Source organism: Clarias gariepinus, chromosome 22 (genome assembly GCF_024256425.1).
Source record: "Clarias gariepinus isolate MV-2021 ecotype Netherlands chromosome 22, CGAR_prim_01v2, whole genome shotgun sequence".
Lineage (NCBI taxonomy): Eukaryota > Metazoa > Chordata > Actinopteri > Siluriformes > Clariidae > Clarias > Clarias gariepinus.
The window spans coordinates 16,434,403-16,722,760 of NC_071121.1; the positions used below are offsets into that span (position 1 = coordinate 16,434,403).

The 288,358-nt window shown below is 38.2% G+C and overlaps 8 protein-coding genes across 18 annotated transcripts in view; 4 read left to right on the plus strand and 4 right to left on the minus strand.

Annotated features, from left to right (window-relative positions):
• Nucleotides 1–34,134: 34,134 nt before the first annotated feature.
• On the minus strand, nucleotides 34,135–46,119 carry ppp4r2a (protein phosphatase 4, regulatory subunit 2a). The gene is made up of 9 exons (XM_053482932.1): nucleotides 46,018–46,119; nucleotides 45,242–45,323; nucleotides 44,918–45,088; nucleotides 42,990–43,083; nucleotides 42,864–42,901; nucleotides 42,276–42,350; nucleotides 42,045–42,182; nucleotides 41,599–41,888; nucleotides 34,135–36,137 (listed from the first exon to the last, which is right to left on the minus strand). The coding sequence occupies exons 1-9, from the start codon at nucleotides 46,049–46,051 to the stop codon at nucleotides 35,791–35,793; spliced, it is 1,269 nt and encodes a 422-aa protein (XP_053338907.1). The 5' UTR covers nucleotides 46,052–46,119; the 3' UTR covers nucleotides 34,135–35,790.
• A 12,935-nt stretch (nucleotides 46,120–59,054) lies between these two features.
• Nucleotides 59,055–73,908, plus strand: rybpa (RING1 and YY1 binding protein a). 2 transcript variants are annotated; one of them, XM_053483419.1, is made up of 5 exons: nucleotides 59,055–59,155; nucleotides 59,596–59,721; nucleotides 69,402–70,112; nucleotides 70,247–70,339; nucleotides 71,486–73,908. In XM_053483419.1, exons 1-5 carry the CDS (start codon nucleotides 59,130–59,132, stop codon nucleotides 71,736–71,738), a joined length of 1,209 nt encoding a protein of 402 aa, XP_053339394.1. In that variant the 5' UTR covers nucleotides 59,055–59,129; the 3' UTR covers nucleotides 71,739–73,908. The 2 variants fall into 2 exon arrangements, with proteins under 2 accessions (XP_053339394.1, XP_053339395.1); XM_053483420.1 differs by lacking the exon at nucleotides 59,596–59,721 and having other exon boundaries at nucleotides 59,065–59,155.
• Nucleotides 73,909–80,461: 6,553 nt separating this feature from the next.
• On the plus strand, nucleotides 80,462–91,602 carry eif4e3 (eukaryotic translation initiation factor 4E family member 3). Its single transcript, XM_053483372.1, has 7 exons — nucleotides 80,462–80,786; nucleotides 87,248–87,320; nucleotides 89,281–89,375; nucleotides 89,485–89,545; nucleotides 89,707–89,773; nucleotides 90,352–90,507; nucleotides 90,710–91,602. The coding sequence occupies exons 1-7, from the start codon at nucleotides 80,611–80,613 to the stop codon at nucleotides 90,754–90,756; spliced, it is 675 nt and encodes a 224-aa protein (XP_053339347.1). The 5' UTR covers nucleotides 80,462–80,610; the 3' UTR covers nucleotides 90,757–91,602.
• Nucleotides 91,603–93,184: 1,582 nt separating this feature from the next.
• Nucleotides 93,185–145,608, plus strand: foxp1a (forkhead box P1a). Of its 5 annotated transcripts, none has more exons than XM_053482618.1 (17): nucleotides 93,185–93,343; nucleotides 117,870–118,008; nucleotides 129,604–129,687; nucleotides 132,196–132,333; nucleotides 132,504–132,593; nucleotides 133,298–133,418; nucleotides 133,651–133,816; nucleotides 136,865–136,963; nucleotides 138,487–138,574; nucleotides 138,678–138,761; nucleotides 139,240–139,447; nucleotides 139,725–139,801; nucleotides 140,836–140,937; nucleotides 141,053–141,174; nucleotides 141,770–141,836; nucleotides 143,293–143,453; nucleotides 144,009–145,608. In XM_053482618.1, the coding sequence occupies exons 2-17, from the start codon at nucleotides 117,874–117,876 to the stop codon at nucleotides 144,166–144,168; spliced, it is 1,902 nt and encodes a 633-aa protein (XP_053338593.1). In that variant the 5' UTR covers nucleotides 93,185–93,343; nucleotides 117,870–117,873; the 3' UTR covers nucleotides 144,169–145,608. The 5 variants fall into 5 exon arrangements, with proteins under 5 accessions (XP_053338593.1, XP_053338595.1, XP_053338594.1 ...); XM_053482620.1 differs by having other exon boundaries at nucleotides 93,213–93,343; nucleotides 133,666–133,816; XM_053482619.1 differs by having other exon boundaries at nucleotides 93,213–93,343; nucleotides 133,301–133,418.
• Nucleotides 145,609–145,755: 147 nt separating this feature from the next.
• On the minus strand, nucleotides 145,756–192,855 carry tns2a (tensin 2a). Of its 4 annotated transcripts, none has more exons than XM_053482615.1 (28): nucleotides 192,501–192,854; nucleotides 176,673–176,778; nucleotides 176,455–176,492; nucleotides 162,249–162,287; nucleotides 161,334–161,372; nucleotides 161,137–161,186; nucleotides 160,430–160,613; nucleotides 160,249–160,299; nucleotides 159,974–160,096; nucleotides 159,583–159,647; nucleotides 159,162–159,245; nucleotides 158,475–158,587; nucleotides 158,125–158,185; nucleotides 157,963–158,038; nucleotides 157,717–157,846; nucleotides 157,143–157,208; nucleotides 156,431–156,547; nucleotides 154,962–156,341; nucleotides 154,643–154,811; nucleotides 152,856–154,495; nucleotides 152,431–152,562; nucleotides 151,961–152,056; nucleotides 151,395–151,472; nucleotides 150,519–150,596; nucleotides 149,803–149,971; nucleotides 149,650–149,718; nucleotides 148,355–148,384; nucleotides 145,756–147,054 (listed from the first exon to the last, which is right to left on the minus strand). In XM_053482615.1, the coding sequence occupies exons 1-28, from the start codon at nucleotides 192,612–192,614 to the stop codon at nucleotides 146,913–146,915; spliced, it is 5,439 nt and encodes a 1,812-aa protein (XP_053338590.1). In that variant the 5' UTR covers nucleotides 192,615–192,854; the 3' UTR covers nucleotides 145,756–146,912. The 4 variants fall into 4 exon arrangements, with proteins under 4 accessions (XP_053338590.1, XP_053338589.1, XP_053338592.1 ...); XM_053482614.1 differs by having other exon boundaries at nucleotides 161,334–161,375; XM_053482617.1 differs by lacking the exon at nucleotides 192,501–192,854 and adding an exon at nucleotides 185,472–185,601 and having other exon boundaries at nucleotides 161,334–161,375.
• A 10,239-nt stretch (nucleotides 192,856–203,094) lies between these two features.
• Nucleotides 203,095–223,476, minus strand: eif4ba (eukaryotic translation initiation factor 4Ba). 3 transcript variants are annotated; one of them, XM_053482669.1, is made up of 15 exons: nucleotides 223,429–223,476; nucleotides 219,732–219,872; nucleotides 218,488–218,693; nucleotides 217,500–217,616; nucleotides 217,208–217,262; nucleotides 216,943–217,083; nucleotides 216,628–216,756; nucleotides 215,220–215,408; nucleotides 214,640–214,880; nucleotides 212,405–212,493; nucleotides 212,089–212,311; nucleotides 211,707–211,750; nucleotides 209,133–209,220; nucleotides 208,701–208,773; nucleotides 203,095–204,047 (listed from the first exon to the last, which is right to left on the minus strand). In XM_053482669.1, exons 1-15 carry the CDS (start codon nucleotides 223,439–223,441, stop codon nucleotides 203,967–203,969), a joined length of 1,830 nt encoding a protein of 609 aa, XP_053338644.1. In that variant the 5' UTR covers nucleotides 223,442–223,476; the 3' UTR covers nucleotides 203,095–203,966. The 3 variants fall into 3 exon arrangements, with proteins under 3 accessions (XP_053338644.1, XP_053338645.1, XP_053338646.1); XM_053482670.1 differs by lacking the exon at nucleotides 208,701–208,773; XM_053482671.1 differs by lacking the exons at nucleotides 208,701–208,773; nucleotides 209,133–209,220.
• Nucleotides 223,477–252,234: 28,758 nt separating this feature from the next.
• On the minus strand, nucleotides 252,235–256,069 carry LOC128510393 (keratin, type I cytoskeletal 18). Its single transcript, XM_053482649.1, has 7 exons — nucleotides 255,553–256,069; nucleotides 253,914–253,996; nucleotides 253,628–253,784; nucleotides 253,358–253,522; nucleotides 253,111–253,236; nucleotides 252,727–252,947; nucleotides 252,235–252,645 (listed from the first exon to the last, which is right to left on the minus strand). The coding sequence occupies exons 1-7, from the start codon at nucleotides 255,970–255,972 to the stop codon at nucleotides 252,528–252,530; spliced, it is 1,290 nt and encodes a 429-aa protein (XP_053338624.1). The 5' UTR covers nucleotides 255,973–256,069; the 3' UTR covers nucleotides 252,235–252,527.
• A 29,763-nt stretch (nucleotides 256,070–285,832) lies between these two features.
• Nucleotides 285,833–288,358, plus strand: part of krt8 (keratin 8) — a 4,920-nt gene continuing 2,394 nt past the window's right edge. The window contains exons 1-2 of the mRNA XM_053482330.1: nucleotides 285,833–286,341; nucleotides 287,831–288,039. Coding sequence (XP_053338305.1) covers nucleotides 285,949–286,341; nucleotides 287,831–288,039 — 602 coding nt within the window. The 5' untranslated portion in view covers nucleotides 285,833–285,948. The remainder of the gene's footprint in view (nucleotides 286,342–287,830; nucleotides 288,040–288,358) is intronic.

Here is a 288,358-nt window from a genome sequence, read left to right on the forward strand (position 1 = left end):
AAAAGGAAAGAAGGACACCAGCTGCACAAGACAATTAGATGAAATTTGTCAATTAAATCTGTCACCTAAGCCCTGAACTCAACATTATCTCCTGCTTCTGCAGGATATTATTTGCAATAGTGAGTAATAACCAGAGATCCTGCAACTTTGTCATTGCTTTGTATTTGCACAGACACAGACATACTGTACCTGAAGGACAGAAGAAAAGAACCAGGAGAGAACATCACCAGCAGGTCAATTTGCTCATCCTCTAGAAACAGTAGGAACATTATTAGTCAGGATAGACTCCACTGAGGTCTGCAAATAAATGATCTGGCTGAAAAATGAATCATTTTTCCCCATCGTTGTATAACTGCTCCCTTACTCAAAGGTCAAAACAGACTTTTATCATATATGAATCAGCCAGATATTAATTTACTCTTGTCCATGTTCAATCTGTGCTGTAGAAATAGGCAGTAGTTCTCATAGATCTACTGAGTGTGTCCCCTTGAGAGACAGCCACCAGCCACGTGTAATAAAGGGAAGTGCAAAAAATTGCATGCCTGTTTTAGTGGATTTTTATTATTTTTTTAATGCAAAAAAAAGTGGAGGACTCGATTCATTAACTAGTGTGAACTATGAACACCTTCTCACAACAAGGTGAAAATGAACCAAGGTGTTAAGAAGAAATGTCTTTCTTTCTGTTCGCTCCCTCTTTCCTGCTTTATTCTGTTCTCTTCCTGTTTTTGTCCAATTACAGTGGATAGTCTCTGCTTGTACAGACATTTACCAGACACCACCACTGCCAAATGAGCTGTCTGTGGAGGTAACCATTCCAGAAGATTATGCCTTAATGTGATGTGAGTTAAGTGCCTTACTTTCCATTTTCACAGGTTTTATCCATCTTTGTCATCTCAACAGTTTGTGAAAGACTAAGGAGCTATAACAGGAAATTACTTAAACAGTATATATATATATATATTATTCTTTTAACCTTTTTTATTTGTTTAACTACTATTAATGCTTGGTCTTTCTGTGCACAATGCCATTAATAAAACAATATAAAGTTTCCTTTTTTCTTTTTAAAGTCACAAACAGTCGCAGAAGCAGTTCACTGCATATCATACTATGTTTGGTTGTGTATGTGAAAAATAAAATTTGAATTTGAATTTAGTAAATAGGATCAACTTTGTAGAAACCTACTGTATAGGCATTCTATGGTGAACCCAAAATAGTGCTTCCCAATGAGAAAAGCTCCAAGAAACCCATAGACTGTATAAAAAAACTGGATGACATCACGCACAAGTTTTCTGAAGTCCAGTTTTAAAGCTCAACTGTAGGAGCTCTGGTCGTCCCCATCTCCGCAGCATCTGACTCCACCTAAACCCCATATGGTAGAGTGGCCAGAGAGTCTCATCAGACCTGAGAATTTTGTGTCTCATGTTCTGAGAATCCTTCAGGTGCCTTTTTGTAAAGAGTGGCTTTGGGCTGGCCACTCTACCATATAGGCCTGATTGCTGGATTGCTGCAGAGATGCTTGTCCTTCTGGAAGGTTCTCTTCTCTCCACAGAGGACCTCTGAAGCTCTGACAGTGACCATTGGGTTCTTGGTCACCTCCCTGACTACGGCCCTTCTCCCCAGATCGCTCAGTTTAGATGGCCGGCCAGCTCTAGAAAGAGTCCTGGTGGTTTTGAACTTCTTCCACTTACGGATGATGGAGGACACTGTGCTCATTGTGACCATAAAAGCAGCAGAAATTGTTCTGTAACCTTCTCCAGATTTGTGCCTCGAGACAATCCTGTCTCGGAGGTCTACAGACAATCCCTGGACTACAATTAAGCTGCAGAAACATCTCAAGGATGATCAGGGGAAACAGGATGCGCCAGAGCTCAATTTTGCAAAGGCTGTGAATACTTTATGTACAGTACATGTGCTTTCTCATTTTTTTTTTAAATAAATTAATGTAACCTTTTTCATGTTGTCATTATGTGGTGTTGTGTGTAGAATTCTTATGAAAAAAAATAATTTAATCTATTTTAGAATAAGGCTGTGACATAACAAAATGTGGAAAAAGTGATGCGCTGTGAATACTTCCCGGATGCACTGTATGTGCAATGTACAGAGATCATATTCACCAATTATTCACAAATTATTCGTGTTAGAGCCTGCAAAAATATTTGTATAAATTCTTTTGTGAAAATAAGCCATAGATTGAGTTCCTATTATGAAATCACAAAGGTATAAGAACTACAGTAAGCTAATTATGATATACTTCGTCTGGGTCTATTTTTGGATCTGTGAATTTTAATTATTTAAAAAAAATTATGAAAAAAAAAAATCCTAACAGTCATGTTCACTAATACCCAGTACAACCTTTGTTAATTTGATGTCTTTTCGTGTAAAAACATGCAATCATAAAAATCTTCTTTAGGCAGATACAACCTCAGATGAGCAACATATAACTTTCGACCGTTACTGTACATTCTACACTCTTCAGCTCCAAATGTTCAGCCATTATCATGAAAAAGGTCACTTTTATTACAGGTTGTTGCTGCCGCTAGAGCATCACCTATCAGTATCATGGCTTCAGTGTGTGTGTTTAGTTAAAAATAACTTGTCTGTTGAGAAGACGAATTCACTGGATTCACTGCATGCTTTTAAATGTATCATTTCTTAATCTTTGGTTTTGAAAATGTATCAGGTTTTTCCTAGTCCAGGGCGTGCTTCCAAGTGAAGTCACGATTCATTGATCACAAGTGCATGTCAAAGTCAGGTTGCAAATGTCCTTTGATTATGTCCGGTTAAAAGTCAGCAAATTTGTGACTTGAGTGCAAGTTGAGTCCAAGTCCTATCACTCAAGTCCACAATACTGTGCCATGCCAATAAACATGCTGCTCAAAGGACAAGTTAGCCATTACACCTCTAGCTTGTCCATAACCGCTTCTCTCCAAGTGTCGACCCACACAAAACCATCGCTGTTCAGTATGATGAGAGAAAAAGTATAGTGGATGCATCTGCACTCTAGCTGATACAAGGCAGTGTAGATTTGCTCAGTAAAATGACTGTCAGAGTCAAAAACTGAATTACACCATAGAGGGATGCATTTCAGCACTTTTTTTTTTTTTTGCTTTATTCTGTATATCATTTTTTTTCTGTTTAATATTTGTATCACCTGGGATCTTTGAATAAATGCACCAGTTCAAAATTCTTTCAGTCTATTCAAAACGGAGAAGAGCCCAGCACTTTTAATGTCAGTCACAGTGTGAAAAGAGCGTTGAATATTTGTGTAGTGGGTTTCTGAGCAAGGTCAAGCAAACATGAGTTGAATATAAAAATCAGCAAAAAGGAATAAATATGCTCTCTCGCTCGCTTTTTTTTTTTTAAACATTGCTCAAAGCATTGCAGCTTTGCATAGCAACTGTTGCCATGCGGCATGCTTTGAAGGTTAAACTTAAGAAGATTTTTTAAAATGACCTGTCATATTTGTGAAGAATGTGCATGAAATGCAGTGCCTAAGGGTGGTGTAAGTTACATGTAGCTCCAATCAAAAAATAATATAATAATAATAATGGGAAATTTGTTCATATTTTATTCAGGCGTAAACTTTTTTCAAACATTTTCACAATATGAAGCAATAAAATACTGTGATCCTCTAGTTGGAGTGCTGAAGACAGGTTACTTAAGAAATATAAGGGTTCGGTGGCCACGTTGGAAATGTTCTTTCATGCTTGCCTTGTGCTGTATGTTTTATACTTTTATATTTTTATATTGAGATGAGTTTTATAGCTCGGCTGTAACTAGATTACTCACTCACTCTCTGTACTGCTTATCCCCTATGAGATCACAGGAGGGCTGAAGCTTATCCCAGGAGGGTTGTGGCATGAGTCCATAGAGCGAGGAGATGTGGCATCTGATTCATTGCAACAGAGGCACACAAGCGCACACACTTACATATTATGGGCAATTTGGAAATGACAATTAACCTAATGTGCATTTCTTTTGGACTGTTGGAGAAAACTGGCACACAGGAAGTAAACCCACCAAGCAAACTCCACACACACACACACACACACAGAGACCCGAAGGTGGGACTAGAACTCTCGACTCTGGAGTTGCGAGACCGCACTATAAAATTGTGGCCACGGTGTAACTATATTATATTGTTATTTATAACTTTAATCATGGCCGTGACAGCTATATAAGTACCGTTTTATTTTTTTTCCCCACTCTCTATAGCCAGTTGTCAAACTTTACATCTTAGCAGTGATATGTGATTTGCCCACAGACTTGCATGACATGACACAATGCACATATTATAGACTAACATTAGATATACAGTAGCAATGACGTAGTAGTTATGACTGTTAACATTTACTGTACAGAATATCATTGCTACTGTATATCTAATGTTAGTCTATAATATGTGCATTGTGTCATGTTTATGTGAGAGCATATGCTGTTAATGTGTGTGTTGTGTGTGATTGTTAATGTGCCAGTGTTTACAAGAGCAGTCATGAGTTTGTAAAACTCAAACTATTTATAACAGTGCTACCCAAATCAGTTTGTATAAAATGTGGCTAATGGCATTAATTTGCAATATTCATTTATAGTAATTAACAATGAAAAACAAAATGAGAAAATTATGGCACGCACTTGCACGGAGAAAAAGAGAAATATAAATCTAATCTCAGTCAAATTGAATATTCTAACCTGGGTGAAGGAAGAATGAAACCAAATTCATGTACAAATGAAAGTATACAGTAACAACAGGGAATAAAGCTGACATTGGAATATTGCTTGTGATGGGCGTCACATTTGGACCTCACCAACATTTTTACAGTCTTGGGTATATTTTATTGTAATATTTACCAAGATGTGGGTATGATTTGAGAATTTCATGACAATTGTCAGTTGTAACATGTAACTATTACAAATTTTTTAAAATTGTAGAAAAATAAAAGGTTGTCGCTTCAGGAAACATGCCTATCTGATGCACTGATTTGAATGCTCTGTATTATCCAGTGTGATATTTTGTTTCTAGGCCGAGGGACAATGAATGCAAAGTGAGTGACATTAAGTATGGAAATAAACTAAAACACTGCAAATCCTTTTGCTCAGCTTTAGGCAGAAAGGCTCCAGTGCCAAAAGCCATCAAAAAGAAAGAGTGCATTCATTGCTGCTAATGCACTAATGACCCTGGCTGTAAAAACAGAGCAGTTCAGGAGAGTGGGAGGAGAGATGCGGAAGCACAGGTTCCTTTCCTCTTTCATCAGGCAGCTCTTCAGGAAGAAGGGTTACATTTAATCCTGTGCTCTGGAGACCAGAGGGTCAATGCAATCAATGCTTGGTCCTGCTCAATCAGAAATGAGTGGGGCTTGTATTGCATGCTCTTTAGGCACTCAGGGATTCTTTATGATTTCATTTTTTTTGACAGCTCACCTGCTTGTTAGCAGGAATCCATATCTTTCTGCGTGTCCAAAGTTAACATTGCACAGACCCTCAGGACCTGTGTTCATAATGAAGAGCCATTCTTTATCTTTCCAATCAATGCACAGGCATATTAGAACTCCTGCTCCATGCTCATTGTGTTCCCAACTGATTACTGAGAAAAATAAAAAAAAAAAAAAAACATTTTAAGTTTTCTTAAAATCTCTAGACAGTGAGAATTCCTCTTGAAAATGATATAGATAAATGTTTTGCAAAGAGGCCACTATAATTAATGCTCGTGCAGCACCGGTCTAGTATAAGCAAAGCTGATATTCGAACCTTTTTTCAATAAGCATTTGTTATGCATAATAAATCTGTCATAGTAAGAATCTATAATAGCTGATCTGAATAGCATATTGTTTGCCCTTACATAGACCTGAATTCCTCCAGGACCAGATAATGCTATGCAACCCCCTCACTTCAGGACATGAGAAGCTACTGAATATTGGATTCTCCTTCGTGGCAGCAGTCAATATTGTTGAGTTAGTAAATGATGATAACCACATCATTGCAAAGTTTATATCTACTTTATGACCTCACATATCTGATTCTGTGCACTTTCATAGAAGCACTAGCTAGACCTAACTGAATGAAATGCACTAGCCTGTAGCATATTTACCAAACTCCCACATTACACTCTTAACTTCGGAATCCTCCAGTATCAGGCTAGCACCATCCTTTTAGGCTTAAAGAAAGAAACTCTGTAGCTGAAGATAGGCTAAAGTCTGCACTTCTCTGCTCTGTTGCAATTGCTATCATCTTTTGCAGTTAGCTCATGCCCAAAGCCAGCTTCTCTAATCTGCACTCCAATGCAGATTACACGGAGCTACGTATAAGAGGATGACCAACATTGTTCTGTCTCTTTCCTACGTCATAATGCAGCAAAAGTCTGGCCACTCTGTCTGCTCTGGTCCCGAATCATTTGTGCATTAATCATCTCATTGTCCATTGTAGTGGTAGAGGTCGCTCACATTATGCTGTTATACCTGTATCTAAACACAGACTCAAGTATAAACCTATACTGTAGGTTTATATTTTCTAGTAGTGCTATAATCCGGCGATTGCACATCAAAGACAATTACAGTACTTCATCAAATAGTTATTTATCTAAAGTTTGTTTTTGTTTGTTTGTTTGTTTGTTTACTTGTTTTGAGACATTTTCCTTTTGCAATTTTTTTCTTTTTTTTTATTAAATGCTGACCACAGGGGATTGTCTGTTTAATTTGACCAGATTGGTAAATTTAGTTTTTTGTTACAAATGCAGTCGGTGAAATGTCCAAACGTACCACTAAAGCAGTTCCATAAAGTTACATCACTCACTTAGCATGGTTGAGAGCACGAATATAACAATCATATAGCATCATCAATTAATTCTATTTATGTGTTTTACATACAGTATAGTTACCTCCAGAGGTTTGTTTGCATGGAGTTTGCATGTTCTCCTCATGCCTTTTGAGTTTCTTCTGGGTGCTCTGGTTTTCTCCTACATGCAGTAGGACATGCAGATAATGCTAACTGGCATTTTAAACATGCAAATAGTTTGTGGGTACGTGTGTAGAGACAGGTGCACCGTCCCCACCTTGTGAGCCAGGTCCCTTGGGATAGGATCCAGGCATCCCATGGCCTTGTAGAGGATAAGTAATAGAAGGATAGATAGATATTTTATGGATGGATGGATGGATGGATGGATGGATGATTTTTATGAGTGGACTTTATGGATGGAGGGACTTGATAGATAGATAGATAGATAGATAGATAGATAGATAGATAGATAGATAGATAGATAGATAGATGGATGGATGGATGGATGGATGGATGGATGGATGGATGGATGGATGGATAGATAGATAGATAGATAGATAGATAGATAGATAGATAGATACTTTATTGATCCTGAAAGAAATTTTAAAGATCTAGTAACAAGGATAATATAATTCTAGACAATAGATAAATAGTTGCAATTGCAAATTGTCAATCGTGTATTGTGGTGTAAAAAAAAGTATACGTCTGAGATGATTCAGAAATAATTAAAAGAAGATGGAATACATATACTGTATGTATACATAATATATCTAAAATATATGAATATATAAAAAGACTGAAATGAATATGTGCAAATATGGGTGAATGAGGATGAATATCAGTGGATAGACTGAGTTATACAATAGCAATTAAAAGTCACAGCACTGCAAAAGTGCGTGTTGCAAGACTGAGGTAATAAAAGTCAATTCAGATTACGGTGCATGATGAGCAGAGAAATAAATATGACTGTGAACATTCAGTCTGAACCAGAGCTACATGTATAACTAAGGATGAGTAGTGGTTGAGGGACCATCTGACCAAGAACACCAATCACATCCCCAGGCAGCGTAAAGAGGTGTTAAAGCAGCGTATGACCCTGAGAACAAAGGATTTCCTGAGTCTGTCAGCGGAGCAGCTCTGTGAAAGAAGTCTGCCACTGAACATGCTCCTCTGCTTGGCAAAAGTTCCATGAAGTGGGTGACTGGTGTTGGACATATATATATAGATATAGAAATACATATAATCATCTTTAATATGAAAACCTCAGACTCATCGATCCAAAATCCTTTTTTATTCCATTTAATAGATGTTGCAAATAACCTTTTATTTTCCAAGAACTGAAAGTTTGCTTTTTTCCCCCTTTTCTCATCATTTTCACGTTGCAAATGACACTGATATTTGCTTCTGTTTCCAACCTGGTTAGACGCCTTCTTCTCCTGACATGATAGTGGACATCTTTGAAAGCTTGAGTTTCTTAGCAATCTGACATGTGGGACAGTAAAGCAAAACGCACCAACAATAAAAAAGACCAATAAGCTTCTGCCTGGTGTTGATCATTTTTCAACCTTGAGTTGATCTTTAGAAATGCCAGGCTACTCCAAACTTTACCACGCAATGAAAGAATTTATTCGCTTTATTGAACAAAGTAATGGATTTCAGTTGGGGTAACACAATTACAAAGGTTTCTGGAATCAATTATCATTTAAGCTTCCAGGGTGCAGGATTTTGTTTGTTTCTCTCTTTCTTTCTTTGTTTGCATGAAAGCATGTATAAGATGATGAAAAATACATTACTGTATAATATGAAGTTTCTGTGCTTTTTAAAGTCGTTCTAACAATCCTGTTGTACTGATCTGCAGCTAGCGCGGTGTAAAGGAATATTGGCTTGAAATTTGTGTAAAATTTGTATATACAGTAAGTCCCCTACATATAAACGAGTTCCGTTCCAAGACCTTGCTCATAAGTCTAAAGTCCAACAAAAACTGCCTAGGTACTGGGATACTAACACAATTGGCTTTACACAGTATGAAACTAACATGTTCTATGATCTTGATTTTTTTTTTCACCTTGCTACATTCTCTCAATTATTTTCGCTTTTGTCTCCACCGTTATTGCTGGGCACTTCTAATCAGTACCACATTCGTTGCTGCTACTTCACGTTTGCTTCTGGACATACTGGGATAGACGCTGCATGCACATGATGATGTACTGTCCTTCATTTAACCTACGTAAACGCATGTTCATATCTTCGAAATTTTGTAACTCGAATGTTTGTATGTAGGGGACTAACTGTACATTATTATTATTATTATTATTGTTATTATTATTATTATTAAGAACTCTAATGCCATGCTTAGTTTTAGCAGAAACTCTCGTTTTTTGTCCTGGTTTCATACTTTTCATGGACATTGTCTCACTGGGAGACCTTGCCACCGAATTGTGTTTGATTAAGTTTTAAACAATGTTCCTGTATATTCCTTTATGCATCTTGACCCTTGCTACATTTTGGATGTCTTTTTTTGGATTACCCTCAGGCATTGATTTATTATTTACATTGTGCCTTGACCTCTGGCAGAAGTTGGACCTTGTGTTTGCCTGAGCACGTATATACAGCAGCCAGGCAGTCACAGTAGGGCTTTTTTTCTCTCTATCATCATCATCACCTACAGCTGAGGACAAAAGTATGCTAAATACATTCAAAGTCATTTTTCACAACTTCACACATACACATTTTCAGTGCTAAGTCAATTAAGCTATCTACTTTAGTTAAAGTCTTTATTTGTTTTACAAAAAGCCATTCAGTACATAATTCCTGTAATGAATTTCTTAATAGCAAATTTCCAAGCTTTTTTTTAAAGATTACAATTGTTACAATAACTATGAACATAACAGTATGGAATACACCTTGCAATATGCACATATATACGGTATCAATTATTTACATAAATGCCATGAGTTGGTGTGTGTGTGTGATGTGTGTGCACTTGAAATAAATTATATGAGAGGGCAGTTCAGGTCCTTGTAGGTGTGTGTGTGTGTGTGTGTGTGTGTGTGTGTGTGTGTGTGTGTGTGTGTGTGTGTGTGTCTACAAAATGGAGATAAAGGCACTTATGGCTCATCAGAGTTCCCATTCAGGGCCCTGATTGCTTGTGGAAAGTAGCTCCTCCTGAAATGCGCTGTGTTAGTTCTCATACTGTGGTATCCTTTCCCTGAGTGCAACTGTAAAAACAGGCTATGGTTTGGGTGACTAGATGGATTGCTCTCCTTGCCTACTCTCCACATTACCAGATTCACCATTGGTATGCTTGAGTGATTGCACCATCCTTTTTTCACAGCTTTTTTTCCCACCAGTTTCAGACTTGTGGTGTTTCAAAATCACATAGTAGGTGAGTTTACATGGACCCTAAGGTTGCTTTTATAATTGGAATAATAGCCCAATTAGAATTAAAATGCATGTAGCCACCTCAATTGGAGCAGACTGGCCTGATCCAGCATCGGAAATATTTTTTAACGGGAATGAGAGAGATGGTGTAAATCTTTGATAATTCATTCAATAGGTAAATATTAGCCATGTAAACATTTGATCCAATCATTTCTTCCATAGCGGTGCAAATATATTCTTTTTGCGCACAATTGCTCTACGTGGGGATAACTTTATGTGACGTGATGAATTTTCGGAAAGGAAATGTTGCTTCCATTTCTAAATGGGAACATCATCCTCTTGGTTTCTGGCTGAGGAAGAGTCGCTGATTGGCTTGCCATTGGACAGCTAACCAATCATAAAAGAGACTAAATTCTTGTAATCAATTCTATAAATATACAGTATATTCTGCATAAATGCTTTGTGCACATGAACACAGATCTTATTGGATTAACCAGATTGAAGATATATTATGCATGTAATCATAGCTAGTAATATCCAGTGCCTAGCAGGATGCTAATTCCTCAGTCTGCAAATATTTTAAATTTTTTTCCCAAAGTTGGCCATCTTTTCTATTATCTTACATATTGGGAAAGGTTGTTAAGGTGGCAGTGCTGTGCAATGTTTTTGACCTCCTCCAAATAGGCGTCTTCATCACCGTGTTATCAGCAAAGTTGACAATGATGTTGTAGTCATGTGTGTAGAGGGAGTACTTAAGGGGACTGAGCAGAGTGCCTTGAGGGACCCCAGTGTTGAGAATGAGAGATATTGAAAAGTGATGGCTAACCACCTTACCACTTGCATTCTGACTCCATTTGGACAAAAAAACTCACAGTTCAAGGTCTGTAATTTGATCAGCCTAGATTGGTTTGTGGTGACACTTTTCCATGATGGACTTGGGAACAATATCTAATACCAGGGACTGGTTAAAATGGTTGTGTTTTTGTTGGTCACACTTCCTTGGACTCCACCTGGGCTATCTACGTCATGTATATTCACTCTAAAGAAGGTTTTTTATTCAGTCATTCATTCATCTTCTAGAGCGCTTATCCTGCATACAGGGTCACATGGACCTTGAGCCTATCCAAGGATTATTAGGGCATGAGGTGGGGTAAACTTGGACAGGATGGCAATCCATTGCAGCACACACACACACACACACACACACACACACACACTACAGGCAATTTGGAAATGCCAATTAACCTAATCTCCATGTCTTTGGATTGTGAGACATGTGAGACTTGTTTACCTGGAGCATGGGAAGAACATGCAAACTCCACGCACACAAATCCAAGGTGGGAATCAAACCCCTGACCCTGGAGGTGCAAGGCCACAGTGCTTATATTTGCTTAACCCATAATAGCCCAGATTAATTTCTCTGTGATTTAAAATCTGTGATTTAAAAGCCCTACGAATATGTGGAATATGTCACAGCAATATTTTCTTAACTTGGTTTATATCCATTTGTTTAAAAAGTGTATTCTGAACAGGTTATTTATAAAAGATGAGATGTAATTTAATCATTTTAATTGTTAAAGATAATGAAACATACTCCTGTAACAACAATAAAAGCATTTTTAAATGAATTAGTTACATCTCATGTGCTACCCAGGCACATCACTATATTGAAAATAATGTCACAGGTAAACAAATTGACAGATTGTCACATGATGAGATGAGGACAGGATAAAGCTGAATAAGAAAATTTTACAGAACATTTAAATGGTTTGTGTCATCATGGGTTCTTATGGGCTATAATTGATTCTACAGATGTTTTTCATTCCATCAGCACTTCAAAGGAGGAACCAGTTTTGTAAAGATCCACAGTTTTTCTGCAACATTGGCATGAAATTTTCTGTAATAAACCATAGAGGGAAAAAATATACTAAGTAAAGTAAAATAAGGTTTATTCCCAATTAACTCTTAATTATGACAACTGGCCAATTAAAAAAAAATGTTTTAAAATTATCTGTGAATTAAAAACAATACATGCCCTAACCAACTTGATAAAAGATTGACATAGTAACATCAATGTGAAGCTGTGAAATAGGTAGTTTTTTTCCACTCATATATGTGCACAATTAATTTCTTCTAGTCACAGTACAAGTATATTGTATTTTGCAAATGCTTGGGTTGCATCAACTGTATATTAACATACTAAACAGTATGTAACTAGACCATTGTTCTCTATTTGGGCTTAATAATTGATGTGCATTGTGTTATATGGGACACCAGTGAATTACATTGTCTTTTATATTATGGGGTTGTTTGGGTGTGTGTCATTTACCAAGAAGAGAGATGGCATGCTGGCAGAGGCAGTGTGATGCTGTGGGTAATGTTTTGCTGGGAAACCCTTGGCTCCTGGCATTAATGCAGATGTTACTTTGACACCTACCATCCTCCTTCATGGAAACAGTATTCCCTAATGGTACAGTAGTGGCCTTTTCCAGCTGGATAATGCACCCTACCACACTGAAAAAGATCCTTAGAAATCAATTGACAACAACATGACAAGGAGTTCAAGGTGTGTGATGGCATTAAAATTCTCCATATCTTATGCATCCATAGGATGTGCTGGACAATTAAGTCTGATCTATTTATACCACATTTCTTTTCCCATATGACTTTTTTAAATTCTTTTTGGGTAGTTGGTTAAAATGAACTCAAATTGTGTTCATGATATTGCCTATTTTGGGGTAAAATCCATATTGGGAATTACATATTTGTTTGCCCTTTATATGTTTGATGAAAAAAAATGGCTAAAATGCTCTGAGCTTTAAGGGCTATGCGATGATGGTTTCATATTAATGGGCGCAAAGTGTGCCAAGTAAACATTACCCACACTATTATATGTGCCACCTCCACCAGCCTGGACTGTTGACACACAGCAGGTCGGGTCCATGGACTCATACTGTTGCTGCCAAATTCTAACCCTAACATCTGTGTGCTTTATTAGAATCCAGATTTATCAGACCAGGCTATGTATTACCATACTTAAATTTTCCAGGTTGGGTGAGCCTCCAAATCCATACAGCATCAGCTTTCTGTTGCTGTGGCTGACAGACGTAAAACCCAAAATGGTCTTCGGGTGTTGTAGTGCATCAACTTCGATGTTCTGCATTTTGGGATGCTTATCCGTTTGCAACAAACAGAGTGATTATCTCAGTTACTGTACACTTTGTAAGCTCACTCCAGATTGACAGTTCTCTATTGACCTCGACAAAGAGTGTGTCCTCAGAATTGCCACTCACTGGATGTTTTTACTTTAATGCACCATTCAGTAAACTCTAGAGACTATAGTGTGAGAAAATCCCAAGAGATGGGCAGATAAACTCAAACAACAAAAGTCAAGCTTAAAAATTCCTTTAACCCCACCCCATGTCAAAGAGAAAACTATACAAAAGCTGAGGCTAGATAATGAGGTGAACGTTTTAGGGTTTTTGACTAAGACTAAGACTGTATTCTGCATAGGATATAGGCTTCTAAAATTGCAGAACAGTAGATATTTTTTAGATATGTTGTTTCCTGTTTGTTTGTTTGGTGGTTTGCAGGGAGGGGTAGACAGAGCTTCCTGCATTGCTTCATGTGCAGCATTATTAACGGGGGTCCTGCTTAGGTATCCGCCTGGGGGCCCAGGACTAATCTATTCCTGATTTAATTGTAACTTGCTTTAGCTAATGGACCTTGTTGATTTTAATGGTATTTTTAAACATGTATAATAAGTGGAAGTTCTTCCTAAATTAGACAAAAATACTTCCATTGACTTTTACCTTCTATTGTGCACGGCAACACAAAAAGGGTAGCATGTGCACATATCACAACCCTCCGTCCCTTTTAAAGAGCTATTTCTTGTTTACCCGGTTATATAAGATAATCAGCACCCAATATCAAACATCTGCTTTATAGTTCATATCTTCTAAAATGTTCCTTTGTACTGAAATGTTTCTTTCACGCAATATAAAGTCACATCCGTCTGATAAAAAGTGAGAATTTCATCAACAATGTGTGCTTTGAAATATCACTGAAGAGAACGTGAATAGCTGTTTAGGCCGTTTTAAAATCGTATAGCCATGTGTGTATCCAGACATGTCTCCTAGGTTTCTTGAAATCTGAGGACAATCTGGTCCATTTGTAGCAGGTTTCAAGCTATTGATTCTACTTTTAACACTCAGGCTCTTGTGATGCAGAGCATGAGAACAGATGTTTGAATTTAAAAAGAAATTAATAAATAAACACCTGAGCCTTGTGTTAGGCAGCAACACAACACCAAGGCTATTTTTAGCATCTGCTCTCTCTCTCTCTCTCTCTCTCTCTCCAGTGTGACACCCTAGCAGGAACTGGCAGATAAAATATGAGAATAGCAGCCATATTTGTTCCACAAGTGTATTGTTTTACCACTTCCTGTGTATGACATATGGAAATTCTGTTCCCTGTTCTTTGACAGTTATTTGCATTCATAGATAGCATCCACTTGAGAGAGAGAGAGAGAGAGAGAGTATGACATGATTCCCTTTTATTATTTGTTCTGTGAAAAGAAGAAATGTTTCTCATGTTGACTAACATTTTTCAGAGCTGGAATTTATTGCATTTAAGTGAGCAAACATGGTATTAGCTAACTTTAAAGCATTCGATCTGTGACAGGAGCAGTAAGTGATATCTCTGAGCTTATTAGAGCTAACTTTTAATCTTTAAGTTACACAGCTGCATCAAGAAATAAAATAAAATGATGCAAGCAGGAAAATCGGCAGGCTTCTCAGGACCTTCTCTGCAGACAACAAGAAAGAATTGGTCATGGATTTTACGATACCCGGAGTATTCCAATTCCCCGTATTGCTCAGCCACTCAATTGGCTTGACCGGTGTCAAGCTCAATTTCCCAGAGAACACAATGGCTTAGAAGCATAGCTAACATGCAAATCCATGTATTTTCAACCAGTGTCACATTTACAGTTACCTGATTACTGATTCTGAATACCTCAATTACATGCTTGCGTGTAATTATTTGAGCACTTCCACAGCAATGGCAAGGCCAATTGTTTTGTTTTGATCTACACTGAAGACATCTGCGTTTGGGATCAAAGGATAAATATGAGATGATAGATCAGGTTTTTTGTTTAGTTTTATGATATTTACATTTAGATGTGTTAAACAAATACATTCATGTTCAAAAGGTAATACTGCCTTTTGTAATTCTATGTGTTTTTGTGTTTAAAACATAATAAAAACCATCTGATTGTGCCAGGTCTTAGTATTAGGCAAATACAACCTTAGACACAACGTATAACCCGTTTTTCACCATGCCATTACCACTCACACCCTCATCATCTATACCACTTTATCCTGTATTTAGGGTCGCGGGGGGCCTGGAGCCTATCCCAGGAGACTAAGGGCACAAGGCAGGGTACCAATCCATCACAGGGAACACACATACATACACACACTCACACACTACATGCAATTTGGGAACATCAATTAGACTATGTTAGACAATGCTTGTCTTTGGACAGTGGGAGGAAACCAGACTACCCAGATGAAAACCCACCTAGCAGGAGGAGAACATGCAAACTCCTTGCACACAGAACTAAGGCAGGAATTGAACGCGGACCCTGGATGTACAAGGCAACAAGGCTAAAAAAAAAAAAAAAAAACACCGTGCCACCCCATACCATTATTTATTTAACAAAAATAAAGCCAAAAATAAAATAATGAACATGTGGGAAGTACTAAGTACTCCATGATTAAACAGCAGGTAGATTCAATTTTAAGAGCAAATAACTTAAAGTAATCATTTTCTGTATGTCTTTATCAGTCTCTCACACCATGCTGGAAAAATTTTCAACTATTCTTGTTTATAACATTGCTTCAGTTCGTTGAAGTTTTGGGGCATTTGCTTTAGGTTCAAATGAGGTCTGGACTTTGACTAGGCCATTCGAAAGTCATGAAGCTTTTATTTTTCAGCCATTCTGAAGTAGATTTCCTGGTGTGCCACCTGTTCCATGACCCGATTTCGACCAAGCTTTAACTGTCAGACAGATGGTCTTACATTTGAGGTGTTTCTGCTAAACGGCTGTTTGCTTTTTGCCAAACATGGCACTGGGCATTAAGGCCAAACAAGTCCACTTTGGTCTTATCTGTCCACAGGACATTGTTCCAGAAGTCTTTTAGGTTGTCCAGATGCAGTTTTGTGAACCTCAGTCGTGCTTTCATGTCCTTTTTTAGACAGAAGAGGCCTTCTTCTAGCAACCCTCCCAAACAACCTATACTTGTTCAGTCTTCTTGTAATTGGGCTGTCATGGACTAAGCATGCTTAGTGAGGATCTGAGATGTAACTCGTGTTTTTTTTAGTGAACAGGGATGTCCACTCCTGGGAATATTGGCAGCTGTCTTGAATGATTTCCACTTTTGAATAATCTTTTTTTACTGTAGAATTTCAATTTCTTTTTCCAAATTGACGTGCAGCAACAATTGCCTCTTCAAGACCATTTCTTATGTCTACACACCTGCTGATGGTCAGTTAATCATGGGCTGATGATGATTTGTAATGTACTGAAAAAGAGAAAAACCACTGCTATACAACCAACAACATATCCAGCAGTTGTTGAAGAAAATATTGTAAAACCTGTGAAAAAAAAACACAGTCAGTGACATCACCAACAACCTCCACAGATAAGGGTAAAGGTATCATGGCCCACGTCTGAAGAAGTTATGGAGAACAGAAATATTGAGGTCAAATCACCCATCAGCAGCAAGAATTAGTTCAGTTCAGTTTGGAATTCATAAGGCAATTCAAAAAATAACCTTTACTAAAGTGATGGAAACCCCAAAGTGTGGAGAAAGAAATGGTCATTGGTCAGGGTAAAGGTAGTGTCATGTCTTGATAATCTAGAAGTAGAGTAGGCTTGCATGGCTTGGGTTTCTGAAACAGGCTCAATCATATTTAGAGATGATGTAACTCAGTAGATTGCAGAAATCAAAAAATATTATCTTTCCCAATTTACAGACAAATGCTTCGGATGAAATTGGGAGAAACTTCATTATGCAGCAAGTCAATGTCTTCAAACACACTGCCAACACATCAAAGGAGACTGAAGATAATTCCCGAACAAAAGAAAAATGCAACAGTTTGGTGATGTCAGTGGGTCACTGGATTGAGGCAGTTATAGCAAGCAAGGCACATGTGACAAAATACAGTATCGAGTGTTATTTCATAACCATCTGTCCTTCGGCTTTTGCTCAGCAAAAATTTGGGTGGTGTGCCACCAAAGGTGTCATGTTCTAAGTTGTTTAACACATCTAGATGTAAAGATAAAAGGCATGTTATGTTGTAAAAAATAAAAATATTGAGTGAGCGACACTTCTGTGGGTGGAAACGGCTGGTTGATAAAGACAAAAATGCCCAGATTGGTTTGAGCTGCCAGGATGAATACAGTAACTCATATTATAACTCTTTACAACCTGCAATGAACAGGAACAGTAATCTGAGGTTATCATGGGCAGAGATTGACTTTAAATAGATATACCAAAAAAAAGAGCAAGGAATTTTCTCATCTTCACCTGTCTATCAAAAATAGCCTATTAAAATGAGTAATTTCTACATGAAATTCAATTATTAGAAAAATCTAAATTGAAGCTTCTTTGTAATAATTTAGGACTATATCAGCACCCATATCAATATCTGTTTTTACTGAGCTATATTTTCTTACATAAAAGCTCAAATCTACATTATGTTTCCCAAAACCAGTTCTGTCACCTGAATGCCATTGAAGCCACACCAAAATTCAAATCATAACATTTTTTCAACGGCAATTAGATTTGGTGATCGCATAAGCAACCAGTATTTCTGGCTTCTCATCTTCAATTCTCAACTGGAACGGACAATAAATTATTCATTCTGCTTGATTAACTATTAATAAGTGTTCAAACAGTTCTAGAAAATGTTAAGTTTATGACATCTCTGAATCTAACTTAGTGCTGAAGCAGCTTATTAGAGTCTGTGGGGAAAATGTGCAGTCTGTTTTACATTTACATTTATGACATTTTATTCCCTTGGAATTATAAAATCCAGCTGGATTTTTATTTTTTTTTCTAACCTCAGTGTCTCAAAACTGCCCAGAATGCGGATAGAACCTTATAATTCCCATTGAATTATTTGGCAGATGCCTTATTCAGGTTTAATTTACATTATTGTGTGTAGAAATACGTCTTTTGTTGCCAAAACAACTCTGAACAAAGCTTGGACCTTTGAAAGTGTGCTGTGGTTTCTAGCACCAAGATGTTTCAAAAGATCCTTTATGTCCTTTATGTAAGTTGTAAAGTAATAGGTCTAATTTGTCTGTTTAGCACAACGCACAGATGCTCAATTTGATTGAGATCTGGGGAATATGGGAGTCAAATCAACACCTTCAACTTCTGTCATGTTTCCCAAACGATCCCTGAACATTTTTTGCAGTGCGGCAGGATGTTATTATGGAACAGCATTGCAATTAAGGAGTGTACTTTTATACAGTAGGTGGTACTGTACATATCAAAGTAACATCCACATAAATGCCAGCACCCAAGCTTTCCCAGTAGCCCTCTGTTGGCTTCCCATTGTGCACCTTGATGCCATCGCTTCGCCATGTTAGCAACACACACACGTCCATCCACATGAGGTAAAAGATGGTATGATTTATCAAACAAGCCCACCATCTACCATTTCTCCAAGCTCCAGCTCAGATGCAACAGATTTGATTCTTGTTCAGTTGCTTTCATGCTTAATTTAGGGGCTTTTGGCAGTGGAAAGTGGCCGGCACAGGCACACTGCTCTGACTGTAGATAGCGAACCACATATGCAACAAGCCACAATACTTTCTATCATATTCTTTCAATTCTATTTTCACTGTATATGCTTCCATTGGGGTCCATTTTCAGGAAGCACAAAATCGCCTTCCACTTCTTTGCTGATGATCTTAAAAGCTGTCTGTCTATCCCAACAAATAGTCATCCATCTATTCAGACCTTGTTGAACTGTCTCAGAGATGTTCAAACATGGATGAAGATAAACTTTCTTACTCTGAACAAAAATAAAACCGAAATTATTGTGTTTGGAAAGTCTAATCTCCTCAGTGGCTATGACTGTGTTATTGGATCTCGGGAATCTTTTTCTCATCAGTCTGCCAGAAATCTTGGGGTAATTTTTGACTCTGCCTTTAAGTTGAATGAACAGATCAGCTCAGTTGTAAGGTCCAGCTTTTTTCAACTTCGACTCCTTAGTAAAGTTAAGCATTATATCCCCCCTGTACAGTTTGAGACAGTAATTTATGCTTTCATCACTTCACGCCTTGACTACTGTAACTCGTTATACATAGGTCTCAGTCAGTCACAACATGCAGCAGCTCAGCTTTTGACTGGGAAGAGAAAACGTGATCATATTACACCCATACTGGCCTCCCCCCACTGGCTTCCTGTACATTTCAGGATCCAGTTTAAAATATTACTTCTTGTTTTTAAAAGCCTAAATAATTTGACACCTGCTTGTAATAAAAGATAGCAGGGATTGATTTGCAGTCATACTATGTGTTAGGAGACTTTGGACGCCCATCACCCTGTCGCCAGTTCACCTGATTGTCCTTCCTTAGATCACTTCTGATTGGTCTATCTGGAATGAACCACTGCATGTAGATAAGTTCATGAACTGCCTGTTGACTTGCTGCCTTGGTTAGTTACTTGCTGTAATGATATGTTCAATATTATTCACATCACCTGTCAGTGGTTTTGATGTAATGGCTAATCAGTCCAAATCAATAAACATATAGTATCATCATACTGCATAATTCAATCAGGAACTGAGAGTAAAATCAGTTTAAAACCCTGTAGGGGAGGTTAGTGTAGTATGGCAAAAGCCAAGTTATTAAGTAATCTAAAAATTGTCCTCAGCTGTTTACAGTACATAGTTTGAAGTTTATTGTAGCACCTATGTGCCAGAACAGAAAACACCCTTCATCCATGGCTTCCTTCAACCCTAAGAGATTGTGGGGCCAACTGAGCAGCGCTAGAGGATAAGGTAGTGCAGAGAAGAGTGCGGTAAGTAAGTGCACATGTTCACACTGCTGCTTATTTTTCTTCTGCAATAAGAGATACGTATAAATTAATTCCTCAATTTATATTCACTATTAAGGCAAGAATAATTTATAGTTCTTGTTTTTTTCTGTTGCACTTTCTAACAAGCTTAAAATTAGAAGCCCAAATTAGTTCTCCTGAAATTCCTGTTGGTGTATACAAAATCTTCTTTAAAATTATCCCACAAGTTCTTACAGTATGCCTTGACTTACACTTATGGGGTTTTATAGGCTTAATATAAAACATTTTGGTTGCAACAAATTTTTTTTTTTTTTTTCAATCTTAACATCTGTAGTGGCTTTTAACCCTTTTCATTCTCTCTCTCTCTCTCTCTCTCTCTCTCTCTTTGGATCTCTCTCTCTGGATCTCTGTCTTATCCCTGAACCCTGTAAAGTAGAATATTTGGTTATTATTTTGGTCTATTGCCCTGTAGATTGACACAAACTGTCAGACAATTTTGTTTTCTATGAGTGCCAGTGTGACAGAGCCTGAAACACTGCTCCTCTAACTCAAGACAGGCTCATGTGATTACAGCCGCCTATGGAGTTGCCACACACCCTTAAATGTGAACTTTCAACAAGAGTAAAGAAATGTATAAATAGTCTGCAGCAAAGAACTGATCACTGTTCAAACATGACGCATAGAAAGAGATATAAGTAAGAGCTGAACTGCAAATCTTCGTTGTTTTTAAGAAAGCTTGCTATGGTGCATCTGATAGAGAATAGAAGCATGCATCAGGACCAGGAAATAAGGTGAGCATGTGGACAATAAAATGTTGTTTAAAAAGCAAATTAAAGGCAACATTTATTCACATTAGCAACCGGTCAGGTCCCACTGGTTTAAATTGAGATACTAGATTACTATTCTACTATATTTTGAAAAATAGGACCAACTCAATTCATTAGAAAAGACCTCACACGGGTAATAACAAAACAAAGAACAACAGGAGTGGTATTAAAGCAGATCCTTGCACATGTTGCGACCAATTATGTACTTGAAACCTGTAGCTGAAGTCGAAATCATACCTTCATGTAATGGCAGTAGGAGCATTTCTACATCTGTAATTTTTTTGGTTTTGTTTTGTTTTTATGAAAGTAAGAAAGCTAGAAACCACTTATTATATTTGGTTTGGATGCTTGGGTAGACTCTTATCTAGAGGAACCCAGAGGTTGGAGGTGATTTAAAACCTATCCAGTCAGAAGTCCATTGTCATGACCGATGACCTACTTTTTAAGTATAGAATAAGAGAAATTCCCCAAATTCCTTTGAAGTTCTGCTCCATGTTGACATGATTACTTTTTTAGGTGCACATTGCTGCTAGAAATCTCCTGTTCTTCCACATTTTCCACATGTTCTACTGGATTCAGATCCATTTAACTTAGAAGGACACTGAAAAACTCTAAACTTACTGTCATGGTCATGAATTCGATTTGGGATGTCTTGTTCTTGTGACTTGGTAAATAACCAGAAGATACACATCATCAACAACAATACTAAAATAAGCTCTGGCATTTAAGCAATGATTGATCGGTATTAAAGCCAAAACGGTGCTATTGAAACATTCCCCACACCATTACATCACCTCCTCCAGTCTAGACTGTTGTCTCAAGACATTTCTAGGTAATGTTGGTGATTCGAAACATTTCAGATAGAAACCAACATATTTCTGGACAGGTGCATTTTTGTCTAGTCAACTGTACACTTTCGGTGAGCATTGCGCAATTGGAATTACTGTAGCCTTACTGTAGTTAGGTGACTATTACATCTAAGCTACTGGAGCCTTTCTTTAAGCTCTGGATATTTTCTGTTGACCCCTCTCATTAACCAGATGTTTCTGTCCACAGAACTGCTACTCATTGGATGATTTTCCTCTTCATTGCACTATTCTGAATAAAAACTGGAGGCAGATGTGCCTGCAAATCTCAGGAGATCAGCAATGATAAAAATACTCAACTCAGCTTTGGTACCAACAAGCATGTCATAATCAAAATCACTGAGATCACATGTTTTCCCCCTTCTGATGGTTGATGAAATTATAACCTGACCTCAATGTTAGCGTACATTACCTGTAAGCATTAGCTGTTGGTCCGTACCTGAATAATTTTATGCACTGCACTGCTGACACACAACTGCCTGATTAGATAATTGAATGGATGAATTGGTGTATATCTATTATATTAAAGCCCTCAGTAGGTGTATGTTCTCATATACATACATACATTCTTATACATGATATGTCTGTATAATATGTAAATATTGCCATAGATAGTCTCTTCTTTGATAGTTTAAGGAGAAATATGTAGAAATATCCCATAGGACATGTTCCTGTGTTGAATTTCCTGCAACCTTTACAGCCTACATAATCAGATTTTTACTTTGGCAATAAATAGTGATTATCATTTTTGGACAAGAAGGCAGGAATGGGAAGTAAATAATTGATTATTCTGCAAGCTCTGGGGCAGAAATGAAGGTTTTATATGAAGGAGAAAAGAAGGACAGCGACCTGGTAAAACATATAGCTAGAAACATTAATTTCAAAATATGGGCCTATTTTATATTTTACGTTCACAAGCTTCTGGTATTATTAATAATTCTGTGGCATTTCTCCAAAGCTATATTTCCAAATGCTTTTCAAATGCTCCCGGAATGTTAATTCTGCATTTCAGGGAAGTTGCGAATTCCCTCACTCCTGTTGATTTATTTGCCCAGAGTTAGGAATTCACACTACCATTCATTAAAGAAGGAGTCAGCGATTCTAATCTAAAACTTTTTTTTGTTTGTTTGTTTTTTTTAATTCAATGAATGTCTCCTCAAGGTCTGCTCACAGCGTTTCACAAACAGCGTTTCTAAACAGCCCTGGCTCTGTAAACGGGAAACAAAAAAGTGTCACAGACTGCACCACACTATTATCCCAGCAACAGGAGCGTTCATGCACAGTGACGTTATACAGTATGTTAATATAGGTCAGCTAGCTCAGTTGTCAGTGGCTCTGCCTTGGCTATAGGTTTCAATGAATTCAGGGGCAGAGTTTCTTGAGGGATATTTTTTTTTGTTTTTTTTTTTGCTTTTGAGTTCACCCTGGACAGGGTGCCAATTCATCACAGGGCACACTCAATCACAGACTGTGGGCAATTTGGGAATGGCAATTAACCTAATCTTGTACTGTGGGAGGATCCGGAGTACCCGGAGGAAACCCACCAAGCACGGGGAAAACATGCAAACTCCATGCACACAGAGACGGGAATCAAGCCTGGCTGGGAGTCGAACCCAGACCCTGGAGGTGCAAGTTGACAGTGCTAACCACTACACTACCATGCCGCCTACAATCAATCACTAATTAATGAAATATTTCTTTTGTAACTGAAATGTAAAAAAAAAAAAAAAAGAAAGAAAATTAAGTAAATATGCAGAAGAAGAACAAGAACAAGAATTCTAGTGTAATAATGCAAGGTGCTGTGCTAAGCTTATCATCATCGTATTACATTTATTATATTAAAATTCAATCACCGACCATACCTGTACACCTGCTCATTCACATATTTATCCAATCAGTCAGTCAAGTGGCAGCAGTACATTGCATAGAATCATCTTAGTGATCCTTCAGTGATCCCCTGTGTCTCTAAAATTAACACAGAATAAATCATGATGTTTACAACAACGGGCGACAGATCAAAGATACCAGATAATCAAGTTCCAGTCCTAGTAGCCAAGAACAGGAATCTAAGGTTACAGTGGGGAAAGACTCACCAGATTGGGCTGTCGAAGATTGGACAAGTGCCAGAAGATGTTTTTTTTTCAGTTATACATTCTCTAGTATTCGTGAGCCTGTACCTACAAAAACCTTTCTAGCAGATTCCCATTCTAGCCTGACATCATTGCAACACAATATTGTCTTAGCCTGTTGTAGCCAAAGCACCATTCCGCTTACCACAGTATCTAGAGTGGTTGTTTTACAGTAATCCTCCTGTCAGCTCAGTCCGGGCCATTCGCCTCCGACCTCTCTTTCATCACCAGGTTCTGTGTTTCCACCAGCAGAACTGTTCCCCATCTGGCACCAACAACAATATTAAATCAAAGATCACGTGTGTTCCCCACTCTTAATGTTTCAGGTGAACTGAACTATGGGTTTATGCGTTGTGCTGCTGCTGGTTTACTGAGTAGATCATTTCATAAATAAGTAGGTTTTATAGATAGTCCTAATAATTCAGTGACACAGTGGACAGTAAGTGACTCGATGAAACACTAGTGAGAAGAAATAATGAATTTCAGAAATAACAGATTTCTTGTGATCACGCTGCCTGTGATGCCTCGTGGTATTGAGAATGCTATGCCAAAATGTAGTGTAACCGGCTCTGCTATGGAAAGTGTTTAAAAAGGTATTAATTGTCAACACTCCGGTTTCGTCCCACAGTCCAAAAACATGTAGGTTAAGTTAATCGACATTTCCAAAAATTGCCCATAGTGTATGAATGAGTGTATGTGTGTGTGCCCCGTGATGGATTGGCACCCTGTCCAGGGTGTACCTCGCCTCGTGCCCTAAGCCTCCAGGGATACACTCCAGGTCCCCGCGACCCTGAATACAGGATAAAGAGGTATAGACAATGAGTGAGAGTGAGTGAGTAATTGGCAACACATGGGGAAAATATTTCAAAAATTAAATACCTTTACATATCTCTCTGATCATGTTACTGCTGCTTTACTTGCTGTTACATCCCCCAGTTATCTGGATTAATTTTGGAATTGCAATCAGGTGCTTATTAGAAGATTAGTTTTTCTCATACATGCTACATTTAATCCTGAGCCAGTTAATCAACTCAGATAAAAGAGATTTATATTACACCAGTCTTCTTTCCTTCTTTATTCTGTCGCTGTTTAGGTTAAGCACTCGGATATAAAACTTGAACATTGCGGTTTTGATGAATGAAGACGTGTTAAATCTTTAAATGCCGCAAAGCATTTGTGGCACGTTATCTGCTTATCGCCTTGCTCAGAAAATAATGTGCGACGATGGGTCTGAGTTCAGAAAGCCTTATCTTAAGATGCCTCTGAGGAGTGTTTCTGCTTACCCTGACACGTCGGTGCTGTCTTTTCAATCCTAAAAGAGACACAACTCTTTTGACACATCCGAAAATCAATACACTGTTGAAAATTTGCTTTGACTTGATGGTGCAACCCTGACTCCATGATTTATTACTCATGAAGGGAGGCGTCAGGAGAGAAATGTCAGCCATCATGTTCTGAAGTCGTGGGCAGGCTCTCAGGGTGCCACCAAGATGATGAGACATAGAGGGGAGATGAGGAACTAGATTAGCCTGCCATGTGGCCTGGTCTTCAAAATTCTTTGTCAGTATGAAATGTGAAAGAGAACTGTGTGGAGGATGTGGAATAAAGGATCTGGTGTCCTCTCCAAGCTGTGCCTCGTGTTAGCAATGTTTCTGTGATGTACCACAATCCTAACGGGGATAAATCGCTTTAAATGAATGAATGAATGAATGTAAAGATGAGGTCAGTGATTATTAAGTTGGTGGATTTTCTATTATAATAAAGACACATTTACAGTGTAAGTGGCTTGCTAACTACTTAGAATAGTAGTAGTAGCTAGTAAGAATTATCTAAGGTTATTCTTTATCACATGCATTTTCCTAATTTTACATGTTACTAGCTTTAGACAAGACATTGTTTATTCCATTGTTTACTGTTACCATGTTTTAGCTGCTAAACGGTGCCCATGAAAGCAGGTTCTGTTGCACCCGCACCAACCCCCAGGTGTCAAAGAAAATCTATACGACACTAAAAATCATGGACATGGCAGGATCTTCCAACAATGTTCGAAAATGTTTGCGGGAAACACCAATTTCATACAGCCATTATGTCTTCTCACCTCATACACATCAGACAACATGGACACCGTTTGAATCTATCCATATAGCAGCATGTAACTATAATCCGAGCTACAGGTCACCTATCATCCAAAGCTGGCAGTAGTCTCAAATAATGTCTTCCATGGTACACATCCTGTGATACTATTTAGACCAAATGGCGACCATTCAACCCTCAGACCAACTGTTCATCTGTCACAGAAGAAAGAAGCAGAGGGCTCCCTTTTCTGAACAGACTGGCTCATTGGTTGGTTGTACATCACCATCCCTATTAGTTTGGCTCCCACATGGCCCAACAGAAGAGCATTTGCCCTATCGCCGGGAGATTGTGTGTCTGAATTTTCTCCGTGATTGGGAGTCCAAGAAAGCAAGATTTCCCAGGCTCTCTGGGTAAGAGAGGTGGCATTACACTCCCCTGTCAATCAGAGTCACACTAACCAATCGTTACCATCTGTGAGGTCATGAATGCAGTTAGCAATTTCCTCCAAATGTGTTCGGTTCAGAAAGTTGCGATGGTTGGCTCCGAGTGTCTCAGAGAAAGAGTGTCACATTCACCCTGCCTGGTTGTTAGCTATGGAGAGAATTAGCAAGTAGGTGGGAATTGGAGAATGACCAAACCAAGAGAAAATAGGAAAGTTGCAGCTATTTTACTGCCAGCTGATCATGGGGAGAAAGTTGTGTGGATCTGCTTTCAACAGAGTAAACTAATCATATAAATGAACAAAAATGAAGTGAAAACCCACATTAGTAAATGGTGTTGTCTCACATTGATAGGTTTAAATTGATTTTGATTAACTGATAGGTTTAACATTATACACGACACAGCTGCAGGAAGGAGATGATTTTAAATGTGCAAGTCATATCGGGGTTCGTACTGTATGGCGTCTGCATCGGAGCGTTTTGTTTATAATAAAAAAAAAGTGTCGGTGGCTTGCAATCAAATGTTCTTGTCACTGTAGACTACTGAAGTGCAATATGGGAAGATTAAAGATTTAAACTTTTGACTATTACTAATATTTGATATCAAATAATATTTTTTTTCATGAAAAATATCAAGGCTTCTCTTCATTTTAACTTGTGAGGTGGAACTTTTTCATCTGAAGGTCTTTTTCTTTCTTTTTTTTTTTAGCAAAATGGCACCATCTAGAGCGTGTCTTTCAAAACAAAACTTAATAACCAGTAGATTGCACCAAAACCTGTAAAGAACTGTAATATTACCTCATTAGTCTTTCACCGGAGAGAGAGACCATCATTTCAGTTACATTCAGGTCTTTTTTTTTTTCTTTCATTCAAACTACACAACACAATAAACACTCTAATATTTTCCTCACCTGGGACAAGCCCTCCATAGAGGTCTTCCATAAATATGATAAGGAGCTTTCTAAGATTGTGGAGATTTGCAAATACAGCATTGTCTGCTAGGACTCGTCCTGAATCTCTGAGTTTTATGACATTGTTGGCTATGACCATATCAACAATTGCAGTTTCCTGCTGAGTAGTGAAAATCTCCCCTCTACTAAATACAAAACCACACACACACACACAAACAAGAAGTTCTAGAAACAATTTACAGCACTATCATAATTCACAATTAAGTCACATGCCCTCACACAATGCCAGATCTTACTTGTTGGTGTGCTGGAATATTTCCTTGATAGATGCCTCGGGTAAGCGGAGCAGACTTGGCTGTACTCTAACTTCAGTCTCTCTCCCTGGGAGAGTGGTGTTAGGGTGTGTTAATCAGTTGCTGAGGTGTGACATTAGAGTATTTAGGGTATGTTTGTGTTGGGTTACAGTGGTATTGGTTGTATTGTGGTATTGGTGTGTATAAGTGTTGGTGTCTTTTAGTGAATGGGTTAGTGCGGTGATGGTGTGTGTTCGTGTTTATTAGTGTGTGTTGTGCAGTGTTAGTGAGTGTGTTAATACAGCGTTGATGTATGTTAGTCTAGTGTTGTGTAAGTGTGGTGTTGGTGTTTATGTTCAGTATTTAGATAGATAGATAGATAGATAGATAGATAGATAGATAGATAGATAGATAAAAAGAAGGGCAGAGGTTTACAATTAAGGTGCATTAATGAACACTTAATTTAAGATCCATAATAAGGTAGAAAAATGCATATGAAAAGACTGCTTCTATGTACATGTGCATGATGGTTGTATATACAGGTGGGAGTGAATCTGTACATAAGGTGCACCAGCAAATATGAATGGATGTGTTAGTACTGTACATCCAGTGGGTTAGTACAGTACGTGTGTTAGTGCAGGTTTGATGATGTGTGTAAGTTTAGTGTTGGTGTGTCATGCAGTGTTGTGTAATGTCAGGCCAGTGTTGGTGTGTGTTTGTGTGCTAGTGCAGTGTTACTGTAGGGTGATGTTGGTAGAGTGCACTATTATTGTTAGTGGTGTTAGTGTAGTGATGGTGAGCTGTTAATGCAGTGTTAATGCAGTGTTAGTGCAGTGTTAGTGTGATGTTTGTGTGATTTTAGTGAATTGTTAGTGCAGTGTTGATGCATTGTAAATGCAGTGTTAGTGCAGTGCCGATGCATTGTAAATGCAGTGTTAGTGCAGTGTTAGTGCAGTGTTAGTGCAGTGTTAATGCATTGTAAATGCAGTGTTAGTGCAGTGTTAGTGCAGTGTTAGTGTAGTGCCGATGCATTGTAAATGCAGTGTTAATGCTTTGTAAATGCAGTGTTAATGCAGTGTTAGTGTAGTGTTGATGGATTGTTAGTGCAATTGTGGTGTTAGTGTAGTGTTGGTTTAATTTAAGTGCTGTGTTAATGCATTGTTAGTGTAGTGTTAATGCAGTGTTCGTGTGGTGTTAGAGCAGTTTTATTGTGGTGTTAGCACATTGTTGGTGTGATGTTACTGCAGTGTTGGTGCAGTATTATTGCAGTCTTGGTGTAATGTTAGAGCGGTGTTAATGCAGTGTTAGTGCAGTGTTAGAGCAGTTTTATTGTAGTGTTAGCACAGTGTTGGTGTGGGGTTTAGTGTAGTGTTAGTGCTGGGTTAATGTGGTGTTTGTGCAGTGTTATTGTATTGATACTGCAGTGTTAGAGTGTGTTAGACCAGTGTTGTTGCAATGTTAGCAGTGTAGTGTTAGTGTGATGTTACAAAAAAATGGATTAAGCAGTTTTTTCCACTTGCCTAGCCACTCCTCTCCTCATCCTCCTTTCTTTTTCCTCACATACTGTAGGTATCTTCTTCCTCAACTACAACATGCTAGTAAGTACTGTACTGATAACCCACAGATAATGAACCAATACAGCTGTGCATTCACAGCACGAGAATTAAAAACGAAAGTAGTAAAAACTACTGAGTAGAAACTCAGAACGAAGCACGACAATGGCTAGCCATCTCTAAACACTGTCCTTGAATTAGTTGTCTCCGTAATGTTTGTCATTTTTATCATAAAGAAGTGAGAAACAAACTTAATTAGATGGTCTGAAAGTATGAATGTTTTTATTGAAAGTGCAACAAGATGATTTGCGATTGGTCAGAGGCGTCAGTGTCACCAGCAAAAAGGTGATCAAATTGACCTGGGGGCAAAAAAAAAAAAGGCGAAATTTTATTGGTTTGAAAAATGTTATTAATGTGTGGAAAAATCGCTCTGGTGTGTAAAGACCTTCAACGTGATGTTATTCAAGCCAAGTTCCAGTTGGTATTTGAATACTGGTTTGGCTAAAACTGTTTTAAAATGTGCTTTGAAAATGAAGTTTTTTTCCTCCCTACACCACTTTAAAGAACATCGTCCCAGATTAATTTTAACACCATTTAGAAGTCTATCATTCATGTAGATATTTGCATTTTATTATGAGGGAGATGTAAGTCAGTCGGGAAGGGTGTGAGTATGATTGGTTGCTCAGTGAGGCGATGATAAATCCTGTACTCAGAATCAAGTTGACTAGCTAAATTAAAATTTCTTGTGCATCGTCGTTTCATTTAGGATACCATCATATGCAGCTTTGTTCAATTTAAGAGGAGACATGAAGTAACCAGGATGTCCAGGTGGTTCTGGAGGACTTTTACTGCTTACTTTTTGACCTTCCCAGGTATGTTGTTTTGCTCAGGTCCTGCATCAGTGGTTGGATTTGATTAGTTAGTATTTTAAAATTATAGACCCATATGGCACCATTTTCATTTGCAGCCCTTAAAGTATTTTAGCCATTATATGTTATTTTTTAATAAACATATATAAAGTGATCAGGATGTTGCAGGATAGAGTGACATATTCTTTATTCAGCACACAATAATCAGTATAATGAATTAAATTGTAATTTATTTTAACCAACTACCCAAATATGACAGAGCTTAAAAATTTTAAAGTGTTAAAGTATACTTGTTTAATGATAAAGTTGTACGAGTGTATGTAGATTTCAGTAACGTATGAAAGTATTTCGATTTTTTTGATGCTGATTGCTTTTTGAAATTCTTTGCTTCTGTCTCGGGCCCATCTGTACACTCTCCTCATGCTGTAGAGCAGCTGGGCTGGCTGTGGGCACGGGTGCTTGTCTCTGCCCTTTTACTGAGCACGGTAATTTGGCCATGATCAGACAGAGAGGTTAGTAACTTAACAGTGAATGTACTGAGTGAAAATAAAAAAGAGAAACCTATTATTGCTGTGTGCTGCTGTCAAAAGGTAAGCAGAATCTGTACCTTTCAAAAAATTCCCCCATTTCCTGCTGGAGGTAATGTACAGACCCATGCTTCGGAAAAGCTGCAGCAGATCTTCCAGACAGTTATGGTGGGTCTGCAGATCTGCAGCATTTTTTGGGTATCAATGTTTGAATATACATCATTCACCCAAACCATCAAAAATCCCTGCCTAATATTGTGTAGTTCCATTTATGGCGCTAAAACATCTCCCTGAAGAATGCTCTGAACTCCACAGAACTCTCTGAAGAACGCTCTGAACTCCACAGAACTCTCTGAAGAACGCTCTGAACTCCACAGAACTCTCTGAAGAACGCTCTGGACTCCACAGAACTCTCTGAAGAACGCTCTAACCTCCACAGAACCCTCTGAAGAACGCTCTGAACTCCACAGAACTCTCTGAAGAACGCTCTGAACTCCACAGAACTCTTTAAAGAACGCTCTGAACTCCACAGAACTCTCTGAAGAATGCTCTGAACTCCACAGAACTCTCTGAGGGTGGTATCTGTCACCAAAACATGAGCAGCAGACTCTTTAAATCATGTACATTGCAAGGTGAGGCCTCCATGGATTGGACTTGTTTTCCAGAACATCCCACAGATGATCGGTCAGCTTGCGTTCTGGCCAATGTGGAGGCCAAGTCGACATCCTAAACTCTATCTGTTCCTCAAATTTATTTTACTAAGAGAGACCACTGCCAGTAGGGAATACTGTTGCCATAAAGATGTGTACCTCGTCAAACAATGATTAGGTACTGTAAAAACGGTGGTGTGTTTTTTAAAGTAATATCCAGGTAAATGCTAGGACTCAGGGTTTCCCAGCAGAACCTTCCACAAAGCATCTGCCTCTGCCGGCTTGCCATCTCCCCATAGTGCATTTCTCAGGTAAGTGATGCACATGACGTAAACAAAAATGTAATTGCTCAGACCAGGCCACCTTATTAATAATTTAATGGTTGAGTTCTGGAGCCCATGTACACCTTGTAGGTGTTGGACAGGAGCCCTCAAGGACGCAGTGACTAGTCTGGAGCTATGCCGCTGCTTACACTGTGTGCCAGTATTAGCTTTTTTAAACAGTTTTCGCTACAGTAGCTCTTCTGACAGATTGGGCCAGATGGGCCCTTCACTCTACATGTGAATTACTGAGTCTTGGCACCCATGACCCTGTTGCAGGTGTCCTTTCTTGGACAACTTTTGGTAGCTACTAATCACTGCATACTAGAAACACCCCAAAAGACCTGATTTGGAGACGCTCTGACCCATTTATCCAGCCATCACAATTTGGCCCATCTAAACGTCCCTCAGATTCTTACGCTTGCTCACAGAGTATTTCCTGCTTCCAATACATTAACTTCAGTTCATTCCAAATGAGAAAAGAATGACATATTTAATTTAATTATCTATATTATTTAAAGTGCTCAACCTGTATGGGGTTTTAGAGGGCCTATCCCAGGGAACTGAACCAGAACCCTGAATAGGGTGATAACTGACTGTTGAACAAAAGCACACACATTCACTCTTCCAATCAATCTGCAAACACCAGTTACCCTAAAAATGCAAATCTTTAGACTGTAAAAAAAAAAAAAAAAAAAAAAAACTAAAATGTCTGTATGCAAAGTTCTCTGCTCAACAACAGTGTGGTGCTCTTCACTGCTTTTTTTTTTTGTTTTTGTTTTTTTGCTGGTCTAGTTCTGCTGCACTGGCTTTTGGCAACTGTTGTGGCCCACCAACAAGTTTTCATCAGTTGTGCTGTAACGGCTTCAGCAGTCACATGGCCACCATGGGGAGTTCACTAATCTGTCTCAGTAGTGCTGGGTGGTACTGGACATTGAGGATTGGTCTTCTGTAGCTCCTCTTGGGGCAGCATGATCTGTTTGTGAAAGTGCTGACAGTGTCCAAGTACAGATGAACATGGTCACGAAAGCAGAGATTTGCCCGGTGTGCCAAGAGTATATTGGCCATTAAAGCAGTGCCACAGGAGATTCCTGCATTTAACCTTGTGGACATCCAGTCACAGCATGAATGATCATGTGGCTCAGCTCACCTGAGATGGGATGTGTATTTTGAGTGCACTGTTGGTGCATGGGGATCAAATTTTAGCAAACTTCTTTCCATTGGAACCAATGTGGGGAACTATATCTATCTATATCAGAGGGATTTTTTTTTCTGTTGAAATAAGGATGATACTTATTGATATTTTATACGGTTGAGGTTTGTGCTGAACCCTATGGCGTGAAGGAGGGTTAGTGTTTGTGTGGATGTGTTTTTGAGGGTTGTGTCTGTTGGCTAGCTCTGAGGCACTGAAACTATGTATTCTGTTTTGTCCTGGAGGTGCAACTCTTTTTTTTAATGCACTGAGCTACCTCCTCAGCGATTTTCCTTCCTGCATCAATCCTATACACAAGTGGGGCTTTGTTTCAAGCTCCATTTCAAAGTGGCTCAGATGCTCATTAAAAATGATGGCTAAGAATAAATTGAGACAATACATTTAGCTTTAGCTTGATTTTGCTTAACACAGTTTATTGTCTAACATGCTACTGTTAAGGCATTTTTACATACAGCCACTCACAAAAGTGAGTGCACCTCCAATGTCAGCAAACATTTTAGTATATCTTCTCAAAAGACAATAATATAAAAATGAAACTTGGAAATATTTTAGAGTAATCAATGCAGCTTGGAACTCAACCTCTGAAAATAACTCAACAAATAGCTATTACTGTAAAAATAGCAGGCAACAAAAGTGAGTACACCTCAAGTTATAACAGCTGTACATCTTTAACCATGCAAAGTCACATGTCGAATTTATCAAGTTCATGTGTTTGTCAGTGGCCAAGTATATTGACCACCTGTGGGACTCAAGCAGAAGGTGGCAAAGCACAATGTGTCTAACATCCAGTAGCTCCATGATATCATTATGGACGAGTGGAAAAAGATACCATCAACAACATGTGCAGCTCTGGTGAATTTCCTATCCAGGAGGATTAAGGTTCTGCTAGACACTTTGGACACAGTTTTGAAAAGTTCATTTAGGGTGTACTCTTTTATTTTTTTTGTTATTTAGACAAAGTCTGCATGTTGAGTTATTGTGAGAGAACAGTAAAACCGTTCTGCTATACAAGTTGCACATTGACTACTCTAAAGTATATCCAATTTTCATTTCTATAGTATTGTCCCTTGAGAACAAATACCAAAGTGGTTTCTGTACTCACGTTTGAGATATACAGTAACTGCAGAATAGAGCATTTATTTGATATTTTTCTAACCCTTAATGTTGTAAAAAATATTTTTTTTAAAACAATCATCAAACAAGAGCTTGAGTGACAGTGTTCCAAATTTTATTTTATTCTGAATGGCTGCTACTTTGTCATGCACAAATAAAGTCTCATCAACATTTTGACTTAACATTTATTGCTTTACTTGAATACTGTATTGAAAACCCAGGCAATCAGTTCTCTGAGAAATAATAAAATTGATTACTTTACACAAAGGCCTTGAACACTTATGTTCTACAAAATCTACTTTATAGAAATTAAAAAATTCTACATATCAAAAAAGGAGTTCTGAAATTTGTTACAGATATGATATGAGGCCTATATCTATGTTAGCGGAGAGGTTACTAAACTGGGAGTGGGGGGAGTAGTGTTCATAAGTTCATCACCACTTTCAGAACTGCTTTTTGCTAGGAGAGGAAATGTAACGTGAAAAGCTTATTACAGACATCAATAAGAATTGCTCAATAGTGGTTAAACACAAACATACAATTAGCAATTTCAATTACTTACATTCCAACTAACTGCATGAATATCTAATGCAGGTGAAATTACAGTCCATTTAACAGCACCATAAAATGCTAGAATGTTGACCAAGGAGTACTAAAAATGTGTAATGTTTTAAAAAAGAAAACAGGAAAAGAAAAAAAAAATAAAACTATTGTTACCGTGTACATAGCTGAGAGTCTGCTGACATTTTATGACTCACTTTCCCCCCCAAAAAAGTGGAGGAGAGAACTTAATTGGTGCTCCTCTATTCCACACTTGATCACATTCCTCCAGAGAGCAATAAAGCCATGCCTAACTGCACTACAGATAGGAGTTTTCACATTCTTAGCACAAGAAAACATTGAGTGGTTGAAAAATAAATTAAGAAACTCCAAAATGGCTCTCTCTTTGTGCCACAACAAAGCAAATGCAGAAGGCAGTATAGATAAAAGGTGATGTCACATACAATTAAAAGTGAATGAGCATTTGGTCAGCCTCTTGCTGCTTGAACAGTAATCACTAAAAGATCTACCCTTTCTTGGTTTCTAGAAAACAAATTAAAATTTTAGAAATATAAGTGTTGGTCCATTAACCTTATCTTTTTGGTTGCTGAACAATAATAATGCTGATTTTTACAAGTATAAAATGTATTATTCCAGTGATTCTGTTTACATAATCCTCCAGACACCTTGACTTCATTCAGAAACAAATGGTGTTTGAATGACAATCGTAAGTGGTTTAATTCTACATGATCTTTTTCTTCCAAGAGGCCCCTGGAATGTTCTGGTTTGTAGATTAAAGCATCTTTCTAACAGCATAATTCTGGTCTATAGCAAAACATGGGCGTGGAAAACCACAGGGACACAAGACTTTCATTAAACACCTTTATAGAAAATGTGTGAAAAATCAATTGTAAGAGACTGGGTGATAACCGGGATTAACCATCATCATACATTCAACCCTGTAGGCTTGTCAGTAAACAAAAAGCTCAAGTTAAATTCATTCTCCAGAAAAAAACGGATACACAGCATAAAGTGTGGCTGTCAGAAGGCCATGCAGGGTTTGGGTAGAAACCTGAGGACAAGGTTCTTTGATTTACCATAAAATTGTCCTCCTCTTTTAAGACGCACACTTTCCTTCCAGGTGCTGCTGGTAATTTGGGGCTGCTGTGGTGCTGTGTTATAGAGAAAGAAAAAAAGAAGAGACACCAGTGTGTTCAGTCTTGCTCTACATCGTCTTGTGTAGGCTCTGAGCTTTGTGAAGTGTCCTCTGCAATGATGCTGCCCTCTGCTGCCGGCTCTGTGTAACTGCCGGGAGATGAAGACTCTGAATCTGCATGACAATCTCTTTCTTCACTACTACTGTTACTGCTACTGCTTACTGGGTCACTGTTCTCCTCAGACTCATCCATTTCTGCAGGGTCCAGCCTCTCTAGCTCTGCCTTGGGCTCAGACAGCTCCGCTTCACATCCATTCTCATTACTTTGGGAGGAGCCACGAGAGTCCAGCGTTCCCAATTCGCCAGCTGTGTCATCTCCAGACTCTGACTGCGTGCTGGAGGGCTCTGCGAGATTAGTAAGATCAGTTATTTTAATTACATTTTAATAAAATGTACATCAGAAGAAATTTTCAGCAGAACTTACGCCTGGTTGAAAAAAAATATATACTAAAAATGGGGGGTGTACAGTGCCTTCCAGTGTTCATATTCCTGGGACTCTGTCATGTTACAACCACAATCGTAAATGATTGATTTTATGTGATTGAAAGGAAAATAATAAATGTTTTTTTTTTTTTTTTACAAATAAAAGTCTGAAAAGTATGGTACGCATTTGTATTCAGCCCCATTTTACTCTGACACCCCTAACTAAAATGCAGTGGAACCACGTGCCTTCAGAGGTCACTCAAATAGTAAATATAGAGTCCACCTGTGTGTAATTTCATCTTAGTCTACAGTAAATACAGCTGTTCTGTGAAGCCTCTGAGGTTTGTTAGAGAACAAACAGCATCATGAAGCCCAAGAAACACACCAGACAGGTCAGGTATAAAGTTGTGAGAAGTTTAAACCAGGGTTAGGTTATTAAAAACAAAAAAATCCTGATCTTTAAAATTTCCCATGGAGCACTGTTCAACCCATCATCCGAAAATGAAAAGAGTGCGGAACAACTGCAAAAGCAAAGGGAGTGTTAATCAGAGAAACAGCCAAGAGGCCCATGATAACTCTGGAGGAGCTGCAGAGATCCACTGCTCAGGTGGGAGAATCTGTCCACTATTAGTTATGCACTCCACAAATCTGACCTTTATCGAAGAGTGGCAAGAATAAAGCCATTGTTGAAAAAAGTCTCGTTTGCAGTGCGACAAGCCATGTGGAGGACAAAGCAAACATGTGGAAGAAGGTGCTTTGGTTAGATGACTACAGCAGGGACAGCGAAGCTGGTCAGGGTTGATTGGCTCCAGTCATTTTTCAAATACAGGGTAATCTTAAAAGAAAACCTGTTAGAGTCTACAAAAGACTTGAGAATGAGAAAGAGTCTCATCTTCAAATAGGACAACAGTCCTAAACATAGAGCTAGAGCTACAATGGAATGGTTTAGATCAAAGCATGTTAAAAAGTCAAAGTACAGACCTAAATACAATTGGGAACCTGTGGCAAGATTTGAAGATTGCTGTTCACAGATGCTCTCCATCCTGACTAACCTTGAGCTATTTTTCAAAGAACAATGGGCAAAAAATAATAATAATAATAATAATAATAATAATAAATCACTCTCTAGATGTGCAAAGCTGGTAGAGACATACTCTAAAAGATCTGCAGCTGTAATTGCAGTGAAAGGTGGGTCTACAAAAGTGACTGAATAGAAATGCATGCCACACTTTTCAGATATTTGTTAAAATTTTTGAAAACCATTAATCATTTTTCTTCCACTTCACAATTATGTGCCACTTTGTGTTGGTCTAGAACATAAAATTCCAATAACATACAGTTATATTTGTTGTTGTATTGTAACAAAATGTGGAAAAGTTTAAGTTTTGCAGGGCATATAATAAACAGTTAAACAAAAAAATTAAACTCCTCATAAAACAATTTTCTGCAAACCATATTTATTTAAAAGCTGTAGCTATTTTACACCCAAACAACATAAAATATATACAGTGCAAAACTGATGCTGAACGATGCAGTTGTGCCTTTGTTCAACTGATAGCGGCAGCTTGGGATGGTGGTTTTTGGGTAATGTACGGAGGAGTTCGTGAACCGAAACAAATTTTAGGCAACTTTTTGGTTTTTTATCAAAAAGATTTGTTCATACTCCGAAGCGTTCGTGAAAAAAGTTTCCACTATAACTATTTCTGGTTACCATTTCTGGTTACCATTTAAAGACTAACTATAGATGACTGACTGTTCATGATTCAAGGGATAAGTTCCGGATTTTTCAAGTTTGTCTTAAAACAATATTTATTTGCCTATATGTATGTAAATATTCCTACTCTCCACACTGAACGATTTCACCCGAAACAAGACTACACTGGAAACAAGTCAAAGTGTTGTTTGGCGTTGTAAGCATTTATACGTCTACCCTGATGTGTCGTTATGCAATTACACCGCCGAGCCACTAGTTGGCGGTGGGATTTCTACAGTACGTCACTGGGTTGAGTCTGTTCTCCAATGTATGGAGAGTTTGTTTTGAAATGCAGATAGGCTGCACTTCACATGGCTATACTGCCTCAAACAAAACAATAAACAAGCATTTCTTACTTCTCTGTCTGCTTTTTAGCAGGATGATAATACCATTTTTATGTTATACTTTAAAAGCATAAATAAGCATACTCAAGTTTTTAACCCTACTTGCATTTACTGTCATAAGAACCTTATACTGTACAGCATACAAATATAAAAGACATTTAAAGTATCTCAACAATTACACAACATTGTATTTAACAGACAAAACCCGAAGTATATCGACATCACAAGTTCAAAACAAACCTATACTGAAATTAACAGGTGTGGGGGCCCTTCCTTCATCTTTTTTATAAAAATTATATATTAACTAGTTTGCTTTTACTCATATATGTTTTTTTCCTCCTACTTTTTCCTTTGTTTGTATTTAAAACAGACTTTCAGATCGTTGTTTTGTTCTGACATGTAAGTAAGGATGTACAGGAAAATGATCGATTTACACCAAAGATCTGGAAATGTAATAGTACCGGATGGACATTTGTAACATTTGGTTTAATTTTTGGTGAGATGCACGTCAGGGTCCACCACGAGGTACAGTGTGGCAGAGGAATGCGTCATAGTATTCTTGTGTAGGTTTCTTGTTGGTGTACTTGTTTTAACATTTCATTGTAAAGTCCGGAGATAACTTTTCAGAGAGTTTGTACTTAAATTTAACAGCTGGAGTACTTCTGCAGTCTGGGGTTTTCCGTACTTAGTAAAACCCACGGATTAAATCTGTGCATGTATAACATCTCAGTTGCTCTGGAGAAACCAAAAGGACCTGCTTGTGGCTATTAGTTATTAGCGAGATATTTTAAAATGAGGTAAATGATACTATTATAATAAATATAGTTTGATTTGGGGTTCCATAAAGCTGTGCCAATGTTTGGATTTATCCTGTCTTACATTGTCGCACCTCCACACTTTCTAAGCATCTGCATGTAAATTGATATTTATCATATGTCTCCCTTGTTGAAACACACTCTGCAACTAATGCCGCAAAGCCTAAAAAATCTCCTGCCCCAACAGAAAGTGTGTTTCAAGCTTCATTTATACTGCAAGAGAGAAAAAAAGTTAACACTGAAGCCACATCTTACTACATCATGCGCTCAAAATGCTACAATTCATCCCCATGTTTTAAATAATGTGTATGCATGGGATAACGAGATCTCCTTCAAGTCCATGTAAAGGTGCTCTGACTTATGATAGTCTTCTTACACACCTACTTTTTCTGTGAAAATAAAATTCGATTGAAAATGAAAATATAACAGATCACATGCCTTCTCCAAGACACATGATGCCAGCTGGCGTCACGTCATATTGGGGGTTGGGAGGAAAGCACTTTCCACTTTTGTTCACAGACACCCATGATTGGCAAGTGCTGCTTTCTGTAGATGTGACAGTGCAAGTATGACACCCCACCCCACCACCAATCTGCTCCCTAGACTCTCGAATACAGATGGCTGAAGCAGGATTTGAACTCGCAATATCCGGATGATAGGGTGACCGCTTTTCACTGCTTCATTAGTCTAGAGTAACATTCTCAGATTCCGATTTATATAGACAAATATAAGAAATCTGCTAGGGGTGTATTATGGTAAACAAGAAGGGTTGCAATATTGATTGTGCATTTATGTTTTTTTTATTTATTTGCCCTTGTACGCAAACTAGTTCACCACCATTTGTTGCTTGGGTATTTTTATGAAAATAATGTTTGTAAAGGCAGTATGCAGGTAATTAAGTGATGCTTTGCCATATACTGTATAATTCCTCCTCAAATTTGGGGTTTAACATTTCTATTAGTTTATATTGTATAAATATTTCTCTCAGTTTGTAACATGATTAAAAAGCCAGTTTCAACTGAAAAAACTGCTACCACATATCCCTCGCCCACAGCATAGCAAGAGACAAAGCCTAGGAAACAAAAGGGGACACTTTACCATAACTTTAAAAGGTACTGGCTCAAATAAGCTTAGTAGGAAAGCACTTAAATTTTGGAGTTCATTTTGCACAAAACAAGCGCTGAGTATTTTATATGAATGGAAATCACCAGGGACCACATTGTGATACCTAGGTGATGCTTCGATTTGTACTGCTATTTTGCAAGTATCATGATTTCATAAATATACTAATTTTTTAGATTTTCTTACAATTTTTAACAGACAGTGTGGTGGCCTCTCACTTGGAAAACAAAAGAACCATGTTCTTTACTGAATCGATTTTTACACCTAATCTCTACTACTTTATCCCTCTTTTTTCCTGTGTAGTCTCTAGGTAAAAGCATTAATGTCAGTGTGGACAGGAAAAGTTGAAGTAGCATAACTATTGTATCAACTTTTTAAAAAACCCATATCGATGGTTTAAAACTGCACCAAATGGTAATAAGTCAGCTCGACAAATTAACTATTAACTTTCTAAATGTAAGAGGAGCTATAAATAGTGCAAAGCACAAACTTCACAGTATCATCCAAAAAACTTCCCTTTCAGTAACTTTCTCTATAAATACAGGCACTATTTTTCTAGTCACTGTGATGAAAAAAAAAAATTGCATTTTTTAAAAAGATGAGTAAAACATAGCATTTAATTAGAATACTATTTTGGCTACATCATTTTACTAGGACATAAATATTAAACTCCTATGATTGCATTAAATAACTGCACAGACAACAGAACGAGGATGGGTTCCCTGATTGAGTCTGGTTCCTCTCAAGGTTTCTTCCTATTGCCATCTCAGGGAGTTTTTTCTTGCCACCGTTGCCATTACCCTTGGCTTGCCCATCAGAGACATTTCATTCATCATTCATTCATCTCATTATTATCTAGACACATTTTTCTCACACATACACACTTCCAAATATTTTTTTTTCTAAAAAGTTCTTTCATTTTTGTGAAGCTGCTTAAAGGCAATGACAATTGTTACAAGCGCTATATAAATAAAATTGAATTGAATTTAAAAAGTGACGATACAGTGTGACTGTTCTTTACCCAACCAGCAGGTTAATAAAACTGACTAGCTAAATAGAAACATCTTGGGAAAGAACCAGCTCTCACACTCATCCTCCATACGACTTATCCTGTGCAGGATAGACATAAAGCCAATCCCAGTGGACTCTGAGCATGAGGTGGGGTACACCTTTTAAAATTTATTACACCTTTATTAAAATTTGGTTGGTAGGAAAAAAAAATAAACAAACAGCCATTAAATTTCCACCCCTTGACAAATCAGGCTGGAAAAACTCACAAAAATAGATCCAAAACACAATATACAAATTAAACACAAACAAACAAACAATCAATCGCAATCAAATCTTACCTTGGTCTTCAGAAACAAGTGCAGATGTATCTTTCATTTCCATACCAACATGCAAAGAGGACTCGGCCACATCTGTCGAGCTTTCAACAGGAGGATGGCAAGACAACTCCTTCCCACTGGCTTCATTCTCCTCCTCTGCGTTATCCATCTTAAACCTTTTGGCATTATGTCTGTCCTCAACATCGTCGTCATCATCCTCGTCATCGTCTTCTTCCAGTGCCTCGTCTTTGCGGTGCTTGCCTTTTGTCAACGCTTCACTTGAACATACAGTTTCTGATGTCAGGGAATCACTGAGGTGAGGAACAAAAAGATTTTCTATTTATTAAGAACTAAATTAATAAATCTAAACAGTTCTCAAGGTCCTGCCTTGGACTCTTGCATACAAGAGAATGTGTATTCTCTTTAGCTTTGAATGAGTTTGCTAAGAATGGTGTCAAAACCGTTACCCGACGGTCCGATCTGTATGTTCGTGAACTTGCTCGCTTGTCTCTGTGCTGTCCGGGAAGCCGTTGGCTGTTATGCTGCTTGACAAAGAAAGCTTTGCTCTATTTACAGTCCTAGGTGTTCCTGGACCATTCACATTTCTACCAGAACGAGAAAGAGATCACGGTTTCTAACATCAAAGGGACTTTGGAACATTTACATTTTTGACAAAAGCCATGAGTGTCAGTCCTTACCTATCAGTCAGTGCAGAAGCATTTCCAGGAAACATGACTCCATTCATTCTGTTTACACCAATGGAACCATTTTTTCTTAAATGACAAATAAGATCAAGGCATTCGGTAAAACATTTAACCTATTTACAGCACTTTATCATGCAAGAGGTGGTCCCTGATCCACAAATAGGTGATTTTTCATGCAAGCTTAGTAGGGACCATACCTAATATTCTGTGTCTTTCAAGTTCAAGAACTGTTTAAACAAGCATCATTAGCACTTTGCAAGTGAGACTTAAAAGCCCTGGAATTCCTAATGCATGGTTTTTCCACAATTCTATTCTATTGGAAGTAGTCTCTCTCATGATGCCAGGATCCACAGGGCACATGTGCTTACTGAGTGGTTAGATAGTATTATAATTATGTTAATCATATTCTATGGACTTCTCATTCACCACATAACAACCAAATTATCCGTACATGGGAGGCTTCTGTCCCTACAGTTAAGTTCTAGAGACTAGTAAAATCTGTGTTAAGGAGAAGAGGGTGCTCCAAAATTATTTTGTCTCCAGTCTGTGGAATGCAATTAAATAAAAGGCAGCATCACTCACTCTGAGGTAGGATACACACAACTGACCACCATCACATTCTGCAATAAAATGAACAGAAAGGTTCTGTCAAGAGAGCTAATTGGGAAACTGTATATAATATCAAAGAGTCCCACAAACACAGCCTACCTTCTCTACGCCTCTGAGAAACTTTTCTGTTCCTGTGTAGTTTCTCTTCGGCTCAGTAAGCAGTTCACATAGACGCTGGATTGTGAAAGGGATCCTGGAACAAAGCGATTAACAATTTAAAAAGTCAAAGCATGAGTTTAGCATTTCTGCATTCAAGTCGCAACCTGCACTGTTAGGTGACATTTCGGATCTGTTATGTATAAGTAAAACTGAAAAATGCAAAAACATTTTACTCTTTTAAAACCACTAGATTTCTAGGCGCAGGGTGGACTACACATGGATCCTATCTATTTTAATAAGACCCCTACAAGGATATTAAACAGAATTTAAAAAAAAGTTTTCTAACCCCACTGAAACCTTAGAGATGTGAGCCAAACCAATAAAAATTCAAGTTTAATACCTGTAAGATTCTTACACATCTTAAACATGGGCATATTAAAAAATGCAGTAAAATCTGCACATAAGAATTGTCCTTAGTATAAAAGTAGTATAAAAATGTTAACATTTGACTACAGTCACCATGACTGGGGTAAACAAGACATTTTTTGTATGTCAACATCATTTTTCTCTATTTGAAGTAGGACAATGTTACATCTAATAAAGTAAGGGCGCCTTCACATTAGGTGCAACTGATTTGTACCATACCCAAGAATGATCACATTGTTTTTTTTTTTTTGTGCTTCGTTCTCGAATATGCTTCTGTATTTACACCCTCTGAAACAGCAGATGGCAGTATTGACCTACTTGGTTTGTAAATCGCCACTGAACACAACAGATAAAGTGAACAAGGCAGTTAACTTTCACAATTTGCTTAATATTATGGATATTGGGAGAAAATGTCAACGGCAACCAATATTCATAGCCATTCATACTTTATCAGCTATGGCTGTGTAGGTCTGGAGATGCAATTGGCGCATGCTGCACGCACATGGAGATTTACAAGGAGACGAACAGCATTGATGAAACTTGGCGCATCTAAACAGTGATCGACTTCTGTCCTCAGCTACGAGTACTTCCATATCTAATCTATTTTATGCCCGAGTACACTGTATCATTCTCAAAATCCACGTCTTCAATCAGACTCGGCACGGTTTCCAAGCACGGAACAACGGTGTTCTTACTGATCAAAATAAACCAGACTCTGGCATCAAGTGTTATCAGAAACGGTCCCGGGGCCCTATTGTAAAAACGCTGTAAGTCATTCACATTAATGTGTTTATAACATTAAAAGCGCAGAACCATAAGATAACTAAGACAAGACATGTATTAGGTTGAATATGTTAAAAAAATAAAGTGATGTAGTGACTAACAGCACACTAGTGCAACATTAACCAAAATAACAAAAACCTTTCTATTAAGTAACTAGCTTTTCCATAGACCTAATGTTATTACAACCCCCCCCAACACTTAAGAATTGTAGTCTTATTTTAACCCCCCAAAAAATCAATTCTATATCAGATTGCTGAGTTTTAAGCAAGCACTCAGCTTTTAATAATGCCAGTGATCAAAATGGGAATTAGATGTGCTGAGTAAGAGTATGAGATATTGATTTTTAGCTGCTCAAGATTAATCATTATACAATCGAGATGTAACCAGGAGTGAGGATTACGAGTTAATTCCACTAGACAAACACAGCAGTAATATCAGTGATCAAAATCTCTTTCCACATTCATACCTCACATAAAATTTAACTAGAAGAAGAATGCTCTACTGGCAGGTTTTGTATGATTATGCATATTATCACACTCTAATGTTAAACTGCAAAGCTCGTGCTCAAAAATTGTGTAAAGTTTGGCAGGTCTAAAAAGGTTAAATAATCATGTCACAGAATATTGTGGCAGTGGGAAACAAAGCACAGCTGATTAAATTGACAAAAGCCTGTTAACGAGGGATAAAAAAAAATATTCAGTTACATTATGCTGTCTTACCCATTGTAGCCATCCACAATTTTAAGTATGCGCTCCTTCATATCTTTAAAGGGAATGTATTCTACGTTTGGATTGGCGGGACCTCGTTGCTCTGGAGACGAGGCTTTAAAATCATCCATGACTTTTTCTAGCTTGAAAAGAAAGTAGCTTTTAAACTGGGACCACTGAATCCTAGAAGAAGAAATAAGAAGCATTTCTGTTAGTTTAATGTAAACTAAACTGACTTCATCTGTCCACAATGCTGTCTCGGGTCAACTTGAATGATTTCTATTATTAGAAAAATAATAATTATTATAATAATAAAAGTTTTGAAAACCAACTCACATCGTCTCCCCAGTTTTGGCTATATGGCACAAAAACTGGTCCAAAATGGGGCATGTTTCCTTTTTCCCCTTCTTCTCAAAATCTGGAATAAGCAGGTAAAGTGAGTGATGTGATGATCTAAAGCCAGGAGTTTTCAGCTCCACTCCTGTGGACCCCCTGTACTGCACAATTCTTAGGGTTTTCCCTAACTTTCCCTAAACAGATTATTAAATCAGATGGATTAGTTGTGTTTACAGGGAAAAAAAACTCCACACTGTACAAGAGGTCCCCACAACTGGAGTTAAATAACATTAATCTACTAAACCATACATTTCACATGGTTTTACTAATGCAAAAAAACACAATGGCAAATTCATATCCATTACTACAACAATCTGACATCAGAGAACAGCAAAATGTTAGATATTAGCATTTATAACTTTACATTAAATTTACAGAAGTAAATAATACAAAAAAGCTGACAGTTATCTTCATGCGAACTAAATATTCTTTACATAAATAATATTCCTGCGTGTATGAAAAAAAGCAGCTTTATGTTTGTTTGTTTTAAGCGTTTATATGAGTGACTGCTCCATTAGCTTACCGGCTAAGTTACATAACTAATATCCTGGTAAAGTGTCGAGCTAACTAACCACAGCTATCTGCTAGCTAGCTAACCTTACCTTAGCGTTAGCGCTAATTTACTTAGTCATCTGGCATTGGAGAAAAAAATGACAAAACAGCAGGACTTTTCCCAATAGTAATAAAACACAAGACACGATATGGTTTTGAAGTACCTCGGAAAGCGCCAAGAAGTGTACTGAGCTCCATGGTGGCGTGATTTTCTCCCCAGAGCTCCCTGAACCGAGCCGCAAACAGAAAGACAACAGACACACCAATATGGCGCCAGTGACGTCACTGCCGGGCGCTCGGTGCTCAGATAGAGAGCAAAAGAGCAGCAAAAAAGTTAAATATGACACACAGACTGCTTAGCTGTCTAAGAAAATAATACGAATTCTGAGTTTTGGACAAGGCTAAATTTTTCGCAGTTGCTTTTCTGAAACCGCTTGTTAAACCTTAAATAAATTAACATGTGGTGTTTTGCCTGCCCTGTAGGGGGCACTCCCGAGTTATGTTAGTTTTTCAAGTGCAGTGCAATTTAGCAAGAATTGGAATATCGTGAAAATGCTGTTTCTTTTGTAATTTAATAATAATAATAATAATAACCCTGTGGCGTGGATGCTTTTCTGAAACCACTTGTTCTACCTTAAATAAATTAACATGTGAATGGACACTCACAAGTCATGTTAGTTTTTCCAGCAGTGCACTTCAAAAAAGTGGAATATCGTTGATTTTGTAATATAATAATAATAATCTTATGACAGCACTGTGGCGTAGTGGTTAGTACTGTTGCCATGCACTTCAAGCGTCTGGGTTTGATTCCCGCCTCTTCTGTATATGATCGAAGTTTGCATGTCCCCCCTGTGCTTGGTGGGTTTCCTCCAGGTTTCCTCCTACAGTCCAAACATACAGATCACTCTAATTGGCATTCCCAAATTGCGGTTGTGTGAGTGAAGTACCCCACCTCGAAGCTCTTAGTCTTCTGGGATATTCTCCAGGCCACCGCAACTTATATTAGACAATTTCTAGGATTGAGTTTGATAGAAATTTGAAAGAAATTCTGAAAATGTATTTTAATTTAATACTTGAATGGGGTTCCCTTTAGCACAAAGAAATGCATCAATACAGCATATAGCATGGGGGCATATGGCATATAGGCGAGGCGTAACTCAAATCCAGGCTGCTTTCATAGCAGCCTTCAGCTCATCTGTATTGTTGGGTCGTGTGTTTCTCAGCTTTTCCTTGACAATAGCCCAAGGAGAATCATGTCAGATGAGTTAGCTGGCCAGTCAAGCATGGAAATATTTTGATCAGCAGACTAGTTTGTTGTAGTTTTGGCACTGTGGACAGGTGTCAAGTAGGCAATTCCTGCTGGAAAAGAAAATTTGCGTCTTCATAAAGCTTTTCAACAGACGGAAGCATGACATCTGTGTGTGGTGGCTCTTTATGCACTGACTTCAGCCTCACTCAACGTCTTGAATCAGCTTTGCTTCTTAAGGCTGCGTCCATCACTGTTGTTTCTGCACATTTCTTTTATCACACTTTTCCATGAATATGCTTTAATTCAGCATTCTGCGAATGATTCTGCGAATCAATGACTTTCTGTAACTTACCCTACTCAGTAATCATTTTCTGAATAACTGTCAGCAGTCCTCCCTATGAGTGAGGAACTAAGAGATAAACTGTATTAATACTGTATAAATACTAATTTACTCAAACTCAAAAGGAAATATTCTAATATTTTAAGATAGTGGATTTTTTTATTTTTAAAAAATTAAAGCTGTAAGCCATAATATCAAAATAAAAACAAAAAAGGCTTTTTCACTTTACATTCAATGAATCACGAATATATTATATTATATATATAATAATATACATTTTTCCAAGATATAGTACAGCCGAAAGTCACAAAAAGGAGGTATGCAGCATATGCAGCACATAGGGTGCTAAGTAAATAGGGCACCAAAACAAAGGCAAAAAATATTCACTTTTATAACACTCTATACAGGCTTTGTGGCACCCTGTGGTCCACTTGTAATGACAAAGGAGTAAAGAAGGAGAAAACTTAAAAGAAAAAGAAGTCGTGGGCACAGAAAATAAAAAAAATAAAAAGGAAATGAGAAAATTTCAGGGGGAAATGTGCCTGAAGGACTGCAGGTAGGATGTATCTCTCCGGTGTGACTAATGTGTGATGGTCTGCATTGTCAGTGAGCAGAGAGAGAAACTGACCTGTCGGAGGTGGAGATGCTCCTCAGTGTGTGAGGGCTGCTCCAGCTAAGTGCCTCTCCTGATTTCTTTCTCAAGCTCTTTAATAAGTCCTTCAGCCTACCTCTCTGTTGCTTTCTGCCTCTCCTCCATCACCTTGAGCAGCTCAGTCTGAATTCTCTTAATAGAGTGAATCACAGCAGAAGACTTCAGTGCTGTCTGCTTTATCTTTCTCTGTGCTTCTTTATAGAAGGGACACATTTTCACTTCCATCATATAACACTGAACCATGTATACTACAGTTCAATGGTGGTTCATTCATTTCAAACAAATTAAAGCCAATAATACAATGTACACACTATTTCCACACATTTTGCTGAATGCTACTGATTGCGTGCTCTCTTGAATGTTCTTCAGTCAGTCCTGAATCTTCTGCTGCACATTTGTCTATTTTTGTCTAGGGACAATTTTTTTTCTGTTTGTTTGGATCTCTTAAAAGAGTTCTTAAAAATGTTTCTTTTTCTCACCTGTTTCCTTACATTGAATGATTTAATTATATTCCAGTTATTTAGTTATTCTAGTTTAGTTATTTATGCAGTCCAAAAAACACTTACTAGCATTCTCAAATTTGTGTGTGTGTGTGTGTGTGTGTGTGTGTGTGTGTGTGTGTGTGTGTGTGTGTGTGTGTGTGTGTGCCCTGTGACGGACTGGCACACTGTCCAGGTCATATACCACTATGTGCCCAAAGTCTGGGACAGTCCTGGAGTCTGGGACAGGCCCTAGGCCTCCATCAACCCTGTACGGGATAAGCGGTATGAATGAATAAATGAATAAATAAAATAAATGAATGAATGAATAAATAAATAAAATTCGCACAATGATCGCACTTATTTAACAAAAAACATAATATTTTGGCATTTGTATTTTTTTAACATCCTTGTAACTCAAACAAAACATACACAGTATATTCTATCAGTTTGTTAAACTTCTTATTTCATTTTAAAAACTTTTTCTCAAAACTGCAAAAAATTTAATTATCTCATTTTACTGTAAAACTATTAATATTATTTCATAGTACATGAGGTGGAAAAAAATGCATCAAATAAAAAAAAATGCTATTGGATACTGCAAAACCCATATACGTCAACCCCTAGTTGAGGTTTGACAACATGCAGCCATACATCATACAGTCCTACACTTTGCTATGAGCTATTTACCTTTATGTACCCTTATTCAACTGTTTTTAATAAAACAGGTACTGTACTTCCACTTTAGGTAATACAAACAAAAACACTTTTATTGCTCAGGGTTCAAAGAAATGTCCGGCCATCCTACAGATCAAAAGCAACATAAAACAAACTGGAAGACAATTTGCCCATTTGCCGCTAGGTGCAGCAATAACTCTATGCATGTAAAAGGGAGCGTGAGTGAGCATGCTGCCCAGTGAAAGCACAAGCTCTAGACAATGACAATGGACCATCAGCTTTTATCTGTAACACAGCAACATTGTTGATACAGTGGGTTACATTTGGCTGTCACATACAGTATGCTCCTCATCCAATCTGTTCTACACCTCCAGAATGCAAGTACAATACAAGTAAATTTCACAACTGTCGCTCCGTGCAAAAAAACGTTGCTTTGGGAAGAATTGAAGTTTCTGCAATCAAACCGAGCTAAACTGAGTTGGTATCTTTCAAAGTTCTAATGTATTTAGTACCAGTTTTACTCTTTGACTAACCAGAACTAGTCGTATGGCTAACCAGCACTACCTCCTATATATTAATAGATGAGGACTTATGTGAAATAGATCCCCTTATTAGACCAGGACAGAGGACTGGTACACTGTAATACAGGTTGTAAACTTTTATGAACTGCAGTAAATAATTTTATTAACTTGTAACCCCACCAGGACATCTGTCATCATGCCACATATTAAATTTCTTTTGTTTAAATTACATTTTGCTGCACATTCATTTGTCTGCAGTGTCAATTTTTTTATTAGCAAACCGTTGAAATGATGACCCACTTGTAGCCACAGTCCTGACTCTCCTCACAATGAATGGTGCTGAGTGTCAGACTGACTCTGAGGTCATTCCCTGTTTCAGGCCTGATGTGGATCTGCAAATGCAGCGATTACTCTGATTTGATGATTCATTACTACATTTGCTTGCAGGATTGTGAGAAAAGTTGTACTTCCAAGACATGGAGGTGGCCTTCATTAAGTAGAATCCTCTTAATTGTTTAATGTTGTAATGCTGTTACAGTATGTGTTTAACATACACTTACTTACGCTTAAGCATTTAATCATTTAAGCATTTACCCCTCATGTTTCTTAGCCACTGTCTATAAGATAGATGGGTAACTCACTCTGGCTTGAAGTTGCGTATAAGTAAAGCCATTGTTTAGCTGTTTATATTGCTTAGTTAAATAACACTCTGCATTATTTGGCATCATTCTGCATGCTATCATCCACAACCAGAACTTCTTGTTTGTGGTAAAAGAGAAAAAAATTGAGACGCACCCAACAGCAGTGACGAATCCGGGGACTTCAGAATAATGATACACTACTTCATTTTTGTGCAAAATACCTTTTACTACTTTCATTGGCATTGGTGACTCAGTGGTAGGTTTCTTTCCTACCATGCAGAAGGCCCAGGTTCAATTTCCACCCAATGCCCAAATCCCAGCCACTGGATGTAGTGCCAGTCCCAAGCCCAGATAAAATGGGAGGATTGTGTCAGGAAGAGAGTCTGTGACCTGTGAAAAAACCTGTGCAAAAAGTTGTATGACCCCTCGATGAGAGGAGCCAAAGCGCCATTTCTTACCGCCCCTTAAGTGTCGTAGGGTTTAAAAAAAGCTAGTGAAGACTCTTCACGAAATGTTGTTGGTCTTTTGGATGACCAGGTAAGGGGACACCACAGCAGACCATCCGGTTCGCACCCAACTTGACACAGGATTTACGCCAGATGCCTTTTGTGACGCGACCCCTTCCATTTTATCTGGGCTTGGGACAGGCACTGGATCCAGTGGCTGGGGTTTGGGCATTGGCTGGGGTTTGGGCACGATGACAAGATGATTTTCGCATGACAGGTGAGAAACCTACCACTGACCCACCAGTGCCCCTTAGTAAAGACTCTTAAAATAATTAGCTAGTTTTAGTTTTTTATGAGGAATTTGGCCCTGGGATATGCAATACTTTGAAGATTTGAGCTATGAGACATCATGTCTGTATCTTTAGTAGAGCACTGTACATACTCAGACATATGCACTGCTTCCTATAAGGGTTAAAATAAATAACCAATTTGAACGCTATGGCCAAAGTGCGTCATACAGATTTGTTTGTTGCTGTCTAAACAGGATGTGGTTGTGTGCAGCTGGCCTGTGAGGTTCTATCCGATTCCTCTAATTGGGACTCGATTGCAAAAGAGCTTTCCGAGGTCCGGGTCAGCTTTAAAAAAAAATGACAGTTTTTCAAATATAACACATTTTAATTCTATAGTAGGTACAGGATTCCAATATGTAAAGCAAAATGACTTTTGTAACTTTTCTCTCCTGTGCAGCTCCATCATTACATCATGCTTGATGTGTTTTTTGAGCTGCATTGGGAATGGGTTAACGTAGGAGAAAAGTTATAAGATTTAAAAGTGGTCCCTGTATATCTAAAATTTAGAGATACAGAATGCTGTTATGCTGTCATGCCTGTGTTGTGTGTGTATGTTTCCAATCCCTGTTCCTAGGTGGCGCTGTGCCCATTCTAGGACTGCTGCATGCATATAGTGACGTATATAAAGGAAACAGGAAAAGAAAGAAAAAGACTTCACCTTGTCTCCGTGGTGTTTGCCATGCGGCTGATCTGTGTTTGTGTTAGTGAGTACTGTAGAGTCTTTCTGCTTCTTTGACACATCATCACTCAGGACCTCAAGAGGGAGCTAAATGCCATCCAAGGCACAGCAGAAGATGGACGTCCTGCAGCAGCTCAAGAAGTTTAACCTGCCACAGCCAATAATGTTGCATTTCTACATCACCATCAATGAGTCCATCATGACCTGCTCCATCACAATCTGGTACACTAACTCAACTGCCAAGCACAAGAGCAGACCTCATGGATCATTCACTCTGCTGTGAGAGAGAATGGCTGCAATCTGCCTTTGGACAGGACTCTAAATCGAGTTGAAAAGATTGTGGCAGACTTCTCCTATTCATTTAAAAAAAAAAACTCCCCACTGCTGTCCATCAGGCTTGAAACTACTATGCACAAATCAGTTTCCTTCCAACTGCAGTTGCGTTCATAAACAAGGCACATAATCCCCAGTGACATATTTATTAATGTTACTGTACCTACACAGTCACATATGCACCAGCATGATGCATTACATTAACACAACATATTGCTCATTTGTCACAGTATATACTTTTTGTACTCCCTCAGCCAGCCAGTTTTTTTTTTTCTCTTGTCTTTTTTTCTTTTATTTAACATAGCCCTGACAGATGAAGTGAATAACACTGATTATCTCCTTACTGTAAGGTTTTGTAATATGATGTGAACTTTCCCATGCATCTAAAGCTCCTACAATAGGAACGAAAACGTCAGAACTGGATGATAGAGAAATGGAAGAGGGTGGGCTCGTTTGTTGGATCACATTTTCTTTTACATGATGTAGATGACACACTGGGTGTGCCTCACTTTGCTGGAAAATAAATGGTTCCATGATGCACTATGAGAAGAAGGCTTGCCAATGAAGACAGTGTGATGCTCTGGGCAATGTTCTGCTGAAAACCCCCTTTGTAATGGCATGTGAATGTTACTTTGACACGTACCATCTACAAAAACGTTGTTGTAGCCCAAGTATTCCCCGCTGGTAGTGCAGCAGCGTGTGTATGACCTTATAAAATGCATAAATGTTAATAATGAAAGGTATAGTGTTTCTCATTCAGATTCCACCATTTTTATTTGATTTGATTTAATTTCTTACTTTTATTATAAAGGTTAAGGTTTTGGCTACTGAAAGTAAATGATTAAATAAATAAAGTTGAAATAATATATCTGCTATGTAGGCTTCCTCTGATAATACTCTGTAGCTCATATTTAAAATTATGCAGTTAAAAATGTTTTTTTTTATTATTCCTAGGCCTTGTTGATGATATATAAACAATTTGTTAGTACTAAAATAATAGAATTAAATAATAAAAGTATGCTTGATCGAATTAATTTAGGTTGGTGAATTATTAAGCCCATTAAGCCTTTGCAGCAGACTAAACTGAATTTATCGTGGTTCTTTCGGCTGCTCTAATTAAATTGACTGCTCTTCTTAAAAGAGTTGCCACAATGGATCATTCAATCTGCACAGGTTTTAAACCAGATGCCCTTCATGAAGCAACCCTCCAATTTTCACTCCGCCTTGGAACTGCTACTAAGTGGGTTTGGTTTGCGTTGGCTAGGAATCAAACCAAGGGCCTTCCACATGGCAGGTAAGAAGCCTACTCCTGTGCAACAATGCCTTTAAAACTGCTAGAAAGAATTATTATGACTAAATGCATGTTCCATAATGCTGCCTTGAAGTCCTTATTAGACCTTTGTTTATACAGAGAGGTTTTAAAAAAGTTTCGAGATTCAAGAAAATAAAGAGGTAAAGTTTTTTGTTAACAAGCAAAATTACCACTTAAGAAAAAGTCTGCTGTAACATTCACATTCAGTGTAAGCCACCATGACAGCTCACACAATTATACAGCTAAGTGAGCTTTTTTTTAGCTCTTAAGAAAGAAATGGAACCCAGAGATTTAATTCCATATCAGTCTCACTTTAATTTTTACTAAACACTGATCAGTAAACAGATTAACATTAAGGATGTTATGTAAACTCAACCCTAACCCGTATTACATCTACACACAATAGTCTGTCGGCCCACTGTTAGAGTGTGATCAGGGTCAGAAAAATGGGGTATGAAACATATAGAGCACACAGGGGTTAATAAGCAACGGGTGGGTTCCAAAATAAGGATAAGAGTATATACATTCTCTAGAGCATATGGTGGTTTATTGGTTAGTACTGTAACCTCACACCTCCAGGGTGGGTGGTCTGATTCCTGCCGCTGGTCATATGTCCATGGAGTTTGGATGTTCTTCCTTAGCTTGGTAGGTATACTTTGGGTACTCTAGTTTCCTCCCAAAGACATAGACAGTATTAATAGATTAGTGTTTCCATGTTGCCCATTGAGTGTGTGAGTACGTAGTTTTATGTGACATGACTAGATATCTCATTGCCTCTGTACTAGGGTAGCAAGCCTATATAAAGCAAGAGAATAAAATAATTGTTCTTAGGCTAACCAGTCACAGGAGACATTCTCAAGCTGGAACATCAGTGTGTTATTAGGGCATATATCCTAGTTTTAAGCAACCACGTGGCTATAATGAAAATATTCCATTCATTCTCAGAGTTTTTTTCTTTTTACTACAGTTATGAGAAAGATTAATTGCATCATTTATAAATACTGTAACCCACAATCTACAATAATATGTTTACAATACAAAAAAGTATAAAATAAGTTTTACTATATCAATCTATCCTATATATATCATTTACTATTTATTTTACTTTAACATATCATTTTTCTATGCAATGAGTCAATGTTAAAGTATCATCCACCTATTATTATTGATGTTGTTGAAACAACTAAATTGTAATTAAATAAAAGTGTTTTTAATGAATCCATGTAAATAAATTAAAATACTTTTCATAATTGTTTAAAAAGTTTTACTTCAGCAAAATGTAACAAATAGAAATCACTGTCAATGGCATGAACGGCATGAGGGTGCCGCCACCACCAACAAGTCTAGTCTTTCTTGTTACTAATGGAGGATGCTTTAAATACTTTAAAAACATTTTCAAAAAGAAAGAATGTTATAGGACAAACTAGGTTTAAACAGTTTCTCAGCTAAATAAGACTTCCTAATGAAATATTTGTCTGCAACCTAGCCCAAAGTCATGTAAATACATAAACACATCATAAAATGTTGAATAAAATGACCAATATTTCAGTATGGAGTAAACTATAGACCACTGTTTAAGGGGATAAAACTTTCACTGGCAGGACTGCAGCTGTAATAAGAGTCTTATGGATCAATAAAGTACATTAAAAGACCAAACTACTATACATGCACAGTCTATACATTAGCAGAACAGAAACAATACAAATTCACTGAGCACTTTATTGGGGACACCAGAACACCTACTTATTCATGCAGTTGTCTAACCACCCAATCGTGTGTGCATAAGATTATGTGGACATGGTCCAGCAGACCCAACCATCAGAATGCAAAAATGTGATCTCATGTATCTTATATGGGGCATTGTTGAAGACTTTAGGCTTCTAGGACCAGTCTGTCTATTTTAGAAAGAAAAAAAGATTTTAAAAAAGAAAAGATTTAACTGAGCTTTTTAGATTTTAGGTAAGTATATAGATATAGATATAGTCTATAAGTAAATCTATAACCCCAAGTCGTTTTAATCTGTTAAATACTACACTGAACTGATTCATATAAAAAAAAGTTATGTTTTTTTAGTCTTCTCACCAGCCACGTGTTTTGATTTCCAGCAAGTGCCCCTAAACCAGTATCCTTAGTGCTGGTACCAAGCCCTGAGAAAATGGCAGGGTTGCCTCAGGAAGGCAATATGTGGCATAAAACCTGTTAAATATGTGGGTCAGATGGTCCACTATGGAAACCAGTTAATGGAAGCAGCCAAAACTAACACCAGTGTTTGGAGCTCTGGGATAGGATCAGACTTTATCTCTAGGTGTTTATATGCATGCAGTGCTGTAAAAAAAATTATTTGAATATTTGTCACTCAATCATCAAACAAATTTTAATATTCCAGACATTACAGATAACCCGAGTAAATACAAAATGCTGTTTTTCTTTTACCAATGTTTTTATTGATTTTTAAATAGAAACATAACGCATATACAGTATTAACGCATTTCCAATACATGAGGGAAGCCTTTCCACTTTTACATTTATCACAACAAGGATCAACATCTGGGGAAAAGCGAGAAAGCCTAACTTTGAAAAAATTAGCCCTATGTACAATCTTATACTGTAATAAAGAGTGGCGAGCACATAAAGAGGTTGAACTGACAAGTTTAGGGATTGAGTTCCATATACCATCTGACAATCTCAGATTAAGATCTTTTTCCCAAGCAGTCTTAATTTTACTCAGGGTGATGTGACACCCATCAATCCTCCAGAAATGATGGATAATATGATGTTCTTTTTATAAAATGCTGTTTTAGTTCCATACTGCACACATTCCAAAAAGTTCAACTTTTCTCTCATCAGTTCAAATAACTTTTGACCAAAACTTTTGGGCATGTTCAAGATGATTTTTGGCAAATGTAAAACAATCCTTTGTGTTCCCTTTGTTTAGGCTTTCATCTTGGAACTCTTTCATGAATGCCATTTTTGCCTAGTCTCTTTGATGAATCATGATACTGACCTTAAATTAGTTAAGCGAGGCCAGCAGTTCTTTAGATGATTTTCTGGGTTCTTTTATGAGCTGCTGGATGAGTTGTCATTGGGCTTCTGGAGTAATTTTGGTTGACTGGCCAGTCTTCGCAAGGTTCACCACTGTTCTAAATTTTTTCCATTTTCGGATAATAGCTCTCACCCTGGTTCTCTGGAGTCCCAAACCCTTTGAAATGGTTTTGTAACTCTTTCCAGACTTTCCAGACTTACATGTCAGTTACTTTGTTTCTCATCTCTACTCTTTAGGTTGCTTTGATGTGTTTTAGATTGCTTTTTAAGATCTTTTAGCATGCTTCACTTTGTCAGACAGATTCTATTTAAGTGATTTCTTGATTCAACAGGCCTGGTAATAACCAGTGAATAGAAGCTTTGGCACTGTGGGCAGGTGCTCAGTCCTGCTGAAAAAGGAAATTGGCATCTCCATGAAGCTTGTCAGCTGACAGAAGCAAGAAGTGCTCTAAAAGTTTATGACAGACGACTCCAGCCTCATTCCACTTAGCGGACAATCCATTGCAGGTGTGCGCACACACACACACACACACACACACACACACACACTGCATGTCTTTGGAATGTGGGAGGAAACTGGAGTTCCTGGAGGAAACCCACCAAGCACGAGGAGAACATGCAAACTCCACACATCTGGACATGTTAAGCAGACCTGGGTGGGAATCGAACCTTCAACCCTGGATGTGCGAGGCCACAGTGTAACCACTACACACTACTAGTAATTTTATCAAACTCAAAATTAAATATTCCAATTTTTCTCAATAAAATTTTTTTTATTTTTCGTGAACTGTAATCCACATAATCATCAAAATTAAAACAAAAGGTATTGTACAGTATAGTATGGAATTCATTTTTTAGATGGGTTTGTATATATTATTGTATTGACTTGAAAATAGCTCATGATGTAACAGATTTTATTGGCTTTCTCTACCAACATAACAAAATGATTTTACCACAAATTGCAAAACCTTTTTTCACAATATAATAAATGCAGTGTTGCTTTGTATTTGCTCAGATAAAAATGAGTTCACATATATTTTAGGCAGCAGATGAATCATGTGCATGTTACAGTCAGTGTGTGAGTTATACAATGAAGTTTGGAGGTGGGAGGGTTGAGAGATTGGATTTGCAGTTTTTTGCCTCCACAGTAAGTATACAATGATAATACCTAAAAAGTCATGTATTTCAATGAACCAGAATCTGACACTAATGACATTTTCTTGCTATTTGCCTGTAGTATCTATTTGCCCTTTGGCACAATGCACAAATATTGTAGCCAGGGCACACAGTCATTTTAATGGGTTTTAGGGCAATTTAGTTAACCCAGTCCATCTAACAGCTTGTTTTTGTGAGGTGGGAGTGAACTAAACTGTAAGATTTTACTTGACAATAAGTTGAGTGTAAGAATAAAAAAAAAACTAAAGTAGCTTTTCAGTTTTACTCATACCCACAGTCTGGGATTGTCTGGGATAGGTTCCCAGAACCTCCTGACCCTTTTCCATATCCACAAAATACATCTTCTGACATGGCTGTTTAAGAAATTATGTTGTGCTGCATTACTTCATGTTAAAAGTTTTTTGTCATTTAAACATATAATTACTGCAGCAATTATCCAGTTAGCCTATTGGCTTATTGAAATTCAAATAGTACATTTCTTGACTGAATGTGGGGACTTCTTCAAGACTGTTGAGTAAAGTACCTCTGTCACAGCAAAATATGGCTTTAAAGTATTTATACAGATAACACACTTGGCTCTGTGAAGTGTTTTTGCTTACTACATAATTCCATGTGTTAATTCATATTTTTTGTTGGCACAGTGGCTTAGTTAGCACTGTCGCATGGCACCTCCAGGGTGAGGGTTCGATTCCTACTGTGGTACTCTGGTTTCTTCCGACAATCCAAAGATGTGCAGATTAGGTGAATTGCCATTCACAAATTGCCCATAGTGTGTGAATGATAGACTAAGTGTGTGTGTGTGTGTGTGTCCTGCAGTGAATTGGAAAATGCCACCTTCCAAGCCTTGTGATAAGTGGATGAGTCTCCTGGTTTAGGCTCCAGGTCCAACGTGACCCTGTAAACATGGTAAAGCGGTGTAGACGATGAGTGAGTGAGTGAGTGAGTAAATTCATATTTTTGACCTCCTCAAAATTGTTCCATAATGTGGAAACGAATAAGTATAATGATATAAACTCTAAGATTCCCATGGAATATGATGTACCACTAGCTTTCCTTTCGCATACAGTATGTGATGTAGGACACCAGGAAACATTAGAGCTCTTTGTTTTTTGTCTTTCCTCCCTTTCCCTCTCCCTCGACCACCCTCCCTGCATGGTGAACCCACGGCTCTTGTGAACTTCTGTACTCGATTCTTCATTTTCTCTCAAATCCGTGGCGTTTTAACGCGGGAGCGCGCTGATTGGCCGAGGCGCCGGTCACGTGACGCGTGGCCGCCTGGCGCCGCAGCGGGTTCAGCTCTGTGCTACAGCGGCGAGTCTGGCTGCGTGTGGAAGCGCCACACTGTAAATTACTGCAGGAACACAGCGCTTCTCCCATTATGGGCGACAAGAAAAGCCCATCCAGGTATTTGCTCGAACCGTCTTTCAGGTCCGTTTTGCAGCAGCTGTGCGGGGACTCGATTCGCGTTGGGGTGGAACGGAGACGTTGTTGCTGAGCATGTTAAAGAGGGGCAAAAAGCGCAGCAATGGCGGATCCTTATCCCCGACTCTCCAGATTTAGACAAAGGAATTCAGGAGACGCCTCGTCTCCTCGGTGCTTTGTGCGTTTTTTTCTGCTCAGTGCGAGTGTCCTTGACATCCACGCACTTCCGATGACAAAAAGCGCTTATTAGTGGTGCGGGTTGTAATGTAGCAGAGCTTAATAATCGAGCTACTTTGCTTTATACCGAATTGATTTCGATGCATGACTGTCATACTGATCGGGATCACGCGTAGGTGAGTGACACGTTTGCAGCAGCAGCAGCCATGCATATGACATGCAAAATCCTGTTTTGAATCCCACAGGCCAAAAAGACACGCCAAGCCCTGTGCAGACGACGGATTTTGGGACTGTAGTGTCTGCACGTTCCGCAACAGCGCCGAGGCGTTCAAATGCAGCATGTGTGATGTGCGCAAAGGCACGTCCACAAGGTAAACTTTCTGATTGAGCTCTGTTCCTCTTTATCAGCTTCACATTTTTCATCTGTGGGAGTGGGAGGGGAAGTGAGGGCATCCGTCTTAACCCTTCATATCACATCTGCAAATGATATTCTCTTTTGTCCTGGAGATTTGTATTGATTATATAGATCCTGCAGGACCATAAATCATGTCACAATGTGTCCTTTGGGCATTCCCTTAGCAGACAGTCTCAGTGCACAATTATTACTGCTAATAATATTAGTATATTACGAAGTGGACATGTACGTATATGCATATATTCCATGAGTGCAGGGTGTTAAATTTTTTTATTTACTATATATACAGTATATATGTAAAAAATATATAAATGAAGCACCCATGTAATATATGCATATACATATATTTGTATGTAAATATATAAACACCATGCACTTATGTAATATGCATACATGCATAACTGATTGATGTATGTGTGTGTGTGTGTGTGTGTGTATAAATAGAGTCAGCCAAAACAATTTATACATATTTTAGGAAAAGAATTAAGAGTTAATTTAATATATCATCATCATACTGTATATAACGTACAGCAATACATTTAATATAAAAATATTTATACAAGTGTTTATTTTCCTAAAGTGTGTGTCAATTCTTTTTGGCTGACTCTCTGTGTACATGTGAGATATATATATATATATATATATATATATATATATATATATATATATATATATATGTATGTATGTATGTATGTATGTGTGTTTATGTATGTATATATATATAGATAGATAGATTATCATCAAAATCTGAGAAATGATGGTGGAAAATTTCTTTCACTGGTTGATTTGAGATGGAATTACTCATATGTGTATATACACACACACACATGTACACAAACATGCATATTTATATATATTTTATAATATATAATATGTCCCAAGTTGTGTGAATATATTATATGGTCCACTATGGCAACCCCTCAATGGATGCAGACGAAAGTCCAACAACAAATTTATAAAGCACACCATGCACCTATTTTTTCCTTTTATTTAACCCCATGATGCTAATTCCGTATTTATCACATTCAAAATTCTCAAAATCAAATCAAAATTATCTTTGCTTGTATAATGGAAGCATCTCAGTAAAAAACAAAAGGTTAAAGAATGGAATGCTGTATCTGCAGTAAATGTCCCTCGTGGCACTGATTATTGAGATCATGACTGGAAAAAAGAATCTACCACCTTGAAACAGCTAGATATTCTCCAAGCATGCCATATTGATTTGTTCAGGCATGCCAGAGCAGAATTAAAGCAACCTCGTGCTTACTTCCAGTAACCACACACATACATATGTTGTCATGTATGTACAAGGATCTCAGTGTACTGTATGCACGACTTCTTTGTTTAGAGCGGCGGTAGAAAACGTGCATGCAAGTCCTGTGTGATTTATGTTAGTGAGGGCATCCTGGTCGTTAAATCCCACAACTTAATCGTACTTAAAAGACTTCTTTTCTGTGTTGCACTTAAACTGTGCAAGTACGTGTAGTATTTCCATGTCATGGCCACCGTCACAGACTTAGTATATAGCTCTCGATGCGATCGGCCGGCCGCCTGCTGTGTATGTAGGACATTTCTCTTCCACTCGTGGTCAGGAACACAGACACACACTGTTGTCTCTTTTTGTCCATCTTAATCCGTCATCTTGTGTTGTGGTGTAGCATTGTCCCGTTTTGCTTAGTGCTTACTTCCAGTAACCACACACATACATATGTTGTCATGTATGTACCAGGATCTCAGTGTACTGTATGCACGACTTCTTTGTTTAGAGCGGCAGTAGAAATTTATAATTAGTGCTCATTGGGTTACGCTTAACCCCTTGTAATGTAGGGGCATCGTTTTGATTACCAAAAAAATATATTTTTTTTAATAACTTACACAAATAACATATTGCACATGAGCACCAACATTTACTGGAAGATTATTAGATTACATTGATTTATTACTTAATAGATTGGATATATTAAATTTCTAAAGAAGGTATCTATCTAGATACCTGCCTCGTACGCCCTGTCTCCTACATGTAGTACATGGCATTTGATTTTTAGCCACAAAAAAGAGCCATGGTGTAAGGATGTGTCTGTCTGTTCATATGTCTGATCTCTATCAAAAAAAATTTTATTTAAATTTTTCTTTTACTAAGTATATTTTAAAATCTAAACCTTAAATATATCCTACACAGGGAGGAGATAAATCACTGATTTTTATGCACCTTAATGAAATTGGAGCACGTCCTTTTAGTAACCTTAAAAAAATGCCCTAAGCTTGCATAAGCCAGAGAAATGAACAGCCCAGTGCCCTGTCAGTGTTGCAGAACATTTTTTTAAACTAATGAGGTAGAAACTGAGCACAGACTTAATTGCTGTTTAAAATTTTAGATTAGCAAATAGATAACACTGCTGCGTCTGAAGAAACTACCATTAGTATGGACCAGGACTACCAAACTTATAAAGAAAAAAAGAATAAATGACCAAAGTACAAAGTTGTTTGTACAGTAGAAGTATGGCACCATAAATAAATGAATAAAATGAAAATCCGGAGTGTCTGTTTGCCGACTGGTGAGAATAGTCACTTGCATGGCAGCTATTGATTTTTCACACCCGCCTCGCCTAATAAAAAAATAAATATAAATAAATAAATCACAATGAGGCGCAAGTCAGCATGTGTTAATGGCTGAACAGAGAAGCAAAAGCCAATTTTTGGGGGGGCTAGTGGTTGCTCCAATGGTTAAGTCTCAGTTACTGATCAGACAGTTGGGGGTTCAAACCCTAACACTGCCAAGTCTTTTTATCTCCTTTAGATGAGCATTTCAGTGCCAAATAAAATTAGAATTTGAAAAAGCAGGATAGCAGGCTGTCGCCAAGTCACTCAGTGCCAAATAGGGAACAAATAAGAGTCATTCTACAATTTGGGGGCCATTCCAAGTCCATGGATGATAAGTATATTTAATTAAAGTATTTTCCTCAAAAATATCATATTTTACTTATAAAGGGACAGCATGTTATAACCAAATTGACCAATTTGGTCATGTCCGCTTTTGCAAATAGCATTGTTGCCAATGGACACCTGGGGGCAAATAGTATCTGCTGGAAAACTGTTCAGGTCACACTTTGGTCTTTTGGTCCTCTATTCTTTAACATAATAATAATAATAATAATACAACAAGTGAGCACTAAAGGTTCAACCAGCTGTGGGATTTGTTTTCTGTCTCATGCCTATGCATACACAGACTCATTTGTTGTTTCTCTTAGTGTTGTGATATTTTGTCATAAATGATGATTATTTGTCTTAGTTAACCAGGTTGTGTTGGCATTTTTTTAATTCTTTAAATGAATGCCAATAATATAAATTGTCTGGTTTGCACAAAAGGTTATTAGTTATTTTAAATCTCTAACTTGGTGACCCAGCATCAGGATGTAGTTTTGTTAAAGACTGTATGTTACTCCTGTCTGTAGTTCTTTTGAACATCACACTGAATAGACTCCAGCGAAATGCTGTAAACATAATGATTATAACGAATTAAACTCAACATTATATTCCATATATAAACCCAAGTAATCCAAATTATAGTTAGCGTTCTAATGGATAAATGATGCTGTCTGAAGGCGGATATGAATGTTTTTGAGAATTAAGATGATTCTGCGAATACCAAATTGTAATTACCGAATGCAACATTATTCATTTACATTATTAAAAAAATTTCAATTCAGATCCCGCTTATGAAATGAGGCCCTATGTTAGTGTTTACTTGACAACAATTCAACAACAATTCAGATTGCTATAATCAGTCACACACATTGGTCACACTCACACAATGTAAAACAAGACACCATTAAATCACCAATCAGGCCGGAGATGAGCGAATGATTCAGTTATACAACTCAATCCCTTCCTCATTTACGGCGTCTACTCTTACTTGCATGATGTGTAACAAGGTAGCAGACCTAAAAGACTAGTCCGTTTATTTGGTGGAGTTGGAGTAGCATGCCAAAAAATGTGCGTAAAATCTGATTTGCACTCAAGATTTTATTTTCACTCACTTAAACTTTCACTTGCTCGGTCAAACTCCCACTCATGCAATCAAATTGTTTTTCACTCTCTCTCCTGCATGCGCTCCATTTACAACACTGTGCACGCTTATTTCCAGCCAATCAGAAGCTGGTGATGACCTGTTACTGATAGGCTGTACAATATCTCCTCAATGCGCATGTTACATTTTCTATAGCATGCATCATTGTTAGTATCGTTATTATTTTTATAGCATATGGTAAAAGGATGCAAGGTGGCTTAGTGGTTAGCACTGTCGCCTTGTACCTCCAGGGTCCGGGTTCTATTCCTGGCCAGGTTCGATTTGATTGCTTGGTGGGTTCAGAGACATGCAGATTAGGCTACTTGGTATTCTCAAATTGCCCGTAGTGTGTGTATGTGTGTGCGCCCTGCGGCTGATTGGCATCCTGTCCAAGGTGTTCCCCGCCTCGTGCCTTAAGTGTCTTGGCATAAGCTCCAGGCCCCTCGCGACTCTAAATACAGGATAAAGTGGTGTAGACGATGAGTGAGTGAGCACATCATAAATATCTTGCTCAAATACACTATCGTTCAAACAGAGACAGGGATTAACAAATCTAATTGTGAGAGAATAACTTAGTGTATTAATTAAATCTGACATGTTGACTCCTCTGAAAACCTTTGACAATTTTATACTGTACAGTATGTAGTTACTAATACTTAACAAAAACTAAGATATTTATCTTATGCTGATGAAAAAAAATTATGATATAAATTAATACACGCGATGATGAGGTACTGTATGCTGTGTGTTAACATTTTATTTACGTTAAACAGCTTTTTTTTTTTTTACTTAAGTGCATTAGATGTTTTGGTTTTCCCATGGAGTAGAAAAATCGTGATTCACATTACATTACATTTTGGCAAGAATCGTGCGGCCCTGGTCCAGAGGGAGAGAGCTGTGAAAATTTTGAGGAGATGCAGCCAGACACAAAAGTGATAAGAGGAACTGAAATAAGAAGCTTGAATGCATCAAAAACTGGTACTACACAGAAGTGTATTTCAATAAGTATTTAAAAAAAATCTATTTCCTTGCAGTCTCTTGATGAGATGAGGTGTAACATGTATTGCACTGGTTTTTAATACTTATACTACTTGGCACTGATATGCAACTTTGACAAAAAATGTTAATACTGTATTCAGATTTAGTAAAATAAGTAGGCAGACCGATTTAAACAGATATAAAATTTCTCTTTTAGTCATAGCTCTTTTTTTCATTTTTCCCCCCAGCATTGAAATGCCATAATATTTTGTCCCATTTTATTAAACAGCCACCACCTACATTGGCATATAAGAGTGAAGAACCACCTAGGTGTGTCCTGACTCAATAAAGAGTATGGTTATTGGAGCTGATGCTGGTCTGAAACACTGGAATGGTAAAATGACCAAAAAAGTACATTCCTTTAAGAAGTACATGCATAGGTTCAATTTATTGTGCAGTCTAGGATGTATTGTCCACAAAACCCTGGGCAAATCATGTTGTACAGGAGAAGTGTAGTGCTTCATTGGAGAGACTCATATTTTTGGTAACATAATCTTGAGTGAACAAAAATTACCTCAGTGTAAATCAGCTCTATTATCAAAAGAAGACATTTATTCTTATATACACTTCATGAAAACGCATCTCATGAAATCTGGAAGTCCATAATGCAAATTGATCGCATTTTTTAGGAGCATGACTAAGAATCAAACCAGAAAGAAATCAGTAGACTTGAGATCAATCCCTGCTATCTGTTATCACCCAAATGAGGAAGGTTTCCTCCTATTGACTTCTCAGTGAGGTTTCGGTGCCCTCGGCTTGTTCATCAGTGACTAACTGATAATAATAATAATAATAATAATACATACAGATTTTCTCAAACATTTCAAGCACATTTCCCTAATTTTCTTTTTGATCCTGTAAAGCTTCTTTGCGTCAATGACCATTGTTAAAAGTGCCATATGAATTAAACTGGATTGACTTGAAATTAGGGTGTTGCCTTGGCCTCCAGATTCCCTAGGTCGACCAGGTTCCCTTGGTCGGGCATCTGTGGGATGTGCTGGACAAACAAGTCTAATGCATGGAGGCCCCAGGATCTCCTGCTAATATCCTAATGCCAGATACCAGAACAAACCTTCAGAAGTCTAGAAGGAGTGTCCTTTATGAATCTGACTTGTTTGTCTAGAACATACCACAGATTCTCAACCCTTGGGGAAATTAGCAGCAAGGTCAACACCTTGAACTGTTTTTCATATTTCTGAGCAATTTTTGCAGCATGATACTGTGCCTTACCCTTGTTAGAGTCCACTGCACATATACAGCTGTGATGCACTGTGTGATCCGACACCTTTCTGTCATAGCCAGCATCAACTTTTTCAGCAGTTTGTGCTTCAGTAGCTCTTATGTGGTTTTAGAGTGGATGGGTTAACCTTCATTTCCCCACGTGGATCAGTGAGCCTTGGGCACCCATTACCCTGTCGCTGGTTCACCACTTTTAGTAGGTACTAACCACAGCATACCGGAAACACTCTAAAAGACCTGCTGTTTTTTGGAGATGCTCTGATATACCTGTCTAGCCTTTATAATTTGACCTGTCATGACACTCGGATCATTACACCTACTCATTTTTCCTGCTCCCAAAACATGTGGCAGGTGCCATTGTAACATGAAAATCAAGTTCTTTACTTTACCTGTTAGTGGATTTAAGGTTATGTCTGTCCATTATGGTCTTATGTAAATTATAGGCAGGTGTCAGGATCCGAAACTTCTGTTCTCTAAGCTTGGTAAATCAGCCCCTAGTCTTATAATTAGTTAAAAAGCAAAGTTTTTCTTTGCTAATCACTGACAAAATTCTGCATATATATATAAAGAGAAGCATAATAATTTTTGTTCTTATAAGACAAAAGCAGAGCATATTTGTTTAGCTAATCGACTAATTCATTGCGTGGCTTCAGATTTGGGAGTCGCATGAGCTGAACCCTTAGCTATTTGGCTGAAACCTGCGAGAAACTTGCATTAAATGATTTTACAGACAGTAAAATTATCCCGTAAATTATAATTTTTTTTATCAAAACTGATTGTGACGGTAATTGCCAATATATAGTCAACATTATAAAAACTATTATTAAGAAATACAGATTTTAGATTGGGCTGATAATATGAAACACACATAGTAAAAGTTTTTAAAATCTTTCATCTCTAAAACCTGATTAATAATTGCTTTAAGATGTTGTTAGTCTTTCTCCTGCTCCCGTTGAGGACCTACTGATCCGCACAACAACTTGGCACAGGTTTTACGCTGGATTCCATTCCTGACGCAACCCCTTCCATTTTCTCTGGGTTTGGGACTGGCACTGCATCCAGTTGCTGGGGTTTTGGGCATTGGCTGGGAATCAAACCCGGCCTTTCTGATGGTAGGACGAGAACACTACCACTGAACCACTGATAAATGTTCACCTTTTGGACAATTTCGATCCTTAAAACATCACACAATTAATAAACGGCAAGCCTAAAGAAAGTAAATAAAACTTTAAACGATCTTTGCTCACTTATAATGGTGCAGTAATTCTCGGGCGCCTTACTGTACATGTTTGCTGTAATACAGTTATATCATTGTGATTTGCAGATAGCCCATAAGAAGAAGCGTGGTCATTTCACCACACAGGTAATACAGCTGGCAAGACCTTATTCCCAAGATATATGTAGGAAATGTATTCTTCGACAGGGATATCCTACCTGCACGTCTTCTGATTCCATGGGATTTACTGTAGCTTATCCGGTGTGCTGCTTTGGTCATCTCCCTTGCCTTCTTAGCCTTGTTATATTGCTTTTTTTTTGCTATGAGTTGCTCTAGATGTGTGCCAGCATCCATGTCATTGCAAACAAGCAGGAAATAGTGTACTTCGACATCAGACAGTTGTCTAGCTGTCTATTTCTCAAACGTACTTAAAGTATGCTGGGAATCAGTTTATCTGGCCTAGATTTTCCCCCTGGGCCTCATGTGTTCTAATAATTCTAGTTGCTGTTTAAGAGACGTTATTATACATTCAGGCTGCTCTGTTTTATATTGTACAGAAAACTATTGTACAGAATAGTAGGCCTTGGCAGTTGGACCTCAGCAGCTACCAACTGGTATCACTTCTCTCTTTTCTTTCTAAAACCATCGGGAGCACTGTCTACAATGAAAAGCCTCTTTATCTCTAACAGCACAACCTCCAAGATCCTAACCAGTATGTCTTTAAAGCAGCACATTCCACAGATACTGCTCTTTTGGCAGTCATTAAGAAGCTACATGCTGCTAGATCAGCCAAACTGTCATGTGTCTTCATCCTCCTCGACCTTTTGGCACAGTTAACCACAAGACCCTCGTACATCCTTTGAAATCTTGGACTATGTGACATTGCATGGCAATGGTATGCTCTCACCTTTGGCCATTGCATGCAACCTTAGGGTACCTATGGACAACCCTCCAGCACCCATTTACTTCAAAGTACATCTCAAAGTCAATATAAATTTCTTTCATATTAACTGGACCATGCCCATCCAATCCTCTAGCTCTGCTAGGCTGGTACCATCATCTTTCAAGGAACAAGAAAAACCTGCATCAAAACTCTCCTCCGTTCTGCCACCTAGGTGGTAAAATAAACTTCCTCTTAGTGTCCGAATAGAGTCAGTAACTGGGTTAAAAAAGAATAAGAGGGGAAAAAAACACATCCCCAACAGTGTATTAGACTGACGGTACTGTTAATCAGTAACATAGTGAATTAAAAGAAGTATGTATTTATTGATGGTCTGATGATCTGTAAGCAGCTCTGGTTAAGGGCATCTGCCAAATGCTGTAAATTTAAATGTATTGCAACTCTGGGATCGTTGATGATGGCTTTAAAAAAGTCTCACACAACTCATGAAATCTTGCCAAACATCTGTTGGACAAATATCCAAGCTCAAAGAATTGAATGGATATGAAGGTCGACACGTGATAGCGGATTAATACACTCCCCTGTTGTGTCCTTGAAAGTAATACATTGTGATTGACTAAAGGCTTCTCTGCAGTAATAATGTACATATTGATTCATAGCCTACGAATAAAGGTGTTATAAACACTTGACATAGCAAAAACTTTTTGAATATACAAATGCCCCAAGATAGCAAGCAGGTAATCTCAACAATTTCCCATATTCACATGCATCTCTTTATAGCAAAATAACAAACATGATTTTGCCCAGAGATATCTGACGTCGCCTAGTTAAGGTTTTAACATACTGTAAAACGCAGCACTAGAACTCTTGTTGCCTTTTTAAAAAATATTAGCCTACAAAAGACATAACCTAATTAAAGATCATTATATATACAGTCATTTCTCTCAAATAGGTTTCCAAGTATGGAGTATCGAAGAAAAATCTTTACCACCTTCATGTTGGTATAGGAACAAAAAGTTTGATATTGTGACAACATACATACATGTGAATTACAGTAAATTAAAAAAAAAAAAATTATTTTGAGTGTTGTAGAGTATTATTTCTACAACAGCTACTGTACATGTTAAAGTACAATAAAAGCCACTTTACTAAACATGTGTTTCATTTCTTGTCCAGAAAACCTCGTCTGAACTCCCAGCTTGTGGCGCAACAAGTAGCACAGCAGTACGCCACCCCTCCACCAGCTAAGAAAGACAGGAGAGAGCGCACAGAGCGAGACGACCACTACGACATAGACAATTCAGACTCGGACAGGCCAAGTGTAGACAACTCTGACTCGGACAGACTGGGCCCAGACAGCAGTCACTTGGACAGAGGACATACGCATAAAGACAGGAGACCAGAACGCATTGGATTGGACAAGCATCAGCTAGTACAAACATCAGTGGAAAGGAGACCTGAGAGAGCAGGTCTAAATCAGGAACTGCATAGAGAACTTCTGGATAAGGTTCATATAGACAAGGTTCATATGGACAAGGTTCACGTGGATAAGGTTCATATGGACAAGGTTCACGTGGATAAGGTTCATATAGACAAGGTTAACGTGGATAAGGTTCACATGGATAAGGCTCACGCGGAGAAGGCTAACGCGGAGAAGGCTCACGGAGAGAAGGCTCACGCGGAGAAGGCTCACGCGGAGAAGGTTCATGTAGAGAAGGTTCACAGGCCACACATGGAAAAAGACCACCATACAGGAGCATCTGGAGCACAAGCAGCTGAGAAGGAGGACATGAAGAAAGGCAAAGTAGAGAAGGCAATGGCGGAGAAGCACAAAGAGAGGGAGAAAGTGCTTGGATCCAACAAAAAGCCCACTGCTAAGAAGATAAAGTAAGTGGCATCTTGCATGATTTCCAAATACAGCAAACAGTTTTGGGAGTGGGTGGAATGTGTCTAGACTGGTGAACGATACATAGTTCCTTTGAACCTTAAATAATTACTAATTATTGTCTTCTTGTTCCCAGGCCCAAGATTCTTAATAAAGGTCCTCCCAGTGAGAGAAGCAGCATGAAATCTGGCAAATCAGCAACTAAGAGCAACAAATCAATTATTTCAAGGTAAACTATACTGTAATAATGTCTGATTATGTTTGCTTCCTGCTGCCTCTTGTGATACATAGCATCATGGGTGCACTATGTCTGCTGTTCCCAGGATCAGCTCCAAACCCCCAGTGACCCTAATCAAGATAACAAGACTATTACAGATGATTGAATGAATGCTGCAATCACTATATTGCAATATGAAAATATTTATTGCTAATGATTATTCCAGTCATGTAACTGGAAGTTATAATTGAATAATAACTGTAACATGGTGAGATCTAGAGCCTCACTGATACAGTGGGAGTATCTCTACTGGTGTTGAGTCCAAGAGGGAAATGAGCCCCAGCCACAGAGGTTCGCAAGTTCTAGACATTAGAAAATAGAATGGGTTGCATCAGGATCTTCATCGTAAAACCTGTGCAGATTTAAATACGTAGATCAGATGATCCACTATGATTATCCCTAAAATGAGCAGCCAAAAGTGGAAAAGCAACATGCTGAAATCTAGACTCGAACAAAAGCAGTTCACTCTAGCATTCACTTGTGGTAGGTGTTTCACCTGCCATGCGGAAGGCCCGGGTTCGATTCTCAGCCAGTGCCCAAACCCCAGCCATTGGATGCAGTGCCGGTCCAAAGCCCAGATAAAATGGGAGGGTTGTGTAAAAAAAAAAAAAAAAAAAAAAACCTGTGCCAAGCTTGCATGTGTGGGCTGGATGGTCCACTGTGGCCGGGTGCAGCCGAAGGACCACCAAAAACACCACAGGTGCACACAACTGCTGCACACAACTGCTGCTAAGGTGTGGGATATAATAAGCAGTATGTGAACAGTCAGTTCTCAAAGCTGATATGTTGGAGTCAGGAAAACAAGCAAGTTCAAAGATCTGAGGGATCCTTTTAGGGTGTTCCTGGTATGCAGTGGTTGGGAAAGATAACTGTTGGACACTGGAACAGGATCTTGGGTGCCCTAGGCTTAATAATGAGTTCGGTCCCACAGAGTGGCTACTGGTGTACCACAAATTTGAATGTAACTGTATGTAATCCTTTAGGTAAAACTGGCAAATTAAGCAATTCATTATATTTCAGTGGTACCTAACTGTAATAGAGGAATAATATAGCTTCCAAAGTATAATTTTCATCCTTTGTTTTTTTGTCTTTCTGCAGGCCTAAACTGAAGAACATAGACAGAAGCTCAGCTCAGCAGTTGGCCATAACAGTGGGCAATGTTACGGTCATCATCACAGACTTTAAGGAGAAGACGCGCTCCTCCTCCACCTCCTCATCCACTGCCACTTCCAGCAGTGGCAGCTCCGAACAGCAACACCTTAGCTCCAGTTCGGAGAGTACGGACAGGGGGTCGTCCCGTGCCTCTACACCACGCAGAGACCTTACTTCTGGACACAATGAGCTCCTTTGAAGCTGCGGGAAGTCAGGAAATCGCAAACACATTGATAATGCACAGATAGAACCTTTACACTTAAAAGGATGAAGGATCATTATCATGCATGGGCACTGTTTCCATCTTGATATTTTACGGCAAGGTGTGCCATGTGTTTCAATACTGTTTTTAACAGCAGCCACTTGAACTCCCCACACAACTCAAAAGTGTGTATCACTTTGTCACACATGTGTGTCACACTCATGACCATTTGGAGCACAAGAGGAAGATGATGTAGCACATCTTGGGTAAAGCTACACTATATGGTCAAAAGTTTGTGGACACCTGACCACCACACCCATATGCATTCTACCCCCAAACTGTTGCCACAAAGTTGGAATCACACAGTTGTATTGGATGTCTTTGTACGTTATCACATTTAAATTTCCCCTCAGTGGTAATAGGGGGACCCAACTTGTCATGGTATGACGGTGCACTTGTGCACAACACAAGGTTCATGAAGACATGGTTTGCCAAGTCTGGAGTGGAAGAACTCAAATGACCTGCACAGAGCCTGAACACTTTTGGAGTGACTTGGAGCACCAACTGCACACCAGTCCTTCACACTTGACAATTCTTGACCTCACTTAATCCTCTTGTAGCTGAATGGGCACATCCCCACAGTAGATGTCTAGTGGAAAGCCTTCCTGGGAACCGTGGAGGTTATTATGACTGCAAAGCGGGACTAAATCTGGGATGGCACGATCAACAAGTACATATGATTGTGATGGTCAGGTGTCCACCCATATTTGACCGTATAGTGTTTTCTTGATTTGTAGCAGTGTGTTTTCATTGAACTCTGTACAGTCATATAATCATACATGCTAGCAAGTTAGCCAAAGGTGTGCTAAATTTGAATTCTTATATATATATATATGTACTAATGATATTGGATATTTTTGCTGTTTTGAAAAAGAAACTGTATAAGAAACTGTATTATCTAAACCTAAAGTCTAAAGTAAAGTTGTCTGGATCCCTTGGGCCTTCTAGGAGTAAAATAGCTTTTTTCCCCCCCCCTTTTTTAAATAGTATCCAGTGAGAATAATGTACTTTAACAGCCCTTGATATGGTGACCGTGATTTTAGTTCTAAAAACAGTATTGAAATGCATGGATGGTTTTCACACTATTTCCCAGAGAGAACTGTAGAGTTAAATGTTGTGGAGTCAGAATTTTTACGTGTTAGAAATTGAAACCCGCTGTGTGTTTTGAGCCTTAGATCTCCAGTTTACATATTTGTTCTCTGTTACGAAAATTGCCTGTATGATTCTCCGACACCGACGATCCCCAAACCACATTCTGACACTGTATAGGTCAGACAAAGGCGTCACAGTTATGAGGAACAACATGTAGAACCTCCAAGGGAAAAAAGTGTGTACTTTTGATTTGTTAAATTAATGATTGTATTTATAAACTGTGATAAATAATCTTATATATGGCTGAACTGGAACTGCAAACATGAGCATATTTAAAGACTGTTGTTCTAGGTGCTAACATACATTAATCAAGGTGATGGATGGATTGGAAATGACATATGAATAATTTGAGATGTGATGGAAGAATAATGTTTAATCTACTCATTTAGTAAAGGCCATATTTATATTGATAGAAATTATGTATTGTCAGTCTATCATCGATCGTAAATTCTACTCCTAAATGATGTTACCGAGCTTTTTACTTGCCACAAGGACACGTTCTTTAATTAAGTCGCTGTGAGCCAGGTAAGCAGCAAAACTTCATCCAAGTCATTACTGCCTCAAAGCATTATGAAACTGTTGTGATCTTTATAGATGAAATGTCTTTAATTAGTGTATTTATTTTGTGCAAGCAATTCTGTTCTTGTGTATGATCGGTAACCTTAATTTACTATGTAAAGATGGTTACATATAAGGAATACTTGTCATAATATAGATTAACACTATGTTTATCTGTGGTGTATTGAATATCTGGCACAGTTTCTTAGTTATTTTGGCATTTAATTCAAGTTGTGTGTTAAAACCGCAGTTATTGCATACACTGTTTCTCTTAATGCTGCCTGTTTTTTCTTTTTCTTTTTTTCCCCCTCATCTGCGCAGTCTGAAGTAAAATCTGCTTGGCAAATTCTGCTTGTAGCATAGCTTTCATTTCAAATAAAGGAAATGCATTTGTTTAGTCGTGTGTCATTCATACTTCCTATTTGTCGTGGCATCATCTCTTGCTTTCATCAGTATCCTACATTTTTATTTTGTTATTTAGGAGGCACCTTAAGATATTCTATTTAAGATGCAATAATACAAAGCATCTAAGGGTGCTTAACCCAAAGGGCAGACAATTTCTGGATGCCAAAAAGTTCTACCCCATTCCCTATAGAATTTTTCAATTGCCCGTAGTGTGAGTGTGTATGTGTGTGCCCTGCAGTGGATTTGCACACTGTCCAAGGTGTACACCACCTCACGCCCCAGGTCTCCTGGGATATGCTCTAGGCCCACCGTGACCACCAAACTCGTTAAACCATGTCTTTATAGACTTTTTGTATACAAGGGCAGTCATGCTGGAACAGGAAGGGGTGTAGGGTTGTGTCTCCTTGCTTGTGTTGTTTGCTTTAGTGCAACTTTTGAGACCACTGATCTCCTTGATAGGCAAACAAAAAAAAATCTGTTGAAGTTATGGAAACAGCCCACTCCTGGCGTAAGTGACTGAACACTTTGAGTTTGTAAACTGGAACTTCTCTATGCATACTAAAGTAATGTAATGTTCCTTTTGCTAACTCTAGTTTAAAATCTTCAAAAACAAAGTATTAGCTTCAGCATTTGTATTAATGACACAGTTGTATGTTGCAAGTATGGGATACTAGCTTAATGACATTCAAAGAGGAATGAGGAATGTGTAAAGGCCATTTGAAACTAAATTCTTCTACTTTAAATTGACAAGACAGAAGTGCCCGTACTAGGACCACATGCAACAAGAAGCATGCTTTCTGATTACATAGTACGTACAGTATCATGTATAGCACTAAAAGACCATACGCCACAGCAAACTCATTAAACCATGTCTTTATAGACCTTGTTGTGTACACAGAGGTAGGTCATGCAGGAACATAAAAGGGCTTTACCCATACTGTTGTTACCAAAAAAAATTGTAAGCATACAATGTCAATTTGTTTTTGTATTTTAAATATTTTATGGGTTTCTGCTTTTGGGATTCAGCATAACAGTCTGTTGGTAGGGCATAAATAAAACAAATACAGGTATTCCTAACGGGTATTCTTTTTATCCATAACAATTTGGGCATTGTAATTGTGTTTTAGCAGTCTACCACAGTATTTTGTAGTTGAAATTATTAATTATATGCTCAAAGTGTAGACTTTCCACATAATCTTGGAGGTACAGTATATACTTTATATATCAGGTGAATTTTTTTTTTTTTTTAATACCACATCTGTAATGCATCTATAACATTCAAAGCCTCCCTAAATTGTGGAACCTACAGACATCACCAGATGCCAAGTTTGCACTTTGTTGGTGTTATGCCAGGTCATTACTGCATGTTTTTATCAACTCAAGGATTCAGGGCAGTTGATTAAGTTGCTCATAGCAAAACAGTCCAGTAAATGTTTACTGCTTTGCAGTAAATAGTCTTGGTTAACTTTAAAAGTGTTTTGGGTCATTGTCTATCTTTTCTCAGCAATCCTATTATCATTAAATACAAGGGAACCAGGTCCTTCAGCAGACAAACATTCTCTTGCCATAAGATTCGGTGGTATGCCTTTGGATTACAGTGCCTTGCAAAAGGATTCTTACCCCTTAAACTTTTTTACATTTTGTCACATTACATCCACAAACAGTAATGTATTGTATTAGGATTTAATGCGGTAGTCCAACAAAAAGTGGCACATAATTGTAAAGTAAAGGAAAATTATATATGGTTTTCAAAATCTTTATGGAAGAGTGGCAGGAAGAACCCCATTGTTGAAAGAAAGCCATAAAATGTCCTGTTTGCAGTTTGTGATAAGCCATGTGGGGGCACAGCAAACATGTGAAAGAAGGTGCTCTGGTTAGATGAGACCAAAATTTAACTTTTGGGCCTAAATGCAACGAACACTGCACATCACTCTGAACACACCATCCCCACAGTGAAACATGGTGGTGGCAGCATGTTGTGGGATTGTTTTTCTTTAGCAGGGGCAGAAAGGCTGTTCAAAGTTGATGTGAAAATGGATGCAGCCAAGTACATGGCAATCTTAGAAGAACCCCAATCAAGTCTGCAAAAGACTTGAGACTGGGACGGAGATTCTCCTTCCAGCAGGACAACGACACTAAACATTTAGCCAGAGCTACAATGGATAAGTATATTCATGTGTTAGAGTGGCCCAGTGTTAGAATAGTTTAGACCTAAATCCAATTGGATATCTGTGGCAAGAAAATTGCTGTTCACAGATGCTTTCCATTCCATCTGCCTGAGCTTGAGCAATTTTGCAAAGAAAAATGCACTCGGCACTTTTCAGATATTTATTTGTAAAACATTTTGAAAACCATTAATCTTCTTTCCACTTTACAATTATGTACTACTTTGTGTTGTTCTATCATATAAAATCCCAAATGAAATACATTTACGTTTGGGGATGTAACATAACAAAATGTGTAAAAGTTCAACGGGTATAAATACTTTCGAAAGACGGTGTAGGTGCAGTTTCTTTTCCTCCATAATCTTCTGATAATTTGATTTACCCTATTGAGATGGGCTGAAGAAGAGATTTTGGTTTTTCATTATAGCTCTTCTACCTCATAATACTAATCTGTTATGAAAGAATTATTGGAGCATGTAAAACATTCACTTGTTAATGAAATTCTCCTCAATGAACACATATTCTGGACAAGCGTGTGCTTCTGGGCAGCAACATTCTCTTATATTTATCCTAAACTGTGCCTAAATTTTCTGTAAGTCTAAAAGTTAAGAGAAGAATTCAAAGAAAATATAAGTCAATACGTTTTTTGAACTACTTTAAACTAAACCTAAACAAACTAAAAGTGATCCTTCAGATCATTACCCTGGCATTATAGGTAACTCAAAAACACAGAAATAAATTGTAATCTGTGAAGCTGTGAATGCCGTGTCAGCCGAGGGATGCACAGTTAAAGAAATTTAAAAAAAATTGTTTAATGGAACATAAAATGAGGGCATAACATGTGCCTCCAATTTTGAATTTTAATAACAATTGAACTGGATAGTGGTTTTTAAAATTCCGTATTTTAGAGCGCTCATGGCAATCCAAAATGGAAGCCCAGAGCACAAGAGATACACCCTGGATGAGTTGAGATGTTGATGCAAATTCACTAAACATTGTACAAGTGCACAAACATATACACACACTAAAAAAATTTAAAAACGCCAATCACTCTACTGTGCATGTCTTTGGTCTTTGTGGGAGGAAACTGAAATACCTAGACGCAAAAGAACATGCAAACTCCAGTCACAGGACCAAAGGTGAGATTCAAACCACGGACTCTGGGGGTGTGATGTGACAGTGCTAACTACTAAGGTACCATTAAATTAAAAATATATGGAAGAAAAAAATGATTGAATATCACAACCATAACATGTTGCTGTGGTTCCTTTCCTGCCAGTTTTGTTCTCTTGGACATGGACGGTTATGGCATGGTCAGAATTAGAACTTTGAACAGTGCAATATTAAAAGTGAAATATTAAGTACTACTTTTAGATAAGAAGTATCGGTATGGTCATTTAAAAGGGGGCCCTTCTAATGCCTCTGATGAATTCTACAAAATTTGTAAGTCACTTACACATCCCTTTTTCTGATATATTCGTCACATTATTTGTGCTACCCCATGTTTATTACATTCTCCAAATTTTCACTAAGCACTAAATGATATAAAAAATGCTTTGAGCATAGTCTTTTTGGATGTAAAGAGACTTGCCTGTATATGCATATTATCTTACAATACAAAACTTTATACCTCATTGTTCACCAGGGGAAATTTGTAGTGTAGCTTACACAATTGGTAAAACATAGCCGATAACAGCACATACTGTATGTGTCACTCAATGTAACACTTTGTTGAAAGCTTAAATAGCCCAGGGGATGATGCACTTTTTAAAGCGTGTCCTTTTCCAGGTCATAGACCTGATGGTAAAAGAAGAAAGAGTGGGATGAGTTGGTGGGTGGGGTTGTGAGCTGTAGCAATGCTCTATGAGTCAGGTGTTTATTGTTGAGATCTAACAGGTTTTGGGTGGGCAGACCAATATTTTTAGATGAATTTGTTTCTGTGCACAACTGTTAAAGGTAAGCAATAGAAAACGAGAGGCTGGACAATATAGCTGAGGAGCCGGTGCGGTCATTTGTTAAGGCAGGTGTACTGAATTAAATTTAAAGTTTTGGTCAATAAAATTTAATTCAAGCAAGGTTTAAATTCTATGTTTGTGTTGGGATTCAGATCTTTATAGATGCATTCATTCCAAGTCTATAAAAATCAACTATTTAAAATTTTCATAACCATTCAATAACCTTGCATTTTTCCTTGTATTTGTATGGAATAAAAGCAACAATCTTTAATCAATCTTTAGTAAGTCTTCATTTGAACTCTGCTGGGCTGTAAATTAATGTGAAATGACTCTGGTTGCTCTGTCATCTCAGGCGCTCGGTTTGGTTGTATCTCATAGTGGCACATCACATTATGCATACTTTTTTTTTGTCTACCTTTTATTACCTTTTCTTGGAGTAAGCCATACTCTTTCGCATTTTCTGCACACTGTCTTTACACAGTAAACTATCACATTAATTGGCTATGTTAAGTGACGCATATAGCCAGGCCTACTTCGAGGAAAAAAGCGCTAGATTACTGGTATGTTAATTATTTTCATTCATCATGCATCAGCACTGCGGTCCGCCATTTTATGAGGCCCAGTGTGAAGTACATACAAAAAAGGGCTGAGCACACAACCCTGGGGGCTCTACTGTTGGTGGTGATAGTGGAGGATGTCACAGAGCTTACACTAACGTTTTATACATTTCTGCATAGTGTTTTTTCTATGCATTATATATATATATATATATATATATATATATATATATATATATATATACATACTAGAGGTTCCCTGCAGCTCCGCTCCGCTTCTCCGATCCTGACGCCTGTGTGCTACCATTACCTACAAACAGGTGCACGATCAACTTGCTGCCGCTCCTCACACTGCTCCAAATATTCGGGCGCCTTTACTTCTGCTTGATGTATGTGCTGTTGCTGTACCCGAGTCGCAGTCTGATCTGGGATTTCATTAGTATACAGTATAATGCTTAAACTATGGGCTAGACTTGACGTAAACAACTGGCTGCATGCTACCATAACCTGCGAATGGAGAGTGCGGCCAACTCACTGCCGCTCCTTACACTGTGACACTCTCACAGTATGTCATAAAAGGTGATGATGATGCCAACTCTTTGTCATCTTAGTTGTTGTTAAACGGTGACTGGAATCCATTAGGTTGGTTACATTACAGCCAACTGTAGGTCTCATTCTCCCTCATCTTCCCAGCCTCTTAGAGCTGATTTTCAGACCAGCCTTCCTTAATGTCTAATGCTTCTTTCCCCGATTTTGTCTGGACTTGTTCTGTGACTTGAACTCTATCTGCTTTCTCTCTCAATACCATTCAAGCATCTAGTTGGAGTTCTTTAGGTTGCATCACCGCCACTTATAGATCTCTCTCTCTCCTTTCCATTAAAGTTGACTTTCCAGTCCAGTCTTTTCCATAACAACATTAAATGCTTCCATTCCTGGTCAGTGACTCCACATTCTAAAAGTCTCTTAACATTGATTTTAATCTCCCTAACTCTTGAAGGTGTGCCACCATATCTTGTCTCTCCTGCATATATTTCCTGCACGAGAGTAATACATGCTGGACAGTCTCACTTTCATGGAATTCCTCACAGAGTCCCGTTGAGTGTTTACCTACCGTAGTGCTATTATGGTTGCTGTGTCCAATACTCTGCTAATTAATACTTTCTCTTTCAGAGTCTTCCCCCTCCTAATCTCATCTACTTTGTCCTGTATTTAATGCAAATACAGTATCTTGATTTTGGTTCATTATCCCACTTCTTTCGCCAACTTGTCTGCTCTCCCATTTCCCCGGATACCTGAATGGGTTGGGATCCACAGGAAAGAGAAATTTCCCCTACTCTTATTATTCTTGAGTTAGCTAACAATGTTATACACCAGATCTTGGGGGTTCCTGGCTCTAGCTGTACTAATGATTGTAAGTGTTGCTACTGAATAACTACAAATTACTAGCTGGAATATATAAATACCAAGGGTCATGGTTGCAAAGCAGCTTTACTGAATAAACAAAAATTAGGGAAATGAGTATGAAATGTGTGAGAAATATGTATAAATCGAAAAGATCAGATTGTCCCTGATGAGCCCCTGATATATATATAGTTCTGTTTTAATTATAATATTTTACACATTATTCTGTATCTGTAATATGTAAAGGAACACTTGTACAAAATGACAGAAGTTCAGTAATAGACTCTGATACAAAAACATTTTGCGGACAAACTATTCACAGAAAAAAAAATCCCTGGACTTTGAACTAAGTCTTTCATCATTTCTTAGGCTAATGTTTTGAAATATTTCACATGCTTCTATTTTGAAACGTATTGTGCTACTTGTGACTCTGGACAGCGATCAGCTGCTCGCTTCACTCGGTGCCTCGGGCTTGTTTTCGGCGGTGACGCGGCGGAGCAGCCGGCCGAGCGGCAAATGAGTCAGCAGCGCCGAGAGCGTCGCTTTTTCTCATGAGGCACTAAAACTAGTTATACTAGTGAAACTTTACGCTTTGGTTAACAGATTATCAGTGAAAATGGCAGTACCCGCAGCCCAGAATCTGCAGCTGAACGCGGGGAGGAGAAGCAGCCCTGTGAGCGCTTCTGAAAATAACATTCACATCGACGAGAGAGAACTGGAGAACCTCACAAACAACGTCGAGGACGGCACTTCACTCCCACTACACTCTCCATGGACCTTCTGGCTCGATAGGTAGGATTATTACTACGCTGATATTAATTCATATATGCCTGTGTGTTTTGTTATTATTCTTTTTTTATTTCAGATTAAATTGTTGCCTGCCTAGTTCATGCTTCCTAACAAAGGCCCAGCTCTTTCTCTCCAGCGAGCTGCTGTTTACAACAGACTTACAGATTTCAGCTTTTAACTCTTTTAAATGTGCATTTATAATGTACTCTTTAAGATAAATGTAGAATTTATGTAAGGGTTTATAACGTAATGCAGACATATTCATGTTGGGCGGATTGTTTACAAAAACAACATAGCTTCGTGCTAGCACAAAGTTAGCCTGATAGCTAATCTCACTCACTGTGATGATGTTAGCTAGCAACGTCAAAAAAGTAGGTCGTCTCGCGCGTCAGCCGCTCGTGATGAGTGAATCCCAAACCGCAAACGAGTGCACTAGATAGTGTGTGACATAGTGCTCTTATTGCACTATGACTGCGATATAATGGCGTTCTGTGTATGGCTGTTTTGTGGTTTTGGACGGAGCCGAAATTGATTTTTTTTTCTCTCTCTCTCGGCGTTCACCTTAAACTTCCTCAGTAATGAAAATAAACGTCAAGTTCATTTTATTTTCTCAACAACCCCCCAGGAAAATCTAGTCTTCTTCGGAACAAATTACTTTATTTTATTATTATTATTTATTATTTTAGAAGTGAATAATGCATAATATTTTTAAATCACACAACACACATGATGGGTATATGATTGTACATAATTTATAATTCTGAGACTGCTCTGTTTTTTGTACGTGTGGATTTAGTGATTGCAGAAACAGATGTAGTTTAACCAAACCCTGGAACCTTTTATTGCATGCTGATTTAAATAACACATGAATGTAACCTGAAACCCAAACCAGGTGATGAGTGAGAGCTTAACCTAGTGTTACTGCAGACTTTTTACCAACAAGGGTAAAGGTTGTTACATAGCAGAGGCTGAAGTTCTGTTTACACTTTGGATGAGCCAATAATAACTTTAAATTTATTTTGTTCTACATCTTTTGGGAATGCGTAGAGCATTACTACTTCTTGTTGCATTGATGGAAACGTGTAGGGCATGGCAATTCAGAATTAGTAAATGATGCTGATTAGCTGGTAATGCTGGTTAATTGGTATTTAAAAAAAAAGCTTTTTGTTTATTAATTTATTTTATTATTTTTATTATTATTACTTTGTGTGACATTTTTTATTTTACTTGCTTGATCTTTGAGATCTTTTTTTTAGAAGGCGTTAATACAAACCCTGAAGAATATACAGTGCTGTGCAAAATTCTTGATACCCCATGTGTCCTCAAATTAAAATAAATTATATGATGCAGAATAAACTAAAGAAATATAAACAAATGTTTACTTTGGCGGGCTGCAAATACAGTTTTAAAAAATTGGTTGTTTATGTAACAACCTGAACAACAGCCTCATTTCCCTTCTCATCTGTTCCAACCACTTAGCACCACTAGTAAACTAATCTCTGGCCTGATCAACTGTCATCATCTGCACCTGTTTCTCACTGGTTTGTGCCTTAAGTTAGATGTTTTTTACACGTTAATGATTCAGTGTGTGGCATAACAAACAAAAAAACATTTTTCTGAAACTGGTTAGGTTTAGGGACTGGACTGAAAATGACACAGTGAAAAAGTTCCTGAACTATTCCTAAAGACGACATAGAAAATGTCTCTCTTATCCTATTCATGCGGAACTAGTATTACCTGATGACCTCGTGTGATGTGTAAAAATTACAGCAGTTGTCGATTTTGTCTGTAAAGTAAAAATTCCTCCGCAAATTACCTACCGTATTTTGCCGAACACCGAGGTCCTGTGATATTAGTCCTGTGTGAATCAGCATGTCTGTGAATTAGCCAGTATTTGGCGGAGTCGTATGTAAATTTTTGTAAGGTTTTTGTTTCCTTTTTATCCATCGTCCGTGAAGAATGGAGACTGCATTGAAGAGCTTTAAAAGTATTTTGGGTGTTGACCTATAATGACATTTCCAAACAATAGCCAATCCAAAACAGTGCACAATTAAGCAAGGAGGTTTACGTCATAGTTTAAGGTTAATGTGTTACAGATAAATCAAGCATACAGCTTGAGCTATTGGATTTTAACCCGGTGAAATGTAAATGACGCGGGGCACGTTAACTATATTTGTCCCTTTTTTTTATCAACTTAACCGAATCTCTGATCTGAGGGGGTAATTTCTAAATCACATGAGTCCCCAGATAATACTTATCCTATGCGAATAGTACATTTGGAAGCTATATTTAAAGCTTAAGGCTTTTGCAAAGTTTTGTGTGTATTTTAAGAGCAACCATTGTCATCCTAAACCAATCAAACTGTGTATATCACTGCTGTCGTCATTAACTATTGTTGCATTTAACCTGCAACACATTTGCACTTATGTAAATTTCTTTTGTCATTGTCATCCACCCTAATAAGTAAAACGAGCAAAGACGGGTGAGTCTCGACCTCCACAAGCCATCAAATTGATAAAAAAAAAAAAAATCAGGAATTGGAAGGGGGACAAAACTTTTAAGGGTATAATTTCAGATTTATGCACTATGTTTCATTCTTTGATTTCAAACTCAACTATTAGATATGTTGCAATCAAAAACTTTTTTTTAGTTCAGCACATGACCCCATACGCATAATACATTTATGGATGACTGTTGCTTCTGGGTTTGTTTTTCAAGAGTATTGGTCAAGGGACTTAAGGTGAATGATTTATGTCCTCATATGAATTTGATAAATTTTGATGAATCTTGTTGCCTCTGACAGTAAGCCAAGACTTGTTGTAGATGGAATTTCCAACATGATAATCACCCAGAAAGACATTACCATAAACACAAATGGTTTTGAGAAAATGTTAGTTACATGCTGATGCAATATTTGCATTAAATTCAAATAACACCATAGCGTGCGTACCTGGCATTGCAAGTTCACCCCCCGTTGAACCCTCCTTAGTCAAAAGATTGTTTGTCTGATCCACATTGTTGATATGACCTTCTGTGAATATCCCAGATTCAGCCACAAGGTCAGCCGCGAGTTATCATGCCATCAGCTCATGCAAAGTAAGCATGTCTCCAGCTGAAATTTTCAGTGACACCTGTTTCGAGTCAACATACTGTAGGTCAAGTCAACATACTGTAGTAGGGTCCTTGTGGGATTTTTACACAAAGGGGGGCGGGGGTTCTCACACCAGGTTCTTACTGGATTATGATGAGCGGAGCTACCTTGCCCCATTTAGTAAGGCAGTAATAAGCCTATGTGTCCCTGGAAAGATGGCATCTATCGTTCTGTCACACACTGCAGTGGGTTGCTGAGTACACAATAATGTAGCAGGGTCTCAGGTTAGCAGTCCCTAAAGTAAAGTCAAGATCCTGTGACTAAGAAAACACACTGGATCCAGCTGATAAGGTGAACAAGGGAAGAGACCAAGGCCCTCTGCGTAGACCTTGAAATTATTCTTCATGCGAGGGAGGGATACAAGGGTTGAAACTAGTATTGAGCATGTTATAAATTACATCTGTATTTTGGGATGTTTAGGTTTTGAAATCTGAAAGCTTGAATGGTGTTTTTAACCAAGCAACACTTCTGCAACTACAATACTGTATTACAGACATTTATCAGGTACCATATAAAAATATCACCAAGCTAATAAAAGGTGATGTTCTGTAGGTTTTTAAAATTGGTTTGATGTATGCATTTCGAGCCCCCAGTATTTTAATTCCAAGCAGACAAATTCAAAGTAAATTCAAAGGAAATTTCCTCTGGTCACTCTGCTAAACCCAAAGTCTTTTGTTGGAGACATTCTTAATAAATGCAGTTTAATGTTAGCCAAATCATGCATACACTGATGAATTCTATTTCACACTAAAAACCTAAAAACAGTCTCTGTTTCCCTTGACAGTGAGAGGTTGCTCTTGACAGGTCAGAATTTATAGCAGCCGTAAGCTTTAGCAGAAATGTTAATATGGCCCAAATCTAAGTTTCAAGGGGAGCGTGTCTATAGGTATTTCTTTGTTGACTTGGATTTATTCTTTTGGGTGTTTATGCTGGAAGATGAAAAAATGCTAGAGAGATATTTCCACCACCATGCTTCATCATGAGTAAGGTGTTCTTTTGGTGATAAGTTACCATGGTTTTGCACCAAGTACGTATATAATGGTTATGCCCAAAACGTTTACTCACAAAAATGTGATAACTTGTGTGTGTTTGTATATGGTTTTTTAATAATAATATTAAAAAGAAGAAAAATGATAATAATGATGAGAAGATAATAATGATTAGATAAAGCATCCCTGTTTCACTCTACGTCATAGCTCATACATGTAAAGGAAATACGCAATTACAATCCACTTATAATAAAGCAAACCATTATTTAAATCAACAGATAGATATTTGAATACAATTTAGTGATACTAGAGGCTGTCTGGTGCAAGTGTGTTCACTCTATTCTCTCGGTGGTGTCGTTGGGAGAGCAGATTGGCCGTACTCTTTTAGGCAGCAGGATGGCATGCTTACTCTCCCACATCGATCATAGCGATACTAGCCAATCATGGGTGTCTGAAAGTGAATGCTTTTAAATTAGGCAGAAGTTCGGAAGGGAAAAAATAAGAGACAAAGAAGAAGAAAAAATATTTTCATGCCTTCCTCACTGAGCATCCATTTGTCTGCTCAAACATGTGTTGAGGATTTTCATTAAAAGTATTATCATTAACTTGCAGATGAACTGATTAGATTTTGATAATCTAATAAGAGGGTTTAGTTTACTTTAAGGTCAAATAGTTCCATCCAGTTTTTTTAACAAAGACTTTACCCACTTCATGTTTAAGAACTCGACCCATTTTCATTGCTGCCTCCCAAAGGCCTGTCTGTCTGTCTGTCTGTCTGTCTGTCTGTCTGTCTGTCTCTCAGACAGTGACTGTTTGAGATTCTTGATAGCGTCATATCTCGAGTTGGTGCTTAAGAGATTATAGGCTTTATGTGGAATTATCATTGTAACAGGAGGATGAAATTAGACTTTGGAATTGACCAGGGCGAAAAGGGTGAAGGACCAGGCAACGTTTTTCAAGTCTTCAACCATTCAGTTTTGGTCAGTCTGTGCCCACTGCAGCCTCAGCTCTCGTGGCTGACAGGAGTGGAACCTGACACAGTTCTCAGTTGTTGAGATACTCTACAGATTCGAGACGTTTGTGTGTTAAAATTTCTGGAGATTAGCAGGCATAGAGTAAGGCAAGTAGTCTGTGAGGCTAATCTGGAACAAACAGTTTTGTAACTGTCAAAATTTCTGGGATCACTGCTGGGATTTCCCCCATTCTGATAGTTGATTTCAGCATCACCTGAAGCTGCTCCTGTTGAAGTTGAGTTTGACCTGTTTTAATTGGAATAAATTTAGCAATAATCACACAAAATGAATTTAAATCACTGACTGCAATGTTGAAAAACTTTTGCCAAATTAGCCTGAGGCACTGACTGTCTAATAATTTTTGGTACAGACTAACTCTGTCTTTCCAAGTGTAAAACAAACATTACCCACACATACACAGTTTCTGACATGTACAATATTCACACACACATTTTTTTTCCTCTCGATTATATACCGCAAAGCCAGTGGAATGTTCTGGATTTTTACTTACGTAACTGTGCAAGAGTTACAGTTATTCATGATGTATGATCTGGCATTTACCTCACTGTTGCCTTTTCACTAAACAGTTAAAACCCTCTTTAGATATCCTCTTGTGGTTTTCTGTCAAAACTAAAAAACAGGTTTTATATTAATTAGCCGTGATTAAATCTGGGAATAGATGTGGGGGAAATATTTCGTTTAGTTATTTCATTTGTAACTTAATTTTTAGAGAGTTTATTTAGTGCAGCATAAATTATTATGGAGATATATTGGACTGCGGCTGTGCACGTACTGTATATTAATAGTATCTTTGAGTGCAAGATTGATACTTACCTGGTTGCTTATGAATCCAAACTTCTTCAGATAGTAGCCTTTATATCAACTTAAACTCCTTTCCTATTATACTAAACTCTTAACCTTATAGCACACAGATACAGCAGTTTAATGACCGCACTGATCAGACCGCATCTAAAATCAACTTAATGAGGATGGGTTCTTCACTGTTGAGTCTAGTTCCACTTAAGGTTTATTTCTGTTGTTGTCTCGGGGAGTTTTTTCTTGCCATTGACGCCCCAGCTTGCTCATCAGGGACAAACGCAAATAATTTTAACTGATACTACTTTTTTCTAATTTCTGTCCATAATTTTCTTCATGTCTATAAAACTGCTTTTGAACAATGCCCATTGCATAAAAGTCATTGAGTCAGTTGTTTTTCTTCACTACCTGCTAGTATTTTCTCTCTTACAATACCAAGAAAATACGTAATTCATAGTTGTTGATTTTAATATTTTTTTGCTTCATGTGTCCTAGGTCCTTACCAGGGACAACAGCAGCAGAGTGTGAATCTAATCTAAAAAAGATCTACACGGTACACACTGTTCAGGTAAGCAACATCAAATGGATAAATTTAAAAGGCAATTATGCTTAGTGTGAGTGAAGTTAAACAACTGATCAAAATATGTGATCTTTTATTACAAAATTGCAATAGGCTTACCTGCATTAGACATGCAGATTAGGCTAATTGTTTTTTCCTGCCTGTAGTGTTTGTGTGTACGTGTGTTTTGCTTCTATGCGTGCGAAGGATTATCACCCTGTCCTAGTGCATCGAATGCCCTGGGTTACAGTAGGTCACAGGCCTCGCATGGCTCTCTGTAGCAGTGTTTTCCCACACATTGTATTCTTGGTCGGACCATCCAAGTATATTTGCCCACTCTGTATGATGCCATCTGTGATTGATGAACTAGTAGCAGACAGTTCCCTCTCGCACTACCGCTCCTGTATCTGTTTATCTGTTCATAAGAAGGGCGTACTGAAGGTCGCACATGCTCTGTGGAGGAACACTGTTTTATGTGGTGAACAGTCTCTTCTTAAAAAAAAACTAAAGGAAAAACAGGAAGACCCTAAAAATTCAAATGGCACAGATCCATGGCAGCAGCACAGCATTGGATCCAAAAAAATTTACCAAAAAAAAAAAAAAAAAACACAACAAAAACAGCTGCTTATATAGAAGTCCTGTCTGTGTGTGTCGACAGGGCGAGGCTTCAGACATTAAACTGTCTATTACTTTTGCCTGAAATTCAGTTCATCATATTGCCTGAAGTTGTGCTAAATAAAGGATGTCGCACTATACTGCACAATCCTGAGCCATGTATGTATACTCAGCAAAAAAAGAAACAGCCCTTTTTCAGGACTGTGTATTTCAACAATAATGTTGTAAAAATCCAAATAACTTTACAGATCTTCATTGTAAAGTGTTTAAACAATGTTTTCCATGCATGTTCGATTAACCATATTCAATTAATTAACATGCACCTGTGAAATGGTCGTTAAGACCTTAACAGCTTACAGAAAGTAGACATTTAAGTCACAGTTCTAAAAACGCAGGACACTAAAGAGACTTGAAAAACTACTACCGACTGTGAAAAACACCAAAAGAAAGATGCCCAGTGTCCCTGCTCATCTGTGTGAACGTGCATTAGGCATGCTGCAGGGAGGCATGAGGACTGCTGATGTGGCTAGGGCAATAAATTGTCATGTCCGCACTGAGACGCCTAAGACAGCGCTACAGGGAGACAGGAAGGACAGCTGATCATCCTCGCAGTGGAAGACCACGTGTAACAACACCTGCACAGGATCGGTACATCCGAATATCACACCTGCGTGACAGGTACAGGATGGCCACAACAACTGCCCGAGTCACACCAGGAACACACAATCCCTCCATCAGTGCTCAAACTGTCCACAATAGGCAGTCCATGAGGAGGAGATGCACTGCAGTACTTCAAGCAGCTGGTGGCCACACCAGATACTGACTGGTACTTTTGATTTTGAGCCTCCCTTCATTCAGGGACACACTGTGAAACATTTTTAGTTTATGTCTTATGGTGTTGACTCTTTTAGTGTTCATACAAATATTTACACATTAAGTTTACTGAAAGTAAAAACAGTTGAAAGTCAGAGGACGTTTCTTTTTTTGCTGAGTATATATTTATTAAAACATAGTAATGCAAAGAATGTCCAAAACCAAAGAGTGTTTAGTACTTATTTTTACTTCATCTTACTCTTCATATACGAGTAGATGGAGAGAAGCGTTTGTTTGTTGGATCTATATGAAATTAATAGAAATAACAAAAGAAAATCTAAATATTGTGTTTACGGTAATATACATAGGACTACTTTTGTGCTGGCAGGTAGTGCTATAAAGTATATTTCACACCTGTGGGGAAAATCGTATAGCATAAGTAGTATAGAGAACGAGTGAGTTCTTTGTCTGTCACCATGATACAAAACAGTGGTAGTTGTAGTCAATTTAAATAGACCTTCCTGTTTACTGTTTTGTGTAGAGTTTTTGGAGTGTGTACAACAACATCCCTCCGGTGTCATGCCTCCCACTGAGGTGTAGCTACCACTTAATGCGAGGAGAAAGAAGACCACTATGGTAAAGTTCCTGTAAATTTGAGATATTCTGCATGTTTCTCTTGTTGTTGTGGTTTCTCCTGGTTTTCTCTGCTCATTTAAAATCTTGTCTTTTTGTGTGTAACATCTAGGGAGGAAGAAAGTAATGCAAAGGGAGGTGTGTGGAAGATGAAAGTACCAAAGGAGAGCACAGTAAGTTCTTTTAACTGCTATGTCTTGTCTGGTGTGTGGGGGTCACTTTTTAAAGTGGAACAGCACACTTCTGTTCTTTCAGCCTATTAAATATTATACCCATGCTTATGATCCTTAAGATTTTGCATTTTCCATGTCCTCTTTTCCTCTTCTCTCTCCAGTTAGCCGTATGGAAAGAGTTACTGCTGGCTACTATCGGTGAACAGTTTACTGACTATTGTGCATCAGGTGAGTTTTATAACACCGAGTAAATAAATGCAAAACATTGTCCTGAGAGCCCTTTTTCTCAGCTCTCATGTTGTAAATTTTATAGTCTAGGTAAAAATAATATTGAATTTGGTTGTGAAATAGTATTTATTTTTGTTTTTGGTGAAACAACATTTAAAAGTTAATAACTAAACAGACATGTTTATACAAATATATTTTGCATATTTTAGTGCTCATAAAGCATGTGAATGGCTCAGGTGATATTCACAGGCTGTTTACATCCAAAAGTATTTGGACACCCTGATGTGTTTGCTGAACATCCACTCCAGACATAATCCTTTATTGCTGTTATAATGCCCTATGTGGCCATAGGGATTTCTTTATTCAGCAACAAGGGTATTGGTGAGAAAAGGCACTGATGTCAGAAGGCCTGTGGTGCACTCAGCATCCTGGTTGCTGTGGGGTTGAAGTCAAGGCTCTGTGCAGGACAGTCACAGAGGAGAATGGTCTTGTGATAAACTGGTGTCCCAATTAGGACTTATTGCTACTTTTTCTGTTTGAAAAAAGTAATGTTTTTCTCAAATTTTGTTTCCTTGTAGAAGATGAAGTTGTTGGTGTAAGTGTCAGTGTGCGAGACAGAGAGGACGTGGTCCAGGTCTGGAATGGAAATGCATCTTTTGCTAATGAGGCAAACATTTTAGGGAGAATCTACGAGCTCCTTCCACAGATATCTTTTAAAGCAGTATTTTATAAACGTAAGTTACAGAAGCCAACTTTTTCTTCAGAATTTTTATATGCAAATGTTAACCAATACAATATGTCCAGCAGTATGTGCATGTATTTTTTTTTTTCATTTTCTACTTGGTTAGTTATTCACTGAGTATTTAGAACAAATACTCGGTATTTTGCTCAGGTAGTGTATCTCAGAAGATCTAAAAATTGTAATTTTTCTTTCAGCGCACGAGGAGCACCATGCATTTGAAGGTGGTCGTTCCCGGCATTAGCAGACTTTGCACATTCGGTGTCTTTCCTCTCACTGTCTCGTTCTTTGACTGTCTGTAGAAAATGGACTGGAAAAAAATTCTCACACCTAATCAGAAGTGTTTAACTGCTTTTCCTTGCAGGAACTGAAATAGATTATGTTACAGATCAGTTCCTATTTTAGGTATTTTAAACTTAAGCTGCAGAAAATCTTTGTGGCTAATCACTGAAATGTGGTCCTGGCTGAAAACTTTGTCAAAAGAAAATATTAGGCAATATCTATACAGTTCACATGAAAATGGAAAATGTTTTTATCACAATAGATCAACGTTGCCAACTTAATTTTTCTTTTTTTTTCACTTAAATGTTACCCAGTGACATAATTGCTGCTTTTCCCTCGTGTTATAAACATGACACTTCCTCAACCACAAACTTCTGTCGCCTCTTAGGTTAGAGAATAGTACCTGAGCTTTTATATGTTTTATGCAGACGTTGCACATTTTTTGAGATTTTGCTTCAACCTTGACATGTAATCCACCTACTTTTTGTCTTTTTGTCTATTCCTATGTTGTTTTTTCTTTTCAGGCACCTTTCTGTTAATTGAGTTTAAAATTAATTGTAACATTTTGTATTTACATAATTCTAGTCTTTGTCAGTAGTCCTGTGTGGGAGTTTGGTGTGTAATGCAGTTAGAATATTTTATAGTTGAAACGACTAATCTAGAACATGGACAATTTTGTAGTAATTTATGCACTTATTTAACAGCCCTCTCTTTAGCCATACTGTATGAATAATGATGTTCTGAGTTTAGTTTGGTGCATCATTGATCAAACTGACCAATACCTGTGTAAACGTTTAAATGAATTGAATGGGTGTGTTTATTTTTTCTGCACCAAAGAGATTTTTTCTTTTCCCTTTCTCTCAGCTCTCATGTTGTAAATTCTAAACATGTGAAAGCACCACTCCTCATGTCTGATGTGATATGTTTAGACGTGCACATTGGAAGCAACAGCTGCAGTCTTGCCATAAGTGTAGTCGAGTCTAATCAGTGTTTGCTGGTCTTTTCAGCCGTCCATCCAGTTTCTGATTGCCTTTGATTTTAGTGTGAGTTCTTTTTTTTTTTTTTTTTTTTTTTTTAAACATTAATTTGTCAAATCTGAAAACTAACTACACGACGACCTGGGGCTAAATCCTGACCCGGGTCACTAATGTGAAAATGCACTGGAAGCACAATTGTGGGGTTGTCCTTCTAACGGGCACGTATGTGGAGGTAAACATGCGCATGCAGCTGACTTTTCAAATGTACTATAACTCTTTTTACGAAACACAAGTACAGAAATGGATATGTTTATTTTTTCATTCTTGTCGGTAAATTCAGGGCCCCCAGTCAGGATGCGAGACCTCAAACAGATTGTTAATCTTCTGGAATGGTGCCTTGTGTTCTCCCAGGGTTTCACTCATAGAATATTCTGTTTTATCTTTATGTATTTAATCAGTTATAATGTAAAGTGATTTTTTTTTTTGCTTATAGGTTTTGAGATATTGAATAAAGATGCATTTTTGAGGACATTAAACAGTGTTGTCTATTCTTCTTCTTATCATCATCATGTTTATGGCTTAGTCACTTTTCCACCTCCAGCAGAATCCGGGTTTGATTCCTGCCTCGTGGTCTGTTTGCATGTTCTCCCAGTGGGTTTCCTCTTGGTACTCCGGTTTCCTCCCACAGTCCAAAGACATACAGGTTAGCCTAGTGTTGTGAATCGTGAACTCGGTGCACTACAAGGGTTGTAAAAATGTGAACAAATACAATGGACCTACACAGTCCCTGGTTGGACTATATAGAGGTTCCTAGATGGGTGGATGTCACGTTTATGGTTAAAATGCTGTTGCTCATGTAACAGTGCACCACAAGGTGGCGACAAACACCTCGATAACCTCAGTCTCGGCTCAGTTTCCCTTCTTCGCATCACATTTAAACAATTAAGCTATTTCATGATCAACTTCTTTTTCAGTGTCCAAAATGCACATCTTTGATACCTTTCCAGATGTGCATTTAAACATGCCATCAAGTAGCACTAAATAAGAAACTAACTATAAAGCTAATGAATTTGCTTGTATTCGTATTGTTTTATTGGATTACATTGACACGACACACTGACAGCGATGATATAAAAAAAAAACCGACAATTTTGACTCTCAGTCGATGCTTTCACTTTCTGTGATTCTCACTTAAGCAGGTGAAAATGATGACGTCACGTCCTGAACTTTGAACAGAAACCCGGAGTGGATGTCAGTTGCTATGAAATAACGTTAGAGAGACGGTTAACAATCCGAAATTGTGGGTTTATTTAAAGAATATATATAAATTAAAATTTCCCGAACAAATCTAAATCATGTGAGCTGGGTGAGTGTGTATAGTGTGTGTATAATGTGTGTGTATAGTTCCTGAAGCGGATGAACACATTTGTTTACATTGTAGTGCGTCCTGCTCTGCGCGAGCGCGGTTTCAGTAGCGCGAGGCAGCGCGAGCTGCGTGTGAAGCTGTTCCTGCCGCTCCTGCGACTCAAATCTCTCTTCGGGAAAGTTTTCCGTTAAACGAACTCAATTCCGGTGAGTCCGTACAGCTCTTCTGCTCCGTCTTACAGCCTTTATTTCCGGGTTTAAACCTGTATTTGAAGCGTGTCTGCCTGTCCGCCCCGGTGTGTGTGTGTGTGTGTGTGTGTTGGCTGTGAGCTAAGCTAGCCGAGTGTACATTGTTAGCAGAACTAGCCCATACAGAGTGCTCGCGCGCCGCTCCTTCACACTGATATTGAAGTTGAGGTGCTGAATAAGGTCTTCTCAACCGCGTTATGAGGCTTCATAGTGTGTGTGTCCGGCTTTTCCCTACAGCTCAGAAGTGCTGCCTAACTTCTGCGTCCTGTACTAGAGAACACTTCAAGCCAAACACTTTGGAAGTTAGCTAGCTGAGTTGTGTGTGTGTGTGTGGATAATGGGACAGACCTCATGTATGTTAGTGTACAGTAACTCACTGGTCGGTTAGTCACTAGAATCATTTATGGACAGATTTTTGGGGAAAAAAAGCCCTTTTAATATTATCAGTTAGTAGTAGATTGTTATTAAGCTTCTCCACAGGTCACTATTCTTCTTCTTCTTAATTATAACATGACCTTGGCTTATTCACCAAAATATAATGCTGGTCAAAATTTCTGGTCTGTTTTGAATAAAATACTGTTAACAACTAGTACAAAAACAGTTTTAAAGCTATCCGAATATAGATCTAGATTTAGATTAAGGTGACAGTTCTGAGAAAAAAAAAGCTCTTGAGTCATCATTAGGAAGAACCCTGTAGCCCTTAAAGCTCTGAGCATTTCAGCCATTATTTATTTATTTATTTATAATGATCATATATATATATATAGCTGGCGGTACTGTAGTGGTTAGCGCTGTCGCCTTGCATGAGTGTGCGTGTATAGGTGTGTATGCCCTGCAATGGATTGGCACCCTGTCCAGGGTGTACCCCGCTTTGTGCCCTAAGTCTCATGGGCTAGGCCTAAGGCCCCCCGCCACCCCTGTATACAGCATTAAAGTGGTATAGACGATAAGTGAGATGATATATCGGGTTCAGGATTGTGCAATATAGAGAGATGCATTTTTTTTTTCAGCACAAAATTAGGCAATGTGGTGAACTTAATTTTAGTTAATTTTAACCAACTATGCAAACATGATTGAGCAAAATGATAATTTTTTTAAAAGGATCACATAAGCAAAGAAGAAGCAAATATCACATGTTTTTGCTGTTGTTTTCGGTTGTTTCTATGACCAAATATATATATATATTAATAAATTGCTAGTTTTAAATGTTCCAGATTTTTTGCAACTTGTTTTCTGGTACTGGTAAAAATGCTCTTTATGAAAGTAATGGTAACTTTTTTTCTATGTCACATATCTGAGAACCCAAATACATTTACATTGAGGCATTTGGCAGATGCTCCTATCCAGAGCCACTTAGATTTTTATTTCATTACACATCTGAGCAGTTGAGGGTTAAGGGCTTTGCTCAAATGCCCAACAGTGGCAACCTGGTGGTTGTGGGGTTTGAACCTGGGATCTTCCGAACCGTAGTCCAATACCTTAACCACTGAGCTACCTGTATAAAGCCTCCCTGTTAACACACATCGTCAAGTCCATATAAGCACCTTTTTTTCCTTTAATCATCATTGACCACTGCCGGGTTTAGTGGTTAGCACTGTTGCATTGCACCTCCAGGGTCCAGTTTGATTCCCAGCCAGGTTCAATTCCTGCCTCTGTTTGCATGTTCTCCCCCATGCTTGGTGGGTCCTCTGGGTACTCCAGTTTCCTCCCACATACAAATTAGGGTAATTGGCATTCCTAAATTGCCCTTAGTGTGTAAATGAGTGTGTGTATGTGTGTGCCCTGCGATGGATTGGCACCAAGTCCAGGGTGTACCCCGTCTTGTGCCCCAAGTCTCCTTGGATATTCTCTAGGTCCCTGCAACCCTGTTATACAGGACTAAGCGGTATCGACAGTGAGTGAGTGAGTAGAGGCCTATGCTGTGTTGCCAGCACTTATCCCTCCCGCTTGAGCTTTCTGGGTTTAAAAGAGCCAGTCTGAAAGGGAATCCTTCAGATCTTGTGATGAAAAGATAATCAGAACAAACATAGTAAAGTTGAGTAAGGTTTTAGTTTAAAGTTAACAACATCCAGATGAAATAATAAAGTGTATAATAAATAAGACTCCAAACAGAGGGCAATAGGGTGTCAGTGTGGGCCGGGCTGGACCAGCGGTGCAAGCGTCTGTCTGATCAGACAGCAGGAGTGACATGATATCATCATAATAATAACAAAAAGAATAATATGGTTGATGAGAGGTTTATCTGTTCCAGGGAAATGGAGCCGATAGGCTTTCTTTTTTTTAACGTTGTGGTGTTGTACTGCCAAGTAAAGTAGAAAGTGTCCAGCTACCAGTTGCTGAAACACAGACTGAGCTGGTCAAACTGGTAGGCATCTTTTAGTAAGTGCTAATGATGAGCAAGGAAACAGGTTCTGAATGACTTAACCAGGGCTGCATGTAGGGTTGGGTCTTGTTTTTTTTTTGTTTTCATTTTCTCGATACCGGTGCCTAATCGTTACTTTTAAAACGGTACTGGTGCCAAAACGGTGCCTGAACCGATACTTTATAAAAGCCACAAAATGATGGTGGATGACTCAAGAATACATTTTTAATGAACAAAAAATTTAATGCTTAAAATTTAACAATATATTAAAAGTTTAACGTATATATGAATATATAAGTAAATACAAAAAACAACCACAAAACATAAGCCACCTAACCCGACTACAATAACTAAACCGCTTCAAATTTTAAATGGGTTAAATGAGGTCACTGTTGTATTACTACTAGTACTAGCTGGAAAGCCATAATTATAAACTGAATCTATGGTACATTAGTATTTTACAAATCGTTTGACCATTTGTTAGCATGAATGCAAGATTAGCATTTTGCAATTGAGATTACATTAGCCTCCTACTAACCTTTGGAAAGGCTGCTGTCATTATCATAATCAGTGGACTCCTTTTTGCTACGGTTGGTATGACTGGGGCTGGGGTCATCCACACCGATAGTGCAAGCTGTTGTCCACAAGCTGTCAAACACGGTGCATCCCCCTGCTTTTAGGTTTATTCTGTGTTTCCCCTTAAATGTTACATTAGATTTGATGTGTTGTCCCCTTTACACGCAACTGCTGTAAAACATTTGCTGCACGTCACAGTGTCGGAATCCTTTCTTGTAAAATATAGCCACACTTTCGACCGTTTAGTTTTAGGCATTTTAACGAAAGTTGTTTAATTTAGCAAGCTAAGATAGCGGTAGACCACCTGCTGCCGTCAGACCAAGTGTAATGTTGGTTGCTGCCTTCACGCGCAACTTGAATGGTCTCTCATTTCCTGATTATTTGTGCTTTTATTTTTTTAATCTAATCTAAATTAAACTTTTAATCTACAAAAATAAAATGGATAGTAACATTAATGCAACAATGTTTTGGATTTGTATTATCAAAGCTTTTCAAAGTTTTCAAGATTTTTCTGATTAAGGAAATAATTTTTTTTTTGACATCTCATGAATGCATTATTTAAATTTTACTAGTGGTCATGTGTGTTAATGAATCTAATGCTTATTACAACTGTGCCATTATCATAGCCCCAGAGAACAAATATTTCAATCGACAGTTCAGGCATTTAAGTGGCACCGAAATAAGGCACCGAAATTTGCGATCTGTTTAGGTCCAGTACATAACGGTTTTATAGGTACCTTATAGGTGCTATAGGTGCTTATTGGCACCGGTTTTTGGTACCCAACCCTAGCTGCATGACCTGATCCAAAAATCTATTTTTTTTACACGCGTTGCCGTTTAAACTGAAATATTTAATTATTAAAACATACCATTTAGCATTCATATATATTTATATTTATATATCGGGTCGAACAGCAAATAATTGGACTAATGATTAAATGGATGTTTGCCAATATTTATCATCTCATATACTTAAATTATTGACAAACACTAAACAAATTCCAGGATTTGCATATATGACCATTAATAACCTGCAGCCTTTTGTGATGAAAATAATTGCATCAAAAGTCCATACTGCAATTTCAGCTGTTAATGCAAATCATTGTCCAGCACTACTACTATCACTTATAGACAAGTTATATTAAAGAAAAAACTCAATGGTAAGGTATTCAAAATGGTCAGTTATGTAATTGGACTGGTCTCTAAATTGGGCGGCTTGCAAGTGGGTCAGACCAAACCAGGTTTTTAAAAAAATATATATTTTTTTGTACTAATCCAAAGTTTTTTTTTGTCTAAATCCAAGAGATTCACTTAAACCTTAACTGCTAATATCATATTCCAGCATGTTTGTGAATGACTTTAAATAAAATTGTCTTCCAGATGATTAAGAGCATCTACTCTGGTTTAAAACAACTCCTCTGCGACTAAATGGCCGTGAACCAGGTGTTGCATTGCCTGAGGGCCCGAGAGCACTTTGATGCAATTGTTTTAGAGATTACTCCTTTCAGCGTAGATATTTTTTAACCCAACATTTAAGGTGGTGCAGCTCTTTGCTGGTGTTTCTGGATAATGCAAAATAAAGAGTGTGTCATCTGTATGTGCATATGGCAGCTGTTTATTAAAGATCCTGTATGGACAAGGTGCTTGCAGTTACACGTTTTGAAGTATTACGTTCAATCCTACATTAAGGAGACATTAGACATGATGTTTGAATGGTAGTTTAGTTAAAATGCTTCACTCACTGGAGCTGAAGCCATCATTAGTTGTTGAAGGGTATGACTTCAGAGCATGTGTGAGAAGAGTGTTTGACAGCTTGACAGACTGTGTATTGTTTGCTTATTAAGGGAGTGTTTGATTTCACAGTGTTTCCTGTGTGCGTGTGTGATTGTGGTGTGGGGGTAGTGGTTTGACCATGCAGGTCTGATTGTGTTATAACGTGCATATGCAGGTTGTCTGTTAAAAACTTTCCTGTTTATGTCCTTGCCTTAAAATATATTTTTTCATTTTAGACCGCTTTTGCAGAAAATGCGATTTTTGCATTGTTGAAAAAAAATGTGATAGTATAATGATGATAATGTATGATAACTAACATTCTTGCAGACACAATTGAGTGTGTGAATTCCTGCATGAGGGAAAACTCAACCGCAGTCCTTGACATTTTATACGAGGTTGCCTGTTGTATTTGTGAACTCGTGCAGCAGGTCAGCAAGTTGTTGGCCAACATTAATTTATAAACTGTTTGGGTTTGCTTCACATGACACACAAGTGATTATTCTAATATTTTCTGACTTTCTAATATTTTCTGACTTTCTAATATTTTCTGACTTACTAATATTTTCTGTCTTTCGAAAATTTTTTGGTTTAACTGCGAGATGACCGTGTGTTGTTCCAGCGGGAGAGTTATACTGCAGCTTTGCACTGCACTTTTATATGCCTGGTTTATAATCAGCCTATCCACTTACCGTACCTTCACGTTTATGATTCTGATTCTGGAGAAGATAGTCTCACATCTGCTCCTGCCGGACAATCCGTTTAGTTAAAGGCAACGTAAAAGCACAGTGCGTCAGACAGAGGAATTCAGAATGAAAAAATACACGCTCTAGTTACATTGAGGTGTGTCACACCACCGCAACGCATATTTTGTTTAAATATACATACCAAATAAAAACTTTCGTTTTGCAAAATTCAAAAGCAAGTCAACCTCATGAGCCTGTTATGATGAGACTAACTACAGGAGTGAGCTGAGCTGCCTGGCCGGGTGGTGCACGGACAACAATCTCTCCCTGAACGTGGAAAAGACAAAGGAGATTGTGGTCGATTACAGGAGAACATACACCCAACACTCTCCGCTGTCCATCAATGGTGCGATCGTGGAGAGGGTAAGGAGCACCAAGTTCCTGGGTGTGCACATTACGGAAGATCTCTCCTGGTCCACCAACACTGCAACCCTGGCCAAAAAAGCACAACAGTGTCTCTACTTTTTTTCCGAAAGCTGAGAAGACACCCATCATGCGCACCTTCTGCAGAGGCACCATTGAGAGCATCCTGACCAGCTGCATCACTGTGTGGTTCGGAGCCTGCAATGTGTCCTGCCGGAAAACACCCCAGCGCATAGTGAGAGCAGCTGAGAAGATCGTTGGTGTCTCTCTCTCCTCTCCCACCTGGACATTTACAACACCTGCCTCACACAAAAAGCTCTCAATATCGCCCATGACCCTTCCCACCCGAGTCAGAGCTTCTTTAGTCTGCTACCATCAGGAAGGAGACTAAGGAGTCTTCAAGCCAGGACAAGCAGACTGAAAGACAGCTTCATCCATCAGGCTATCAGGAAGCTGAACTCCCTTCCAGCTCTGCCTCCCCTGTGCTCTTCGGCCTCTCCCACCATCATACTCTGATTCTTTCATTTCACACACACGGACACACTAATACAGACACACAACACTCACACAAACCCACACATACACACACTCACACATACACACACTCACACATACACTTAATCACACTCTTACACCTGTCACTTTGTGCTCCATGCACCATTGGTACTTTCACTACCTCAACCCAGGAAATAAACACCTTGTTCATACTGTATTTTTACCCGGTTTTGTTTACTGGTTTATATTGCTCATTATAATTTCACTTGTCACTTTAATCAACTAAAATAAGCACACTTGCACTATTCCTATTGCACTGTTTCTCTCTATCTGCCTTCTGTGATGTTAACTGTTCCTTTGTGCAGGACAGTAACTAAATTACCTCACCTCTGTTGTTTTTTTTTAAGTTTGTGTTGTTTAAGGCCCCCCCCCGTGTTATTTAGATCGAGGATGATCCAAATCTGTACATGTAGCAGAATTGACAATAAAGTTGACTTTGACTTTGACTGTTTGTCCGCATGGCAGCTAAGAACATAAAGAAAATACTCAGGCTACTGGCTTGTCCGACAAAGACGTGCATTTCTAACACTTAATGTACATGTTGGCCTTAAAACCAGGGCAGTAAACATGAGCTCCGTGTAGTTTGAGCAAGAAATCTAACAGCAACTACGTTTACATGGACTGCATTTCTTTATTCTGATTGAGATGTTGCCAATTAAAGATTTCAGCTTAACTGTTTATACAGACCCTGATACGATAAGATTTGCATTTACGTGCTTAATCAGAATATAACTTTTGACGTGGGCGAGCTGGTTTTGGCCGCTTCGTAGCATTTAGTTTGACAGAAAAAATAATAGAAAAAGAAGTATTTTACTCTAGCTGTAAAGTTACCTTAGGCCAGTGGTTCTCAAAGTGTGGGGCGCGCCCCACTAGTGGGGAATACAGATATGACAGGTGGGGTGCAATGAACGGAAGGGAATTAATGGAAAATAATAGGAAAGTACCTATTCTAATTCATGCTTTTCTTTATTGACAATAAAGATCGGACACTCGAAACTAAACAATCACATACAAGGAAATGGATCAATAATACAAGTAAATTAAAATAAAATCAGAGAAAAAGTGGAACCATAGTGCAACAATAACGGTTTAACGTTGGCATGTTAATTGCAGAGGAACAATATATAAGGAAACATTCGGTATTATATATGTAACTTTAATTTATTCCAATGTGTATGCTGATGTTTCTGTATTTTTTTTTAAACATTAATATTTTATCAGGCAGTACTAGTCTGGCATTTCTAGTTTCCAGTGTGGTAACAAAGTTGCTTTTTGATCCTTCAGGCGCTGAACAGAAGGGATCAATATCGTTCTACGCTTTTTGTTGCTGTGCGGCATTTTGCGATCATCCCTAAATCATCCGTTGCGCCGTAGAGAATAATGGTGTTCATGCTTTTAAACTTGTATAATTCACGGCGTATGTGGCTTAAAGACAATGTAGAGAGGAAATTTATGTGGGTCTTATTTTCGGGTTTATTTACGCAGCTAATGAATTCGGAGATGCGAATATAAGACTAACTTTACTGCCGTCACAAACAGGTGTTATGCGCTAAAATGCCCCCCCTGCCAGGGATTGCCCCCGTACATAATCTCTATCAATTATTATATTAGGACATTTAAAGGTTTATTATTATCAAATATATTATTACTTTTATAATTAACCCTAGGCATTGACAGCCGTCGAGACGATTAAAACAAATCCCCCAAAATGATTTATTTTGCAGGGGTTTGTCAATGTACAAATAACAAATAATTTATCACAAATTGCACTAAATAAATGTGAAAAATTACTGGAAACGATTTTATTATAAAATAAGCAATGTAAAAATACACATGTATATTAAAAAAATAAATAAGACTATTTATAAATATAAATTTTTTATATTGCTTATTTAATAATTAAATTCGTTTGTTATAATTTGTAATTTGTAAACCATAAACCTATGAATTTGTTTTAATATATTATTTGAAAGAGATTATGTAGAGGGGGCAATCCGTGGCAGGGGGGGCATTTTCGAGCTAACACCACCTGTTCAGTAGCGTACTGTATGTGATGAGCATAATAATGTCAGTGGATACATTTGTTACATGGACCACAAAAAAGCAGGTGATTCAGCATCATCAGCCCAATCGACCAAAAACCCAGGCGAAAGGAAAATGGTGAAGCCTATGTTGCGCTTGGATTCATGGTGGGGATGGTGGGGCAGAAGAGAGACCCGTGTGTGTTTTGTGTCTTAAACCGCTGGTAGCAGACAGCACGAGACCCAACAAAGTAGGAAGACACTTGTATTTTATCTGTTTTGAACTTGGTGTTATTTGATCTTATCGGTTTAGAAATTGATTTTTTAATAAATAGTACACTTGGCTGTTTTTGTTATCATTTTGTTGACAAGTGGGGCTTAAAAATTCGCCCACCCTCTTAAGTGGGGAATGACAGAAAATGTTTGAAAACCACTGCCTTATGCGCTCCATCTTTTCTGTGTTATAATTGGCTAACAAAATTCAATCTTGCCTATTATTTGTTAGTTGCTTTACTAGGTATAAAATAGTGAACTATTCAGTGCCTCTTTCTCAGCCAGGCCCGGTGGATAACAGAAAATTGAGGTGGGACAGAGTTTTCTCGCAGAGGAATTAAAATTACATTTAAATGAAAATTTCCCTCCCAGTGAACATCACATGATGTTACCCTGACGTCGGGCAAACATGTTTAGAGAGAGGATACAATCAGAAGAAAACAATCGGATCAAATGTTCACATGGCTAATATTTACCTGTTAAACGGATTAACAAAGGTTTACATGACCCCACATGACTCCGAATGAAAATATGTTCCAGTCAGGTCGGGTCGGGTCAGACTGTTCTGATTGAGTGTTTACATGATGCACTTTTATTCCAGTTATCAGTGGAATATTAGAGTCCATGTAAACGCATTCAGTGATGCACATCATTTAGCATCCATATTAAATGAGCTGAGAATAAGGCTTAACAAGATCGTACTGGGTCATGTGATCTCGTCAGATCCAGGGAGCAATAACATAGATAATCGTCAACCTCTGTACAGGATGTTTTTTTGGCTGTTATTTTATATAATTATTTGTAATTATATAAATTATATAAAATACTCCTTATTTGTATGTTTGGAATTTCTTTTATTACTGTCCAATAAAACCAAAAATACTTAAGAGCAAAAGTGAAAGAAGAAAAAAAGGATTTCATTTCGGACAAGGAATCATAGATAGGCTTTTAATTCAATTACTTTTTTTTGACATTATGCCTTTTTTTTATTCAGTTCGATTGAGTAGCACTAAGGTTTATTGTCTGATTTGTCTCAATCAGCTATATTTTTTACAGGTTTAAAGCATTCTATAAGAAAAAAATAATCATTGATATCCTGTGTAATTATGTTGTTGATTGTTTAAATGTCATATTCCGTACATATCTTTTTCTATCAGTCTTCTGCTCCACACTCCAGTCCAGTAGGTGATGCACCAATAGCACATCGCACATAAATTCAAAAGCAGAAGAAGCAACACTATTGCAAAATACCAGTATTTGCAAGACTGAATGGGTTTGTATTTTCTGCAAAAGATGCGGTTTATTTTTTGAGGAATTCATTCGAATTTTGAAGTTGACCTAAATAATTAAATAAAAAAAAGGGAATTGATTCTGAATCAAAAAGTGTCCCATTGATTAAGTTAACTAAAAGATCGATTAAATTGCATAACTCATTATTAAGTAGATAATAAATGTAAAAACTTTTAAAAGAATGTATAGAAATTGCTATACACAACATATAGAGACATGTAATCAGTGTTTGGCTCAAACACCTTGAGACATTGTTATTGTATTCAAGCTTGTTTTCCTCTTACAAAACACTGGTTTAAAATGATTTGTAGTTACACCTGCTACTTTTGTCACCTGCCTAGAAGAAAATAACAGTGTGTCTGTAATATGTAACAACATGCAAAAACGTTTTTGAGACAGGTATAAGCTTATCCTGTGTTTGGCTCTTCATCTTATTGATCTTTTGCATAACCCTCTTGGCAGAGGCCAGGTTGTGTGCTGAAGTATTCTGGTTCGTTGTGAATTCATGATCGGTCCTCAACCACAAAACATTAATCAGCCACACAAAGCCCCGTTGATCCACATCTATACGTTACAGCGAGTTACTCGCGTGCCGTTTCTTGTTTGTAGTCCATTTTATTGCTAAACTTGTCGATGGTGTGCATGACCACAAAGTCACAGTGCTGTTTGTGAGTGTGAAACTCTCTCATGACGAGCTAAATTTTTTCTTTTTTTTTTTTTTACTCTTTTTTTGGAACATCTTTATAAACAGCTTTGTTTTTTTGAAAGTGAAAGTTTTGCAGCTGATTTTGAAACTCGTCAACCACAAGAATCAGCTAAAGTCTGTAGTTGTAAACATGATGGCAGTAAACATTAAACGTGAACGACCTTGAATGTTTGATGAACTGACTGAGATTAAAACTAGCCTTGCTGCATCTTTATCATCTTATTTTACTTCACAATGGTTCAAAAATAGTGAAGTTCAGCCAGAATGTTATGTTCTTCAGGAATATCTGCTCTCCTTTATGTTGTTGAGAAGCATCCTGCTCGTCTGTGGAATAAGTAAAATAAAACAGTCGCATTTCTCTCAGACTTTTTTTTGTGACCTTTATGAAAACGGATAAGCTGCAGAGAAGTTGCAGCCATGTGTGTCATTAAAGCTATTGTTCTGAAAGCATGCCAAAAATACATTTTATGTTGTTTCTTATACTATAGTTTATACCTGCATCAACTGGAGGATGTTGGAGGTTTCACAAAATATGGAAACTATATAATAATAATGGAAGATAATAATAATGGAAAAAACTAATCTATGTACTTAACTTCTATAAACAACTACAGGTAATAACAACAAGACAAATACACAATAGTTCAAAATGTAGTATTCCCCAACCCTTCCAAAAAAAAGTAAACCATCATTCTGAACCACCCAAGTGGGTAAAATAAGTGCACCCTTATACTTACAATCATTAAGAGAGTAATTAGCTGCCAAATGTTAATGTTAAAAGTGTTAGTTAACGAGTAGTTTGTTGTTCTTGAGCGCTCAAGTATGACTCTAAATCATGCGAAGAAAAGAGAGTACATTAGCTGTGACCTCAGCACAGCAACTCTTGCTGCTCGTCATTTTGGGAAAGCTTATAAGTCTATAACTATTTTAAAAAGCCCTGTTTAACATCATTTAACATCGTTTACAAATGTTAGTTTAGTTTACAAATTACCTTCAAAACAGTTGCCAGTCTTCCCATAAGTGGAAGTCCCAACAAATTACTCCAAGATCAAAACGTTTTAATGCTTGGAGATAAAGTTCTTCAACATTTCTTATTTTTATCATGTGACCAACAGACGGAAAAGGAAAAAAGAGTGGAAAAATATTGCGCTCATGGAAAAGTAGTTGGGGAAAAATAATATAGAGTACAAATTAGGTTTGCAATGTTACATCTGAACAAATAAAAAAAAGTTCTGGAAGATTGTCCTTTCCTGGCTAAAACCAAAGGCAGCATATGACTACAAACACCCCAGGGCAATTGACAGGCATGCTGGTGTATGGATGCCGATTTTGGGTTTGTTTTGCAGCCACAGGACGCCGGGAACTCGCAGTCATGGAGACAACAATGAACTCCACTGTATACCAGAATATTACCAAGACAGATACTTTCATCAGCTTAATCTCAGCTGAAATTGAGTCTTCCAGCAGGACATTGATCCCGAGTACACTTGGAATGGCCAAATCTAGACCTCAACCCTGCTGAGATGCTGTGGCAGTGCATAAATTAATATCTTTTTAAACATCAGTAGAATCAAGCAACGTGGTAAAGAAGAGCAGGCCAAAATAACTTCAAAATGATGTGATGAATTCCTACAGAAAATGCTCTACTTAAAGCTAATGCTGCTGAAGGCGGTTTTATGTTACAGAATTACAGGGTGTATGTATTTTTCCAAATTAGTTTCTGATTGTTCATAAGAAACACTTAGAAAGTGTTGCATGATGTAAAAAAAAATACCATGAAACTAGAGTTTTAAAAATGATGCTTTAATTATTTAATTGTCTGTTTGAGCTTGTTAACATTAACAGTGTTGCACGAACCATGGAGACACAGAGGGAAAGAGAGAGAAGATAATTTTTTGCATTTTGTTCAGAGATTAGACTTGAATAGATGGCAGCAGTAAAAGTGAAAACATGGAGATGTTTTTGCTATAAACTGGAAAAAAAAACAGGCAAGCCCCTTCACACAGCAGTACCGCTGTGCACATAGTGTGTCTCAGGACATGTGAGATCTTTCTAAATATCTGTCCCAATCAAGGAGCTTGGTAGAAATTGCACTTGGTAGAAAAATAGCTGTCTAGTTCACGCCCCTTTTACATCCATCAAAGAAAAACAGCATGATCAGCAAAAGCCTCTGTACACGTATTCGTACATATTGTTTCTCTGTTACGTATTTGCGTAGCGCTGACACTGTCCTCCGTAATTTTGTATGCAAATGTCTGTGTCAGGGACGCTGTCACCTAACTGCGAAGTGACTTTTCAGTCATGCGTATACCCCAGGGTAGCAAAAGTCATCACAACAACTCCTGTACCCACAACAGAGTTAAGTTCATCTGCACGTGCTTGTCTATATACTGTAGTAAAGTCACATGGGATGATTTTTTATTAATTGTTTTTATAAACAGAAAGATGTGACCGCTGCGCAGCTAATGCTTTTATACACGCTGTGTAAAGACAGCACTGGATCAGGATTTTCTTTTTTTGTGGAACGTTAGCAGTGTAACATAATCTAGTGACATTATCTGTCTGTGTGTGTGTGTATATATATAAATGATCAGTCTCCTTGCCTGTCTGACGGTGTGAGCGCCGCGCTGTGGTGTACTGGGTGTCCTGGTGCCGTTCTCTAGTGGCATACCCCGACTTTTTTATGCCAAGTCGTGCTGCATTGAATTTTATTTGTGATTAAACCAGACAGGCTTACGTAAATACGTTGATTTGATGCATTGCAATGTTTGCTTTCATCCACAGTTTTGGCGGCGCATTGTGGAGACAGCATCCCCAAAAACCCAAACCTTGATCATCCAATCTGTGGAAATTCTTTAAAGAAACATTTAGTAAAATGGTGCTCTAAATGCTGTGTCGAATTTAAAATTTGCACACACACACACACACACACACACAAATACAGCACACAAGCATCACAAGAGAACACCCTGGTTCTCCCAGTCTGACCTCAAAACGATGAGAGGGTAAGTGTGCATTAGAGTGAGTTTTTAGTCTGACAAACATGGCGACTAGACTTATTAATTAAGGATTATTGGACTTATTAGCACATTTTCATTCAAGACACATTTATCTTTTCTGAGCTGATGTTTATAACACCCCTTTCCTGTTTGAAAAAAAAAATAAACAGTTGTATTTCACTCTTGCTTTTGTCACAGAATACAACTCTAAAAGTAACTGACGAGCAAATAAGACACTGAAAAGACCAAGAGATGTGCTGCTAAGCTCATTTACTAAGAGAGAAGCACTGCAAGCTAGCACACAAAACGTACCCTTACTTTCATTTGCTGACATTAAACCTCTAAACTAGAGGATAAAACACAATCTGCTCTGATTTTTGTTTGTGACCAGACGGCAGAATAATAGTTCCAGTTCAGCCTCTCATCAACAGTATCAACTCTCAGCACGTTTACATGACTTTAGAGTACGTGACTTTTAAAATAAAAATAACGACGTGTGTTACTTTTATAAATGTAAACGTGAGACTAGCACGCACAAATAATGCAGTTGGGAGTCGAGCAATTCCCTGGGCTAGAAATAAGCCTAGGTGCTCTGCGCGTTCTCCACAGGGGGGGCTGAGTCTATCCCAGGATACTTGGGGGGCGAGGCGGGCCACACCCAGGACACTACTAGCAATTTGGGATCGCCCATAAGCCTAATATGCATGTCTTTAGACTGTTTGAGGAAAACCGGAGTACCTGAAGGAAACCCACTAAGCACAGAGACACAGGAATCGAACCTGGACCCTTGAGGTGCATGATGACAGTGCTAACCAGTAAGCCACCGTGCAGCCAGTATTGTACTTATTAAGTAATAAAATCTAATAATGTTGTTTACACATTATCTTCAGAATTTTATGTAGACATCAGAACTAAGAATAAAGGTCCATCTGGGGGGTTGGAGGAGGCTGGAGAGTGAAGCTGGATGCAGGAGAATGGCAGTGTTTTTGGAGAGATTTGAGTACCAGATTGTGTTGTGTTGGCAGCGTGTGGATTTATAAACCAGATGCAGTGCAGGGCTTGTGTTGGATTTTGGTGAAAGACTGTGGAGAGAGCTGTCGATTGCAAAGGTTTAATCTCTAAATCACGCAGTAGACGTGAAAGCGAGGTTGTGAATACCTGTGTACGAGCTTTTAAAAACTACTCCATTCAGACCTTTTTATTAGTGTACATTTCATGGAGATTCTGTGTGTATATATATATACTGTGTGTATGTGTATATATATATATATATACTGTACAGTATATATTGTATATATACTGTGTATATATATTTTATATATATATATATATATATATATATATATATATATATATTTTTTTTTTTTTTCGTTGTCACATTTTGTGTCCTGTTGTAATTATCACTTTCTTAAAGTTTGATTAAATTAAATGATGATTATGAAATTTTTACCCTGCCTGTGAAGTGTGTCGTAGCTGCATTTGCATTTTTATTGGACTGGATCGTTTGTTATATGTTGGTTTCACCATGGTGGAAAAAATACTACATGCTAAAATCTGTTGTTTGTATTCGTCATTTAGGGTTTTTGGTTATTCGTGTTGGTGAGGACATGCACATTATTTAGTTTTGGATAAATAAAAAAAAAAAAAGAATGAGCTCTAATGCTTACTAAAGATTGTAATAAAAACCAGAACTGAACCACAACATTACTGTCCACCAGTGTCGATGCTGGAGATGGCTCTGGACGATTAATCTGTCTGTATTCTTCTCTGACTGAACACAGCTCAGTGCCTCATCTACAGTCATGGGATACACAACCTCTCATATTCTCTCTACTTTTGCATTTTGTCCAGTGTTTGAAGTTGCAACGAGATAACACTGGACCAGATGAAAATGTTCCTTAAGACCTGAGACCTTCAGTCCATTTCTCCATGGTAGGAGAGAAGATGATCCTAGTGTAGCTTACAGTACCATGGGAAGAGGGGTGGGAGGAAGCATTTGAAAGGAAGTCTAAATGCTATAAAGATCTGGTGTAGAACTGCAGGGACAAAGACTGGCTGACATGGTTGTAGGTGGGATGCAGGGGTTTCCCAGCCCAATCAGCTTGATCTGGAAACTGTTGACAGACACTGGACTGAGGGAGGGACTGAGAGAAAGAAAGCAGTGCGAAGATTTGGGAGGAAGCAGAGAGAGTAAGAGGGAGGAGTTGCGCTGGCAGCCAGGAGGAAGTGAGTAGTGGCTGGCTAGCACCGCTGACCCGCCACCAGGAGAGTGTTAAGGGCCGAAACACTTCAGGGTTGTCGGTAACCATCAGATAACACGACCTCCTGGCTAAACAAAATGACTGAAGGAGAAGCATCCAAAGATGTATGCTGTTAAAATTCTTTAACAAATTCTTTTTTGTTTTTTATTCCACATTTGAAAATTTTTCTGGAAAAAAAAAAAAGTGAATTAATTAAAAACAAAAAAAACGAGCCATCGGTTCAGTAAATTAAATTGGGCGAATGAAGTTTTGATTTATGTGTCACTTATCTTTATCACGTACCTCCAGTGAGCACATCACTGTGGTTATTATTGCAGTGGTTTATTATGCAGCGTAGGCTCATGTTTATCCGCGGCCAGTTGGTGGACATTCTACTTACTGCATTGTTTAGATATTTTCCTAGCACATAGCAAACGCCTTTACAGTGATATTTTTACATTGTTATATTTTCATCGATTGACCGGCATTCAAGTTACTTTGGCTTTATTTGCTGTGGTGTTTTTGTCAAGAGTTGATAATGTTTTCCAGTAACTTTGCTTATAAGAGAAATACTGTTTATCTTACTTGCTCTTATCCTGTAGCCATGTAGTTTGGGACATTTTAGTGTTGATCCACAAGCTTTCTTCACCTGTGCTGCTACAGTCCATATGGGCCAGATCTGAGGTACAGACTTAGCCTGCCTCCCTAATTTTATTAAACTGAAAGCAGCAATAAAATAAAAGCAAGTTGATGCGTGACATTTTTCTTTCTCAGGGCTGATCGTAAGTCAGTGCTGTTTGTCCTGGAGGAGTCTAAAAGAGCTCCATGGAACTAATCGAGAGTCAGGCCTTAGGGAAACCTAACTAGAGTACTTGATAAATTGTTTATTTCATAATAAAAATATAAATCAGCAATGTTTAATATTTGGTATTTGAGCTATACTGTGCTGTTCCTACCAACACTTTGGTTTAGGACTATATAGTGATGACTGCTGCGCATTAAATCACGCCTCGTGAGTCAAGTCACTTTATACCAGCTGCACAATTTTCAGATATCCATATGCATCATTTATCTAGTTATCTACAAGTATCGAGGTCTTAAAAGCGTAGAGGTTCTACGTGTCCTGTATACAGTTTCATTATGAGGAAAATAGGATGGCCTGTTCTCGTAAGATGCAACATTATAGCCTTTAGTGCATGCTGCATCACCAGACCTGTACTTTCATCTTCATTGCGATTAGGGCTGCAACTAACGATTATTTTGATAATCGATTAGTTGGGCGATTATGTTTTCGATTAATCGGATAAAACCTAACCGCTTCTTAAAATTTATATTTTGCTTATAACTATTAAAAAATATAAAAAAAACATAAAATCAGGGTATTATTTATGTATAAAAATAAACTTTTAAAAATGCAAAAGCCACATATAGAGTTTAATAATCTTTAATTTTGAAATTTTAAACCTTAAATGAAATGTAGTATATAATATATACAGTATAAATGTATATAAAGTTTAAAAAATACACTGATATATTCAATTGATAAGATATAAACAGCTAAAATAATGTCATTTTGTATAATAAAATGATGTGTGCATAAGTAAAACCACAGTAAATTACAAGTTTACTTTGTAGTGGACTATAAAAAAACTGTAGAAATGCAAAAAGCTAATAGTCACAAATGTACTGTTATTTATATTCTCTGAAAACCACAACAATCACTAAATGTAATATTCTACTGTTATTCGCACCGTGTAATTTAAGCTAATCTAAAATAGCGCCATTTAACTAATCACTATTGCTCATGAGGTGATTGCGCAATGTGATGCTAGCGAGTAACCCGTGAACAGATCTAGCGCGACTGTCCCGAAGTTAGCAAACAGTTTAAACAAAAGCACTTAAACTATACAACTTTTACACGATAAAGAGATACAGTTTTTACCGACCCTGCTGACGTTTCGCCATCCGTAACACCAACATGTTATTTCTTTAAGTGTCCGTGCATGACATGCGGTGAAAGCTCCGCCTTGCATAGCGTGCATGTTACCGTCTTCTTAGAGGCGTTTAATGTAAATTGCTATCAAACCTAGGAGGACTTGGGGCGCGCGCTTTTTCCTGCAGACGCTCCTGTAACATCCATTGTGTGAGCGGCTGTGTATCTGTGTGTATTTGTGCATCTTGTGGTCGCGCGCCTCAGTGACGTGAGCAGCCCAACTAATCGATAACGGCATTCGTTGACAACGAATTTCATTATCGATAATTATCGATTTTATCGATTAGTTGTTGCAGCCCTAATTGCGATGTTGAAGAGTGATTTTTTACAGCACTATGTATCACTTTATTATTTTTAGTAGGGGTATCTACTATTATTTCATGCTTTTAGTGAAAAATCTTTGGACAAAAATGCAGGTAGTACAGGTGGAGGGACAATTCCTTCTTCCCCTCCATGAATCGGGCGATATTACTTTTTCTAAGGTATGGGACGTAGATCAAAAATATTTAACCCATTCTCAACTCGCTCCTAATTCTGTCCACTGATAATAATTTGGACTTAAAAACCCACATCAGAATGTTCAGCTATCTCTCCCGACTGCTCCAAAAAGAATCTCTGGATTTGTTGCTGTGGTATCCAGGCACTAAATAATCAATCATTTACCCACTGAAGGCAATTGAAGATATTAAAGATGGGGTAAAAATAAATAAATAAATAATTAAATCTATATATAATTTTTTAAACCTTTATAATAGAGTTGCAGTGCTCAATCAGCGAGTAACCAGAATTAACTCCACTCAGCCTCAGATATAACCAGGTCTGTATCGAGCGATCAAGCTTCACGAGTGACGCAACAGAAACGAATTTTTATGGCTTTACATTTTCAAAAATCATTAAAATCCTCTCGTCTCCTCTAGTTTATCCGAACTCTGTGAGCAAATTAGTCTGAAAACCCACTTGTTGCACACGCTTAATCAAACAAGCCTCAAAACACAACAAGCGCTAAATTACATATGCTCACTGTCGGGTTCAGTTTTGAGACTTCAGCTTTTAAAACTTTCGAGGTACGACAACTTTTTCTTTTTTAAAAGTTTATGGTTTTAAATTGTATACGAATATGATTAAATGTTTGGTAGCGAGCACTTAGGAACATAAATTGTATTTACACCAATAGTCACATTTTATTCAAATAAAAAAAAGAAATACATAGAGAGAGCAAAACTGGATGTTGGCTGCTATGATTCTTCAAACCCTAATATCAGCCTTTTATTGATTGTTTAAATTTACATAAATCTAAAAACAATATTGTCCATCTTTGTTAAAGAAGTGATTAACACAACTCCCAAGTGGCACAAAAGAAGTGTGTTTATCAGGTCATTTGTTTAGGCAAATCGAATCCTGATGAAGCCACAGCAATCTGCCAATTATGGGCATCTATGAGCTTGCACAGACTGAAGTGGGCGGTTATCATTTTCATCCTTGTGTGTCATGTGACCCTAAATGTTGCGTACACAGCGGTTTAAAAAAATTTGGTCAGTTGTTTTATATGTATTGAAGTAAATAAGTGACAGCCTTTGCCCTAGCTTGTTGGTAGCTGCAAGTTAATGGGTAAGGGGAGTGCGCTAAAACACATGGGAAACGTCTGCGAATGAACTAGGGGGTAATATAATCATGGGGAAAAATGCAAATAATTCTTGAAAAAATGGGTACAACAGACATGTGCAGTAAAATTGGCTACTTTCTGAGCCATACAGTTCCTGAGATAAAGCCTTTTATGTGTGTGTGAGAGTGAAGTAGGGCTGAAACGATTCCTCGAGTAACTCGAGTAATTCGATTACAAAAAATGACTGAGGCAAAATCTTCTGCCTCAAAGCTTCTTTTAATTAATTTTAAAAACTTATTTTAAAAAGCGCAATTATTTGTTTGGCGTGACACAGTGCGCTTCCAGATGCAAGCCACCAGTAAACACAGACGAAGAAAAAGCGTTCACGTCATCTACAAAGCGCAAGGAGACGCAAACAGTTATCTGTGTATTGATTTGAGGGAGCGTTCCTTTGCGGGCTGCAAAATGGAAGAGAGTGATAAAATTATCAGCGAGCCAAGAGAAACGAGCAAGAGAAAATGATTCCTTCTATTGTGAATAATGGCAATGTTTATTTTTTATAAAATGCTATATGCATTTAAAAAATAAATGTAGATTTTTCTAAAAAGAAAACCAATGTTTGTTTCTTTTATATATTTTACATGGCTGTTTAAATCAAGCAAAAGTACATTTTAACCGATTACTCGATAAAATTTTTGGTAGAATACTCGATTACTAAAATATTCGAAAGCGACAGCCTGTGGTTTGGCCTGGTTATCTTAGCAATGGCTCTTGCTGCATGGCTGACTCAAGCACTAAGAATGTAACCCGGTATCTTCTAGGGAGTGTATAAATGTAAACGTGAGTTTTTATAAATATCTCTTTTCTTGTTCTCTTTCTCTCTTTCTACCATGGAAGTTTCTTCATTCATATCATGGTTGAAGTTTTCTGTTGAACCTACACCCAGGCATAGTGTGCTGTGAAACCCTTGTTTAGTGGAAGCAGGAAAAAAAATCTGTGCGTGACGATCAGCGTAAATAACTGCATGAACATGATTTTTGAGTGGCCGTATTAACCTCTTTTGAAACAACACAAGCTCGATAAGGTATGCAGTGAAGATGCGTCACTCTTTTCCACTGGATATGATTCTGCACGTTGTGTGAGCGGAACGCACCGACAAGCAGCCAAACAACTCGAGCATGACACAACACAACAAAAAAATTTAAGTAAAGCTGAAAATGAAGGAAAGTTTCTTCAAGGCCGCATCTGTTGGCGTGAGATTGTAACTGCTGGATCTAATACAGATTACAAACTGGCATAACAGAAGCCATCTTTAGCCTCGTCACTGTGGTGGTTTTAACGTTAGTGTGTAGTTTTAGCTACAGAACTGTGAGTGTTGATTACCTTTACTGTGATCTAATGCGCATATCTGTACCTTAGGGATGATGTGAATTACTAGAGATGGGAACCACCAGGGACGAGCAGATATGATATTATGATACCTGGTGCTGATTCACTTTGGCACGAGAGTCCTGCTGGAAAAGGAAATTCTAAAATCTCTTGGCCGACATCTGCGTTAACTTTTTGTACTTACTGAAACACGTGAACTAACAGCAGATGACATGGTCCCCAAAAAGGTGTACTGACTCCAGCCTTACTCCATTCCTTGTTCTTAAAACAGCTTCGCCTAATGATTCGTGGACATCCTTGTTGCTCGTGCACTTTTTCCTAACACACTTCTCCCTTCCAGTCAACTTTCCATGAATATGCTTTGATACAGCACTCTGTGAACAGCCAGCTCTTTCAGCGAAGAAATTCTGTGGCTTAAACTTCTTGCGGAGGCTATCATTGATCATCTTCTGGACAACTGTCAAGTCAGCAGTCTTACCCATGATTGCGCTTGTGTGTACCGAACTAGGCCAAGAGATATTTATAGTGTATAAATAGTAATTTTACTCAGACTAAAAATTAAATAATCTAACATTTTAATATACCGAATTTTTGATTTCCATGACCTGTAATGGAAGGAAAAAAACAGCGTGAAAAGGTTTCACTTGTGAAAGTAAAGGGGTGCCAGGGGTAGCTCAGTGGTTAAGGCATTGGACTACGGTTCAGAAGATCCCAGGTTCAAACCCACCACCAAGTTGCCACTGTTGGGCCCTTGAGCAAGGCCCTTAACCCTCAACTGCTCAGATGTGTAATGAGATAGAAATGTAAGTCGCTCTGGATAAGAGCATTTTCCAAATGCCTAAATGTAAAATGTAAATGTAATGAATCTAGAATATAATTTTTTTATATTCTAATAACTTTTTCATAATAATTACATTTTTCAGGGTGCACTGTGCTTATTGCTTAATTCTTTCCAGCCTCACACTGCTTCTGCAGTATGTGTATTTATTTATGTATTTTACGTTTCTTTCTTCTTTTCTGGTCTGTTCTGCTTGGTTACTGCATACAGGTATGACTGATGTTTCTTGCACAGTAACCACATGAGCTACATTTAATTTTGTGTTCAGTTGTATTTTATCTCTTTTCCTGCAACTTTGCCACTGACACGTTTGCTCTACTTTCACCATCAGGAGGGCACGAAGGTCAGACCAAGCAATAACGAAACCCCTGGAGCTCTTAGGGTTTTTATCTGTAATCATGTTTTTCCATGGCATCTTTTTTTCCTTTTTTTTTTTTTTAATGAGAGGATATGAATATATCGGTAGTAGGATGCTGAGGTTAGAACTAGTTTCCAGGCAGGAGGTCTAGAGGAAGACCAAAGGGGAGATTTTTGAATGTAATGAGAGAGGACATAAAGTTAGTTGAAGAGAAGAGGATGCGGAGGAAAGGGTTAGACGGAGGCAGACGATTCGCCGTGGCAACGCCTGAAAGGGAGCAGCCGAAAGAGAGAGAGAGAGAGACTTGGATTACTAATGAAATTGGTTTAACCTGCAAACTACAAGGATGATATAAACTGTCTGAAGGCAGGGGCATTGTGAATTCTTTGAGTATCACATGATAATGCCTAAATACGATCGGATTTGGAAGGGAAGAGTGTATCTGAGAACTTTCACAGAATGGCTTTGCATGGTTAGTGTCTGATGAAGAGGATGTAGGATTAGGATGGTCAGATATTTGTTCTTTCCTGTTTAGTTCTCTTGGGTTTTCCTTAACTGGGCAAGATTCAAAAGCTGTCTAATTTAAAAATAAAAAAGGAAATACTCAGTCCCAGGAATGAGATGAACAATGAGATCAACAAATGCTATATTCATCTTTTGTCCTTCTGCATTTTACTTCAGCAACTGTGTCTGAATGTGCAGCTGAGTATGTCACAGTCACTGTGGACAGCAGGACAGGAGCACATGTGTTTGTGTGTGTGATGGTACAGCAGGGCTGAAAGACGCACGAGATGAGAGAACCCAGCACAGAATTAAAGCTGGTCGCTGCGCTGCCTTTTTTGATTTATTAAAGTTTTTGTGGGATGTAAATGAAACCCAAACGCAGAATAAAAAAGTTAAGTGCTTTGGCAGCTGGAGCTGTGTAGGTGCTCCATTACTAGCTTTATTTATTTACATTTACTGGGATCATCATTAAAAAATGTGCTTAAAACCACTCAGTTGATTAATTTCTGTTATTTATAGTTTCTGTAGTGAACAGTGTAGGATGCTGTAGGATGCTGTGTTTTTTTCTAGCAAAAACTGATGAACAAAACTGTCAGATTTCTCTTTTTTTCTTTGTTTCTTTTTAAACTGAAACAAGCTACAGTAAATCTTTTTATCATAAAGTTTTTTTTTGTTTTTACACGATTTTGTTTCCCTTAACATACTGACACATAGTTCACTTTTGTTGATTGTGTGTTTACATAACGCGTGATGTTGACCACATTGTTAACGCTTGTTATCAAGACATTAGAAGATGAAGAATAAGATTACACGCAGGCTTGAGGGGAGAAAAGAACATCCTGGTGGCAGTGATAAGCATGTTTTCCCCCTGTCTGCCTAGTAGATACAAACAGCTATCTGCAGTTGTCCTTTTCAAGCAAAATCAAATAAATCATCGTGAAGATTACAGCTATGAGGGTAAGCAGCAGGAATAGTTGGGTTTTGTCAGCAAAGCTACAATGTGTTCTGCCTTCCAGGCCAAAAAAAAAAATCCTCCAGGCTGTGTTCTGGTTCACATTCATGTCAGGAGAAGGACTGGTTGTTTGTCTAGAGATTTTCTCAACTGTTTACTCTAGCTGTGTTGCTTTTTGAAATGCTTCCCCGCCCCCACCAGCTGTTTACATAAGGCCCTTCCAGTGTATTATTGCACCTGCCAGATCCTTGGATCGTACCACCTGGTTAATGTTAAATAGCTCCAGAAGCAAGATGTGTTTGTTAATAAACACTGGACCTAGGGCTCCTTTGTTTACTGTAGTCATGGTGGCAGTCAGTTATTTAGAAAATATCAGCTCAGGCTTCCTTGTGTGGGAGAGTACTTAACCATGTGAAGACTGATGGAAAATGAGCTGGCTTGCAAAAAAAAAAAAAAAAAAAAGCAAAAAGACAGAGGGGGTGATGTCAAAGATTTTCTCTCTGTATATATTCTGGGGTTATTTTGCAATTGAACACTCTACATTAAGTTTTCGTATAGTTATTTACCAGAAACTGCTTTCACTTGAGCAGTAGAACATATTCTATGGTCTATGGAGAAGCGTAATTATTTAAAAAAAATTTTTTTTTTCTTGTTACTTATCTAAAATGTTTTCTTCTCATTCAGTGCTGAGGAGACGATATGTTCAAAGGCAAGGCAGACTTTCGATATCTTTTAAAATATTTTGTACCTTACGTGTAGTTTTTCTGTTTTTCCGTTTACACCTTTGTAAGATCTGTTATTCAAAACCTGTGCTTGTGTTCACACTATATTCAGTGTGTACTTCCTGTGATAGATTTCTTCCTGTCTTAAACTGTGACATGAGAAGGCATCGATAATTATTAAACTGTCTGTGGTTTTAATTAGCGTACGCATTTTTTTTTTACAGCAACATGCAGGAATCCAAGACAGATCAAGCAGCCAACAGTACTCCAGCTGGCCAGGATCGGGTGAGCTTGGGTGTGGAGCAAGTGACCAATGAGATACCAGTAAAAACGTCTACGCCCAGTACACACCTGATACAACAGGTTTGTTTTATCTTTTAATTCACTCCGGAGTCATGTGATTTTATCAACAGGGAGGAAAAAAACAATTTTTAGTCAGTTTTTGATTCAGGATCAATTTACATTATAACTTACAATTGATAAATGGAGTAAAATTGTTTTTTTTTTTAGAATATGGCACAGTTTTAGCAGAAAATACAGACCAAATGGATTTTTCCAAGAATATTGCGTCTTCATCTTTTGAGTTTATTGCGGTCTGAAAATTACCGCCACCTACTGGACTGGAGTGTGTAGCATAAGACTGTCCAGAATAAACGCTTATTGCTTTGTAGCACAAATTACACAGCATTTCAATGTTTATTATATATGTTTATCAGTTTTTAAAATTTCGTAATAAAGCTGCTTGAGATAAATTGGGCAATAAACTTTAGTACTGTTGAATTGAATCTAACTGAAAAATTGCAATGCCCTCCAAAAAAATCTAACAATCAACAGTTAACCCATGATTCACTGTTCTAATTGACTCATGGTAATGTTTCATTGTTCTGGAATCAGGAGGAGTTCATAATTAAAATGATTTTTACCTGTCGTACTAACAGTACGCAACACCATGATGAGCAATGATTTGTCATCCTGCCTTTAGACACAGCCAAGCATTGGAATATCACAATTTACAAGTGATCATTTTGTTGAAGAGGTGACAAATCATGGGTAGTCACCTTCTCACTTGTGGTATGGTTTCTTTTCAAGGAAAACATTGAAACTTTTGCTAGTATCTATTGTAGTCTCCTTCTCTAGGATTTCCCTTACCTGACACTTCCCAAGAAATTTTTTTTTTGTTATTCTCTTTCTTACACCCCCCCACACCTTTTTTTTGTTGTAATATTGTGTGCGGGGGAATTCCGCTAGGCCAGATGTTTGACCCTGCAAAAGGGTGAGAGGTCAGAGCAGGGAGGACGGTCTTCTTGCTAGCCATTTTGTTTTCACAACTGTCGAATTCCTGTTTCCTGGTTTTCAGTCTGTATTTACAGTGAGCAAAAACAGAACATAGATAAGAATGTGGAAAATAATTTCTTGCGCAACTGTTTAGTGCTTTTGTAATGATTGATACACACTTGGAGCTTCCTAATATTGTTCTGAAGCCTTTTACTGTGTATTTATGTTTACAGCTCTTGTTTAACGCTGTAACAGTCTTTTTCGTTTTTTCTTATGGTACACAACAAACATTGCATTTTCAGGATCCTGTTCACGTAATCATTGAATGATAACTGCACTAAGGATGTCTGCATAGCTCGCTTACGTAAACTTATTATCTGTTACCATGAGCATAGGTATTCAATCTGTGGGGTATAGGAATTGCAGATGGAGCGTAGGTGAGATAAAAAAAAAAAAATCAAAATATGCCTCCTTTTTTTTCAGCTTCACAGTCGCTTTTTTCTAGGCTGAACCTTTTTTACAACAAATGCTGTCTTTACACGTGAAACCCTGACTCAAATAAAAAAAAATTTGTGGAATTAAAAAATTTCTGTAATGCTACTGTGTGGCAGTGTCCATTGTTAAACGCACTATACAAATAAACTTTAATTTAAACCAACAATAGACATTCAGCACTATTAAGGGTGCTCCTGCGCAACAAAAAGTGCTTGTCTGTTGCATGTGCTAATATTTTCTGAATGGGTGGGTTCAAACGCATCTGAGTGTAAATATCAGGAAATGAAACTGAAATTATCTTTTTTTTCATCTTTGAGCTCAAAAGCAAATGTCTCTTTTTTTTTTCTACAGCAAAAACAAAAGAATTGGCTTTGTTATATTCCTATGCATTAATGCAGGACTTTGTATTACAGCATTTTAAGAATATTAATTATATTATGAATGCTACCAAAAAAAAAAATTCTTATCTGGAGTAATCAAAACCATATCTGTATGGCTAGTTACAGTTAGCCATCCGACTGGTTTTGCGGAAAAAAAGGAGTTAAATTTGTACTAATACCTTTGATTTATCAAAAGTGGGACTGCAGAAGCTTCATATGCGTCTCTGCTAAACTTTCGTGGGAAACCTATAACAACCAAAACCTATAGGTAGTGTACAGCTATTATTTGCATAAGAATATATATATATAAAGTATACATAATTCAAGACAGAAAAAAAATGAAACGTAAAAAAAAACGTAATGGCAACAGCCACGTTCCAACAGGGCATACTGTATATTCAGGGTTTTACAGTAGCAGTAGTCCCCCAGTGGGTAAATTCTGTATATACGTGAACTACATTGATTTGTGAAAAGTCTAGGCCTGTAGTGGTTTTGTGTAGAGGATGATTTAATAATGTACAACAGTGTTATTGCTTCCTCAACTAAGTCAGAAAGTTTGCTTCTCTCCTCCTCCTCGTATTGTACATTAAAGATATTATTGATGTCTGCCCGGTATGCAGGTGGCTATGTGTTGTGTTGGCAGGCGAGTTATGACCGCATTACACTGCTTGGATTTGAAAGTGTTTCCATTATAGCCGTGTGTTCATCATTCCATGCAAGATATGTCAAAATTCATAGTTAAAATCATTCAGTTGTCAACCAGATGGTGTCTTGCCCAGAGCAAACCGATTTTTATAGTTTGAATTTCATAGTTCTAACATCCAGAATAAAATGATCTCCTTGGGTGGATACTGTAGGTTCGGTTTGTTATAACAATCCTCTTATCCCAGCTGAGAAACTTGTCTGAAGATAGACGGACTCATGAAGAGCTCACTTGTGGGCACAATTTGAATATGCACAAGTTAACACATTTCAGTGAAATATGAAGTCTTCACAGTCAGTGACTATAAATGACCAGATCGAATCCAAAGAAAATCGAGTTCATTTTGCTAAAATAATTTTCATTGGATGTTACTTTGTATTTGTAAATTCGATGAGTATAGAGGTTAGGCATTTAGCCTTTAAGCAGGTGGTAAAGATCATGTGATCTCAGCCTGTGTAGTACTTATATTAACTGTAAACCAGAACAAAACATAAGGATCCGCAGTGTGACGCCGTTTTTGTCTTTAATTGGTCATAAAATAGTTATGGACCAATTCTTTAATTTTTATGTACAGTAATGGACATCCTGGCACATGACTCGCATTGAACAGCAAGACAAATAAAATTAAAAAATTAAAGGCCACTTTTAAAGCCACTAACTGATGCATAGATTCTGCAAAAAAATACATTGAGATTATTTTGACACATAGAGATTATAATTAAAGTACCATTTTTATATTCAAACCTGTTTATCTAGGCTAACATGAAATAATGGCACAAAAGTTCTCATTGTTTATCCCCTGAAAAGTATTTAAAAAGTAAACAAATACATTTTCACAAACTCTACATTCTCATATATGCATATATTACCCGTGGCGCATTGTAGTCTCTTTGTGATGAAGTAATTTCACAGTTTCATTATGAGATTTTGATTTAAGTTGATTATTAAGTGATAGCTGTCATTAAGGCTGTGCAGGTTAAGAGTGATCTAAATAAGCATGTGATGTTTCATTTGGCCTCCGGCTGCTGGTGGTTCAGACAAAGTGTGTTGTAATAGTTAAGTACGGATTCAAAGCTTGGTGCTGCACGTCTGGTTTGAACAGGATGTTTCCAGTCACGTTCTGCACGTCATGTAAAATTTTCCAATTTAAATTTATGTCTGATTAACTATCTAATTAAAACGAAAGATTAGACCAGTTAGTGAATTGTCCAGCCCTGCTGTCGCTTTGCATTTTTGTTTGTCTGGTCTGAACTTCCTGTAGTCTGAACATGCCCATTGCTTTTGTTTGTAAGAAAGTCCTTTCATGTAGCTTACTTTTGTACAATTGTAACAGATTTTCATGACGGCATTATTTTAGAAAATAGATAATCTGCCATTTGCACACGTTTGGACCTTATTGAACATTGGGTCTAATCATGCATAAAACTTTCATACTCTCAAATGCTCTCAAAATGTGGTGAACATAATAGCAACAATGTTCTGATATTTAATACAGTATACATTTAGTAATATACTGTATGTGTTTGTATATTTATTATATATTTTGTATATTGTATATTATTACTGTGCAAAGGTCTAAGGCACCATACAGACAGATCAGTTTTCAGATGGAAACAACAAACCTAATGTACACTCTTGGAATTTGCATAAAAATAGAAAGGAGCGAGTGTAACAAAGGTACCAGAAGAACTCGTATTCTCCAGCAAGCTCAGTAAAACCTAACAACTATTTTACTTATAGTACTGTGCAAAAGTCTTGGGCACATACAAAAATATGGCATAAGCAAAAGATGCTTTTGAAAACATTTCTGCGTAAAATAAACTTCTATAAAGAGCAATAAAGAGTAATAAGTAAACATTCAATATTTGGAATGAAAACTCATTGCTTAAAATCAGGAGTTTTAGACAGATTTGTGCAGTTTTTTAAGAAAACAGCTGTTAGATTTTACTGAGCTTGCTGGAGAATATGAGTTCTTCTGGTAACTTTGTCACACTCGCTCCTTTCTATTTTTATGCAAATCCCAGGAGAATTATATTTGGAAATACTGAATGATTTTGTACAAAATTATGCAGACATGATAAACATATATAACAAAATTAGTACAGCATATAATATCTTTTGCACAATAGTGTGTGTGTGTGTGTTATATATATATATAAACCCCATTACATATGTAGTTCTCCTTTGCTGTTATAAAGCTCCTTCTATCATCTGGGAAGACTTTTCACTACACCTTTGGAAGGTGGTTCCGGCGATTTGTGCTTATTCAGCCACAAGAGTCTCAGTGAGGTCAGGTAGTGATGACTGGTGAAGTCAGCATTTCAAATCATCCTAAAGGGGTTCTCTGAGTTCTTCCACACCAGTCTTGGCATGTGGTGACTAATGGGTGTAATACCTTAATACAAAATGTTTTGTGTTATCCATTAACCTTAACATGTGCTGATCTTAAGGTTCTAAGATAAGATTGCACATAATCAGGGAAGGACCTTCTGCTCACCTTGTATGTCTTCTCCCACCTTTGGCCATATAGTATATCTGCTTCACTGGGTTTAAATTCAGAAGAATTTATTTAAATTTTGTGTACATTATGCACCATCCTTTTTTGTGTTCACATGTAGATATGCAATGTAAATACTCGCTCAGCTGGGATGTGGCTCTTCCCGGGATGGTCTCGTTGCAACGAGGTGGTACAGAAGATTTAAGCTTTGTTGTAGATGGTACAGGAACTGAAGATTTGCCCTAGTTTGCTAATTAACACACCTGTCAATATTCCAAGACACTTACTTTACTTACAATTTTTTGTCAATGTTTAAACAGACCTAAAATTCAATTTAGGATCAATATAGTTTATTTAAGGTCTGTTTAAACATTGACTAAGAAACGCTGTCCTATAATAACATTTAAATCATATCCCAGAAAGAGATCTTCCTGCTCTTGTAGTTTGGTTCCAGTTTTTACTTGGAAAAACGTTTCATTTGTTTTAAAGCTTTGGCTAAAGGCTTCATGTGTGCAAATAATCCTTTGTAATGCGTTAGTGTTTACTTGGGGGGGGGGGGGGAAGAACCTTTTATAGCGTTTAACCATTTGTTGTTGCACTTCGCCTAAAGCGTTGCAATCAGCACCAAATATAGTTATTCTATTAGTTTAGTTACTAAGTAATATTAATTCAAGCTTTCTGTTAGATATTTTTTCTAATAATTAATCTGTTCTGTCTCTTTGGAGCTCAGCTATATTGCAATGGAAAAAAGTTGATTCTTTCATTTTTAGGGTTTCTTTTATAGTATACACAACAGCTTTCACAATTCAGCCTGCGTTTAGAAGGATGTACTGTTACTACTAGCTCAATAGTAAAAGACCTGGGCGTGATATTAGACAGTAACTTGTCTTTTGAAAATCATATTTTCAATATCACAAAAACAGCCTTTTTCCATCTTAGAAATATTGCCAAACTTAGGAGTATCCTATCCGTATCTGATGCAGAAAAGCTAGTTCACGCATTCATGACCTCCAGACTGGACTATTGTAATGCATTACTAGGTGGTTGTCCTGCATCCTCAATAAACAAGCTACAGTTAGTCCAAAATGCAGCCGCCAGGGTTCTCACTAGATCCAGAAAATATGATCATATAACACCTACAGTCATGTGAAAAAATTAGGACACCCTTTGAAAGCATGTGGTTTTTTGTAACATTTTTAATAAATGGTTATTTCATCTCCGTTTCAACAATACAGATAGATTAAAGTAATCCAACTAAACAAAGAAAACTGAAGAAAAGTCTTTTCAAGATCTTCTGTAAATGTCATTCTACAAAAATGCCTATTCTAACTGAGGAAAAAGATAGGACACCCTTGCCCCTAATAGCGAGTGTTACCTCCTTTGGCTGAAATAACTGCAGTGAGACGGTTCTTGTAGCCATCTACCAGTCTTCGACATCGGTCTGAGGAAATTTTACCCCACTCCTCAATGCAGAACTTTTTCAGCTGTGAGATGTTTGAGGGGTTTCTTGCGCGTACAGCCCTTTTCAAGTCACCCCACAGCATCTCAATGGGATTCAAATCTGGACTTTGACTTGGCCATTCCAGGACTCTCCATTTCTTCTTTTTCAGCCAATCTTTGGTTGATTTACTAGTATGTTTTGGGTCATTGTCATGTTGCATGGTCCAGTTCCGCTTCAGCTTTAATTTTCTAACTGATGGTCTCACATGTTCTTCAAGCACCTTCTGATACACAGTAGAATTCATCGTGGATTCTATGATGGTGAGCTGACCAGGTCCTGCTGCAGCAAAGCAGCCCCAAACCATGACACTTCCACCTCCATGCTTCACAGTTGGTATGAGGTTCTTTTCTTGGAATGCTGTGTTTGGTTTACGCCAAACATGTCCTCTGCTGTTGTGTCCAAATAATTCAATTTTGGACTCATCTGTCCAAAGAACATTATTCCAGAAGTCCTGGTCTTTGTCAACTTTATCTCTGGCAAATGTCAGTCTGGCCTCGATGTTTCTCTTGGAAAGCAAAGGTTTCCTTGCACACCTCCCATGCAAGTTAAACTTGTACAGTCTCTTTCTGATTGTAGAGGCATGTACTTCTACATCAACAGTAGTCAGAGCCTGCTGTAGTTCTCGAGATGACACTTTAGGGTTTTTGGAGACCTCTTTTAGCATCTTGCGGTCTGCTCTTGGGGTGAACTTGCTGGGGCGACCAGTCCTGGGCATGTTGGCAGTTGTTTTGAAAGCCCTCCACTTGTAGACTATCTTCCGGACAGTGGAATGGCTGATTTCAAAATCTTTTGAGATCTTTTTAAATCCCTTCCCAGACTCATAGGCTGCTACAATCTTTTTTCTGAAGTCCTCTGACAGCTCTTTTGTTCTCACCATGGTGCTCACTCTCACTTCAACAGTCAGGAGCACACCAAACTAAATGTCTGAGGTTTAAATAGGGCAAGCCTCATTCAACATGCAGAGTAACGATCTACTAATTATGTGCACCTGGTGTGATATACCTGTGTGAGATCTGAGCCAATTTAAGAGGGAATACATGTGAGGGTGTCCTATCTTTTTCCTCAGTTAGAATAGGCATTTTTGTAGAATGACATTTACAGAAGATCTTGAAAAGACTTTTCTTCAGTTTTCTTTGTTTAGTTGGATTACTTTAATCTCTCTGTATTGTTGAAACGGAGATGAAATAACCATTTATTAAAAATGTTACAAAAAACCACATGCTTTCAAAGGGTGTCCTAATTTTTTCACATGACTGTATATTATCATCCCTGCACTGGCTACCTGTTCAATTTAGAATTAATTACAAAATAGTACTACTTACATACAAGGCTTTAAATGGTTTAGCTCCCTCATACCTAACCAGTCTTTTAATACGCTATAATCCACCACGTCCCTTAAGATCACAAAACTCCGGACTTCTGGTAATTCCCAGAATTTTTAAAATCTACAAAAGGGGGCAGGGCATTTTCATATTTGGCTCCAAAGCTTTGGAATAGCCTTCCAGACACTGTTCGGGGAGCAGACACGGTTTCCCAATTCAAAAGTAGGCTCAAGACGCATCTCTTTAATCTGGCATACGCGTAACTCATCCCATAACCTCATACTCCAGTACACCTATCCTGAATGGCAACTACGCTAATTCTCTCCATCTTTTCTGTACTTTTCTACCCATCCTGAGACATCTGGAGATTGTGCCAGCTTCAGTAGACAAAGGCCAACCCTGCGAGGTTTCTAAGGCATCTTGAGAAGGACCTGCTCCAGCTAGATTCTGCTTTATGATGGCTGGAGCTACACATCCTGCTCCTGTGCTTCCAGTGATCTGACCCCATCTGCCCTCTGCACCTACTGCTGAACTGAACATACACAACTTCTGATATATTGAACTTTCACCTGCACAACACACTTGATGTTATTTCTATCGGTTATCACCCAGATGAGGATGGGTTCCCTGTTGAGTCTGGTTCCTCTCAAGGTTTCTTCCTATTGCCATCTCAGGGAGTTTTTCCTTGCCACTGTCGCCGTCACCCTTGGCTTGCTCATCAGAGACATTTCATTCATCATTCATTCATTTAATTATTATCTAGACACATTTTTCTCACACATACACACTTCCAAATATTTTCTTTTCTTTTCTTTTCTAAAAAAAAAAAAAATCTTTAATTTTTTTTTTTTTTCTGAAGCTGCTTTGGGACAATGACCATTGTTAAAAGCGCTATATAAATAAAATTGAATTGAATTGAATTGAATAGTATTAGTAAAATAGCATTTATTAGAATAAACTTAAAAAAAATGTAAACATGCAAACGTCACAGTACTGTCTATAACAAATAGTGCAGACAAAGTTTAATTTAAAGAAAGGACATTTAAGAAAACATTCTTTACACTGTTTTGCTACGGATGGCACGGTTACCACTTTTGTACACCTCAGTAAGCCCTTCTCTCTCAGCAAAGTAAATAGGATCGTATATTTCGTGACATGAACTGGCACCACAACTGAGAAGTCAGCATTAGGGTGTTTTTCTTTAAATACGAGTTCCCCATTTTACCGAGTGATCTTAAACCAGCATGGCTGCACTCAGCACCAGAAATAAACAAAGTAATACAGCTTCTTTAAAATACGAACATGGGAATGTTCAGTTTCTATCTTAGGCTCTCCAACGTTCTGGGATTTAAAATTCCAAATGGCAAGGCGCCACCTAGGATGTAATGCAGCATTTTGTTTTAGCCAGTAAGCTGTATGGCGTCACCAGAAATAATTGATGAAATTTTCGATTTTTTAATTCATCCAATTTTTTTAAAGGTACCCTTTACAGTCCTTTTGTGTAGACGTACCAAACCAGAAAGTTGTGACTGTGTATCCTTAGAATAGGATTAACACTATTATTATGTGCAGGAATGACATGTCTGAGAACCTAAATTTAAAAAGGTATGGAGGGCCTAGAACACAACCTTGTGGAACACCATATTTCACATTTTTAGACACAAAGATTTTGTTAATGTTAAGCCAGGCAACAAATCTATATAAAAAAATTTTTATTGAATATTAAACGGCTAATTGGGGGAAAAAATAACTCACTTCAGAGGAATCCTGCTGTCATTGATTATAGTGACTGAGACGGCCAGAGACGGTATTCTCTCTCTTTCTTCATTTATACTGCTACATCCTGTGTACAGGGTCATGGGGGGTCTGCAGCGTATCGCAGGAAACTTAGAACATGATGCAGAGTTCACCCTGGACAGGTGCCAATCCATCGCAGGGCACACACAAACGCGATATTACACACTATGGTCAATTTGGGAACACCAATTAGCCTGCATGTCTATGGACTGTGGAAGGAAACCGTAGTACTCAGAGGAAACACTTCAAGAACAGGAAGAACATGCAAACTCCATGCACACAAAGACAGGGATTGAACCCTCAACCCTGGAGGTGGAAGGCGACGACATTAATTTAGGTTTCTTGTACCTCTGTTTAAATCAGCATGACTACATAAGTTCAACTGGTTTCAGTTTGTCTGGAGCACTGTCCCATCTGTTTTCTAATTCTCTCATAATCGTGTTTCATCGTTTTTGGTTTTTGTTACTGAAAATCAGAAAAATCTCTAATTGCTCTACTCTGGAAATTTGCTGTCCTTTTCATTTATTTTTTTAAAAATACATCTCTTTGTTTCTGAGTGGTTGCTCAGTGGACAATGCACCGGGCTCCTGATCGAAAGTTTGTGCCCTGGGTCCTTGAGCAAGACCCTTAACCTTCATGTGCTCAATCCCGTCTCAATTGTAAGTCATTTGAATAAAAGTGTCAACCAAATGAGCAAATGCAAATGGTAATGCAAAACTGTAAAATGATCATGAGTGTGAATACAAGGACTTGTACAAGTCTATGGTTAAAAAAACAAGTAAAAAAGCCTTACAGTACCTGCACTTCTTTAAGACTTGTACTTGTAAGACCACTCGTACTGAATTAGGGCTGAACCTGGTCCTGCTGTACCCCATTTCCTGCATGTTTTTTGTTCTATCTCTAAGAAACTCAGGAAAAACTGCTACTCAGGTGATTAGTTGACTCAGATGTGTTAGAGAAGGAAACACTGAACTGTGTATGGGGTTGTGATCCAATAAGCTAAACTATACTAAATCAGTAGCCTAAAGGAAGACGTTGCCTCACTGCTAGTCAGACAGAGCCAAGATTAAACCGCCAGAGTGTAACAGATCTAGTGAAATTATGAAATGTGTTTCATTCCTTCAAGAGTAACCCTGATAAAATGTCAAACCACTTCCTTATAGGAGGCTAATATCAGCTGGTTAGTCAGTTTCACTTAGCATGCAGAAGCTGAAGATGTATTGTTGCACAAGTGCTTTCTCTTCAAAGTGCCTTTCTATTACTGATGCACTGATATGAAAATCATCTATGCTTTTCTTGTACACCACATGATGCTTTATTTAGTGACCCATCTACTGCATTTTTTATTTAATAAAAAAGTAAACAGTTTCATGCGGTCTATTTGTGGTTATTCCACTAACTGTACAAAGAAACAACAGATACAATGCTGATGTTGTCCCTTAGGGGTTTAGTACTGTTTGGCATGTTATCCAAGGATAGAGGGTCGTAGATTATGAGATCTTCATGTTGTTGTTTGCAAAACAATGCTTCATGAAATATGTGATCTAGCTGGTTTTGTCCACTATCACCACAGTTTTCGTGATGATGCCTCAAACGTTGCCAAAGCTAATTTGCAGATGAATTAAAACGCTGCAGGACATTCATATCAGTTTCATATTTTTGGTGCAGCTTTTTGGTTTTGTTACACAGTTCTTTTGGGCGATCCGATGTTTTGTGCGCAGATGCCTTTACTGCAATGTGTTTGTTGACAGTCAGACAGTCATATCGCTGCTTAGCGCTGCAGCCACGGCAAACCTGTAGTACTAGTTTTTGCCATTTTCTAGATGACTTGTCATTTATTAAACATTCAAAGGTAATAAAGGGTTAATTGTTCGACGCAGTAGTGGGTTGACGGTACACTCGCACGTTCTGAAAAACAAAGACAGTAACGTCCTTGGAGACGTTACAAAGCCAATCAGGATTCTGTTATTGTTTTTTTGCATCTTCAGGCACTTCAAGTTGCTCAACAACAACAGCAACAGCAGAGTGGGGAGAAGTCCCAGAAGAGCGTGGAGAAGGAGCCAGGTACCCAGGTAGAGCTGTAATCTTGTTTACTACTTACAACACACTCGAACATACAGGCACATACACACCCTTATGCGCATGCAAATAAATATTATAATGATATTATGTGTGTAGTGTATATATAATAAATAAGATTTTCCCCCCCTGTTTTGTTTTCTCTGATGTTCAGTTCCAAATGGAATATTTTTTTTACTTTTTTTTATGCTTTTATGTGTGTATACTGATTTTATAGCGCTGTTTATTAGAATGAATGAAGAGCTGGATAAGAGCTGGGTTAGGTCATGTCACTAGGCTAGGTTAAGCGTAGAGGGCGGGCTCTAGGTACGTGATTGGACACGTTCGGCAGCCTGTAAATGGTGGAAGGAAATACAGCCAGGATGTGCCGTCCCATCGGGACTCACACTCCGTCTGAATACTCGCACCAGCATGCTCACTACAACTGAAACAACACATGCTGCTGGACACACAGCTTTTAATGGCCATGGAATTAGCCAGGTTTGTGTTTGCTAGGGTGTTTCTGCATGAGCAGGATGTGGTGTTTGAAGTTAAAGGGGATCTTGTGTGTGTGTGTGTGTGTGTGTGTGTGTGTGTGTGTGTGTGTGTGTGTGGGTTTTAAATGTGTATGTACACTTGTGAACCTTGGGTCATTCTGAAACCGTTTCCTGGTTCATTCAGAATGACTCCTAGTTTGCCCTGTGTTTACAAATGGGCGTTTAAGTTGATAAACTGAATGGAGAGATGTTATTCATTCGGTTAAGGATCGCCTCGTATGGAGTAACTTTATTTGCTGTATGAAGATGAATGAGGTGCTGAGCAGAAGCGCCACGTTACTGCATCACTATGGATCATGCTGTGTAATTGAGTTGTGTCTTTCAGGGAAGCATCGATTTTTGTCATGAGGGAGTGATGAGCTAAATAAATGACTCTGGTCTTGTGATATCCGAGCGTTGATTCTGTCTTGTAAATAATAGCACTGCATCGCTAAGAGGTTTTCTCGTTGTCTGTGGTTTGTCATGTGTGGCTGCTCAGAAACCTAATCACTCTCTCTACAAACTCTAATGAACACAGCTCTTTTTTTTTTGCCTCATATTATGTACTCAGATTGAAGCAAAAAATATTATTACTCCATTTTTTTTGTTTGTTTGTTTTTCTTTGTGTGACCCAACCCAAAATGTTTAAAGTATTGAGAGCAGAAACAAAGGATTTGCTTTAGGACGGTTGAGGCTTGTTGATTTATGGGCCTGTGTTTTCAGAAGCGCTTGCTTGTTGACATGTTCACTCACAGGGAGTTGTTCTCTGACACACTGGCAGGAACAATAACAACAACAAAACACTGTTTGGACTTGTCTATCGTCATAGAGACAGCGCACATCAACGTTTTGGGAGACTGTTAAAGCAGAATTATCGCCATTAATTTGTCAACACGTTCAGGTGGGCGGCCGAGGGGTTTGCTGTCGTTGCTGCGCTTTGTTCCTCTGAAGTGTGTGCAGCCTTCACACAGAACTCGGTTAAAGGCACGAGACGATATTTCACGCTCGAGCCAGGGTTAGATCTGTATGATGGCTCACACCCGTGCGCTCGCCTGGATAGTGTGGGAAAGTGTGTGCGTGAAGGTCAGCCGTTATATTTCACTCCCAGCTGCAGAGAAATAGTCTAGCGGCATGTTTACTCGCAGCTTAACACAGCCGGCTTTACTGGAACCCCGTGTTTGTTTGGGTTGTGGAGCCGTAATTAAAATGCAATCTCGAGGTTTGTTTTCACAGTTGCTGTGTACCTCAGTGGATGCATTGTTTAAACAGAACCATAAATGTCATTTTAATGATTCTGTTTATTGTAAACAGTTGAAAAAACACTGCGTTTGAGTGTTTAGTGCGTTATTGTGTGTGTGGATTAAAAAGCAGTAATAGCTTCGGGCTAAATGATGCATTTTGAAGCCGGTACATTTTTGAGTAGTTGTATAACTGTACTTCTGTTTTCTTGTAAAGCTGTGTTGCTGTTAGTGGTTGAATTCATGTCAGAGAAAAGTCCAAATAAATAATGCATTTAGCTTGTCATTGTTTTAACAAAGATGTTTAACTGTTTACATATGCAGCTGTTTTGATGTTTTTTAATTCAGACTTAACTATTTCCTGACTGCAGAATCTAGAAGACTGAGTTTTTTTAATTTATTTTTTTAAATCATTGAAGGTCAAAGTATTTATGCACTATATAGCCAAAAGTGTGGACTCCTGACCTCAACCCCACTGTGAACAGCTTTGGGATGAGCTGGAGCCTCCTCACCTGACATCAGAGCCTGACCTCACTAACGCTCTTGTGGAGAAATAAGACAAATTTAAATGGTGCACAAATCTTTGGCCATGTGTTGCATGTATTAAAGTGTAAGAAGGTCTTGGAATCATATAACCAAATGAATTCATTTACATCATTTAAACGTCGGCCCTTTCTCTTATGAGTCCATGAGTACACAGTCCATGTGTGTTGCACAAGCATCTTTACGAAGTGTTTGTGTTGTGTAGGTGCCTGTTTCGCTGACCATGGTGCCCCATCAGGTGATCACGCCTCAGCAGATGCAGCAGATCCTTCAGCAGCAAGTCCTAAACCCACAACAGCTCCAGCTGCTGTTACAGCAACAACAGGCTCTGATGTTGCAGCAGGTCTGTACAGTCATAAGTCAAAACAAGAGCAGTTCAAAACAGTCCTGTGTCATTAGATAAATTGGCAGTTTGATTATAAATGTACTAAATGATTGTTGCCACATAGCTCTTTGTACTGTCATGAGTACACGGGAAGCTAAATAGCGTTCGTTTTAACTGATGTTTTGCAGCAACAGCTCCAGGAGTTCTATAAGAAGCAGCAGGACGACCTCCGACTTCAGCTCCTTCAGCAGCAGCACACCGGCAAACCCAGCAAAGAGGTGTGTTTTCTGTATTTCACAATGCAAGTGTGCCTGCGTTTCTTTTTTAATTATGTGTTGTTTCTGTGTGTACCAGTTGTCGAGCTTGTTTTACTGTGAGTTACAAGAATCCAGGTTATTTAAGAGCGAGCGAGTTTTCAGGAAAAGCTCAGGTGTAAACACAACCACTCGAGTCAAGTCAAAGAAATTTTAATCCAGTGGTTTAACCCGTATCAGGTCTCAGACACATTTTAGCCAGACGTTGTTAAAATTTACATGCATCCGTCTCATCAAATGACAACCGAACGCACATGGTCCATGACCGGCAAGGTCTGTGCGTTTAAGTGAACAAGACCTCCACACAAAAATGTCATCTTTGATGTGGCCCCAGTCTTTTGCATGAAACAGCTGGAAATAAGGAACAGCACAGTTGGTGGTTATGAGCTGATTTGTATATGAAGCGTGATTCGGCAATCTGATATAAATCTGGCTAACTGGAGATGCATTTGACTACAAGTGTAAATGCATGTGGTTAAAATGTTATCTGAATACATTCCAGACAAAAGTTGCACGGAATGGACAGGTGTTACACAGGATCAAAGGTTTTTTAATGTAATTAGTCTGTAGCGTAATTGTTCACAGTCCTGATCAGCCTGATTTACAGTTTTTAGCGCACTGGCAGTAGCATGTGCAGTGATCTCGCAGTGTGTGAATGTTCTCTCCAGCAGCAGATGCTTGCCCAGCAGATGGCTGTCCAGCAGCAGCTTCTTTCTCTTCAGCAGCAGCATCTGCAGAGGCAAGGACTACTGACCCTCCCGGCCACACCGCTCACCTCACTGCCCCAGAGTAAGGATATGGTTTCATTTATTTCTGTTCATTTTTTTCTGCTTAACTTTTTACATGCAGTAAAATATTTCAACCTCGGTTATATTGTTCTGATAATGGATATTGGAGACTAGACAACCTTATTGAAGAAGCTTTTAATTATTAATGTTTTTTTATTTACACTGAACCTAAATAAATCGAGATGATAGTTGGGTAGGTAATTGGATGGTAAATCGTCTGTTACGTTAAACAGGTCTGATTCCTGCAGAGCTCCAGCAGTTGTGGAAAGATGTGACCGAGGTTAGATCAGAAGAAAACAGCAGTGGTGACAAATCGCCCTCTTCTTCTAAAACGCCTGTCCTTAACCAGCACCCCAGTACCAATGGACACCACACACCCCGGCCAATCAGGAGAGAGAGGTACTGTAGGACCAGTGGTAATGTGGTGCCTAGTAAAAATGGTCACTTTTTGCTTTTTTATCGTCTAAAGTCTACAGATGTATAGAGTTTGATTGTAGATGTGGCGTTCAGTTTACCGATAATAAATGTACTACATATCTCAGTTCTGTTAATCAACATATAAATTAAATTTCTTTTTAATTACTTTTAGTGGAATCGGTTCAAATTAGTATTTCAGGAGAAAAAAAAGAAAAGTTGAGCAATAGTTTGCAGACTGACATATTCTCACTTGGGCAGGTTATTGGCATGTCTCCGATTAGAGCAAGGTTATTTTGTAGATGAATGACAGTCTAAAATAATAATTTGTACCCTGCAGGTCTGTTGATGCCTGGTGTACAAACCACATGCACACACTTGCTTTTCTGTTTTGCTGGGGACTTATTTATTAATATTATTCAAACTTAAGTTTAACAAGGCCTATAATATTGCAGAAGTTGATTTTCCTGAGCCTGTAAAGTTGTGACTAGTCTAGAATCTTTATTAATCAGCTTCTCCGCATCACGCCTAGCGTTGAACAAAATGTCCGACTGAGATAATATTCTTTAAACGCTGCATCAACGCTACAGTACATTTGCTTCAAAGTTATATTGATGTTGTTTCAACAAGCATCAAAGAAGTATTTATCAGTCCAGTCTTTGTCATCAGTATAAACTTGTCAGATTTCCCCTCGATGTATAGAGGGGGATTTTATTCCTTTTTTTCCATGCAGGTGTAATGACGAATGAACTGCTATTCTAGTTGTCTGTCATCTAGCAGCAATAATAAATCAAAATAAAGTACATAGAATAACTTGCTTTTGAACTTGGGCAATAATTAAAGAAGCTTTAGGCTGTAGTCTGCCCATCCAGGATTCAGCTGGACTCAACATGAGCCGTAGGTTACTCAACAGCCGCAGTTATAACTTCTGTGATAATGATAATACTAATGATGAAAGGGAGTAACAACAATAATAGTCACACTACTTCCAAATCTGCCCACAGTTGGCTACATAATGAGTCATGTATCTTTTCTAATCTTTTCTAATTTTATTGGTTAATTATTTGAAACCGCTTCTGTTACTTAGCAACCTCTGGTCAGAGAAGTGATGCAGATTTGGTGACAAAGCTCAGATGTTACAGCATGGCTAGAATGCGTTTCCACCAGTCTGCATGTGTGGTTGAAGCTAACTGTTTTATAATTGAAACCTTACCATGTTCATAAGTCCTAGAAATGTGCAAGGCAGTGTTGGGTTATTTATCACTATATTGGGCTTTTCAAAGCTTTGATGTATCAGAAGGCCACAGCATACAAACGAAAACAGACAAATATCCATGTTTCATCATAAATCTGGCGAGTCACAGTTTTATAATGGATGTTCAGAGGATACTACAGTTGCTAAATGAACAGTATTAATACTAAGTGTTTATTTTCCTCTTTATGATCAAGGCGTAGTAGATTTATTTCTTATACTCCATTTTATTTTCAGTACAGTATGATACTGGGCAGTTGTGGTTGACTCCTGCAAAGCACATTAAGGACAACTGTCATTGCATCGTGTGTCCTTAAAACCGTCCTTTCTGCTGTGTGTCTGTTATTGTTTGGCTGAAGTTGTGGTTGCTGATATTAGTTCAGGGTGAATGCTCAAGGACTGTGTGGTCAGGGTCATGTGTCATGTAAATTCTGTCCTGGCAAAGTGACGCCTGCAACTAAAACCTTAAGTGCATCCAGTGGCATGAAAACTGAGGTCTCGTCCTCCTCTTGCTAAAGATGGAGATGTCCTATGACAATTTTTTTTTCTATGACAAATATTCCCTTTTTTTTTTTTTTTAGAGAGATTTCTTCTTTTTTCTTTGACCATAACTGAATGAAGTTTAAAGATCTAGTCTCTGTGACTGTTTTTCTAACATAAACATTTCTCACTTTCACAAGTGTTAAAATAAAAAGTATATTCTTTAAATCTTCTGGGGTTTTTTTCCCCTTGCTATAAATATATTCTTAGACAAAATGATTAAACCACTGGATTAAATTAACTGCTACACAGATAAACGAATTCGAATAAATAAGTTCAGAGAGGTGGATAAAACTCTATCAGAGTGAGTCATTGCTGTGTTTATTGTGTTGCTGTGCTCAGATGTGTGGGTTGGGAATTTTAGATTTTCATCAGGTTCAGTGAGCAAATAACTCTGTAAACAAATTTTATTGTATTTGCATTCTCTTTTAAAGCTGCATCATTTGTTTGTCAAATGTACTATGTATCATTTTTGACTGCGCAGGTTGTGAGATAATTTGTTTATATGAGGCAGAGCAACCGGTCTGGAACATAAAGAGTGAAGGGTCACCCCAGCTATGGTTTCTCAAACACAATAGTGTCTTCCAGTTACATCAGATGAAGGACTATAGTATATGCCATGAATATTTAGTTTCCATCGCCACCAGCCTGTCTCGCATAATGCAAGAAAACAATCGGATTTAGAATTATTGAGTTATTAGATTTACATACTAAACTTTAGGAGAGAAATACAAACTTTTAATCGATGCAAATTTGCGACAATAAAATGCTTACGTACTGGGCCTCTCTGACTGCTGGCTATTTAAGCATCCGTGCAATCACAAATATATATATATATATATATATATATATATATATATATATATTTTTTTTTTTCCTTCTTCAGCTTATCTCATTGTGTGGCCACTACTATGACATTTGCCCCCCCCATATATATAATATATATATTATAAGTAATATTAAAAGACTGGTGTACGAAAATGGTCTAACACTGAGTTAAGACATTTTTCTCCTTAATCTGTCTTTTTGACAGGTTTTTAAACTTTTTGAGACTTTATTAATACACAAACTATAGTATACATTTATTAATCTTGCATATTAATGAATATCTATTGAAAGATACGTTGATTTATTTTATGTTAAGGTTTATTAGTATCTGTTGCACTAATGGATAAAACCTAATGGTATCACTTCCGTGACATAGTGAATGACTTAAATTTGCTCTATGCTTTGTGTTTCAGTTCACAGGAGGCTCAGAGCAATCACCCTCTCTATAGCCACGGTGTGTGTAAGTGGCCTGGCTGTGAGGCTGTGTTAGGAGACTTCCAGTCGTTCCTCAAGTGAGTCTCTATTCCCTATTTTTTCTCTGTTCATCACCGGTTATGTCTTGTTCTTCTCATGAGCAGAGAGGTGGAACCAGAGTAATTAAATGTGTTATTTTATTTTTGGTAAGGCAATGACAGACATGCAGTTTTTTTTTAATTTTTTTTATTTAAGGCTTGTTTAGAGGCTTCACGCCCTTGAACTAATATTGTTTTTCATCACCGACTGCTCTTGAAGAAACCGAGTATAGATTTGTTTTCTCACCATCAGGATAACAATAAATGTCTGATTAATTAATTTCTCAATTTGAACTTTTGAAACACGGCACTGAAGCACTTTATAAAGAAAATCCAAACATATCTTTCTCTCTCTCTCTCTCTCTCTCTCTCTCTCTCTCTCCATGTTTCCTTCTGTTGTTTTCCTCCTGCCTCTCTTTGTCGGCTCGTTTCAATATTTGCTTTTCTTTCTTTCCTTTTTCTAAAAATCCCCCACCTCCCTCTCTCTCTTTCTCCCTCTTTCTCCCTCTCTCTCTCTTTCTGTCTCTCTCTCCCTTTCTCTTCCCCTCCTTCCCCTGTGGTAGAGGAGTGGTGGGGCCCCTCAGGGTTGAGCTGCACCGCTCTGTGATAAACAGTGTACCAATGGTGATGGTGGCCCATCCCTCCCAAAACAAACAGCAGGAGGATGTTTATGCGTGCCCCCTGCGCTGACCCTGACCCCTGCTCCCTCTATGCGTCTCCGCCCTGCCTTATTGCCACAACACTGCCTTTGTTCTGCAGCTCCAATCTAAGTCAGGCTATTAAAAACACACTAAACTAGCACACATCATCCTGGCCTCGCCCTGTGTGCTCTCTGTGTACATTAATATTTCTCTTGTGTAAACCTTTGTTGTTCCCTTCTGGAGTTTTATACTGTTAAACACTGATAAGAGGCACAGCAGGTTTCTTCTCAAAGAAAATATTAGTAAACAGTAATAAACAGTGTTCTAAATTGTGTGTGTGTGTGTGTGTGTAATGCCTTTTCTGAAATACCCGTCTTCTTAGGAGGAAGTCAGTTAAATGGATTGTAGTGTTTTATATTTGTCATTTTCACAGTTTGTAGTTTGAATACATGTGATATTTAGCTTTATTAAAAAAATATATGTAGGGTGTTACTTTTTTGCGTTCCCTGAGGTTGCCATATACAGTATATACTGTATTTAAAGTGATATTTTGATCAAATGTTCACAAGGACATTAACTGGACAGTCAAACTTTGACCATCAGTCTATATCTGAGTTTTCCGCACAACCAGGCAGATTAAAATGCAGAATGTCAGGTTATAGCACACATTAGACTAAGCTGCCCTCTAGTGCTTAATATTATATTATAATCAAATTACTTCAGCAATGTTACTTGGCCCAGCAGGGTTTTTTCCATTTTATCTTAATAAACGTGTGCTCTTTTTTAATAGAACATGTATTTCTTGAATATCTGTCCCTTTAATAATGCATTGTTATTGTTTGTTTGCTTTTAATAAATACTGCCTATATCTTTTCCCTGCAGGCATTTAAACAGTGAGCATGCACTGGATGATAAGAGCACAGCTCAATGCAGAGTTCAGATGCAGGTTGTTCAACAGCTTGAACTGCAGGTAATCTTTTGAAAGTGACTCAAATACCCGATAATTATCTCCTGTTTCAGAAGTAGCAGTACTGTTATTTATCATTGTGTCATCTTTTTGGTTTTCCAAACAGCTAGCAAAAGACAAAGAACGTCTCCAGGCCATGATGGCCCACCTCCATGTCAAATCTACTGAGCCTAAACCAACTCCCCAGCCAGTAAGTCCACTAGCGCCTCTCATAGACCAGCTTATTGATTGTATAGTATTGGATACAGGTTTACTCAGTTTAACGTTATGTCAAATGTGCTCGGGTACGTTTAGAACCTTTGACTGACCAGTAGGTGGCTGTATGAGATTTCCAGTAGTTGTAAATTTTCTGTGTATTCACGAATTGCCTGTTTGAATGGCATCACAGTTGCAGCTAATTATGATCTAAGCTAACATGCTGGTTGCATTGGACAGGATCTGTTTGTAAAAGATCTAAACTATTCGTTCGCTGCGTTTGTTTCGCTTTGTAATGTTCACAGTTTTTTGTGTGACTCCGGACCCTTGTCAGTTCGTTAAGAGAAATCAATCTCATTGTTTTTAATTTGATGGCTTTTCTTTCTTAACAGTTTGTATAAAATAGTTTTTCATATTTTTACACTCATTGATTTAGCTAAACTCTAATGAATGAATGTGTGTGGTTGTTAAAGGTGAATTTGGTTTCCAACCTCACACTGGCTAAGGCCACTGCTCCCAAGCCTACTCCCTCCATGAGCCTTTCACAAAGTGCCACGGCACCATCAACACCTCTCACACCACTCCCTCAGACTCCCAGTGTCATCATCCCCAGCAGCATGAATGCCGTGGGGCCCGTCCGCAAGCGCTATTCTGACAAATGCAACCTGGCCATGGACCAAGGTCAGTTCTCATTTTTAACCACCTTTAGTCAGAAGCACCTGAGTCTTGTTTTTATAACCTTGAATGTTTATTTGCATGGTATTGCATTAACTCACCAGGGACTGTGCTTGCTTTCTAGGTTATAATATCACAATAATAAATAATCTTCTAAATCTAACAGTGTAAATGTTGTTCAGTAGAAGTGCTAGATTATTTGGAATCTGAGAAAACAAGCATTTTGATCTCGGGCATAAATTTTGTATAAATTGTTAGTTTACCCTTTTCTGCTGCTCCTCAGACATTGTGCAGAATAAGGAGTTCTACTTGAGCACTGAGGTCAGACCCCCGTTCACATACGCAGCGTTGATAAGGCAGGTAAGGAGCGTTTGCTTGCCGCAGCAGGCCTTATCTTGGCGGAGTAGCGCACTGTACTGGAGTTGGAATATCTTTAATGACTTTAATGATGTATAACCAAAATGTAAACTACTGTGGGTGTCTGGACTTTTACAAACTGTTACAACCTGGTAGTAGTACATAAAACAATCTTGACACTTGGCAATACCTAATATTTAAATTCTGTGCTCTATTTGTTTGAGTGAGAAAAATGCTAACTTAACAAAATCAGATAAATCTAAGATTAAATAGATTACGTAGCATTCAGTCTTTTTTTGCCGTACCTACATTCTAGTTACACACAAACTATGAATGAAAGTAACATCATCCAGTAAATGGTCAGTTCCTGTGTAGTTAGTACAGTATGTAGATACAATGACAATCAGAAAGATCGTTTTGTTTATAACATTTCTGTGAGAGCCTTGATGTGCTGTTAGAGAGAACAGAATTTACTCGTCTAATTGGAGCCTAAACTGAGTTGATGCATGTGCGTATTTACACCGCGTACAACTTCAGGTCTATTTAGTACATCGGTGTTTCTGTAAACGCTTGAGAGCAATGTGTCCACTAGGGGGCATAAACTAAACACCTGAATAAGCACCGTCCTTATTTTGGTAGAAAATTTTAAGAACTGGATGTGATACAATAAAGCTTCCTACTACACTTGCTTCCAGATTGTAAATAACATACATTTTAGGTATTAAAGTTAAATCATTGAATTGATGTATCAATTAGTGTGTGACACAATATCCAGGAATTTACATTGGCCAAATTAAGACACTGTGGATTGCTGAAACAATGTGGAGAATCCTTCTGTTCACGTTAAAAAACATTTCAGTAGTGAGGTGGCTTTACAGTAGCTAAAATGTATTTAAGACATAGCAGTGCACGTCAGGATTTAAAAAAACAAATAATTTTGGTAAAGGGATATATTTTGTGAACAATTTTGTTTCTTTAAACCAGTGTAACCAGTAGTGAAATGATTAAATAGATTATTCTGAATTAATTTTTTACAGGCGATTTTCGAGTCCCCAGAAAAGCAGCTAACACTAAACGAAATCTACAATTGGTTCACTCGGACCTTTGCATATTTCAGACGCAATGCAGCAACGTGGAAGGTAAATATTTCTTGTTACGGTACTACCTTGACATTTTAATACTGTGGTGTTGGTTTGTTAGATGAATCAAAAAAAATATTAAATGATGAAATGTTTCCATCTCTTCGGCTTGTAGAACGCAGTACGGCATAACCTCAGTCTCCACAAGTGCTTTGTAAGAGTGGAGAATGTGAAAGGAGCTGTTTGGACTGTGGATGAACTGGAGTTTCAGAAGAGAAGACCTCAGAAGATCACTGGGTAAGGAGACCATTCTGTTCAGGTCCTGCCTTTTATTTTAGATACTTATACAGTACAAGTCTTGAGCCAGCACTCATTTCTTTATATTTTGCTCCCAATGAGCCAGATGATGTTGTTTTTTTGATGTAGTTTTAAAGGAATAGTTTTGCAGGATTCCTGAAGGAGCAAGTTTTCAGCTCTCATTTTTCGTCCAGTCCCTGGACCTGAGCAGTTTCAGAGGAGCTACACAGTGATCTTTAAATCATTAAAGCATAAAAACCCATTTAACTTACGGCATGTACCAGTGAGAAACAGGTGCAGATGATGACAGATGATCAGACAGGTGATTAGGGTACTGGTGATGCTAAGGAGGGGAAATCATGTAACTGCTGAGGTTTTACATTAATTTAAAAAATGTACCTTTGTATGAGTGATAATGAGTGATGGCTCAAGACTTTTGCACAGAACTGTATTTTAAATAGGAGCAAAGCAATTAAAGAAATGATGGAAGACACCTGATGTGGTGATTCTGTATAAACCTGAACATGCTGCGCAGTGGTGCAGGTTGCAAATAGTGTACATTTCTATTCTCTCTAATGTAATTTTGTTTCTGTAGATCGCCCTCTCTGGTAAAAAACATCCAGTCAAGTCTCGGCCAGAGTCCTGCTCTGTCTGCTCTGCAAGTGAGTTAAATGTTGGGCTGTTTTATTATTTCTGTGTGCCAGAATTTTTGAACCGTCAAAATAATAATATACAAGTTTATCAAACACGACTTACTGCTCCATCACTAAGCGTTCATCATGGATCCATTTTTTCCTACAGTTTGGGGTGCAGATCAAGTGTTTGAATTAAGATAACTCGATATTGCAGAAGGTTTATGAGACAAAACATATATTGTACACATTATTATACACGTTATTTTCACATTAACTGAGTGAGAGACAAAACCTCATTAAAAGATCTACACATGACCAACCTACAATCTGAACTGCACTCATTCTGCGGTATCATAAACAGCACATCACAGATGTGTCCATTACAGCACGTTACAGACTGACTTAACAGATAAAATATAAACTCTGCAACTCAGTCCTGTTTGTTAACACTCACGCACACCCTCTTCTCTCCTAATCAGCTGCAGCTCTGTCTGTCAAATTATTTATTATTTTATGCTGAAAATCGGAGTATTATGGTTTGTTTGCCATTTTTTTTAACTGCCAGTGTTGCCCAGTGGCATTTCAGGCGAACAGCCCGTGTGTGATGTGCCTATGCAGGCCTTCATTAGGACTATCAACAGCTGTGTCACTGAAATTGAATTCTTTTGGTGAACTCCATGTTAGCGACGGGTTGTTCATAAACAATTTGTTCTTTTTGAATGACGTGAATCAGAAGAACAAGTAGTCTCAGAGTGATTAGTTAATTTTCTTCTGGCTGCATATGCGCCAAGCATCACAAAACCTCTGTAGGTTATATACAGGAAACAATAATGAGTATTTACCTCTCGAGTCTTCTGGTCCAAATCGTTCGTTCTTTTGTCACATGACGCCCATACTGTAGATGCTATGCAGTGCACTCCACAAGAAACAGAATTGTGCGGTTCTTCTCCTTGTGGGTCTTCTGGTCCAAATTGTTCGTTCTTTTGTCACGTGACTCTCGTAGGCGCCAATAGCGTAAAAGAACGAACGACACAGACCTAAAGATCTGAGAGGTGAGCTGCTCATTCTGTTTATCATCATATGTCCTTATCTGCATTGTAATATTTTCATTACTGGAACTATAGCCAAAATTTGTGTATAAAGACGTATTGGGGGTCTGTTTTATTTATGATCAAAAAAACAAAATGAACTAAATGACTTAAAATAAGATTCGTTCATTTTGATGAAAGAGATTCAAAGAACCGAGTCACTAAAATGACCCAAACTTCCCATCACTACTCCATGTATGTTTGGGTCCTAATCATGCTCCTAAATGTGTGTAAATTTAAACAGAAGAAGATGAAACTAATGAAACGGATTACTGCACTTTTATATCTGGAATATAATGCCGAGTTTAAATTGCTTATTTTTATGTACTGCAGAAATTAGTGTAACATATTTGTGTCGTCGTCCCCCCACACACACCTTTTTTTCCCCTCCCCAGGCAGTGATGGCAGACAGCAGCTTGCCATTGTACGGTTCTGCCTCTGTAGGAAGCTCCAGCCTCAAGGCTCTGGCCAGCATAATGCATGAAGAAGTAAGTCATGAGCATGATGATGGATCTCAAAGTGACTCCAGCCTTGATCTGTCTCCTGTGTCTGCTCTGTGAGTACCTTTTTACCTTCTTACCTCTTAGCTTAGATGTGTGTGTGTGTGTGTGTGTGTGTGTGTGTGTGTGTGTGTGTGTCTATTTGCCAAAAGTATTCACTCATCCATTCAAATCATCGAATTCAGGTCTTCCAATTACTTCCATGATTCCAGGTTGTATAAAATCGAACACCTAGGCATGCAGACCGCTTCTACAAACATTTGTATTCGCGCCACTGGACTCTGGAGTGACGAATCACGCTTCTCTGTCTGGCAGTCCGATGGTTGAGTCTGGGTTTGGTGCCATAATGTACTATAAAACCTAAGGATTAAGAATTGGATGTCAGTCAAGTTTATATGCGTGTGAAGCCAGACGGGCGAATACTTTTGGCAATATAGTGTATATACTGTATGTGTGTGTATATATATATATATATATATATATATATATATATGTGGATGTATGTACTGTATGTGTGTGTATAGTTAGAATTATGCATGTAACATTAGAAGACTCATTGTTGCTCTTTTTCTGCTTGTTGTGGCCCCCGCTGCGTGCGTGTGTGTGTACAGACAACATCCTGGATTTAAAGTGCAGCAGATGGAGAGGGAGTACTTGGAAAGCTCCATGTCTCCAGAAATGGAAGATGACCACAGCCCCGATATCGATCACGACATGGATTACCCCGAGGAGCACGAGCCACACTCCGCTCGTCCCACTGCTTTTTCTTGAATCCGGGCCATTCCACAGCCACTTAACCAGCTAATCAGTGTACCAGCAGACTCTGAGAACGTCCACATACTCCACTTGGGAACAAACTATTTATTCTTGGAGCTACCTGTCATTGTTTTTATATGCAGGGGAACGACCTCGACGGTACTAAAGGGCTCCTCTGTGTCGAGCTCGTACACATAACGTGTGGCCCATAGACTAGCAGAGGATGTTCAGGGCTATTCAGCTGTTGCTTACGTGTCTTGAGTCTACATTTAAAAAAATAAAATAAATAAGCACTACACACTACCTAGATGCAAAACCTAATCACTGTAATCAGGTGATTTTTATGTTATGATTATCGCAGATACTATTTTTGACACTAGAAGCACCTAGGACCAGACTTTGTTGAGTTTTACTGTAGTATGTGTAGGAACTCTGGGAACTTTGATTCACCCTGCGTATGAGTCGTCTCGCGTCTGCTAAACTGTTTTTAATCACCACTGCCTCAAAATGATGCGGTTAGTCACCATATTGAGTCACATTTGACTGAAAGTATGTGCCTGCCCATTAACGATAGGTCTGCTCACTGAAATTGTGAATGTTTTTGATTTTTGCTTTCTGTTTTTTTTTTTTTCTAGTAGAACCAAAACCAAAGGGGAACATTTTATAACCAGCACTTGATGATTGATTTCTTTTTTTGTGGTAATTATTAGCATTTTTATTTTTTTCCACTTGTTTGTATAGAATGTTAAAATATGAAATGACAGAAACATCCCAACAGAATGTTCTACTGGTGGAGTTACAGTGATTTAAAGCTAATATTTCAGAATTTGTGCTGAACATCGTTTTTGTCGAGATTTTCAGTAGATGTTGTTCCCCTGCTATAGATATCAGCAACAGTTACCAAAGATTGTAAATTGCTTTTTATGATATGTACTTTGTTTACATGGTCCCTTTTGATATACCCACAGCTGAAATGTTTGCCTTACAGATAAGTCAGGACTCAGTGGACTGTGCTGTGTCCTTAACGTTGCATGGAATGTGTAATGTTTAAACCTGATTGGACATAAAGTATGAGGAAAAAAAAGAATCAAAAGTCTCATCTTTTCTCAAACTTTAAGTGTGACATTGTTAAAGCCTTACCATAGCTGTCTGCTGCATAGCATTCACAGAGTTTAGGTCTCCTGGTATAAAGCAGTGGTGATTGTTGTGTCTTGTGGTCTCAGCGTTCAGTCTGGGTATGGTAGTGAGAGACGAACATTTGTTCCGTCTGTAGGTTTTCAGTCATCCAGGTCATTTTAAGTGTCTTGCAGTAGTAAGTCTATACTGGTGGACTTTTTATAACCTTGAGACTTCTTTTAGATTATGATACACACTTGAAGTGCCTTCACTTACTTCACCTGAAAATTTGTAATAAAAATGAAAAACCCAGCATTTTCAGCCCTGGTTTACTTATTCATTTATTTTTAGTAGTTTGGGTTTCTGATTCCAAAATATTTGAAGCAATGCACTTTGAGTAATGTGACAACCAACCTGTAAATCAATGATGAGCCAACATCGATTGGATGTTTAGTTGAAATTAATAAAATAATAGAGAGAAAAGCATTTACTTGGTACCACAGCTTTACATTTATTATATTCATTTATGCTTACATTGAAAAAATAGTAGTTTAAAAAAAATCCATTTAATATAAAAGCGTCCTTCCTTTAAGTAAGTATTTTAATTACTTTCTGAGCTGCATCTGAGTGAATATATTACTAAATACAAAGATCATCGAGAAGTACAATACAGAGTACAATATATTAAAGCTGTCAGGCAGGTCTGTCTCTTAGAAAGCAATAATGACGCGAACAAAATACATAACATTTTAAACCTGACTGAATAAAGCTTATAAACATGAGTGCTCAGCAAAGCTTCTTTGTCTTACGTCAATCCTTAAGACTTCCTTTTTCCTTTTTACATTGACATGGTTAAGGCAATAAACTGAAATACATTACAATTTGAAATTAAAGCATTTTGACAGACTTGTTATGCTGATTGTCGTTCTTCACAGACCCATGTTGTGTATTACACCAGGAGCTGAACACTTATTGCGATAAATACTTTTATCTGTTTGACTAAATATGACACAACTGTTTGACTCCACATGAACCTATTTACACTTTTTTTTTTTTTTATAAAACTTTCTTCCCTGGTGCCACCAGCGTACGTCCGCCTGCACCTCACACGCCTGTCTGCAACCCCAGCTTTCCTCGTGTATCCTTTCCTCCATACACCTCGAACTGTCTCGACCTTTCAGCAGTACTCTCTCACACCATGTGCTGGGTTAGACACCCATAGCAGCTAGTCTCTATTTAACTACTTAAAGCTGATTAATAAAATATTTAAAGAAAGACTGTTGATTGTCAGCTGTGGAAATATTTGGTATTTCTGAGTGCATGTACTGTCTTATTATAAGATACTTTTCCTACTCTATGAAAGAAAATCAACAGTGCTCAATAATTCCAACTTCAATGGTTTTGATTTCTAATAGTGTGTATTAAACCTGCAATATTTCAGTATTTTCATATGACAATCTCAACTCCTTAGTTTATTTTTCTTTGATTTGGTCTCGAAGCACTTAATTAATACAACAGAGTAGCATTCAGTGCTTTGCTTTTGGTTAGTTTCCATACACTTTTTAACCATGAGCCACACTGGGGTTTTCAATGGACTGATGATGATGATGATGATGATGATGATGATAATGATTTGCCTTCCTCTAGCGCTGCTGTGGCCCCAGCATGACCTTGTTGATGAAGTTGACGATGGCAGTGGCAGGCTGCTCCGGGTCCAGCTCGGCAAACAGGTGACACACATTCTCAGCCACACTGCCTGGTTTCTTAGCTACAAACCCAAACACTCTACAAAGTAAAAGAAGAGACGTGAGTGAGGATTAGAGACAGGTGCCTGTGTAAAAATGTTAAAGAGAATTCAATGAGTTAGAAATAAATTTTAAACTAAAAAAAATAAATTAGTAATTAATTAATTAGTTTATTCCTTACAGGATAAGTGGTTCAGCACTGCATACTTGCAAGCAGTTTTAACCAGAATGTATTAGTGTTTTAAAACGCTTCCCCTCATTTTCTGTTCCAAAATTGTACATTTCCATAGAATTCTCTTTTTAAAAAAAACTAAATTGGGTAAAGAACCACATTTGGTAACTTACACGTGCCAGTACCTAAAAAAAAAAAAAAATATTTGTAGAAAATAATTTTTCTATTTTGGGGAAATTTTTTTATGTTTGTATAAATGTGCCTTTAGTTTATATATAAAGGTTTAAAATAACCGTTATTCACAGTGAACATGGATAGAAAAGCAGAATTTCCTAATAGCTTGCTGTTGCAGGTTTGTGTTTTGTTTTTGAGGTCTGTTGGTATGCTACCTCTGTCCCAACAAATTTACTTGAAGGGTGTGCCAAAAAAAAGTCTGTACAGTCATCTAACCATAAATGTACGAGTCTGTAGTTCACTAATAGACCTTGGACTACATCCAGAATCAGATGAGACAAAAATAAAGCAACAAACCAGTTAAAGGTTGTGCTTATAAAAGCCGTGGTTATACAGAAAGCAACCTAATCTCTGAAAACTCGAATAACTTTCTGGTGGTGAGGGATCTGTGGGGATGTGGGGACTGTTCGGATACATGTGGTGCCAGGGTACTTTAAATAAAAATTTAGCTGCCTTGGCTCGGCAGAAGAAGCTTCCGAACCACGGCTGGAACCTCCAGCAGTATGGTGACCCAAATCCTCACAGTAAGCTTTAGTTAGTGCAGAGTCAAGCTTACAGTATGTCCTTTGACCTAAAGCCCAGTGAAACCTGTGGATGGGTTCTGAAGGGAGCAGACGACTCTTCGCACAAATTAGTAAATGCAGGGGTGCCAATAATTTCTCTCTTTTCTCTCTTTCTTAAAGTCTTTAACCTTTATTTTTAATAACCTTTTTTTTTACCTTTATGCTTTACCAGAGTAACAATAATTTGACTGCGTAAACGGTTAGAAATGACCCCTGAAATTAAAAGTAAAATCCAATAGTTCTGGAAGATGATTATAATGTTACAGACATTTATTTGAGCAGGAGGAGGAAAGATGAAATGAAAATAAAAATGCCAAGCACATGAGCAACGCGCACATATACACGCATAGACGAACACACTGAACACTTACTTAGATGTTGTGCTGTCTGAGTTAGTCCACCTATAGCAGAGGAAGACGGAGACAAACACTCAGAAACACATGCACACACAAAGCTGCAGGCAACTACAAAAACATGCTCTATTTCACACTACACACACACACACCTGATGAACCTGTACTTTAGAAGTATACTGGATTATCAGTAATTTATTTTAAGTTGTACTGTGGTGGAGACGCAAATCTGGTTAACTTGTGCTTCATGCATGAGCATTGACAAAGGAACAGAACCAAACAGACCTTTTTTGTCTATAGAGATTTATGATTTTAAAAATTGGAACATCAACACCAACAGTGTACACACAGAGCAGCCTGCAAGTTCATGCACAACTTAACAGATCATCATTTTATACCAAAGATTTACATGATTTAGTATACAGAATCACGTGAGTGAGAGACAAGCAATTAATATAAAGTTTTAGAAAACAGCATTTTTCATGTATGGCATGTGAGTTAAAATACCAAATGTCGACCTGAACAAGCCAAATATGTTTTAATTAACCAAACCAAAGAATGACAGGAAAATAGTTTAAGGATAATATACACTACCTGGACAAAAATAATTCACACACTCTTTGCTCTGATTAATACACACAATGTAGTGGCCGGTTAATGTGTAAAAATGATTCCTCATGATCTGGAATATTCCCGTGCCATCAGGAAGGAAAAACTCCATACATGTGAAATACCTGGTGATTAAGTACATTTAGCTCGTAGGTTTGTTTTATTGACATTTTATAGCCTGGACCTGACCAACTGAAGCAAGCCAAGATCATAACACTGCCTCTAGAGGCTTGTACAGCGGCCACTATGCATGATGGGTGCATCGCTTCATCGCTTCTTACAGTGATGCACTCATCCCTCAAGACTTTTCTCTGCTCCAAAGTCAAATCTATCATATTAAATCAATAAAAAAACAGCTGTGATTTATACTGTATTTGTTTTACAATACAGTTTTACTAAGTGTTCATGTGATCTCCATTCAGTGCTTTATTCTGAACACATTTGTTGATGGTTCAGCACATTGCTTCTACATTAGATGTCAAAATTCTTAACCCAGTTCCGGTGATTTTGAATCTCCCTAGGTGTTTTTTTTTGCTTGATGCAGGCCAATAATTAGATCTTTCTGAAACACTGACTTGTTCCGGCCAGTGTATAATACAATTTTCACAAGGACACAACACTTCACCACAGTACTGAACATTTTCAGTCCTCGCCTGCAATTCTAATGATAATGATGTGGGTCAGTATGTTTAACATGTACTCACCTCCTGTCCTGTGGATCTAAGCTGCTAAACGTCACACTGTTAATGGGGTAGTGCCTTCTGAAGAACACCCTGGAGAACAGAATCAACAATGTATCTATACAAATACGTATGTGAAATGAAAAGTGATCTTAGGTAGTGTAAGAGCTGGTGTACCGGCGCTGACTGTCTGTCAGAGTGATGCCTTGTGTCGACACCTTGAAATGCACTACAGTGGCCGAGGGTCGTGGGTTTAGTGACATCATCACGCCTGTGGCTTTAGCTACTGCCTGCGGTCCTGTCAGAGACTCGGTCTCCACCGAGTTCAGGTACAGCACATTACATGCTGAGGAGAGAGAAACACTGAGTATGAGAACTGGTGAAGGAAAAGAAAAACAGGATATAGAACAGAGATGAAAGAAAAGCTGTTGAAAATTATAAGAGCAAGAAAAAAGAAAGAACAAGGAAGGAAGGAGAAGAGACTTTAAAGGACAAAAAAAGATTATGAATGGAAAAAGAAGGCTCCTGATAAGCGTTTGCTCCGTCTTCAGGAAACTCTCAGCTCATTATCGGAAGCAAAATTTACCCAGCTCTCTGGGTCGGAGGGTTTGTCAGTTTCAGAAACACTAGGTAATCATAGGTGTCTGTTAAATCCTGCTTTAGGAATTGAACAGATAGTGTTTTCTACCCTGTGTAATGCTGCCCTCTGATGTGCCATAGGAGTGACGGGGGGGGTTGGAGTTGGTAATGGGATAACCAAACAAGGGTGAGACTAATGAAAAAAACATAAGAAGGAAAGAAAAGAAAAAACAAATTGGAACAGAATGAAAAAGAAAGAATAATAGTAAGCGGTGGAAAGTAAGAGAAAGAGGTGAAGATAAGAGAGGGCTCACCTGCTCCCTGTTTTAGTAAATCGGCAGCTGTGCTCATGTTGCTGACAGGCTGCACTTCCAGGCTCTCTGTTATGGGATCTTTAGAAGAGAGAGAGAGAGAGAGAGAGAGAGAGAGAGATGTCAAGGTTAGATGTTTAATAATGTTCTATTATTACTCCACTAAACCACTGACCTTTAAAATCCTGTAAATGGGTTTTACATGAGTGAACACACATTTAATATGTTATGATGTTTACTGGAATTCAGCATATAGTTATGGCCCAAACTATTAAGAAATGTACATTAGAGTTCTGTGGTATAGCACAAAACAGGTGATTTAGGGTTAGGGTTAATTACTTCTTCTGGCTGCAGAATTTTGCTAATTAACTGAAAAACTTGCTATACAAAAAACAATGTTATTCAGCTTCTGGAGCCATAGCCTGGGTTATCTCCAGACCTAAACCCAATAGAGAAACTGTGGGACCATGGAGAAGAAGGCAGAAGCAGTCATAAAACTGTCTTCTCAATATGATCTTTAGGCAGCAATGAAGCTGGCAGGGATAGAACGAGTCACATCAGATGTCTTTTTGACTCTGTGCCCAGTCGGATTTAGCAGGGTTTAAGAAAAATGCATACTAAGTATTAATTGATTCTATAGCAAATTCGTTGCATTAAACACATTTATCCGAATTGTCATTTAAAAAAAAAAAAATGATAACGTTATTAAAACATTTAATTTCAGGTATGTCTCAATACTTTTGGTCCACCATGGGCGATTTCTCTGCATTCTTGTGCATGTACTTGGTATATTTCAGTGTTGATATGATGTTCCTACTGTTGATATTCTGTGTTTGGCATTTCCAAGGAACCTCATTAAAGTGTGCTTTAAGTGTTTACCTTTGTCAGGGATGCGGAGAGCACAGGGCAGAGAGATTGGTGTAATGGAATGCTGATATACCAGCGCGGATAAACTCCCTGTGAAACAGATGTGGTAAATTTATTTGGAGTTTTTCATACCATGTAACATGTAACACACACAGACATTTGTAAACATAGTGTAAACATATACTGTAAGCAGATGGATGAGTAAAATTTTGAATCCAAATTTTTTTGTATAGGAATCTGATTTAATTCACTCAGTTAAAGTATCATATGCATTGTTGGACACACAATTTCCTTAATTTCTGCTCATACGGTTTAACTTATTTTAACTTTAATAGATATTGTTTTAACATACAAACTAACCATAATTAAAGCCTAGATGTATTTTTATTAAAGCTGGGAATACAATATATAAGCCATGTAAACACTGATCGAAATATATTCTTTCGTCTTTTCCCCAACTTATTGAATCAGTGTCCATGCAAACCTTCAGACTGAATTAATTTTGTCCATGTAAACATAGCTAGTGTTGGGCTTGTCCAGTTGTTTTGAGATGCTTTTTGTTATGCTATGATGCTTACCAAAATGAGGTTCTTTTTGACAACCTTTAATTTTAACCCCTCGTGGTCCAGTCTCGATTAGAAAATGTCTCACCAGCTGCTCCATTGGATCTCCAACTAGTCCAAAAATACAATGTAAATACAATAACGTACTCTTTAAGCACAGGTAAATGCATTTTTAAATGTAATTTAAAATTACAAACCAAAACAACTATCCACTTGGGGATGCTAGAGACCAACCAAGGTCTTGACTTGCAAGAGTCTATAACTCTCTGCAGTCTTCCAGCAGTGAACACTTTAACAGATTATACATAAATCTATCCTCCTGACACTTAGCTGAACAATTCCAACCCTGCCTTCTATTTAGCTCTGCTGAACTACTTCATGTTTAGATTTAAGTATTTCCTGTGGACGGGAAGCCATGTAAGTGGATGGGGAGAAGGTTTAGTAGAGGAAGTGCTCTAGCACTGCACACTCAAATAATGCTGTACCTTTGCTGGAATGGTTGCTGATGTTAGCTGGTGGTGAGGCCACTTTAAGAGCCAAACCATAGGCCCCCTGAAAGGAGTTACTGTCCCTGATGAGAAATGCACCCGGCTCCTTGTCCTTCAGAGCTGCAATGGCTAAAGACAGAGGGGAGAAAACAAAATAACTGGAATTCCTCAATGTTGAAGACAGATGTTCTGAACATTTATCCCTTGCTAACAAAACCAGGTGTTGAGTAGAAGCAGCAAACAGCAAATACAAAACATGTATATTTACATATACATCACACAACTAATTGCTGTGTTGTAGTGTAAAAATATGAGTAATTTAAATGAAATACAGGTAAGGATTGTCCTGTAGTTGTTTGGGTTAAAAAACAAAGTTACATCTGTTAAAAACTATGGAATGTCCTCTAATGCACTGCACTAACCTTGCTCTCGGGAGATTCCAGACTTGTACCAGAAACGAGAGCTGTCCTGCACAAACTTCACACTGACCCTGCTGCCTGTTTCCCCCTCTGCAGGCCCCTCATTCTGATCACCAGGTACTGTCACTGCTCCTACCAGTGGTGAGAATGTAACATGGTGCTGGCCGGAGGGGTAATGACTTGTTGATGATCTTAAGGTGCCTGACCTCCCGTTAGGTGAGCCTGGCAGGGTACTTTGACGTCTTTTCTCTGGCAAAGGTGGTTGGGTGGCAGTGCTGTCAGAAGGTGGGCAAGTGGTTGAAGAGAGGGCAAAGGTGGAAGTCAAGTAAGCATCAGAAGCACTGCAACTAGTATCAAGATCTCCTGGTGGGATGGATACTGTATCCAGCATTAGTTTCCTGCCCAGAGTGGCAAAGCCTGGCACAGGGGGTTCATGGGAGGAACAGCCATTCAGACTGGTGAGTAACTGAGGTGGAACAGAAGCAGAAGGTGATAAATTGGAAGTCTCTGAATCAGACATTGATGACACTCCATTGCTGTGGGGCTGGATTGAGATAGACTCAGATATTTGCATTTGGTGAATGTGCTGCAAAGAATGATGAGATACAGAGGGTAGAACTATCTCATTTTGCTGAGAAGATGAGAGGGGCAGACTGACTTCCTTGACTGGCTGGCTGGTGCTCTGTTGTTGGTTTGCTTTTGTAGGAGATGCTGGTACCGAATGGGTAGCTGGCACTGAGGCCTGTGGGTTAATGTTGTCTGTGAGTATTACAGGCGGAGAATGCAGGGAGTTCTGCTGATAAGAAGAGCAGGGTGTGGAACTTTGTTGAGAAGGCGGGCAGTGTGTGACATTCTGCTGAGAAGAGGAGGATTGTGAGATGCTCTGTTGAGGAGAAGGACAGGATGTGACACTCTGTTGAGGAGATGGACAGTGTGTGGAGTTCTGCTGAGGAGGTGGGCAGTGTGTGGAGCTCTGTTGTGGAGGTTGGCAGTGTATAGAGTTCTGTTGTGGCGGTGAGCAGTGTGTGGAGCTCTGTTGTTGGGGTGGGCAATGTATAGAGCTCTGTTGTGGAAGTGGGCAGTGGGCAGAACTCTGTTGTGGAGGTGGGCAGTGTGTGGAGTTTTGATTAGGAGGTGAGCAGTGTATAGAGTTCTGATGAGGAGGAGTGGAGAAATGTGGTGATAGCTGCTGGGGAGGTGAGCATTGAGGGGAGAACTGCTGAGGAGATGAAGAATTTTGGGAGGACTGCTGTGGAGGTGAGGAATGTGGGGAGAGCTGCTGAGAAGAAGACGGGGTCTGCTGAGAAGAAAAGGATGAATGTGGATGGAGCTGGTAAGGAGAAGAGGAATGTGGAGAGAGCTGCTGAGAAGAAGACGAGGTCTGCTGAGAAGAAAAGGATGAATGTAGAGGGAGTTGCTGAGGAGAAGAAGAATGCGGAGAGAGCTGCTGAGGAAGGGTGCAGTGTTTCTCTGGGATGGATGTGCATGACTTAGTAGACTCTGTGGATGGACTTCCAACTTGATGAGGCTCTGGCCTAGAGTTTATGAGATTTTGCTGGACAGATGGGTTTATTCTCTCCTGGTGTATGGTGCTGCCTATGCTTGTCTCTGAGGATCGTGCTTCCTGAACACTCAGACTGGGGCTAGAAGAAATGTCAGGTAAAATTAAGACAAGTTTAATTTGTAAGTAACTATGTTACTTAACTAAATGAGTCATTAACTAAATGTTAAATGTCAATTAACTAAATGTTAGTTTGACCATGTCCATTGTCACTCCAAAGCTCAGTTACCTCTCTTGTGCATGCAGTGGACTGCTGGTGTGGACTGGAGTTGGGGGTCCAGACATATCAGAGGGGGTGAAGCATGGTCCGTGTGCTTCACGATGCAGCCGTCTCAAAGAACCATGGATTATATGGTCCCGCCATCCTACATTCTCACCTGGAACTCCACACCCACCATCTGACCAAAAGGCAGAAATGCAGTCGTGAGCTTAAACTTCTAAACATAGCTTTTAGAACAAGCGTATTTAACCAACAAATGTTAAGATACACTGTTTTTACATTTTATAGACAAACAGTAGATATAAAATAGGTTAAATTGTTATCTGACCTGAGTGTGTGTTGGCAGTGTAGTGCTGCTGGTGGGGGTCCATATGACTGTAGCAAGAGGAGTAGCTTTGAGGCAGTGGGGAAGTGGAGTCTGACTGGTAACCTGAAGCATAGCCACGGCTTTCAGAAGGCGAGGGCTGGTAGGGTGAGCATGGGCACATTTGATGAGATGTCTGGTAGCTGCTGGAGCCACTGCTATATTTTATGTCCAGGTGGGGATGACTATGTGATCTTGAGGGCTCTGGAAATGCTGGGTGACCCTGCGGCAGTGGGTCAAATGTGAATGCTGGATCGTGCCCTGAGGGGCCATATGGTGACAAGGTAGTTCTTCGGTGCCAGTACTCAGCTTCGCGTTCTCTCTCCCATTGTAGCTCTGCTTCTCTGTCCCTGTCCCAATGGAGTGAGACCTCTCGACCCTGTCTTAACCCTGCCTCTCGCTCCCAGTGCAGGTCTGCCCTTCTTGGAACCTCGGATGCTCTACTTCGCCTTAAGCCACTGTCTCGAGAGAGTTCTTCTCTTTCCCAATGCAATCCTTCACCTCTGTCAAGCCGTAAAGTGTTAAAGTCCTCTCGTCTCATACAGCAATCCCGGCATGGGCAGCTAGGGGGTGGGAGGAGACCATCTACAAGCATCACGTCATGGTATGGCCCAGCTGCTTTTGGGTGGTGTGGGTGGTTATGCTGTGGCTGGGTGTAGGGGAGGAATTCTTCTGACCTGCACAACAGTCGTCCACTTGTGGAAATTGTGTGAGGGTGGGGACAGAGATCCTGGGATGGGTAAGGACAAACATGCCTCGAAGGACCATGCAAGTAATGCTGAGAGTTCTGCTGTCGATCCCACAGCAGATCGGGAGGTGGAAGAGATTGGTGTGTGTGATGCTGGCACAAACCTAGCATACTTGGTGATGGTACTCCTGTGTGGTTGTTGCTAGGGGGTGAGTGGTCTAAGCAGTACCCATTGGGCAATGGATGAAGTTCAGAGCAACGCTGTGATCTGTAGCCTGTGCGGCAGGAACATGAACGAACCAGACGCAAGGATCCAGTATTTTCTGAAGGGAGTGAGTCACCATCATCCAAAATTGCTGTCTCCCGTTCACGATCTCTGCTAGACCTCTCACCCTCAATTCCTCCAAGAAGCCTCTCTAGCTCCTCCCGTTCCTGATCAGTGGGGGGCGGCCGTCTGGGCGAATCTTCATTGCGTTCAGGTAGAGCTGATGAATGCCCAGACTCTGTGCTGAGTGACACGAGATGACCTTGCCTCTCATCAGAGATTTGCCCGTGACTACCATTGGTGGATGGAAAGGAGGGAGAGCAGGCAGCACGACGCTTCTTCACCTGAGCATACAGACTACCATCCAGAGGCCCTCGAGTGTGTGCAATATCTAAAGCATGACAATAGATTTAATGTTAAGGATTAGTAAGAATGTAACATTTAAATCATATGTAAATAAGTCAGAGTATATTTTTTTACCATCTTGACTGTCTTCATGTGTCTGGTTTAAGTTGTCATAAGAATCCCAGCGTACTACTTGATCAGCTGTATTATAGTCAACTGTGACTGCTGGGTCATTTCGCTGGTATTCTCGTCCTAAACAAGATAAAAATTACTTTAAACACAGAACATTTTAAAAAGCATACCTGTACTGTATTTCCACCCTCACACATTTTTTTTACACTGGGTATTTTTTAGACCACCTCAAGTTTTGATTACAGCGTGCAATTTAGAGCGCAATTCATGTATGAAAATTATTCCTCATGCTCCCAGAACGACTCATTCTTAATTTAATTCCTGGAATATGCCGGAAGAAAAGATGTGATAATTCAGGTCATTCAGTACATTCAGGTTGTCAGCTGACATTATGTTTGTCACATAACGTTATTGAGACTAGATCTCAGCAATTGAAGTAACCGCAGATCATAACACTGCCTCCAGACGTTTGGACAGTGGCCACTATGCATGACGTAGATTTTTTGGAAAGTAAAGTTCTTGTTTGGCCAATATCATTAATGATTAATTACAAAAAGCTATGCGGCCACTGTTTTGTTGAGTTATGTGACATTAAAAAACAGCTAAAACAAACGATATATGTTGTTTAAAATATTTAATAAATTACTTGTATAAAAATTTTTGAAAATAACTTTGCAGTTTGGAAAAATATTATGTTGTATGTTACCAAAAATACCTTTAAGTTTTTCTGGTCCAGAGGAAAAGACAAATTCCACAGTGGCATCTGCGGGAAATCTGTCATCTACAGAGACCAGAAATAAAAATGTCACTTTAAAGAGAGGAGTGGAACTTAAATGTTATGTTCTATAACACTTTGTCATCAGTGCTTTACACTATAAATTACCAGACAAATACTATAAATTACATTATATGATCAGTATAGCAGCTGAAGCCCTACTGCAAGGCCAGAATAAAATGTACAGTATAGGGAACATGTCATTCTCAATTAACCAGCTGTGATAGGCAGGTGTTATCCACTGAGAGGAGATCTGGAGAGTAGATCTTATAAATTCTTTCAACTGGGGATACAATGGATTGTAGCTAAAAATTATATTGCAGATAAAATAGTTCCCCTGGGGATCATCCAGAACACTCTTACAGAATGATTTTGACAGGGTTTGGCATTGTCTCAGCCAGGATGAAACGGGAAACTTTACAGAATACACAGTCCCACACAATAGCATAATAATTAGTGTAGAGGGAATTTAAACAATCACGGTTGCTGACTTCATTGTTTAAGGGTGGTGTACCTGAGCAAGCTTCATCAAGTTCTGTTTTCCCAAACCAGAGCTGTGCTCCATGGATGGTGCATGTGTGAAACTGAAGTCGGAAGACCGTGTCCCTCTCAGTGGCCTGAAGTAGTCTGTGGTAGCATTTAACCTATGGAGAATGTGGGGGAGACAAGGCCACTTGTTTTACTTTGCCAAGGGGATGGTTAGTGTTTAAACTGCAGAGAGGCTTTTATCATGCTGAATTTGATAGACTGCTCTACTCACCATAATGTCACCTTTCAGCAACAGCGCGGGCTCAATGGTCACACACAGCTTTCTGCCTGTTGAACCCTGCAAATCACTGCAGAACAAACAGGCATACGATCAAAAGCTACATAGGCTGTTGATCCAATTGAGACCAAAATGCTTGATGTGAACATGACTCACTATATGCCTGATGTATAGACCAGCTGCATGGACTGATATATCTTCAGGAAGGGCAAGTAGCCTTTGGACAGAGGAACAAAAAAGACCCTCAATATAGCAAGAGATAAACATTGAGAACAAGGTAGACAGATGGAGGAATGTGTTAAATGCTTCCAAGACCTTCTCCTCCACTGCAACAGATTAAAAACAAACATGCTTTGTTTGTATGTGTGCGTTTTTACGAGGAGTGGTTACTGACAAACTAGTGTTAACTCTCATTGTGAACACACAATCACGCACACCAATGCGAAAACATTCCTTTCAACATGATACTCATATCAAGCTAAGCATGAGGTCATCCACTGACTCACCTCCATCAGCATGAAATGTGGGGATGGTGGGAATAAGGACCTGATGGAGGAAAAGAGGACTGCTGTTCATCTTTATGGCCCCTGATAGAAGTCCACCAAAATAAAATATATACCTAGAGAGAGAGAGAATGCTTTGCCAATATTGTAACTGTTATAACTTTCATGTCAATAAATGTGTACTTACTATACTATAAACTGACCATCACACCCATTTTTAATCATTACCCACACAGTTGCCACAAAGTCGAAGGCTCACAATTGTGTAGAATATCTTTATATATTATAGAACTACAGTTTTCATTTACTGGACATACAGAGCACGACCCTGTGAGCTCTATGAAGACATGGTTTACCAGGGTTCAGTGAAAGAACTCGATTATACTGCATACAGAGCTCTGCCCTGAACCCCTTTGAGATGAACTGGAACACTGACTGCACCCAGGCTTCCTCATGCAACACCAGTGCCTGACCTTACTGATGCTTTTGCGGCTGGTTGAGCACAAATCCCCCCAGAGATGTTACAAAAATCTAATTCTGGAAAGAAATGTTTAAAAAGCATATGTGGGTGTGATGGTCTGGTGTCCATAAACTTCACTGAATTGAGAGAAAGAGGCTGAAGTGCTACAAAATGTATAAAATCATACTGTATTAGACAAAAAAATGTGTAATATGTATGAAAAATGAGACCTATTTTGTGAAGGCTGGAGAGAAGATGATACTTTGTCCTCACAAAATTTCCTCATAGCCAGTGTACTAAGAGCCTGATCCGCCCTGTATAAAGACACACATAAAACATGCCACATGAGGATTAATACTGTACTAGTTTCATACTTTCGCATTATTCCTAAAAAAAAAAAGTTTTGGTTCTGTACTGGACGACCAATTTACACTCACTACTTATAGCTATGGATAATTATGGGAAAGTCCTGATGAAGGCCTTTAATGCTGTGCCACTCAGTAGCCCCAAATTGTTTCCTGTTATTTATATTAACTTGATATTATCTTTTTTTCGTGAGACACAGTATAAGGGCATGGGATTACTTTCTTTTCCTGAAGTACAATCTCTTTTGTATGCTACACACAACTGATTTGTATGAAGAACACTCACCCTGCTGATATCTTGCTATAGTGCATGTACGCAGCGATGATTACTCCTGTCTTTCCTTTGTTCCCCTACAAAAAGAGAAAAAATGTGATATGGGCATGTCAGTCAACACAGAATGTTTACTCAAAAGTTTATTTGAGTTCTGACATCTTTTCTCAGAATTCTGACATTAATTAGAGATAAAAGCCAGAACTTGAAATACATTTTATTGTGGTCCTAACTTTAGCCATCTCTTGCTAAAAAATAAAATGAATTATACTTGAATTATACTTGCCATTTTCTTGTATCTGAAATCACAGTCATTTCAATATTTTTGCGTTTATAGGAGATGGTCAGATAACTGCCTCTTGTCACCATAAGTGAACTTTTGCAAGTGACATTTGTTACCCCTTACCTTGCAATGCAGGACCACCACATGCTGGGGGTCAGAGTTTAACCATGTCTCCATGGCTTTGCACATGGAACAGATTTTGTCCAGTGGGGGTGCGTGTAGGTCCGGCCAGCCGAAATCATGAACCTAAAAGTGCGTAAGAGAGAAAGAAAAAGATAGAAAGATGGGAATCAAAAGATAACGATAGAGAACAGGAAACATTAGCTCAGCTATGACAAAAACTATTTACACTACATATCCCTGTACATGGGTAATGAAACGTCAGTGGTAATGTGTACCTTGGGATTAAGCCGTGTGATGTCAAGCCTTTTCTCAGACAGGTTTAGTAACTGCACAGGACAGACAAAGTATTAAATTAAGTATTGCAAAAAAAAAGTTTTTTAATTCACTGCATATTTATTTCTTGATGTAATTGAGTGTTTATTTTTAAAACTGTGTGTTTTGGTCAGTGTTACTGACCAAAAACTTGTCCTGGTGTTTGGACTTGAGCATAGATGCCACTTCTTTGAGATTGAGGCGATAACGCTGCTCTTCCAGCAGAGGGGGAAAGAAGACGGAGATGATACGCTCAGTAATGTAGGTGAGGTCGAAGTCGTAGTGGCGCTCCATCACCCTGTCCATCACCCGATCCACACTTAGACTCCTGAAATGGGGAATTTTGCACATTTCATGTGAAATGCCCATATTCTTAAAAAAACATTCTCAAAAAGAAAAGAACGCAAAGTTTTAGCAATGAATAGGCAACTGTTAAAGTGGAGGAACTTACTACATCTATTGATGAGATGGGGATAGGAAAATATAATGCATCTAGGCCACAAAATTACAAACAGCCTTCTGGAGTGTTTAGCAATGTTTCGAACTGGTGCACAAGTCATGTGCATGGGGTTTTGATATGAAACATCCAAGCTGTCATTTTGTTCCAGTAGAAATAGCCAAGTGCTTAGTCACATGCTTGAGCGATGACTCTCTGCATATTACTCCGCAATCAAAGCCAAAAGAGATTAACTCAATGAGCTTTAGCAGTTTCATTCCACAGATAAACTCACAAATTAATGGTCCAGGATGTTTGCAAAGTGTAATTGGCTCAAGGCTCGTGCTGGTCTGCTGCTGACGAATACGCAGTGTTTTACAGCTACAGTAGGTAAAACTTGGCGAGGTATATTTACCTGGGTAGAGTACTTCTTGGTTTGGCGTATGTTAAAGATTTAGTTGAGCCCTGAAGGAAAACAAGATTAGATACTTATTTATTTGCGTGACAACCAGCTTTTCTCCACATATGTATTCATGTAGTAATGTACTGTATCTAGCTGCAAAAAAAATAAATTGAAAAAGAAAGACAGTGGACAGAAAAGAGCATCCTTACCAGATGCTGAATATGTCGAGAGGAGGATGTTCCTCTGCGCTGCTGTAGATGAGAAACAGGATAAGGCATGATAAACACAGCCAACAGACAAAAATCTCTCTTTATTTTGGCCTCAAATGTACTGAATACTAAAAGACTTCAGAGGGAAAATCTGGGAGAAAAATCACTTAGATAAATAATTTAAATTGTCTAGTAGCTTGGATTCTCTCTGTCTATCATCACTTCCAAAAAGAGCAAAGCTGATCTCCTTAAAAATAAGTCTCGGATAAAATGTTTTTCACACTTTCACAGCAATATTCATCCTGTACTCTAAAAAAAAAAACTACACCATACATTTCCTTGTATGCTTAAAGGTACATATGGTACATAAGGTACTTAAGGCTTAAAATGAATTCTTTATGCAGCTTTCTACATTAAAAGTGTACAAACGGTGTAACCTTGAGTAGCCCACCTCTGTGACAAGAAATGGTACAGTTAAGTGCCCATTTTTATTTAGAGCATGAAGCAACATTGCACTGTGCATTTTGGTGTATTTCTGCTGAATAAATTCATGAAGGATTACATTTCTGATGGGTTTAAGAAAAAGATAAAAAACTCTGCCCTAAACCAGTTTAAAAACATTTGACAACAAACATATTTAATAGAGCTCTTTTTATCACTGAGTTGAACGATAGAGGAAGAGATTAAAATTTGTGTTTAAGTGATAAGCCAAAGAAAATAGAGTTAACTGAGGAGACTAGCCATCTAATACAGCCAAGAACTCTTACACTGCAACATTCATTCATATATTCATTCATTCATTCATCTTCAGTAAGCACTTTCTCCATGTTCAAGGTTGTCGTGGGTCCGAAGCCAATACCGGGACCCCTGGGCATAAACATGTTTATAATACGATATGAAAAAAGTTCAACTCACCAAATCAGAGGATGGGGCTGGGATACAAGGTGTACTGGCCTGCAGTGAAGAACAGTAATTTGATTAAAAATATATGACAACATCCCCATCACCTATACATGCGCACACTCACACGTGCACACACAAACACACACACACACACACATTCAGACACAGGCCTGCCTCTATCCCCTTCCACTCCTGTTCTATTACTCTCTGTGTCGAGGATGAAGGGAAGGGAGTGGTGTGCTGGGAAGGGGCAGAGGAAATGCTTCCTTACAGTGACAGATAAGCTGGATGGGAAAAAACTGAAACATGCTGATTGAATTTGAGAGAGAATGTTAAAAAGAGAGAGAGAGAGAGATTGGACTCCTGGGTACTGGAACTTGGGGTATCCTTTGACATGCCTTACTGAGAATACCACAAAGCAGTGGTTGACTCACAACAGGTTGTCTGAACCAGTTCTGTGTGTGTACATGTGCCGACAGTCATGCTTATGTAATGGCCCAATGCTAAAGTTTCTCCAACCCCCCTGAACACATCCGCTCCTGTACCGCCCTGTTTGTTTGGCCACAGGAAAAGGGCTGAGGCCAGAAGATCTCACTGCACTGGCCTTGGTCAGGGACTTGTAAATAGGCGGTTTATACGTGAGAGAGGTTATCAGATTGTGGTGTATTTTGGTTGCATGACACACTGGAGCAACTAACAGATGACGCAAAAGTTCTGGTGTGTTGCCTTTTTGTGTCTAAGTTTCCAGAAATGTGTAATCGAGGCCTTTTTGTGTATGTAAAAGTAAATAAAAAAAAGTAAAAAATAAAATAATTATAGGAGCCAGAAGGAGCTCTGATGTCAAATTAGGTCTCTGTGAACAGTTTGGTGTGTTTTTGTGTTGCTAGGTGGGCTCCCGTTACAATTTTGATTTTCCAAATGTCTTGGGTTATGTTTAAAAAAACATACACAATGTAAAAGGATTTGTTCATGTATTTCACAAGAAGCTCAGTTCTCTGCTCTCAGAATGCATGTAAAAAGCTTAATCTTATGAAAATCTTATGAAACAAAAATCCAGTATCGGTCAATGGTTTGGACTCCTGCTCATAGACAGATTTTCTTAATTTTCACACCAATTTAAAACTAATAATGAAATTACCATGGTGAAAAACACATTTGCAATGAGGCAATAAGAAAAGAGTTGACCAAATCAAAACTTCATATTTCATATTCATTACTTTTGGATTGCTTTATACTTGTTAAAGCATGGCAGACTGATTAGACAACTTTATTGAAACAGACTGAACAATTATTAGCTGCTTCTTAGAATTTAACTTTAGCTTAATGCCTTCTTTAAAAAAACAAATTTTAAAACAAAAGTAGGGTGTTTTTTAATATTTACATTTTTGTTCCAAACTAATTTCAGCCGTGTATTTTATTGAAACGAATAATGTGTTACAGTGGTAGTTGGTGTGTTATTGCAAGTGAAAAGGAAAACTCTAGATCCTCGGTGGCTCAGTACTAGTCATGCAAAATGCTGTATGGAAAATGGGCAAATACTGCTAAAGCAGAACAACCTATTAGTACACATAACACACAGATTACTGTCCTTCACACTAAATTACTTTCTGTCAGTTAAACATCTTTTCCCCTCTTTTTAATTCACTTTTCAAGTGTCCAGTTTATTCACATCATCATCAGATGTCCTTCATTTTTTCTCCCAAATCCATTTCTTCCATCCCTTCCGATTATCATAAATCATTCTAACACCACAAAGTCTCTACATGTCTCCTCAACTCAATATTGTCTTTTACCCCCCTGTTCTCCATCTCTACTGTCCTTTAACACTTAAGTTTTTTCCCCTAACTTATCCCTTCTTCCTTATGCTCATCCCATCTATTTTCCCTTTCTTAAAGCTCCCCCTTTCCCCATCTACGGCTTTCCTACAGCCCTTTCTTCAGACATATTACTCTCGCTGGGTTGGGGGGCCTGCAGTAGGGAAGCATTATGCCAGAACAAACACACCAGATTCCATCTCCTGGGCCAACACTTATGCACTCATTTCCTGCAAATGCTTGCTTTTTCGTTCCCTCTCTCTCTCAATCCTTAGAATTCTGTGTCCTTCCTTCTTTTCCTCTTCTCTCTGTGTTTTGCAGAGTAATTAAGAATGGCCGCAATATTCGAGTGGACTTCCATCATCCTGTGAGATTAGGCTGTAGTATGCCATAAAGGTAAACTTCAGACCAGATTGGCAGAAGGTAAGTGTAAGAAAGGTAAACATTTCTTTAGGCCAAATGAAACATTACATACTTTTCTACAAAACTCACATGTTGAAGCAGGTCTCCAAATACAACACCACCATCACTTCTGTAAGCTGTGTGTGGAGTGGCATATAATACCCAGTCTATTCGGACAGCATTAAACTTTCCAGATGTTTAACACTACCTGATGTCATGTTAGGTTTGATACAGGACACTGTGGGGATGACAGTGTTTGTTTTGTTTTGCTTTTACCTAACTTAAAAATGCATGAGGTTTGGCTTATTGCAGGAGGCAAAATAATTTCTACGTTCTCGAGAGGCGGACTATACATGACTGGAGCGAGAGAGAGGGAGATCAAAACGTAAAGATAAAGATAGGAGTGGAGAAGCGTGGGTTTGGTGAAAATTGAGTTTGAGTGATGGAGATAGGAAGGAAGGAATGGAGGAAGTGTGGGAGGAGAGGGAGGGCAAACAGTGTAAACAGTGTCATTAATGAGATTAGTCAGACTGGAATGTAGTGTTTTAAGGCAAAAACACTGTGGGGGTGGATGGGGGCTTTCCTTTGAACCCTAAATTTAATTTTTGTGGTCAGCTGTCTTGATCAGCACATTAATCCCAAATTCTTTGTGCATGCCTAATGTTCAGTAACTGCAGAGAGTCTCCTGCTGTACACGGTGACAACTTTATCAACTATGGTATAAATGTTCTAGTTAACCATATAATTACTGACTATAGACCACTTTTATGAAGAGAAAGACAGAGTTTGAATGTTTCAGTTATTTACTAATATACTTGTGCAAGAACAAGTTCATACAGTAGTTTCATACAACATGGCAAATCAAGTTTATCAGTTGATTGTACAGTGGGTACGGAAAGTATTCAGACCCCTTGAATTTTTTACTCTGTTATATTGCAGCCATTTGCTAAAATTATTTAAGTTCATTTTCTCCCCTCATTAATGTACACACAGCACCCCATATTGACAGAAAAACACAGAATTGTTGACATTTTTGAAGTTTTATTAAAAAAAAGAAAAACTAAAATATCTCATGGGCCTAAGTATTCGGACCCTTTACTCAGTATTTAGTAGAAGCACCCTTTTGATCTAATAAAGCCATGAATCTTTTTGGGAAAGATGCAACAAGTTTTTCACACCTGGATTTGGGGATCCTCTGCCATTCCTCCTTGCAGATCCTCTCCAGTTCTGTCAGGTTGGATGAAAAATGTTGGTGGACAGCCATTTTTGGGTCTCTTCAGAGATGCTCAATTAGGTTTAAGTCAGGGCTCTGGCTGGCCCATTCAAGAACGGTCACAGAGTTGTTGTAAAGCCCATTATTTTAGCTGTGTGCTTAGGGTCATTCTCTTGTTGGAAGGTAAACCTTCGGCCCAGTCTGAGGTCCTGAGCCCTCCGGAGAAGGTTTTTGTCCAGGGTATCCCTGTACTTGGCCGCGTTCATTTTTCGCTCGATTGCAGTCGTCCTGTCTCTGCAGCTGAAAAACACCCCCACAGCATGATGCTGCCACCACCATGCTTTACTGTTGGGACTGTATTGGACAAGTAATGAGCAGTGGCGGCTGGTTTTCTCCACACATACCGCTTAAAATGAAGGCAAAAAAATTCTATCTTGGTCTCATCAGACCAGAGAATCTTATTTATCACCACCTTGAAGTCCTTCAGGTGTTTTTTTTTAGCAAACTTAATGTGGGCTTTAATGTGTCTTGCACTGAGGAGATGCTTCCGTCGGGCCACTCTGCCATAAAACCCCGACAGTCAACTGCAGTGATGGTTGACTTTCTACAACTTTCTCCCATCTCCCGACTGCATCTCGGAAGCTCAGCCACAGTAATCTCTGGGTTCTTCTTTACCTCTCTCATTAGGCTCTTCTTCCCTGATAGCTCAGTTTGGCCGGCTGGCCAGTCATTTAAGGATTATGGAGGCCACTGTGCTCTTAGGAACCTTAAGTGCAGCAGGAATTATTTTGTAACCTTGGCCAGATCTGTGCCTTGCCACAATTCTGTCTCTGAGCTCTTTAGGCAGTTCCTTTGACCTCATGATTCTCATTTGCTCTGACATGCATTGTGAGCTGTAAGGTCTTATATAGACAGGTGTGTGGCTTTCCTAATTAAGTCCAATCAGTATAATCAAACACAGCTGGACTCAAATGAAGGTGTAGAACCATCTCAAGGATGATCAGAAGAAATAGACAGCACTTGAGTTAAATATATGAGTGTCAGAGCAAAGGGTCTGAATATTTAGAACCATGTGATATTTAAGTTCTTCTTTTTTAATAAATCTGCAAAAATGTCAACAACTCTGTGTTTTTCTAGCAATATGGGGCGCTTAAATAATTTTAGCAAACGGCAAACGGTTGCAATATGCCAAAGTGAAATATTTAAGGGGGTCTGAATACTTTCCGTACTCACTGTATATGAGTGCACAAATATATCATTTAAAACTCTTGTGCAAGAATTATATTTTATTAACAGCAGAAATTAAATGATTGTGTTTAATTTTTTTAGTTTAGTTTCAAGGTCTGGACCTATATATGTGTCAGTACACATACAGCATCCTGGAAACACACTCAACTCTGGGAGATTTTTATTGTCACTGGGGAAATTTGATCTGTATATTTCTCCATCCTTTGTGATGAACTGTAACATGACGATGATGAAAGCAACAGCAGATTCATTTTTATGTGAATCTCAGACGTGGACGTACAACAAGGCGTGAAGTCTTGCAAAACATGTAGCATGATGAGGTAAGTATCCCTAAAGAATGATAAGGAATGCAAGGCAGCTGCATCTCATGTGCTGATTAAACAGCATTGACAATATAAAAAGCACGACTCTGATTATTAAGTTTTGCTCAGAAGGTTCCCAAGACCGGTCATCTTCCCAGCAGACCGGTTCTCACACATGCTGATGGACCACTTCCTAAGCAGCTGTTCCAATCTGACATTGTTTACATAGGTGTGAACTCCAGTAGAGAGCAGTCAACTTGATTTTTGCTTCTTTAAGCATAAGTTCTTTACTTGTCTATTTTACTGAACCCCCCTAATATCTTATTCTGCCAGCATAAACAGGAACTATGAATCCTCCAGAGACAGCAATCATTCAACAACCAAGAACAGAAAACCAAGACAAAAATAAAACACGACAGTATAGTCTGATAGACATCAACAGACGAAAAAGTCTCACATCAACTAGATGAGCTCAATTTATTTCATGAACATGAGGAAACAGTAATATCTTAAGTGATTCTTCTGTTTTGCCTATTTTTTCTTTAAAAAAAAAAAAGTTAACATGGGTCTCAGAGCTCCCACAAAGTGTGTGTGTGTTAATGCTCCAGCTGATATACCCCTGGGAATAGTCCATATTTTCATTTTCACCTTAAACTCTCTCTGTTTCACTCCTCCTCCGAAACAGCTGTTTTAGTGTTTATGTAAATGAGCTACTGCTGAACCATGCCCCACAGAGAAAAGCAGCTAGAGATGAGCTAGGTAGTCCTGAGCCACAAGCCAGGAGTGAATATCATCTTATATGAGGTCACATTAGGGGTGTGTGTGTGGGGAGGGGGATCTAATTTTACTCTGCTAACTTCAAAAATGGGAAAAGCAAAAGCAGGGTATGTTTTTTTTGCTCAATTCTCTTTGTTTTTAATCACACAAACACACACACACACACACACACACACACACACACACACACACACACACACACACACACACACACACACACACAATGGAGACCCATTTAACCCTGTAAGACCCAAATATAGAAAAAAACTAGCAAAAAATTTTTTGACCTCTCAGATATTGTTTTAGGAGGCCTCTGATGTAGGAATTAAAGATTTTTCACATTTTTTATTTTCTAGTAAGTTTTTAGGGAAATGTTGTAATATTGCAACGTTGGGCCTAGTTGTGAGCAGAATGTCTGTATTTGTACTCACTTTGCCTGAACTGGTATACAGAACATTTAAGCATTTATTTGCAGGGTTGTTCACTTATTTAGCCCCATAGCAGTATATATCATAAGTAATAATCACACAACAATCATATTTTTTATGAATAAGCATTTATTAATAACATTTTTGGAAAAAATTATTTGGTCACATTCAGTGTGGTTTGAATAAATGTGTTTATTTGCAGTGATAATCCCTAAGACAGTTCTTTTCATCTGAGAAGCACAGACGAACATTGCACTTGCTACACAGTGTGTTTGTGTATCCATTGTTGCAGTGTCTGCAGCGACCTCTCTTTGTCTTTACTGGGAAATGTGCAATCATGTCTTTGCGTACATCCAGTGGGGGGTGGTCCGATGACCTCTTGGCTGGGGGACTCACATCTGATGAGGATGGTCTCTTCTGAGGATCCAAAGGGCTCCCTGATGCCACTGTCTTCCTTGAAGATGGTCGCCCTCTCTTGGGTGATGTGTTGTGCGTGTTCACCAGGATGAGAGAGGATGCAAGTTGTGCCTGAAACTGTCGCCTGTTCAGTATCTCTTTCTTAGTCATCTTCAGAGCTTTACAGTCCCGCTTGTAAAGGAGCCAGCCGTTAATTACAGCAAGGATGATGGTGTGCCAGAAGATGTAAATGTACCAGCGGTGAGATTTCATGGGAAACTTGTACTTGGCAGCAAATGAGTCCAACAAATCCACACCCCCCATGTGTTTGTTGTAGGTACCAACAATGTAAGGCCTCTCAACATCAATGATGGTTTTAGTGGCTTTGTCCCACCGCTGAATTTTCTGCACAGGTTCTGGTCCAGCAAAGGATGACACAAGTGTGACCGCTCTGTTGTCATACCATTTGACAGCACAAATGTTGTGGTTCCCCTCCACTCTGACATCAAAGCTTCCTCTCCCCTTTTTCTTCAAGCTCTTCTCATCTTCAAGGTTGCAGTTGGGTAGACGTACCTGCCTCGCTGTTCCCACATAATGAATTCCATGCTCAAGAAGCTTGACCACGAGTGGGACACAGGTGAAGTAGTTGTCTGCGTAGATCTTGTAGTTTTGACCCTTTGGAAGTGTGGAGGCGAGCTTTATCACAACATCACCTGACAGTCCAAGTGGTTTTCTTTGTCCATTTCACCTACATCCTCATTCTCTAAATCACTTGCATCAGTGTCATCCAAGTCCATTTCAAAATCACTCTCTCCATTTTGGACTGCAGCAATCACATCCTGCACACTGAATAGATGACCTTTCTGTATTGGTGGCATTCTGAAACTGAAAAGGTTTGGAAAAATGTAATTAAATATGTGAATAACACATATAGGTCTTTTATTGTAGCAGATAAACAAAGAATAGACAGGGTGGTAGACCATGTATCAAGGGTAGAGAGCTAAGTATTATCCATCAAAGTATAACCATTTCAATGCAAATGCTGATCAAAATTCCACTACATTCAAACAATGCTGTCTAATTGGCCTATTATAGTCTACTTATCATACTAAAAGGGACACATGCATCCCCCCAGAGCACTAACAGGTTCACATTCAAGACCACTCACACCTGTCCCTAAACAATGCAACAGGCTACCACTCTGACCCAACGTTGTAGAATTACAACATAGACATAATAACCTCTAAATCAAATTTTATCAATGTTTTCTAAAATAACTAAATATGTATATGTTCTAGACATTGTAATAAACATAGAAAAAAATATTTTAGAGATTTTACTTACTTAAATCTTGACAAATCCAGGCGTGCAAAAACAGGAGATCAGCTCAATGCGAAGTTTGCAAGTAGAGTAAGTTCACGGCAAGATGACCAGACCTATAAACACTTTTTCCATCCAATAGCATCATGAGTACAAACAATAGGACCCATTAAATATGTAAATGTGGTTTTGAGGAAAAAAAAACATTTGCTGGCCTTTTTTTAGAATTGTTAAAAGTGATGTTGTAATTCTGCAACAGTGGGCTTTACAGGGTTAAAAAGTCCAAAAATAAGTCTCTTTAAAAACTGTCATGTATAATCCTAAACCATATTTTATTTCAGACAGGGTTCCTCACACAACCTTTTTAGGAAGCCAGGAACAAATCAACTTATAACAGCAGTCTATTCACTTTTTTTTTTTTTATTACTGAAAGTAAATCCACACAACCAACAATGAAGACAGCTCAAGATTTATTTAGCATTTGAACCTAACTGAACTATGAAGCACTTAATGAGATGATTTAAGTAGTGTTCTGCAAAACAATTCTTGGATCTAGTGTTCAAATGTATCTGATCTGTTTGAAACTTGTTGCAAACACATTCAGAATATTCATTGAGCTAAATAACACAGGTGAATTAGTGGCTACACTGTAACCCATTTGCAAAACTACACGACATGAGCTATCCACATTCTAATCTCAACATACACACTGATGTATGTAACGTCTCCCCCTTGCATGTCAGTGCATGTGCTGATAATCTCTTACTTGCTTACACAATTATCACAGCGTTTAGTACATTCCGACCTTTGTGACCGGCTGGATCAAAGCGTACAGAGGATCATCAGCTCAATTAGACCTGACAAATGTCTAACTCCCGTTCAGTTTAATCAGCATGTCTATGACCCCGCACCCCCCAGACACACTGTAAATTACATTACAAACATGCACTGTAGTCATGGTAGTTATTGGAAATGATGTACTTCCAGCCTGGCCGATCCAACTGCTGCCACCACAGGAAATGAGGATCTTTTTTTATGTGCCAGTGGAGGAAATGTTCCATCCTCCCCCATACATTGTTCGCTACAGCTGTGACATTCCCTAATCTTTTGTCCTTGAGTACATGAACTCCTTAAAACACGAAAACATAGGCTGATGTGATTTAGAATTCATGACGCAGGGTTCTCTCTTAAAAAAAAAAAAGCGTACAACAGTGATGTATTTTATTTATTATTCCTACTATGACTCTCGGTTTGGCTCTAAAGCTACTTTTTAACTTTTTTCCTTTCTTGTTCTTGTAAATTGTGGGCTTCACTGTGGGCCCTTCGGTGTTTATGGTCAGGTTACAACTTAACTCAAAAGTTGAAAGTCGTAGGCTTAGGGTAACATCAGTTTAGAGCTCTGTGTGTTTGATCTACACCGTGAAGGAAATGTTAAGACACCTACACGAAAGCTTGTCCTGTCTTTCTTGAGCAACAAGCTAGCCAGATAACGTTAGATAATATATGTGATAATCATAACATCTGTGGTGCATTTATCTTCTCAAAACCACAATCTTTGTAGCAGACGAGCTATGGTATTTTATTTACTGCTGACAACTTGAACAGTCATGTTGATATAAGGGTAGAACCCCTTCCTGACTTCCTTCTTTCCATTCCAGAGGTTTAAACTTCTATCAGCTATGAACTGTAGGTTAAGGCAGATATCTTTACTGCAAACATACAGATTCACAGCAAAGTAAAGCTCCTGAATACCAGGGTGCCGTGTTCATTTACAAACGCCCAGATGCTAGATTTTAATCATAGATGAGATGTTTCATTATTCTTGCTACTCTGAGATACGCTGTACAATGTAAAGGTAGTGAATGATCTACTTCTTTCTGGTGATTCTGGTTCCTTGTCTATACTGCTGCTACTTGATCTCAGCTCTGCCTTCGATACTGTCTCCCATGATTTGCTTATTTCTCGTCTCTCTGGTCTAGGTATCTCTGGTACTGCTCCTTCTTGGTTTTCTTCCAATCTCTCAGATAGACAATTTTATATTTCTGTTCTGGGGATCTGTTCTTGGCCCACTATTATTCACAATTTACATAATCCCACTCCTTCAACGCCATGGTCTTAACTATCACTTTTATGCTGACGACATTTAACTTTAGTCTATCTGTACACCTTCTCCTTCTGCCCAAATTGACAAAATCTCTGCTTGCGTGAAGGACATTAGAGATTGGCTTAACTTAAACTTTCTGAAACTTAACATGGACAAAACTGAAATAATTTCCATCGGAACCCCAGCACTCACCAGCAACATCTCCACCAATTTCACCTGTGAGATTGCTGGCTCTTACATCAAAACATCTACTTCTGTCAAAAAATTTGGAGTAATCTTTGACTCCGCACTCAACTTTCAGCCTCACATTAAATCTGTCACTAAATCTGCATTCTTTCATTTACGACACAATTGCCCAACTGCATCCATTCATCAGTACCAAAGATGCTGAAACTCTCATCCATGATTCGTCTCATCACGCGTTGATTTCTGTAATGCTCTTTTAATTGTTCTACCTGCCAGCTCCATCTCCAGATTACAATATATTCAAAACTCTGTGGCTAGAATACTCACTCATACCAAACGCTCTGCTCATATAACCCTAATCCTGTCTGATCTCCATTGGCTCCCAGTTGTTTACCGTATCGAATTCAAAATTCTTCTCCTTGTTTTCAAATCTATACATGTCTTAGCTCCCACTTACCTTTTTAAACTGCTCGCCCCCTACATTCTGACCCGTTCATTACGCTTCTCCGATTCTGTTAACAACATCTCCATATTTAAATCTCTACTCAAAACTCATTTGTTTTCAGATGTTACACTTGAATCCACCTGTCCTCTACATGTTTTTTTTTTCCTTTCTCCATTGTAAAGTGTCCTTGAGCTCTGGAAAGGCACTATATAAATAAAAATTATTATTACATTCAGCGTTTAGTACATTCCGACCTTTGTTACCAGCTGGATCAAAGCGTACAGAGGATCATCAGCTCAATTAGACCTGACAAATGTCTAACTCCCGTTCAGTTTAATCAGCATGGATATAAAATACATTTTTGATGTCTGCTCTATAAACTCTACACATGAGTTTCTTTGCTGTTAAATTGCAGGGCCAGGGGTAGCTTAGTTAAGGGTAGTTAAGGGATTAGGACTATGGTTCAGAAGATCCCAGGTTCAAACCCCACAACCACCAAGTTGCCACTGTTGGGCCCCTGAGCAAGGCCCTTAACCCTCAACTGCACAGATGTGTAACGAGATAAAAAAAAAAAAAAAAAGTCGCTCTGGATAAGAATGGCCGCTACATGTAAATGAGACAAATGTACCATGGCCAAGACTTTTCTCACACGATTACACAAAAATATAGCCTAAAGGAAGAACAAAGGCAATTCCTGATTCTATTTTTGGCCTCAGGAAGCAGCTTTTAAGAAAAACAGCACACAGAACAAGAGCGAGGAAGAGAAGATATTTCCAGTGTCTTGATCTATAAGCCATTGGCCAATGGTGCTTGTGGTTAGACGATCCTTACTGCTCACTGAATTGTTTGCAGACACACCTTAAAAGTGTCTGATGGGAAAATCTGGATGAATTTATCAGAAACACGCTTACATAAATAAAAAGAATTTACCCCTGACTGAGCACATGAGTCACTCGAGACAAACTGCAGCCAGCAAGGAACCAGCGGAGGGTGGTCTTTATAGCCAAACAAATTTGGCTTAAGAAAATTAAGAGTACTGCTAACAAAACTAAGTTACTCATCTTCTACCGCTTTATACTGTATCCAGGGTCGCAGGGGGCCTGGAGGCTATTCCAGGAGGCAGGGTGCCAATCCATCACAGGGCACACACACATACATTCACACAAACACGGGCAATTTGGGAACGCCAATTAGCCTAATCTGCATGTCTTCGGACTGTGGGAGGAAACCCGAAGGACCTGGTGAAAACCGACCAAGCACGAGGAAGAACATACAAACAGAGACAAGAAACAAACCTGGCCAGGAATCAAACCCAGACCCTAAAGGTGCAAGACGACAGTGCCAACCACTAGAACCACCATGCCACCTGCTAACAATACTGCATTATTTAAATTAGAATCACTGGCTTCAGGCACTTTTTGTGGTATATCCAGTACGAAAGTATTTTAAAGTACATTATTAATTTGGGTGTTCTTGAGCCAATAAAACATGCAGGGAAGGTATGAAACCCCCCATTATATGTTACTATTATAACCATGATCTAGATGTCATGATAGACTGCATAATGAACGATTTTTCAGAACTTTCCGTTCTTTACCAGAAAAAGATGTCACACATACACATATAAACTAAAACAGGATAAATTTATGGGTGAGATCAAGTTATAACTGAGATCACTAAGCTAATATATTTTTTTATTGATGCTTCAATGCTGCAGCGTAGTCATTGGCACAGTACAGAATTGTAATTCTCAGCAGAAGTGGGGGTAGAAGGCTAAAACTTTTATTAGAACTGGCTTCTGCATCTTCTGTGAAACATCCTCGCTACTTCCATCTCTAAATTTCTGCTAAATTAAAATGACTGCCATCCCTGCTCATGGAACATCATAAATCATTTGTTGTAAATTGCTCTAATGCATACCTCAGATCTGTTTTACATTCTTGTAGGCCAGTAGGGAAAACGGATGAACAGTCAGATCAAATCACTTGTCAGGGAACGGCAGATTGCCTAACGCTCGCCAGAGCAACAGGGAAGAGCTGACTCTCGTCCAAATGGATCTTTGGTTTCTCATGAGGGAGGACTGCAGTCACAGCGCGCTTAGGGCTGCACAGCTTCAGCGCATTGGCAATAGCAATCATGACTAAAGATATTAAACAAAGACCTCTTCAGTTCAAACATGTGGAAATTATAATGACTTAGCACTAGACTTAATGTTAGCAGCCTTTAAGCCATCTGGCACTGCTATTAATAGTTTATGTTGAGCCAAGCCAGCGTTCAAGTATCCTATTTTTTAATGCGTGTTGTCCCCGAAAAAGGCCGTGGAGACTTTGATCTTGTCACTGGCATTGAGAATATGCCAAGCTCCTTTGTGGCTTCTAAGCCAGGTGGAGTGAAATGGTTTTCAAAAGCATCCCTTTTGTTCAGGCTCAAAGCCAAGGTGTTGAAAGCTGGAGTGGGAGCGCGGGTGGCATAGAGCAGATAAGGGACTGAAAAGGTATTGACTCAGTTCCTGATAGCTGCCCTGTGGGACAGAGACAGTGTTTCTCGTCAAGCACTTCCAATCATTACAGAATGGCAGAAAAATTGTGACTCCCTGTTGCACTTCTATAGAAGGCTTTAAATTGTGTTAAACTGGCATACATACACAAGCAGGACACAGAGGTCAGGAATGACGCCATGCATGTCTACAGAAAGTTGAGACTTCCATAGTATTGGACACAGTCTAAAGTGTTACATGGTATGTAAATGATAAAGCATATTATGATCAGGAGAAAGTAAAGATTATCTTTAGGTGAATTTTATCCCCAAAATAAGGCTCATCTCATCAAAAGCTGTGGACACTTAATACATTTCAGGGTCAAAACAAAGAACCTTGGATCTTGGTGCCAGAATGATGTATGAATGGACAGTGTCTTTCTGGCATTAGACAGACTGACATGTCGTCCTGTCAAAGAGGATTTACATCTGTAATTATGTGACATTCTACTGTTTTGTGAGTCATTACTGTGAAGCATTCCTAAAACTAGAAATGTTTCTTTATGCTCATACAGAAACTTCTGCAAAAAAAAAAAAAGAAAAAAGAAAAAAGAAAAAAAAAGAAAAAAGAATGCATTAAGGGATTTCTAACTCTTCGGCCCTTATTAACCATCTGATTAATCTACATTAACGGCTTCCAACTAATGATTTAGTTCTTGCATAGGATGCTGCTGGCTTCTATAGGTCTAACATTGCAATGTCTGCCAGGTCAGCCGACGGGTAGAGCAGGCATTCAGTGCCTTGTCAATAAGCCATTCACGAGTGGAGCATGTGGCTGGGGTGCGGCTGCCCCAACACACAGAGGCCTTCAGAGAGCAAGAGAAAGAGCGACAGAGAGAGCGAAACAGCGACAGAGAGAGAGAGAGAGAGAGAAGGAGAGAGAAGGAGAGAGAGCGAGAGAGAGAGAGAGAGAGAGAGAGAGAGAGACAGACTAGAAGAACTGAGATGAAATTTAACTAATCTTTGTATTAAGCTACCCAGGACTTTACATTTACAACATTATGGGTATGATGGATTATGGGAAATTGTAAATGCAGCATATCCTTACCTTACTTTCACATTTCTTGTGAGTGGCTGTTTTGCAGACTATAGATGACACAGAACAAAATATACAGATTTAAGAAATAAAAAAACACAAAAGCGAATTTCATGAGGCTTCTCTGAGCCATGCAATGAGTAAACACTGTTTAACATGAAACATTTTTTCTAAAAAGCAATTAATAAATTTTAATGAACTAAAAGTTAGAGCAATGAGAAGAGACTCACCTCGGCAGAAAGATCCCAGGCTTTCTATATTTTGCTTGCACACCCCACACTGGCGCTTCTTCTTAAAAGTTTTCTCCTTAAACTCATGGGGCTCGCCCTTCCCTCCCTAAAGAAAACAGACCCCAGACAATGAGAAACTACAAAAAGAAACAGCAGACATCCATCTAAGTACTGTACCTTTTTTTTTCCTTATCATATTCATCATTTTCTCACATTTTAGTTTGTACTGTACTTCTAATCTAACCAGGTCCCTTTCCTGCCTTTGTGTAGAGTGTCTCATCTTTCCAAGTCCAGTATGAAGACAAAACCTTCGCATAATACTTAATCTCGAGTGACACACCATGTCTTAAGAGACGCTACACTATTGGAGAACAGAGGATAACTTCTCTCTCAACCATTTCAGTCATCCCTGTTGCCTTGCCTATTTTAGCACTGATAATCCCCCTTCAACTCCCACGCACATTTTGTTTCATATTGAGATAAAATGAACACAGTTGAAGTGTTAAGGCTGTATGTCCACGAACATTTTGCATTGTTCTCTGCAGCATGTGTGATGTCTGAGCTGAGGAGAATAAAATCAGCTTTGTGTAAAGCTGTGTGTTTTTCCGTATGGCAGTAGAGGTAGAAGGAGCTCGTTTCCACTCTCAGCCTCCAGAGCTGGGCACTGTTTGGACAGCTGTCAGGAGACGCACTGCATGCCCACTGGATGCCACACAGTTCTGTATTGTAGATTTGCAAAGCTTGGCAGCTTTCACTCAATGACACACCCACACAGTAGTGGCTTGAACATATGGGTGGAATTTTATGTCTTCTTGTCTTCTACACTGCGCAAAACACCAACACGCACCGATCTACCACATCAGGGCTGGGTAATATAGCATAATTATCATACACCTCCTAACATCTGTGCCACTTTAGATAAACTATGCCTCAAACAAAGATGGTGGAAAATAAAAACGATTCAGTTATTATGATTCATGTATCGCCACACTGTCTTCAAATATATATATATTTTTAATACTTAATGTATGTATGTTAAAATGGATTATATGTATTTTTGCATTATACATTGCGTAAATTTTTTTTTCATTCCCTTGTAATCCTAAACTATTCAACGCGGCATCCTGTGTGATAATTATTTGTGAAGTTTTTTTAGGATTGTAACAAAATAAAAAATAAAAAAATGTTATGTAAATAATAATAATAATAATAATAATAATAATAATAATGTTAAACCATGACTATGAAAATGAAATCTGTGTGATACATTTTTTTTATTATTTGTGCTGTTTTGGTTCACTATAAAGTCCTGATTAAGGGGTTGACATTTGTGGGAACTTAATTTTAGAACATTTAGGATTAACATAAAAAAGAACTACAATAATAACCCTGATTAAGTTGTGTGTGATAGATAATATGTTGTGTACAAATTGCATTTTTTGGTTATTAATATAAAAGAATCTTCTTTTGGCTCAGGATACTATAAATGAAATGCAGAGCCTAGATAAAGGCACTGGACATCAGGTCTTTATATAAGAAGAAAAGAATGTGGAAAAAATCCAGCTTGAATCCACACAGTTGAACGCTTACTGAATAAACACTGATAGGCCATGTGCTCTGCTCTCTATAAATCCCCCATCTCTCTCAACAATAGCACTGCAGCTGAAAGAGTGATATTAAAAACTCTGCACAAAGTGAGACTACTTATGGGCAGAAAAGGGATAAGATCAGCTCTGCCAGACGGCACTGATCAGCTCTCCAGCTCCTCCAGGAGTGATAACAAAGCAGTCTTAAAAGCCTGCTTTGCCTTTTACATTTTTCCCTTTAATTTTAAATAGAATAATATTGATTTAGGTTTGAAACAGACTATGCATTCTCTCCTGACTGCTTTTTTTAAATAATCCAAATCCAACAAGTCAACTCAGAAACTCAAACGAATATCAATATATAATAAGTATACGTGTTAGATGTCTGTAGTATATCTTACACAACACTGTGAGGGTGATTGAAATGGGTAGCTTGGACTTACAGTCACACTTTTCTAGTATTTCCTATAATAGTGTTACAAAACAAAATATGAGCTTAAAATACTTTTGTTCAAGTAGAATAATTGAACGTGTTTATTTCCAGAAAGACAATTCAAATTGTATTCAAATCCCATTATTTACCAATAGAATAGAAATAGAAAACATACAGCTTGAAATTGTGACAAGAAAAAAAGTCTAGGTTCTAATTTATCTATAATAAACTTATATATATAATATATTATATAACAAACTTATTATATAATAAATTGATCTAGAAGAAATACTAGATCAATCTGGCTGTGTAAGATATTTTGCCTTGCTAAGATGTCAAACAGTATTATTAGAGTCGTCTCTCACTAACTTCACCCCCACACGGTCTCACTGAATTCACTCAGGTGTGGTTCAGCACATAAAAAAAGCTTCTTACCTTCAAAATAGAAAGCTCACAAGGGTCCCACCAGCCCCTGAGAAAAAACGATTATTAGACTAACACATGACTACAGTCCATCACTAGCTACCTGTACAGCTTGAACACACCCCCTGACCACACCCCCACTTACACTTCTCTGTTAATCTTATCCAGCCAACTCGCTGAGGTGTGACCCTCTCTAAACTGCCCAGCCAGTGGTGTGCTGACAGTACCGTACTGGGCATGGACTTCTCACTGGATCTGAAGCTCAAACAAACGACAGCCTGTTCGCATAATTTTAGCCACACAGGGCATGAGCCAAAGGCCCTTAGTCAAAAGATGGCCTTTAAGAGCGAGGACCCTCCCCTTCCTCGCTTCACTTCAAGCCCAAATGAAAGAACAGAGGAGGAATTGAAAAGCGCAAAAGGACAATCTGGGCACATGTGTAGAAATAGACACCATAGGCAGATGCAGTGGGTGAAGAGAAAATGTTCTTCCGTACTGTCATTACGTTTTCCTTTGCTTTAGCATTGGTTAAGATTTACTGTGTAGACTTTTGGACGCCTTGTTCAATGACAAGCACTCTCATCTATCCACTGTTCCTGGTGAACAGAACTAAGCATGAAGAATTGGTAATATATGACAGTGTTCAATTCCTCTGAGACCTGACACTGCTGCAATTCTCAAGGAACGGAGCATGAGCACAATCCAGAACCCCAATGTTTATTCTGTAAGAGACTATACAGTAAGTGGTGTTTAGTTCAGTTTCATCTTGATTGCTCTCTTGTGGGCTTCGCCTTTGTGATGCCCCCTTTCATTATGCCCAAAAGCAAATCATTAGGCGACATCTAGGTGTGTGTGTGTGTGTGTGTGTGTGTGTGCGTGTGCTGGTGTACCCCCAATTTTAGCCTCAATGAATCAGTGTGTCCCAACAGGGTGGGACAGTCAAAAGAAGGAACTGACTGTATATTTGTATGTGTATGTGTTAGAGCATTGGGTGGACATGGCCTATGTGTGTAGGGTGGGACAGGCAGTAGGGGAACAGAGACTGCCTGTTCCAGAGATGAGGTCAGCACAGCACTGTTACAAGTTTCCTGCCTTCACGTCCTCTTAACCTTCCTAACACATCACGCAAGTTTTCATGCAAATGGCTCTTTATAAACAAAAGAACATCTATTACACATTTCAGATTAAACATCTGACCATTACACAAGGTTTCCTGAGAACAGATCATGGCTCATGCCTGTGCAGATTTTGTAATGTAAGATTACTGTTGTAGCAGCAATACCAGTGGTTCAACCCAAGAATTCACTTTTCTAATAAGAGTCTGTTCCTCTTTACTCTCCATTTGAATCACTACTACTTTCATTTTTTCCCCTCTCTACATCCAACTGATTGCACATCCTTTCAGAAAATACCTTTTTTTTGGCCCGTTGTGTAGCGCAACAATACATTTAGAGTTTATTATGTAATTTCATACTAAGATGTGATTTTATTCATTTTGGCTTTCCTCATTTCTGTTACTTGCTTATACACTAAGCTGTAATTCACTCTGAACAGTTAAACCTGGCCTATTTGAGTTAAGTAGTGATATTTTATAATGTACATGCATGTAGTTGAGGCTGAATAACGTGTGGCATCTTTCACTTATGTAGATCACTACAGGCCTGAATGATAGTATTGAATTGATAGTATTTGTTTTAATCAAATCTAACTTGTGGGATAAACCTATAATCTTTACACTAATGCACAGTAAACAAGGAACCATCTCTGAACTGATCATTACTTTGCAGACATCATGTTCTCTTATCAGGTTGCACTGTCGCTGCACTGTAAACTGTCTGACCTGTGTCATGTCCGACTGCACACACTAATCACACACGGGCTATTAGAAGTGGCTTTTTTATCAAGGAAGGACTCAGAGGACACAATGTTATCAGCTTACCGAATATAAAGCTTTCGCTTTTCCTGGAGATCATAATGAAGACTGGAGACTTTGAGACTGCATGCAGCAGGAAACATAGATCAGACTAACCAGCAAACACACAACCCAGATCCCAGATGTACAAAAATACCTGCGCGCATGAACAGTTGTGCCAAGCTATTGTTTATGACATCCTATTACTGAATGACTAAAGACACCTGGCCCTTTATCTGTCCTAATTTCACTGCATTTATAATACTGTACGCACTCAAAACTCATTATTCTTTTTCTATTAAATGAGCTTTTTGTTAAAACCAGAAACATGACATATTCAAGAAAACAATGTTTGTTATGCTGCAGTGGGAATTTGGTAGCGTAGGTCCAATTGTCTACCTAGAGGTCAGAGTCACTGCAAAACAACACACAAAGGTTTTCTGACTGATCGACTTTAACCTATAATGAAATGCTTCTATCCTGTCAGGAGTGGTCACGTGCAGAAAGACCTTCCCTCATCCACAGAAAACAATGTGCCACTTGAACATTTATGGCCAGATGTGTAAGACTGTGCTTTTCAATATCGTCAAATCACAGCCGAGCCACATTGCAGTTGTTCTGTTTAGATAGTTTTTCCTTCCTTTAATTTGTGATGAATCCATTTTCTTTTACAGATGTTATTCTAACAATGTCATTAGGATTGCCTGATATGAAAGCTATTTTCACTGTTACTGATATACAGTCATAAATGCTGCTATTCTCACCACACCGGCAGCAAGCATGTTCACAACAGCATGTGAATTTCCCTTTTGCTAAACAGCTGTTTTTTCGTGAAGTAATTTTTGTACAGACACTACACAGGATTCTCTTCAAACGTTAATTATAGTAGAAGAGTCAATCCTTTGAGTGGCATTTTAGTAAATTCACAGTGTTACACGACTGCGCTGTACAGCAAGGGCGAGAAGGGGTTTAGAAAATAATCTGTTTGCTGTAAATGACTATTTGAATACAGGCTGTGTATTTAGCAACATGATGAAATGCCACAGTCTTTATAAAATGGCTACTGTATTCAGATAGAGTCATTTTCCACAACCAGCTGAAGCATTTCAGGAACTCCTAATAACCCATAATGCTGGCTAACTGACAAATTCCAGGAGAATTAGCTTCCTTCGGTTCCTCTTTCTTATTAATTGTCGGATTTTATTTTTTATGAAACGGCCATGAAATAATCAAAAGCAGAGCTAACATGTGGCAGTCTTACCTGTATAAATATCAAAGTAAACACTGTACCTGAAAATTAAAACAGTTTCTTTCTTTGCCACTTCAGTAAAATTATTCAGTTCTATATTGCCTTTTATATTTAAGTTTTTTCTTGTTGGTTCCATTAAACAGTGGAGGCTACTATATGGCTATTATACAGATTCATATAATACTGATAAAAGCTGATTGATCTTTGGTGATTGTGCCACCCTTACCTTTATGTCTACCTGAAGAGTCTAATGCAGCAGCACTACTCATTGTTCAGCACTGCAGTATCACTACTTACCTGTTCTTGCTAATAAAACAGATAAGCTTAGATAGATAACTCATGGTAAAACTGATAACTCCTGCCCTAACACTGCCAACAGCACCATCATGCTTATAGTCTTGTGTACTGTATCACTGATTACCTAAGCCTTTATTGTGACTAAACACAAGTCTCTCATATACAGTAGTTGATTGCATTTTGGAACTTACAGTCTGGTTGCTATCCTCACTATGTCTATCTTGGACTTCGGATTACTATGATAGTGAATGGCACTGGTAAATGACCATTGAGAAAGAAGCTCTAACACTTTTGTGTTGCGTTCTCGCAACAAAACCTGACGTTTATCACTTGTGCTTGAGATCCACACAAACTGTTCAGCAACATTAAACTGTTCCTCTGTGATATCAGTACGGCAAACATCCAGTAACATTTTACTGGGATAATGAAAATAAAGCAACAACCAAAACATTGTACAAGCACCAGATTTTTAACCACATCACAAATATTATGCAATAGACAAATACTGTACATGTTTATACACTGCTTGGCCAATTGGCCTGAATCAAGCAAAAAAAAAAAATCATAATAGGATTTAAAATTACTGGAATTGTGAAGTGTCCAATGCATCATTTGAAAAAAATAAAAAAACAATAAAAAAACATCATGACTAAAAAATACTTTAACACTTGGTAAAGCAACATCATTTTACACATGCACACACCGTGATGAGACATGAACCTAAACTGTGTGGCCATAATAAAACTTAATAAATAACCATAATAAAACCAATTATTAGTGAAGCTGATTAGAAAAAGAGGCTTCAATTTTCCTTGAAGCAAACGGTCATGTGGTCTGTAGAACCCAGATTGTACAGTACAGTATGTACTGTAGGTCTTAAATGTACATCAATATTTGGGAGGTGTAAAAACGTATGCCTATACTATGCACAATAATATGTCAGATAACACAAGATATGCCATTGAGGGTCATTAAAAACTTGTGTTTTTAAGGTCTGCCTTTGCCCACTGGAGGTGTTTTAAATTAGTGCCAGTCTTTCCGAGTAATGATTAGAGGCTCGAGACAGAGCAACAGAGAGAGAGAGAGGTCACATGTACACTGATTTGTCCTTCATATCCGCACAGAGCGTGAAATTAAAGCGTCTCCAGTGAAGCGCTTAATAATTTGTGCCCCCAAGCTGCCCTAGTACTAGTGACCAGCAGCCATGTTCCAGATGCCTCCCAATTGGCATAAAGTGCACTACAGGAGGGTCAGAATCCTATATATCCCTTACCCTTTGTAGTGCACATGAAAAACCAGTGGGTAATTTGGGACACTCATTTCTGCCAGGACTCTTTTGAGACTTTTCCAGTAACAGTCCAGTGTACTGCAGCAGAACTGAGAGATGTCAAGAAAAGCAGTTTGGAGGCATTTCCATGTTTCTGCACCACACACAGCAAATTCAAAAACCATTCCCATAACCACAGGGCAGTGGCGGCCGGCCCATAGGGGGCGCTGGGGCACCGCCCTCCCTGATAAGAGGGGCTAAAAATGTAAAATATATTTTTTACAAATTAAGTTTTTAAATTCGGTTTACCCACCAGTATGTGCCTACATGCGATATGAATAACATATACAACATTTCCCACCTAGTGACATTCATTCACCAGTGAATTTCCACAGACAGACTTGTATCGTTCCTGTCATGGGGCGCTGAGAAAAAGCGCCCCTGAGTGCAGCCAAATAGCCAGTCATGTAGCTGTTGCTAGGGTAAATTAATAAATATGCGGCCAATCGGGTTCTCAGAATTTTATGGTCTTGGGGCGCTGGAAATTCTGCCCCAAGCCGCAGAAAATACCGCGAGATTTAAGTTTTTTTTTTCTTTTGAGGCGCGGCCAATCAGAGAGAGGCGCGGTCAATCAGAGTAATGATGGCGAACTTAACGAGCGAAGAGCAGTTTCCACCAAATTCCGTGAGATCCTTATTAATATACCCGTTTTAGACTGTTGGGTTAAATTGCATTTTTAAAACTGTTTTTCTTTGTGTGAACCACTTTGAGATGCAACTTTGCTTAAAGGTGATCCAGCTGATCATACCCTTTGATGTTGATTACTGTATTTGATACTCTCTTAAGAATACATGGCGTATTATACAATGAAAATTTTTTCATTTACTTTATCTGTGAAACTGGTGATTTTGAGGAGGAGATTAAATCATTACTGTTAATTGTAATCATCGTCTGACTGTTGATTTTAATTCTTATATTGGACTAAGCAAAGAAATATTTTGTCACATCAGCCCCACCAGGAAAAATTTTCACCAGCCGCCACTGCCACAGGGGTGTTTCAAATTAACCCAGTCTGACTTCATTACAAGACTAATAAAAGTTTAGGGCGTTATGAAAGCTAAATTACGGTTATGTGAGCTAAACAATCAGCGCGGAGAATCTTCTGGAAAATATAAACGCAGGGTTTTTCTCCCTGTCGCTCAGAGCGCCGGTGGACATTAAAAAAACAAATACTGGACCAGTAACAAGTCCGTTTCCAAACGAGGTTGATTTCTGTAAGCAGTAGTATTTAAAAGACCTCGTTAAAGCTGCGCTCTTGTGATTTTAACACTTCTTACACACAACTGCAACAGCGTCTAATACTCGGTGTTAGAAGGAGCGCGCGCACAAACTCGCCTGTCACTAAGATGCTGATGTTATGGCAACAGATACGACCACTAAAATAAAGTCCACAAACATGGGCAAAAGTCCACAAACAGGGGCAAAATACATCAGACATATACAGACATATAAATATAAATAAAACTATTTATTTTCATCATGCCAGTTGGCTGAAAAAATAAATAAAAATAAAATTTTGACATCTGTCTGCATTTCATTTCAAGCAGAATCTGTATTTTCTAAGAGTCTTACCTTGCTCATGTTGCTCCTTCAAAACAGCACTAAAGTAAGTTTAAAATGGTGGTGTTGAAACACGTTTAATACATCCCCGTTTAGTGTAAACAGTGTACAGGAGCTACTGTTCTACTGACGCTCATGTTTACTTTCGTTCAGACTCCCAGCTCAGGGGGCGGAGCCGCAGCGGAAAACCCTGGATCGGAGTTCTTGAAGCGCACTTTTCTGATTGGCTACATCGCGAAGAAGAATGCGGCACCGATTGGCTGTGATGTGAAAATAGGCGGGTCCAGTTTTTATAGCGCATCAATGGAAGATTGTTCTCATCCTCTGGCGCCTGAGCTGAGCGGATGAACAAGAGCGAATAATAAGAAAGTGGAAAAAAAATATTAATAAGAAAAAAAAAGATCACTTTTAAAGAAATAAGAAAGTTACCATATATAATTGAATACACCTATATCATATACCTATATAATTGGATCTTAAAGACCACCTGATTTATTGTATATTTAAGTTTTTGACTGTAAAAGCTAAAGGTTGGATGACCACATACACCTTTCCAGGATGCACACTAATTATACAATAGGGTAACTTTTATAACAACTTCCTACAAGGAAACATGGAAAAGTTTGCTTGTTTATGAGATGCATGTTTATGGAAAAACTTTGAAAATAAAAGTAATTTTTTAAAAATACAATATAAAACAAACACACTAGTATTTCTGACATTAAGGTAATATGACTGTTTTATAGTTTCTATGCAAGACTGTCATTTTAAAAAACAGCCCACCGACAAGTTGATCAACATTTGCTATGCATTTCTGCTCAAACCAAAGATCAAATTGTGACACCTAGTGGTGAAAAATGTCACCACATAAGTGAAAAATGACTTGAGCCTGTTTAAAATGTCTTCAGTAAAAAGCATTTGACTTAATTTAATATAAAGTAATAATGACAATTTAACATTACTTCAACATATTATTAATTAAATTAAATTATATAGATTCAATGAAAGAATTGGGACTATGTGTTTTACTGTGACAGGCTGTAAAGCGATGAAGTGATAGGTAAAGATCTGGATTTAAAGGTAGATTTAAAAGTAGGTTGTTTATTTAACAGCGTCAGCAGCAACCTCATTTCCCCTCTCATCTGTCCCAACCACTCAGCACTCAGCATCACCAGTATACCAGTACAAAATCATCTGCCTTAAGATCTGTCATCATCTGCACCTGTTTCTCTTACACATGCCTTACGTTAGATGTTTTTAATCCTTGAATGATTCATAGGTCATTGTGCGGCTGAACCAGCAAAAACTTTTCTCTGAAATTGGTTAGGTACGGTAACTGGACTGAAAAAAAAAAAATATTCCAAAATGAGAGCCAAAAAGTCCTTTAGAAAGCCTGTAAGACTATTCCTCTAGACTAAATAAAAAAATAAACGAAATTTTGACACTTTGGAAACAAAACATGAACAAATGAGGGGTGGCTCGGATTTCTGTACAATACTGAATATCAGATAAAATGAATAAGATGAATGATTCATATTGATTATTTGTACAACCCAGACATGTCATCGGCCAAAATGTGAATTTATAAGTATAACCCAGGCCTATTCCAGTTAATATAAACAAGCAAACTGTATATAATCCCTCAAGATATAAAGTGTAATAAATTCCATTGTGGCTAAATCATAGAGAATCAAGTATCTTTAACAGACCTTACACAGATATAGCAGTAAGAGAGCTGTAAAGATGCTAAAGCAAGCTCAAAAGTATCAACTAGCCAAATGTGCTGCGAGCAAATAGTGAAAAAAAAAGAAAAGAAAACGTGAGGTATAGGATGAATCACATATTACGTGGATCAGTGTCTTAGATTGCTGATCAAACAGTTTTCTCTTGGATCCAGGTATCACTGTGAAACTGAAGATGGCTAAAATGACAATTTAGGCATAACAATCCGAAGAAATTCATCACACCCAGTGTTTCCAGGACCTACCATGACCCTGACCAGGATAAAACACTTCCTGAAGATGAACGAATTAACTAAAGACACCAGCAAATTTCAAACAAATTATTATGCCAATATTTTGGAAAAAGCCCTATGAGTTTCATTTTGCAAAGCCTGCTTTTACAATTTGACCTGTGGGCAAGAGAATGGGAAATGGTGGTAAGGAAATAAGAAAAGGGAGAAAAGGTAGGGATCCCAAAAGAGGATATGTGTATAGTGTGATATGTGTCTAGTGCATGGCACATGAGCTAGAAGTCACTGAGAGAGAATGTGAGCACAAACATACAAGTGCCAAAATGAAGCATGTTCCCACTCCTCAAGTCACTGAGCCACGTGGACATAAATTTACAGTATTTACACAACCCCGAGAGTAGGAGGAAAAGGGAAGAGGGTACAAGGAGAAGAAAAAGCCTTTGTTTATTAGAAAGGCTTAGCAAGAATTCAATCCCCTCCCTCTTTTGCTTTTAGCCTTGTCCTTCTTTCCTGTTTCCCCTCTGTTCTCTAGAAGCAAAATGAGTTCAATGTGAAAGAAAACAGGGAGAACAGAGAGATCTAGCCTTGTTGACGATCCCGAGTTGGACAGAGCAAGCAGTTAGGGACGTACTACGCCACAACAATAAGAGTCGACTATGCATCTTGGGTCAGGTGAACTCACATTTCAGTGCTAACGTGTTTCTGTGATGCATATTTTATGACAGAAAACAAGACATTCAGAGTTTTTAACAGCCTTAATGCATAAAAATGACTATATCCCCAAGTGCGAAGAAAATATGGCCCAAAGAGAAAGGACACATTCCGGACACATTCAGTGAGGTAATGTTGCTTTAATGGGTCAAGGAGGCCCAGTGGTGGAATGTCTGAAAGGGGGAATGAAAACATGAGCAAAAAAGGAGGGAGAGAAAGAGAAAGAAAGAGATGAGAACATTTAGACAGAGGAAACGAAGGCGGGAGTCGGGAGAAGAAATGATTGGCTAAGAGAAATGCCAAGCGTTGATCAACTACAGCTGTGGAGTTGGGGGGAGATGAGACTGGGGAGACTGAAAAAAAAGAGGACAAAAAATGCACAGAGGATGACAAAAAATATGAGTGCCACCACTTTTAGGGAAGCCGGTGATTGATGGTAATGTTTACTCTGTATTTCAGGTTGTTGAACCCCGTTCCTCTTGTTTTTTTTTCTTTTTAATGACCATCTCATTCCCAAAACATCTGGATTAAATGCACCACTAAGGAAGGGAATTTTTTTTTTCACGAGTAGCAAAAGAAAGCAAAACAGTTCACAGTGATTTGTTTTTGTGACCTGGGTGGACTGGAGTGGCACTGGGAAACTAGTAAAATTACATCAGTGGTTTTTCTTTTCCTTCCTATATTGCATTCCTGCCCTTCAAATCCCAGCTCCCATTTCCCACACCCACAGTCATTCAATGACACACACACACACACACACACACACTGTTTGTGTGTCTTTCACCTTTTTTCTTCACACACTTTTTTGTGAATTTAAATGATGTAAATCATATTTGCATTTCTCATGGTGGTACACACATCTACTAACCAGCATAACACTCATAAAATCTAAATATATTCCATCTACAGCCCTAAAGGTTTCTTAATAGAACTTTGCAACTGAGTTATTCCTGCCTTAGCGAAGGGTCCAAGGAAAACATTTTAAGCAAGCTCAGTATAATTAAAAACTGGTGTCTTATAGTAGAGTTATATCGCTCTAGAGTAATAGTGAAATGATCAATATTCTATCCATTGGTTATCTCTAATTGGTCAGAAGGTGTTGAATCATTTTATATAAAGGTACAAGTCATGGAGTATTTCTGGCTGCTAGGAAAATGATGTTTTACACACTGCCTGGCCACAAATAAGTCACCAGGGTTAAATTATTAGCCTTCATCAAGTAAAGAAAGCAACTAAGGAGATTACGGGAACTGGATAAAAAAACTGGATTAAAAAACATTTAAAAGCATCAACTTCAAAGCATCAACTTTGTTAAAGAAATGTGCTCAGACTCAACCCTAAACATGAATGACCATGATCGGAGATCACTTAGACACTTGGTGGATTTGTATAATAAAAAATGGACAGTAGAAATCACAGCTATGTTTTACAGAGAACGTCAGAGCATTTCCACATGTACAGAATGTGACGAGAACTCACAGGGTTGGAACTAAACCGCTGTGTGGCCACAAGCAAACTATGATGCTAATTAGTAAAAAAAATGCTTCAGTTTGCTAGGGAGCATAAAGATGGGACTTTCCAGAAATGGAAAAAGGTCATGTGGTCTGATAAGTCCAGACGAACCCTCTCCCAGAACGAAGAGAAAGGAAGCACATACAGTACAGTAGTGTCCACTGTACAGGCCTCTGGAGACAGTGTTATGATCAGGAGTTGCTTCAGTCGGTCAGGTCTAGACTCAGCAATGTTATGTGGCAATAAAATGAAGTCAGCTGATGACCTGAATGTACTGAATGACCAGGTTATCACTAGCATTTTTTTTTTCTCTGATGGCACATTCCAGGACTCAAACTGTGAAAGATTGGATGTGGATGGGATTGAGGGATCCTATGAGGGATTCCATTTCATGATCAAAGCTAAAGAGGTCAAACAAGTGGTAGTGTATTATTGCAGTAATCATAATACATAATTTTCACTAACAGCTAATTTCAACTTGGATGTTAAAACAAACCAAGTTGTTTTCTTTGGATAGACGATTTAGCATTTACAGAATGAGTCTCGGTGACACGGTAGCTTAGTGGTTAGCACTGTCGCCTGGCGTCTGCAGGGTCTGGGTTTAATTTCCCCCTCGGGTCTGTGTGCGTGGAGTTTGCATATTCCCATACTCCCTGTGTTTGCTTGGTTTCCTCTGGGTGCTCTGGTTTTCTCCCAAAGATGCAAGATGCAGATTAGCGTTCCCGAATTGCCCATAGTGTGTTATTGAGTGTGTGTGCATGTGTATGTGTGTGTGCCCTGCGAAGTATTGGCACCCCATCCAGGATGTACCCCACCTCATGCCGTAAGTCTCCTGGGATAGGCTCCAGGCCCCCCCCATGACCCTGTACACATGATAAAGCGGCACGGACAATGAGATGAGGTGAGAATGAGTCTCAGGTGTTAGAACTTAGCAACAGTCAACGAGGTAAAAATACACCTTTAGGCATTTCCTCATGGAAACATCTTCAAAACAGTGGACAGCTTGGTAGCATGACACGCTGCATTTTCTTTGTCTTATTTAATAGAAGAGATAAAAAGCTAATAAGGGAAGGTATTATAATGCAAAAAAAAAGAATGTTTTGTGGATGTGCAAGTAATATGTAAATTGTATATAAAATTGATTCAAAATGTATAAGAGGTAAAATACATTTCAGGCCAGTTTACTTTGGATGGGTAATGCCCTTAACATACCCCAATCTGTTGAGTTTTTATGCAACACTTACAACATTATGCAGTGTAAAAAAAAATATAACATAAAATCTGTAGGCCTCAAAAGTATATGTTTGGTAAAAAGAAAGAATAACAATTGTTACTTCCTCCAAATTGCAGGTAATTTCCATGTTCAAAATAGATTCATAGATTAATTTTAAATCATATGGCCATCTTAAACCTAACAATTTTCATGCATGAGCTTGATGTATAAGATAAAACATACATACAATCACCTCTGTATACAGTACCGTACATATACACGCCCAGTTAACCAGGAATTTTCCGGTGTGGTGGTTTGGCACATGCCTGTGGATTATGGCTGCTATAAACTAGCACTTGTTAAAGGCTTGTCATTCCAACGATATTCCAGAAATACAGCGTAAACCACCCCAACAAAATCCACAGTGAGCCCTGCACTACTGCCTGCCCTCACAAGACTTCAGCTGGGTGTGGGCATCCAATCAGACACATAACTCAACCATCCTACATTTGCTCTCTCTGTTTGCTACCGAACATTACAACAGGAAAGGAAAACATGCTCGGTAAAATGATTCAGTGATCATACATTCATACAGTATAGTTCCAATATTGTGTGCTTGTACTGTAATCACTAAATACAGTAAAACATTTAATAGACTTGTGATGTCTGAACCTTGTTTCATGAACATGTCATGGTTCAATAGAGTCATGGAGTATATATTACTCCTGACATGATCACATGCTGTTTTATGCAATCCCACAGACCTTCTCAGTAATAGTCAATAATCCTAGCGGTATCAAGATGAAAACACGAAATATTATGGTTAGAACGACAGAACTCGAAAGAAACCACAAGCGCGGGTTTTAAAAAAGGAACATAAAAGTGGACAGGCTTGTTATTACATTTTGCTCCTACAAGACTGGGAATAAAGTGATGCGCTTAAGTTTCAGCAAAGGTTCTCAAAGTTATGCGTCTGGGCAAAGACACTAGACCGCAGCACTATGAAATGAGCATGATGGATTAAATCCAATGAGTTACAAAGCGCAGAGGTTTCGAGATCTCTCTCTCTCTCTCTCTCTCTCTCTCAATTTCTACATGCACACACAAACACACAATTTGATTCCCAGGCCTCCTTCACTGGGTCGAATATAAATGTGTCATCATACAGAGGGCTTAACATTCCCACACTACCCAGCGTGTAAATGAGCCTCAGGGAATAGACGATTATACATACATGCACTCTTCTCACACACAGTTTGTTATACTCATCCCCTCTGCGCTTTCACATTGCAGAACTGATATTACACAACCCTATAAGCATTTTCACATGAGTGTGTGTGTATATATATATATATATATATATATATATATATATCATAGACATATATATATATATATGACATATATATATATATATATATATATATATATATATATATATCAAAGATCATTTTAAGAACTTGCGTTACAGTTGCACTGATATAAGAAATGAGAAAGGGAGGAGAATGTATGAAATTCAAATTCAAATTTTATTTAAATAAAATTGAATACATGTATGTGAGTATGTAACGTAGCATCATCTAGAGTGAAAAGAAGCAGCACGTACGTAAGTTCTAGTACTGCTGTAACTCACCTTGGTGAGTCTCATGTTGATCCTGTTGTGTGTCCTCTCCCTGTTCAGAGTCCCTCTGAGCACCTCAGGCTCTGGCTCGTCCCCGCAGCAATCCGTACACAGGGTGCAACCCATATAATAATGCACAAATATATTTCTATAGCACTTTTCTTACATGCAGGACTGTATTACTATTGTACAGAAAAGAAAAAGAAAAAAAAAATAATAATAAAAAAATAAGTAGTGTTCTGGACCTTGCTGGTCCACCCTCACGTCTCCTTCCTCTGTCTTTTGCTTGTGTTTTTCCTCACTACTCTGGGCCAGCTGTTTTTGTCGACTCACTCGAGGCCCTTCCCCTTCTGCTGGCTCTCCTTCTAACAAGCACATACTCATGCACTGGTACACCAGCTCATACTTACTCCTCTGTCCATCCTAAAATAACACACACACGCACACACACACACACACTGCTGCAAATTACCCTTTCGGTCGAATTTTTATCACCACTCAGGCAGTCACACATAAGGTCTGAGTTGAAGTCTGAAAATTATTCATGCACCCACCCCCCAACCGTCCTCAACACACAAACCATTGTATTCAGTCTTTAAACACACACAGGTATATTACTTGCCTCTCTGACTCAAAACATGCTTTCTCTTAAATAAGCGCTGCACACCTGTATTATTCAACCATTCTGACGTTCTCCTTTTTAACACACTGGATTTTTCCAGACTTCACATTTCTCCCATTCCTTGCAATGTCATTCCTTTTTTTTTATTTTTTATTTTATTATCCTCCCAACAGGATATATGTTTCACTCTTTATTTACATAGGGCAATTGTGGTGAGGTTTGAAAAGAAGAAGAAGAAGAAGGAAAAAAAGACAGATATTCCAAAGACAGAAATGGCGAAGCAGACCGCAACAGCAGTGCTTGGGAAAGTGGGAAAGCCACAGCTCCGACTCAGCTGGTATGCATGTTGGCAAGCGCCATTACACAGCCCGGGAACACACAGCCATGTGTAAGTGAGACTGTGAGAGCAAAGAAAGTCCTGTGCTGAACCTCCGGACGCAGCGCTGGATTGTGTTGTGGCCTCACAGAGTAAAACAGCACAGCAGCAAAACACTCAAAACGATCTGGACCAGTCTTTAAAGAGTTTCACATGTTATCAATTCTCATTTCGGTGTGTGTATGTGTGTGTGGAGGGAGGGAAGCATTTCAAAGTGTACCCCATGTAAAGGCAAATTCCATTCATGCCTCTAAAGCCCTGTTGCTTCCATTCCTCCCTCTTTTTTTTCCCTGTATCCCCTCACTCTTTCTTTAACTTCAACACTAAGCTCAAATATTAACAGTTTAATTATTGATCAAATATATTTCAACAAAATAGATGCATGATTTGGGAATGTGCAGTATACAGTATATCCTATCATTGCTTAAGACTTTCAACACCACAATTAATGGATTTTTTTTTTTTTTTGAGTCACAACCTAAATGCAAAGCACTACTGATGGGCTTTAAAGGCAAAAGCTACAACATGCACTAAGCGTGCATGATGGAATTGTTTTACAGAGATCCGAGTGTGTCTTTGTGAATGTATGTTATATACAGTATTGGGGATATATTTAAAATTTGTATATCATAATTTTTTTTGTGAAGTGAAAACATAAACCTACATTCATTACACATGAAGAATTTTTTAAAGGCTTTTTGTTTTAAATTTGATGATTACTGCTCACAGCTCATTGAAATGAAAATCCATAATCTCAAAATATTGTAATATTTCCTAAAAATAATCAACAACTGATTTAAAATACAGAAAAGTCAAACTTCTGAAAAGTAATTCATGCACTCAAATTATTTGTCATTGCTTCGTTTGCATAAATCACTGCATCAGTGTGGCATGGCATGGAATCGATCAGTGTGTAGCACTGCTAAAGTGTTACTAAAGACTTTGATAGCAACCTTTACCTTGTTTTTTATCATTAAGTTGGGTGTTTCTTATCTTCTTCTTGACAACATCAAGGGAGTTGGCTGGCCAATCAATCACAGAAATCAATCAGCCGCTGGGTCCTTGATTTCAAAATAAAACGAACAATTAACTTTCATCTTAAAAGAAGACTTTGGACCACTAAGCAATGGTCAATTTTTTTCTCCTCAGTCCCGGTAAGATGCTTCAACCATGGTCAATGGTTTAGGAGAAGTTTCTGTGCATGGTGGCTCTTGATGCAGTGGCTCCAGCCTCACTACACGCTCTTCCAAGCTCTAGAATTGGCTTTGCTTGACCATCTTCTTAAGGCTTCTTAATCCTTCAATATAGCACTCTTTAAACAGCCAGCCCTTCCAGCAAAGACCTTCTTTGACTTTCCCTCCTTATGGAGGGTGTCAATAATTGTCTTCTGAACAATTTGATTGTCTTCCCCATGATTTGGTACGATGTAGTAAACTAGACCAAGAGATACACAGTATTTATACTCTAGGAATAGAAAGCAATCTTCCCAGGAGTGGACGTCCCAGCACATTCAACCCAAGGTTAGACCGCTCAGGGAAATACAAAAAACCCAGTGGCTAAATCTCAGACCCTACAGGTCTCACTGAGCTTGTAGAAGCCCATGACAGCACAATTAAAAGATGACTGAATAAATATGGTTTGCTTGGAAGGATTGCCAAGTCAAACCTCTACTGTCTGAAAAGGACATGGAAGTTTCACAAACCTGCATCTAAAAAAACAAAGGCTTCCTGAAAAATGTCCTATTGTATGTGTTACAACAAAGTGGAGTTATTTAACCTTCATGTCCAGTGCCATACTTGATGAAACCCAAAAGCATTGAAGCTAAAACACCTCATACCCATTGTCAAGCATGGCGGTAAGTTAGGTGATGATTTGGGCTTGTTTTTGCTGCCACAGGACCTCTGGATCTTGCAGTCACTGAGTTGACCATGAACTCCTTTATATTCTAAAGTCAACATTGGGTCACGCAATTAACAGAACAATGATCTGAAGTACATTAAGAAAAATTAAAGAGTTACGGATTTGGAATGGCCTAGTCAAAGGCCTGAAACGCTGTGACAGGACCTTAACTGAGCGGCGCATAAGCAAATGGCTAAAAACTTCAATGATGTAAAGTAATGTTGCAAAAAAGAATGGGGAAAATATGTGAGAGACTGATAAAGTCATAAAGAAAACTATTACTTTAAATTTGAGGTTGTATTTGCCTAATAATAAGACCCGCTACTATCAGATGATTTTTTAATTTTATTAAAGAAACATGAATGAAGCCATATACTATACCAAGACATATTAGAAAGAAATTTATAGAAAACTGAAGACAAACTGACATGAAGAATAGGCCAAATTTGGAGCTCAATGCTTTAAAATTAGTGAATTAATTCAAACCCTGAACCTTTTTACCTTAAAGTCATAAGTACTACTGTTAATAATAATTAGTTTGTCTGATTACTTATTCTCTTTACTTATCACTCATTCTGGTGTGATGCCTTAAAGACATCCATCCATTCATTATCTTTGCAACACTTTGCAATGCCAATTTGCAAATGCCAGTCAGAGTGAACCAAAATGTCTTGGAGAAACAGGGGTCCACCCAGGAAACTCACCAAGCATTGGACAACATGCAAATTCCGTGCAGATTTGACCAGAGGTGAGATTCAGACCCTCAACTCATGAAATGACAGTGCTAACCACTTTACACTTAAATACAGTAGTTTATGCTTAAACACAGTAGTGAAATTTGTGAAAAAGTGTTTTTCCTGCAGTTTGACTGTGCCTAAGAATGCAACCTCATCAAGCTGTTAACAGTCAAGCAATTCCTGGCAAGAAAATGTACAGTTTTTATCTGCAGACATATCTCACTATCTGCCAGGGGTCAGGTGAGGCTGTTAAAGGGAAAGTGGGAATAGATGGGGAAAACACATGTACACTACACCGTACCACATGATTAAATGTTAAAGTGATTATTATTATACATAATCATTCTGATAAGTAATAATATATATCACTGACATTAATCTGGATCCTGGATCCTGCTGCTTCCTTTATTTAGGTATCCCTCCAATATCAGGGGAAAAAGCTTGCAGAACAAAGACTTCTGAAATAGAAGCAAGGGAAAAACCCAAATAAGGAGAGATAAATAGAGGCTAAGGACTCAGCATCCTCCACTTTTTTATAAAAATAAATACACTCTTCATTTAAAATAAGCAGTTCTGTTAAAAGACCACAAGCTATGGTTTAAAAACATACACACAATATCACAACCTACACAGGAAGTATGCAGTCTCGTGCTAAAGCCTAAATGGTTCTCTATTTCAAAGGTTATATTAGCAATGCTTTACATTTCTCAGAAGCTGTGATAATAATACATTATCTATTATGATAATGATTTGTCATTATTTAAATATTCTGTATAATTCTCCATGCCCCATTCTTGTAAACAGAATCACAGTGGCCATATCTCAGCAGCCAGACATTATACAGTTATACAGTAACAAATTCAAAATGGAGCTTATTGAACCATCAATTACAAAATATGCATGACTCAAAATATCCCAAATGCAACGTGATATTTGATGCATTACCTATACTCTCTTAGTGTGAAAGGACAAGTAACAGGTACAGTACATGCCTTTATATCATAATGCTGTTATATTCTTATAAATTAATCAACTAATTTGGACAAATCAGCAGTTCTGAGAGCAATGCCAGAAGCAAATCACTGCTTTACAAATTTTTAGCACCTCCATATTATAGCATAGAAATAAACCACACATTTAACATTCAGGGGAAAAAGTCTCCAATTGTATATTAGCTTTTAATTCTCTGGGACGATAGGACTGCATTCTTTTTTTTACTTTGCAGGTCCTCAATTACTTGTTGCAGGACCTATTCTTTTCATTAAAAAGTAATAAAATTATGCTTTATACTGTAGTTGCTATACAATAAGAACTAACATGGACATTTCAGGAAATAATGAAGACATTTGTTGAATTACTGTAAATCTCTCCCAGAAGCAAATCAAGCTCATTATTTACCTCCTCCCAACCGTGAAGTATGGTGGTGGAAATGTGAAAGTCTGGGGCTGCTTTTCTGCTTCTGGACCTGGATAACTCTATATTATCCTAGGAACCATGAATTCTTCGGCATATCAACAAATTCTTGACCAGAATCTCCTGCCATTAGTCAGGGAGTTGAAGTTAGGACAAAAATGAATTATGCAACAGGACAATGACCCAAAGCATTCAAAGCACTCAAGCATTCGCACTCTGGATTGGCCCAGTCAAAGTCCGGACTTTAACCCAATTGAAATGTTGTGGCGAGACCTGAGGAAGCTGGTACATGTCAGATGTCCCTCCAACCTCTCTCAACTAGCTGAGTTCTGCAAGGGGGAAGGGGGGAAAAATCCCCATAAGTTAAGTTGAAGTAATGGCTGCAAAAGGAGGAGCCACAAGCTACTAATACAAGGATTCACATACTTTTGAACATGTGAAATTTTCAGTTTTTATGAAATGAACCGCCTTTGTTGAATTAAATAATAAAAATATATCTCTTTTTGTGTGTGTGTGTCCATTATTTGGAAGGTGTGTCCATTATTTGGGATTTGGATGCATGTGTAATAAGGTTGTGTAGTAAGGTTCTTTTAAAACAGTGACCATGTCTAGAGGGTTCACAAACTTTCAAGCAGCATTGTATATATAAGTATATAAGTTGTAGCTTTTTTTCATTATCTTCATTTCCTACTCTTTTAACCATGCCTTTATTTGATGCCTCATTTTCATTCACAGCATTTAGCAGATGCTCTTATCTAGAGGAATTTTGTTGTGATTATAAATAACATCCTCATGCTAGTTCACTGGATTAGGTACTAAGCACACTATCAAGCTAAAACAGTGGGAGAGGTTAGTACAGCAAGAAAAAAAATGGCAGGGGATTTTTAAAAATAGATCAAATTAATGCTAAATTAAGTGCTTGGTGAAGAGGTAGGCATTTGATCTTTAAGACCGTAAGAGGATTATTTCACCACTTGGGTTCAGGACATATAAGAATCTTGATGCATATCCTCTTTGCATTATTGAAAAAGAAAGGTCCAGTTAAGCCAGCAGCCCAAAAGGAGTGTAGCGTAATGTAGTATAGTGTTCCTAAGTCGGGACTGGTCCATTTTTGGCTTTGCATGCAAGCTTCATCAGTTTTAAATCTGATGCAGGTATCAATAGAAAGCCAGGGATGGAACACAGGTTCACAATATGTTAGGTAAAATTAAAAGAAGAGGTACCAATCAGTGGTTGCTGATGTTTGAGCTATCTGGGAGGGTTTTTTTTTCCAGGATGAGAATATACCTTGCTGTCTTTTATGTGTGTGTTTTTTACACGGCCATTAAAGTATACATTTTTAGGGAAAGATCTGGCAAGATAATTTTTATGGTGGACGGGATGTGATCCAAGGGGCGAAAAGATAATCTACAGGAATTCTTTTGCAGACAGATTATGTAGAAACAAATCTCGAAAGAAAAGACTGGCAGAGAAGGAGAAAGACAGTTGAAAACCCACGAAAAGAGAAACTAAGGTTGTTAGTTCATGGGATACACGCAGAGGTACTATCTCTGAGACAAAATGAAACTACTTTGCATGCTACTACCCTTGGCAATCGTAAGAGAAAAAATAGGCAGAGAATAATAAGGAGCGCCCCCAGATCTGAGGGGAAAAAACATTTATGCCAAAGTCAAGATAAAGTCAGCTTGGTGAGACAATAAAGTCTGGCTAAGGTGGGACAAGAGTGGCCGGTAGATAAGGTTTGAGATTTTAATAGTACATGGCAATGTCTTGTTGGAAGTTCCAGTCACTAGGCAGCGAATGAAGGTGTTCAGTAGGGAAGAGTGAGTAGGTTGATATAAATATCACAAGTCAGCCATTGATTTTTGGTTCAAATCCAACACCTTTAGCTGTAATGCATCAATAGAGCAGACCATGATGGTTTTTACTGTAGTTGCCTTAAATGCTTCTTCCAGGATCCTCCTTGCATAGACCTGCCCATCACTTTAATGAAAAAAAAAAAAAACCTGAATATATTACTAAAGATTACTTTCTCCTATTCAGACAGTCTTTGTGATCTCTGGCAAAATGTGTGGAACACATCTGAGTGCAGATATATTCGATTTCTCTTCTCAACTTGCAACCAAATGTTCCAGACTCTCCTCATATTTGGGTGTACGTTGTTAAGATCTACACACAATTTAAGGTACTAAAAGATTATTAACACTGATGTTCACTTTCTATATTATATACTGCAGTACTCATCACTGCAATAATTGTATGGCTATTGGTCATGAAATGCATCTTCCTTGGCAACTAATGTAAACATCCAGATAACCACATTAACGTGCCTTTAAACACACCATATGCAGCTGCTAAATGTCAGAATATTATATGACGAGTCGAAAAAAAATTATCCGCACTGTTTATATTAAAACTTACCAATGTGTTATACCAGTTCATTTGTGGTACAAGCAAAAATAAGTAGCCCACTTATGATTTGCATGAAAAAAAAAAAAAATTTGTGATTCTAAAGCATTCCTTCTGTAGTCCTGATCTCGCCTTATCAAACTTTCACCTGTTTGTTTCACCTAAAAACAATCCGACGAGGATGAAGATTTACTTCTGATGAAGAAGTGAAGACAGCAGTGCATTCGTGGCTTGCAGCTCAGCCTAAAACACTTTTTTAAATGTAAAGTATGGGAATATGGAAGGTTTGTTGACAGATGTATTGAAAATCATGGAGATTATGTAAAAAAATGTATTTGTATTTTCTAAAAGTTAAATTAAAATAAATTCTACAGCTAGATTTTTTTTTATTCGGCCTTATATGAGTTCATATGAGCAGTTCTTTCTGACTGCAAGTATTTATTACTCTTAGACTAGACTGTAAGGGCTCATGTTAGTGATATCTTGAAAGTAATTTCTTTTAGCATCTCAGCTCACTGCGACTTGCAGAGCACCTGTATTTGGTTTATGTTTTAGCATCAATCAAGGAACAGCAAAAACTGGAATGCATTAAATGTAATGCAGACGTCTTCCAGAGAGCAAAAGGAAAAAGTTATGCAACAGTGCTATAATGATGTGAATGTCAATAATCTTAAAGTCACATAGAAAACAAAAATGTAAAAGACATGGCCTCCCACCTGCTGTCTATATTACATCATAATTGAAATGCCCCCTCACAAACCCACTATGGAACAGACCACACAGTCTCCACCTAACGCAGCGGTCACTTAGTATGTAATGTACTCTGGAAGTGTCCAGGGTTTGGTTAGATCCCAATATAGAAGTATAATCTTGTGCAAGGACAAAACAATTGTGCCCACATTTAGGGTGTGTGCAAAAACACACAAACTTGGCCTGTTACTGTATATTTCCGTATCAGGATGAGTTAAAATGCCACCAAACTACAAGAAATATTATATAATGAAAAAAATGTAATAAAATGTTTAAAAATAAAATCCTGGACAATAGGACATTTAAACACATAGAAGATTAGTGTTATATTTTACATCAGGCCACAGTTCATGTTAGTGCTGTGGAATTTAACAAAGCACTAAATATAAAGTTCAGCGGTCGCAACAGGCCCAAAATTACAGCCATATGTGCAGTGACCCATGTCACCTATATGCTCCTTGTATTCCTCCAAAGGATAAACGGAAACTGATATATAAAAGATATCAAAAAAACGTAAATTCACACAAAAACAGAAACTTATCTTATTCAGAGTAAGCTGGATTTTCTTACATAATAATCTCTATACTTAGGAATCTTATGGGTGATTAGAAAAAAAAATATGGGTCCAAAATTCAGGGAAACCAACTGCGATGATCAGAAAGGAAAAGAACAAAAACAATCAATACTTACAGCTCAAAACAAAGCCAGAAGTAAAAAAAGACAGCTGCATGACATTAAATCTATTACTAGTGGTAGTAACTGGCAAAACATTCAAGACAGAATCTCAGCAGGACAAAGGTATGGATGCTACTAGAAACATCCTGCGTCAAGCTGATAATGCTACTCGGAGAGTAAAATAAACTATCTGACTGGGCTCATAATCAAAGTCTCACTGAAGCCTGGATCTGCATCCAAAATAATCACACGGGGGGAAAAACGTCTGGATTGGTCCTATATAGTTATGCACTCTTGGGTCCAGATCTCAGAATAGATGGATGTGGGAATGAACAGCAGGAAGATGATGAGAAAATGTCAGGGTCACCCACTGATGGACAACACACAAGCAGATGTCCAGGCTAAGAACACTGGGTGCTTGTTCTCACTGCTGCCTCTGATGGCCTCCAGTGCCGGGACACTTATTTATGAGACCTCGTAACCCCAGGGCTAAGAGTGCATTCTTTAGCGGTGGTTCCAGAGACACACAGGAAGGAGTTTCAAATGGATGATTAGTTTATAGAGCAGAATCTAAAAAGTGAAAATGATAATAGCAGTGCTCTGTGAAGAATTATTCTAATCACATCATCCTCAACAAGATAGCTGGAACTTTTAATCATCATGATATATTTTGAAGGCAAACAGTTTTATTTTAGGATACAGCTTTTCATGCCCTAGGGTTAAATTGCAAATTCCTTGATTCCATTTGGGTTGAACTTGGCCTCTTTAAAAATATCCACACAATATACTGATTACAGAAACTCTACATTCCCATGGAGAGGGACGTGCAGCTTTGCTTGTTTTTTTATGGGAATCCGAGGTTACAAACTGCATGAAATCTTCGCTCAGCACTGCATCAAGGAAACACACACGAGTGTTTACACATGGATGTTCATGATTAACGTTGCCTTGCAGTACCATGGATCATGTTCCTTTAAAAGTGCCACTGGGAATTAACGTGTATACGTTTATACTTTGACCTTAATGCAAAGCCAAGTGCCACAGACAAGGCTCTTTATTAGAGATGTGGCTTTTAGGAAGAATAAAGTGCAGGACCTTCTGACTGTCTGTCTACTCAATGTGCTGTAGATAAACTTAAAACACCTTAAAACAGAACGTGGACTTTATTTCTGCTGGTTAAGGTAATACCAGTTTACTGCATAGATAAAACAAACCCTAGGCATGGGATTATTTAAAAATCATTTAATCTCTGAGGTTTATATTGTACTTTAAATAGAAAATTTTGAGATTTGCTAGTTTTAATATAATTTTACATTATCTTGTGGGCAACAATCACTTTTAATCTATTAATTTAAATAAATTCAGTCTAGAGGCGGCACGGTGATGTAGTGGTTAGCAACGTCGCCTTGCACCCCTAGAATCCGAGTTCGATTCCCAGCCAGGCTTAATTCCCGTCTCTGTGTGCATGTAGTTTGCATAATTGGTGTTTCCAAACATGCCCATAATGTGTGAATGAGCCTCTACACTGCCTCGTGCTCTAAGTCTCCTGGGATAGGCTCCACGTCCCCATGACCCTGAATACAGGATAAAGCGGTATAGAAGAGAGTGGGAATTTAGTGTAGACATGAATCAATACTAATATTTACTAAATTATTTTTTCTTTTTTTTTGACATGGCAAACATGCAAAACATAAAACCACAAAATACAGACTGCACAAGAACAACCATTTTTATTAAAACCTTTATTCAGAATGCACACAAACTGCACTGGTTGATTCAAAAAGCAATTTGTCACCAATGTTTAAAAGAACTTGATTAAGGGGCAGCACTTTGTAAATGACTAACTAGCTTTTAATAATTTTACATAGAAAATATTCGTTCTGAGGGCACAGCCGGCCACAGAGGTAGCTCTATAATCTTGTCCATGGAGAATGGGTCTGCATGATAAAATAATTTTAATTAAACTTTATTGGGGGAAAGTGCAATAATGGAAGCGATTAAACTGATATGTGGCGTGGAAAATGATTTGCTTTCTTTCTCCCAGTTAGTAAGTCCCATATTATATGCTTTAAGACATGATTTTGCAAGATAAAATGCTGATCTGATCATGCAGGTCCCAATGTCTCTAGAAGCACAGGTTCAGCTGTCCTATCAGTAAGAAAAAAAAATAATAATAATAAAAGCGTAAACCCTGAAAAGCAACAAGACACTCGCCTTTGCTATGACCTACCTTGTGTCATGCCCTGCTTTCATAAACTAGTGCTAGAAACGTGTGTAATGTATACTGGATCAGCTGCAACAAGGGGATCACATTCGCTCATTTTAAACCTCAGGCTTTTTTTTTTTTAATTATTATTAGTTATAATTATCTTAGCCAACTTCCCAAATACCCTTATTTTAATAGGAGGCTGATATTTATTTTCACCATTTGCTTCCACTCAGTCCCAGAAGGTGGTTATAAGAGATTGCCATGTAATTTTACTGCTTCTCCAAGTATATGCGTCAAGGGAGCAGAGCTGGGTCCTTCACTGATGCAAGGAAAAGCTGGAGAATTAATTCATAATTCATTTTTGACCGATGTTCCTGCAGCAAATCCCTCATTCTCCGTTTTCCTCAGTGTCGTCTCCCTGCTCGCCATCCATTAGTAAGGCTGCGTATTTACTGGCTGAGCTGAACTTCTACCAAAAAAGAAAGAATATAACATGTAACCAAACACTAGTATAAAGTCTTCTGAATGCAGATATGACAATATCAAAAGTGGAAGGACAGCTTCTGAATCATCTGAAAAAAAAGAAGAAACAAAATCTTTTGCAAAACCTAAGGTTGTTAATACTTAAGGACAATAATAAATTTGCAACAAAAAAAAGAGGGGGGAAAAGGGCCCCATCATTGACTGCTTAAGAGTTTGAAAAAATAATTAAAAGGTTAAAGCTAAAAATTAGACGATCAGCTTTAATGTAATGTAATCAGTGCTGATATTGTTTTGTCCCACTTACATGTCTGCCTTCTGTATGACAAAACTCTCTGCCTAACTGCCTAGTACAACGAAATATTTTATAAAGTTGAGTATACCAAATGCCTAAATGAGTATCTTATGCCTTGTTTACGCCAAGTTGTACTTCTTTCATTCTCAGGCAAACACACTCCCTGTTCGGTAATCGGAGAGTGAATCACAGTTTAAAAAATGAAGGAAAAAAAAAATTTCTTAAAATGACTCCAGTGCATTAAAATTTACTTACATCATTTCATTGCTGTTATTTCAGTGGTAAAAATAATTAGTAATCCCAGTAAAAATACTCAGTTTAACTGTTCTAATAAATATGTATTGTTGCAGGTGTTTGTTTACATTGAGCAAGTAGCTTATTTTTAAAGTAGCTTATTACATTCACATATAACTTCCTATTACTTTTATTCAAGGTGCAGGTTTAACTCTAGGCAGTTCTCGAATTACTGCAAAAGTGTTCAGGCGCTCAGTACAGTATGTACAGTATACACAGGATACATAGTAGGCTATAGTACGGTGCAAACACCTACACAGTACTTCTGGTTCACAATCTGGCACAAAACTGCTCACAACTTTCCTTCTATTAAACACTTTAATTTTATTTATGGCACAAGCTTTTCATAGTGTACGTCCCATTTATTTAAAGTAATTTACATTTTAGCATTTGGCAGAGACCTTATCCAGAGCGACTTAAATTTTGATCTTAATATACATCTGAGCAGTTGTGGGTTAAAGGGCCTTGCTCAAGGACCCAACAGTGGCAACTTGGCGGCAGTGGGGTTTGAACTTCTGACCTTTTAGACCATAGTCCAATGCATCCAACCACTTAACCACTGTGCACTCATGGTGTCTCTCATGTCCGTTTGTGTTTCATGATTTGAGTGCTTTGTTGGTTCATTACGGTAGTTTTCGTGTGTTCCATATTCTCTGTGTAGATACGGGTAAGCTATTCCATTGGTTGGCTCTGTTATTCCATTCATTGGCTCTTTTGAGTGATGCAGATAGCCACGCCCACCTCAAGAGAAAAAACGCTATAATTGTCAAAAAAAAAAAAACAACAACAACGATGGATCATGTGATGTAATCTGGAACATAACTTACGCCTAACATTTTGCAGATTTAACTTCAGGCAGATACCAAGGATAGGTAAAGTTTAATTAAATTCTGTCCAGCTAGTTTTGTCTGATGCTATGACAAAATCAGCTGGACCGACCGACAGACTGAAATTTTTTTGAACCAAAAAGATTTAATTAAAAACTTGATTACAGTGAGTTTGAAGTGTGATGAAATGTATATAAATCATAATTGTCAAGGAAAAACTCCACGAGATGACAATATGAAGAAACCCGTGAGAGGAAGACTCAACAGGGAACCCAATCTCATTTGGGGGATCTTAGATAGCATGGATTCAGTTAACAAAATGTAATGTATAGTGTTTTTGTCCATGAGTGCACCTTTGAGTAGTTTGTAATCCATTCTGTCCATGTAGCAGATACACATACTGTACAATTTAGGCTTGATATTGTGCAAAATGGGCAAGTAGGGCAATATTTCAAAGGCAAAATAAAATAAAAAAAAACTACTGTAACTTGAAATAACAGTTAAATAAATTAACCTGAATTTCTTGTATTTATCTCAATTTCCAATATTTAATTAATATATATATTTATTTTTTTCTTTTAATAATGTATGGAACTGATGCGACAAATCATACAGCCAAGTTTCTCTTTTTTCTCTCATCATGCATTTTCACGTGCAGTACATTTTTTGGAGATATCCACTTGGCGGCAGGTGAATGCAGTCGAATTGTTTTGTCCTGCGAAGCTTTATCTCTTCATTCAAAAATGCATTGTTAAAAACAGCTGAATTGTTCTATAACATTTATGTACCAAAAGCTCCCTTGTATAAAATGTATTGTCATGGTGAACTACAAACAAAGTTATACTGGGACTTGCGCAGCTTACCTAAGCCTCACCTCTATAACTCTTACCAGGTAAAAGAGAACTGCTGTGCAATGAGCAACAGACAGCTGCCAGGGTTAATTGTCTTGAAAGATCATGTGGCAGCATTTGTAGTCACTTCTATTGCTGGGAAATGGAGTTCAGTGCGGGTTTTCGGTTGTAGCATAGGATGCTGGTTATAATGAAAGCAGGTCAAATAAGAGTGTTTTTTTTTCAGGTGCTACTGGGAAATTTTAAAAACAACTGAAGTGATGCAGCTATATATTTTCAGTTTAACATTATTTCAGTCAACCCAGTTAACTCACTTTTTTCATTAATGTCATTTGTTTACAGAGTTTATTTCTTATTTAATTAATTTTTGCATATAACAATGATTTTCATAACTTCCAGAATTGGCACCTATGGCACAATAATATAAAGAAAAGCTCTGGCAAAAATCAATAATCACCCAATCGTGCATAAAATGTATAAAATTACAGATACATATCAAAAGCTTCAATTAACTTTTAGATTAGAAGAAAAAAATATTCTTTATGACTTGGACATAATTGTTTGTGCCAGACAGATTGGTTTATGGTTTTAAGAAACATCTGCAGATCTCCTGGGATTTCCGTGCACAATAGTCAGCATTTACACAAAATGGTCGTTTAAAAAAACAAAACAAAAAAACCCACACAGACAACGTAAAAATTCAGTAAGCAGCAGGTGCGCAGATAGAAAGGTGTGCCTGGAGATCACTAGTTCAATTCCCGGGTGATACTGTAGCCCTTTCGAGGCCGTGGGCCTAAAGAAAGCTGATTGTCCAAGCTCTGCCAGGAGGGTGGGATAGGAGGCACTTAGTGCTGTCACATTAATCACGGCTCTACAGCCAATCATGGGCATCTGTAAACACACGCAAAAGGAACGAGTGCATAGCGCTGTCCTTCAAGTGTGTTACACCACCCCCAATGGTGTGTGAGTAAGCAGTTCGAAAAGATGCGTCGACTGGCGTCACGTGGTTTGGAGGAAACGCGATAGTCTTTGGCCCTCCCTGACTGACTGCTAGTAGTAGCCTTAATGAGCCCCCTAGTATTTTCTAAGGATTTGGTTACAACTAATTTAGGGAGAATAATTGGTGAAAATTCTTTTAAAAATACACTGCTGATGAGGCAAAGATCTAGACTGAGTTAAAGTGACAAAATATAAGGTAATCCTTTACAACTGACGTGAGTAGAAAAGCATCTGAGAATGCATAATATGTTAAACTTTTAGGTGGAACTGAGACTAAAACTGTAAAATTAGATTAAAAAAGCATCACCTGTTTTTATTAATCATTTAATCTTTTTAAAAAAAAAAAAAATCATAAATCTCTATTTCTGCAGTGAGGTCATAATGTAGCATTAGCAGCATGAGTTTATGGACCCAACCTATGCTGCATAGGCAGGCAGGTGGTGGTGCTGAGGAAAATTTTCTCTTTCCACAAACTGAAACCTTTAACACTATTCAGCATAGCTTAAAAAAAACACAGTGATTACTGTTCCTGACCAAGCGCATCTCTTTAAATATACAATTTAATGGCTACTTCCAGCATGATAGATTCCCCTTGTAACGTACAAGTTGTCTCAAACTGAATCTGGTTCCATGTACATGATGACTTCAGTGGCCTTCTCAATCAACAGATCTGAATCCAACAGGGCACTGTTGTGGGATGTGAGACTGGCAGTCAGGGGCATGAATATGCAGGTCAATAATCTGCTTCAATTGTATGATGTAACATGGACTAAAGTATTAGTATAATGTTCCTAATGGTGGACATTAAGTATTATCAATTAAATGGAATTATTAAAAACAAAAAAAAAGGAGGTTGTTATGGAACAGAAGAGAATTTGAACAGATAATGAAGTTTGGTTGAGGGCCCAACTATTAACTAGAAGATGCCATTAAAATCTGCTCCTTTTACACTTTAAATCATTACCATATGAATATTCTCATACTACAGTGTAGCACGCTCTCAATATATATATATATATATATATATATATATATATATATATATTTTTTTTTTTTCATAAAAGCAAATAGTTTCGAGATGGGCAGCAAGTAAGCAAGTGCAACCTAATTAGGTCTCATTTAGACTGTTTACATTTAATGACTCAATAGTGCAATATGCTGCGAAATACTGATTTTGACAGAACATGCTATATTATACCCACCTCTTCACTTCATTTTACTAAATAAAATAATAAACAAACTGTAAATCACACAGCAGCTACTCATTTAAGAATATCTAGACTAAGACACAGGCACACCCAGACACTAAAATATATATAAGGTCATGGGACAGGAGGTCACACCCAGAGAAAGTGCCTTAGAGCACTGTCACTCACAGGACTAGGAGGTTCCTCATATTTCTTTGGCCCTGGTGCTGGTCTGAGATCTCGCTCTCTTCTGACGTCCTTTCTACAAGCAACGTAGAACAGACTGAAACAGCAGTCTCCGGCATGCATATAAAGCCACACTTAGTCTAATGGCTAAAAACTAACTCTTTTCTTGAGGTTTTTATGGACATACTGCAAGCTGAGTGGTTCAAAGTATGTCATGGATGAACCATTTTGCACAAAGCCCAAGGATTTGAACAAATTTAAATAAATTAGGGCTTAAATACAACACGATGTAGAACAACAGATAGTGGTGGTAATATGGATATAAAATTAGATATGAAACTGTAAAGCCATAAGGCAACAATTTTCATATGCGATATATGGGGAGATGCCAATGGACTCTAGTTCTGCTTAAAATTCCACTCATTAAAGGCTAACCTGTCTGTCTCTTTGCGCCGGTCTTTCCCTGCTGTCAGAGCTGTAGCCCCCCCACGGCCCCGACGTGGATGATCTTCTCTATTCTCATCTGCAAGGAGAGTTTGCAAGTATAGACCATTATAGATTTGAAAGAGTTACCCAGCAGGGGGCTGCACTAATATTATATGTCAATTGTTGAAATGCAACATTGACATAAGTAATAAGTAGCAGACAAGTATGAGTCAAGTGCAATTTCTCTTTAAAAAAAATAAAATAAAGGTTTCTGTACATCAGAAACAAATCAACAAAGACCTATCTTAGTTCACCATGATGTATACCTGCACTGTGCTGTCAAATCTGTACATATATACGCACTGTAAAAAAAATGATTTTTAAAATATCTTGTGCTTAGCATTTGTTCTCTTTCAGGCATGTGTTTTTGATATCTCACTATTGCACACACCACCCCCTTCCTGTCACACAGAAGGAACATTCCGTTAGCCCAGCTGAGACTGGCTGGCAGGCATGATGCGTGCTTCACAGAGGCAGAGCAACTATTCATCTATTTAGTCTAAAATATGTTGCATCTTAAAGCCTCTCTCAAACACCAAGCACAAAAAAACATGCAAAACTGACCTGGTCTTAATGTGTGCTAACCATTTCTCACTATTTTCTGCTTTTGCCGATCTCAAAGAAGTAGTATTAACATAATAGCCACAGCCTTATGCAATGCTCCAAAAGAAAGAAAAATAAATGTAAGCAGAAGAAGAAGTCTGTGTCAAGCACAGAAAAACAAGGAGGAACTGGCATTTTGAGCATGCAGACTCAGCAAATTTGTGCTTTGTGCCACAACATATCTGAGTCACATGTGTGCCCACTTTTAACACAAACATGCCCCCGAAAGTAAAAGGAGAGATGAACATGCACAAAGTCAGTTAAAGACCAAAGTGATATTCATAAGCACATACAGTACCATGCTTGCCTTCAATTAATTTTTTTTATGGTATGCATTTAGGCCTGAGTTTGCAACCAAACTTACAAAGCACCAATTAGAACAGAAAAGTTTTGGTACAGATGTACATTAAATACATAAGTAAGTATGTGAACAATGTCCCTAGCACAGCAGCTTAATATGTGGATGGAGACATTTGCACCTTACTATGAAAAAGACGCTTGACGCGTGTCAGTGAAACAAACAAGAATGATCACCGTTTCTTCGGACTTTACAAATGGATATTTGCTTTGATGTGAACAGGGAGAGTGTAGACCCTTCTTATCTTTTCCTTTTTTTTTTAAGTTGCAAAGGGTCCAAAATATTGCCCAACTTGGGTCCATGCATAAAGCTACTTATATCTCAACTGTCTCCATAATCCTTCAGGTATGGGGTGGAGCGACGTAAATATTCACAGAACATGTAAAAAAATGTATGTGTACTTTACATAGATATACGTATTGGTAATGATAGTCCATTATTGTTCTAGATTTTACCTAGAAGCTAGATAAAACATTTATTCAACAATGCTTTAGTATAGTATAGTGTAGTATATACTAGTGTAGTATAGTGTTTAGTATAAACAAACAAGATGCATGTAATGTGCTATAAGGTAAAAAAAAAGGTCATGAACATCTGATCATCACCCCCGCATGTACACATCCTAATGCAGATTTAGTGCTCACTTTCTGGGAAAGCTTATTTAAAGTGTGCGACACTAATTGCGAGTTCAGGCACTGATGTCCAGTGAGAAGGTCTGGGGAGCAGTCAGTTACCTCATTTCCACTACACTGGTGCTCGGCTGGTGCTGGACTGGGAACCACCGAGAACCGGCCCGCATTTACACTAGACAGGAGCTCAGCGGGAGCTACATGATAATACGTCACAGGCCGCGCCCACTAAACAGAAACGCCCAGGGCCGATGTCAGTTTACTGGATATTCTCCAAACTAGTATGAAAATGTATTTCAGTATCCAAAAGCAGTTTATTCGACGTGTTATAACCGTTGAAAGTCTTTGAGTTTTTTTTTTTTTTTAGTTTATACAGTATTTGGTCGTTTGTTCGTGTGAAGCCTGCGACTATTAGTTCTTCTCTTATTTCCTCATACACTTTTTTTTTCTTAAAGCACTTTCCAATTTCTGCTGAATCTCGGCGAATGTCCAAAATGCCGAAAAAACGCTTTTGTTTCGTCCACGCTCCACATTAACGGACTTTGGGTCTCCGCCATTTTTTTTTTAACGCTCCCTATAACTCCGCCCACTGCTCGTGACGTCACGGGTTCTCGCAACTAGACCAGCAGAGTTTAGGGGCCGGTTCGGTGCTTATTTTTGGGCACCGGCACAAATTTTTTTCTGTGAAAAAGCGCGGCACTGGTTCCAAAATTGGGAAGCGGCACGGGAACCAGAGCAGTGAAAATGGGGTAAGTGTTCCAGTTCATCCCAAAAACATCCAAAAGTGGCGGTTACGGTAAGGGCTTTGTGCCTTAAAGTAAAAGGAAAACTATAATGCTATAAAAGTCTAGACAACCTTAAACTTTGTGGGAACAGATTGGGGAAGATCCATGTTTGGATGTAATTTAAATTTCTTAAAATGCTTGATATTACCTTTGACTTTTTGGGGAACTCTCTCATCACCCGAGCTTGTAGAGCTGAAATCAGACAGACCAAAATGACTGCATTCAAACTCATTGTTCTGACAGGTAGCATTTTCAAAATATCAATGAAATATATCCCAAATTAATTGAGTTTATTGGATAATTATCATTTACTTGCTTATTAACTAAGCGCTTATAATATTTTCCTGTAATTTAGCATAATTTTTTTTAACTGCTGTTCAATGGTTATAGCATGGTTATAAACTCATCACTTAAAATTAACTCTAAATCTGCAGTTCTTGCTCAAATCAGGTCAAATGCTTTTCTCTGGAAGCAAAAAAAAAAAAAACCAAGCAGTGTATTTCCCACACGCTGATTAATTGGACTCTAACCTTTTGGAAGGACCGGATTTCACCTCATGATCAGAAGAGCCACTGCTCATGGCACTTCTCTTCGCCCAGGCATTCTCTTTAGGGGGCGGAGCTGGGACCACTTTCAGGGGGAGCCCATCCTGCTTGGATGATGAGGATTGGCTCCCTGGAGAAGGTGGCTCATCCTCACGCCCACTGAAAACCTCGTTCTCCAAGGAACGCTCACTTTCTCTGCGTCTTGAGCCTGCAATTAAAAGGAGTGAGTTTCCTTTCAAATAATAATAATAGTAATAATAATATATGATGAGCTCAACCATGATAATGAACCAAGATGCACCTCTGCTGGTGGTGGTTCCTGGTTGTGATGACTCGCTTCCTGTTCGTGAGCGTTCTGTTGCTTGGTCCTCACTTCGCCAACTGGGATGCCTGAATTTGTAGGAAAAAACAAAACAAAACAAAAAAAAAAAACACTTATGTTCCCATGTTAAATACGTTCGTATACATTCGAAAAAGCAGTCAGTTCTGGTTTAATTTCAAAATATGATAATTAAGGATTGCGTTCTAAGTGTCATGGCTAATTTCACAGAAAACAATGAAACTTGGGATGTTTTTAAATTTGGTTCCTTTTAGCCCTCAAAACAAACTCAGCAATTAGTAAGCATTTTTATTGTTGTCTTAGTTAAGTTTGCGTCAAGTACACGTTGCAGTTTGCTTAACCCGTGTCTTATAAACACACTTTGATTTCTGCCCTTGTACTTTAGCTCTCTCTGCTTGCCCTAGATAGACCACATGCTACTGAACCAGGGTGCTTAAAATATCCTGTAAATAAATAAAAAATAAAAAGACAAAGCAATATTAATCAATGTCTGTTGTTTTTGTTAATGTCAGTTGTTCCTCTTTGCAAAGTGAGAAAAACATGAAGATTTACTTTAACATTATTAATTGTATTATTGTTTGTCAGGCACTGGATTAATTGCCAGGAAAACTGTAGTGTAGACAGAAAGAGAACTGAGGTCACATCATGGCTGATGTAAAGTCCCTTTTCTGTTGATCCATATTTTGGTCTCCCTTAAGAGAACTGAGTTTGATTTGTTTAAGGAGGTCTATAAGTAAAAGGTACACTTGGGACAATACTGCAGCTCCCAGTGAAATAAGGTATTACTTGTCTGTGCTGGGTTTCTTCTCTATAACCAGAAGGCCTTCAACAATCAACATGATGCTCTTACAGTTCTTTACTGAAGTTAAGCTTTTGTCACATATACATTACTGCACAGTAAAATTCTTTCTTCGCATATCCCAACATAACTGGGATCAGAGCGCAGGGTCAGCCATAATACCTTGCCCCGGAGCAGACAGGGTTAAGGGCCTTGCGCAAGTGAAGAAAACAGTGAAGGAAAAAAAAAAAAGGAACCGAGATCCATATAATCCTCTCATGCCCATAAAGCAGGAGCCAGCAGATCACTAGACTTTAAGTTTTACAAGAAGAGTCTGATATAGTAGGTGATATAGCAAAGTATTTTGCAGCACATGGGCTTAAATGAGGGTGTGGCTAGCTTTCAACAAGGACACTAATGTGATGATGCCATCTACTGGAAATATTTTAAAGTACAAGATTGAGAATGTTTATAATCCAATTTTCAAACCAATGTTTGTGAATCAATTTTATAATAAGTAAAATAATGTAGTAACAGCACACAATTCCCACTAATTACATAAATATTTTTGTTAATGCTTAAATCAGCCATCTATAGTGTGGCAGTAGAAGAATGCATAAACTTATAGTATGATGGTACAGACCAGCAGCTTCAGGTATCGTTTACATCATATAAGGTGATTTTGACTTGTGTCATGATCCCTAGCACCAAGCTGTCTGATCTCCTGGGATTCTCACACATAGCAGTCTCTATTGCACCATCCTGTCTAATCTCTAAAAATAAAACATCCAGGGAGCTGCAGCTCTGCAGAGGGAAATGCCTTGTGGATGAAAGAGGTCTAATGCACTTTTAATAGCAATCCGTCATTTTTTTTTTTAAGGTGTCACAGACTACTTGAATATTGTTCCTGACCATATGCACCCTTCATGGCCACAATCTGCCAATCGCTACGTCTACACAAAAAGTCATGTTAAACAGGTTACATGAGCTTGACAATGAGTTCAGTGCTCTTCAGTGGCTGCCTCAGACATTGGATCTGAATCCACTTGAACATCTTTGTGATGAATGGGACATTTGCAGCAAGAAAGTGCACCTGAAAAATCTCTTAGGAACCTGATGCAATCAAGTCACCACGGACTAGAATTTCAAAAGGAATTATGGAAGCGATAATACAATGGTGTTTGTTTTTAAAGACAAATGAGACCCTAATTTAATATTACTGTTTCTAATAAAGTGCCCAATATGAGCAGTTATGTCCTTACTGTCATCCAGTCACAATGTTCTCTTAGTATTAGTACTTGAACCATGTTTTATCGCTGCTGATGTTACTGAACTATCCAATGAAAGTTTTGCCAAATAAAAGTATCTTTCCCCAGTAAATTCAGGTGATAAAGTTTTTGATTAGATGTTTGATATACCTCTCCCTGGGCTTGCGCTCAGGTCCTCTTCCCTTGTCCTCTTCCAGCTGTCTCTGCAGCCTTTCCTGCTCTTTCTTCAGTCTCTCCTCCACCTCCCGCTCCTTAGCAGCTGTATCGACTGGTTTGGCTCCTCCGAAGATGGAAGCTGATCGACCAGAGGTGGCAGAAGGGGCGCTGCTCTTGTCCTCCTCCTTTGGAACACTACGTGGCTTCAGGTTTAACTTGGGCCTTTGAGTAGGGCCTGAGAAATAAAGGAAAATCTTTATTCTCCCAACATATACAGTCAGATAAAATCTTCTAGGGATATTGACCATAATACGAGAGCATTCGTAGGATCTGTACACAGGAGCTTACAAAGTGCAATCAGTATAATAAAACTGCAGGTAGTGGAACAGGAAGCGCAGAAAAAAATCGACATTGGTAGAGCACAAAAAACATAGGAAGACTAAAGAGGATAAAGCATAGAATTTCTCATCTAATAAAAAATATGCAGACAACACATTAATTCTCATAAAGGCTCCTGTAATTTTGCTATTTTTGTTGGAGTTGTTGATTTAACAAAAACAGATGGTCCTCTTACCTCGGTCCTCGCGTCTCTCGTCGCGTCTCTCGTCCCGTCTCTCATATCTGTCATCACGGTCACCATAGCGATCCCCATAGCGATCTCCATACCGATCTCCACTGCCACGATAGTCATCCCGCCGGTCGTCATAGTCACGCCGGAAGCCACTGCCGAATGGACGACGCCCTCCACCACGAGAGTCAAAACCTAACACATAAAAGACACTTTATCTTACACTTATAACTGCACATATGAAACGCTATGGTTTATTTTGTCTTAGTGCAAAAGCATAATATGGTATTTGTAATGTGGATGTTTTCCTCTATACCAATGCTAAGCTTAAATTTAACATACTTTATTTTCATGTCCAACATACAATTAGAAATTTAATGGATGCAGGCTGATCACACAGCATGTAAAGGTCTCTAACCAGCTAACAGTCTGCACGGTGCTGAACTGTATATCAGCCGGAAGAGGGTGTGCAAATAGGGACTAGAAATCGATTATGAAGATGATGATTAGCCATTTGTCCATGACCACATTTTTCTGAATGAATGAATGTGCAATTTTAGGTTCCCCTTGAGCCACCAAAACATGTCTGACCCCTAAAAACCTGACTCCACAAAACCTGCGAAAGTGTGCTATGATATCCGGAAAGCAGGATATTAGCAGCAGATCCTTTACGTGTTGGAAGTTGTAGGATGGGTCTCCATGGATTAGAGTTGTTTGTCCCACTGACACTTGATCAAATTGTTATCTGGTGAATCTGGAGCCCAGATCAACAACCTTGAACTTTGCGAAGCCGCATACACAGCAAGCTGTAATGCACTGAGAGTTCTGATACCTTTCTATCAGAGCCAGCATCCAGTTTTTTTTTTTACTTAATTCATCTGGTGGTAGTGTTAATGATTTGGCTGATCTGTGTAAGGTGCAGTACCAGTCAAACTTTTGGATGCACCTTCTGATTCAATAGATTTTTCCTTATTTCCAAACATTGTATATTAATACTGAAGACTCTGAAATTATGACAGAACAAATATGGAATTATGTAGACAACAACATGGTAACGTCTATATGGGTTCTTTCATAGTTTGGAGGTCTTCAGTATTAATGTACAGTGTTGAACATAATGAGGAAAAACCACTGGAGAAGAAGTGTGTCCAAACCTTTTACTAGTAGTGTACGTCAGTTGCTACAATACACACTGACTGGTAATAATCAAACCTTGAACCCTGAAAAATTATTGAAATCAACATGAAAAACAGGTGATTTTCTCTGACCAGATGTTTTAACTAGGGGGTTAACTTGCACCCGCCTAATGATTTGAAAATCAAATATGGACCTCTAATGAGTGACTGATGTCATGTTTTGTTATACAACGTCAATAGTTAAGTGTTGGTAATCAGGCACTGTAATGAAGTATCACCTCTATCAAAGTCTCTGCGGTCCCGGTCATCATAGCGTTCGCGGTATCGGTCTCTGCCACTGTCGTAGCGCTCAGTGTCCCGACGAGGGCCATCGCGGTACCTGTCAGAGTCGTAGCGATCTCGGGATCCTACCATACAAGAAAAATTTGAATTCTGTTTAATTTACAAAGTGCACAGACAAAGCAGCTTCCCTCAAAACATCAACAGAAGTTATAACAAGATAAATGACAAATAGTTCCCAACTAAGGAACTAAGTACAAATGCAAACAACTAAAACAAAACTCATTTGTTATAACTGATATGAAATCGCTCACTTTCTCCATAGGCATCGTCCCTGCGTGGCCCTTCATCCGCGTCGGCACTTGGCCGGGCTCGCCAGTCTGAGTCAGTTTTGTCTGGTCCCATGTCAATGCTACGATTACGGTCTCGACCTGACATTGAACGGTCGTCCCTCTCTGTAAAAGAGTGCCCATTTAATTTATGTTTATTAGTTAAACAAATCTGTAAAAGAATTAAGATTACATTAGGGAAGTGTTCAGTTGACGAGACATGCATGCAGCATTTAGTAATTAATCATACCTTTCTCGTTGGATTGATCTGCAATATCAACACGAATGCGACGATTCCCCAAGTTCTAAAGACCAAGAAAAAAAATTGTCATAATGTATCTCAATAAAAGAAAAAAGTTTGGTCTTTGCGTTAAAAAGAAGAAGAAAAAACAGAAAAACAAACAACATCTAAAAAAAAACTTAATAAATAATATTCTTAAATATGAAATTATATTTAGTTACACAAACTTTTCCTCTATTTGGCCAGTAGTATTCAAAAGACTTATACAGTACTGGACAATCATAAAAAAAAAATTTTTCACCTCCTCATTGAGACTAAGTGCACGTAGCAGAGACTCCACATCGTCAAACTCTGCATAGCCAAAGCCCTTCAGTCGCTCCGGGTTACTGGGTTCTCGTGGGAGACGCACTGCACTTATCTACAGGAACAGATCAGATTAAATAAAGCAGTGTGGCAATACTATAACCTCACTGAAAGAGAGAGCTTCTTTTCTTTGAGGGCTGAGTGTCAAATTGTGTTTTATTACAGTAAGCAAACAGGAATACAGTTTGAATAAATTACAAACTGAACACACAGAAGAGACACAGAAATTGTATTAAATTCCTCCCCCCACAAAGCCATTAACTAATAAACAGACTAGACTAGGATAAACTGGATAAGCTAGAGGAACAAACAGACCAAAGTGTGCAGGGCAAAGGTACTTTAAGAATGAGAAACACTGCTCTAGAACAAAAATAAAGATAGTACAAAACACTAGTAAAGTCTACACTATAAACATACCTATAGGACAGCACATATATTGGATATTCAAGTTAGAGATCAATGAAAACAATCAGTCACACGACAGAAATTCAGACTACAATTATAAGATGAAAAAGACGAATTCCAGCTCACGTATCATTTCAAAAGACTGCAATTTATTACAGATAATATATGTACAGCAGGGCATTTAAGTATAGTTAACCATTTACAAATCAATTAAGTATCCGTTTAATTTTTAAATAAATAAAAAAAAGATAAATAAATATTGGAAAACATCCTTTTAGTGAGAACGTTCGTCCACTCATTTGGTGTTAGTTTGGATACATACAGTATGTTTAAATACAACACAGTTGTAATAAATAGTTAAAAATAAATATCACGCAGCCCTACCATCATTTAGGACAGTATTTCAAATTTAACTAATCCCTACATAATTTAACTAAGCATGGCTTTTGAGTCATAAAATAATTATCATAATAATACAATGGGGTAAATGTCGGTTAAAACAAAAACATTAAGCAACTTACACTGAGTCCGTGGAAAAAGCTCTTAATGGAGTCTTCTGTCACATCATAGGGCAGGTTGCCCAGGAAGGCCGTGTATGGAGGGCAACGCGGCAGACGTGAGCGGTCTACATTGGGTTCGCGGGCAGCGCGGGGCGCTGTAGGCAGGATGGAGCGATCAATGGGTGGTGCACGATACGCATCCTCCTCCGTGTGCCAGGACGTAGTAACTGTCGGCAAAAGAGCCAGAAATAAAGCTACACATTTCTAAAACAACTAAAGCCTAGCTGCACACAGATCTTGCAAAAGTGATTATAACACTTATCCTCACTACATTTGCTCTCAGTGTTTTTTACCACTGTATAAATATGAAATACTATTGATGACCTATAAAGCCCTGTAGTATCTATGAAAATTTAGGTCTATTATAATCCACCACCTCGCCTATGATTAAACATTGCAAGTCCTTTATCAGTACCGAAAATAATGTTCAACAATTTTCTCAAATGAAAAGGTGTCAAGAATTAGTCTAGCGGCCAAGTGAGGTTTAAATATTTATATATATAATATATTGCTTTGCCTCTTCGATCGACACAAAAACCCACAGAATAAAATCAGTGGAATTTTACAATATAAAATCTATGATTAATCTCACCTGCATTCCTCTCATAAGTGACTTACTTTAACATGAAATCTATGTAGAAAGTAGGGTTACTTCCTAACCTTTGCTTAAGGCCCACCAATAGCAGCTTGACTGGAGCTACCGCCTGAACAGTAGCCCACAGACTAAACCACTAACCACAAACAAGGAAGTAGCAGTATAGCCTAGTCATTTAGCTAGACGAGCAAGCTGAACACAGTATTACAAGCAACAAAATGTCTATGTGTTGCATACAGTATACAGATGCCAAAATCAATATTCCAGCGGTGCTCATGCAATAGAAACACATTTTAAATGTTAAAAAGTGTCCGATCTGCATTTTTCTCCAAATTCCTTGTGCAAATTAGTCTCAGCACCCACTCATTACTGATCGAAGAGATTATACTTTTACTTTATTGCTTAATAAAATATTTAATTTTCTCACCTGCAAATGAATAATAATGAAAAATACACAAAAAAAACAAAAATTTATTAAAAGCAACACAAAAAGGGAAAAAATTATTTATGTGCTACTGTAACTATTTAGTGACCCGCAGGATCAACAAAAACAAGAAAATTTTAGATATGAAACTGAGACTGTGTATTTTGTTTCTGCTTGTGGTCTCACCGTCTCCCTCCAGATCATCAGTCTCATCTGCCCAGCTGGTAGGTTTTGAGGGGGTGTAACTTGGTACAGCATTGCCCCCACTGTCCTCGGCTAAGAAATCAGTTAGGGTGAGGGTCTTCCCCTTCTTTCCCTTCTTCTTAGCTGCAATAAAAATGTCATATTAGGTAAATGTACATGCAAAATATTTCACAACTTTTCAACAAACTCTTAAACAAAGAAAAAAACTAAACTATAACTTTTATGGGGTAAAAAGCTTGGAGGGCAAAAATTATGTAATCGCAGGAGAACTAAGGCTACATTTACACTGCAGGTCTCAATGCCCAATTCTGATTTGTTGCCTATATCTGATTTTTTTGACCGTCTGTTTACACGTTCTTTTAACTATGACTCATCCGATACACGTGTTTACACGTGCCATACCATCTGAAACATCGCGCATACTTAAAGAGAGGTTCTTGCGCTACACACTAGCCAAGATAGACGACGGTGAAGTATGCTTAACGCTCTGCGATATATGCAAAGTTCACAAAACGTCACCATGGTTTTAAAACAGAGGAGGAGAAAAAAAACGGCATAATTGCAGCCTGCGCATATGCTTCATTCACCTGCGATGTTATAATTCCACACGCGCTTCCACGGGAAAATAACATTATGCCATTAAACCGCGAAGAAGTTGCAGTTTTAATGATGTACAAAACACGACGACTCAGGAAATCCGATCTGTCTGTTTACACGACAATCACATTAACACATATCTGATTTATTTCCACACATGAAAGAGGCCTGAAACTGATCTCGAAATATCGGAATGAATGTGTTTTTTTCCTGTTTACATGGACATAAAACATATCCGATATGTGTCACATATGAGCAAAAAATTGGAATTGGGTCAAATTTACCTGACAGTGTAAACGTAGCCTAAGAGAAACACCATTCAGGCTACAGCCCACACCATAAACACTTGTATCTAGTCAATTCTGAGGGTGACATCTAGTGCTCCTAAATAATAATTTATGATTATATTTTTATGATTTATAGTAGTGAACTAGATCACTTTTCACATCCTTTCCGCACTAATACAGAACTTGGACCAGGTTAGATCTGAATATAGATATTGGCACCACACTTGGCAGGACAGCGGCCAGTGAAATTAATATGGATGCAAATGCACAATGCTTGCCAGCTATATTTTAATCTTGACGTCTTTCATGGAACAAGCTGACCTCTCTGTCTTTTAGTAACTAGGTTTACAAAAAAATAAATAAAAAAATTAAAATTAAAAAAATTAAAAATATATATATATATATTTTTTTTAATGAATAAAACTTTTAATAGAATTATGATGAGAGGATATGCCAAGTTTTTTGGGAGGACTAAAAATGCAACATCAACTGTCATTGCATTGTTAAATATTAAAGCCTACCAGGCACCAATATGAAAATGAAGGCTCTCCAAATGCCTTCTGTTGTTACACCGGTTTGCCAGGGCAAAGATAAGGGTGTGTATAACTTTGTATATTCATTGAATCTTGTTTTCCACTAACATTTTTGGGGATCCTTAAATAAAGTGATTAATTATGAAACAAAACTTTTTTGGATCTTCAAAACAACTTCTGAAACCACATACCATGTTCATTCTTCAGTTATCGATACACAGAGACAAACAAATTAATTGCACATTAAATGTGGCTGTGTTTGCTGCTGACATAAGATAGAGGTGTGCATGGGACCGGCACTCCCACTCGCTCCTGCACACTTCATACTCTTAGCCAATCCAGGCTACTCTAACCACAACCTAGCCTGCTCCCTCACACACTCTTACCAAATTCTTTCCCTGGACACACTCATGACCAGTTCCTGATTGCTCCTAGACACACCCTTTTCCAATTCTTACTTGTTTTTCGACACACCCTTACCCAAATTCAACTTGCTCCTGGACACACCCTTAACCAAATCTTACTTGCTCCTCGACACACTCTTACTCAATTATTGCTTGCTCCTGGACACACTTTTACTCAATTATTGCTTGCTCCTGGATAAGCTCTTACACAATTCTTGCCTGCTCCTGGACACACTCTTACCTAATGCATGCTTGCTCCTGAACACACTCTTACACAATTCTTGCTTGCTCCTGGACACACTCTTACCCAATCCTGCCTGCTCCTGGACAAACCATTTTCCCTAATCCCTGGACCATTCTTTATTTAGCGTAGTGCATTAAAATGTTTGACAGAAAAAACATTAATGGTGCCTTCAGTTATGATCAATTTTAGCATTGTTTAAAAATGAATTCAGGCTTTCCAAGGTTTTAAAACAGTCCACTCTGACAAAACCTACAGAATCACTTGTTATCTAACAAAAATAACATTGATGTTTACTAGACAGGTTAATTTTATTATTATTTTATTTCATAATTTATGATTGCTTTTAATATTTATTATCACATTTTTTCTGTTGTCCTCTCCAATGACACCTGATTGAGCGTTCTGCGTTAACAGAGACTGCCCAGCACAGGCACTTAATGCAAAAGCATGTAAAGGTGTAACATGACAGTACCAACGTTCTTAATACAATCCTAAACTGAATAGGCGAGCACAAAGTCAAAATTCAGTGACTTCAGCGAGTCTGTCATTGCTTTCTAGCTGCCTGGTCAAATCAGACCATAGTGAGAGATCCAGCCTGGCCTGTGCAGCTGCCAAACACAGGCCGAGCTCCTCAACTAAATCTTTTCATTCTTCATGACAGTAAGAATGACATTGTAGTACCGTGGTACTTGTTTATACTGTGATGAATAAATGTTGAAAATGTTCTATTTGCTAAATCTGATGTTATTTAAACAAACAAAAACATGTAGCATGAGCAGCAGTGCTCTCCATTCTGTCTGCTCAGGCACTAATATGGCAGCTGACAGCAGGTCAGAATAAAAACTGGATTTTCAGGACAGAATGTTGCTCAACACTCGGGAAGACTCCGTACAAGATATACTATGACATAATTATGTAAACCTAAATATTTCCCAACATAGAATTATGTGTAATTAAATACTTAATAGCAAGCATTTCCTATAAACCGCATATTTAGAGCGTTAACCGACGCGGCTAAGTAGACCACAGACACATGCTAGCTTGCTTAGTGTGTGTTTTTAGCTTAGCGTAAAAACATTTCACATATCTGCGCGTGCCACGTGGGAAGTTTCTGTAGTCTTTAAAGTTAACGTGAACGAGCCGTTCTGCAGAGTAGCCAGCAGTAAGGCGTTTGGCGGTTAGCAGTTGGTTCGTTAGCGTGCGGAGGCAGAGCGGCTTCCTGCCGTGACGCGGTCCTGTCAACACACTCAACAAGACGAGGATCAGCACAAAGCGGCAGACCGCTAAGAAAGCAATTTTAAAAAAGACTCAAAACGCCAAAATTCCCGATCATTTAACACAACCGAGAATCCAGCTCCACATAGTCTAACAGTGATGTCACGGGCGTAGAGTCGCAGTTTGCAGATGAAGCGTATAGCATGTGCATAGTGAGCCGCTAAGACCATCATCGCCTCCTAACGCTTTCTACAGCACCTCGGAATACTACAAACATGCTCATATCAAGCACCGTTACTAAGTCCTCAGCACTGCAGCACACGACTTAATAGCGCTGTCCGTCCACAAAAACCAAACGCAACGATCCGGCCCGAGCACGGAACCTCTTGTAACTCTTACCTGAAGCCGCCATGATGGAGAGCGAGTGCGTGTCACATGCCCCGGATGGTAACGTCACCACGTTGCTGATGACGTAGCCACTATTTTGTCCATCGAAAGGGAAACCGCTTTTTTTGCGGGGTGTTTTAGCATATAGATTTAATGAATGTATGTATTCCCGGTACGTATGTATACACTGATCAGCCATACCATTATGACCACCCGCCTAAAACGTGTTCTAACACCTTAAACTACACTGGCACTTCCTAGTACTAGACTACACGGGCCAGCCTTCAGCCTCCCCATGTGCATCAGTGAGCCTTGTTCACCCATGACCCTGTTGCCAAATCACCTGGGCCCGGTTTTTCAAAAGTAATCCAGTGGGATTTTGGATCAAATCTTGGAAATGGGTTTTTTAAAAGTAAAAGAGGGATTCTGAATTAAGATCAGACCACGTAATCCAATCTTACATTTGATTTGGATCAAACCTGCCCTTTGGGTTCTTCAAAACTTTGAATTCAGATTGGGATCTATCTGGAAAAAAAAACAACAAAAAAAAACCAAGATTATCCCGATCCCATCAGAAGGGTGGATTCAGTTGTGATTTTTGACTCCCACCTAAAAAAAAAAGTGAATGATCACAAACTTAATGGTTACTGATAATATATAAATTCCTTCATATGTGAAGCCTATATGAAGCATGTCACATATAATGATATTGAGATATGGTGAACAACAACAACAAAATAATATAAAAAGCTATCAGATGTCAATTTATTATATAAAAATTTTTTGCAGGGTTTTTGTTTCTTACAATTAAAACAAACAATGGCTATTTGTGGGCACTGGTATTTTGCCTACTTGGTGTTTTTTGCTAAGCCAGTAGGCTACACTGTTGGTTCCATTTAAGGCTATGATAAACAGGATTTGGTAATCCTGAAATTTGATATTTGGATCACAGTGATCCAACCCAATGTTCTTTTAATAAACTGTCATAAAAGTAAGATAGATCAGTTAATCCTGGATAGCAAAACATGGGATTTCCAAATCCGGATCAATTCTATCCCGATTAAATTTTTTGAAAAACTGGGCCCTGTTTTCCTTTATTAAATCACTTTTGGTATGCTGGAAGTGGGTGGGATATATTAGAGAGCAAGTAAACTTTTTTCCCCCCTGAAGTTGCTTAGAAAGCATTAAGATTTGAGTGACCAAAATGTGATGACTAAAGGTCAGAGCAGCTCCAAAACGTTAGCTTGTGGGATGTTTCTGGTCTGCAATGGTCAGTACCCACCAATTCTGGTGGCCCACATTCTGCCCACTGTAAAAGTCGCTCAAATATATATATAAAATAAATAATATTGAATTATATATATATATATACATGATAAAACATATTTATGCAGGGTTGTTTAAAAATTAACTAGGCAACACTTAATGGCCATAGAACTTGTAGTATCACTGGAGTCTTGATAAAAACAGTCTCTCCTCATCTAGCCCTTAATGTGCATGCAAGTTTAAACCAGCATTTTCCAGGACGTTGGCTGGGGCGACACAGTCCTCATGAATAGTAGTCCAGATCTCTCTTCATGTGATTTGTGGGACTACGCAAAGGGGAATGTGTAGAGGACAAGCCTTGCACAGTGAAAAAACTTAGAGCCACAGATTAAAGAGTTTCTCGGCAATATCCCAAATGACTTCCTTTAGAAGACTGTGCATTTCATCCATGGCCGTTTGAGAAAATTTACCTCAATGATGTTGATGGCATGACTTTGATGCCACTGGTGCCTATGTTAAAATTTAAGGATTTGCTTTTGTTTTCTTATGTAATAAAGTATATGTACAATTTGTTTCAATAAAAACTTTATTACCAATTTTTAATTGCCTAGTTGCTTTTCACTCAGTGTGCATGTGTATGTTTTATTTTACAAGATATACAGCAGCTTCTAACAGTAAACAAGACTAAGGCTGTACACTGTACAATGCAGTGCTTTATTAGTTGTAGAAAATGTACTGCACACAGTTCTACATGCAGTTCTATATACAGGATGTGCATTAAAACAAAAAAGGTTCCAAAAAAACAATCCTCACTCCTGGCCTGAGTTTTCATCCACAGGCTGGAAGGCTGAGAGAGGTTTTAGACTGTAAGCCAGTTTTTGCTCTGCCTTCTTTGCAAATATTTTCCAAGACGTTCTTGCAGCTTTCAACATAAATTTGTAATAAACTCTCTTGTAAATGCTGTTGAAGTGCAGTCGTTGGGAAGACTGATGGGTTGGGCTAATAAGGAGTCTTACAGGAGAAAGAAATAAAGAAAGAAATTAGTAAATGAAGAAAGAAAAAAGCAGAGTACTGCCTGTCCACTGGGTGGCAGTTTTGTCTCTGAAGTTTGAGAGACCTCAGTAAGCTCCAGCTTAGAAACAGCTCATTCTGTTCGATAGGAATGGAGTTCAGATTAGTTTAATCATGCTAAGTTTCAAGCTAGACTGAATAACAAGGTGCTTGTAGACCAGAGGTTGCCTGGGATTTTATCTGTCGGAACCGAGATTGATACGAGCAGTGTTTAACCAGTGTATCAGGTTTATTCTCTATTTCAGTTCCATGTGTTGAGGAGTAAAAACACTGAGTTCTGGCTGCCTTTAAAATATGAGGTCACATGTCATTTAGGCTACACCAAAAAAAAAGAGGTACAGTATTATCTTTTTTTTGTAATCTTCTTACTGAAGTATATTTAATCATATTTAAAATCAGTCTCTGACTCAGTGGACAATTTTAAGATGTATTAATTAGCACATTTTTTCTGGCTGTTTTTCCTCCCTCAGGATCACAAGCTCTTTTCCTGACTTAAATATGAGTCACTTCACAACACTTCCCCTTTTTTGGCCTTCTGTTTTTGCCCAAATCGAAAAGAAGTCGCTATGGAAACGGCTTCTGCATGGCTGCATGGCTAGTCTAGGGCAGGGCCAGAACGCGTGGGAAGACTGGGAGGCGTCCAAAGGTCCCACAAATCAGCTCAGAAGAGCCATTAAGAGCGCTGTACCTCTCCCCTCCCATGCTTTCACTCGTCATGGCCAATCCCAAGGTCTTCATAAACGGCCAAGCTGCTCATTCTTTGTTTTGGCAACAGTTTACCTCCCCTTGCATTCCAAACAGTAGCCCACATGTGCACTTTCCACACTGTGAAAATTACACAAGGGAATATTGTGCCTGACTTGTTGGTTTTGTCAAATCATGACAAGGTCTACTTTCTAAAATAGTTCCATGTTAAAAACTGTCTCTCCAATTGAACTACATTGGAATCAGTAAATCAGTAAACACTTTTGCGCATGACATATATTAAAAACAATGTACAATGTGGACTGGTGATAACAAGGGGCAAAACTTCACACTCTCCAGAGACAAAATAGACCCTGATGTGTAGCTCTGCCTATGTAGCAGTTCTGTGGTTGCCGGGTTCATTGGTGAGTCAGCGGAGTCTTTGTTTTGGTGGATGTACAAATGGCTGAGAGTGCTGACACCGCTGATGATGGGAATCGAGTTGTCATGTGTGAGAACTGGGCTCGATAACTGGGAGCTTATCTAAATGGCATCCTGCCGGTGCGTCTATCTTCTGTATTTTATAACTGTAATAAAAGTTAAGATAATAGATCAAAGATTTTAGTTCGACAAGGACGTCAGATCCCAGTCCTGGATAGACATGTAGCGATGTCCTTCATTTAACACAGTGGGTTGAAATTTATGTCTGTCTGCATGTGCAGATCATTTTGAAGTCCACCTCTCTTCACTCTTTTCAGTTGTGGTAAATCAACAGCTGTTCATAAAGCTCATGAGCAACAAAGGAAAGAGAACAGCAAACAACACACACTGAGCAGTTGAAGCACACCAAATCGTCATCACGTCCAGATCTTTAAAATATATATATATTTTAAAGCAAATCAAATATTTCCCAACACTGCATCACCTTAAAAGGTAATTGAGAAGTAAACATCATTAGAAGCTTCAAGATATGAGAAAGTTTTATACTCTCCAGTGTTTATTTTAAGATACATACTTGTTTCGCAAGAAGAAGAGGTTACACAAGAGTGTATTTATGCTAAGTTTGGTGTGATCTGTATTTACTGTATCCGCTGAGAAGGATATTGTGTGGGTCTTTTTGGGTTTGTTTAATCTTAAGTGAACACACACACACATTTTAATGCAATTTGAAATTCATTCTATTTGTCTCTGCAACAGACAGACAGACAGACAGATAGACAGATAGATAGATAGATAGATAGATAGATAGATAGATAGATAGATAGATAGATAGATAGATAGATAGATAGATATAACTTATGGAATGTCTCTCGTCCAATTTGATTGCTTGGTGAAAATTGACTTTTGTATACAGAAAATGTACACAATAATAAAGTTGTGGAATTAATACAGGTAATAAGGTGTAAGTGGTTTAATGATACAACATAGAGTTTAGCAGCGTTAGTTAACCTGTTTGAGTGGTAGGCAAACTTTTTGGAAACTGGATTTAATAATCCCAAGTAAATCCTAATTCTTAGCACTGTCACCTAACATCTACAAAGTTGGGGTTTAAATCTTGCTCTAGTAAGTGTGTGAGGAGTTTGCATTTTGTCCCTCTGCTTCATGGGCTTCCTCGATGTACTCCGCACTTGCGAATGGGCATTTTCAAGTTAATAATGGTTGATTGTGTGTGTGTGTGTGTGTGTGTGTGTGTTTCCTGCATTTGACCAGGTCCCCAAGGACACTACACAGTGTTTGGGGGTTGGGTGGTAGACAATAAATAGATGGATGGGTGAAGAGCGCTAACATAGGTGAGTTGGTTCAGCATCTACCATAAGTGTTTTTTTGGGTTGTTACCTGGTGACTGCCAAAACCAAGACATATGAGTTGCATAAATTACAAACATATCAAACCATTCAGTAATCTCTTGTGCCATGAAGACCTCAAAGAGCTCACCTATGCACTATACATTATTCCTCCCAGGTTAATGGTTAACAATAGCTTCATGTGATGTTGCATTATAATGTCAAATACCAGTATACAGTTCTATTCTTTGTAGCAATAGCAGATATAATCTATAGTAGTTATGGCTTTATGATCGCCTCTCATATCGCATGTATTACATTGTTTACTCTTACACTTGGAGGGAGACCTTTGTAGTACTTTTTATAAGTTACAGCAGTGACCTATCTCTCCCACTATCTCTGTTTCTCGTTTCTCTTTGCTTTAATCTACAAACACAGACACAAATAAATAGACAGCCATAAATATGGTGTGATAAGTGAAATGTTTGCCACTCGGTTCAGAACAGTTTTCAAGCAGATGTTGAAGGCCAGGTCAGACATCACATGATCATTTTGTACCAGGAGCCTTCCAGCTATAGTTTTCTTTTCCCTGTGACAGATGATTTCTCTCAGGCATTTGACTCATGTCCTTAAATACACAGGAAGAGTACAGTAAACACTACAAGGCAGCTCATCTTGCAAAGATTTGTGCTCAATTTCTTTTCATTCTGTGAACAAATATCTTAGGTTTTATTGGATTTAAACTCAGATATTTGGGCCCAGATCTCAATAACATTGCTTTATCCGAGGTCGAGGTCCTAATGGATTGTAAGCATTCCAGAGAGGACAATTGTGAAAATGGTCAAATTTATTATTATTATTATTATTATTATTATTATTATTAGGGCCCAAGCACTACGACATCAGCCCTATATCATCATGGTGTGTGAAGAGCATTACTGTTTTCCCAAGGTGTTTTTCCCCAACTATTTAGTGAAGGGCCCTAAGGATTTTCCTTTTGCACCATTTTGGACTTTTGGGGGGTCTTAACATGGTCAAAAACTCATAAACATTGGCAGACAGGTTGGAATCTGCTGCCATTAGGATGCCTGAGAGTCTGGACCCTGGGCGTGGCTCGGGCCCTCACACGAGACTGCTGCATAGCTCATAGACACTTGCACAAATGCACATGGAACCTGGTATACATTTAGAGCTCATTAAGCTTACCAACTTTCATATTGCATGTCATGGGCTCAACTCAACATGAAGTCAGTTATTTTTTGTCGTTTGCCAAAATGCACCAGAAGAAATTCGATATACTCTTCCTAGGGAATTTATACGATCGCCACCAAACCGGGCCTATGTCATTTAAAAACATTAAGGATGCAAAATTTAAGAGGTATTTTTGATATTTCAAATGTGTCAGCTGTGATGATGCTGTGAACCTATGCCGAAAAGTGGTTAACAACTTTCTGTGGGACTATTATTATTATTATTATTATTATTATGTCTGACAAAACAGTCAAGCTCATCATGAAAAATATAACAAAAATACTTACTCACTTTCAGTAAATGATTTATCTTGATCACGGTCATGGTGTTTCTCAGGAACACTGGGCGTGAGGTTGGGACACACCCTAGATGGCAGGGATGCCAGACCTTCACAGGGCACCACACATTGACATGTAAGGGCAATTTATCTTATTTATACACCTACTGGCATATCTTTGGCAGATGGGAGGAAATCCAAACATACGCAGGAGACCATGCAGGGAAACCCACACAGACAGTAACTCAAACACAGGACTGAACCAGGGACCCTGATGGAAACCAATCAAGTTCTAACATGCAAAATTCAATGTTGGTATCTATAATCGACAAGATAATGTCAGCATCTAAAAACACCAGAATTATGACTTAGATTAAGAGCGGAAGAACAAGGAAAAAATACTGGAAAGCAAAGCAGCAATTCACACCCTAGACACAACGTGCATGACAAGGAATACAGCAGATCTAGACATAAATGCAATGATCTGTGGAAGGATCTACGGCACAAGCTATGAAACGCTACCCTTTCCCCCCATGCCCCAACTTGTGCCTAGGCTAGCTATTAACATCCATAACTTTCCCAATACCATGCAATGTAAAGGTATAGCACAGACACCAGTGACGGCCAGTCAATAAGGGGTGCTGCCCTCTTTAAGTTAGACAGAGAAGAATGCTACTTTAACATGCAATTATTTAACATAATAATTATTTATTTTATAAATGAAATAAAGTCATTTAGTCACAATATTCTGCTGTATTTCTTAATATAATTTATTTACAATAAAAAAAAAAATCTAAACTGTATTACATTCATTTGTGTTTGTGTATGCGTGGCGCCGGACAACGAGTGTCTATATAGGCAAGTAAATTTTTAAAAAGCATGTGATTTGAGGCTAAGCTCAAATTGGATTTTTTCAAATCATCCTTGGGGCCCCAAACCGTCCCACTTTTTTCTTAGTGAATCAAAATTGTTTTTAAATATTTGCGCTCATGTGATTGGATCATTCTCATCGAGTCTTATTAACGGTCTGCAGATTGTTAGTTAATGTATTGAATAGTAATTGATGTGGAAGACAGCTAATATACAGTATGAGAGAAAACTCTGTACTTTCTTTGTTAAAATACCCCTTTACAAGGCGATCAGACGAAGAAAGGAAAAAGTTAAAGAGCTTGGACCAGATCGACCTGATCTTCTAATTAAGCAGCAGTCAAGGGATCGTGGCCGAGCTTACACTCGGTGCTTTTCCAGCACTTCTTATGGCTATTTACAGGCGATTATTAAAAGTTTAATTTAAATTTTGTTTGCGCCACTGATAGACACTGTAAAGAATTATTAACCAGCTTGTCTTGCATATGGTTTTTAGATCAACATATACTGTATTGCATAGGATTTAGCAATGTTTAAAGAAATCAGTTGGGACTGTTGGACATCTTGTATAAGTGGTCAATCCAAAATCCAAATTGCACAAGTTGGTAGAGAAACTCTTCCTCTGTACAAAAGTAACACTCAACCCAGTCTCCATCACAAGCATTGCATTTGTGACCTTATTGACCCCGACTTTAAAAAAAGAGGATTTGAGGATTCAAGAGTTGGGTTAATTGAGGTCACAAATGCATCGCTTGTGCAATTGACCAAAATGTGCAATTTTTTAAATATAGTAGCTGTTCCATCACAGCCAATTTGACTGTGCATTTTCATTCCAGGCAACCAGCACCATCACCTGTTTACACTTACTTTATCAAATAATCTACAAAGGTCTACTGGGTGTAGCTTCTGTTTGACTGAAATAAACACTGGCAGCCACACCAGTCCTGCATCAGGCTTTCACAATCTAACCAATCTCACCTCCTGGCACTTGCCTCTTTCCTGATGCGCATTCTTGGTATTTAGGCTGCTGGAAACAAATTCTTCTCTCTTCTTTTACACATTGACCACTATGAATCACTGATCAGAAATGTTGATGTCGGGAAGCGTTATCTCTCAAACGGCATAAATACAAACATACTTGTATAAACAGGCATGTTTTCATTTTAACATGATTGGCTGTACGTAACTTAGATAAGATCAGGATTGTTGATTTGTTCCAGGAAAGCATGGATCACTCATGGAAACAACCTGGGTCACTTGTACATATACTGTACACCACATACTGTTGTTTGGAATCAGATGCCCACTGCGTTTTTCTTTGTTTGTTTGTTTGTTTGAAAAAATGTCTTAGATTCTCTCAGTGTCTGTTTCCAACATGTTCAGCACCCGCAAAAAAAGCACAGCTTTCATTCTTAAAGACACCATGCAGCTAAACAAACAAAGAAAACAAAACTGACAACTTAAACTGACTTATGTAATGATTTTTTTTTTCGATTATTGTACCATACTTTACTTGGACACATCTTTAGACAACAGCTTTGATTTAACAGAATCATTGTGACATGATAATTCTGTCCAATGATGATGGGTGATGAAGTCAAGGAGGTTAATGATGATAAAACGACTGAGGAGAATGTGACTGAACAAGAAGTCAAACACCAAAAAGACTAAACCCCCAAATTGTTGTCTTTCTCCCTGGGAGATTAAGAATTGCAGACGTTTGCGCTGAGGTAATGTGTCACACCCATGCTTAAATAAGGTTTACTATCCATACATGATGATAATGTCAGGATAAGATCCAACTTGTAGGCTGGGAGCTATGGCCATCCTTTGTTTTTTTTCCATGCTTTTGCGGCGTTCTGTTTAAAACGCTTACTTCCGCTAGTCTATATTATCCTCTATTCCAGGCTTACATTTGCTTTTATCCCTTGAGATTTGGCATTCCCTTGTTATGAGATTTGAGTTAATCCCAGACCATGTTTGCAAATTTCTTTCCTTGTGCTGCACAACATGTCAGTCATTTCCCCAGATGGTGGAAGAGATAGATTCTCAGTAGCTCTAAAAATCCCTTTTTTGGTCAGATCTGAAGTAACCAGGGCTTCTGATCAGCCCAACCAACGAGAAAGTCTAAAAGCTGGTCATCCAGGGTCATTATTACAATGTGACTTCTGAACTCTCTACTTTGTGACTTGGTCAGCACGCCAGTTTTCTTATTAGGCCATTTAGGAAAAAAGGGGAAGAAGACAATATCCATCTGTAAGGTTCTGAAGAGTAACTTCTTTTTTCTCAGCTCTTTTACTGTCAGCTTTCTGAAGCTGCATAAAAGCATTTTTGTCTTTGTATTACGATAATATCTGTATTGTGAAGGGCTTCTTTCATACAAAGGACACCTCTGGATTTAATCAGGGTAGCTTTGAGAGTATACCACAAAACAGCATCAGGACAACACATACACATAACTTTCATTTAAACTGCAGCTTTGGTACTGTCTTCTTTAAAAACAAAAATAGTTGAAATATAATAAATAATAAAATTATCATGAAGAGAATGCGAGCTAGAAATTAATAGTTTGCCTATAAAGTAATGCATAAATTATTATTTATATAAATATAGATAAGGCCCTTTTTTATGTCTCATAAGCCCAGCAAGTCTAGAAATGTCTCTGAAGGTATCAGGATTGTGTGAAAAATTGTAAGGAAGCGCCTGATAAAGCATCACTGCTTATAAAATAGAGAGCAAGGCCAGACAAGATATTCGGATGGATGCTCTTTCATTTCTTGCCCATGCATTTTTCATGCCCCTATCTCGTGACATGGAGACAAGACAGTTTAAATGTTTCCCATGCATGGTTAAAAACAGGGTTGGGCTCAGCCATTTTGTCTTCTTGGATTACACAGTGCCAAGTTTTCCATTTATATATGGGAGTTTATAGAAAAAAAAAATTATGTTCCACATGCATCTTAAAATTGATTCAAATTGTGCTTATTCCTCATTGTTATACACTCAGTTCTTCATATTGACAAAGTTAAAACAGATGCTTAGAGTTTTTTGCTAATTTATTAAAAAAAAAATTAATATCGCACAAAGCTGCTTTGCGACAATGACAATTGTTAAAAGCGCTATACAATTTAAATTGAATTGAATTGAATTGAATTTACATGGTAAAGCAGCTTTGGCAGCAATTACAGCCTCAAGTCTTCTTGTGAATGATGCTACAGGTTTGGCACACCTTTGTTTTTAAAAGCTCTTTCATTCTTTTTAGGTAGAATGATTCAAGTACCATCATGATGGATGGGCAGCAGTGCACAGCCATTTTCAGGTCTCTAAAGAGATAGACTACTACTTTCAGGATCGTACACAGAGACTCTCGCTTAGAGATAAGATGAGAAGCTCAGTCATCCGTGAGACACTCAGGGTAGAGCCGCTAATCCTTTGCGTGGAAAGGAGTCAGTTGAGGTGGTTCGGGCATCTAGTAAGAATGTCACCAGGACGCCTCCCTAGAGAGGTGTTCTTAGCACGTCCAGCTGGAAGGAGACCACAGGGCAGACCAAGGATTGGATGGAGAGATTTTATCTTCACACTGGCCTGGGAACGCCTTGGGATTCCCCAGACAGAGTTAGCTGAGGTGGCTGGGGAAAGGGAAGTTTGGTCTTCCCTGCTGGAACCCCCACGAGCCGACTTTGGACAAGCGGTTGAAGATGGATGGATAGATAAAATGGAAATAGAATTTACACAGGAACAGACTTGCCAACTGTGAAGTACAAAAGTATAATAGTTTAGAAGTTTAGAAGTTTTAAAAAAGCGGTGTGTGGATATGACGGCAGCAGTATGATTGAAACTGGGAGTACAAAATGATATAAGATGTGTGTCAGCTGTAGAGTAGTGTAATTGCCCATGTCCTAAAGTGCAAGTACGACTTCATTTTATGTTCAAATGTGCAGTAAGTAAACAAGAAATTCTGTACGACATTATTCTGATTAGTCTCCCAGCCCCGGGAGCAGAAAAACATCCTCACAGTGTGATCCTGCCACGACTGCATTTGACTGAAGGGATGGTTTTAATAAGTGATGTGCAGTGCCGGATTTCTTCCACAGATGGCGTGCGTGATTGAATCTAAATAATTAGAAGATTTTCCTTCTCATGGACTTCTCATGGAGTCCTTTAAGAGCTTTTTGGCAAATCAGGATGCTATATGTCTATTACTAAGGAATGGCTTCAGTCTGGTCACTCTACCACAGAGGCCTGATTAGTGGAGTGCTACAATCTCCACAGGGGAACTCTGGATCTTATTTATAGTAACCCTTGGATTCTTGATTACCTTTATGAACAAGGCCCTTCGTCCCTGATTACTCAGTTTGATTGGGTGCCTAGATACGGCTAAAAAGACTTTTGGGTGTTCTGAATCTGGAGACTCTAATGCTCTTGAGCACTTTCAGGGCTGCAGAAATGGTCTTGTATCCTTCCCCAGATCTGTGTCTTGACCCAGTCCTGTCTCGCAGGTCTACAGATAATTCTCTTGACCTCATTGGTTTGTTTTTTAGTCTGACATACGCTATTTACAGTGATACCTTATACAGACAGATGTGTGCCTTTTCCGAATGATGTCCTATTAATTGAATTAGGCACAGGTCTACTCCAAACAAGTAGACAAGACAAAGGAGAGGAATCAGTTGCAACAGAGTTCAATTGCAATTGCCGCAATAAAGCATCGGAATAAAATTTTTAAATAGGATATAATTTTTTTTAATATGGTTTAATTTAACAAAACATTCCAAATACCTGTTTTACTTATGTATTTAAAAAATGTTTTTTGAAAAAAAAATCCATCCGTTATATAAGTGAGAAACATAACAAAATTTCAAAAACTTTAAAGGTTCAGAAAACTTTCAGAAGGCGTTGTGGTTTCTCTGTCCCTGGGATTTTCTATGCAATGTGCCAGCACCTCACTGTGTCTACAAAATTCCTTGCCTGAACTCAACCGTAAAATTGTTTCCCTGGAAACTTGTAATAGACCTTGGTGTAGGGTAGGAGTCATTTACCTAAAAAAGAATGATTACATTCTGTTTAATTTAAATTGTCTCTGAATGATATTTACTGTCTAGGCATTGAAAGTTGACATTGGTAAAACTAGGATTGTTAAAATTTTACAGATTTACTAATAACTTATTCCAAAGACTCCAGAAGCTCGGTCATAGGTCATAGACGTGTGTGTGTGTGTGTGTGTGTGTGTCTGTGTGTGGGAGACCATTCTGGCGTGGTCTGTGAATGCTTTGAAGTGTGATGGAATGCGAACATGATGCGAGACACTCAAGGCTTTAGTCAGAGCTTGAGTCGGAGCTCTCATAGCTTGTGTAAGTAAAGAAGTTTATGAGTGGGTGCAGATTACTGTCACTACACCCACTACACACACTATGTGACACAATGCCTGTGTCTGTTTAGTAACGGTGAGTATCTGGATCAGAATTCACACTGAGGTGGGTATGTCCTAAACCGGAATTTTTTTTTATTTTTATTATTATTTAGATTTTTAATACATGTGAACTATTTCACTAAACACTAGAAAATGAAACTTCCAGGAGCAAGAAACAGCAGCACTCTCAGCATGGGCGGTGTATTGGCTAGAGTTCGTAATTGGTCTTAGCTAGAGATTTTTTTTTGTTCATTACAAATTTACTCAGTTCTAATTTCAAGTTGGTTGTATTTGTCTCAAGCATATTCTCTGTTCATGCATAATCAATGATATCACATTACAGCCCTGAGACACAAAGAAACTTATCATACTGCTTAAAATATGTGCTTTCTACTTCCTTTTGGACTTACCTTATATATAAAATAGTCTCTTTAGGTCTGAAATTTTTGTAATAGTCTGAAATTTTAAATTCTCTGTAAGGTCAGTAAGTGATCATTTAATTAAAATTCCTTAACTGCAACAAGAAATAATACACTGTAAGAAAGTATAGATACAGGGCACGGTCTTAAGTGACTTTTACGTTTATAAGTCTGTATATTGGTATGAAGAATGAGTAAGCTGTTCCAGGCATAGCATATGGTTTTGCTTATACTCCTAGGTTAAACCAAAAGTCTGGTTGCCATGGAGAAGCCCAAATTTAGGAGTTTTTATTACACGCTACCATGGTAACGCTGCTCAGCATTCTTCTGGGCTTTCCCGAAATTAAAAGTGTAAGATGCCAGAGTGGTGGGGACGTGTGCCACACACCACACCATGATGACTAACACATGGCCAGGGGAAAAAATAACGGCTATGTTCCTGACTACTATTTTGTTCCTCAGCCGCTTTTAACTTAACTGACTAAGAAGAAACTTCTAGAACAGAAAGGAAGTTACTCATTTGCTCACAAAATCAGTAATCTACTACAAGAGAAGTGAGCACAGCCGACTGCAAAACAATAAATACCAAGAGGAAACCAAATAGACATACAGTACAGAATGTATTAAGTTACCAGCAGAGTAGTGACTGCTCTTTTTGACTATACATTACTTTCATTATGAGGCTCATCATGTATTTTTGTTCTTTGTGAGTATGGAATGTGTTCAGAGGAAGGCTAAGAACATTTGGAAGGTAATAGTAATGGTCGACAGCTGGAATCAACCTAAACATATACATTCGATTGAAACGTTCTTTTGAGAATCTGGTCCATGTTAATGTGATTGCATTCTGTAATTCCTAAGATCCTCTGGTGCATTTTTATTCTGCAAATCGTTTGTTCTAGTACCTCCGTGATCAACTGGATTTAAATTCCGTGTTTGGGGAATGCCACTGAAGAACATTAACCTCATTGTCATGTTAATGAAACCACTTTGAGGCCACTGGTGCATTATCATGCTGGAAGTAGCCAATAAGAAAGATGCTTGACATGTTGTGCATAACCACAGATGTGCAGAGTGGTTATTGAAGGTTTCCAACCTGCGCTTCTGAGGGTTAAGATGGGGTAAACTAACAACCGCAGTATGTGAGGACCTGTGACTGACATGGTTACACTCTAAAAAATGATTCTGTGGCCTTGTAAATTTCACAGTTATAAAAAAGTTATGTTACCTTAATAAAATCTCTAAAAGTCACATACATGATTGTTTGAGTTAGACAAATCAAAATAAATGCCTAAAAAAACAATTATTCATTTTGTCTTAAATTTACACTATAATTTAAGTTTACTTCACTAGTAAAAATAAGAATTTGACTAACTGAATTATATTTTTAACATGCACTTAATATTTTTTGATACATTTCAATCAAAATATCTGTTAATGGAGTAATTGTACTGATTAGTTTCAGGAACTACAATTATAAATTATTCCAACTCAATATTCTTTATTTTTAACAACAAAAACTTAAATAATTGAGTAAATTGCCCTGTGCAAGTGCTCATGGGAAGTCTGGTGTAACATCAGAGACAAGAAGGCTGTGAAGATGTGAGAATGGACATGAAGCACCTGGAACATTCCTTATAAATCCTGGTGAGTAAACAGCTAACACAAGTTACTGTAATAATGACTCTGTCTGCCTGCACACACAACTTTATAGGGTGTGAGTTACTGTTCTGAATCCTGTCACAGCCGAGCTCCAGAGCTAACGATAGCTAGCAACAGGCCAGTCCTGGGGTTCAGTGTGATTTAGCTTGTTTGTTCCAACCACCGAACTGCTCAGCTAAAGCGGCGTTAATACAGACACTTAAACTCTGGTGTAAAAGGAGAGATTTAACACCGAGCAGCAGCGCGTGCATGTCCGGGTTTTTTCCGGATTTCTCGGTGTAAACGGCGACGGTTGTGAGCAATATTTGAATTTCTCCCGCCAAATGCGGTGATTTTGCGCAGCCTACCGCCACTGAGGCGAGGATATAAAACTAACATGTTCAAATACAGTAATTACCGCATGTGTACCGGTCCACCTCACACACTGAACCGCGAGTCTGCTCGGTCACTCCGACACTTTAAGGAAGAAACTCAGAACAAATCCGGTTTAAATAGCAGAAATGAGGTGCAGTGTCCGGGTTCTGGCAGTGTTTTATCCGTTACTGTATATGAGTATTTTTATCATGATTAAACACTGAGCAAGCAGCAGCAGATGTTATAAAATAAATGTGCTAAGTACTGTACTAATAACTAAAGCTATGAAATATAAAGATTTAGTGAAAATACATTTCTCTCAGAATTAGAATTGGGAGAAAGTAATATGAAATTGAAATATTGAAGTGAAACATTATGTATGTTCTGATATGTAAGTAAAATAACCTAAAACTGATTGATTTTGTGTGTGTGTGTTTGTGTGAAACATGTTATATATTTTCTATATCTCTTTCACAGCACCAACACCACTAATGAAGAGAAGTTGAATAGAGATAAAACAGGAGGTAAATGTCAACTTTTTTAAATGTTACAGAAGTATTAAATGTGTAACCATTGAATCAAAGATAGAAATGGACTATTAGTCCAAAAAGTTTGTATTTGAACGGAAGTACTATTTTACCAGTCTGGTAGACTTTATAGTAACAGTCACACTTGTACTTACTTGTATACTATTGTTCCTTTTTCAGGTGCCAGTTTATGGGATGGCGGTGTAAGCTCTGCACATTTGTCGTATCATCATAAGGAATTTCGATCATTACCGAGTGAAGCATGGTACTGTTGGTCATGGATATTTAGTGTCCTGTCTTCATTTAGACTGTCATTGCTTCTTTAAGACCTGAGAAGGTCTGCACACACATTTGTACGGATCCCACAGTTTGCAGGAAACTGAAGTGTGAAGGTGTGCAATCTTTCAGATGTAAAATGTGACTCATTAGATTCTAATACAAAAGTCTACTTTCCATGTGTTAACTGTATAATACTTGTGGCAGGAGTATTGTTTCTGAAACTGTTTACTAATAACATAAATTCAGCTCTTTGTTTATGATCTTGTTACATGTCATTTGCAAAGTAAACCAGGTTGAGTTTAGACTTCATGTCTTGTCAAATTTGGCAAATAAATGTTTAATTAAAATGAAAATGTGTGTATTGTTTCTTTCATTCAGTTAAAATATTTAGTAAATGTAGCACATTTGTTTATTAAATAATAGTATAATTTTCAGTATCTTCTACCTTCCATTTCAATTATATCTACTCAATTATATCTACTCAATTATTTTACTCATTTTCACTTTACATTAACTTCTAATTTTCATTACATTTACTCAATTTTGTACATCATTGTACTAAATATAGTTATTCAGGTCTACTTAATTTTTTTTACTGACTTGTACTTAATGAAGTATATTTTACATGATTTTTATATTTTTTTATATTTACTCAATATTTTTAAGTGTAAAAATGTTTCACCAAAAAAATTGAGTAAAGCACAGTTTTATTTTTTAGAGTGTATCTGCAACACTGGAGCCCTGGAGGGAACAGTCCTGGCTCCGTTCCACTTCACCGTCTACTCTGCAGACTCGTTCAGCTTTAGCAACTGCAGAAGTTCTCTGATGACTCTGTATTTACGCAGGCACAAACACACTCCACTACAACCAACAAGCATTTAGGGAAAGGACATCGAGAGAGTGGACTCATTTAAATACCTGGGTGTTTATCTGAACAGCAAACTGGACTGGACAGACAATATAGGTGAAATTTATAAGAAAGGACAGAGCAGGCTCTTTCTGCTGATGAGACTAAGTCTTTTGTCTTTTGGAGTGCAGGAAGCGCTACTGATGAACTTCTTTGACCCTATAGTGGCCTCAGCTATCTTTTATGGAGTGGTCTGCTGGTGCAGCAGCATCTTTACTGCAGACAGGAAGATTCCCATGGACACTCTCCCGAGAATTTTTATTACTGTTTTTTATTTTATTACTTATTTATTTTATTTTATTTTATTACTGTTTTTTAAACTGTGCAATAACACCATTTTAAACAGTGCAATATTACCTCTTGCAATTTGTTTGAAAATGTACCTACAGTTCTGTATTGTTTGCTTCTTTTCTTTTTTATTTATACACTGTACTGTATATATTTGTACTATGTTTCCTCTTTGTATTTGCATATTTTCTTTGCTGCTGTAACATAGAAATTTCCCCACTGTAGACTAAATAAAGGGTCAGTATATATTATTTTTTGTCTTATCTTATCAAACACTGTTGGTCTTCTGGAACCAGTCTTGCCTGCTGCAGGTCAGCTTGCAGGCCCTCCTCCTGACCTCCAGTAACAGTTTATGGCATGCAACGGGTCGTCATGTGCAACTGATATAAGCATATCAATCTAAATTAAGAAATACAACTAATCAACTATATTAATATGGATTTTCTCTGTTGGGAAGTTTCTGTTACACTCAAACAGGGAACTTTCTTTTTGGAGGAACTGATGATGGTGCTGGTGGCTTTGGAATCTCTACAGGTTTCAAGCATAGTCAGCTCAGTCCGACTTGCTGGGTACTTCCACATTGGAGGGTGCTGAGGGTTGCAAGACTTAGGGCATGCAGTGGGATACACTCACACGATTTGGGAATGCCAATTATCCTAATCTGTATGTCTTTGGACTGTGGTAGTAACCCAGAGTACCTGGAGGAAACCAACCAAGCACAGGGAGAACATGCAAACTCCATGCACACAGATCCAAGGCGGGAATCAAACCTGTCCCCGGAGATGCAAGGTGACGGTGCTAACCACTAAGCCACTGTGTCATCTAAGCAAAGGCTAAACACCCAAATATGTGACTGGGTCTGTATGTACAGTAGGATATTTTTCTTGCAGTTTCTTGCACCATTCTCTTTAGAACTGTTTAAAACGGTTGTGTGAAAATTCCAGGAGATCAGCAGTTATAGAAATACGAGAACCTATACATAAGAAACCAGTTCGTCTGGTACCAGCTGCTGTGGTCAAAATCACATTAGGTGATGCATATTACCCAAAACTACTGTCCCGTACCTGCATAGTTTTTCTGCACTGCACTGCTGCCACAGGATTGCCTGATTGGATAATTACATAAATGAGTAATGAGTATAGGTGTGTAACAAAGTGTTTAGTGGGTGTGGACTCATCCCCCAAAAATACGTATTTATAAAACATTTTGGAGACTCTTGGAGTTGGAGCCAGGTGCATGAATAAATATGTTTGCAGCAAGGTATAAAACTAGATTCCCCATTCATGACAATTTGTATGTAACTCATTAGTAAAAAATTGGCATAATAAGGGGGGCGGCTAATTTGAGAGACAGCTGTTTCAGACTTCTAGCTGTCTGCTATGCATCACTTTAGCTATTCAGCTAAATGCAATTGGTGAAGTTTAACTTACCACAAGAAATGTTGGAGTTGACAAAGGGTGATGTGTAGGTTATGATGACATGTTCAATCAAATACAAAGAAGCTGATGTCCAGAGCTGACACAGTTAAACTTCAAACTCACTATTCAGAAACCCTGTGTGTGGCGTTTGGTGTCTGTCATGATTGATTAGTTTTCCATAAAAGTAAATTTTTCGCACTTTGTATATAATTTTCATTACAGCAACTATATGTCATAGTCACACCTGGACAAAGAAATCTATCTTCCTTACTTTGTTCAGAGTGTTCAGTTTAAATATGCATATCATCTTGGCTATTTATAAACAAAATAAATAAAAGCATAAAAAAAGATACATATACTATTTAGTATATTACTTCAGGATTTTGTGCTGAATGGTAAGGCACTTATTTGTTTCCTTTTTAGGTTGATTGCTTGTGAATGATAATTAGCCAGTTCAGTAATGTGGGTAAATTTGTTGTAACAGGTGGCACCACAAACATGGAAACAAGGCAATGTTTTAGGAAAAAGGGGTAATTTTATTTAAGTTAATAAGAAAAAGTAAGAGGACTAAGGAGGGAGGAAAAAAAGGAGAAGGAAAGAGAAGGCACGGAGAGAAGTAAGGGTTGCATGTGCAGGTCCAGGCAGTGCCCAAATGGCAGAGGCTGTGCAGTGACGGAGTGGCAGAGTGAGTTGACGTGAGCAACGGCTCCTGTTGGCCCTTCGACACAGCGGCTGCAATCACACCAACCTCTCATCGCTGGGTCACGGGCAGATGCTTAACAGGTGTGCTTACACTGATGTCATTCCTTACAGCACTCAAATAGCGGAATCTTACTTTTACCACCTGTGAAGTTCCTGGGGTGTGTGGCGTTACCCTTCTTTCTCACCTTGTTTTGTTTGTGCAGTTCAAACACCTTTACATCTTTGGCCTCTATTAGATGAGTTGGCGGTGTTTACAGTATCACACAGGTCCCAGATGCAGCATTTGAACAGGTAAGCACTTTGTCCTTGTGCTTTTAGACGGTAAGCTCAAGCAGATATGGTGCTGAGGAAGGAGCACTAATGAAGGGGGCTAAGACATAAAGAGTGACAAGAAGACAAGAAGAGTGGTGGTGTGTGCATAGGCTGGTGCAAGAATGGCGTAGCGTGTGCCGAGTGCTTAAGCTGTAGCATGATCAGCATTGCAAACTCACCTTTATGCCATCCCAGTGACGCGGGGTATTGCTCCACTCACATGCCACTCAAGTGTGCAGTAATGGACAGCAGATTTTTTCCAAGAATTTTAAGGTATTTTGGCCCATCCATTTTCTTCTTATCCTGAAAAGTGCTCCAATCCCTCCCTTAGAAAAACACACGTATAACAGGATATAACCACCTTCATGCTTTACTGTTGCAATGGTGTTATTTTGATGTTGAGCTGTATTGGATTTCTTCCAGACATATTATTAGCTGTTTCTCATCTGACCAAAACACTTGTTCCCCTGTGGCCACAAGTGCAAGATGCATCTTTGCAAAGCTCAGTCATGACTGCATGTGTCCTTTCTTGTAGAGTGGCTTTTTTTTTTTTTTTCAACGTTCCCATACAAGCCTCTTTTGTTGAGAATTTGTGATATTGCTGTCACATGCACACAATTAAATTAAATTAAATTTTATTTTATTTGTATAGCGCTTTTAACAATTGTCATTGTCGCATAACATAGCAGTCCCTGGTGAGCAAGCTGAGGGCGACAGTGACAAGGAAAAACTCCCTGAGATGGTAATAGGAGGAAACCTTGAGAGGAAACAGACTCAATAAGGGACCTATCCTCATTTGGGTGAAACAGAAAGCAGGAATTGATGTGTGTTAGGTGGCAGCCAGTTCAGTTACAGTATAACAGTTGATGTTAATTGATGTTAATATAGAGTCCAGGTTGGTATTGGAGACTCAGGTAGACTTGTAGGAAATTCCAGTCCTGAACTATTGAGCGACTGCAGCCAAGTCAAGTCCTCAGAGAAACAGCTGTCAACACCAGTCGAGGCCAGAACCGTCTTCATGGTAGAGAGAATCATCCACGGACACCAGCACATCCCAAAGAGACACACGGGGCATCCATGTGACGAGATCTCCAACCAGAGGCGGGACACCAGGTGTAGCTTGACAGAGAGAGGGAAAGAGAGAGAGGAGGAGAGAGGGAAGAAAGAGGGGGAGAGAGAACAGGAGAGGGGAGAGCAGAAAAGGAGAATAACAGTTAGTTATGGTATAATGTATAATGTGAATGTATATTAACTGTAGAGTGCAAGCAGAGACTCGGGCAGGACTAACAATAACAGCATAACTAAAAGGGAGAGCCAGATAGAACCACAGACATGAGGGCTCCCTGAGATGTAAAGCAACCTCACCTCACCATCAACAAACCTGAGTGATCAATGAGAGTGGGAAAGACAGCATCTAAACATACCAGTTTACCATAATACTCTATGTTCATAAGTCCCCCAGATCTGCTCCCTTACCTAAGGCAAATTTATTTATAAAAATGCTTGATTAAATAAATAGGTTTTTAGCCTAGACTTAAACACTGCGGATCGTAAGACATTAACAGTTCACTCAGATACTTCGGTGCAAGACCATTTAATGCTTTATATGTCAAGAGCAGTATTTTTAAATCAATCCAAAATTTCACAGGGAGCCAATGAAGTGAAGATAAGATAGGGGTGATGTGCTCATATCTTCTGGTTCTAGTGAGGATTCTTGCTGCTGCATTCTGGACAAGCTGAAGCTTGTTCATGCATCTAGCTGAACAACCAGACAGTAAGGCATTACAATAGTCCAACCTAGAGGTGATAAAAGCAGGAACTTTTATCATCTGGTTTTGCTGAGACATATACCTGTGTGTCATCAGTATAACAGTGAAAACTAATACCATGCTCACGGATTATGTTGCCCAGAGGAAGCATGTAAAGGGAAAAAAGCAGTGGGCTTAAAACTGAACCCTGTGGAACACCAAACTCCACTAGAGAACATGCAGAATAATCACCATTTACTATAAGTCTACATACTGATAACGATCAATCAAGTAGGATCTGAGCCAGGAGAGGGCTGTACTCTTAATTACTACTACATTTTCTAATCTGTGAAAAAGAATACTATGATCAATGGTGTCAAAAGCTGCACTGAGGTCGAGTAATACAAGCATGGTTACACAACCCTGATCAGAGGCCAATAAGAGGTCATTTACTACTTTACTGAGTGCTGTTTCTGTGCTGTAATGAGGCCTAAATTTTGACTAATACAGTTCATGTATGCTATTTCTATGTAGATATGAGCATAGCTGCTCCGCTACTATCTTTTCCAGAATCTTAGACATAAAGGGGAGGTTTGATATTGGCCTGTAATTAGACAGCTGGCAGGAGTCGAGGTCAGGTTTCTTAATTATCCGTTTAATAACTACTAATTTAAAAGATTTTGGAACATACCCAATGCTGAGTGAAGAATTAATTATTCTCAACAGGGGTTCTGTTATTGCTGGTACTATCTGTTTAAGAAAATGTGTCAGTACAGGCTCTAATGTACAGGTTAATAAATTTGCAATAGAGATGAGTGAAATTAGTTCATTCTCTTCAGGGGGAGTAAAGTATTCTAGGTTTTGATATCACATGGCTAGTTTAACATCTGCATCAATTACACTGTCCGGTTTTAAAGCCTTAATTTTACGCCTGATATTTACAATTTTATTATTAAAAAAAAATCCTCACTAATGCACGATGTTGTTGATGTTTTTAGTTATTTTCTATAAGAGCGAAGAGATCTACAGTAGCTACACTAAGAGCTTTTCTATAGTTCAGGATGCTCTCCTTCCATGCTATTTGAAATACTAACAATTTAGTTTGACGCCATTTACGTTCTAATTTTCGAGCGATCTGTTTTAAAGTGCGCATGTAATCGTTATACCAGGGAGCAAGTTTCTTATTTCTAATAATCTTTCTTTTAACTGGAGCTACATTATCTAAGGTATAACGGAACATCGACTAAATATTCAGTCGCCTGATCGAGTTCTGTGGGGTCAGACGGTAAACCAATCAAAGTTGATAACTCTGGGAGATTACTGGTAAAGGTAGTTGTAGGTGTGGTAGTTGACGTGAATGTACGTTTAATATGGTAGCATGGTAGAGTACGGCCCTGAAGGTCTGTAAATGACAATTAGTGGGATCGACTTCAAATTAATTAAATTTGTGTCCGTGTTTTTGTACGATAGACAGATTATCATTGTAAATAACCGTGACACCTCCTCCTCTACCAGTTAGCCGAGGCTGGTGTATGTAGCTGTATACAATAACCACTCTTTGTCATAAATTCTTACAACTGCTTCAGAGTTGCTGTAGGCCTCTTGGAGTTTCCTTCTGGCCCTTTCATACAGTTTGGAGTGACATCTTGATCTAGGTAGGGTCTGTGTTGTACCACATACCTTCCACTTCTTAATAATAAACTTCACTTCTAGGCAGTGATTTTGTATCCTTCTCCTGACTTGTGTCTGTGCACAATAATATTCTGGAAATCTTTTGTCGGTGCTTTGTTGTAGTTGATTGTTTGTTTCAGCTGCACTACCAGGGACTAAAGTGCTTTAGGAAAGCTCTTTTCATGCTGAGCAAATTAAAATGACCACAGCTGATCATAGTTAAAAGTCAAATTGTTTTGTATGCCATTGAGAAAGTGATTAGCTTCACCTAATTGAGTTTACAAGTCATTTTTAGAAGGGATGATCCTTTTCCAAATCAGTGATTCTGTTTTTTTTTTTTTTAAATAATAATAAATTCTGACAACATAATAAATTATGTCGGTGTTGTAATTTTTTAATTGGATGTTAAAAGTTGCTCAGAGTAAATACACTTGGATAAAACAAAACTGTGCCTGTCTTTAATTCATGGTGCAAAGCAATTTGCTGAACTGAGCTCATGGCTCAAAAAGGGCGCAACAACAACGGGGACACATGAGAAAGTGCAAATACTACATAAAGTTTATTAACATAATAGAAACAAAACAATATGGAATGAGACAGTCAAGAATCAGCAGTGTAGAGTTAGGTGAATGCATGAAAATGTAATGAACTGTAAGAGTGTTGGATGCATGAAATAAAACAAAAGTAACCAAAGACCAAACTAAATCAAGTCCCACAAGCAGCTCCCAAGTTCCTGGCCAGTTGTAATACTGCCTTTTAAAAAGGCCAAAAAGGAACCCAGCCACAGGTGTCCTTGATCAACCCAATTAGGAGGCGGAGCAGTTCAATCCAACGGTGAGACATACACATGGGTCGTCACAATGCTATACATGGGCAGTGGTGGCTCAATGTTTACTGATCAGATGGTCAATGTTGCAGTATCGACCCTTGAGTATGTCCATTAGCCATTTTTATTCCATGGTGCCTCCTATTTAATATGTAGCATGCAGTTTGGGATGCACCTAATAATTTAACAAAGCTTGTCTTAAAAATTCATCTTAAAATGCATAAAGATTTTGAACATATTTTTACATTCATTGTAGAATAGTACGTCTCATGTGCATTTACAGTATTTTTGCAATTTATGATCATATATGTATAAAAATCGTCAACTTTTTAAGCTGTTTCTGGATTTGTTCTTTCAAACGAGCCCTTTCAAGCAGCAGTGAAAGAAGGCAGGCAGTTTGGGTGGAAAATCTGCATCACTGCCTGCCACAAGTACGCCATTCAGGAGAAACCACAGTGGAACTTTCTATACATAATGATTGCACATTGCCAGTAGATGTCTGCTATTTAAGAACCAGTTCACTGGGTTCAGCTTCATAATCTTGTATAATATTTAAGCTAAGCGTTTCTGGAAAAAAGCTAACATACAATGAAAAATGTAATGGATTGTGGTTGTCATTGTTGCTAAAAGCCAAACCTGACATGTTGAACTTTCGCACAGATCTGTTGTTCTATCTTAAAATGTGATATGAGGCTTTTATTTTTATCTATAATTTTATTTGTACAGGGGGAAGTGTAGCCCAGTGGTTAGGGTGTTGGTGCTGATCAAAGCGTCCATGGTTTGAGCCATAGCACTGCCGGGCTGCCACTGTTGGTCTCTTGAGCAATGTCTTTCATCCTCAACTGGATACGATCTGGCATCATAAGAAACTGCCAGAGAAACAAAGGATATCTCTTCATGAAGTATGGGGAGTATATTTTGCCCAACATGTCTAGGCATATGAATCTAAATCTATATATATATATATATATATATATATATATATGTGTGTGTGTGTGTGTGTGTGTGTGTGTGTGTGTGCGTGTGTGTGTAAAAAAAAAAAAAAAAAACCTGCTGTGCTTCCCGTCTTCACACTTAAGATTAGACACAATGAACATGACAAAAAATAAATATAACTTTGAAGTACCTAAATAACAATGTATATTTTAACATGTGAGTCCTCCTAGGTGACTTTTAACAGTGCATGAAAACTTTGAAAAAGGAATAATACATTTATCACTTAAAGTAAATTAGGTTATGACAGTCAAAGTAATATTAGTGCTTCAACACAAAACATATTCTCTTTCAACTTCCATTCATTTGGCATAATTCAGAGATGAAACTGAGGACCTAAGGGTTAATAGTCTTACGTAAATAGTACCTTGATTCAATCTGTTATTTACAAATTCCACTTTTTCCTTGTAATGGTAGATGGTGGATCCATGTCCAATCCCAACCTGCCAAAACTTTGGCCACTAGGGAGGAGAATTCATGCCAAATATCATTTATACCTAGTGGCAACTTTGTCTAGTTAGTCTGCCTACCTGCATGCAGTGGGAAGAAACCAGAGAACCAAGAAAACACTGGGAGAACATGTGAAAAACTGCCAGACAGTAACACAAGCACATAATTAAAAGCCAAGAGCCTGGAACTGTGAGGCTACACTATAATTAAGAGCCAAACACGTCGAAAGCCAAAGACAAACTGCCCTGGCAAACAGAAACAATGGTCACAAGACTTCTGAACCAGGGCAGTTAATAGCTATGGCAATAGAATGGTTGCTAAACACTGAAAAACTACCGCCACAAAAATGACCACTATACTGAATGCCTTGCAAAAAAACAAGATCATTGAAGGAGCAATTTATGCCTTTGGATGTTTAGGGACAGCCAACAAACAAAGACTCACAGCCTTATAGAAGCCTCGCAAAACCTATAGTATGCAGCAATGAAAAAGTAAATAAGGTAGAATGAGTTTCACCAAATGTTCCCACGTTTTAAATCTAATCACGACTATGGTAAGTTTATCTACACATTTATCTAAGGATAACATAAAACTTATACAGCAGGCCCCAGAGCAATGCACTATATGCCTTTAGGAGATGTTTTAACTAATGACTTTCACTTGCTTCCCCTAAACTTTAATACAGAAAAAATATCACTCTTGAAATGGTCTTATGATCTGTCACATTCTTGCTCTGATTGGTTGCTGGTTTTGCTCAGTCTAGTGGTACTTCTTCTGTGAGTGGGACAGTGTTCGATGTGAACATTCTACCCCCCACCAAAAAATACACTTTACGCTTGTAATGCAGGAATATTTTGACCTTAACCTTTTTATTACATATAAGCTTTATTAATGATAAAACCTTTTTTTAATTATATTAAACAAAAATTATAAGTAAAGCTAGAAGCTTGCTAATAGTTAGAGAGCTTAATACATAAACAGTGTCATACCTAAATGATGAGGTTCATTGAATTTATCTTGGCCCAGAAAATCTACAATGTCCACATGTTTTTCTGCCGTCACATTACTGTAACTTCTGCACTGTAGTGGCCTTTGGTTCTGGATTATGCAAAAGTTTTAACAGTGGAGCCCTTATTTATTTTTTGTACATCTTTAAAGCAAAGCAAACACACACACATAAACACACACACATAAACACACACACGCACACACACACACACACACACACACACACACACACACACACACACACACATCACAGGAATATATATTGACATATTGACTTTACACAGTTCAGTCAGGGATGTCAGTTTTTCTGTGTTGTATGTAGATAAAATTTTCCCACCAGGATATATTTTAGTCCAAAACCCGATGACTAAGGGGTTCTGTGGCCACAGAGGTCAGAATCCACAGATGCACCTTTAGACCAGAAAGTGATCTTTAACAGACATCCAAATTAAAAAACGGTGCGTCGTCTGAATAGAAGAGGTCTTGCCATATACACAGACCTGAGGATAGCAAGGCTGTAGATTATTATGCTTCTGTGAATTAATGTTCTTCCATTTTGCTGTATATTTAGTTACAGCTGAAATTACCATTAGGCACACATATATACAAACATAAAATAAAAAGAAAACATGTACCCAATTTTACTTAATTTATTAAGGCTATAGAATTCTATTTCAATTTTTTTTTAAAGATATAATAAATTATTGTGTAAATTTTTATGTATCTAAATTTTTTCTTATAAATAATTATAAATTATAAAAGTCCATGGCTATGGTAATCCTTTTTATAGTGTATGTCTCCACATAGCGTTTTATATATTTATGTATTTTACTAGCATTAGTACTCATCAATCGCAGAGAAATCGCAAAAGTAGATTGGATAAAGATTAAGTTTGGCAAAATAACAATAATTCATAAAAATATAAAGTAAAAATATTCAGTTTAGCTTTTGCAATTAATATATATTAGAGCAGGGGTTTGTTTACATTGAGTAAGTAGCTTATTAGTTGCTTATTTTAAAGACATAATTGTTATAACATTGCTTTTACTCAACATTTCAGTTATGTTGCAGGTTAAACTTCAGGCAGATATGTACTGTATATACAGTAAGCATTGAAAAACTTTCATTAAATTCTGTTCAGCCAATTTTGCTTAAAGGTATGACATAATCTGGCACAAACAGTAACTTCACTTTTACTCAGCATTTTGATTACATTTATGGTGCAGGTTTAACGCCACGAAAAAGCCTAAGTACTGTCAAATTTTCATTAAATTCTGCTCTGACAAAAAATAGGCAAACAAACAGACACACAGATAGAAAGTTTTAGAGACTGGTTTCAGGTCCTTCGATAGTAACATAACTATAGAGACATAAATATACTGTATCATCAAAAGAGTTATAAGAATGAGTTCTGACTCATGTATGGGCAAAATTTTTTTTTTTCATATTTCAACATAATTTCATTATATATATATATATATATATATATATATATATATATATATATATATATATATAATGAAATTATGTTGTAATGAATACTTTTATAGCGAATATGTAGGGGGTATTCCGAGGTAGGGCGCAAGATTTTTAGTGCATAACACTGGCCTGTCAGTTCAGGTTGCTGCTGCGGATATGTTTGCTCTAATGACCCGTGTTTTATCTCGTAGTGGCATTTACACATTACTGCTTTTTATTAGCCCCACAGTTTTGGAATGTATGATACAAACTGGTTTAGCACTTCTTGTAAGAAGGAAACATTGATTTGTCCATTTATCTTTGAAGATTCAGTTTTCATAGGCTACGTTTCTTTTTTTTTGAGTAAGCCTTACTGTGTTGTTACTCGTTACTGTGTCTTAAGTAATTTAGCGGCTTGAAGGTGCATTACCATTAAGTCTGTGTCTTCTGCATACCCTGTTTATACACAGTAAACTATTATGTTGATTGGGTCCCACCTCAAGGGAAAAAAATCTATTAGCTTAAAAAAAATTACGCCAAATTATAAAAAAAAAAAGATGTTGTGACACAATCTAGCACATAACTGCAAATAACTTCACCTCTACTTAACATTTTGATTTCATTTATGGTGCAGGTTTAACTTCAGACAAATGCAGAAGGACTAGTCCGTGTTGCATGATGCGGTGACAAAATCTAACAGGATAGACACACATACAGACACTTTTTTTTTGGTCCTCCAATGTTTGGAGGAGAGTGAGTTCTGACTTATGTACAGACCAAACCTTATTTTTTATATACTGTATATAAATGATACAAAAACTATACTAAATGAGGTACATATTACACATTTAATATGGTGCCTGAACTATATACTGAATTATATATAAAGAAAATTTTAGCTGATGAAATGAAAGCTTTATACTATTAAAAGCTTCATAGTATGATTTAAATATCATGTGATTTTCCATGTTGTAGGCCAGGTCAAACTTTGCTTTGTAAATATTCATGCAAATAGCTTCACCAACGGTAGAGACTAGAATAATGACTTAATTTAAAATTACAGTACATCATTCTTCAGTATGACTTCGCAAACTGTAAAAGTGTGTGTATTTGTTTGCGTGTGTGTTGTTATAGGTTTTCATAATATGAACTCTAAAAATGCTAGAAATTTACTGCAACCCAAGCGTAACAGAGAAACTTGACTTTTATTGGACACAACACAACAAGCAAGCAAGAAACTGACACAGCATAGACAATATCTTTCCAATAATTCCTTTTGTTTTTCTTTTAGTTTTAGTATAAAATAAATTCATCCTAAAATATATTAGCGCTGAAGAAATTTTAAGTAAGGCGATGGGAAAGCAATAAATAAATTTTCCACCCCCACACTGTATGACACTGGGTTATCAGTAGAGGCTTGACAACGGTTGTCAGTCCAGGCTTGTTAGTGTTGTGTTGTTGGGAAGTCTTGGTCATTGATTACAACTTTCTCTCCTTGGTCTCTGTGGTTGAGGACACCACTTTTCCATCCACAAGTGTCTGTGTGACAGTCATCACTTTTACTTTCTTCTGTTCCTCAGTAACAGCATCCTCCAGCCTGTGAAAGATACTTCTTATTAACTGAGAACAAAAATGTTGAATAAACACTTTTTGTACATTTGCTCAAACTTAGACTCACTTGAAATCTCCACCATCCAGAAGTCTTCTGTAGGTGGCAATCTCAGCCTCCAACTTCATCTTCAGGTTGAGAAGAGCTTCATACTCCTGTGTCTGATGCTGGATGTTGTTGCGGAGCTGTGTCAACTCAGCCTCCAGCTGCATGATGATGGAATTCAGATTCTCGATTTCCATGTTGTAGCGCATCTCTGTGTCCCGCAGTGTGCCTTCCAGTGAAGCTTTCTGCAACCAGCACAAAAAAAAGTTTAATTCAAGCCAAGCTATTCAATTACCTCAACTTGTCTGGTTTACCCTTAGAAGATCTGGCTATTAGACACAGTCATTGCAAGGAATTATAACTTTAATAATATCACCATCCACATGAAGAATTTCAAAAGGGACCCACCAGACTCTTTTGTGACTCCAACTCGATCTCTAGGGTTTGAATCTGTCTGCGGAGTTCGTTGACTTCTGTTCGTGCACCCTGGAGGGCCTCTGTGTTCTGTGAGACTTGTACCTGAACTTCTTGGATCTGTAAATAAGACATTGATTTTTAGAGAAAAAACTGAAAATTGGAACTGCTAGAAAAAGAGATTACCAGATTGAAGAAACATTTTAAATCTTCTATATTTTTTACTATTTTCTTTTTGCACCTGTGTTTCATGCCAGGCTTTAAGCTCCTCCTGGTTCTTTTGGGCCATCTTCTCATACTTGGCTCTCATCTCCTCCATGATCTGAGCTAGATCTTGTCCCTTAGGAGCATCAACATCCACCTGCACTCCTGACTGAGCAATCTGGCTTCTAAGGTCCATGACCTCCTATAAAGATAAAAAAAAAAAAAATTAAAGGTCAAAAAACAAGCAATATTACTTCTATGCATGAGCTTTTCAGTGTATATTTTGGTAGTGGTAGCCTCCACTCACATTGTCATGGTTCTTCTTCAGATAGATGAGCTCCTCCTTGAGGGCCTCAATCTCACTCTCCAGGTTCATTCGGCCCATGTTGGTATCATCAATGACCTTCCTCAGTCCAACAATATCAGCCTCCACTGACTGTCGGATGGACAGCTCAGCTTCATACCTGTTAAAAAGACCAGTCAGGCTCCGCAGTGCAATGCATCGCTATAAAAGCCAATTCAATTATAGAGAATCCTTATATGAAATGCTTTTAAAAAAGGAAACTGCTATGGCAACAAACTTATGTACATACTTCACTCTAAAGTCATCAGCTGCCAGACGAGCATTGTCAATCTGAAGGACTAGTCGGGCGTTATCCACAGTGGCATCAAAAACCTACAAACAAAGAGGAGACACGAGTTATCAAACTTTGGCAGTTCTAAGGATTAGCAAATTGGGTCACAATAAACAAAGTCTGGAAGAGCAGTCAAATCAACTTTAAACCGTCACAGGCATTGTTGAAAGGATTTGGCTCTGATCATCTACCAGAGCAGCAGTTGTCCTATCTGCTCAACAGGTTTAGTTTGCTTAGATAAGAACAGAAGAACAGCAGGTGCCAGAGTCCAGGGGATAATTATTAACAAACAATGAATTCATTGGCAAAGCCTGGAGACTGTTGAGGTTACTTGTTTTTTCTAGCCTGGGAGGTTATGTTTATCTTCTATTATAATTAAAATGAAAAGGAACCAATCATGATGATTTCCAGTTATCTAATGTCAGTTAGTTGTAATGACTCATTGGTAATGGGCTACATCCAGGTACACAGTTTAAATAAAAGTTTACTTTTCTCCATTCCTTATAATATAATATAATATAATATAATATAATATAATATAATATAATATAATATAATATAATATATGATCAATTTATATTTTAATTGTGTTGTAAATTTAATTTTCGCATCTAAAAAAAATGAAACTGTTTTTATTCTTGCAAGTGACATAAATGAACACAGTATGCCGTGTTCATGCTTGATTGACCTTGACAAATGCAAACTTTAAACTCATTTATATGTGATCAAGCTTCCAGGCCTTGTCTGCTGAATGACAACCATGTGACTGACTCAGCATCGCTTTCTATTTACTTTATATGACTTTAGTGGTCTGGAAGTACTGCACAGAGGTGTGAAGTTAATACTCCCTTATCAGTGTTTAATCATATTTATCTCTCTGTAGCAGTTCATTCAGGGCAGAGACACACCTGGTGAATATTCTTTTTTTATTCCCACGACGACTTGGGACATGTGTTAAAAGTTATAACACTTTTACCATTCACGGCTCTGAGTTGTATATCTTTTATAACTGAAGCTCATTCTAAATTCCTACAATGTTTTTTATTCATTTCAAGTTTTCCACATATTACTCCCCATTCCTGGAATTTCAGTCTGCAGGAAAGCACAGAAACTGCTCGGTATGTGGTGATGAATAAACAAAGGATAGACGTGCTTATTCAACAACTTGCCAGTTTTAATGAATAATTGGGGGCACCTTTTCTTCCCCATCCAGAGACTCAGACAATCAAACATTCATGGTCCTTTCTAATACACTAGAAAAGACACCAGGATGACCTCAGGCAGATAAAAATCAGATCTTTCTTTCTTGTTTTTTTTCTTTATAAGTTCATATATAGGTCCATAATAATAATAATAATAATAATAATAATAATAATAATAATAATTTATTTCAAGTTTCAAACAATCACTTTGCTATATAAAAAAAAAGGCAGAAGGTGGAAGAAAGGTCAAAGTGGTGGAGAACAAAGAACCCCTGTGAAATATTGCTCCAGAGTCTGAAGGTCTGAGCTGTAAACTCAGAGGCCAGCCTGGACTTAGGGACCAGGAATGGAACAGAAGTAGAGAAAAATAACTGTACCTGTTAAAAAATTCTTACCTTTTTGCGGAGGTCATCAAGGATGGCTTGATAGCGGCTGTAATCGCGTACATCAGGGCCTCGCTTCTCCAGAGCCTCACGGATCTGCAGCTCCAGCTTGCTGTTAGCCTTCTCCAGGGTCCTCACCTTTTCCAAGTAGGAGGCCAGACGGTCGTTGAGGTTCTGCATGGCCATCTTCTCGTTGCCCATGATCTCTCCTGTGGCCCCGGAGGCACTCACTTGAAAAGAAGTAGAGATGGAGGGGGATCCCAGCCCAGATTGCACACCGGAATAGGAGGCTGAGGAGATACGAGCACCATGGCCACCAGCTCCACCATGGATGCTGAGTGCCCGGTAGGCAGGCAGCACAGAGCTACGCTGGATGGACATCTGAGACATGGGCCCAGAGGTACGCACAGAATAACTTTGTCTTACGCTCATTTTGGTCAGAGTGTAATTGACTGAATGAGTAAGTTAGAGAAAAGCAGAATGGACAGAGAGCAGGAAGGGTGAGTGCCAGATGAGTGCACAGGGCAGACGTGAGGGAGACTTTCAGCTTTATAAGCAACTCCAGGCTTTATAGGCCCTCCCACAAGCCCCTCCCTTAGACCAATCATATCTTTCCATGTCGTAGAGCTTTCAGTGAATGGAATGTCTAACCACTACTACTCTCTTTACCGGTCTTTTTTTCCTTCCTTTTATCAAACTAAAATATCTTGAGCTTGGGAGAAGTGTCTGAATAATTTTAAACAAAGACTTGCTTTTTCTCGACCTTGTGAATTGTGCAGCTTTAAACAGGTAATGGTACAATTAATAAAAGCTAAAGATAAACAAGTGTATCTCTCTCTCTCTCTCTCTCTCTCTCTCTATATATATATATATATATATATATATATATATATATATATATATATATATATATATATATATATATAAATCGTCTTCTAAAGTGAGCCAAGTTTAAATCACAATTTTTAGGAGGTTCTAGGAGGTGCAAAAAAAAAGCAAAAATAATTCCATTCCATGAATTGCATTTAAATATGATGATGACACTTATTGAGAAAGAGAAGTGTGATGAAATTGAAATGGATGGTTGGTCAACTTTGTTGAAACCAACCACACCTTTATTACCATGAAATTCAAGTTAAAACATGCTCATGCTGTGTCGGTCATTTTTGAGTAGCTATCAGATGAAATCGAAAATAAAAAGAGCAAGAACTTTCATTCACCTGTGAAAAGATAGGTATGCTTGTGATATTGAGTAAATGAATAAAATGATTAATGAAGCTTGTAAGCACACAAACGTGCAGACGCAGACGCAGACGCAGACGCACACACACACACTCACACACACACACACACACACGCACACACACACACACACACACACACACACACACACACACAATGCTCAATCATGACATCCAAATTCCAAAGTTTTTACTCAACTAGGTACATGTATAGTGTAAGTTAACATCCAGGGATTAACATGGGCACAACCCTTTAAATGGTTATAAAAGTATTTTTTTTTTACATTTTAATTCATTATTTGTTCAACTCACTCAACTAGTCTAAGTGTTATGCAAACAGAGGTGAAACTGCCCTAAGACCTTCTGGACAATTTGGGTTTGTTTGTGGGGGAGGAGGGTCAATGGGGAGACGTGTTTCGGTTATCCTGTCCACTGGAATTTATTTGTTCTGGGAGACAGGAAGGGTAGAGACAGGAATTTAAGAATCGAAAGAATTTGGTTTCATGCTGAACAGATTGTTCCTACTCCCCAAGGTTGCTTTATCTGAAAAAAAAAAAAAGTTGCTTTATTAGAAAAAAAAAAAAGAAATAAAAGTTTGAAATTTTTTTATGTTGTCCCATTATTTGCTCAGTCACGGTATATGTATATATGCAAATTTATTTAACGTTTATTTTTTAATACTTATTAATTTAAAAGCTCAAGCTTTGTAGGATTTCTGGATCTCTATAATGACAGCGGCTTGGTAAGTGCGGTGTTGAGATTTCAGCTGGAATGAAACCGGTGAAAATACCAGAACTTTCCGGCCCAATAAATCCCTGCCTGAAATGAATTGCTTATGTGCTGTTTTGAACGGCCGAGGCTTCTCATGGGTCTGGTGGTTTCCTGATACACTAAGGAAAGCAACAAAGCAGCAAAAGCAAATAGTAAAATAACACAGAAAAATGATGTATTTTAATTCATCCGAATTATCAAGATGTTCTCAAAGCCCTGCAACAACAACAAAAAAAGCCATTTGCGATATGTCATATAGATGTCTGATATTCCAGATAACCTCAGTGTCGGTTTAGTGTCATACACATGAAGAAACATTCTTTGAGTGATCTAACTGATGAAGGACACTCTGATTGTCATTCAGCTGCATCTTGCCATATAAGGCTTTGTGTGCTGTGAGACAAAGGAGTCAATAAAAAAATATATATAACAATGCCTATAATTAGGTGTGTGTTGATTAATTTACTCTCCTGATTAATCAATTCAAATTCTGCATTCATTAATGATCAAAAAATAATATGGAATGGTCACATTGGTTAACTCCAGGAGTGTCAAGGTCTGGTGTGTAAAAATGTTGTCCCTTTTCGTACAACACTAATTCATTTTAAGATTCTCTTCTGGAAGAGCTTTCCTGAAGATTTGTGGGGATTTATGTTCTTTCTGCATTAAGAGCATTAGTGAGGTCAGGCACTAATGTTGGGTGAGGAGGTCTGCGGTGCAGGTGGCTTTCCAGCTCATTCCAAAGTTGTTTTTTGGGTGGGGTTGAGATCTGGGTTCTGTGTTTGAAAGTTTCTCAAATTTCTCCCAGTCCATCCTTGTCAAACCAAAGAGCTTTGTGTGGCTTTGTGTACAGGGGCACTGACATGCCGGAACAGGTTTCAGAACCACATATCAGATCACAAACGAAATCAGATTTTCGGCCAAGAATGTTAACACACACAAGGAATTTATTTGTTGTTTTTATTTTTTGCCAGGTGTTGACTCTGAAGACGTACTGTATGGGCATTAATAACGGTGAACTTACTAGCAATACACATCATTTAAGCACCGTGCAGATACAACAATATACAGAGTATACACTACCACTCAAAAGTGTGGGTCACTTTCTAACGTCATGGTCGTTTGTGATTTTAATTTTTTCTACAATGCTAAAAGCATCCAAAATATGCAATAATCACCTTTGAACAGTTCATGTTGAGAAGTATCTGCTTCTAATGATCTGTAAAGCCTTCATAACGGTTCCAATCCGAGCTGATGTTAATTAATGATTTCTAAGGCTGGTAACCCTAAATGAACGTTTTGGTCTTGTTTATGATGGTGCTTGATGGGTTTTGGAAATGCATTTTCCAAAACCCATCTGTTCCACAAAGGCTGACCTCGTTGTCTTAAAATGACTACTTATCTCATTATAATTACCTAATTCCATATGTGTTATTTCATAGTTTTAAAATCCCCAGTATTGTTGTAGAATGTAGAAAATACATCACTAAACAAAAACGAAGCAATTTGAAAGTAATCCCAGACTTTTGAGCCGCAGTGTATAAGCAGTGTAGATAAAGCATGGGCGTGCATGGTAGTGTAAATAACAGTGCATCACATATGATAAGGAGTTGTGCATGACTGTTTGTACGTACAATACATAGCACACAGTATAAGATGCATGTGAAGTGCAAACAACAATGTGTGTCACGTGAAAAAGAGGTGATGTGTGACTTTGTACAATATAGTATTAGTAAGCATGAAGTAAGGTGTAACAAGTTTAATAGTAGCATGTTAATGTTTTTACAACAGACAGCGGCTGATCCTGGTCCTCTTAGTTCCAGTGAAGGAAACTCTTAATGCTATAGCAAACAAAGAAGTTTTGTGTAATTGTATGATTTCAACTTTGTTGCACCAGTTTGGAAAACAACAAGAGTGTGATGGTGGTCCACTTATTTTTGGCCATCAAGTCTATATTTAATGCATTTACTATTTTTTTAAAGCACAAATTAGTGTTAATTTATTATTAATGTCTCATAACAATAAATTGCATTTTTAAAAGATAGCAATCCAATGTAGGTGAAGCTACTAAAGCTACCAAAGTTGGAGAAATTACTTGTTGTTAGGTCTGAGTCGTGTGTAGTACTCATGTATTATTATAATAAACGTTTTACCATATCCCACTGATAAAAATCTCTATCACCCCTGTTCTGTGTCAGTTTTACACATGAGGACCTGTGAGTAATAGCGCTGTTTGCCAACCTATTTGCTTCAACTAGACATGATTTAATCCCATCAGTTGAGAAACAGGATGAGTTAAGCCCATCATGAAAACACGTTTTTTTTAGCAGCAGCTGTGCTCATGGCTATGTTGGCATGGGGCGAAGTCTGTTTGTGTTCCACCAGCTTATCAGTCCAAACAGATAACGAGCTACCTGTAGCATTGACATAGCAATAAAAGTATCACCGCCACTGAATGATTCATTTAACTGGGAGTGGGGTGGGAGTGGAACGGAAAGAAGCAGAAGACAATTGCACTTTTACTTTTTCACTGCAGCATTAAAACGTTTTTTTACTCGGGATGCTTTGGCCTTGGTTACGTTCATGCGGGGTTTCAGTACTGCTAATGTTTTGTGTTTTATGTGGGAGAAAGAAGGACGAGCTGTCAAGTCCAGTTTCTACTGAAACTAATTGTGTCCATTGAGGTCTTTGTGAGGTTCCGGTTGTAAAACTTGACCCCTGATTCCCTCTCATGTGTTCAGTTTGACATACAGTTCTTTTTGTTGCTACTGTATATTTCCACAAATTAAGTGAACCTACTACTTTCATGGCAAGGCATAGTTTCAGCCTTGTATATTCATCAGTGTTCATCCAGAACACAAACTAAGCACCAAGCTGAGCCATATAGGGTAAAGCGATTTACTCAAGGGCCCTACACAGCCCTTGGGATTTGAACTCACAACATTCTGGTCACATAAACAGAAAATAACCATTACACTACCATACTGTTCCTTTAATAAATATTATCCTAATCTTGTTTGGCCACCGGCTTGTTTGAGAGTTACTGGAACTGGTCACCTGATGAGAGTCATAGTGCAAACAGAGAGAGATAGAAAAAAAAAAACACACACACACAAGTTGATGTGGGTGATGGGGGAAGTCTTCATATATCTGCTAAGACAAACAGGTGTGTATGAAATTCCTCTGACCTGATAGGATAGAGCTAGAACAGACATGCAACGCCTAGTCATCAGACTCATCACTGCGAGAGCATGGGAGAAGATAAGCGACTGTGACTCATTACGGTGACACTTTCCTGAGCACCACATATTTTACCTACACTGTAAACCCTAATGCGCAAAGTAATTAAACATATTGAGTACTGTTAACTTAAATAATTACAATTAGTTCAAATTAAAAGACCTTGATGAGTATTTAGAACTTTTTGGTATTTATGAGTTTGTGGAAACGACACTTTTTAAGTTTGCTGAACAAATTTGATATTTTAAGTATCTGTAAGTACTTAAGTAACAGTAACTGTCACCTTAAAGTTCCACCAACTTTAAATCTTTCAGACTAGCGATTATGTTTCTGATGTCATCAGGGCGATAGGGCACTGGTGGCTCAGTGGTAGGTGTTTCGCCTGCCATGCAAAAGGGCCGGGTTTGATTCCCAACAACTGGATGAAGTGCCTGTCCCAAGCCCGGATAAAATAGGAGGGTTGTGTCAGGAAGGGCATCTGGCGTTAAACCTGTGCCAAGCTTGTGTGTGGACTGGATTGTCTGCTGTAGCGACCTATTGCCGGGAGCAGCCGAAAGACCAACAACAATTTATTTGATTCGCAATTATAATTGCTATTAAATAGTATGAGTTAGGCTACTCAATAATGCAAGTAAAGAACAATTAATATAAATGAGTATAACACACTCATAGTTCCATTTACTTAAAACTGGAAACATCATTACTTAAAAATTAGTTTTTTGAATTTTGCCGATTTATTCGGGTTTACATTGTACCACAGGAGGGAGGCACTCAAGAGGATGTGTGTGTATGTGTGTTGGAGTTTCATGTGAACTTTTCATTCCTGAATATAATAGGCATTGTTGTGCTGTGCAGAGACTTCGGTATCACATAATAACACGCATACACTCACGCACACAAGACATCAGGAAACAGCATTCCCCTTCATAGAAAATGTCCATTTTTATAAAATTGCTCTCACGCCACCCCTCCCTTTTTTTCCTCTGGCCCTCGTGAAAATTACACACCACATTTCACAACTCAGGCGCTTGTCCAGCTGCACGGCTCCTAGAGGAGCACTGGCTAATTTATGGTCTTCTGTGTTCTGAGTACAAGTCCCTCACAATAGACTGAGGGGAGGAGGAAAAAAGACGGAATGGTGGAAAAAAAAGCTTCCTGAAAGAAAAGAGTCTCTGTTTTCATGCCAGAGAGACTAAGAAGCCTCCCACACTGAGCAGCCCTTAATTGAAGGACTACTGTATGTGTTTGATTGTCTGGAGAAAGAGGTTTAGGCGAGTATGTGTTGGAAGATCCTTCATCGAGCTGTCTTTTGTGTCAAGTTAATGTCTGTGACATTTCGAAAACGACTCATTCCAGTAGTTTCCAGCATATTCCTCAGCCCAAACGTTGTTCGATTTCCCATCAGAGCAGTCGTGCATACAGAGATCAACATGACATGACTAACACTCCTTAATGAATTCCTCCTGCTAAGTGTTTCCTGCTAAGTTTCCTACATCCAAAAAAGGCCTGAGCTGATTGACGAATTATAAACAGATTTATTTACTTGTAAAATATTCCGGTATTGCCTACTTAAGAGTATTTCTAAACATCAGGCATATCATAACCATAAACCGTCCACAAATATGCTTCACGACACTTAGAAATTGTGCTGATCATCTGAGAAAAGTTCAGTCTCAGCTGTAAAAACTTTTGGAACAATAGCTTAATCACGGTCCTACACCATGCTGAGCTTTCATGTTTGTCCATTTGAAAAGCACAAGCGTTAACCTCTCTCTCTCTCTCTCTCTCTCTCTCACCCACCCTTACTCTGGCCCTGGTTAGCGAAATATCTCATGTGTTTGTGGAGGGTGGCACAGATGTATGAAAGTAGATAGATAGTGTGAGAGCCATGTATCAAGGTCTTTTCACACTTGAAAGCTATAGCTAAAGTCTGCATACTACATGATCAACCTGTCTGGAGAATAAGGACTGAGTACACCATGTGTGTGTGTGTGTGTGTGTGCGCTTTGTGGTGTGCGTGTGTGTGAAAGTTTTACGTACACGTTTATTTTCAGACGTTCCGTAATTGCTTGTTGTTCTTTCCAACTGTGCAGATAACTGCTTTTCCATATGCGTGTTGGAGGGTGTAGGATATATGTGTGGGTGGGTATGTGTGACACAGAGTGTTTGGCTCCATAACTGCAGGAAACTGGGGTTCCCCTTCCCAAGTTATGTTCCTGTCACTGTTTTGGCAGGAAGTTCCTCCTGAGCAGGAGACAGGAAATAGTGCTCAGGATCCAGGGCAAGGATACTCAAGGCAAAGGCGTCAGAGACTGATCACGCATAACGTTTTAATATATATATATATATATATATATATATATATATATATATGGAGAGAGAGAGAGAGAAAGAGAGAGAGAGAGAGAGAGAGAGAGAGAGAAACAGAAAAAAAGAAAGGGTTTTAACCACTACATGAATTATCTGTAAAATCTGAATTGGTCTTCATCCAAGTCATTATATTAGACCTATGTTAGCTGCCTTCACTAATGACATGGAAAAACGTTTAGCTGAAGAATTAAGCATTTGTGCTACTTATCACAAATAGGTTCAAATCTCAACACCACCATGCTACCGCTGTGGAATACTTGGGCACGACTCCTAATCCTCAACTGCTCAGCTGTATCCTGTCTTCACTGTACTTAGAATAAAAGCGTCAGCTAAATGAGGTGCATGTCTTTGCTGAACTCACTGATTAGTTATTTAGAGTCAAGGTGAAAAAAAAAGTAAAAAAAAAAAAAAATTTATAATCTCTCTTATCAGGAATAGACTTCATGATACTTTTCCTATCACATAATAAATCTTGTACAGACAAGAGGATGTTTAGAGTTTGGAATCCTTATCAATATTTTTGGCTCGTGTTGCATAAACAACCCGCGCCAGGTCATGCCAGAGCTTCTGGGCGTGGTTCAGGGTTAGATTCGTTAATGTTCTTTTTGATTTACTGGTTTTTTTTTTATCATGCATTCATCGTATACTGATAGTCTTATGTTTTTTGTCTATATAATCCACTGCTACACTAATGCACCTATCCCAGGATTTCACGAGAGCCTGGATACCATCAAGAAAAGTTTTCTTAAGATGCCAAACCCATAATCAGACCTTCTGCATCACATCTGAAACACTAGCCTCCCAGGAACTCTTTCAACGGGCCAAATGTGTGGAAATGGCTTGAAGTTAGTTCAGGGCCGTACGAGGGACGTGCCAATAGCCGAGTTCCTGTAATGTGCAGGTGGTGTTTGTGAATCATGGTGTTTACAGTTCCCACAGACAGATGCATTTCTTTCACAAACTATCCGTTGATTTCAAAGGATCACACATTCCACTCGCTGAATGTTCACAGGAATTGACATTCCCAAACATATGGTGTTCTTTAAAACGTTTGCACCATTTACCTGTTTAAATACAGCTCAAAGTTTCATCACTGTACCATGTTTGAAATCTTCCCTAAATTGTTTTCATTGACCTGAACGCAGCTCATAATTACATATGAACATGAACTCAAAATGACTTTAAGGATTCATTTACATATTCACAAGTACCATCATTATTTTAGATTATATTAGTCATTAGATGTTTTAAATACTGTTGAAATTTAATTTTTTTTTGACAGATCAGTTTACTGTTCCTCAGTTTTAGAATGTTCATATATGTAACTGCTGCCCATCATTATCTTCATGTGTGGTTTCTTTTTTTGTTCGTTTATTGAAGGTATGTCAGTGAAGATCACTAAGTGACTGCCTATCTAAGCATATCTATGCCTACTGGTTTGCGTTCCAGCTTCAAGCTTTCTAATCCCGCAGTATATTATTCTCTCTTTGTCTCCACCTTTTCTTTTAACATGGAATAAACGGAGCCCATGGACTGAGAAGAGGTGGCTTTCAAGGCCAATGAACAAAGTTACACTCACTCACTCACTTAATCACACATGTATTGTCTCTCTCTCTCTCTCTCTCTCTCTCTTTGTCACACACAAACAAATGCACACACGAACACTCACATGCTTATTTTTTTTGTCCACATCTTGTCCCAGTTATCCCATTGTGTTTACTTGAGCAACCTACTGCTGATGCAGCTATTTGGTGACTCATATGGGAAGCCGGTCTTTTCTTCTCTCAAGGGACATGGATTACAGTACTGTGCAAAAGTAGGTGGTACCCTACATGTACATGTGTGTGTGTGTGTGTGTGTGTGCATTACAGACAACTGTTAGTATATTTGTAAAGAAAGTACTGTATCATAAATAAATTAATAAAAAAAAAGGTTTTCCATGCCAATAAAAGAAGCAGAAACTACTGATGACTTCTTAGAGTCTCCAGATTTTGTCTCACCAAATACTGACTTAATTAATTAGACTACTGCACTTTTATTAAAAAAAAGAGAAAAAAAAAGACATATTTAATGAAACAATTTTTAATGCACAATAATACATATGGTAAAAACAACATGATTCATTAATAGCCTGTTTAAAACTGCAGGAGAATAGTTCTGCACAAGTCTGAAATATGTCTACCTTTCAAGAATGTATTGGCAAAAAAGTATCTGCAGAAAGCAGTTTCTGTTTATATTTGCTTACTTGATGAGATCAGTGTTAGGCTTCAGACCCCCCCCCCCCCACACCCCCCATTTCCTCCTCAGCTTTGATTTATCCTATCTACCATTACATGTTACTGCACACGCTACACACACTTGCTTTCCAAACCAAATAAAACCCTCAGCAGTCATTTAGCTGACACATCTGTTTATCCATACTGAGCTTTCATGCTGCTTCATGACCCTATTTCTACCATTCCAACTGAGTAAAGTAAATGATCACTATTTAAAAAGGTTAAATTAATATCTAGAAATAGATTATGTTGCGTCACTCAAACATTTTGGCTTACAGCATAATTATTATATAACACTTTCACCTTTAAATCTTTCCTTGAGTATTATAGGGGCAAAGAAAACCTACAAAACTAGGAACTGGTGGCCCTTGGATATAAAAGCACTTGCATGAAAGGCAATTAAAATCGAAATAATTCCCTTTATACGTTGCCATGGTTTGACATGGTTTCTAATGTTCTGAATGATAAACATCAATAGAGTCACTGGTGATGCCTGGCATTCAAGGTGACCACAGGCCCCTGACATGACATCTGTTCGCCATATTCCTCTTCACTTCTGGGATGTTACTTGGAAGAACTCACATACAAAACCAGTCATGGTACCGCTTTCACCAAGAAAGAAAACATAACATTATGTCATCTTAAGCAACACTTTGCCTCCCTAGCCCCTTATGGAAAAAAGCCAATATATTGCAAAATATAATGCAATATATTTAATAATACTTTTCCATATATAGGAAATGGATGCTTAAATTTTTTTTATATATTGCAATATATAAATGAACCATGTATGGACATATATTGCAATAAAAATAAAAAAAAACATTATATTTGTACTTATTTATTTACTTATAACTTTATGCGTGTTTAAGAATTACATATAATTGAATATATTTTTGAATATGAAGCCTTGATTATGATTAGCCTTAATTAAAAAGCTTGAGATGTCAGCGTTAGTTACCCTTACCTGGCATACCAGTTTATCCAAACCAAAACTTGTTTGGTGGAGTTGAGGCCAGGGTCTGTTCAGGAGAGTCGAGTTCTTCTTGTCCTATCTTATCAAACTGTGACTTCATTGACCTAGCATTGTCATGCTGAAACCGGTCTGGACAGGACTAAAGGGAAATTGTTATGATGCAGCACACAAAGACATCCTATACAATTGTGTGCTTGCAACTTTGTGGCAACAATTCAGGGAAGAACCACATGTGGGCATGATGAACCAGTGTCTACAAGCCACATACCTTACCTCCATACCTACGTACCTTATCTGCATATCTACATACATTACCTGCATATCATTTTATGATGCATAAAGCACAGCATATCCCAAAACATTCTCTTGTTTGCAATGGAAGCACTGATTGAGCTAGCGCTATCACTAGTAAATGGCACCAAATCCAAGAAAGAATGACATAATGATATCTAGGGCGATCGCATTATAGTAAATCAAATTTCTGTAAATTAATATCCTGATTACTTTCTTCATCCAATTTCAACACTTGTTTCTCCTTTGAATAAATAGCAAAGTCCACCACAACATACTGCATATGAAAATAATTAGCAGAACGGAAGCTTCCCAGATAGCAGATGATTTGGATCTGCTTTACTTCCGGCAAATCCGCATACACAGCGAATCCAGATTGGAGTCTTCTGCTATCTGGATATCGGTTGCTAGGTTACTTTTTTATCTGTGTAACCATAAGCATAAGATAATCTGATAGGTACTGATATATTCATCAGGTTATACTTCTTTTTTTTTTTTTGGAGTTCTGAAATATGCCTTGAATGTAAATAGCAATGAAAATACATAGTAGCTTTATATCAGTTAACTGTCTTTCTTCTATCCCATGTTGTGATTGACGTCATGGTAGTCACATGCCTGCAAAAGAACAAATACTCTACATCCTGTGTGAAAGAAATAACTATCTTTTCCGGGAGGTGGCAATAGTATTTATTTGTTTTTTGAAAAAGAAAGATACTGTAGAAGACCAGGAGTTGCATAAAAATCAGACAGCAATGAAATAGTGGTGCAATATTTTGACATCCTATATCGTCTGCTTATAATTTGTTCTGAGGCACAGAGGGAGTGTTGGTCAACAATATAGGCTTTGGGTTACTGATCAAAAGATTGATGTTCAAGCCTCAGAACTAACATGGTACCACTGGTGGGCTCTTTAGCAAAGCCATTGACCTTCTCCTCTTGTGCCAGTTATTCTCTCAGTCATCCTTAAAAACCTGTTTATTCTTTGTTTTGCCTTTATTGCTCCACTATATGGGCAAATGATTGTGGACTGCTAGCCATCACACCCACCCAGTATTAGGTCAAATGTTTAGACGCACATGCACTTGTTCTTACTCATGTGTGCATGTGTGTCACTAAGTGAATGAGTGGTACCATATGATTTTTTACTAGTACCATGTGTGTTTATTGAATGGTCCAGATTTAACCATCCCTTTGCTGCTATAATAACCTCACCTTTTGAGAAAAGGCTTTCCCTTAGATTTGGGCAAGGCAGTGGAGATTTCTGCACATTCCTCCGCAAGAAATTTAGTGAGGCCTGGGGTGTATTTGGCATAACAGTTTATCTAAACCAAAACCTGTTTGTGGGGTTGAGGTCAGTTCAGGATAGTCGAGTTCTTCCTGTCCCATCCTACCAAACTGTGACTTCATGGACTTCGCTTTGTGTATAAGGGCATCGTCATGCTAAAACCAGTCTGCACAGGACTAAAGGGAAATTGTCATGATGCAGCACACAAAGGAATCCCATACAATTGTGTGCTCGCAACTTTGTGGCAACAATTCGGGGAAGAACTACATGTGGGTGTGATGGACAGGTGTCTACAAACCTGAACCACATGGTGAATTTGATTTTTTTTTATTACATTGTAAAATTTAAGTGGCACATAAAAGAAGATAAAAGTAATAAACAATTTATAAATTCATCAATAAAAAAAAAACAAGCACCTATGGTAAGAATAATAATTTGGATTAGATATAGCTGATAAATATTAAAGCTAGAATAATGGGTTTTTTTTCAGTATGTTCAGTAGTGTATTACCATTGGCATTATTATTACTGTCTATTCACTTTTGTCTTTCCTTCTCCACACACGAACCAATATTTGCTTATTTAGTTTGGTGTATATAATTTGTTTGAAGTCCATGCTATGTTCATCCGATACAGCACAAAAGATTCACCCAGCTAGACAACAGGTGCATATTACTCCTAACATGGGCACAATGAGAGGTTTGGTTTACTCAAGTTCAGTTCTGTCTGTTTGTTTAATGTTTTCCCTGTAATGAGCAAGTGATGACTAGATGATTATTATTTCAAACATGGAGTGAAGGTCAGCAGTCTTTTAGCAGCCCAACATCACCAGTACTATTGTTGCTATGAGCCAAAGAGCAGACAGTTACCTGCAGACAACTGCAAAATATTAAATGAACACACCTATGCAAATACTGTATATGATAGTTTTGGTATGCAAAACCAAATATAATACTTTTGTTCACAAAAGTGGTGGTGTATTGTTCATAGTGTATTGTTTCGTTTGAGCGTTTGATAACGTCTGCATTTTTGTCCATCATAGCCGGTTGCTTTTTAATTAAATGCAAGAAATAGTTCCTTGGTAAAGCAGCAGGGGGCAGGCACCTATTTGCAGGTGTTCACAGATGAAATCCTTCACGTACTAATCTTTCCAGTGCTTGTCCTTCATACATACATCTTTTGCTATCCATCACCTTTGATCTCTTTTCATCCAGTCTGGCACTGCCCTTATGTAACATGAAGCATGGTTTTCTGTTTTATGTGCACCCCTCCCTGATGTTTGTCAGGTTTGAAACAGTTTTAAGATGTAGGTCAGTCAGCGCATTTTAACCAACTCGCTATTATGTTCAGCTTCCTTTAGACCTGGACAAATAAACACCATTAGGAGCCGATTCCAAAACAACCAGCCTAGGCAAGGCACCAGGCCATATTGGCTGTAAAGCCCAGCCAGCTGTTAGCTCGACAATGTGTTGTAAGTACAGAGGAAATGCTTCTGTGACTCCATCTTTCCATATGTTATTTTTCTAGCTTTGTCTGGCTTTGTCTTTATGCTTATCTCCTGCTCCTTATTCCCAAACTCTTATCAGTCCTTACCTCTGTCTTTTATCACTCTGGTATGCTTTTTCTCACTCACACGCATTCTTTAAGTGTTTCTCCCTGACCTTTTTTTTTTTGCAGGCTTACACAACGTCATGACCTTCCACCCTTGCTTAGCAACTCTCTGTGGTGAATCGGAAGGATCCTGAACACATGCTCGAAAATGTCCCTGGGAGTTCAGCACCACTTTTTTGTGCCTGACTCCATCAGTCTCTGACATTCTTCTCTGCAGTCTTATCTGGAAGATGGGGAGGGCCTCTTTAACACATACCTCTAAACCACTATAATAAGCAGTTTTGCAAGAAATCTTTTTTATGCACAACCCACACAAGGCTACATAATCAGAGACCTCAACGCACATTTGTCTAAACTTTAGTAAACTCTTTCGGACTTTGATTGAGCAAACAAACAACTTTAAGCTGGTTTTCGTTAAAATTTACAGACTTCAAACTGATTTTGGTTTTAAAAATCATTCAGGATATGGAACACATTGTGAATAAAAGAGTAGGACATGTCTTCCCACTCCTGGCTAAAGTTCAGAGACACTGCATAAAGGGTGTGGTGCTTCAGGGTTGGCGTTATCAATGATGCAGCTCTGTGTTAAAGTTGAATGTACTAGAAGTTGAACAATCATGCTATCAGCTTTGGCAGCCTAATAAAAGCGCGTATAGTATTCACATTGGAATGATTGATATGCTTGACAAATAAGTGAAAAACAGAAGCAAGACGAGGAGCAAATGCAAATGGGCCAAAACCACTGACAAGCTGATGACCATCACTCATTTATACAGAACAAAAAGGTCAAAGCACATTTTAATTCTAACTGCACTATACTGTATAAACAGTACATATACGATCTGCCCAAGCCCTTACAGCTTGGTACTGGACCTGTGTGCGGTGATGACTGAATCAGTCCTGCATTTCCTGTCACTTTGCTCAGTTGTCGCCTATTTTGGAAAAGAATTCTTCATGATTGCCAGACTAAACAAAATTTCTTAAATGTCCTGGGAAATGGCTGATGTTTTCCTTTTATTTATTTTTTCTTCAATCTCAGAATGAATGTCGATTCACACACTTTTTGGTGCATTTAAAAAAAGTCAGGATCAGGATGAATGGTGAATGCATGAGAGTGAGAGATGAACGAGAGAGCGAGAGAGAATCAAAACCATTTAGAGAATCAAAACCAAGGGCTTTGCATAACAACGAACATCCGTTGAGCAGCTGTGTCCTTCTCTTTCTCTCTCTCTCTCTCTCCTCCTCTCCAAAACTTTTTCTTTTTTTATTCCACACAAGCCAACTGGAATCGTTTAGAAAAGATTTAAATAAAGAAAATGTGAAATCGCAAAGACTGCAGTTCCTTTAATGACTGTAAACTAGTAAAGAATACAGTGTCATTAAAGATTTCAGGCTTCTGTGTTTTCAGGTTACAGGTCTGAGGGAAACTCCCTGTCAGTAAACAGTTTCTGTGGACAAAGCTAAGGCGAGGAATTGAACACGCCATTTTTTCTCAAGCGTCATTTTTCTCACTCATATTACTTTAACATTCTTTTTTTTTTTTTTTTTTTGCCTTTTTGGCACTTCTATTTTTTTCTCTTCTTATCCTCCACCCTTCCCCAAAGTAAAGTCAGCCTTCAGCATTCCAATCTTTTTCCATCATACCTGCTGCTGCTCAATTTCTACTCAGTCCACTGCCCACACAATGACCTCACATGAAAACCTGAATTACATGAAACACAACAAAAAGCTTGTGGCAGTCAGAGAGAGAGAGAGAGAGAGAGAGACAGAGAGAGAGAGAGACAGAGAGAGAGAGAGAGAGAGAAAGAGAGAGAGAGAGATGGATGGTTGAATAGATGGATGGATGGCAACGAACAAAACATAGGAGGAAAATATTAGCTCTTGAGGGTGGGCTCCAATTTCCCTCCATAGTGGCATTTTTTTTGCAGAACTCAAGCTTTTCTGAAAGTGAAATTCTCTGTTGGATGTGGTTGAAAATAAAAAGCCCTGTTGGCTGTGGGACTAATGTTTTACGCAGCATGCCTACACTTAAATCAACTTTCCAAATCCCACATCTCAGGAGTAGTGAAAGCAGTAATGTTTGACGATTGTGTAGGTTACAATTAACTTCTAATGTCCTTGGAAACGCTGTGTTGCTTTTCTGTTTTGTTTTCTTTAGATCCACTATAAGGGCTTAAATCAGGCCCTTAAAAAAAATCAACGCTTGATACAATGCTCTATTCACATTTAGAGGTTTATGTCAACATTAGAACCAACAATTGCTCTTAAACTGTGGCCAAAAAAACTCTCAAGTTAAAATGTGCAGGATTAAAGATAACTACATGAATCAACTGTGCAAAACAGTCGGGGCCTGAAGTTTATTCGTGTAGTTTCTAGGCTAGTTTTTCTAGTGTTTGGATAAACTTTTATAAAGCAGTACAGTTTTACAATCCTTTGTAAAGATTCAAGTATAATTGCAACAAACAAGCCTAAAAAACAATCAGGGCTAATAGTATATCTTCAGCTTCAGTCACAATTATACACACTGTTATGGACATTTGTTCTAAAGATTGTCCAGTCAATATGTGTCTGTCCACAGTGAGGAGATGAGAATGCATGGTTTGCTGCCTTAACAACAGACTTATTGTGCTTGCTCACCACAAACCTATAAAACTGGCATGGATAGAAAAAAAGCAGGCTAGTAAATTATCTTCATATTCACCCCCCCCATGTCTCTCTCTCTCTCTCTCTCTCTCTCTCTCTCTTACACACACACACACACACACACACACACACACACACACACACACACACCTTCTAACTCAATGACTTTTTGTTTTATGATTGATTTGTGATTATCCTCTTCCGATGTATTGTCAAGTGCCTTTGCAAAACCTTTCCAGCACAATGAAGAAACCGGCTCTCATAAAGATCATCTCAGGAAGGCAAGACTGCTGCAGAGGAGAAGTTCAGAGTGTTAGTTTTAGTTACCAGCCTCAAAAATCACCAATTAACAGCTCCTCTAATTAAAGCCGGTATGAAGGCTTTACAGATTATAAGTGGAAGATACATCTCAACATTCATAGGAGATTATTGCATATTTTAGACGCCTTCAGTATTGTTTTACAATGTAGAAAACAATAAAAATCAGGAAAGACTATGGAATTAGAGGGTGTGTCCAGTCCAAACTTTGGACTGGAAGTGTAAAAGTTTCTGTAAAAGTGTGGAATGCTGCCTTGCACGAGCATCAGGATGAAAACACGTTTCAGCAGTTATCCCCTCAAAAATGCAATGCATGTAATGAATGCATGTTTGAGATCCCTGAAACCCAAACAGAACGTAAGCACTTGGGCCTCAGCATATGTGAAATTCACACTCTTTTCACTCTGTCCATCTCAGACTTGCCACAACTTGTCTATAAGAGCTCAGTCAACGGCAGAACACTATAGCTGAATAACACACACAGAGAATTCCACGCAGACACACCTAAAGGTAGATTAAATTAGCCACACACAACAGGACTTGGGTGCACTCCACTTAACAGACACAGGATCCTTTTACATAGACCTAAGATAAATGTCATCCTAAGACAAATTGACTTAAAAAAAAGAATGAAAGAAAAGAATGCCTAAACATGTCCAAAGGGGGACATACACAAACATAATACTCTTTTGAGGACTTATGATTAAATTACACATATTAAAATAACATAACACAACACACACACACACACACACACACACACATATTCATATATATAATGCACCTAACAATGCTATGCTAACTAGCCCAAAACATAATAAAAGCAATAGGAAATCCTTTATATTTATTTTAACAAATTATCCCAGAATGCATTGTTGTAATCAGAACAAGTATTAATTAGAAAAGATGTTAACCCCTGCATGCAAAAAATTAAAACATTAAGTTAATTAGAGCATATAGCAAAAACAAAGTAAACTTTATTAATATAGTTTATATAATTAAATTTTATTTCTGAGTATTTAATAAATAAATAAATATACAAACAAACAAACAAATATAAAATAAAATAAATAAATAAATCTATACGAATCAGTCCATAATCAACCAAACATTTTGTTTGCCGCTCAATTTTGCATGCACCCCATGAAGCCTATAACAAAACATTTAAACGTTTTTTTTGAATTGTGAAGGTTCATTTGGGATCTGCTCTGAACTCCGTGACTAGCTTGCTTGTTATGGGGCTGCTCGAAAACAAGACATGTCAGATTGAAGAGCTTGAAAAGCTCTACTATATTGGAAAAAAGCATATCAATCAAAAATATTTAACTCAATATATGACCTCTAATTCATTCCCATACACAAATACACTAGCTCCATAGACAGAGAACTGCATTTTACAAAAAAAAATTAACAAAGAAATTACCTCTATTATTCTCAAATAATTTTGCACAAACCCCCACAAAAATTATATTTAAAACTAAATATATATTTGAAACTCGAGACCTGGGTCAATTAATAAAATGTCTACTAAACATTAAAAAAAAAAAAACTGCCATCTTGACTCCCAATTTTAGAAATACACACAAAACTTGCTTAGTGAACACACAAGCTTAAAATGTCCTCATTCAAACAATTCAAGGATTATTAGAAATACAATCCCCACACCCCATGGCAAATGTATTTTGCCGAGCTGGATTGGCTTACACGTGGGGGTCGGTCCTGGTGTTCTCCAGCCTGGAGAAAGTTGAGTTATTCCCGGGGTCGCAGATTTAAACATTAATAGCTCTGTTGCCAAACATTACACGGGCCTTATATGATAGGCTCTCTGTCCTTGTGTTACCTAATAGCTTCTTCATCTTGTCTGTTTCGGATGTTCTTCCTCTCTTTTGGCTGTTTCATGGACTGAAGCTCATCACAATAATGCAATGTCAAATATTTACAAGGTTTGATGAAGATAATGAAAAACACTAAACATTGCAAAAGCTTCACATTTTTCACGATTTTTGAAAATAGCACCTTATCATTGTACAGCAGGGATGTACTGTACAAGGTCTGACTAGGAATTAATCAATTACATACAGGTCTGTGGTCCCTAAAGGTTCAGAAATCCCAACTGGAGAGCAGTGCATAAAGGACATAACCAGTGTAGCACATACAACAGCTTCCCGCACACACTTGTGTATCTCATGTACACAAAGCAATCATGCGTCTCCTGAGTGTTGTAGCATCACCTCTCTGCCTAATTTTTTTTGTAAATATTACTTTCATAAATACTGAAACGCATCATAAACCATAAATCATAAATGCAGTAAAACCAAAGCTAGCAAAAGTTCAAAGCTTCCATAAGAATATGTAGCTATTTTACATTTATTTTTCATAGATAACTATGTGTGTATGCTGATTATAATTTATTTCATTTTGTCGTCTCGTTATATGGATAATGTACATGTTTCTTAAAGAAAATTAGCAATTTTTTGCCTAAATAATGCTTAAAATAATGCAGTTATTAATATACAACATACATTCTTTTTTAGTATGTGGATGAGTGAGTGTCATTAATATTGATTATTTCATTTGGGAAATGCACAATATATAATAAATAAATAAATATTGCTGGAATTTTTGATACTTTAACAGTTTATTGCACTTTATTGTACAGTAGTTGTTGACTGATCAGTTGCAGCAGTCTAGACAGTCTGTTTCGAAACTATGTTCTCTGTTTTTGGTTCTTTTTGCTCTGTCACCTTCAGTTATACCAAAATAAAGCTACAGACAGCATTCTTACTGGAATAGCAGATCGAGCGTTACACCACCCACTACTGCTACAGAAACTGGCAACGCACCGGTGATCCGTCTTCCAGGTGAAAAGTGGTGAAACAATACTTTGTGAAAACAATAGTTTGTCATATAGTGAATAAACCCATGTTATAATAAATGTCTGTAGCAATTATTTCACAAGTATGATGTCATGGAGGACTCAACCTATGTGATGTGGTGCACATACACCCATGACTTCATTCTCATGTCTACATTTTTGTCAATATGACTTAAACAGGGTGCAGCTGGATGAATGCCTAGTGTGCAATCATTTGGAAGACGGACAGTGCTAAGGGTGTTAATGAAAGAAGATATGACTTGATAGGTGTGACATTGCAGTGGTCAGAGAGAAATCAGATCTTTGGTCAACAGTGATTTGTTTGTGGTGAGGAGGGATATCGGTCCACTTCCTGTCTGAGGAATACAGGGTTAAAAGGTCAAAAGTGGAAGAGTTACGATCAAGCTGAAAACATTCAGCACTGTTGTAACTTTTCTGAACACTTCCAAATTCAACATGGATTTAATTAGAAATGTTTCATTTACATAGCCTGAGAGACTGATTTGTAACTTTTGATTCCTAACTAAACAAAACTGATCCTTCCCCGTAATGCAATGAATATCCTTAGAAAATTTGCAGAGGGCCTCAAGTATTTGTGTATGAAAACGTCAACTTTATTCGACACTCTGAGATATTTCTGCACAGCTAGATGTGAAAACTCCCACATGACTGGATCAGCAACACCCTTTTTTGCCCTTCCTGCTTTTACACTCCTACTCCCAGAGGGTGAGTCAAAGTGTTATCTCTGTCCTCTAAGGTGTGTAGATGAAACAAAGTCGCCACTGATTACAAACACTGCACTTCCTCCTACAAGCCTCCAATAAATTATATAATATATGTATAAAATCCTTATCAACAGCCTTCTGAGGAAAAACAGAATTGTTGCAAAATATTCTAAACTGTGCCAGAAAAGACTGTAATGTCACTCGGGTGAGAAAGTGAACGTCTTTAGAAGCTGAGCTCATGTGTTTATGCTAGCAGTAAGTGATTCCTAAGAAGAGGGTTTGTAGAGAAGGGTTGAAAATGACAAGAATTTTTGACATGTAATGAATAGCTTGGAAACTGCAAGTTGTAGAGGTGAGATTATGAGATAGAGTCCAGGTGTAAAGACAGCTGGAGTCCAGCTGACAAATTGGCTAGTGTGACATTTTTATAGGGCTGTGGCACACCTGCAGATCTTCTTTGCGTTGCCTTACAAGCTTACATTCTCCATTCCTGTGCTGTAGAGAACCACACACACACACACACACACACACACACACACACACACACACACGCAGCCCCCCCTCCCCCTAAACACACACACGCACACACACACACACACACACACACACACACACACGGCATGACTCATGACTGCGTAAGTTACAGGAAAACTGCTATTTTAACATGCAAAATTCTTTCCTGGGTTCCCATTTTCCATTTCATTCTAAATATAACCCATCATTTTCCAATCTATAAGCATCAGCTTTGCCACATTTCGTAAAGCTCATATATACTGTATATATATATATATATATATATATATATATATATATATATATATATATATATATATACACACTACCGTTCAAAAGTTTTAGAACACTTGCAAATTTCTTTATTTTTTTGTTTAGTGATTTATTTTCTAAATTCTACAACAATACTGGGGATTTCATCAAAACTATTAAATAACATATATAGAATTAGGTAATTACGTAACAACAAGAAAAACAACAGTTATTAGTTGTTATTTTAAGACACAGAGGTCAGCCTTTCTATAATAGTTCTTGCATGAACAGTATTGTCAAGTGCATTTGCAAAATCCGTCAAGCACCATAATGAAACTGGCTCTCATGAAGGCCGTCCCAGGAGGGCGAGACCAAAACCTACCTCTGCTGCAGGCGAGAAGTTCATTTAGAGTTATCAGCCTGAAAAATGACCGATTAACAGCACCTCAGATTAGAGGGGTTATATATACATATATATATATATACATATATATATAAGCATTATATACATAAATATAAATCCATTTGTGGCACAATCCAATGAACAACTTAGCTGTAGAAAGAACTTAGCAAGTAAAATGCTGGTCATAGTCTTTGATCATTTTCTATTTAAGTATTGCAACAAACCACATATGCATATACTCATTCACCATCTATACCACTTTATCCTGTATTCAGGGTCGCGGGGGCTGGAGCCTATCCTAGAAGACTTAGGGCACAAGTAGTGTACACCCTGGACAGGGTGCCAATCCATCGCAGAGCACACACACATACACACACAACCTCATTCAACCACAACAGGCAATTTGGGAACACCAATTAGCCTAACATGCATATCTTTGGACTGTGGGAGAAAACCGGCGTACCCGGAGGAAACCCACCAAGCACGGGGAGAACATGCAAACTCCATGCACACAGAGGCAGGAATCGAGCCTGGCCGGGAATCGAACCGGAACCCTGGAGGTCTAAGGTGACAGTGTTAACCACTACACCACTGTGCTGCCCATATACATACAATTAGTATACATGTTTTAAAACTATTCCATGCTTAAAAATATTTATGTTCTGTTGAAGCAAATTTATTTAGAATATAAGTATCTTAAAATGTGTAAATGCATCTGAAACCAGGAATCTAAATAAATTTGATTTATAATAATTTCATATACAAATATGTGCTAAGCTGATTCATATTCACTTTGAAGGAACAGCATTTATATGACCTCTTCTCGACTCATGCCCTGTATTCCCAGAATAGACTTTAGGCCTCAACCCTAACCACCATAAAGTGTACTTTGAAAGCGACATTGTGAAACATAAATGTGAAACAGATAAACACTAAATACATATTATGCCAAAGACGGAGATCTTGGCTCTAAGGAGCATTTCATTATCATTTTGCAAATAGTGAATAACCATTAGAGATACACTTCAGAGGAAAACCTTTCGAAACTCTTTTGAAACATATCCAACAAAACCTGCAACACAAGTTTAGTTTGTATTAGTGTACAAGAAGAAACCCAAAAATTCTAAATTAAATATATTTCTTATTTTGGGTCATTTGAGAGCTGTTTCCCTGATTCTGTTGAGTGTCATTGACTCCGTGAGAGCTTGATATTTAAACTCATACTTGAAATGCAATTCCTAGACGGGAGAGTTATCTCGGCCTTGTGTTTCCTTCTCAACTTTTACAAAACTCCACCTCTAGACTTATTACTGGTATGAGAATAAGACCCAGGATTTCTGCAGTCATAGAATCTCCATACTGATTCATTTACATTTAGGCATTTGGCAGACGCTCTTATCCAGAGCGACTTACATTTTTATCTCATTACACATCCGGGCAGTTGAGGGTTAAGGGCGGCGCTCAAGGGCCCAACAGTGGCAACTTGGTGGTTGTGGGGTTTAAACCTGGGACCTTCTAAGCCGTAGTCCAATGCCTTAACCACTGAGCTACCCCTGGATTCAGGTCAAGTATAGGATTCATTTTCTTTGTTTTGTTTTTAAATCAGTAGAGCTTTACAGTACACCAGCATTATGCTTCTGCAAACCTTGCGATTAGGACACATGCATTTAGTGCAAAAGAATGCATTCTCAGTAGCTGACCCTGTACAGTAGAATATGTTAATTCTTAGAAGAAAATCTGCATCAACTATTAGTGGATTTAAATCTGTCCTTAAGACCCATGTTTTTCTTTGTTATTAGACTGTATTCAAGCTTTGGAATTTTACATCACGTTACCTCTTTTTTTCATCGGGAATTCTCTTCGTATATAGAACATGTGTTTGTTTAATATGACCTTTTGTTGTGTTATAATTGTGATTTGCCTTTTTAATCGTAATCTTTTTAATTTAGGTTCTCTCAGCTGTGCAGAACTTGGGTCTGCTTTGGCATTTTATGCATTAATAAAGATTTCATCTATTTAAGACATTTAGACAGTTTAATATCTCACTCACTCACTCATCGTCTATATCTTTATCCAGCACAGCGCGCACACACACTGCGGGCAATTTCGGAATCCAATCAGCCAAATCTGCTTGTATTCGGGAGGAAACCGGAGTACCCAAAGGAAACCCACCAAGCACGGGGAGAACATGCAAACTCCATGCACACAGACCTGAGGCGGAAATCGAACCTGGACCCTAGAGGTGCAAGGTGCTAACCACTGAGCCATCGTGCTACTACATCATCAGTAGTTTAAACAGCCATATATAAATAAACTGATGCTAACTTTTGCTCTTGCAGTAAGAGAACTGCTAAATCATTTGCTGTAGTATTTAATTTTAAGTTTCAACAGTAAATGGTCACAGATCAGAAAGGGGTACAAACCTTTGCCCTCAACTGTACATATCAATTGAATATCCTCCTTTTGGGTGTGAATTATGACGCTCTTAGTGTTTTGAACAATCTTCTTTTCTCTGCTTTGTCATTATTTTTTCCTTGTCCATGGAACATGTCTAGCGTGCCTGTGTGATTTGAAGGCAGTTTGCCTTGGGCACAACACAAGAATTCTTCCCTCAGCACACAGAAAAGAGACCCGTAAAACATGTTCTACGATGTTGTTTTCAGGTTGTGCAGGTGTATAAGCATAATAATAAAAAAGGGATGTGAGCAGCTTATGGAAGAGGGAAATAAAATTAAACCTCATGATAACAGATACATTCTAAACTTTTTGCCGCTGATCTTTCAGATCTTTATTGAATGCACTGAGGCTGCGCGATAGTTTTCATCAAGCACTTAATGGACTTTTGAAACTTCTCAAACCTGGTTTTGCAATTCTTCTAAAGATATTCTTAGATGCATTAAGAATTTGCCACCTAAAACCTTTTCACATTTTAAAATTCCCCACATCACCATGCCTGAAATGAGTCCAGTAAGTTAAAACTAATATTGTTAAAAGTAGAATCATTATGTATGAACTGGACAATGCACAATATACTGTAAGGTTTGAAATTGGAATGAATTATATTAGCTCTTTTTTACATAGCTTAATAGTATATGTTAGCTTGGTGCAAATGTGCTTTTACAGAACATCTCATGCAGAATATTTCAGCGAAAGTGTGATATCTATTTTTGCCCCTGAATGCTCATAGCGGTCCTTTAAAGTGGCACGGAAGCTGCATGAAAACCACCTTGTTTTTTGTGAGACATGGTTAAAAATAGTTGTAATTCTTTGCACCTATATTTATCTAAGTAGTACACAGTGCCTGTAACAGATCTGAAATAACTAACCTGAGAATTGAACGTTGAGTTAGACTGTTTCATCTGGCAGACATTTTTTACCAAAGTGACGTCTACTCAAAACACGGAACTGGCCAATCCAAAACCTTCATTTGGTATTTTTTGAGCAATTCAAGAGTGAACTTGCTGATGTGCTTCAGATCATTGCCCTGCTGCACAACCCAAGTGCACTTGAGCTGGGGTTAAAAACTGATGGCTGAACAATCTCCTTCAGGATTTTCTGTTAGAGGGCGGAATTGATGGTTCCATCAGTTTAGGCAAGCCGTTCAGGTCCTTTTAATCCAATTGTTGAATCATGAACACTGATCTGAACTGAAGCAAGTAAGGCCGTAGTTCTTTCAATGTTGTTCTGGGTTCTTTTATGGGCTACTGGATGACCCTTTGTTGTGCTCTAGGAATAATTTTGGTTGTCTGGCCACTCCTGGGAAGGTTCACCGCTGTTCAAAGTTTTCTCCTTAAAAATAGCTTTGTAACCCTTGGAAGGATGATACATGCAAATTACTATGTTTCTCATATGTTCTTGAATTTCTTTTGATTGTGTTGCTGTTTAAGATCTTCACTTTAGCATGATTCACTTATGTAAAAAAAAATATACATACTTATATATACTATGTGTATATATATACTATGTGTTTGTGTGTGTGTGTGTGTGTGTGTGTGTGTGTGTGTATCACTTCCTGATAATGACATATGCATGCGTTCTTATCCCTTACTTCCAGATTTCCATAGCAACAGTGCAAACTTTACACCACTAGTGGTCATGTGGCAGTCTCTGTGTGCATGTGTGTGTGATCTCGGGTAACCCTGTTGCTATGACAACGCTGGGTGTGGCTTGCTGTCCAAACGACTATGACGGAAGTTCTGTGGGGAGGCGGTGCAGAGGAGCCCTACAAACTCAAGAAACATTCCACAGCAACGGCTATGCTTTACTTACACACATACACAATAAAGCTGATTGATCACTTTGCTGTTTATGATGAAGGAGGTGACGAATTCAACACTTAGTTATTCTTACCTTACAGATGTGACAGATTTAACAGTTTGAAAACAGTGAAAATGTTTTGCATGGTGACTCATATGGGAAAGCAGAAAGATTAGATACAAAAAACTGCCTGACTGGTCGAAGGGAAAATTAGGGAAAAATGTGATCAAAAGGATCAAAATGGCTCATATGAAACGAAGTTCACAGTATATTCTGAATGGGCAGGTTAAAAGAGCTTTAAGTTTTAGCCGAAATGTCTTGAGGTTTTAGTAAAAAGGTAGGACCCATTGTGTGGGCGTGAGTCTTCCCATGTGTGTTTGGGATATAGAGGGTAAAAATTTATAGGCTAACAAAACATCATGGTGTGCATCTGGAACTATTTAACCAAACAACAGAGAGTATTGAAAGTAATAAGCAATTAAACTGTTTCTAAAATCTGTAGAAATGCTTTACCTAAAATGCCCTCTTTCCTAGATTAGTCATGCCAATACTTGAGAGAATACCACTGTCACAAGTTGTGTGGCTTTACTGCTCAGCTCCAAATGAGGAAGGATGTGGGATTAGATCTGATCTAGTCTGATATGACTCATATCCAAAGTATTTGTCTACAATACTGATCCAAACAGAAGCATGGTTCGTTTGAATGTGGCCATAACATACAACAATCTGACAAAATGATCAAGAGATGATAAACCATCTTCCTTGGAGATACACTTAAAGTGGCAATAAATACACTTTCACACATGACTTACATTTAGCGGCTATGACACTAACCAACGTTTTATGAGTCTAAGACAGACAGAAAGAAGAAGCTAGACTAGCATGAATTTGATTTTGTGAGAGTGATTTACGCTGAGAGTGATCCACACACCACTGCAAAGCTATGGAGGATTGTTAGCTGCACATAATGACACCAAAATATTGGCACGGTTGGGAGGGATACAAAAATCATTTGTACACAAAAAACCCTTGATATGTTTGTGCCCCGTCCACAAGATAAGATAAGAATGTAAAGTATTCCCATGCAGACACACCTCTTTTAAGATGGAAAGAATAATGAATCAAACACTCTTGATACGACTTCAAAAGTCTTATGTAATATACATAGAAAAAGATGGTTCAAATCAGTGGAAAAGTAATGTGAAAGTAATGGGTTCAAAATTTTCTGTGGATGGATCAAGCCTTTTACCAAAAAAATATTGTTATTATTATTATTAGTAGTAGTAGTAGTAGTAGTAGTAATTTAAAGAAAGAGGTGAAACTTTAAGTCTTTTCATGTCTTTTGTGATACTTCAATCCTGGTTGCTAATAGTAATACTTTTAAAACTTTCTTGTTTCTTTAAGTGAATTAATTTGTGGAAGTCGCTATTTCCTACGTTTTAAGGAACAGTTGGATCATGTTCAAATTGGATCAAGAAATGAGAGAATCCGATTTTTATTAGTGCAGGTTCCTGTTTGAGACACAAAGGCCGGGATTCTGCCATGAAACAGAGGAAAGAACAGTCTTATAAAAGCTTTACTCAGTAGGATATAAATCGAAGCAATGCAGATAAATTATGATTTAATCTATAGATATAATCATAAGTTCATAGTTATCAAAAACCAATAACGAGTACCAGTGAGAAGAACCCAGTACACAAGTGGAGTCTGAGTCTTAGGAAGTTAAAGACATCAGAAATCACATGTTGAAAGTGCGTGATTAGGAAGCATGAACTGGCGTAATATAAAAATATACATGATGATTGTGTTAAGACAGTGATATTGCATTACCTAACAAGCGCAGTATTGTTGGTTTGAAAAAGAAATTAATTATAAGTATTTTATTTGTGTTTCATTTGGCTGCAGCAACAGCAAAATGTTGCCTTAAAAAAACTATGACAAACATTTATATAAACTGTCAGTTTGACTGATTAATTCTTTTAACAATGTGGTATTTTTAAATTAGCTCACTCATTTTCTATAAAGCTTATCCTGTATTCTGTAGCATAGCCTTGAGCCTATCCCAGGGGACTCTGTGTACAAGACGGGACACACCCTGGATGAGGTGCCAGTTGATCGCATTGCCCAATTACACACACACACACACACACACACACACACACACTACGGGCAATTTGGAAATGCCAATTAGCTTAACCTGCATGCCACTGAACTGTGGGAGAAAACTGGAAGAAACCAAAGGAAACACACAAGTACGGGTAGAACTCCACTCTCACAGACCCGAAGCAGGACTTGGACCCTCAACCCTGGAGGTGCGATGCCCCAGTGCTAACCAATATACCCTTAAAAGCAAAATATACTGTATGTTACCATAAAAGGTGTAATAAGGCAGGAAATAAAATTAAATAAATACTTTTTAAGGTTATGCTTTAAAATTTATGAAAGTCAAAATTCATTCAAAGGTTTTAATGTGACTTTACATGAAGAAAGAATTGCCCTTCTGTCCTTTTCATGCACATTTATAACACTTTAAACCCATTTATAACACTTCCAGCACACTATAACACTGAGTAAGGTACTGTAAAAGGTGGAGCTATTTGCTTCATAGTAACATTTTAAATGCAAATTTGACTAACTAGTTTGTGTACATTAAAAATCATTCAGGATATGTGTTTCATAAACAAAGTTTTAGAATGTAATGTTTAAATGCAAATTAGACACCACCCTTTTATTACAATAATAACAACTCAAACATTTGACCTATTTGTGAAACTTTTTTGCTGTTTTGCTCTTTTTCTTCTTTTCTCTTATGGAAAATATTTAAAAGGGTATTTATGTCATTTATGTCATTTCACAGCTTTTTACCCATGTCTTACATAAATCCTTTAGCATTGCCTAATGAAACATTTAGGAAAGGCCTATAATTGTGTTATTAAGCCCAATATCAAATGAAGAGCTTTATAAAGAGTAACATTAAAATGTACTTATTTGTGGTTACATTGTCTTTACCTGTAGGGTTAATTTGCATAACAATTCACTTTACATTCTGCTGATCAAGCAACAGGTAATGCAAGTAATGCAGGCATTGCAGTATCTGTGCAGAGGTGGTGTAATTTAAATTTGAGGAACACACTACAATCTTATCCAAACTGAGAAAACTAAGAATAATTCCCAACATTCAGCCTTACAGTCATTCCTTCATTGCTCATTAGAATCTTAATCAAAATGAGTAATGGCTCATGACATCGGAATAACTACATCTCCCATGCCACTAACATTTGACGGAGGGGTATACCAAGCAATCCAAGCAATGATGTAGTGCTTCAGCTATAATATTAATGCATTGCATTTAGTGATTATTTCCAAATAGTATTTTCCTACCTGTGCCTGTTATTTGCAAAACCAACACATGTAAAAACTATTATATGTTTAACCCTCGAAAGCTGAGCATAAACCCGTAAATTCATTATAAATCCAAAAAGGCACATTTTTAGTTCTTAGGCTTTCTATTAACAGAGTTCCAAATAAACATGTAAAATATGTGCTGCAGGTAATTCCAAAACAAAGGCACCTTTCTAAACAGATTCATATGTCATGTTGAACAAATATGTTGTTGTATGATGTACTGTGCCGAGAGCTACAAAGCAGTCTGTCTGTGCACCAGTTTTCAAAGACTTCTCATACCATATTTGAATAGGCAAAAGGTTTTAAAGCCATTTTGAGGCGAGGTGATGATTTGAATATCCTAGGGCTGTAGCATATATAGCATTGCAGAGCAGCATGAAGGTGTGGGACGTCTGGTCCAGTATATTCCTCTGAACTTTTATGTATTTGATCAAAAGTAAGTGTGAAATAGTTGTCTATTGAAAGTTGCCTTACATGTATAGTTTATTCTTCACGATAATTATGTATTTGAAGAGCTAAGTAATTTGATGTGAGTTGCATCCTGTTACTTATGGCATGTTTTTGTCTTGCAAAACAACTTTTTGTCACAGAAACTAATCTAAGATATTGGTCAACAACAAAAAAAAAAGGCCAGAAGAATAGTAAAGAGGGTGGGGACGTTTGGTTAGGCAATATGCAGCTCAATACCCAGGTAATGATTAGAAGAAGAATGCAGGGAGAGGGGTGTTGAGTTTCAGCCACACCTCCTCTATACTTGACACCTAAGACCACTAGCCAATCAGAGCTATCCACTGGCTCCTCCCAGCCCTGTGCTATTATACTAAGAGGGCCAGAGTCTGCTATTCTGCCTCATCTGCTTGAGTTCCTCTAGCACAGCAGACAAGCTTCCTCTTTGGCTCTCTTCCTTACTCTTGCTTTTATTATCCGGCACTTCAGGGCAGAAGTTCTGTAGGCACAATGGCATACCAGAAGAAAACAACCTACACTGTGAAGTCTTCCTCCTCTGTTGCTGCACCACGCAGCTTCAGCAGTCTCTCCTACTCAGGCCCCAGCATGGGCCGTCAGAGTTACACAGCACGCAGCTCCTATGGAGGAGTCAGGAGCGGCTTGGGAAGTGGGAACTACATCAGCAGCTCCACAGCCTATGGCGGTGGAATGGGTCTCGGCATGGGTGTGGGTATGGGTATGGGGGGTTACGGTGGGGGAGTACCCGTCACAGCAGTGACAGTGAACAAGAGTCTCCTGGCCCCTCTGAACCTAGAGATCGACCCTAACATCCAGCATGTCCGCACACAGGAGAAAGAGCAGATCAAGTCCCTTAACAACCGCTTTGCTTCCTTCATAGATAAGGTGAGTGATTGCAGCATTTCAATGTCTTTTCTTTTTTTGGCTGAATGAGTCATGGTCAGGAAAATGTTGTGAAATAAAGCATTTGCCATTCAAACCTTCTTGTAAGTATTATACAGGCATGAATGAGCATTGAGAGTAAGTATTAAATGCCTGAAGAAACTGTAGTAAAAAAAAAAAAAAGAGACTCTTGCTGCTTCTCACTAATAGTAATTTACTCTGGGGAAAAGCAAAAAACTTTTCAATAAGTTCCTGAGTCATACTAAGTATAATAGATAACCATAATTCTGACAAAAACATTGTATAAAGTTTTTAATTGCACTAAGTGTAATATATATATACAGTATATATATTGTCAGAAGTAACTGCTTCCTACTTTGATGTTTGTAATAACGTCCTTGCCTCAGAGGAGACAGTGGTGTTGGGAGGGGAACTGGGTGTGTCACTGGTCAGAATGAAATGGATTTACCTTTGCAGCAGACTTGCCTTTGGGGTGTAGCTCAACGTTCCCACCAAAAGACAAAGAAACTTTGTATCTACAATACACTTTGTTACACCCGTATTTTAAATATAGTCTCGGTAGTTTGCAATATTTGTTCATAATACTGTCATTATAACTTAATTTACATCTTTATCTGAGAACTTTTGTGTCATTTGACAAAAAGGCTATTGTCACATGAACCAACAGGACCTGCTCTACAGTGTTAATATTTAATCAGAGAGATGGTGTCATGTTCTTGCAAACACCCAACACACATTACATAACTAGGCCTCTAGGGGCACTGATGAAAAGAAATAATCTGTTTTTGATTATACAGAATATTTTATCAATTTTTTTTCCCTTTATCTTATAAATTGCAATCTGTTTAGTATTGAACCAACATTTTTAGGAGTGTCAGTGCTGACAAAAAAAAAAAAAAACTTCACAAGTAAAAACATAATTTTAACATGAATTCATTGGTACATAAACATTCACACACTCTTGTTAAAGACATATCTGAGACTTAATCTCATAGTCTTTCTTGTGCTGTGTCCAAAGTTCCAAAAGTTTCCACCAGATAACACCTACCTCATAATTTTTTCCATGCATCTTTAACAATACCTCACCCCCCCCCCCCCTCCCCCCAAAAAACACAGACAGGAAAAATGGGGAGGTGGGCATAGCTTTTGTGGACTCACCCACTCCCTCCTTTTGGTTTTCAATTAGGATGTGTGTCACCGTTTCCCTGGAAAAAAACACTTCAATCCTGCACACAGTAACTCATTCCATACAACACTGGGCCAACAGGGTTCCCGTGATTCTCACATGGTGCCTTTTGGCATTTGGTTGTTTCTTGGTGCATTAAATGTCGGTTTGGCTGAGAAACTATAGCGCCATTCATTTACTGACTGTAACTGCGGTCTGGGCACACCGCCCTTTGAAGTGTTGAATATGGTATTGATTTGTGCTCAGAGCTGAAACAATAACTTCTTTCTCCTTTTCTTCACTTAGGTACGCTTCTTGGAACAGCAGAACAAGATGCTAGAGACCAAATGGAGCCTCCTCCAGGAGCAGACCACCACCCGTTCCAACATTGACGCCATGTTCGAGGCCTACATTGCCAACCTGCGCAGACAGCTTGACAGTCTGGGCAATGACAAGATAAAGCTGGAAGCTGACCTGCACAACATGCAAGGCCTGGTTGAGGACTTCAAAAACAAGTTAGTATTTGGTTTACTTCCATGTCACTTTTGCTGGACTCTTTCCACTGTTGGATTGTGGTGAATGGATGGAACCCAAGTTTAGTAAAAGCAGACTTTTGTTGAACACTTAAGTGTTTCAGGATGACTAGGTCTCAATAGATTACAAAACCATGTGTCCCTCATAAACCTTGTAAAAAAGAAAAGAAATTCAGTCTGTACTGCTCAAGATATGTAGACATACTGGTTATTTTTAGGTTAGTATTTTTTTAACATCACCAAGTCCCAAATAACACTGAAGTCAACAGCTACGCCAAAGATAACTGAAGAAAAATTACCT

What these genes read in the sequence shown, in the direction of transcription:
- tns2a (XM_053482614.1), bottom strand. Translation starts at nt 192,614, where the DNA reads ATGGGTTGCACCCTGTGTACGGATTGCTGCGGGGACGAGCCAGAGCCT. An exon ending in TGCTGAAAGGTGACATTATG is followed by an intron (nt 157,847 to 157,962) that starts GTGAGTAGAGCA and finishes CATTCTCCATAG; the next exon opens with GTTAAATGCTACCACAGACT. An exon ending in TTTACTAAAACAGGGAGCAG is followed by an intron (nt 149,972 to 150,518) that starts GTGAGCCCTCTC and finishes CTCTCTCCTCAG; the next exon opens with CATGTAATGTGCTGTACCTG.
- rybpa (XM_053483419.1), top strand. Translation starts at nt 59,130, where the DNA reads ATGGGCGACAAGAAAAGCCCATCCAG. An exon ending in CGCAAAGGCACGTCCACAAG is followed by an intron (nt 59,722 to 69,401) that starts GTAAACTTTCTG and finishes TTTCTTGTCCAG; the next exon opens with AAAACCTCGTCTGAACTCCC. An exon ending in AACAAATCAATTATTTCAAG is followed by an intron (nt 70,340 to 71,485) that starts GTAAACTATACT and finishes GTCTTTCTGCAG; the next exon opens with GCCTAAACTGAAGAACATAG.
- ppp4r2a (XM_053482932.1), bottom strand. Translation starts at nt 46,051, where the DNA reads ATGGAGCTCAGTACACTTCTTGGCGCTTTCCGAG. An exon ending in GCCAAAACTGGGGAGACGAT is followed by an intron (nt 45,089 to 45,241) that starts GTGAGTTGGTTT and finishes TTCTTCTTCTAG; the next exon opens with GATTCAGTGGTCCCAGTTTA. An exon ending in ACTTGTTTCTGAAGACCAAG is followed by an intron (nt 36,138 to 41,598) that starts GTAAGATTTGAT and finishes CTAATCTCGCAG; the next exon opens with AGCCCTCCAGCACGCAGTCA.
- foxp1a (XM_053482618.1), top strand. Translation starts at nt 117,874, where the DNA reads ATGCAGGAATCCAAGACAGATCAAGCAGCCAACAGTACTCCAGCTGGC. An exon ending in CTAAACCAACTCCCCAGCCA is followed by an intron (nt 138,762 to 139,239) that starts GTAAGTCCACTA and finishes TGGTTGTTAAAG; the next exon opens with GTGAATTTGGTTTCCAACCT. An exon ending in CAACCTGGCCATGGACCAAG is followed by an intron (nt 139,448 to 139,724) that starts GTCAGTTCTCAT and finishes GCTGCTCCTCAG; the next exon opens with ACATTGTGCAGAATAAGGAG.
- eif4ba (XM_053482669.1), bottom strand. An exon ending in GAGCGCAAGCCCAGGGAGAG is followed by an intron (nt 212,494 to 214,639) that starts GTATATCAAACA and finishes CTACAAATTCAG; the next exon opens with GCATCCCAGTTGGCGAAGTG. An exon ending in AGTTCCCCAAAAAGTCAAAG is followed by an intron (nt 209,221 to 211,706) that starts GTAATATCAAGC and finishes CTCTCCTTGCAG; the next exon opens with ATGAGAATAGAGAAGATCAT.
- eif4e3 (XM_053483372.1), top strand. Translation starts at nt 80,611, where the DNA reads ATGGCAGTACCCGCAGCCCAGAATCTGCAGCTGAACGCGGGGAGGAGA. An exon ending in TACTGACTATTGTGCATCAG is followed by an intron (nt 89,774 to 90,351) that starts GTGAGTTTTATA and finishes GTTTCCTTGTAG; the next exon opens with AAGATGAAGTTGTTGGTGTA. An exon ending in TAAAGCAGTATTTTATAAAC is followed by an intron (nt 90,508 to 90,709) that starts GTAAGTTACAGA and finishes TTTTTCTTTCAG; the next exon opens with CGCACGAGGAGCACCATGCA.
- LOC128510393 (XM_053482649.1), bottom strand. Translation starts at nt 255,972, where the DNA reads ATGAGCGTAAGACAAAGTTATTCTGTGCGTACCTCTGGGCCCATGTCT. An exon ending in TTGATGACCTCCGCAAAAAG is followed by an intron (nt 253,997 to 255,552) that starts GTAAGAATTTTT and finishes CTTTGTTTGTAG; the next exon opens with GTTTTTGATGCCACTGTGGA. An exon ending in GCTGATGACTTTAGAGTGAA is followed by an intron (nt 253,785 to 253,913) that starts GTATGTACATAA and finishes TCTTTTTAACAG; the next exon opens with GTATGAAGCTGAGCTGTCCA.